This window comes from Anser cygnoides, chromosome 1 (genome assembly GCF_040182565.1).
Source record: "Anser cygnoides isolate HZ-2024a breed goose chromosome 1, Taihu_goose_T2T_genome, whole genome shotgun sequence".
NCBI classification, from domain to species: Eukaryota; Metazoa; Chordata; class Aves; order Anseriformes; family Anatidae; genus Anser; species Anser cygnoides.
In genome coordinates this window covers 211,358,344-211,638,518 of record NC_089873.1, presented here as the reverse complement: position 1 = coordinate 211,638,518, position 280,175 = coordinate 211,358,344, and the positions used below count along the sequence as shown (strand labels likewise).

General features: G+C 51.4%; 8 protein-coding genes and 2 long non-coding RNA genes across 23 annotated transcripts; 5 read left to right on the top strand and 5 right to left on the bottom strand.

Moving 5' to 3' along the window:
* Positions 1 to 2,070: 2,070 nt before the first annotated feature.
* On the bottom strand, positions 2,071 to 28,112 carry LOC106042406 (disintegrin and metalloproteinase domain-containing protein 9-like). Of its 6 annotated transcripts, XM_066990072.1 has the most exons (23): positions 27,991 to 28,103; positions 27,521 to 27,608; positions 26,793 to 26,828; positions 26,519 to 26,601; positions 26,232 to 26,296; positions 26,069 to 26,147; positions 25,417 to 25,493; positions 24,387 to 24,582; positions 22,303 to 22,377; positions 21,410 to 21,481; positions 20,477 to 20,646; positions 19,561 to 19,636; positions 18,400 to 18,554; positions 15,982 to 16,150; positions 14,217 to 14,309; positions 13,341 to 13,533; positions 11,413 to 11,518; positions 10,165 to 10,348; positions 8,848 to 8,925; positions 6,895 to 7,006; positions 5,257 to 5,365; positions 4,195 to 4,252; positions 2,071 to 2,207 (listed from the first exon to the last, which is right to left on the bottom strand). In XM_066990072.1, exons 2-23 carry the CDS (start codon positions 27,603 to 27,605, stop codon positions 2,169 to 2,171), a joined length of 2,310 nt encoding a protein of 769 aa, XP_066846173.1. In that variant the 5' UTR covers positions 27,606 to 27,608; positions 27,991 to 28,103; the 3' UTR covers positions 2,071 to 2,168. The 6 variants fall into 6 exon arrangements, 5 of the variants coding, with proteins under 5 accessions (XP_066846173.1, XP_047904011.2, XP_047904012.2 ...); XM_048048054.2 differs by having other exon boundaries at positions 27,521 to 28,107; XM_048048055.2 differs by lacking the exon at positions 26,793 to 26,828 and having other exon boundaries at positions 27,521 to 28,106.
* An 8,250-nt stretch (positions 28,113 to 36,362) lies between these two features.
* Positions 36,363 to 44,080, bottom strand: OR2AT4 (olfactory receptor family 2 subfamily AT member 4). Its single transcript, XM_013191225.3, is given in 3 exon segments — positions 36,363 to 36,523; positions 36,526 to 37,416; positions 43,783 to 44,080. Coding segments are annotated over 3 exon segments (1,350 nt in total).
* Positions 44,081 to 54,319: 10,239 nt separating this feature from the next.
* SLCO2B1 (solute carrier organic anion transporter family member 2B1) lies at positions 54,320 to 106,652 on the top strand. The gene is made up of 15 exons (XM_013191275.3): positions 54,320 to 54,479; positions 65,833 to 65,936; positions 75,915 to 76,052; positions 76,193 to 76,355; positions 77,791 to 78,018; positions 79,191 to 79,289; positions 81,086 to 81,216; positions 90,402 to 90,510; positions 96,035 to 96,199; positions 97,717 to 97,909; positions 98,692 to 98,845; positions 103,463 to 103,632; positions 104,733 to 104,797; positions 105,236 to 105,356; positions 106,109 to 106,652. The coding sequence occupies exons 2-15, from the start codon at positions 65,856 to 65,858 to the stop codon at positions 106,281 to 106,283; spliced, it is 1,992 nt and encodes a 663-aa protein (XP_013046729.1). The 5' UTR covers positions 54,320 to 54,479; positions 65,833 to 65,855; the 3' UTR covers positions 106,284 to 106,652.
* Positions 106,653 to 173,334: 66,682 nt separating this feature from the next.
* On the top strand, positions 173,335 to 175,405 carry TPBGL (trophoblast glycoprotein like). Its single transcript, XM_048047980.2, has one exon. The coding sequence runs from the start codon at positions 173,449 to 173,451 to the stop codon at positions 174,517 to 174,519; it is 1,071 nt and encodes a 356-aa protein (XP_047903937.2). The 5' UTR covers positions 173,335 to 173,448; the 3' UTR covers positions 174,520 to 175,405.
* A 4,875-nt stretch (positions 175,406 to 180,280) lies between these two features.
* PGM2L1 (phosphoglucomutase 2 like 1) lies at positions 180,281 to 226,949 on the bottom strand. 3 transcript variants are annotated; one of them, XM_066990068.1, is made up of 15 exons: positions 226,883 to 226,949; positions 223,832 to 223,833; positions 206,341 to 206,508; positions 198,653 to 198,759; positions 196,376 to 196,460; positions 195,413 to 195,496; positions 193,625 to 193,818; positions 192,464 to 192,653; positions 192,153 to 192,250; positions 191,183 to 191,363; positions 189,082 to 189,175; positions 187,873 to 188,002; positions 187,149 to 187,338; positions 186,920 to 187,053; positions 180,281 to 184,824 (listed from the first exon to the last, which is right to left on the bottom strand). In XM_066990068.1, the coding sequence occupies exons 1-15, from the start codon at positions 226,932 to 226,934 to the stop codon at positions 184,722 to 184,724; spliced, it is 1,812 nt and encodes a 603-aa protein (XP_066846169.1). In that variant the 5' UTR covers positions 226,935 to 226,949; the 3' UTR covers positions 180,281 to 184,721. The 3 variants fall into 3 exon arrangements, with proteins under 3 accessions (XP_066846169.1, XP_047903936.2, XP_066846168.1); XM_048047979.2 differs by lacking the exons at positions 223,832 to 223,833; positions 226,883 to 226,949 and adding an exon at positions 217,213 to 217,475; XM_066990067.1 differs by lacking the exons at positions 223,832 to 223,833; positions 226,883 to 226,949 and adding an exon at positions 216,621 to 216,763.
* On the top strand, positions 218,242 to 219,680 carry LOC106042375 (uncharacterized). 3 transcript variants are annotated; one of them, XR_001211070.3, is made up of 3 exons: positions 218,242 to 218,315; positions 218,764 to 218,978; positions 219,148 to 219,679. It is a non-coding gene; the product is annotated as an uncharacterized lncRNA (long non-coding RNA). The 3 variants fall into 3 exon arrangements; XR_007158270.2 differs by having other exon boundaries at positions 218,261 to 218,366; positions 219,148 to 219,680; XR_007158271.2 differs by lacking the exon at positions 218,242 to 218,315 and adding an exon at positions 218,427 to 218,660 and having other exon boundaries at positions 219,148 to 219,680.
* KCNE3 (potassium voltage-gated channel subfamily E regulatory subunit 3) lies at positions 225,101 to 227,017 on the bottom strand. Its single transcript, XM_066990070.1, has 2 exons — positions 226,883 to 227,017; positions 225,101 to 225,800 (listed from the first exon to the last, which is right to left on the bottom strand). Exon 2 carries the CDS (start codon positions 225,785 to 225,787, stop codon positions 225,503 to 225,505), a length of 285 nt encoding a protein of 94 aa, XP_066846171.1. The 5' UTR covers positions 225,788 to 225,800; positions 226,883 to 227,017; the 3' UTR covers positions 225,101 to 225,502.
* A 979-nt stretch (positions 227,018 to 227,996) lies between these two features.
* On the bottom strand, positions 227,997 to 231,654 carry LIPT2 (lipoyl(octanoyl) transferase 2). The gene is made up of 2 exons (XM_066990069.1): positions 231,001 to 231,654; positions 227,997 to 228,720 (listed from the first exon to the last, which is right to left on the bottom strand). The coding sequence occupies exons 1-2, from the start codon at positions 231,476 to 231,478 to the stop codon at positions 228,488 to 228,490; spliced, it is 711 nt and encodes a 236-aa protein (XP_066846170.1). The 5' UTR covers positions 231,479 to 231,654; the 3' UTR covers positions 227,997 to 228,487.
* Positions 231,060 to 244,316, top strand: LOC136789660 (uncharacterized). 5 transcript variants are annotated; one of them, XR_010828476.1, is made up of 4 exons: positions 231,060 to 231,197; positions 234,776 to 234,874; positions 241,221 to 241,293; positions 243,561 to 244,316. It is a non-coding gene; the product is annotated as an uncharacterized lncRNA (long non-coding RNA). The 5 variants fall into 5 exon arrangements; XR_010828475.1 differs by lacking the exons at positions 241,221 to 241,293; positions 243,561 to 244,316 and adding exons at positions 235,546 to 235,713; positions 236,128 to 236,606; XR_010828477.1 differs by lacking the exon at positions 241,221 to 241,293.
* Positions 244,317 to 247,363: 3,047 nt separating this feature from the next.
* Positions 247,364 to 275,162, top strand: POLD3 (DNA polymerase delta 3, accessory subunit). Its single transcript, XM_048048007.2, has 12 exons — positions 247,364 to 247,528; positions 248,841 to 248,896; positions 250,221 to 250,323; positions 252,867 to 252,906; positions 254,522 to 254,654; positions 257,417 to 257,681; positions 259,015 to 259,087; positions 261,499 to 261,661; positions 262,981 to 263,093; positions 268,622 to 268,722; positions 269,458 to 269,539; positions 273,139 to 275,162. The coding sequence occupies exons 1-12, from the start codon at positions 247,469 to 247,471 to the stop codon at positions 273,342 to 273,344; spliced, it is 1,395 nt and encodes a 464-aa protein (XP_047903964.2). The 5' UTR covers positions 247,364 to 247,468; the 3' UTR covers positions 273,345 to 275,162.
* Positions 275,163 to 280,175: the final 5,013 nt, after the last annotated feature.

Below are 280,175 nucleotides of genomic sequence, written 5' to 3'. Positions count from 1 at the left end.
TTCACGTGGGGAGGCGTAAGATCTGGCAGAGCCCTTTGGCTGCCGTGACAGCTTCTCTTCAGTTAATTGAGGTATGGGCACGCTGCAGTCCTCGGGGGAGAGCGACTCTCCCTGCCGAAAGCTTGCTGAAAACCGGGAGCTGATGAAAGGCTGGAGGAAAGGCTCGGTATTCATCAAAGAGATTTCACTAGGTGGGTTTTCAGAGACTTGTTGTGTGAAGGGTGTGCTTATCCGTGAAAACGTACTGCTCAGCCTTGAAGTCCGAGGATGAAGTTAGTGAAGGCTGAGGTTATCGTTCCTGATTTATGGCTGAAGCCACCCATCTGTTCAGTCAGCCCGCAGCGTGGAAGCAATCCGTTCGCTCTGCATAAAGATGGCATTTGTGCTGCTCCAGACACAGAACTGGGTCTGGTTTATTCTCTTCTAATTTGTCACCCCAGACTCCCTGCAGGCAGGTGGAGAAGGAGAATGGGAGCTGAGAAGGCTTTGGGACACCCTGGGGTGCCTCACCGAGGTTGTTTCTAAGACAAAATCCTCCGAGAAGCTGCTACTAATGCTTCTGGGATGGGATGTGTGTGACTCCTCTGAAGGTACGCAGGGGTACCTACTATTTGCGTTTTTGAAGGCACTGTTGCTGCTGTTTTACTTGCTCCAACGTTCTTCTAGTAGGCGAGAACTGATTTTTGTATGCTTTTTTTTGTATTTATCCAACAGTTAAAGATTTTTTTTTCCTGTTTAGTACCCCAGGGATCTTAAGAACATCCATTATTTCATGAAGAAGTTCCTCAATGCGCTGTTGTCTTGGGGACAGTAGATGTGATGGCCAGAGCTGCTTCTCTGAGGGGTACGATGAGGTACCTGCTGAAGCGAGCTGTTCCTCAAGCTGCAGGTACTCAGCATCCTTCTTCCCATGGGCTGCACACCAAAAGCCATCACCCCTCCTGGTCTTTAAGCAGCCTTCAAAGATGCGTAGAGGAATTCCTGGGAAGTTTGGTAGGCCTGCCTTCTTGCAGGCTGGTTTTGGAACGAGGGTTTAGGAGTGAGGGCTCCTTCCTCGAAAAGGAACGGTACCTGAAGGATTCGGGAGAAAAAAAAAAAAAAAGGCTGGAAATATAAAGAATGAGTATGTGCGTGTTTGTACGCTTTGCTCAGGAACACGGCCTGCAGGGTGGCTGCCTTTATGGCCAGGCAAGCTCATCGGGCTGCAGGACTGCAGTTTGTCAGATCTCCCATTGCCTTTGGGAGACGATCGGCTGGAAGTCGGAACAGGAATTGCTGCCACCAGTTTGTGTCAGATCGCTCGTGGCAAACCCGCTGCCCGTGTGGGTGAAGTGCAGACACAATATTGTTTCCCGTTCTTTGTCCTCGTTCAGCTTTTGAACGCAGGAGACCTCGCGGACATTTCTATGGCCACAGCCCGCTGCAAGGCAGACCCACGCAAGGCAGCTGCGTGGCTCCGTGTGTTCAGGGATGAGCATTTCAAAGAGAAACGCAGCATTTTTTGTCTTCTTTTTATGTCTATGGGGTCAAATAAATGGTGTGGCTGTTGTTCCTTTCACCTTCTCCAGGTCACTGCTGACTACATCTGCAAGCAGGGAGCAGGGAGGTGGCCTCTCCATCAGGCAGCCCACCAGGAGAGGATGAGGAGTCCCCAGGAGCCCCGGATCCGTCTGTCCTGGCCGTCCGTGCTTCCTTCCAGGCACGCACGGCCACGGGCAGGGGGAGGTCTGCATCATCAGGGCCGTGTGTCTGCAGCCAGCTGCTCTGGGCTGACAAATCTCAACACAGCCTATAAAATTCAAAACCGCTGCGACGCAGCCTGCCGCGTGCCTGCCTGCAGTCTGCAGGGCCCGTAAAGCGACGACCGGACCGCTGCCCCAGCAGACACGCGCTGCGTAGGAAGCAGAGATGGAAACCTCTGAGGTGCCTGGAGCCCAGCCTCCTAGCAGATGAGGGATTTACCATAAACAGAAATAGGAAGAAAAACTGTTTATTTCAGTGAAGGTAATGTTATTTAAAGCGGAACAAAACCAAAACTAATGTGACAGGTTTGGGAAGCACAGCCAGTTCCCACAAAGCCAGCGGGACGTGGGGCTGCTTTCAGAGCCCCGTGCAGGCTGTTTCCATCCTTCGGGGTCTTGTGTCCTGCAAAGAGCCACTGCCCTGGCTTAATCTGTAGGACTTTCGTCTGCCTCTGCTAGACTCCCCTGAAAAATAAAATGTGAATGTCAGTGCAAGTTATTCTACTTATTTGGGGGTTATTTTGTTAGCAAGCTGATGATACAGAGGCCAGTGCTTACAGTTTTAAGAAATGTATAATGGAACGGTTGTATTGTTTGGAAAGATGCCCTTCAGAGAGCGAGTGAAGACCTTTTTTTTGTGAATTTCACAGCCCTGGGATCCACGGGAGGAGGAGCAGGTTCAGAGTGGACACATTTGTGGAGGGTGGATCCAAAAAGACCTCTAAATGCAGCGGTCTGGATGCAAGCGGTGGCCATCGGCAGAGCTTCTTGGGACAAGGACGGCAATGTCTCCTGGCAGCGAGGCTTTCCCCAGGCTGTTACTGCATGCTGGAGAGAAGGTGCTGCTTTGATGGGCCTTGATCTGAGCCAGTTCGTTGCTGTGCTGTGTGTGTAACTCTTTACACGAGAGGACATTTCTTGGGATATTGCGTTCCTCAGAATATTACCTGCCAGGCACCTCCTGTCTTTGCTTCTGTTCCCTGGGCTGCAGTTTCCAACCTCTTCCCTGGCATCTCAGTGTTTCCCTGGTATTCTCCTATGTTTAATGGCTTTTCTTATTCATAGAGTGTGCAAAATTGTAGCGCAATTCTTAAGCTGCATGTCCTCAACAGAATTTATATACACGCATTTTATCAAATCTGTCACTTCTGGGTTCCTGTGACATGTTTAGAGTCCACCTGTGATGGATTAGCAACAAAGACGGCAGGCAGCATACCTTCCCTAGCCTCCCTTTTCTGCTCTCCTCTTGTCTGTTTTGTAGGTCATGCTCATACTCTGCTAAAATTTTGGGTAATCATGTCTTCTATCCAGTCTCCTTTGCATTATGTTCAGTGCTGGATTTCGTCAGCATCTCGAGACTATGACTGCCATACTTTAATTAACTATCGACAGGAAAAAGTAATGTTTCCCATCTATGTGTCAAAGTTTGCTTGTTCTATAAGATGTAGTAGATTCTTCAGTGCAATTTAAAAAGAAATTCAGCATTTTTTTTCACTTTTTCATACCTGAAATCTCATGTTGCACTTTAGTCATGTCACTTTTCTTTCTGCCCACAATAAACCTAAAAAATAAGGTCTGAATTGTGGTTGCCTTGGATGTACGTGGGGGTTATTACCCAATATAACCCCCCTCAGTCACCTCTTCAAATGATAGAACCAGCATCTTCCAGTTTTTTCCTGAAGACCACGAGTTTCTGATCCCAGGGCTCTTCTCAGCCTCCTGCGCACGTGGCTTGAGTCGAGGCCATCATTTTTTTTTTCCTTCTTCCTTCCGTTTTCTCTTCTCCAGTTCCTTCCCTTTTCCTTCTGCATTCGTAACGAGGCGAGGCAGGATTTATTCATTTATTTAGCCAGGGCGCTTTTCCTTGGAAAAGCTGATCTGATGAAGCTGCAGCAGCTTTGACTCGGTTCAGACGAGCCGCGTCACTGCACAGCAGCCTCGCCGAGCAGCCGTGGGCGCTGCGGGAAAACCCCACGGGCACAACCAGAGCAGAGGTTTGCACCTGGCTCTCCTGCCTGGCAGCTCCCTGCCCGCCCACTGCGATGTCTGATTTTTGTCGTTTCGGCAGAGATCTTGCATTTGTTCCGAGGTAGACATAACTCTTGTTTTCCGACAAGTCCTAGTATTTTGTTTGGGCTTTCTGCAGCTGTGTTGTGATGCTGATGTCAGCTCTTGAAGCAATCGGCCTGAATACGTTCCTATTTGTAGGAACTCGGTATTTTTACATTAAACTGCCTTTTGACCTAAACCAAAACAATTTTCTGCAGTTACACGGCTGAGTATTTGTACTCTGTTTTTGTCCTCCCTGGCACCTTTCAGCTTGCACTGAGAGAAGAGGGGGAGCAACACTTATTGAGAAAGGAGAAAGATGTGAGGAGAGTACAGAGAAGTTGCAGTGCTCCAAACCCCTTCACGAGTGTTGTTTTTAACGGGGGACAGGAGGCCCACTTACCTCTTTTGAAGGAGGAGGAGTGGTATCACGTTTTTTTTCCTGTCTTCTGAGTTGCCACCTATAAGGGAAAGTCAAAGTTCTCAGTGAACATGAGCTTTGGGCAGGGATTTCATGCAGAAGAAGGTGCAGGTGCCTTACGAGAAATGCTGCTTATCTGAAATCACGTTCTGTGGCATGGATACGCAAAACGACAAGAGAGCAGAACTGTGAAGTTAAATCCCGTCTCCTACCTGAGATCCAGAGACACCACAGATCACCGGGGCAAGGGGGAAGCATTTCTTATAGCTGCTCTGGGGACTCCAGCATGGGGTGGAGATACCCAAACTGGTTGTACAGGAGGTGGCTGGGTGCTAGGCAGTCCCGCTGCCAAGAGCAGAACGAACTTCTGCTCATCCCGCTTCTTGGCGCAATAAATTAGCCCAGCAAATCTGAAGCATGTGGATGTGCAGAGACCATCGAGGGGAACGCCAGCTTTCATTTTCTGGTGTGGGATTTGGAACGTTCTCCCTGCCTGTAGTCATATTCCCATATTCTTTCAGTTAAGCTTATAAAGCCATTTGGCCTGGGAAAAATGTGCAAAACAGTAAGAGGATAAGACAGCATTTATCCTCTGCACACTATTTTAAAATCTTTCTCTTTTTCAACTTTTGTTTGCCTTTTTTTTTTTTTCCCCCAAACCTCAAAGGAAAAAGTAAATGAATTGAACTATAAATTTCAAAAGAGAAAAAGGGAAGAGACACTTAGAAAAAAAAACCACAGAACTATATGAAAAATTACCCTGAAGGTAGACAACAATTTTCATTTCAAAATTTCTATGGAAACCTTTTAGAGAATGCCAGAATGGATTAAAAAGTGTTAAGCTCTTGCTGCCATTTCTGGACACGAGGCAGCTGTGACAAGGCTTTGTTCCCAGCTCGGAGCACTCCTGCTTGCATTCCTCTGCGCGTTGTCTTTGAACCAAAAGAAACCTGGTTCGCAAGAGAGGCGGCCCGTATTGTGCAGTGAACAAAGAAACGCCGAGAACCTCGGTTAGAAGTTGTTAGTTGTTGGAGTGTCACCTACCTTTGGATGTACTCGGCAATTTCAGCCCTCTTGTACACCAAAATGCCCAAAACCAAGAAGATTAAAACCAGCGTCCCAACCGCTTTTCCCATATTCTTTACAGCTCCCCCTGATTGGAAAGGAAGACAGAAAGAGAGAACGTTACACTCTGCGCACACCAGACATTTCTGGCACCAAAAGTGAAGAAATGAAGAAGAAATGGCAGCTTGTCAGATATGCACAGGAATTCCTGGGTGCACGCACTCGGCTCCAGACGACCTGGTGCTCTCGTGTGTAATCCATCCCTGCTGCTCGCGTCTCCGAAGCACCTCCACCACTGCCTGCTTGGGAGCCACCAACGTTAGCATCATTCTCAGAAACAATCAAAAGCCTTGAGGTACTCAGCCCAGCAGGTAAAGTAACGCTACATCGGCCTGGAAGCAGGGATTCTCTTTGGGACGGCGAGGTAAGGAGCTCGAGGACAACCAGTGAGGTTGGAAAAAAACAGGAAAGCTTCCTAGGTTGTTCCCTGATAAGGGCGCACAGATGAAGAAATACCCAGATATAGCAGATAAGCAATTCGAGCTGAACATCTGCTAATGGCTGCGGCTCCAGCGTGTAGTTAGTGGCTGGATAAGAATGGGAGGTTGTTCTTAGGGGAAGTGAAAAAGGGTTCGCTCCTCCCAGCACACCTGGGCAGCCCCCAGGAAGACGAGCAAAATCCTAGAACTTGGTGTTTGCCTTTCTCCAAGAATTGGGAGGAGCACAACATTGCCGCTTGGGTATCTTCACCGCCACGCCAGCAGGTGAAATATCGCGATGGGTTGATATTTCAGGAACAGCTGATTCAGCATACAAGATGTTAACTGCCCAGAAGAGCTTGATTTCTCTAGTGCCATTGGGCCTATTACCGCTCGAGCAACTTGCCATTTGCCTGGTCAAATAAGCAGCAGAAAGATCTCATCATTCTTCGTCAGCAGCAGAACTGATGAGCAAAGAGGGTCAGGGAAGAGCCTGAAAGCTGCCAGCAGTCGGGTGCTGGTGGGTTTGGGAGTGCTGCTGAGTGACCGTGGCGTTCTGCTCATCAGCAAGTTATTGCACGTAATATATAGGAAAGCAGAAGTGCATCTCTCAGGGGTACGTGCCAGGAAAATATTTATTTATGCCCTGTTCTCCTAGGAGTGAAACTCTGCTGGAGATCTCTGTTAAGAGGAAAGGAAGATTCTCCTAAGAGGGTTTTGATGAGCTCAAAAGACACTCCTCATCAGCTGTCTTAATGAACCGTGTGCTGGCTCGTTGGCCCCTGTGCTTAATGGAATCGATCTGCAGTTCCTCTGGGTGCCCTGAGAGTAGTCAGAGAGAGGCAGGCAAGGCAAGCACAACTGGAGGGGTAAAAAGAAGTGAGATAAGAGAAAAAAATAGAATAAATTAGAATAGAATAAATTAGAACAGAACAGAACAGTTCAGTTGGAAGGGACCTACAAAGACCAGCAAGCCCGAATCTGATGTATTTAAATAGGAAGGGAGAAAAAGATGCCACTGAACCAAGTCCAAAATGATTTGGAAGTATAGGAGGGGAACTGCTGAGCTTGTTCACGAGAAAATAATGCTAAGAGAGGCCATGCGACGCGCAGAGCAGTCCCACCCCACCGCGCTTACAGTAGTACGAAGGAGGTGGGCCGCTGTCAACGCTGCCTCCAAATCCTTCCAGCTTGCAGTCTGGAGGGGCCCACCCAAAATTGCAGTGGCAGTTTTTCTTGTTGTTGCACACCTAAAAGAAAATAAGTAAATATTTTATGGCGTGAAAGGTACAGAAGCCACGTGGCGGCACTGCGTTTTTCCAGGGAGTCAGCCGCTAGCGCAGCGTCTCGGCAGGACCAGCAGCGAAGGGCAGGATGAGATCCACAGCCTGGGATAAATTTGCTCCTCTCCTTTAGCTGCCAGCATGGAAATGCTCAGCCTGCTTTGTGTGCAGCTGACAGACAGGCGCTCCTGGCCACGGGCTGTCAGGGGCTTCGTGGCTTGTACCTATCGTTAGGTGCCTGCTGCATCGGCGACGTGGGGGCAGTGGGAGCCCCCGACCCATCACCGCGGCAATGGTCCTGCTGAGACAGGCCGCAGGCACAGCAGGGAGGAGATGACAGCACGCAGAAGGTGAAAGATGGTTACGTTTGCCTTTTTGCCAGCTTGGTGGGAGTGCTTTTTGCATTGCTCAAGCTGTTTTCATTGCAGAATTGGAAAGCACTTCTGTAGTCCTTATTGACTGCAGATTTACCCTGCTCTTGCGTACATTGTCCCTATTTCTGTGATGACAACAGGAAATGTCACAAACACGTCCAAAATGAATTTGTCACCTTCATGTGACTCCAAAATCATGGCTTTTGCTACCATATAGGGCGCCGACTCCGTTGGCTACACATTCATGTTGTGCAGGCTGGACTGGAACCTCACCCTGATGCCGGGTCGTGCTGCAGGGCCAGCCGGTGCGAGGTGAGCTGTTTTACCTCTCTTTAGTTGCTAGCTGGCTGATTTTGTATGGTTTGTTGTTAGCCCGGGGTCGTGATACTGTTTGGCAGTACGGACCCAAAGCTCTGCTGCCCCACGTCCCAGATTTGCTCGCTTTCCCAGGTAAAGGCACAAACACAGCGGCTGGGCTTCGAGTGACGTTTCTCTCCCCTTCCCTGGGGCGGCAGGGTGGAGGCTTGCTGTCTTCACTTTGCCTGAGCCATACAGAGCAATAATTATTACATCTCAAGGATGCTTAGTTTGGAGAACTGATTCCCAAGGAAAAAATGTGTCTTTTGGGGTCATAACCCTTCTCTCTCCGGAGACAGCAAAAAGATGTGGTTATTCCAACTGCATTGTTACCAAGAACATAACTGCGGGTGGACCCAGCTAGCTGCAGCTGGTGGCGGAGCAGAAGAAAAGGGGACAGCAGATCCCTCCAGCTGCGGGTTGCCAAGTTTCCAGTGTGACTTTTCTTACAGATTCCCACTGATATTACAGCCAAAGGCCCCGCAACAGCAAATCTTCCCCATACTCTCCCTTAGCACCCACAGTAACGCCCAGACACATCTCCTGCTCACCTACAAACGTCTGTCTGGAAAGAGGGACGGGTACCCTGAAAGTGACATCATAGAAAAACTGACGTGTGAGATAGTTCTGCCAGTATTAGGGTCTGAAAAATAGGTTTTATATAAGATTTAGTGCAGCCCATGTCATACAAAATCTGCCATTTCTGTGCTGCTTGCGAGGAAAACAGCGTTATATAGCTGAGCATGCATCTTTTAGAAGCTCTCTCCAACCCCAGCTAATTTAAATTCAGTAGCACTGACAGGTGCAATGAAGGATGAAGCGTTACGATGTAGAAGTCAGCTTTTACAATAGCTGAGTGAACAGAGACGACAAACGGTAGAAGTAACCGATGAGCACTGCTATGAAGAGCTGTGGACTGTCAGAGCACAATCTGGGAGGAAACCATGGGTGAAAACCAAAATATTTTTGTGCTGCTGAGCTGGAAACCATTATGGACTTCTACCGTTGTTTTTGAGAGACAAATTCACATTTCGTATATGCTACTCTTCAAAGGATACTTAGAGGTTTTCTACCTACCCCTTTGCCATTGCACCGTTTCTCCGTACAGTCGCTGTTGAGAAAAGCTGCACTGACACACGTCCTGTTTATACATATCTGCAGAAAGAGACAGACCTACATTGGTGAAAAGGTACGATGACAGATGCCAGGAAAGGGCATTGACTGCCGAATTGGGATAAAATTACTGAGAAACAGCCTGGCAAGTCTTCTCACTCATTTCATTTCATCCGAGGCTTTTCATCCCCTCTCTCCAAACAAGCATCAGGGGAACATAAAATGAAGGTCTTTGGTTCCAGGGTCAAGACAAACCAAAGAGATGGAAAAAAAGACAAAGAAAAGGGAGATGGAACAAACCCACTGAGGGCTACAAAATGCACAGAAACCACTTCTACCTCAGGAGTAATTCAGGACTGAAAAAAAAATGAGAGTTATGCCAGTCTTAGTAGGAAGTACCCCACGTGCCTGCTCTGTTCATACCCGTCCTTTGGTACCTGCCCGAGGCTGGAGGGGGATCCTGGGCTGGACGGGCTTTGGGACTGACCCCACACAACCATCCCGATCTTTGCACACACACACAACCCTATTTTCTCAGCGTGCTCTGCAGAGCCCAGCAGTTGGTGGCTTGGGAAATCCTGTCTCAGCCTGCCCAGTCCATATGACATGAACAAGGCCTTGGAACTACAGAAGGTGTTTTGTTTGCTCCGTGAGTAACCTGGAGCATCCTCATATCCCCAGGAGGCACACAAGTATCTCCTCTGGGCAGGAGGAGACTGGAGGAGTTACACTTTCAGCGTTTTGCCTTGCAAATTAGTTAGTTTTGGAAAGACTATTTGCATTTGATGGGTGGTATGAGACCCATCTCTCCTGAAAGGGGAACTCTACTGAAGCCAGCACCGATGGGCTCCTTCCCTTTTGGTGGAACTCAGCACCTGCGCTTTTCTTAGAGGTATTTTTGCTGCCACATGGTAGCAGGAAACCGATCCTTTAGTCTGCCACCAGCTTGACAGAACTTCAGCTCTCTGTGTGGGTCAAAGGGAAGGAGTGAGCCCTGTTCTTGGAAGAACATTTGAAATTCTTTTTTATGTGCAACAGATAAGCTTCGACTTCGGTTAGTAGCTTCAAAAGAAGAGGAGAGTCTTTTATGCCTGAGAGGAAGAAGAAAAAAGCCAACAACAAAAGCCAAAGTGATGCGCTGTGATTTTTCCGCCTCTAAAGGAGGCTTTAACACTTCGGGGCTTATCGTGGAGGTCATGAACATTTTCTTCAGGAACAAAATCCTTCCACTTAGCCTCCATCCTATTCTATCCCTGTATCTCCCTGGCCCTCCACGGGTACCTTGTTCCTTCCGCACGACGTGCCGTCTTTCACCGATCCGTGGTCAGGCGTGTCCAGGGGCAGGTGGAATTCGAGCCCCCAGCAGAGCTCGTTGTTCACGGTGGTCTGAACCACGGTCTCGCCGTCTTGCCGGGCTGGCACTTTTTTGATGTTAGCACACTGCACTCTTCCGCAGAGGATGTTCCTGCGACAGGCAGACGGACAGACTGCTGCAAGGTTTGTAGGGACGTCGGAGGATGTGCTGACCCGTGGCGCTGGTGGACAACTGCGCTGCCGACTGTTTGAACGCCCTGCTATGAATTTGGCCTCTCCCAGCTCACACCCTTGGAGCAACCCGGGCATGGTCAGAGGTTACGGCCGTCCAGGGCCGATCCCTGCAGGCAGTTCCCATCCAACCAGCCCTTTTTGGAGGTGTTTGACTAGCACTGACACAGACCCTACGTTGCCAGGTGGCGTCGGTGCCATGGGACATATAGGCACAGCCCTTGGCTGTATCTCTCCAGAAGCAGCAGAGACACATCTGTTTGTCTTTTTGACCCTCAAATTTCATGTTTTGCCATTTTTTTTTAAATACTGTATGAGAAATACTGATATTTATGCCAAGAATAATTAGGTAGAGTTCTTCAGAAGCTCGTCTCTGTGCTCAGAGATGGCAACAGTGAAGCTCAAGTTCTGCCTGTGCAGTGTTCAGCGGGAAAATAGGAAATAAGCTCAAATTCTGAATTTGCACTCTAGCGTCTGCTCTGGTGACAGCAATGCCCCAGTCCTTGGTGAACTGCCAAGTGCAAGCATAAGGAAAGGTCAGGTACTAGTGCCTGCGTATTTTTGAGTGACTATTAATGTGCACATGGACAGCAAATCTCCAAGGTGACCAAACCTCCTTCCTTTTGGACCATTATCCATACCCACATTCAAATCCTAGAAAAAGGATTTGCAGAAAGACGGAGCTTTGGAAAAGATGTGCTGACTGATGGCCACTGCACATGGCAGCAACATGACAAGAATTAGTGATAAAGGAAAAAAAAAAAAAGGGGTTAGAGACCCAGTTATCAAACGGAACAGGAAAACCCAGCCCTGACCCGCTGCTGGGATGACCCCTTAGAGAGGCAAGCTGGGAACGCATTGTGCCTAAACCCAACGCCGTTGAAATCAGGCTGAAGATTTCTTGGAAAGGGTGCTGGGGCTGCACGCCCCTTACGCAGGCGATGTCCCGCTCCCGCTGAGCAGCCAGGTGCTGGTGGCACTCACTCTTCCCGGCACTTGGTGTAGTAGGTCCCGTTCCAGCCGCAGTTCCCGCAGCGGTCGCCTCGGGCGTTCACTTCCCTGAAGCAGCTCAGTGGGGCGCGGTGGGCAGCTGCAGAGGGAGAGAAGGAAGGAGGTGTTCGTGGCGAGGTGCATACCTGCACCCTCTCGCCCCTCCTGCTGCTCCGTGTGATCGCCCTGAAAGGGCCTGCCGTGTTCTGTGGATTTTTTAATTTATTTTTTTCCCAGTTCTTTTTTGAACCAGAACGATCAAGGTGAGAATGAAGAGGCTACATGAAGAGATCTGCCACCGAGAGATCAACCAATGGTCAGAGAACGGACCGTGGTCATTTATCCAGAACAACCTGGAGCAGAAGAGGAGAATACAGACTGCGAATCTTTCCCAAGCCTATTTTTTTTCCCCCCTTTAATTCTAACTTGCTGTATAACACAGGTCTTGCATTCATCCTAAAACCAGAATCACCACCGTTACGTTCAGTACCAGCAGCACTGATCCCGTCAGACACCAGACACAGCTCACAGCACGGTGTTCCAGCAAGGCAGAGCCATTTCTAACCCAGAGAACTCCCGGTGTTTTCAGAATATCTTCGTATTTACCAGTGTTGTATACAGGTGACAGAGCACTAAGGGGAAAGACGGAGAGCCTGCGGTCAATGCAGGGCTCCCACCAGGCTTTCTTACAAATTTTGAAGGATCCAGAACCTTCTCAGTGTAAAACCAAGTGCTGAACTTCCCAGTGGTCCTGCAGAGATGGACGAGGTTGCTCTGGTGGCCATATCAGCCCTTCACGTGACAATTCGTTCAGTGTGATGACAGAGATATTCTGCCTCATCGCTATCCTTGCCTTCTCCAGCAGTGCCCTTCACGAGGAGCGCTACCACCTTCATGTGCAAGGGTTACGGCTTCCCAGAGACTCCAAACTTCTCAGAAACGTGGCAGAACACAGAGGAACCTGGCTTTGTTTACAGAGGACCTGCACACGTTCATCACGAGATCTACAGCTCAGCTGTTGTTGCCGATGGGGAAGTGCAGAACGTGCTCACCCTGCCACAGCCCAGGGCACGCTCTGGGGAAGTTGGGCACTTCCTACAGAACTGAAATAATCTCGGAGAGGATGTGGGCAAGTATTCAAAAATCGCTTGTAGGCTTCAAGTTTGAACCAGGGGAAGTTTGGATGCACAAATTGGGGGTGCTGTTGCTTTCAACAGCATAAGGGTGGTCTCACCGACTCTTGCCAGCACACTTCTGGGTCTCTCTACGGGCAAATGTCAGCCATTCCCATGGCACGCAGAGCATGGAGTGGTCCTAAACAGCACTGCAACCACTACTGCCTGAGAAAACCTCTTTTCTGATACCCCAACTATTGAAAAAGGATATATTATACTATATTTATATACATATTGTTTCATCTATACAGTTATGATGCAAAATCATGGGGTATTTCAAAAGTATTCTGTAATACTTCCCCTGCCAGGGGAGGTTTAGGTTGGATATTAGGAAGAACTTCTTTACCGAAAGGCATTGGAATGGGCTGCCCAGGGAAGTGGTTGAGTTGCCATCCCTGGAGGTCTTTAAAAGACGTTCAGATGTAGAGCTTAGTGATATGGTTTAGTGGAGGAGTTGTTAGTGTTAGGTCAGACGTTGGACTCGGTGATCTTGGAGGTCTCTTCCAGCCTAGATGATTCAGTGTGATTCTGTGATTTTTCTGTGCAAGTGCTTACATTCTTAGGTAACTCCTCCAGATACCTACGCCTGCCTGCCTTACAAAGGGCAAACGATGAATTCTCAGGGACCGCGGAAAAAAAAACGGACTTTTTCAAAGCAGAGGGCAGGGAGAAGGGAGGATGCAGGAGTTACAAGGCAGGAGCTAATTCTGGGCCGGGCGATGTGCTGCCATCACAAACGTGGCTCACCTTTGCCGAACAAAGCCTTGCACTGTGCCTCGTGGCTGTGGCACTGCCCCTCGTAGCAGCGGTCGTTGTCCCCGCAGGGCGTCCCGTCCTGCTTGAACACGTCCACGGGGCAGGTGGCCGAGGAGCCGTTGCAGTACTCCGGCAGGTCACACGTGCTCCTATGTTCTCTGCAGACTTTTCCTGCGGGCTGAAACTATAAAAAAAAAAAATAAAAAAATGCACACGAAACAAGTTTGGATTGGAATTTTTTTTTCCAGAATGGCTGCTCCAAATTATTCAAATCGACGTGGCAAAATCTTAGGGAATGCCCCGAAAGTGTAAGATGAAGAATAACTTAAATTTGCAAAACTTAAATTTTGCAAAATCAGGCAGAGCAAGGAGTGGAGGAGGGCGTGAGGGGCTCAGGTCCTTGCTGTCCTGCTGGGAGAGTGCAAGGGGCGATTGTTGGCATCCCAGCAGAGAAACGTGGTTTTTTATTCATGCCTTTCAGGCTGAACAAGTCAGAAATGCCTCTAGAGGTACCCTGCTGCTAGATCTTCCCTGAAAGCTTTCCTTTTGGCCACACTTGTGGCTGTGGGATGTCTGGTCCAGGACTGCCAATGCCTGTGGCTGGCTGGTGGGTGCGGTGCTGTCCCTGCACCCTCGTTTGCTGCTCCTGCTGGTGGTTTTCCCCTGACATAATTTCACTGTTTCAGAACTATTTGTTCTCTGTGGAAGCACGAGCAGATTCCAACCCTGTTTATGCATATTTTCAGGCCAAATATACTGAGAAATACAGGAAATAGACATGATAGCACCGAACGAACAGCTCTGACAAAGAGCTCAGGCATTAGTTACCCTACTTTTCAAGTAGCAGCAGGTCCTGCTGTAACGCACCTGACACTTGTGACAGCATTCGCCTCTGTAACAAGAAGCCCCCGGTGCGAGCAAGCAGCTGGAGGAGAAGCAGCATCCCGACTCGAGGCATGCCTGGGAGTGAAACACCAGAACATCCCGCTGTTACAGACAGGTTCTCACTCAGGTGATCCTCTCTAGCTTAAGAGACATGAAATTGCAGGGAATTCAGGGGGAAGCTCTGCTCTTTTCTGCTGCTCCTCAGTTGTGGAGCTCTGTGTCGCAGGGAATTCTGCTTTTGAAACCGTGCCTGTTGTTCTCTCGGGACCAAAGCTTCCATCTCATCCCCTCTGCTCATCAGCCAACCTGCCTGCTTCACAGGGGTGCTCCAAGAACAGGCTCGTTAATGTTTCCAGAGTGCTTGGAAACCTCTCTGAGTCCAACAGGAGAGATTGTTCTCCTTTTCTGTCATTTTTCCCCTTCTTTTGTACTTTCCTTCCCTTTTTCAGCGCTCCTAGCAATAATCTACCAATTCCTTAAAAGTTCAAATTCCCTGCCCCAAACCAGTCAAGGTGCAGACGGACTCTGAACTTTGTCCCATAAACAAAATAAATTACTGAGATTTCATGGGTACCTGGAATGTAGGGGTATCTGCTTTGTAAGAAGAGCTGATCAATAGCTTTTTAGCATAATAACAATGAAAGGAAACAGGAGCAGCAATGAATTATCACACCGGTACACAAACCCTAAGGAAGAGGAGATAACCGACAGAAAACAAGATTTTCTTTGGGCCTCCTGGAGAGACCAGACTTGTAAAGTGGTATTTGAGAGGGAAGGGAGGACGTTGTAAAACTTATTGTGGGGTGTTTTAAGGGGATTGTGACGATGTGCACAATGGGATGGCTGGGAGAAGGACCAGAGTGGGGGGAAAGGGAGAGCCTAAGGTGGACTGGGGAGGAACAAATGTGGGAAATGGAGAGGTGAGAGGTTAAAGGGGGTGATAAGAGGGGCTTCTGCTCAGCACACTTGTATGGCTTAACCAGGCTGTAGAAGCTCTGTACAAAGAACAACTTCACACGTTGCAAACGAGAGTTCTTGCTGGAAAACATAACCTTCCTGGCGAGCCACGACTGCACGTCCCAGCGTTACAGCAGCAGAGATACCAACATGCAAGCGCTCTTAAAAGCACTTTTAGAAAACTCTTCCACTGACTTCAGGGTAAATTTATTAGAATAAAGAAGAGAAAAAACTCTGGTTTTATAGACAAGAAGAGGGCAAGTGGCAATAATTTGCCTATAGAGCTTCTTGGAGGCAAGGACATGCCCCTTCTGTGGACTTTGAATTCTGACTCGGTTTTCCTGTCTGCAGACCCCTCATTTCTAGGAATATCAGTGCAGCCAGAAGGCAAAAACCTTTCCAAGTGGACAAGGTGTGGAGCCATCTCGTCTCCCTCCCAGCAGCTCCTGGCCAGCCCCTCGCAGCCAGAGCCCCGCCGCAGCACGAACTCGCCCTTAGCTCTGCACTGTCTGCTGAGAAAGGTCCCTCCACAGCTAGGGAACAACAGTTAAGCTATCTCTAAATTTTACACAAATCGTGTGTATTCTGCACACAAATAAAGCCATGTTTGGGTAAAACCCCACTTGACGGGTGCCCATGGAAGTGGAAGCCAACGGGCTCGTTTGGACGTGTAACCCTTCAGTGTTACTCCTTCCCAGGAATTGGCGAGCATTTATAGTCACAAAAAACTCTACAGTTTTATTCACACCATTCTATCCTGTAGATTGCAGTGAAATATTTAATTGCTAACCTCGTCAGTGCCGCAGTCGCATTCTTCGCCTTTTTCCAAGACACCGTTGCCACAGAGTTCAAAAAGAAATGGTTTTAAAGATGGTATGTTGAACAGACAAGGCTTATTTTTTCTTATTACTTCATCATAGTATTCTCTCATAGTACAGTTACTGAATGCCAAGCAAGATCTGCAAGAAAAATATTGATTTTATATATATATATATAAAACCATACCATATACATAAAGTAATTGGTGGAGTCAAAGAATAACAGATAGATTAACTAACAAAGAGGAATATGGGAAATTTTAGGGGAAACAAGGCTTTTTTTTTCTTTTTTTTTTTTAAAATTTTCTTTTTTTTTTTCTCTCCTTTTTTCTTGTATAAAGACATGGGAGACAGCAATAGCTGCCTGGAAGGAGAAAGGAAGAGGCCACAAAGTGGCTTTGAAAGTGCTTTGGCCTTGGAAAGGTGGAGGTGGAGGGCAGGAGGCACGAGATGCAGTGTGATTTGTTACAAACTGCAGTGTGCAAAGCAGATCACGGGGGTGAAAGGGATCTGCTTGTTTTCCTGTGACCGCTACAAAACAGCCTGGAACATGCAAAGTAACCAGGGTAGAAATAGGGTGACTTCATGCCTGGCTGCTCGAGTAAATGACATCTACTGGTGAGCAATGCAGGAGTGTGGGCGTGAGGATTTCCAAAAGTGAAGCTAAGTCATCTCGTGCAGAGGATTTGACAGAGAAGCTAAATAGAGTTTGTAATTATATGAATTAGGAGGAAAGCTGAAGTAAGGTGGCAAGGTTGTGAGCATGATGCCAGTATCAAAGAAAATGTTGATGTGGCCCGAAACAAAATGAGAGCTTGCGGTAAGTGTGATATCAGGCAGCACTGCTGGGACATCGGAGCGACTTGAGCAAGGAGCAAGGCTCTGCAGCCATCCCCTAAGCGCTTGCATGCCTTTAGGGTGACAGATGGCTGGACGGGACTGGTGAGGAGCAGCGGGTGACACCATGGCACAGCTCAGCAGCACAGCGGATGGCAGGTCGAATGAGTCAGAGAGAGAAGTGCTGGTGATGTGCACATGGAAATGTGAGTATGGGCATGGGAATCGCTGCAGGAGTTCTGGAAGAACTATTGCCTAAAGTCAGAGGTTGGAGACAAATAAGTTTAATTGGTCCCTCGGGATAACGAGGTTATTATCCAAGAGCTGACAGCAGAAGCTGAAGGAGCAGGGAGCCACGAGATGCAGTGCTCTGACTTGCCGAGGTTTTTCACCCCAGCCCTTGTGTGCTGGGTCCTCGATCCCCTTTGGGTGGCTCCCAGGTGGAGCGGAGGAGAGGCACTGCCACGGGCAGAAGCAGGACCGCTGCTCACCCACCGAAGTGCCTGTTTCCATGCTGATCTTACTGAAAGCACAGACACATCTGGTAGGAGACTGGTTTTCTCTCTTAATGTCTTTAGGGAGGCTCAGTGGGTCTTTGTAATGAGAGGGTCTGATATTGTTCGTCAGCATTAAGCCAGGAGCCTGTGTCTTCTGGTCGATGCAGCTTGTGCATTTAAGAAAGTGAATCAGAGATTTCTTCACCCTGAGAACAGGATCTTGGGATTCGGAAGCAGAAGAATCTGCAACGAAGCAGCCTTCCCTGCCTGCTGATGTTCACTGCACGTTGGGAGGGCCTCCAGAGCGAAGAGGAACGAGGCATTTTAACAGCAGTGTTACTGGAGTGCTGGGAGCTGACCACAGGGGTGCTCTTGGAATATGGTATGGTTTCTTTGATGCTGAAAGAACGGGGGCTGACACCTGCCAAATATCCTTCACAGGTTTCAGCAAATATTAGTTAATTAGTGCAATTATTTTTTCTTCATTGTGGTTATATAATGAGGGAGCAGGTATGAGGAGCAGCTCCTGCCCCACGCAAGGCAACGTTTCTGGAAGATTTATTTTCAAAGGTAGCAACCCTACACAGGCAGTGCAAGAGGAGGGGTGCAGTAACCCCTAGGTCTGCAGGAGGCATTCAACCCAGGCGTGAAGAAGCCAACAGCAAGCAGCACTTGGAGAAAGCAGATGGAAAATGAATAAAAAATTATTCTGTCACCAGTGGGACCAAGGAAGCCGAGTTTGCTGTGAATTTGTGTCTCAAGGAGAGCTGGAGTCTCTTGTCTTATCTAAAAACCTACTCTCACAACCTTGTTAAGAACTTGATAAAGAATGGCAGAGAAATTTAAACTGGAAGGGACTTAATTTGGCAGTCCCTGGTTCTACCACCAGGGCCACCTTAGATGCCAAGTAGCTGCTGGAACAGAGGAATTAAAAGATGTTGTGGAGGAACGGGCAGACGCACGCCCCTACAGCGACCCAGCAGCTGCTCAGAGCGGGGCAGCAGGAGGCAATGACCCGATTTTCACCCAAAATGACGTTGGGAGAACTTTACTCACCCCGGGGATGACCGCATGATGCATCCTCTGTGGGTGCAGTTGCAGTTGCAGAATTGGTCGTGGAATTGTTTCGCGTCGTCGTGGTCGAAGCCCAGGCTGTGGCCGATCTCGTGCGCCAGGGTCATCACATTGCTGATGATGTCCTGGCCAGGGAACTGCAGCCGGGGAGAAAAAACACAGGTCCACGCTTTCCTAAGCAGGGGATGCTGATGTGGGCAAGTTCAGGTCCAGAATTCCTGCATTTTGCTCAGCAATCATACAATTTGTGCTAGCTGGGGACTTGCACAGCAAACAACCAGTTAGGGAAACCAAAACCCCTGAAGAGAATTGTACCGGGGAAGCACTGGGGAATTGTTCCTTCACCACCTCTTCTTCAAGCAACAACAAAAACAAGACCGACATCACCTCCTTTAGATGCCCAGTTTAGATGTTATCTTCTGAAAAACCTGAACCCAGGAGTTACACGGAATTAAATCACAGGGTTCACCGTGAATATGACAAGTTTATTTTTTATGATTTTTTTTTCTTCTTTTTTTTTTTTTTCTGGAACTGTGTCTTTCTGTAATAACACTGAGCAGTGATCGCCTTTGCTGTGTAAGTTATCTTGAGCCTTACACTGCATTTGTGTACACTGACAGACATTAAAACAACCCAGGAAAATCCATGTCCCAGCAGCTGGCTGGAAGTCGCCGAGCACCTTGAATGCCTGAACGTCTTCTTTGCATCTTAGGAGAGGTGTCTGCAATCTGCCCAGGTGTCCAGAGAGATCTACTTCCTCTGCTACAGCAAAATCTGGGCATAACTCAGGTTAATGCTGATTTCAAGAGGAAATTTGTGAATGGAAGGTGCTCTCCTTTGGCCAAGAAGCTGGAGCCTGCGAACACCGCTCGGTGTTGGGCTCAGGCTGCAGGATCCCGAGCTGGGGGATGGCATCCAAAGCAGCCTGGCATCTGCCGTCACTCACATCTCCAAAAGCTGCCGGGACGTGGTGCTGGGCCCCTGCTCTGGGTGTCCCTGCTGGAGCAGGGCTGGCACCGGATGGACCCAGAGGTGCCTCCAACCTCAACCCTTCTGGGATTCTGGGGTTCTGTGGCATTACAGGTGCGATGGGGGAGGATGAGTTATGGGGGCAACGTTACAGCCTGCGAGGTCTCCCCTTACCGAGACGACGCCGACCGAGTTGGGCTGGCACATCATCCCCTTCCAGGCAAAGCCCCGCTCCGCGTAGTGCTGGCCGCTGCAGCAGAGAGGTTTGGGTGTTAAAGGAAAGCAAAAACATCTTCATAATAACAGGATACCCTGCAGGAATTACAGCTGGAAAATAATGGCTTCAGGCAGCAAGGAACTCCTTCCTTGAAGATCTGTATCAGTGGGGATCTCCTTCCTTGAAGGAATCAATGGGGATCCCTTCGGCTTCCCTCTGAGCTCCGAGGCTGATTGCAGGCACTGCTCAGCAAGGTTTCCCTGTGTGCAGTGACTGTCTTATAGAGTAAATGCATATTTATACACACACATCATAGATTTTAGTGTGCAGAGGATTTGTTTCTTGTCAAAGGAAAGTAAAAGGAGCAGTCAAAACAGAAGCAATGTACTAGGTGTTAAAAAGCGAATGAATGAATGGAGCGCTGAAGTGAGTGCATCAACAGCGTGAGATCTAACTTCCCCCTCCTAGCAAAACAATTTAATTCAAATATTGTGCTGTAAACCACACGCCAATGAGTTAAGACATCTAAAAATGAATGGTTAATCTATATAAAATGGTTAACATTAAAAATGAGATTATAATAATTCAGTTACAGACAACGGTATGAGAATTGGAAATACGATATACACTCTGCGTGTGGGGAAAATACAAAAGAGGACAAGGAAAGGGAAGGGCAACGTACTTAAAATCCTCCTTGTACCAATTTACATGACAAATGGGCGCTGATTAGTACGCGGACTGATTAAGCCGAAACATTTTCTTCCGTGAGATGTCCCCAGGACAGAAAGCGCATCAGCGTATGAGCGCAAGAAGTGGAAGGGGAAGGGGATGGAGGTGCCCCCGCTCCTGCTCATCCCTCTCGCGGGCTCTTACAGCAGCAGCTCCACGTGGTCGTACTCGAAGCGCCCCGCGGCGTCCCTCTGGCACCAGGCGGTGAAGAACTGCAGCGTCTGGGCCAGGCTGTGGGTGGCCGTCACCTGGTCCCCCCCGGTCCACATCTCCACCGCGCTGACGACGACCTGCAGCTTCATGCGCCTGTACACCTGGGGGTGGCGAGCCGTGGGATGCCAGGAGGTGGCCTCGAGTGGCAGCAGGGGAGGTTTGGATTGGGGATGCGGGAGAATTTCTGCCTGGAGAGGGTGGCCAGGCACGGGGCGGGCTGCCCAGGGAGGTGGTGGGGGTCCCTGTCCCTGGGGGTGTTTGGGAGACGTGTGGATGTGGCACTGAGGGACGTGGTTTGGTGATGGGACTCGGTAGGTGGCTTGGTGACTCTGAAGGTCTTTTTCCACCTAAATTACTCTATGATCTGTGACCCCGGGCTCCACACTTCTTTTTATGCGATTTGTGCAAGATCCAGGTTCTCGCTCACACTGGAACAGCTGAGCATTTTCTTTATTTCCATGAGACATATTAATTTAGTAGGTCTTTCTGTGCAGCTCATTTTGGAGTGGCTGAGCTTGGGCTGGTGCCCCAGCACCCTGTCTGTGTATGCACACAGAGGAATCAGCAGAGGAACACCCAGTGCTCCTTCCTAGCTCTCAGAGCAGGGCGATGATGAAGTGGAGATCATAATGGGATACCAGGAAGCACTCAGCACCAATAATGCATATTCCATCAAACAGCTTAAAGGGATAATTTCGTAATAATTTTTACACCGGCTTCACTCACACGTGAAGGGATTTTTTTAGGGGTGGGAGTTACATCACTCGGGAGCCCATCACTTCCCCAAGAGTGGCTGCAGTCAGAGGATGAGCGCCCGTCCCTTCCCAGGACAACCACCATCGTCACGACCGCGTGCGTGCTCACCGTGTTCAGGAGGTTGCTAATGGAAATGAAGAGGTGCAGCATGAGGGTTTCGTTGTAGCTGTTAGCTTTGAACTGAAAGGGGAGAGGGGATGCGTCACAGCCTCGCGATGCCAGCGTGGGGAGCAGCGGTCGCTCCCCTTGCACCTTACACAGCCCAGCCGTGTGTCTGCACCAGCCCTTCCCCAGCTGAAATCCTAATTAACCACATCGGATGGACCCGCGGTGGGATTTCTCACCCCACTGGGGCTCTGCTATTCCGAGAGGATGGCTCTTGGCACCGACAGGAGCCTCCTGTCCCTGCTCATTCAATAGGATGATGCAGGGAGAGGCGTGCTTGTTATCTGCTCCCATTAAACAAAAGCCCGGTCCCACAGAGCAGAGCTGGTGCGTTGGGGTTGTGGGGAGGCTGAATCACCACCTCTCGTGGGGTTGGAGAGGGGGGCACGGCTCCGGGGCTTTGCTGCCTTCCCAGGACGTGTGTTCCCATGGGACCATTCCGCACCATTTCGTTCTGTTCAAATAAATACCGGAGTAGTTTTCAAAACGCTCCAGTTATCCCGGAAACGGCTGCTTAGGTCTGTCCCCGAGCGTGTTACAGCAGTCAGACCTCATCACTTGTTTTAAAACCATTTTTTCTCTCAGCATCAACTCACAGCAGTGCCCACACACGGGCTGAGCACCAGTGGCCCCTTCCCGTGGCGAGAGGCACGCTGCCCAGCGACGTGCTGTGATTCCCTCGGGTGCCGAGAACCAGTGGCGGATGCCCCCCTTCTCCTCTCAGCACGGGCATTAGAGCCCCCTGATTGCATAAATGGGGCTCGGAGCAAAGAAGAGCCTCCAGTACAATGCAGCAGCTGTAGCAAAGCACCACGGCGCTGAGTTCTGGCACTTACCAGCTCCTGGTTGGCGACAAGAGCCAATTCCAGGTACCTGGTGGGCACGGGCAGGCTGTGGAGCCCGGGGACCTCCTGCAAGTGAGCAAATGGCACAGGTCACACACTGCGGGGTGCTGTTTTTTCACCACATTGCAAAAAAATGAGGTGCTGTTACTCAACATGGTCCAGAATTTCCCTGGTACAAGAACATGGCAAGTATCTTGGAGCAGGAAAAGCGTTAATGAGTGCCGCAGGTAATCAGGGACAGAGCAGAGAGATTCAGAGACAGGACACGGCTGTAGGCTGGGGCTTCCTGGTAGCAGGGGTTAACCTGGCATTGCTCACATTAAATTGCCTATACGCTGCAAATTTTGCACGATTGTCCTGTGGCTCGGACAATTTTAACCATAATTTTTGGTGCCACACAAACACTGCTCTGCATCACAGAGAGGATAGAGTGGGGCCAGTGCTGTTCCAGCATCCAGCATGAATGGCAAGAAAAGGGACATCAGCAGCTCATTGCTGGGGCAAAGTGGTCCTGGACCGAAGTTGCTCAAGCCACAGGAAAGCCACATAAATAACTCTTGCTTGGCTTGGTTTCATTTTCCCCAGCACACCGATGTAACGCAGCTCAGGGAGCCCAAGCAGTGAAAGCCCCACGTGCGGTGCCTGGGCTCCAGCAGGTTCTGGAAATGTGGTTGTGGGCATTTCTTGCCTCTGCCTCTACATTTTGTACACTCAGCAAGGTAACTGGTGGTTTCAGTCAGTTACATCGGTATAGAGTCATGGAATCACAATCATCCGGGTCGGGAAGGACCTTCAGGGTCATCGGCAGCCTTAGTGGCAGCACTGTCCCATGTTTTATAGTATCAGCATGCGGCCGGATTTCACTGCAGTGTGGGGACTTCCCAACCCCAGAATGCTGTCTCTGGGTTCAAAGTTTTGTTTTTAAGAGATGGAATTTACTCGTTGGCGTGCCAGAATGCTGCAGCGTAGTCCGCAGAGCTGGGCTGCAAGCCAGTGGCAAGCAAAAGCCTCTCTCACTGCACTGGGCTCTGGGGACAATTCCTGGCCTTAGTAATTCCCTGAGAGCAAGGGCAGCCCTTCTCACCTGGGAGAGGAGGAGGAGCAGGAGGAGGAGGAAGAAGAGGAGGAGGAGATCTTTGCTCTCAGAAACACAACAACCGTCTTGGCTGCTGTACAGCTATGCATAGCTACAAAACTGCTCTTGCTTAAGACCCATTTAAGCGTGGGGACTCGTCTCTCTTCTCTGATGAACAGATACCACTTTATTATTATTATAAATTATCCCCTCTCTGGCAGATTCTCAGTAAATTCAGTGAAATTGTAGCAATTTAAAAAACTATATTTCCGCCATGGGAGCTGATAAGTAATTCTTTCATCTGAGTGTTTTGTATTACTATCAGAAGGCAGCATCTCTGAATGTCACTCTTTATTTCTTTCACCGAATGCAATCACAGCACGCTGGCATCGGCCAGGCTGTGGCTATAAATGATCCACACTTGTAGGTACAGAAATAACACTTTATCTCGGCTCTTTTGACAGCAGGGACAGCAATGACAAAAGTCCCCACAAGCTCTGGAAGCGTTGGCAAATCAAAGCAAATAATTTTTTTTGACCAAGGTGTTTCCGAAAACGAGCACATCAGCAAGGTCCCGTAACAAATGAAGCCAGAACAAGCTCATTTCCTCTGATAACATGGAAACAGTGTTCCTGAACAGAAGAGGAGCAGCAGATGTGTGTGTTTTGACATCATTAAAGCTTTTCCCACGTAATTTAAGCCAAGCAGGTCGGTACAGCCCAGCTGTGCTTGTTGTGAGGTGAAAACTGGGGACACGGAGAGCTGCTGCTGTGCATTGCCCGGATGCAAAGGTGCATTAAATGCAGTGCCAAGGGAGTCAGACCCGGATCAGAAACTTCAATGTCGACTTGAGCAAAAATTCCTGCTGGGTGGGAGGCACCTGGCTCGCAGGCATGATGCTGAAATCCTCTCCTTCCAGACCTGTGGTCGCATCACGCCCAGCGTTTGCCCTGCCCCACACCTTTACAACACCCTAAACCAGCGGACGGGGGGCCCTTACCTCGATAACCAGGATTTTCCTGCTCCCGTTTGTGATTTCTCCCTCTGCGGGCAGGCGGTCCTGGCGCTCCCTGGGCACCTGGCAGAGCGGGGGCGAGCCTCCTGCCGGCGCCTTTCGGAAAATGAGGTGCTGAAAGGTCGAGGAGTTCTCCACCGGCTGGATCTCGTACCTCAGGTCTCCGATTTGCAGGACTCCGCTGAGGATGTTCCAACAGAGAGGGAGGTAAGAGTCACGAAGGAGATGGCTTCTTAAATTATTTAGGAAGCGCAAAAAGACCCAAAGTGCTGGAGGTGCGGGGCAGCCCTCAGGAGCTTGTGCCGTCAGCTGGGAGCCCCAGGAGCATCCTCGGGGGTTCAGGGCTCTTGGGACGAGCCAGCTTTTTACGTGGTTTTGGAAATAGGGGATAGGAAAGGTTCATTTTAGCTCTTTCATACCACTGCTCCTGTGGGCAGGGATGCAGTGAGATGACACAGGGAGCTCACCTAAAACACCTTCTGTAGGAAAAAGTGTCGTGCCCAAGGTTTAGTGTACATAAGACAGCCTTGAAAGAGCAACCAAACGCCCCTACAGAGGCGTCTTTCTGTACGTTTGGAGCTGGCGCTGTCAGACATGAAAATATCCCAGAAAATACCCCAGAAGCGGGGTGCACCTGCAGAGGAAGGTGTCCCCAGCAGCGCTTGCTCACTATGAGCTTTTTGAATGCAAGTCTCCGAAGCGTTTTGGCATGCAAAACCTGCTACCTGCCTACAGCCTGCCGGAGGTATGTAAAACTCATTTCTTGGCCAAATGTTTCATTAAAGTCTGATTTTCTATCAGTTTTTTTACCTCGGCGCCTGATTTTCATTTACCTATGCACCATTTAGATCCCTATGGTAAAAATTGCTCCTGTATTTCCTCAGCTGTGTCGGAGGATTTGGGTGCCAGCCACAGGATGGAGCAGAAAGCAGGCAGAAGGGGGATCACCTGCTCTGCAGAGGGACACAAAACCCTGGCACAGCGACCGTGGCACCAAAACCCCACAGCACCCTACCTGATCCCAAAGCACGTGCTGACGGAGGCGACAGAGCCCGGGGAGCCCTCCACGAACCCCTGGTAGAAGCAGTCGTCCTGCAAGGGGCAAGCAAGGCCTCAGCCTCGGGAAAAGCTCCTGCACCAGGGCTCAGAAAATGCATCCGTAAAGGGAAACACGAGAAAACAGCCCGCAAAAAAATCTGTCCTTCCATTTGGGGCAGGAGCTTCGTGTGCGAAAATAAAAGCTGCGGGAGGTAAGCAGGGAAAAAGCAGGAGGATGAGTGGGATGGAGGAGGCTGCAGCAGGCTGAGGGAGTGTGGCAGTGCTGCCTCCAGTGCTAATAGAAAAGGGAATATTTGGATAATGATGAATTTTGGGGGGATATTTTTCAGATTCCTCAGCTTTTCTTTTGATGGAGTTAAATTGTTTAAAAAAAACATTAAAAGTTGGAAAGGGAAACCGAGTGTTCTGATCAATCTCAATTTGTTTTCCCAGGTTTTAGCAAGCCTTTGTACAATTTGCTTCCTTTTGTAAACAAATAGTATAAAAAAAAAAAAAAAGTTTTCAAAAACAGCATCCCCTCGCTGTGTTTGGTGCATTTGAGTGGCCCTGTGAAGGGGGGACATCTGCTTCTGTCCCCCGGGGCACCCCAGGCAGACCCCAGCCCTCACCTGAATGTACGGAAACTCAGTTATCAGCTCCCCCTCCGCACCGTAAGTGAAAACCGGGAGGTCCTTGGCTACCAGATTTCTGGAAGGCAAAGCAGAATTTCTCAGGGCGGGCTGAGCTCCGCCACGGGCCTGTGCAGGAGGAGGGAGAACTGAAGAGCCTTACTTTGCCTGCGTCAGGTGGACGACGTGGTAATTTCCTTCTGCCTTGATTAAATAAGCCTTGTCCTCCTGTAACGCAATGCATGTTAATATTCGGGGTATTTATTTATTTTCCATGGTCCCTGCCTTCCCTGCAGAAGCCCTGTCTGCAGGCTGGTTTAGGGGGCCGGAGCCGCCCCCCTCCCATCTCCCCGTCCCCCCTGCAGCATCCCCCTGGGCAGAGACAGGGTTGGGTCTGGCATCTGGGGGCTAAAAAGTGTTTCCAAAATCATTTCCAAACCAGCGCCTGACCTCTGTGGCAGCCCCGTGCCTTGGCTCCAGCTGCCTCGGCACCGTCACTTCGGAGTAGACGATGCTCGACGCTTCAGTAAACCCTGGAAAGGTTCTGAGGTTAGGGAGCAGGGACGCGGCTCAGACCAGGCTGGGAGGATTTCCCACCTCCGCAGTGCAGAGGGAGGGTTTTAAGTGGGAAATTTTAAAAATCTGGCATATGTAAAACTGCAGATTCTTCAAGGAGAGGCATAAAAGAGGGGGTTGAGCAGTTCTCTTCACTGCTAATACCAACTTCTAATGAAGTTTAGGTACAAGAAACTCCGGAGAACTTTTGAAAAGGGGAGAAATAAGATGATTTCCAGAATTTCAAGATGCTGAGCCTAGCGCACATTCTCCTGCTCATGCCCCCAGCCCACGCCCCCCAGCCTATGTCCCCTCATCCCCGTTGCCCATTCCCATTCCCCATTCCCAACCTCTCCCCCATCCCATCCCATCCCATCCCATCCCATCCCATCCCCATCCCCATCCCATCCCCATCCCATCCCATCCCATCCCATCCCATCCCATCCCATCCCATCCCCATCCCATCCCATCCCATCCCATCCCATCCCATCCCATCCCATCCCCATCCCATCCCCATCCCATCCCATCCCATCCCATCCCATCCCATCCCATCCCATCCCATCCCATCCCCATCCCCATCCCATCCCATCCCATCCCATCCCATCCCATCCCCATCCCCATCCCATCCCATCCCATCCCATCCCATCCCCATCCCCATCCCATCCCATCCCATCCCCATCCCCATCCCCATCCCCATCCCATCCCATCCCATCCCCATCCCCATCCCATCCCCATCCCCATCCCCATCCCCATCCCATCCCATCCCATCCCCATCCCCATCCCCATCCCCATCCCCATCCCATCCCATCCCATCCCATCCCATCCCATCCCATCCCCATCCCATCCCTCTCCCTGCCCCATCCCCCTGCCCCTGCCCCCCGTCTCCCTACCCCTCACCTGGGCAGAGGAGCAGGATCAGTCCCGCGACCCCCGTGCCCCTCAGGGGTGGGCACAGCCCCGTCCCCATCCCTGTGCCCCTCATGGCCTGCAGGGACACAGCGTCAGCCAGGCCCCCTCCCCAGCTCCCCCAGCCCCTTGCTGGGCTCCCCCAGTTGCCACCAGAGCCCCAGGCCCCCCAGCTGCCTCCAAGGCCCCGTTCCCAGCCTCTCCCACCACCAGCCCTCATGGGGCCTCTCCATGTCCCACCCCACAGGGACCCGTCCTGCCCCCACCCCGCTGCCACCCAGCCCTGCCTCCAACTGCCGCCTGGGCTCCAGCTGCCACCTCCCACTACCTGGAGCCCCTCCACCTGCCACCCCACCACGTCTCATCCCACCCTATACCATCCCATCCCTATCCTTATCCCATCCCATCCCATATTGTCCCATCCCCCTCATCGCCACGGCCATGCCTTCTCCAACCGCCACCTGGGCCTGTTCCGCCACCTCCCACCACTCTGCTCTCACCTCCAACTGTCACTATCCCTCCTCCACCTGCCACCTATCCGCATCCCATCCCATTCCCCCCATCCCGTCCTCTCCTCTTTCCCCTGCCCCTCCCCATTCCCCTCTCCTTCCCCCCATCTCTTCCCCTTCCCTCCTCCTGCTTCTCCCCATCCCATTCCCTCTCATCCCATCCCAACCCATCCCCTTCCCCCCTCTCCAACTCCCCATCCCATTCCCCTCCATCCCCATCCCCATCCGATCCCATCCCATCCCCTCTCCTCCCCTCCCATCCTCATCCCCATCCCATCCCATCCCATCCCATCCCATCCCCATCCCATCCCATCCCATCCCATCCCATCCCCATCCCCATCCCCATCCCATCCCCATCCCATCTCCATCCCATTAATGGCCATTTGGCCATTAATGCCCAAATTGTGATTGTTTGAACAGAAACTTGGCAATGCATGTGTCCACCCCCCTGCTCTCATCCCTCCATCCTCCCAGGGGCACAGCAGAGGGCTGGAGGGCCCTGTCCAGGTTTGGCACAGCCCATGGCAAGGATGTATTTTCAGCAAATTTCCCCTTTTTATCATCTTCAGTGTGAGAAATGAGCAGATTCACCCTGAAAACCCATGAGCGGCCCCCGGACAGCAACTGCCAGAGCACGACTCGTGGCTGGCACCAGCGAGCTGCCATCCATGCCTGGTGCTGATCCGAGAGCAGACTTGGAGCCGCCTCTGAGCTGCTTGCACCTTCCGGGCTGTTTCTGCTGACTCCTTTCCTTTCTGCAGCCCCAATTCAGAGCCTCTGTGCCAGCACTTGCCCCATCGAACTGTGCCAAGGAAGAGGAGGCGTACAGAGAGTAATTGCAGCTGTGTGCAGAACACTGAAATGCAAGGAGATGTTTGCAAACAGAGCCGAGAAAGCTTTGTCAGCAGTGGGAGAAGATGCTTAAATCCCCCCAGCACGTCCTCTTTGCTCTGCTGCCTCATTCCCCAGGCAGCAATCCCTGCTTGCTGCCTGTACTGCAGGCACCATCAGGAGCTGCGCTGCTGGTCCCAAGCCCCAGAAATGTCCCAAGCCCCACAAACGCCCAACCTCGTCGTCCTTTCCCTGCAACGTGAGTTCCCCCAGGTCTCAGCCCATCCACGACGTTCCTCGCTGGGTCTGGTAGCTCCTTATCGAAGTACTGCAGAGCCCAGCAAGGTGCTGGGCCAACGAGGTTCTCAGTTTCCCTGTGCTTGGTGCAGAATGTGGCCAACTGGGGATGATTTAGGCATGCTACCTGAATGCCCAGCTATGGACTCAGGGTTTGCACTGCATCGTGCTCAGAGCAGCATCTCCCTGTGCTCCCTCCAGCTGCCCCTTCCCTTGCTTTGTGCCCTTTCTCAGGTGATAACACCTAATTTTGACCTCGTTAGTGCATGTCCTTGGTTTGGCTGTACACCAGCGCGGACGTGCAAGGGCTGCCCCATTGCATGGGGATGCAGGATCGGGGCATTTGCAAATTATGTGGGACTCAAGGGCAATGCCTGGCTCTCTTCCCTCTGATTTCCATCCCTGATTTATAGGAGAAAATTTCTTGTAACCCATGCTAGCTTTGTTATATATATATATATTATTTTTTGGGGGGGGGGATTTGGGGGATATTAAAAGACAGAGAGCAATGACTGTTCAAGCATGAAGAAGGAGGAACAATACACAGAGACTGCTGGCAGACATCAGTTGGTCTGTGAAACAGAAACACTGGCTGACTTGCAAACAGCCAAAGGAAGGTAAGCTTAAAATAAGCAAAACCAAGATGTCAGGGGAAGAACCAACGGATACGGCTGATGCAAGAAGCGGCAGCAGCAGGGAGGTCGCACTGGTGTAGAAAGCCAGAAAGTGAGAAATAGGCTGAAAGTTAGGCCTCATCCACCAGTGGAAGGGTGATTCGGGTATGATAATCACACAGGTTTCTAGATGTGATGAGGAAAGGAAGCATCTGTGCCCCAAGGCACTGAGCTCATGCCGAGCTTCCCAGGTGTGGGCAGAAACCCTCGGCTTTCCTACAAGATAAAGCCTTGTGCAAGGGGCTGCTCATCAACGAGTGTTCCTTAACATCTGAAAAGTTAAAAAACAGCCAGAAATCAGGAAAAACGTGCAGCCACGTGCTGCTCCTGCCTTGCTCCAGCTGTGCAGCGGGACTGCAAGAGGAAGGAGGGTCCGGTTCCTGCATTGCTCACGCTGCCAAAAACACAGTGAGGTTTGCTCACTGCTTTTCTTCATCCCTCCAGCTGCACAGACCAGGGGGACAGGGCTGGATGAGAAGGGAAGGGGAAGGGCTGGAGGGCCAGGAGAAGGGATGGGGAGCAGGAGAAGGGCTGGGGAGCAGGAGAAGGGAAGGGGAAGGAGAAGGGCTGGAGGGCCAGGAGAAGGGATGGGGTGCAGGAGAAGGGATGGGGAGGTGGCAAGGATGGGAGAAGCTGCTTGTAGGGCTAGTGCCCAGGCTCAGTTCCTTGAATGCCTCCCAGGTACAAATGTCCATGGATTTCTATTTGAGCTGGAAGATGGATGCATGCACCGTGGAGTTTCCTTAGCTTGTCCCGGTGTTCAAAATGAACCACAGTTCCCAGTTTGTTCAAAATGAACCACAGTCAGCAAGTCTGACGTTTGCATGCTGAGGACTCCTGCGCTTTTCCTAGGTCTTGTTTTAAATTCACCTTCATCCTCCTGCCTTAGCAATGAATTTGATAAACGCTAGCTGGTATAATTTTCACCCGACTGAGACAGTTACTCCTACAGCCACAAACAACGCTATGAATAAGAAACCTGCGTCACCAACAAACGTGTCTCTGCATTTCCATCCCTCCGGCCTGTGGCTGAAGGGAACATCGCATTTTAATTGCAAAGCCAAGCCAGCACAAGCACATCTATCAAGCAGAGGGCTGACACTACCAACACATCTTAAATACACCCAAACACAAAGTGCCGCAGACACTTAACCTGGTTACAGATTGAGGCTTGACCAGAAAACCCTTCCTGCAATTACCTGCAAAATGCGCTCACCCGCTGGGAAGAACAAAAGCTTCCCGGGGGAGAAGAGATGCAGTGACCATCGGGGACAATAAACCTGAGGGCTGAGAAGCGGCGCAAAGACAGGGTGAGCTCATCTTGCTCACAAAGCTCGGAAGCCCCAAGAAATTGGGATCTGGGTGGGTTTGCAGAGCAGTAATCCCCTGGCATGGACACCGTGCCGCAGGATTGCACCAAGCAACTCACAGAGCAGCTACAGAAGGATGCTGCTACATTTTTTTTGGCTTGATGGTTTGTTACAAGATGCCCCAAGCCCCATCCTTCCCAATAGCAGACGTCAGAGGATCTGGTTCGTGATGAGACTCCTTCCTTGGCAGGAACAGGGAGCAAGCCCTGGGCACGGGGCGTCCCTGCTCCCACCAGCCTGGAAGGAATAATTTGCCAAGGCAAAGTGAAAACTATGAAAACTAAACTATGAAAAGCAGCTTTAAACCATCAAGGAGATGAGTTCATTCTTGCTTACAGTGCTCATGTTTCTTTGGAGGCTTTTGGGTGTCCCGGGGGAAGGAGGAGTTGGTGGCCACCCTTGGGTGCCTTCTCCATGGAGCACCATGGTGAGCATGGAGAGGTTTCACTTGGTGCCATGTAAAAATAAATAAGCCAAAACAAATGTACAAAAACAAATCTGTTTTGAAGTTTTTGTGTTCGATGACGAGTATAAAGGAAATGGTGAGAAACCATGGAAAAAAGACATCTACTTTTATAGGAACTTTAAGTAGAAGAATTCTGATTCTCAAATAGATTACATAAACTCTTAAGTCCTTTGCAGTTAGTACTTGAAACAACCTGGCCTTTGCTTTGCTTCCATGTGTGCAGAATTTCCATGAGAGACAAGCTCTTGGCTTGGGAGGACACCTTGGGCAGGAGGAGGCAGCAGGTGAAGGGGGAGAGGGCTCTCACGAGGGAGAGGAGACCAGGAAATAAAAGTGGGCTCTGGTAAGTTCCTTGGGGTGCCTATATTTTTTATGGATGCAAAACCTGGGATATTTTGATTGATTTGGTTCCACTTCCTGTCTATTTTCTGGTTTTCTTTCATTTTGAAATGAAAAAATGAAAATGAAAATGAAAATGAAAAGAAAAGAAATAAAGTAAAATAAATAAAAAATAAAAATAAAATAAAATAAAATAAAATAAAATAAAATAAAATAAAATAAAATAAAATAAATAAAATAAAATAAAATAAAATAAAATAAAATAAAATAAAATAAAATAAAATAAAATAAAATAAAATAAAATAAAATAAAATAAAATAAAATAAAATAAAATAAAATAAAATAAAATAAAATAATGGTTTTCCTGCAAGTCTGTAGTAGAGGAAGGAGAGCAATCCAACCTCTGGAGGGGCTGCAGAAGGGGGCTGCCCTCCCCACGGCGAGGCGGGGAGACCTGGAGCCATTTAATGGCAGTAACGGGCACTGGGTAAGAGAAGCTGGATGAGGAGTGAAGTGCTGTGCAGTGCTGCTCTGGCTGACACACAAATTGGGCGCATGGTCTGGGGAGGATTTGGGGTTCATTTTCATTTGCGGATCTATTCCCATGGCTCAGCAATACTTAGCTCCTCCTGGAAAAGCGATGCCCAGAGCCTGCGGTTTCTTATGCTCGACGTAATTCTTATTTATTTTTTGTTTCTTAAAAAACCAGTGGAAGGTTTGGAGCAGAAAATGTATTATGTGAATACAATGTCTTGTAAAAGGCAGCTGCATAGCCCTCTAGATACTATTATAATGCTATTGCTGCAGATAACAAATAATGTTAGCTGGAAATGGTTTCTAGCTGTTAGGCAAAATGATTATATTGTCAAATGTGATGAACGAGGGAAGTGCAGAAGGCTTTAGCATCCTATCTTTGCAGTTATTTTCCATAATGATATTCCGAATGCTGCTTGCAAGCCTCTCTGCCCTGCCTGCTGCAATCCTTCCCCTGAATGCAGGTGCCCGGGTGACTGCAAGGAGCCTTTGGAGCTGACCCAGGTCTCTGCTTCCCCTTGAGCATCCTCCGGCACTGGGCACTGCTCAGGAAAAACCTTTCTGGGTTCCACACAGTGCTGGCTGCTCAGCGATAGCCCTTTGAGGATGAGCCCCAGCAGCTCTGCAGCGTGCGGGGGGGACCGAAGGCCAGGCAATGCCTTTATCTTGGCTATTTCCCCAGCTAAAGGCATGCGCTGGGTGCAGCTCCTGCAGATGGACCCTGAGAAGGACACAAGGGGGACACATGGGAGGTTTATTCTCTTATGGTAAAACAAACTTCTGAGAAGTGAGAGGTGGTATTTATTTTATTTTATTTTACTTTACTTTACTTTACTTTTATTTTATTTTATTTTATTTTATTTTATTTTATTTTATTTTATTTATTTTATTTTATTTTATTTTACTTTTATTTTATTTTATTTTATTTTATTTTACTTTACTTTTATTTTATTTTATTTTACTTTACTTTACTTTATTTTATTTTATTTTATTTTATTTTATTTTATTTTATTTTATTTTATTTTATTTTACTTTACTTTACTTTACTTTTATTTTATTTTACTTTACTTTACTTTACTTTTATTTATTTTATTTTATTTTATTTTATTTTATTGTATTTTACTTTACTTTTATTTTATTTTATTTTACTTTACTTTACTTTTATTTATTTTATTTTATTTTATTCTATTCTATTCTATTTTATTTTAATTTAATTTAATTTTATTTTATTTTACTTTACTTTTATTTATTTTATTTTATTTTATTCTCTTCTATTCTATTTTATTTTAATTTTATTTTATTCTATTCTATTTTATTTTATTTTAATTTAATTTTATTTTATTTTTTCACCCCAGTTGTGGTCTCAGAGGAGGAGCGGTGCTGCTGGTGGGTCTCAGCGGCTCACCCCTCCAGCTGTAGTGTTTTTTTTTCTCCAGCACCAGGCCGATTTCCCACTGTGCTTTGTGACAATGAGCCATCACCCAAGACCCCCACAGAATTATTATGGCAGCTGGTAGCATCCTACTCAGTAGCAATGGGGGAAACCAAGTGCACCGTTTCTCCAGGGCTTAATTTTTCTTTTCCCATTGACCAGCCAAGGAGAGAGCGCAGCACTCCCCATTACCTCGCAGACCGTGCTCGGTCATCCTTTGGATTTCAATGGGTTTTGGACCCTTTTCTAGCACCCCAATCCCCAGCAGCACCTGACAGAAGGTGCCGGGAGGTGGTGGGAGATGTGGGACTGGCTTCTGGGTATATCGGCAGGGGAATGCTGGCAGCATTACGCAGAGATAAGCTCTGTGTCTGATGACGGAGCAGCCAATATGGGGTGATTATATCAATTTTTTAATGAGCATCCTTGAAGAATTTTAAAACGTGGAGAGCGGGCTGGGAGAAGAGTCGTGGGAATGGTTACAAGTTTGGAAAATATAGATTGCAGTGAGAGCCTCCAGGCACTTATTTCACAAGGAAGAGTTTGATCACCTCGTACGTGAATTTACGTGGCCAACAGGGAGCTGGTGCCAGACCAAAAAAAAAAAAGAAATATATCTTATGACTGGAAATGAGTAACGTCGAAGTAAGGCTTAGGCTTTTAACATGAAGTAAGGCTTAGGTTTTTAACATTAAGAGTAATGAAAACAAAGAGAGCGTTTAACCGGGTGCTGCGAAGGGTTCCTCGCCGCCGTGCACTTTGTTAGGAGGGGATTTCAACAAAACTCTGCTGCAGGCAGGCAGAAGTGATGGAGCTCTGTGCTGCGAGGAAACGTCAGCCATCCCAGCCCCGGGGCCACAGACTGCGCACGCTGGGACCACGGAAAACTTGTTTTTACGATTCGTGAAGCCCACGGTAACGCAGTCCAATCCTGGAAGTCTTAAAAATGGATTTGAGACCTCCTGGTCCCAGGAAAGCTCTTCAGGCACCTGAGCTTCCTCTCCACAAGATCCCCGGTGGAGACAAAGAATTCCCCACCTCTTTTTTAATACGTGCACGGATCTCTCCTATCTCGTGAGCAGGGCACCAAGGCTCAGCCCCCCCGTTTCCCTCGGGGAACATCCCTGCTCCATCTCCTGCTGCTGCACGTTAGGGACTCAGTTCAGAGGGAACAATAAAAAACACCTTAAAAAAAAAAAAAAACCATCTTCTGACTAACCCAACTGCTGTGCTTAGATGAATTATTTCTTAACTTTCTTCTGATTAAGCCCCAGGCTACGTGTATGTTTTGGTGGTGGGCAGCACCAGCGGCTGAGCTGCTCCGCATGCACCAAACACAGCGGCCGCATCCTGCACCTGGCAGGGTCTTCTCCTCTCCAGCCCTCTTCTCGGGGCAGGGCAGGAGTGTCACGGGGAGAAGACCTTTGAAAAGACCCCTCTAGTCTTGCCTGGGCAACCAAAGCAATGGGTTGAGCCTGGGTCAAATCAGTCTTGAGCTCAGCATCTTAATGGAAGAGTGAGTGAGGCGACAGCCCAAGTCTCCCCCAAACCTCTGTTGGAGACCCCAATATATCTGCGAGCTTTGAAAGGGTCTGTTAAACAGACGCCATAGGAAAGACATGTATTTCAGCGTGTTAATCTTGGGAAAAGTCAGGCATGGCTCAGAAGGTCAGAGGCTCATTTGTACCAGACTGTCTGCCTGCTCTGGAGAAAAAAAAAAAACATGAATTAAATTCCAGATAAACATACACACTCACTGATACTTAATAACATCTCTGCCTTAAATCTGAGGTCCGTCGTGCTATATTGGCTGTAGTTCCACATTAGCTTTCATAGCACAGGAACCTGTGAATCAGGCTGCTTGATAAAAGAGGCAGTCGATAGCGCTGGGCTGCGTGCCGACACCGCTTCCTTGAGCTGTGTTTGAAATTTCTCTTTAACTTTTCCCCCAGTTCTGCAGTCCCGTAATTTTCCAGTTTTCTCACCTAGGAATAACATCCCAGGGTCACCTCTGCCATGTGTTGGGAAAATAACAGCTACCACCTCTGGAACTCGTAAATGGAGGAATTTAATTAATGAATTCTCCACGGTGCAATGCGGAGGGGGAAGTGTAAAGAAATGCGGTGCCACTCCAGTTCAGCTTTATTTAGCGCATCAGTGATTTAGTCACTGAAGGATATAAACCAAACAGAAATTGTAAATATTGCATGCAAGTGTATTAAAAACTTCACATAAATAGGCTGAAATACATTAACATAGGATATACCACAGTTCAGGGGACCCAAACAGACTCTAAAGGCGATGATATATTAATTAACCAGTGGAATGAAACAGAAACTAGCATGAGGCTTCTGCAGAGCTGTAAATTTTATGCAAATAATTTAATTTTTTTTAGACAGGGAAGACGTTTTCGGAAAGATACGCTTTCTGACCGCAGATTTTACTTCCTTGTTCCGCAAGGTGTAGATGATGGGGTTTAGCAAGGGGTTCAAAATGCAGAAGACAACGTTGCTCATGACATGGACGTCAACGGGGATGTCGCCCTGTAGGAGACGTACGCCACGGCGATGGAGGAGTAGTAAGTGCCCACCACGAGTAGGTGGGAGGTGCACGTTGAAAAAGCCTTTGCTCGTCCTTCTTTGGAGCTGATTTTTAGTACGGAGAGGATGATATGGATGTAGGAGAGGGTGACGAGCAACAGAGGGACGACTGACACCGTCATAGCGATGGAGAACCCCAAGAAATTCTGGAAATCGGCCCTGAAGTCGGGGCACGCGGCTTGAACGACTGCCAGGTGGTCACAGAAGCAGTGTTGAACCTTGGCAGCCTCCCTGAAGGCCAGCCGAGAGGTCTGCAGGACGACAGGCACGGGTATCAGCAGCGCGGTTATCCAGGCGCCCGCCGCCAGCGCGGCGTTTGCTCTCCTCGTCATCCTGGCCGCGTAGTGCAGCGGGTTGCAGATGGCTTCGTAGCGGTCGTAAGCCATAACGACCAGGATCAGCGCCTCCGTCACCGCCAGCCCATGGAAGCTGTACATCTGCAGAAAGCAGCCCCGAAACGAGATGGTTTTAGCGTTGGCCAGGAACATGGCCAGCATCTTGGGAACGGTGGTGGTTGTGAAGAGCACGTCGAGCACGGAGAGGTTAACCAGGAAAAAGTACATGGGTTTGTGGAGCGTGCGGTCGACCACCACCACGGTGATGATTATGGCATTGCCGACCAGGATCAGCAGGTAGAAGAGCAAGAAGACAAAGAAAAGGGGGGTCTGGAAATCCTGGAGAGCTGGGAAACCCACCAGGAAAAAGTCTTTAGTGGAAGCGTTGCTGCTGCAGCTCTCCATGGTGGGGCTGGTCAAAGCATCTGCAAGGACGAAGAGGATGCAAGGAAACGGGGATTGGTAACGCATCACATTTCTCTGAGGATCTTCGAGAGGTTCTGCAAGGAGAACACACACTGGGGAAATCACACAGAGCTGAGCACGTCGCGGCACACAGCTCAGCCCCTCTGGTCTCTCGCCAGCAATTAAGGTGATTTGAATTATACGTTGATGATGATGATCACGTCCGAGTCAGTAGAAGACATGCTCTCCAGCTCAGGACACGAAGGGCAGGACTCGTCTCACCCAGCTGTGGGTGGTCTCCATCTGCACTGCTCCTCTGGGGTCCCTTTCTGGTCCATGGGGGACGTTTTGGGGACGTGGCTCCTCCGCCCCATTCTGTGCTGAGGAGGAGATGAGCCCCATTACAAAAAAAGCCCATTTTTCTCCCCTAAGGGAATTCAGGGACTTATTTATGGAGCAGTAAAGCATCTGCCTCTCTTTTGCTAGGATGCTACAAGGTTTGCTACTGGAAGTCATCCTCATCACCGCTCTTCATGCCTCTGATACCCCTGGTTGTCTACTTGCAGCTCATCACGTTCCTCACAGTCATTGCAGCACGCAGTTCCTTTCTGCTGCTGTTGCTGAAATTCACATAAAAACGCAGAATTTCTTTTGACTTCCAATTTGTTCTGTTGGGACATAAAAACAAGGGCATTCTCAAAACTTTCTTTTTTTTTTTTTGGCTGATCTAGGTCAGCATCATGTCTTTTACTATAGTAAGAAATGCTTTAGAGATTCAATAAGTTCAAAGACACTCGTAAAAAACTAGGAACAAGTATCAGTCAGTGCCTTCATCTCAGATGGCCTGGCCCACGCTATGTGACAGCTTTCAGCCCTTACATATCTTTATTTTACATAGTATAGCCCTGAAATTGCGTTATTTAAATAAGCTTGTGACACTTCCTGGGTTTTTCCAGGAAAGGCCAGAAGGTGCGTGCCACAGTTTTCCATTTATTTCACAGGTCTCTGTTGTGGGCTTGTAAGCTTTCTGAGTTACAAGGACATTTTTCCTCTCAACAGAAATACTTCCTTGGTTGCTCATAAAGATTTAATGCAGATTAAAAAGGACTATCCTGCCCTATGAAATATGTTTGTTTGCTGTGGCAAAATAAAACACCATTTTGGAAACTTCTAATATCTTCTGCTCGAGCCACAAAACTGCTCCTTCACTTTCATAGGCACAAATTCCTGTAGAATGTATCTATTTTATCTAATACCAGGAAAATCAAAACCAAAATAATGTTCAGAAAAAAATAAACAACCCCCACACATTAAAAAACACCCTTGTTTTCATTAGGTTTATACTAAAAAAAAAAAAAAAGAAAAAGAAGGACAAATGAAGCTTAATTAAGTTTTTGTGCCTTTTTTTGGTTTCTTTATCCCAATTTAAGAGAAGGAAAATTGGAAATGTTTGTTGCTTAGCCTCAAGTAGTTGAGAGTGATGGCTGGTCTCATGCAATTTCCTAACATTATTAAATCTCTGGTAATTTTCAGATAGTTTTACCTTTCACCCAGAAAGTCATCTCCATAACCATATAGAAGAGATCCATTTAATATTACAAATAAATAGATTTTCTACCCCATTGAGATTTAAATACAATTGATATTTTGCTTACTCTTTCCTCTCATCTAATCTACCCTTCTCCATTTCTCCGTCTCATTATTTTTTTCCAAACTGGTAAGCTCTGAGGATATAATTTGTACAAACAACGCTGTGCTATAAAAAAAAGCTACATAATATATTGCATTGAATTAAAATTGCCAGCATGTAATGTCCTTAAAATTAGCATTGATTTGAAGTTGTTTTCAGACACTGTAGATCACATTCCCATTCTTCCGAGCCTGTTGACATATATTACAATCATATTTTTCCATCCTGGGCTCCACGAGAAAAAAGTAAATCAACACGAAACACTTCATTAGGCTGAAAAAAAAAATATTATCGCGTTAACAGAATAACATCAGCGATAACTCACTTGCAGTTTGAAGCTATAACAAGGTCTGCCCCTTCCTTAATGTCATCCTCAGTGACAAGTGACAAACCCCACAATAAATCCGCTGGCACCGGGCGCGCTGCCCTGCTCCCAGCCCTCTCCCCAGCGATGCTCTGGGGGCTGTTTTCTTGCCTTTATTCTCCTGGTGGCCTCGATTCGCCACGTTTCTTCTCCTAACAGACCTGGCTCTCCATGCTTATTCTGCTGATAGCCCCCTGAACAGATCTGAATCCCCCTGCTGCTCGCCGCACTTTGCAGCGGTTGGGAATTACGCACGACAGATTGGTGTAATTTGGTGTAATCCGGAGGAACGGCGGATTTGTGCAATTTAGTGTAATCCGGAGCAGCAAGGCAGGAGGTTTTGCCACCCAAAGTTCATGGCGTGGCAAAGGTGGGCTGTTGGGCTGGGGCTTGGGGCACGACCCCCCCGAGGGAAACAGCCTTTCCTGACCAGCTCTGGTTCGGCGCCGGCCCTTTCGATGGCATCTTCATGCTATGGAAGGCATGGAACTGGGGCATCTCCCTCTCCCCCCTGCACAACCCCGGTGCCACCACTGCCGGTCGGCCCCTGGTTCCTAATTCCCCTTGGCAGGAGCCCAAGGACCACTGGTATTTTGTTGCAGAGGGGTCTGTTGGCCACCTCCTGGCCTTTTTCTCTGCGCTGACCGTGCAGGGAGCCTACAGACACCACCTGCCTACACAAGGGTCCCTAACCATCCCTAAGGGAAAGCTGTTGGGTGGCAGTCTGAAAGGGGTAAATCCTTCCCGTCCTGTGTAAATAGGCTCTGAGGCTCTAAGGTGCCTGCAGTGCAGGATTCATCCTTGGGTGACATGCAGAAAAATAAAGATTTGATTTCATTTTTATCTTGAATAATGCACCCACCTGCACCCCAGGAGCATATCGAGACACTCCACAAAAAAACAAACCATGCCCATCTGCACGCCTCAGGCCCATCTGTTCATCCCAATTGCGGTCATGTCTTTAATACAAAAGAAGAGCTGGAGGGGTCTGCTGGTGGAGGGGTCTGGTGGGGTTTCCTCCAGGCCATTTTGCCCAGGATGCTCCCTGGGAGGAGAAGACAAGCCAGAATGCAGGTTTGGGACCGATTCCTTGGGTCCAGCACCCTGGATCTGAACCCTTGGAAGGGGGCAGATTGGGGCAGCAGAGCATCCCTGGGGGCTTGGCAAGAGCCTGACCCTGCTGGGAGCCTGCTGGCACAAGGAGGACCCCCAGTTGGGTTTGGTTTGTGCAGCCGAGGTGGGACTGGTGCCAGGCTGAGCCAGCTGGCCTCAAACAGAACCTCTGAAATAAGCTTTTTCTGTAACGGGTGGGTTGCACACATCTTTGTATCGTAGGTGTGTTTTCAGGATTATCTCGCCCCGTGCCATTCTCCACTTGTGTCATGGATAGAAACGGGGACGTGCGCACTACAGGTGTCACACCTTCTCCACCCCATTTCTGGTGGTGTCACGCCTTCTCCATCCCATTTCTGGGGCTGTTATCCTGCCGCCCACCTCCTGCTCCAGGGCCCGGCCACATTTCCAAGCAGGCAAACCCACAGAACTGTGGCTGCCTGAGTTTAGACTGCGGATAAGAAAAGTCTCCCTTCCATTTAGTCATCTGGGAGTTTAGTCCCAATACTCCTCTAGGAAAACAGGTAACCAGATGCCTCTTGCAGGGCACAGGGAGGAACTCAGTGCTGGTTATAAATCATTCAAGCTGTGATCTTGTCTTGTCAGCTATGATTTAAGTTTTAATTACAAATAGCTTCAGATATACCCACAATATAAGATCCTGGGGCTATCTAAGCTCTGTTCTTTCTCAACAAATCAGTGAAAAAGCGTGTTACAGGACAACAATCCCTTCTCCAGGCTGGCAGTTTTACTGAACTGCCCAATTCTGGGAAGCACCCACGCAGTCAGGGCTAAAAGCTGCTGCAGATTTGGATGCTGTATGGTCTTGAGCATGCCAATATCTGGTGGTATCAGACTTCTGCTCCCAGGACCATGGTGCTGTCACCGCCGTGGAGTGGTTGTCCCACGTGGGGTTGCCATGGCAGGGGGAGGACAAGGAGCTTGCATCCTCCATCCCAAATGCTTATACCTTCAGCAGAGCTTGATCACACCTGGCCAGCTGTGGGGTGGGCACGCACCCTATGCTGGGACATCAGGAGCCAACCAGGCTTCCCAAATGAGACCACGGATCCCCTTGAGGGCCAGGTCCTTCCACCTGAGAGCTTCCGCCCTTCCTGGCTGGGACCCCGTGCTGGGATGGTGGAAGAGCCAAACCCCACACTGGTTCAGCTCAGTTCATTGCTTACAGCCCTTAAGACTTTTCTTTTCATCGACTTTTCTCCTCCCTCCTTCCCCTTGCCCTCAGAGGTGCCCACGCTACCACCACCCGTGGCCATGTTCTGCTCTTCCAGCTCCTGCACTGCTTCTCCTCCAGGCTCTGTGAGTCCCACTGGGTTCCTGTGGGTTCCTGCAAACAGGACAGGTAGCCACTCTGCTCATTTCCACACATTTCCTAAATTACATCTTCTGGAGCAATTTCCCACTTGAATCTCTGATCCCATCTGAACAGATGTGGGGCCTCTGATAGCAGAGCTCCTGAGCGCCCTTGTTAAAAATACTCCCATAAGCATTCAGGGAAAGTTGCACTTCCAAACATGTTTGTTTTGAAGCTCTAATTCTTACGCTTGGGTGGCAATGCCAATGAAAACAGCACAAATTGGTCTCTCGGCGGTAGCAGCTCCTGGGGGCTTTATTGATGTTTTCCATCATAATTAATACCCAGGGCTGGTGTAATCAGGGCTTGCATGACCCGCGCTGGGGTGCACTGAAGCCTCAGGGTACCCAAGCCTCAGACTGCAGGGGGGCTGGTGAGCCACAGGGTGCCTGGGGATGCTCTGGGGGTCACAAGCGGCTTAAACGCTGAAATTTGGTGGCTTTGCAGCCCTGCCGTGCTAAGAAGCTCGGGGCAACTAGGTCTATGGAGACAGGTTGTACTTTGGGCTACACTTCAAGCGCAGCATGGAGACAAGAGGTCTCAGCTCTGGGTTTGAGCCTAGAGCTGTGGGAACGTGGTTTTTCCATAGGTTGGCTGTCACCCAAACCCACATAATACACATTTTGGCAAATGGCTGAATTTCACATGCAAAACAACCCACAGGTGTATAGAATCGTCATAGAGTCATGGAATGGCTTGGGTTGGAAGGGGCCTGAAAGACCATTGTAGTGGGTCCAACCACCTAATTCCAACTCCATGCCATGGGCGGGGATGCCACCCACTAGATCAGGTTGGTCAAGGCCCCATCCAACCTGGCCTTGAACACCTCCAGGGATGGGGCATCCACAGCTTCTCTGGGCAACCTGTGCCAGGGCCTCACCACCCTCTGAGTGAAGGATTTCCTCCTAATGTCTAGTCTAAATCTATCTTCTTTTAGTTTAAGACCATTTCCCCTTGTTTTATCATTATCTACCCAAGTAAAGAGTCCCTCTCCATTCTTCTTATAAGACCACTTTAAGTACTGAAAGGCCACGATGAGGTCTCCCCTGAGCCTTCTTTTCTCCAGGTTGAACACCCTCAGCTCTCTCAGTCTTCACAGGAGAGGTGCTCCAGCCCCTTGGTCATCCACATGGCCTCCTCTGGACCCACTCTCCAGCCCCACACCCTTCTTGTGCTGGGGGCCTCAGGCCTGGATGCAGGACTCCAAGTGGGGCCTCAGGAGGGCAGAGCAGAGGGGCACAATCCCCTCCCTCCCCTGCTGCCACCCCTCTGGTGATGCAGCCCAGGACGCAGTTGCCCTTCTGGGCTGCAGGCGCACACTGCCGGCTCACGTCGAGCTTTTCGTCCCCCAGAACCCCCAAGTCCTTCTCTGCAGGGCTGCTCTCAGTGAGTTTCTCTCCCAGTCTGTGCTCGTGTCTGGGATTGGCCTGACCCAGGTGCAGAACCTTGCACTCGGACTTGAACCCCATGAGGTTCACGTGGGCCCACTTCTCCAGCCTGTCCAGGTCCCTCTGGATGGCATCCCTTCCTTCTGGTGTATTGACCGCACTGCTCAGCTTGGTGTCATCTGCAAACTTCTGAGGGTGCACTCGATCCCGTCATCTATGTCAACAATAAAGGTATTAAACAGCACCGGTCCCAGGACAGACCCCTGAGGTACACCTCTCGTCACTGGCCTCCACCTGGACATGGAGCCATCGACCATCACTCTCTGGGTGAGACCTTCAAGCCAACTCCTTATCCACTGAATGGTCCACCCACCAAATCCAAATCTCTCCAATTTGAAGACCAGGATGTCATGTGGACCGTGTCAAAGGCCTTACAGAAGTCCAAGTAGATGACATCGGTCAGTCTTCCCTTGTTAACTGATGCAGTCACTCCATCACAGAAGGCCACCAGGTCAGTCAGGCATGATTTACCCTGGGTGAAGCCATGCTGGCTGTCCTGGATCATCTGTTTGTCTTGCACGTGCTTTGACATTGCTTCCAGAAGGACCTGTTCCATGACGTTCCCAGGCACAGAGGTGAGGCTCACCAGTCTGTAGTTCCCTGGCTCCTCCTTTCTATCTTTTTTAAAAATGGGAGTGATGTTTCCCTTCTTCCAGTCACTGGGGACTTCACCTGACTGCCAGGACTTTTCAAATATGATGGAGATCAGCTTGGCAACTCCATCAGCCAGTCCCCTCAGGACCCTGGGATGCATGGCATCGGGCCCCATAGCCCTGTAGTTGTTAAGTTGCATCAGGAGATCCCAAACTTGCTCTTCACTTACAGTGGGAGGGACTCTGCTCCCCCAGCCCTCACCTAGAGTTTCAGGGACTCAAGAGACATGGGAAGCCTGACCACCAGTGAAGACCAAGGCAAAGAAGTTGTTAAGTACCTCTGCCTTCTCCACATCTATTGTTACCAGTTCTCCATCTTCATTTGTCAGAGGCAATACACTCTCCTTAGTCTCTCTTTTGCGGCCAATGTACCTGGAGAAAACCTTCTTGTTGTTCTTTGCATCCCTCGCCAAGTTTAGCTCTGTCAGTACCTTGGCTTTCCTGATCCCTTCCCTGCACATCAGGGCAGCATTTCTGTACTTTTGCCAGGGCACATGGCCCTGTTTCCACCGTCTGTGCATTTCCTTCTTTTGCCTAAGTTTGACCAGCAGGTCCTTGTTCAGCTGTGCCGGTTTCCTACCTTCCCTGCTTGATTTATTTCACATGGGAATAGAGAGCTCCTGCACTCTGAGAAAAATATCCCTAAAGAGTTGCCAGCTCCGATCAGACCCTCTGTCCCTAAGGACTGTGTCCCATGGGATCGCGTACACTCTTTCTTTGAAGTTGGCTCTTCTGAATTTCAGAGTGCTTGAAATCCCCCAGGAGGATGAGAGCCCGTGAGCACGATGCTTCTTGTAGCTGGAGCAAGAAGGCCTCATCTGCAGGCTCCCTTTTTTGTTGGGTGCCTGTAGTAGACCCCAACCACAAAATGTCCTTCGTTGATCTTTAATTTTTACCCACAGGCTCTCATCCTGCTCGTGGCTGTTTCTCAGAGGGAATTCTTCACAACCTATCCATTTCTTAACGTAGAGGGCAACATCTCCACCCTTCCCTCCCTGCCTGCCTCTCCTGTAAAGCTTGCAGCCCTCTGTTCCAGTGCTCCGGCTGTGTGATTTGTCCCACCATGTTTCCGTGATAGTCCTTAGATCATAGTTTTCTAATTGCTTCCAACTCCTCTTGCTTGTTTCCCATGCTGCGTGCGTCGGTATAGAGGCCTTTCACCTTTTTAGAGGAGTCCTTCCTAATTCCTATGGGACAATTCACAGGTGTTTCCCTGCTGTTTCCTCAAGTATTGGCATTCAGTGGTTCTTTTGAGTCACTTAGAGGCACATCCCCTTCCCCTGCTGCATCTAGTTTAAAGCTCTGCTAATTAGTCCGGCCAGCTTGCTGTCCCAAACCCTCTTGCCCCACTTGGTTCATGTGCTTCCCACCCCGTGTCAGCATGCCTGGAGTCTCAAAAGCCTGCCTGAGATCACAGAACCCAAAACCCCGAGCATGGCACCAGCCGCACAACCAGGCATTCACGCATGCCACCTCCTCCTCGGGTCCCAGTCTCCAACTGGGAGGCTTGAGGAGAACACTGGTCGTGCTCCTGATCCCTTCAGCATCTTTCCAGGGGACATAAAGTCCCCTTGGTTTTTCCAAGTCTCCTTGTCATGGCCTCAGCTGTCCCTACATGAAAGAGCAGGAACGGGTGATAGTCCTTTGGCTTGACCAAGCTCGGCAGCCTCTTCGAAATGTCACGAGCAGGAGATTTGCACTTCAGCAAAGTGGCCACAGGTGGATGGAAAAGATCAGCTCTGCAGCCTTGGGAAGCCATCCCAGAGCCACTTCTTGTTTTCCTGTGTCAGAGAGACTGCTGTGCCCTGCGGGTGCCCCAGGCTAGCACAATGAGTACATTTAATTCTACTTCTGACTTGCTGGAAACACCTTCCTTTTCACATATAGGCCAGGTTTAGAGAGAAGAGATGGGGTTTGAGTGCCAGCTCTGCATCCACCTCGGCTTCATCCCTGCTCAGGCTGGGAGGGATCTTATATGGGAGCGAGCAGTGCTTTTGGAATAACAAACTCAACCTGCCCCATTTTATTAAGAGTCCCCTGACCACACCACAGGCTTCAAACGTCAGAATTTCTGGGCAGGGAAATGCTCGTTTCTCTTCGTGCACATCAAATGCCGGTCAGCTACTCAATTCCCCCCCAAGCATGCACAATCGATTCCTAATAAAGCAGCTAAATAAGGGGAGATTAATAAAAGGATATGCTGTGAACAAGGTGACTGACACGGCTAATAAGCTGCAGACCTAAACAGTGTTTGGATGCCACATGAATGCCTTTCCCTAAAGCACATGGATTCTGTGTAAATCTCTCATCTCAAGTTATTACAGGCAGAAGGGCAGAGGGGTGTCAGGGCAGGATGAGGACGAAGCCGTCCTCCCCACTGCAGGGCTGAGGCCAACAGAAAGCCGGGATGTGCCTGGGGCCAGCAGTGGGTCTGTGCCACAAGTGAGGGTGTAGTTCAGGTCCTGGAGCCCCCAGCCAGTGATAATGCTGTGGTTAGGTGGGCTTAAATCAATGGAAAGTGCTACATGACATCTGCATACGGGAGCAGGCTGTTACGGGGGGGTGACGTGGGGTGCTCTGAGGGGTCCCACAGATGCTGGGCCCTCTGCTATGCCCGGAGGGTCCCCATGGCCAGCCTGCACGGAGAACAACCTTCAGCCACCCACCTGCATTGCCACGACACCAAAACCCAGAGCAGAGCCGGCACAGTGCAGCTCTGTAGGCTGCAGACCTGCTTGGGACCTTGTTAAACTGGGCGCTTGTGGGGTGGGACACGGTGGGGACCCCGCTCAAGGTGCAGCGCTCACTTGGTTCCCAGCTCTGCCCAGCTGTTGGGTCGCTCTTTTTGCCTAGCTCAGGTTTTCAGGTGAATTATTTTTTTTTTTTTTACTATTATTTTTTATTTGTTTTTTATTTCCTCCCTTTGCCCAGGGGTAGGCACAGAGATGAAATTAGTCCGGGGGTGCTCCGGAGAGCTGCGGCCGGAGGATGCTCGGGCTCAGGGCCCTGGGACTTGGCCGGCAGCTCGCAGCGCAAGGAGCTTCCCCCTTCCCTGCTCTAACACTGCCACCTCGCTGCGCAGCCGGACACGGCTCCCAGCGCCCCCAGCACCGCTCCTCTTTGCTCGCAGTGGAGGAGGTTGTCTGTCCATCCATCCTTCCATCCATCTGTCCATCCATCCGTCCTGAGCTGCAGTGGTGGCCCCCAGCTGACTGCTCCATCACCGCTCCTTGCGTTCCCACCGGCTTTCCAGCAGGCGAACAGCCCCCAGCGACTTATTTCTGGGGGGACGCACGGCCTAAGGGACTGGCAAATCCCTCACCTCAGGTGGTGCTCAGGTGGGTTTATGATTTACGTTGGGCTGCGACTCCATTTTATACCCTCTTAATGCTCCCTGGTGCAGTGCTAGGAGACAAGAAAGGACGTGGGAAGGAGCTGGGGACGAAGTCATCACAGCCATGCCTGGGGAATGCACCTGGAGGTGGAAAACTCCACGTGGCTGGGTGAATCCCAGCCCTACCATGAAATGAGGGTAGGTCAGGGCTCTGCAAACCCCAAGTTTAATGCCTACGTTCATACCGTGACTCTGGGGACACCCAAAAAGGTGCCAGGAGATGCTGCAAAGCGAAAAGAGGAGGTGGCGCTTCATGTGGCATCCCTTCCCTCCATGAAACTCCCTCCTGTGGGGTGCTGCGAGTGCAGAAAAGCTGGCATACGTTCAAGGAAGGACTTGGGAGAGAAATTCTGGAGGGTTTCTAAACATCTGAAGCCGCTCCTAACCCTGGGGAGCACTGAGATGTGGATGTTTGTCCTTCCAGGGCTGCCGTGGGGCCACCTTATGGGCAAGGCAGGCTGCTGGCCCTCTGGATGGGGGTGCCCCTTCTTCAATTCCTCCTGAAGCCTTTGAGAAATCCTGTCAAAAAGGTCAAATTCCCTACTTTGAGGCTGTCCCCTGTCTTGCTGCTGAGGCAGGAGCTGTCGGGGGGCACTCGGCGGCTGGCTGAGCATCGCAGTGACACCATCTCCTCTCATCCCAGTGACGCTGCTCCTTCTCAGCTTGCCCTGGCAGGGCTCCCTCCAAAATGAGCCTCAGCCAATTTTACAATATTGAGGTTATCTAGGCACCCCCTAACCTCCTCCTACACCGCTTTAAGGCTCTGCGCACCCCCCTTCATCGCGGGTGTCTGCCTTGCTCGCAGCTGCGGCGACCTTTCGCTGAGCAGTGATGTGCACAAACTTTTGTCAGCCCAGGCTGGCAGTGCCACCACGGAGCAGCCGAGATGTCCCTGCTGTGCCTCCAGCCTCCCATGCACCGCTCCAGTGCCCATCCTCACTGGCTGCATCTCCCCCAGGTGCTCACACTGCCCTTCGGTAGCCCCTCTGCTCTGTGTTTCCTTCCTTCCTTGAGACCAAGGAGCCACAGCACCCTCATAGTGCTTCCCTCCCATCCCTTCAGCTGAAAATCCCCCGTTTCTGTAAGCTCCAGCTTCCCATAAAAGCTTCCTCCACCTGGTCCCACACGACAGCATTCATTTTCCTCTCCCGTCTCCTCCAGGCTTGCAGCCAAACTCCCCCCCGTGGTCTGAATCTCCAAACGAACCCACACCCCCGTGGTGGTAGAGAAAGCATCACGCTCCTCTCTCGCTCCAGTCCTTCCCAGAAAAGTTATTCCTTCTTTAAAATTAATATTCTACTTACGCAGGCAGCTGTGTGCCTCTGGTGGGGCTGCGCTCAGGCTTCTGGCTCATCCTATTTCTCAGCACCCTTCTTGCACGATCATGCAGGCGGGCTCAGTGGCCCAGCACCACCTGCAGTCCACTTTTCTACCCCTCTAGGGCTAAACCTGCCCCTGCGTGGCCCTGGGCCCTTGTCTGGTCCCTCTCTGCCTGCTGCCTCTGCTCCTCGCTCGGAGCTGGTGGTGGAAGCCAGCGAGCCTCCCTGCAGGGACCTGCTCCTCACGTCCCCACCAGCCAGCTCCCTGCCCACACCTCTGCCAGGACAGAGCACATCCAGGACCATTTTTGTTCTTGTTGGGTTCTGCAGGTGGTGAAATGGTAAAAAAAAAACAAACAAAAAAAAACACCTTTAACCTGCAGCATCCAGCTTTGGGGAAACCCTGCTTGGGGTCCTGGAGAGGCTCCGCCTTCCCGTGTCCTTGCAGCATCGCTCTCCCATGTCAGCCACCTCTGTGGCATAGCGGAGAGCAAAATCCCTGAGCTCTTTTTGTCACCTGAGGGTTTTCATATCTCATTTACTTCTAGGGCTGCTTGGTCCCACAGAGTTTCAGCCGAAATTCTCCCAAATGGACTTTTCTGTTGTAATGTCAAAGTTATTTTTAAATCACCTTGCCCAAGCAGCGCGCCTCTCCTTGCTGGCCCCCACAGCCTCGCTGTCCTTCCCAGTGACTTCTCCTTTACAGAAACCAACCAAAATTATTTCTCACCCCTTTAGGTTTGGCTGCGTCTGGGCTCTGTGGGATTACATTTCAATTGTGAGGTGACAGCAAGCATCTTCAAAAAGAAAATAGGGTGGAAAAGTGTGAGGATAGTGGTGCAAATGGGAAAAAAATGCAGTGGTTTATCAGAGCTATCATAATATTTGGGTGCACAGCAATTTATTTAGCCTGCTCTAGTAAAGACAAAATGTATTATTATTCAGATAACTCTGAGGGCTGATAAAGGAACAGCCTGGAGGGTTTCTGTATAAATCCCTGTGAAGTCTCACTTCAATAACAGCTGCAAATTACAAACGCTTCCAAGAAGCAGGAAGCCTTTCAATTATTAAGCACCCAGCAGTGCCCACATTGGGCTCGGCTGCGCAGTCTGGCTCGGTGACTAATTACTTTTCAGTAATATCCTCCTTCTTAGGAGAAACTCCCCCCCCTCCGCAAAGTGTTGCTGTTGGCGTTCAGGTCATTAGAAGCAATTAAGACTAATTCTGAGCCCGCAGGGACGGGAAGGGTTTAGGGAATGGCATGCGAGGGCAGGACCTCTCCCCATGAGGTCTGGAGAAAGCTGCCCCTGGCCGGCATGGGCAGGGAGCTGTTCCCATAGATCACTGCCCTGCTCCCACTGCTGCTGGCGAGCATCTCCTTGCAGTCTCCGTGGAAAATCTAGAGCCTGCGTGGACAATGAGGGGGACCTATGGGCATTGCCAAGCACCTTCTGCACCTGGGAGCTATGCTGAAAGGGTGGAGAGCGAAAGCGCTCACCCAGCTGACATCCTCCATGAAGAAAGACCTTGTTTTCCACCACGCTCAGGCTTGCGTGGTGCATTTCATAAAAGAAAAGAAAATAGAAAAGCAGATGTTTCTCAGCACTCTGTGCGTATTTGGGCTTTAGCTCCTTGCCTCTACATCTTGACCTCAGGTCTCCTAATTAACGCCTCGCACTCAGACGTGGCGAGGGGTGGAAATCTGGACCGGATGGTGGAGCACCATGACTTGCAACCTGTTTTCCTAGCTGAATTACAAGGGTGCTCAGTGCTGTGGCCTCTGCCCATAAATCACAGCCTCTCTGGCGCTGCGTCCCCGAGGAGCGAGGCGCATAATAGACTTGAAACTCTTGGAGGAGCAAACCTTGTGCAATTATGCAGCAACACAAATGCTCTCGGCTCAGGCAGCCACTGAGCGCCACGTTAATCCCCAGCTGGATTATTCCTTCTGTGTTATTCATAAAAACATTCTTCTATTTTGAAAGACTTTCCAAGACCAAAGGCATGTCACACATTGCAGGCAGAGCTGTTCCGAAGCAGTGACAAAGCAGAGGTTACACCCAGTGGATGGTTCTCAAAAACAGCATGGGGGAAAGTTTCACTTTTCCCTTTCTCTTGCTTTCCTCTTTTCCCAGTGCAGGATTTCTCTCTGCCCCTTCACAGCTATTCCTGTGGATGTTGAAACCTCCTCTGTCACAATTTGTTCCCTTGAGTGTCTCTGTAGCACCGATCATTCATGAGAGTCCAAATTTCAGTTGAATATAAGCCTTGAGATTTCCCTCCTCTGCTCCCATGGAAGAATTTCAGGATGAATGCAATCGGCAGGATAATGAGGATATTTCTCCTTGCACTTGCACAGCCCACAAGATTCCTCTTTAGGACAGAAAGGAAAGTCCCTTGGTCGAGGGACAGGAACCACGAGTTCAGCCTGTTTTTCCTTTAGGTCCTTGCCTTGCTGAGCTCGGAGGGTGCTGCAGGGGCAGGACGGGGACGGGGAGCTGCCCTCGGGAGGATGCTGGCCACGCAGGCTGGATCCCAGCCCTGCAAACAGTTCCTGCAGCATTCAAAATAGTTCTTTGGGAGTTTGGCTGGCTCTCTAAGAGATGTCAGCAAAGCCCAGAGGTAAAGTCCCAGCCCTAAAATCCAGATGGTTTTTTCCTAACCCCAAGTGTGGAAAAGGACCAGCCTCCTCCCCACCAGAAGAACTGAATCCCATTGCCAGTGTGGGAAATCTTGCTCCTTTGTATCTTGGGCCCGGAGCAGAGTCAGAGCAACCGGCAGAGCCAGGCAGCTGCAGGCATACCCTTGTGGCTGCTTCCAGGCTGTGAGCCCTTTGGAAAAGCCCAATTTCTTCATCTGTGGGCATTTGTAATCTCAGACGCATGACATTTTACAGCCTCTTTGCACAAGATAAGTACTGCTTTCGCTTGCTGCTCACCGGTTTAATTGTTCCGAGGAATCACCCCTCCACCACATCCTCCAGAGAGTTTAACACCATTGAACTGAGCGTAATGAGACCTTTTATTTCCTTTTCTTCAAACATTTCACGTAGCCTATACCGGTCTTATTCGACATGGATTTCCTAGCGCTTGGCTTGCGGGAGGATTTATCCTTTTCGCTTCCATGCCGTGCACTCACGGCCTGCAAAGCGACGTGTGCCCGGCTTTCTGGAGGCAGAAGGCATGAAGCTGAGCGAGCTGCAGGAAGGCTCCCGGTCGGAGAGCGGCAGCAGCGGGCAGGAGATGGCCCCGTGCTGCAGCCGCAGGGCTGGCGCACCTGCAGGGATGCTCCAGCTTCGAGGCGCCCAGGGGCTTTTTTTTTTTTCCAGCATCCCCCCCCTGCACAGCACCATGTGAATTTGCAGCCCGAGGTGTGAGAAGTGATCTGCAGCCAAGAGCACAGGCTCAGAGGAGCATCTCAGTGAAGCTGCATTTTAATTTGTGATTGCAACGGTGGGCGTCCTGCAAGCAGGAGCGCGCAGAAGTGTACCATAACCTTACCTCCCCTGTTGCTCGATTCCTCCCCTCCTTTCTCACACAGGGGACCACGCAACATGCAGAGGGGTGCAGGATCAGACCCTGAGGGTTTGCAGCCAGCGGTGTTTATTCCCTTAGAGCCAAAAGCCCCTTTGGCTCCCCAGAGCTCAGCGCTCTGCCGGGGGCTGCTTGCCCCCCATAAGGGCACCATGCTGGGGACACGATGCGCGTCTCCCGCCGGGGGTGTCCCAGCAAACGGCCATGCTCTGGGGCGCAGAGCAAAACTTGCTGCGGCTCACGCCAGCTAAAGCGAGGTGCTGAGCAAGAGGAATCAATAGATGGTGCTCTTCTTTTGTGCAACGCCGCAGCGCGGGGCTGCAGGCAGGGGTATCCACCTCCGGGCATGGGGCTGAGACCCCCGTGCTGATTTGGGTGCCTGCCCCTCGCTGCTTCACAGCTGAGCCTCCTCTCCTCTCCCATCCTGGAGCTCCGGCCCCAAATTAACCACATTTTGTAGGTCCTGGGGGGGCTGCCTGTGCCCTCTGCAAAGCTTCTCTGGAAAGATAGGACTTATGCAGCTGTGAAATATTAATACTTTTTTTTTTTTTTTTTTTTTTTTTAAGATCTAATAACTCCTTCCTGAGAGATCGCAGAGCCCATGAGAGCTGATAAAGTTTATTTTCTCTGCAGTGCATTATCTGCCTGATGCAGCCCTGCCTGGGAGGACAGCTCAGGGTCACTTGGGCGAGGAGTATTTCTGAACGCACCAATTCGGCTGTCTCCTACTGAGCAAAATGTATCTCTGCTGATAGGGCTAATGAGGCGGGCGTTTAATTATTATTTAATGAGCTTGTGCCCGGACAGCAGATAATCTCTGCTTTGGAAACATCAAGTCACTGTGCCCGTTGCACCCCGTTTCCAGTCTGTGACCCCAGCAGGAACTGCCAGGGGGAAAATGTGGTTGTGGATCTCCTGGCTGCTGCTAAACCACAGCCCTGGGTAGGGAAAAATCCCCGTTGGAGTTTCTACCTCTTGTCTCTGGGACCTTGCTGAAGGGGCCATGGGCACCCAGCATAGCCAGAGAGGGCAGCTGGTGCAGCATTTTGGGCAAGCAGCAGGAGAAGGGCCGGGCTCAGACATCCAGGGCTGTGAAATCATCTGAAACACAGGTTTTTGGGGGTCTGAGATAACTTGTCTGGTGTAAAGCTCCGCCACCCGTGCAGTGCCTGATGCAGCAATTCAATCTCAAGGTGCACGCAAATGACTTTTATGAGGACTGTAAGGTGAACATGAAAAAGTGCGTGCAGGATTAAGGCGTGCAATCCACTGAGAGCAGAAGCTCGTGGTGTTTTATGGCATTTAATCCTGAAAACATCATCTCTGGAGACCATGGGTTATCAAGCAAAGCAGTACGACACCTTCGAAATTAATAGCCCAGACCCAGCATCTCTCAGCAGCCTTGCTTTGCTTTCTTCACCCCATCTGAAGCTCCAAGAAGCCAAAAGCTGCATCGGGGCTGCCAAACCAGGGCTCCCCTGGACCAACGCATCTCCAAGCCTCGGAGGATTTGCCATCGTGTCTCTGCGCCAGGGCCAGCTCCATCCCCAGCCCAGAGTGATGGCCGAGGTGCTGCAGAGGGAGCAAACCCCGCAGTCACACCAAGGAGAGAGGATCCCCAATGCCCCCTCGCAGCCGTCCCCATCCCAGAACCCAAAACATGCAAAGCCACCAGGACAAATCCCCTTTTCCTCTTGGTATATCGAACTAGGGCTGCCTGTGCATTAATTCCTCGGTTCCTTATCTGAAAATGCAGATTAGTGCAAAAAACAGTGCTGAAAAGTAAATAGCACGGGGTTATACAAACTCCCGATCGCAAACCCCAGGACATCACCACAGCTTCAAAGGCAGAAACTGGAATAAGAAAATGGACGTAACAAAAAAGCCTGCTAAGGATGGGACCCTTGAGAAAAGGGGAAAAAAATAATAATAAAAAAAAAGCAAACCCAGCTTGTGCCGGGACCATGCACAGAGTTTACAAAGCCCTGCATCAGCAAACCACATCGGCGGCTCTGTAATCGCTCGGATTGCAGCCTATGGGACGAAAGAAAAATAAAATCCTACCGAAAGAGACGATTGCAAAAGTTTGGGTTAAAATGTGCTCCGGCTTTTGACACGGAGCCCAAGCCCCACCTCCGCACACCCATCCCCACCTCCGGGCTGGGAAGTAAAAGCACCGAATGGCCGGGGCAGCTGCTGCCAGAGGAAAACTTTTGCTCCCAGCCCAGCAGGACGGGACGGGGACGGGGACGGGGCGAATCCTACAACTGTGAGTACGGCAGCAGTGGCCGGGCTCTCGCGTCTGCCCCGTGCTTCGCAGATCGGTGGCGGCGAAGTTCCTCATGCTGCTTTCTTCACTGCCTTCTTTTGCACGGCTCCTTGAACCTGCTTGGTTCCTGGGCTGGATTTCTCTAGTGGCATAAAAAAAAAAAAAAAAGCTAAAGGGAAGAAAAGAAAAAAAAAAAAAAGAGAGAAAAAAGGGAGGAAAAAAAGGAGTGATTGCAAATGTTTTGCACTGCCAGTTCTGCAAGGGCTTTCTGCATGTTTTTGTTGCTCCTTCTCTGCTCCCACTTACTTAAACCCCTTTTTCCAGTGAAGCAGCTCCACTTATTGCTCACTTTGCAGTTTCCTTACCCCTAAGGCTTCCACTTATTTCTCACTTTCCAGCAAGTTTCCCTGTCCCCAAGGCTGCCAGGGCTCCTTTCTCTTGCAGCTTTGCTCCAGTGTTTATGGGAACATCTCTTCCAGCTCTGCCAGGTAGCCCCGGATCCCTGGGAGCTGGTGACAGTGGTGGTGGCACCTGGGGACCTTGCCCAGCCTGGAGTTTTTTGGGCTGGGCATTGCCTGGGAGAGGAGCCGCTCTGCACCAGTTCAAGGAGGATGGATCGCTGTCCTGCTTGCAGAAAGCTGATGGGACCTCCAGAGGGAAGGGGTGGCAGGCAGCGGGGAAGGTGCAGGGCAGGTTGGAAGCGTTGGTGCAGCTCTGCAGGGCTGGGTGAAGATGCAGTGCCTGCAGACGGGGCACTGGCTGCATCCCTGCTGCTCGTGACGGGCGTTTGTGGCTCGTGAGAGGTGCCTGGGGGAAGCCCTGTGGGCACTGGGTGACACGGGCCAGATCCTTGCTGAACTGCTCTGGGGTAAAACACGCTTCTGGGGTGAAACATGCTTCTTTGTGGGCTTGCAAACGGTGGAGGTGGTTTGTGCGGTCCCTTAAATCCCGAGAGCATCCTGGTTTCCAGCTGTAGCACCAGCCCGTCCTCCCTGGAGACCCAAAACGCCGGGAGAAGGCGCGGTGCTTCGTGCGGCCCTGCTGTTTGTGCCTGCGTTTGCTCCTCCTGCCAGCTTTCAGCTGGAATTTTCCCCCTGGGCACGGGGACAATGGGGATGGCTGTGCTGGCTGGAGGGGGAACGTCACCCCCCTGGGGACGAGTCCCCCCCAGACCTGCCCCTTTCCAGGAGCAGATGCTTTCAGCCCTTATCTCTGTCCAGCCACGGAAGCTGTAAAACCTGTTACCCCTCCCGTGCTGAGCTGGTTTCTTTTTGCTCAAGAGGCACGTGATACACCTCGAGGATGAACCCTGGAATCCCTCTGGTGCTTTTGGGGAAGTTCTGCTCTCCAAAAGGGCATACGGCTCCTCTCGTCACACCTGGTGTGTCCGAGGCAGCTCTCACAGCGAGCACCGCTTTGCAGCAGCACCGCGGGCTTTCTCCAGCAAGCAAATCACAAATAAAACCCTGCTTCTCCCCATCTTCTTCACGGTGGAGGAGCTGGAGCAGAACCTGGAGCTAGGAAATGGGTGGGATTTCCGTACCGTGATGTTTTCAGGTCCTGCTGCTTCGTGTCCAACCCAGGCAGGCTCCAAACCATGCGCTGCTGCTCTTAGTGCTCCAGGTCCACGGTGAGAAGCAAAATGCCAGTCAAGGACATTGGAGTAAATCAAAGGACAAGGGCAAATAAGACAAAGAGAGATGCTCAGGGCTGGTTGTGAGCAGCTGGGCAGCACCAAGGCTACCCAGCAATACAAAGAGGCCAGGGCTGAGCTGCTTCAGGAGCTTATCAGAATCCACGTCTATATTTCATCCCACCGGCCGTGTGTGATAACCCCCTGGAGCATCCATCTGAGGCAGCTCGCCCCGTGGTCGCTGGTACAGCTCCAGCGGGCGATGGAGCATCCTTTATCTGAGCTCCCATCAGGATATGATTTCTCACCACTGGTCCAAGCCATATTGATCTGTTCTCAAGGGCTTTTTATCAGCTGTCTGCAGAAATTTCATGACCACGTGTTGTGTTTTTTTTTTTTTTTTTCCACTCTCTGCCCTGCACTGATCTATGGTGTCCTGTGCTCAGATGGAAGACGTCAGAAAGGTGAAAAGCAGGAGAAGAAACATCTTCCCTTGCTGTGCCCATGTGTCGGGCCTACTTGTGGCACCCTTCTGCTTTGCAATTCCCTGAAACGCAGCCATGCTGAAAGGCCGTGCAGCCTTGTTTGCAGAGGCCCCCCCCCCCCAAAACCTTGCTGTGCTTTGGACAGTTTGCTCCAAAAGCCGGTGAAGGGCTGTAAGGGAAACTGCTGGCACTAAGCTGGTTGTGAGAGCCCAGCTGGTTCCCATCGTCCTGGCTGTATTGGGTGTGATTTAGTTGTTTCGCAACGTGCTCTAATTCCTCTTCAGCTCCCCATTTTCTCCTATTCTTCCATTTTTCTCGCTTTTGGTTCCCTGGCTCTGAAACACCTCGTCCTGGCTCCCCTTAGCACTCCCAACCCAGCCGTGTTGGGATGCGGGGCGTGCTGCCTCTTCTGTGACATCCAGGGATCTCTGGGACCCTGCTTGGGCCAAAACAGGAGCCCAAATTCCCCTCTGCAGCTCCTGGCTCCCGGTTTGGTCCTGGTGCCTCCGTGGTGCTGGTCCATCCGCTCTTGCTGCAGTTTGGCAGCACGTCCTGGATTCATCCTGCACCTGCTGCATGTGCCACGTCCTGAGCCACCCACGGATCAAATACTTGGTGTCTTGAGCCTTTACCTCACTAAACGTGGACTTGAGGAGTGGCTGGGGAGCCTCATGACTCACCTTGGGACCCGTCATTAAGCTCCAGGCTTTGGAAAATGCTAATTTTGAAACTGAAATCATAGAATCACAGAATGTTAAGCAGCACCGGTCCCAACACCGACCCCTGAGGAACACCACTCGTTGCTGATCTCCACCTGGACATTGAGCTGCTGACCACAGCTTTTCGAGAGCAACCATCCAGCTGATGGAGCCGTGGTGTTACAATGCTGCAGAGCAGCATCAATGCAGGGAATTTCTGGCTTGAATCGTGATTCAAACAATGCAGTCCTACCTGTGATGGTGCTTGGCTCCTGACCAGCCACGAATGACCCACGGAGGAGATGAATTTGAGCTGAAAACCTGTGCCCTGGAGGCAGCCAAGCTGAGACGTGGCCGCATGCTGCTGTCGAGGCTGCTCTGGTGTGAGGAGCCCTCTCGGACCCTTCGGGCACGTCCAGGCACTCAAACCCAGGCTGAGCTTTTTTTCTCTTGGGCAATGCTCCCAGCACTTATGGAATCATGGAATCAGGTTCGGAAAGACCTTCAAGGTCACCAAGCCCAACCACCAAGCTGACCTACCGAGTCCCATCACCAAACCGTGCCCCTCAGTGCCACGTCCTCGTGTCTCTGAAATGCCCCCAGGGATGGGGACTCCACCACCTCCCTGGCCCAGTGCTCCACCACCCTCTCCTTGAAGAAATTCTCCCAAATGCTCAGTCCAAACCTCGCCTGGCACCACCTGGAACCAGAGGAGCTCTGCTTCTTGAGTTTGCCCAAAATATTATTTTTTTTTCCCCTTCCCTGGCTGGTTCTAGCACTCAGTTGCTGCACCGGGCTGGGGCTGCCCTCGCCACCAGCCCTGCCTTGCTCCAACCCTTGCTCCTCGTCCCATCATTGCCCCATGATATCACCCACAGCGTTTCCTCCTGGGTATTTATAAGCAGCTCCTCTCAGCCTGTCTTTTGCTGGCTAAGGACATTTCTCACTTCTCCTAAGCTCCACTCTCACTTCCCTGTTCTTGTCGTAGCAGCATTTCCCTGCTGATGAATCCCTCTGGCATGTGGGTGGCCGGTGCCATTCCCCCTAAGCCACTCTTACTGCAATCTCCCCAGAAGCTGGGTTTGCTTTGGTGGCTAATCCATGAGGAATGGGACCAGCTGGAAGGAGAAAGGAGCTTCTCTTGAACGGGCTAAGTCAGGGGGTAGGGAGCAAGTGAGCTGGCGTGTAGGTGCTCCTCGTGCAGCTCAGCATTGGGCTTCAAATCCACAACCAGTGATGGACACTTTGGGGTCACTTTTAGGAGTTATAGATAATACACAGCAGATGATATCTGGATTGCTCGTAGAAGACTGCTCCAGGGAACCCTTGCTCATGCTCATGCATATATGAGGTGTGAGGTTTTGCAGCATCTCCAGCTTTTTCTTCTGCAATAGCTTCCCCTTTGAAAAGCCGAGTTTTCTCATCGGAACTTGTCTGCATCTGGCAGATCCAGAGCCCCTCTGGATGCTGGCTTTTTCTCGCTTTCACGCATTTCCTCCAGATGCTCCTTGCAAATAGAAATAAATACTCAGCTCTTTAGAAGTAAATACTCAGCAAAACTCCAGCCTTTTTCTCGGTCTTTCCTTCTGCCCAAGCCTCAGAGAAGTCCAGGGCTTCAATCAGAAATATATAAATGGTTTAAAAAACCCAAATTAGGAAAACTCTGGCTTGGGATCACCTTCCTCCAGCCTGCTGTCGGCAGGTGTTTCTCTGCAGACTCGGGCACTGTGTTTGCAGAAGGAAAGGCAGCTCCCTGGTGGGAAAGGATTTTCACACCTCACTCCTTGTCTTTCCTCCTACCCTTGGGTCTCCAGCTGCTTGGAGGAGGGTGTGTTTCCTTGCTAAGCACACAGGAGGTGGTGTTAAAATAGAAAATCCCCAGCCAGGACACCAGACATCACCGTGCTGTGGCACATACCACATCTGTTTGTCTCCCTGTAAGGGACTGCAAAGCATCTTTGCTGTCTGGCACGATCCAGATGAGAGGATCGATTATTCAACATGCTGCCTAAAACCTTCCAGGGAACAAGTTAAACATGAAAAGCCTTGTGTGGTGGTTGCCTTGCGTGTCCTTGAGCTGATCTGCACTCACCCCGGTAAAACCGCCAGCACAAACAAATGCAGAGTTCACGTGGCTGGCGGTTGCAATAAGCAAGGGCAGGAGCTGCGGCGAGGCTCAACGAGGCTTCGGTTTTTGCACGGAGCAGGAGAGCTTGGGAAGCAGCAGGAGCGTGGTGGCAGCGGGGGGCTGCAGGGTCCTGACCCAGATGCTCCAGAGCCCTTGAAGATGAAACCCTGCGAGGGGCGGCTCTGATTGCACATGGCCTCATCGTTGATGTAATTTGCTGAGGTTGGAGATCTCAGCTGCAAGGCCTCCCCTCTCCTGCTGCAGCCTCTGCATTCCCTTCCCTCTGCTCTGCGGTGCCTTCCCCTCTCGCAGGTGATGGTTCCACCTCAGCCCACGCAATGGAAACTCTCTCGGTCCTGAGGTTGTGACGGTGGTGCTCACAACCACAAAAGTCTCGTGGGGACAGTCCCTGCCCTGCGCAGGGGTGATGTGCTGCCTCTGGCAAGCTGCGGGAATATCCGCATCCTCTCTGAGAAGCAGCCACCCATAACAGGCAGACCCCCCCTGCATCTTTTGGGGTGGCATGGAGGGTGCCACACTGCAGTCAGGACTTTTCTCCCTGGAGGTGGGGTGAGCACTCCCGTCTCCGTTTCGGTACGGCCAGGCGAGCTCCAAGCCCTTCCCCACGCCTTGCAGTGCTGGGGCAGGTGAGGAGCCTCCAAAAAGGCTCCAGCATCCCCTTGTCACAAACCTGGGGACCTGGGTGTCACCCTGTTCAGGTCAGAGGGGGATGGGGATGGGTCCTGGAACCTGCCTGGTCCCTCAGCACCCCTGGTCATGTCTCAGCTTTCAGCACAGATTTTCTGTTTGTTCTTCTAAATTCTGTACTTCTTAGTAACACGTTTCCTTTTATCTTTGATTCTGGGGTGCTCTCTGCCATGTGTCACCCCTGACACATCCCATTACAAGAATCACTGGGCTGGGCTGATCTCATTTTCACTTTCTTTTAGCTCGGTGGTGCAAGATGGATGCAGCTTTGGGGCGCAGCCACACATCCGTTTCCTCCCTCGGTCTTGTTCCAAGGAGGGGACGATGTGTACACAATGCCTTTTCCTCATGCTGTGTTATAAAACGTCTTCCCACCCACATTTTCTGAACCAGCTTCCCGTCTAACACAGGCACACTCACAAGCACACTGACACTGTTCCTGTTTTACCACTGCTGAGTGTAAATTGTCTAGAAATTCAGCAGTAAGAAGACAAATAACGGGATATTTGCTGGCATTTGGTCTCCCCGCTGGGCTTTAATTTGCTGTGTTGCATTTGCCGTTATTTACTGAAGCTCTGCCGAGCCCAGTGCATGCTGTCCCTCGTTCAGCTAACAAGAGCTGTGCCGCTATGAATAAAGGCATTAGGACAGGGTCATGTCCCCAGGAGCAGGACGTGACTGGGGTGTCACCGACCTTGTCCCCTGCTGTCACAGCCAGGATCATTGTGCAACTCCCAGAGAAATCAGTCGTGTTTGGGAGGTTTGGGGGTACTTCTGCTGCCCTGGTGTCAAAAAATGGTTGGTTTGGGGATAGAGGGAACATCTTAAGCCGTGCTGCAGAGGTCTATGAGATAACCTAAGGAAGCTCGGTACAGATGGGGCTTAATCCCCGACCACAGCCCCCTGCATCACAATGCTTGAGGTTGGAGGCACCTCTGGCTCCTTCTGGTCCAATGCCCTGCTCGAGGAGGGACAACCAGAGCCACGTTGGCTTTTGAAGATCTCCAAGGGGGAGACCCCAGCACGTCTCTGGGCAGGCTCCACAACCACTCTGCAGGTCTCTGGGGCTGGTGATGAGGTGTTGGGCAAGCAAGGCTGTAATTAATTGCAATTTTGTGGGTTCTGAGGACAAACCCTTCATTCAAAGCTGGAAGACTATCAGCTGATGGATCTGCCCATCAGACCTGCTCACACTTGCACCTCGCTGGTCTCCTGAACCCTGCTGCTGAGCATGGAAAGTCCCTGCATGCTTCATGGAAGGAGCAAATTTCTTGCGAGTCTACTTGCAGGCACATGAGGAAGCAATTTTCTGCTTCGTCAAGGCACAGCGCTGGTTTGAAGGTCTTCGTGTGAGGGCCAGCAACATCATCTGTGGTGATAGATCCTGCCACCTCTGCTGTCACCCTGGGTCCTTGCAGTGGTTTAATCTCCCTGGAAAATGAGTTTCACACTCCCGTGATTTGGGGGAGAAAAGGGGAAATGTGCCACTGAGAGCTCCAACGGAGAAGCCTTTGGTACAATAAATATCTCACTGGGCTGAGATAGCAGCTCTGCAGTGTGCTGGGGGTGCAAACGTGTGCAGGGGCTGTGCATGAGAGCAGCTGCAGGCACAGGCACGGCTCCTTCAGACAGCCTCCAGACAGCATCCCCTGCTCGCAAACAGCATTACGTGACACTCATTAAGCTCACCATATAAACATAGCTTGTTGTGCAAACACAGCTCAGGATAACTAATTGAGATAGGTGGGATGGCTGTGTTTGTAAACGGTGCTGGTGTTCTGCATGCACAGCATCTGCCAGAGCCTCCTCCAGCAGACCCGGGGCTGTTTCTTTCATTGCAATGCTGCGGACATGGCACGGGTGCTTGCAAAAAGGCCTTGCAAAATGCTTTTCTGGAAAGGCTCTTACTCACCCCCAGCAGCTGCAAGAGGCACCGGAGCCGTCCCTGCTCCCATCACCATGAAAACCAAGCACAGTGGCTGCAGGCAGGCTGGGGGCCCAAGGCACTGTATAGAGGGAGGTGGTATCTGTTCCCTGGCTTGTTCTTGGGGAAACTGAGTCTTACAGATTGGAGCAGCTTGCTGGGAGCTGGTCCCGGTCCTGTGCCATGGCTGCTCTGGGAGAGCCTTTGAGTCAGCCCCTGCAAAATCACGGGGTGGCACTCTGAGATTTGTTATTTCTCACCATTTCCCATCACGTTACCCATGCATGCTCCTGTGCAGAAGCCCATGGTTACATGTGTAGGGCTACCAGGAGCAGGGCTGCAATAACAATTCCTGGCTGTGCATCCTCTTCCTGGCCCCTGGAGGGTGCTCAGGCTGGCTGAAGACCAGATAGAAGCGAGTCCCCACCACCCAAACCCTGCTAGGTTTTGCCCTTTTTGCTTTCCCCTCTCCTCACTCTGACGTGGGTTTGTCTTCCGGTGTTTGCTGTCCCTTCCCTGCTCCCTTCCCTGCCACCCCCACCTGCAGGATCGTAGCACGCTGCTATCAGCAGTTTGGGTTTTTCAGTTGTCTTATCTGCCTTCATCTTTGGACTGGTTGTTGCCCTTTGTAGATAAAAAGGTTTTTTTCTGTTTCATTTTATTCTTAAAGAGTCGTTATTGGTAAACAGTTTCTAAATGCAATAGCTTTCTCTCATTTTGAACTGCTGGAAAACTTTGCAGCATTTCAGGCCTCCTTCCCCTTGGGGGTCTCAGTGGCTCACCGTGTTTAATAGGCAGCACACACTGCAAGGGAATAGGGAAATGCAAGTAGGACACCTTGCTGAAGGTGAGATGAAGGTGTGTATGGTGGGACAGAGTCAGACTTGGCTGTGCATCCGCCAAAATACTTCTACAGACCACAGGATCCCCTCTTTGCACGTAGATCTGAGTGTATCTTTGGTGATGTGGACTTGCAAAGACATTGAGGTAGCCAGGGAAAGAAGGGCATTAAGCCTATGGTGGTTAACAGCTCCGTGACCGTGCCCATTGCCAGAAATCTGGGCTCATCTTTGCCACCCTGGCACCCTGTTTCATCCTGCTGTGTCGCCCTTGATCTTTCGGGAGGTTCCAGCAGCAAACTCAGAGGCTGTAAATAATTCATCACGGTGCTGCTCCGTGAGACAGGCAATATCGGACGCCGAGGTCCGGAGACAGGCGGGTGCTTTTGCTCCTGCACTGCTTAACTCTCCAGGGGTTCGGGGGAGCTTTTCACGGATGCTTTAATTTATGATCAGATTTACTTTATTGATCCCATCCTGTATTTCGCTGTAGCAATATCTTGTCTCTTGAGATGGGGCTGAGGGCAGAGATTGCTTTTTGCAGAGGATGCCAAGAAGCTTGTAAGTCAGAGGCATGCAGGTCCCGCTCTTGAATTTACCTCTCCTGTGCAGTGCATTTGAGGGCTGTATAAGCACTACAATTAAGACAGCTTCTTCTTGCTCAAATTTACATCGACCAGTACATTTGTTAATTTGTCTGAGGTTATGATACCTGCTCCTTTGCTTCTCATGTCAGGGAAAATAGAATTATACAAAAATAATAATGTAAAGCCTTTCACCCTGTTTGCTGCAGAGCTTGCAGATGCCACTCTCACTGAGATGGAAACATCTATTAGGTTGTACTGAACAACAAGCCCAAGCCTAATGGGTTTAACATGCCTGCAAACAATGCAGCTTCCTGAGCAGGAAGTCTGGGTACTAAAAACCCCACAAAGACATCGACCTGCAGCACATCACTCACTCCAAAGAGTGGGGAGGGTGGTGCTGGGTGTAGGAACTGGTCCGAAAGGAGGGAGGTCAGCGGCGTAGGGAGTGGGCGATGGATTCCCATGGATTTGTGTTGCTTTGTGCAGTTAGATTTAGGTGGTTGTGCAGCCAGAAAGCGAGCGTGGGAAGGATGCTTCCAGGTGTGATGCAAAAACAGCGGGTGAAAATGAGAGGGAGGAGAGGAGAGGTTTAATCCAACTGAGCCACCATATGGAGGGATGGCCTGCCTGTGCCTCCTGCCTCTAAGCCCATAGGGGGGCCCCCAAACCCACCGTTTTTAGGCAGAAAAACGACTGTCTGTAGCTTGCTGTTGGGAAGGCAGTTCTGCAAAGCAGCGACTCCAAAGCTGCCTGGACTCTCGCACACCCCTCGGTGCACCTCACCTGGTGCAGGCAGCCGGAGATGAAACCAGTTTGAGGCCAGGAGGACACCTGGCAGCATATCAGTGCTGTGCTGCAACCGGTGAGCCTGGTCTTGCCTTGCTGCGATAGTCGTGTCCAGGCAGGTCCCTCATGCTTGGCCAAGCTCTGCTCCGGCACCATTCGGGAGCTGAGACAAGGCTCACCCATGTTCTTCCTCTCCTTCCTGTCTCTTCAGTGATGTGGGTGGTGTTTTTTTTTTTGCTTTACAGCACTGATCTTCAAATACGGTGTCACTGTGTAATGCATATTGCAAACACATCTAGAAAACTGACAGGATCAAGAGCACTACGGAATGAGGAGGAGATGCAATGGAGTTTGTGCAGCTGCACTACCATGGGAAGGAGCATAAGGCTTGGGGGGATTTACACGAGCATGATGGGGACCAGAGCATGCCCCAGGCACTGTATGAAGGCCCTAGGACACTCCTTGTGGCTGGTGGTCACGGTGGGATTGGTGCTCCAGGGGAGGTCTGGAGATTCAGTTACTAATTGGGATCGTTGATCAGAGTGTGTGGGGAGGCCAGAAGAAAAGCGAGGATGTCCTGCCGCGTTCAAAGATATGAAGGGGGCAATCAGAGCAAGCAGAGCCCCATTGCTTGGCACAGTAAAATTTTCCCTCCTCCTCTGGAGGAGCCTCCTCCTCCTCTCCGGGCCGAGCGGCCCCAGCTCTCGCAGCCTCTCCTCACGGCAGAGGTGCTCCAGGCCCTCCCGCACCTCGGGGCCCTGCGCTGGGCTCTCGCCACCAGCTCCAGGCCTCTCTGGCCCCGGGAGCACCCCAGGGGCGGCCTCCCCAGCGCAGAGTAGAGGGGCAGGATCCCCTCCCTGCCCCTGCGGGCGCTGCTTTGCCCCGAGCAGCCCAGGCCCCCCGCAGCCCTCTGCGCCTGAGGGCCCCCGGCTGGCTCCCAGCAGCTCGGTGCCCACCAGGCCCCCAGGGCCTTTCCTGCCCGGCTGCTGCCCCCCTGGGTGCCCCCAGCACCGCTTGGGATGGGGATGGGCCCCCCCAGGCTCCTGCAGCACATCCTGCACATCCCTCGGGGGGCCAGCACGTCAACAGGCTGTTTCAACTGCTCCCCAAAGCTCCGTGTCACTTGTAAACACGCGGAGGACTTGCTCTGCCCCTTCACCCAGGTCACTGATAATGATGTTAATCAGTACTGGCCTAGATAATGGTTAAACAGCATTGGCCCCAGTTGTCCTCTGGTACCACTGGGATTCAGGAATACCAGGATCCTGGCCCAGCTCTCATTACTCAAGCTGTTTGTGCTTTGTTGCTTTGAAGTGAAACAATTGATAATTCTGAACCTCCAGTGTGCCCTTGGGATTCGCGTGCTTGTGTTTTGCATGCTGCTTTGCTGCTTTGCAGAAGTGAAGCGCTAAAAGGAATGAAAAACAGGAATAATTAATAACTGCTTCCGATGACCATGTGCCTGTTCTGTGGGTGTTTGCAAAGCACGACAGGATTTTGCTGTGCTGAGCAAGGCGAATTCAGACGGAGCACTTAGCATTGTGCCGCATGATTTATTTTGGCAGGCCGATAAAGCAGACCTGACAGAATGACGAGTACCGCTACAAAGAGCAGCTACCCGGATCGGTCCAGGAAAACACTCTGCAGGAATCCGTTTCTCAGTATCAAGGTAAATACCTCCTGCTTTCTGTAATCCCCTTTGTGTTGCTGGCTGGGAGAAGAGGAGGTTAGGTTCCTGCAGAAGGCATTGAGAGGATTTCCGCTTATCAAACGCCTGTGAAAAGCACTGGGGGGTGCTCCCTGCGGCGGACGTGCTGTTGGAGGAGCAGCCCTCTCTGCCCTAAAGCTCGTGGTGGGACGGCGGTGCTGCGATGCACGTTTAGCTCTGAGGTCCTGCAGTGTTTTTGTCCCAGCAGTGGAACTCCCCCTGCACACTGCAGGCCTTCAGGAGAAACACCTCCCCCAGCTACAAGCCTCAGTCTTCATGGAAATAACTTTTTTTGTGATATCCATGCTAAATGCATACACGCAACAGGGGGCAGCAGAGGTGGAGAGGGAGAATCGGTGCTTGCTCTTGAGGCTCAGCGCACAGCAGCCTGCAGAGCTTGGGCTCCCATTAGCTCCCATTGAGGCACCCACAGAAGGGTGAGGAATGGCATCTAGCTGGCTTAAGCCCTGCTGTTGTCTGCATTTATTCCTAAGGAAGGGAGAGATGGTTCCTCCACACCTTCACCGAGAGCAATGCTGGGGCCCAGCGCAGGCAGCCAGCTGTGTGGCATTTCCTAAACCCTTTGGAGAAGCTCCAAAATTTAGGTGTCTGGTAGCGAGGTGTCCTCTGTCCCAGAGCACCCAAAGGGCCGAGCCACAGGGAAACCTGGTGGAAGGTGCCTTCCTCTTCCCTTCTCGAAGCTGGTACGAGGTGTGAGGTTGGAGAAGCTGAAATCTTCTGGCAATGGGGCCTGTCCCAGGCTTGCCTCTTGCCTCCTTCCCATGGCTGTGTCAGCACTGTGGGAGCTACTCGGTTCCTATTTGTGAAGTTCCTTGCAGTTGTTTGCACAAGGAGGAGCTGCGATCCATGGCTCATGGAGGTGGTGGGGAATCCTCTGCTTTGTGTAGAGCTAATGGCATGTTTAAAAAATCCCACGTAACGCTGATGGTGTTATCGTACCACTAGTGCAACTGGTGGTCTGCTACAAGGCACTGTCAGAGAAGATCCTGTTGGAGAAGACAGTGCAAAGACACTCAAAAGAGAAAAAGGCATAAACGTTTAGAGAAGACGAGCATCTGCAAAGTGGAAGCAATAACCATCACAGACCACTGTGGTGCAGGAAAAAGTGAGTGCTCACCTTGCACCAGTTCATATCTCTATCTCCTTTTCTGCAAAAAGGACATGCTGGAAGTTTTGTGCTCTTTTCTCATGTCAAAAGAGGCAGGCAACTAAAACCAAGATAGCTTTTTGCCCAGCTGGATGGCAATTTCTGTGTTCAGTGGAGTGTATCGTTGGGCTTGTGAAGATCAACTTTCAAGACGCTCTTGTTCAAACAAATGGAGATGACAGGTACAGAGACTTTTGCTAGGGGAGTAGACGGCTGCAAAATGGACGCTTGAGACACAGAGGCCTGGGGGAGCTGAAGTTGGTGCAGCATGGCAGCAGATGGAAACTTGTCTGCTGCAGGAATAAACTGAGAACAAAATGGAAGATGCTGTTAATCCCACAGGTTTTGGGATTTTCTTTGACACATGCTGTACGTACATATATCATTTAACATGAGCTTTTCTTAGCAAGTCATTGCAAGCATGTGCAGGAATCAGTGGTTTCACTGAAAGAAGTCGGTAGTGACTTGGTCAGGTGGGATACCAAATTTGCACTGTTTTCTTATTTAATTTTAATGAAAATAAGAGCCAGCTTTGCTTCTTTGAAGTCTTCTGGAAATGAAATGTTGTGCTGGACTCAGTGCCTCCTCAGGTCCTCATGCTGAGGACCTCTTTGCAGAACCATGGTCTGCACCCTGGTGAGATGCCAGGTGTAACTCTCTCTGGACTCAGCACCTGCTTCACGCTCCTCTGGCTGAATAATTGCACCTTATAGTGATGGTGTTATTGCCAAATTAAGGCTACACACAGTGTAGCTGGAAGTCAATTACCATTAGAATCTCATCAGGCTGTAGAGCAAAAGGCAGCAGCCAGTGTTAAAGGCTTAAGATCTCTCTGTCATTTTTGTGGGGAAGATTTGTTTAGTTTTGTGGGTTTCTTTTTTTTTTTTTTTCTTTTTTTAAATAAATGTGGGTGAATTTAACCCCCCTCCTCCCTTGTGGCAGAGGCAAAATGAGCTCAGAGTCCCCGAGGTAGTGGGTTACCAGAAATGCATGGGCTGGAGGCACGGAAGAGGGGAGCGCTGCTTGCTCGGTGCCACACAGTCCTGAGGTTTCTCCCCCATCCTCTTTTGACTCCCTGCAGTTTTATTTCTTGTATGCCAGCAAGAACATCTTTAAAAATAAAATCACATTGATTTTTTTCCCTGCGAAGATATTTTAAAGTGGTTTGAAACGGCAAAGATTAAAGGCACTGAGGTGCAACGTCAGCACGGGTCTATGAGCAGTGTCCACATCTATTTTGCTGAGTGAGACGTCTGTGAAGGCAGACGGACAGGAGGCTTTTGGCGGGGATCACTGCAAGTTAAACCTGGGCAGCTCTCAAACTGGCAATGTTTGCTAAAATATTCCTGAAGGGTGCCTGGAGCCCACCCGGAGAAGGGCAGAAAGTGAGGGATTTGGGTGGAAATGGGTGGAGGAGACCACTTCTGCTCCTCATGGGCACCGTTCAGCTGGTTTTCTGCTTGGAAAGCTCAGCAGGAAAACCCTGACGGACCCCTCAGGTATGAGCAGCACCTCAGAAAGCTGCAGGGACAAACACAGCCGCAATCACTGCAACAACCTCGACAAAACCACAGCCAGGCACTGCCCTGGCTGCAGCCCATGGCCAAGGGTAGCAAAGCCTCTTCCACTTTTATGCTCTACACTGAACTGCTGAAGGACTTCTAGCCCCTCAGGCAGAGCTGACCTGACCACGCATGTCACCAAGTACACGATTGTACTTAGCACAGGATGTTTTCCTCAGATCTCTCTCTGTATTTTTTTTTTTTTTGGCTTTCAAGAAGTTAGGTCACCCTGTCCGGTTTCTAAATGAATAGATGACTTCCTTAGAACAGATAACTTCAAGACCAGGGTTTGAATGGTTCTTGCAGAAACACAAAACAATTGCGCAATGTGGTTTATGCATTTGAAGTGGCTGAGGAATGCCTTTTCTACATGTACATAGATACTGGGGCATGAAAACTAATTGCCATGTGTCAAAATGCAACTGAGAGGCATTAACTCAAACTGTCCTCCTGGGGAATGCGCTCTGGGCTGATGAGCTACGAGCCTTTAAAGCTATCTGACACTAATTCCTGCAGTCCGTCAGAACAGATAACGTCAGGTCTGCTGCTGCTTCCATCGAAGTCCAACATCTTGCCTTGGCTCCGAGCAGCGTTTTGCACCTAATGCCAAATGCTCGAGTCTGGGAAGAGCCACTCGGCCGAAAAGCTGCTTCCCTGCAGGGCAGCACAAAACGTAGAGAAGCACGCTGGGATCCTCTGGAAGGCTTCTTGGAAAGGCTGCTGGGACATTTGAAAGGCTACTCGGACAACTGAAAGGCTACTTGGACGTTTGGAGGCTGGGGCTGCTGATGTGGTCCCTGCTCGATGGTTTCACCCCGCCCAGGAGGTGCACGTGTCCGCAGGCATCGTGCCCATGGTGGTGCTGAAGAAACCCCAGGGAAGGTGAGCAGCCCCTCAGGGATGACACGGTCCCACAGCCACGTGTTTTCCCACCACCACACCTTGCTTGTGGCCATCCTGCACCATGAGGATGTGCCCAGGGACCTTCACGTCCCAGAGGTGGCCTCCGGGCTCATTTGCGGACACAGCTGCCGATCCAACACACCTCCTCGGGGGACGGCATGCACGTGCCCACCTCCTGCAGCTATCGAGAACCTTCCTGAGGACACTCACCCTCGGTAGGAGCCACACCATCCCAGCTACCAGCCCACCAGCTGGCTCCTTGCCCACCTGGCAATGACCTGCCATGCACCGGTCCTCAGGGAGTGCCTGTCCTTCAGTCGTGCAGCTGACCCTGGCTTCAGCCCTTGGTGTCTTCTGCTCTGTGCCTTAGTTTAAAAGCAAGCCAGAGCTGCTCCTGCCCCGTGTTACAAGTCGTTCTCTGCAGTAGCGGAGCCTTACACCCAGTTACATGCCACTGGTTGTGATTAAACTGGAATGAGCCGATTCCTCCCAGACCCGTTTCCTCCTCTCTGCAAGCGCAGCCCCGCGCATGGGATTTTATCACGTGCTAAGGCACAAAAACTATACTTAAAATACCAGCAAAAGGCTCCCAAAGAAATGGAAGCAGCATGACAGGGACTTCCCTGCGACATCTGGGGAAGACCTTGCGTGTGGCTCTCAGAGACTTTACATGGAGGATTTGCTGTCAAACGGCGTGATCAACGCTAAAAACACAATAGAAGCCTTCTAAGAAGATTTTTGCAGACCGTCGAAAAGGAAGATGCTGGTGCTCGATCCCCTGTTCTACAATTTACACAAGCATTCGTTTGGATTCTCCAAATTGTTTTCATGCAGCCAATTTAGGGGAGAGGTTGGATGGGAGAGGGGCTTGGCCCTTAATGGAAGAGTTGCCAAACAGCTGGCTTTGGGGTTGCTTCTGGGAGCGTAGATCTCTGGGGCTGCCCCTGCCTTTCTGCGGCTCTGTCCTGCTGACATGGTGCCTGCAGCTCAATTTCTGATGGTCTGCAGCTCCCCGACACTGCTGTGGCTGGGGCAGACGCTCAGTGCAGGAGGAGCTGTGGTTAGGGCCACTTCTGAGGATGGCTTTAAGCAGCAGGAGTGTCATCTCGGCTGAGTTTCGTATAAATCGAAATAACGGGGCTTCCTGAGCTCCTGAAATAATAAATCTAGAGAAATCAAAGTCCTGCTGCCCATCTGACCCATGTCAGATTATCCCACCAGTTCCCCATGGAGGGACCCAAGCCTCGAAGAAGTCCTTGAGAAAAGTAACTAGATGGCACAGAAGGATGGTGCGGAGAAAAGCTGAGAAAGCTGTAGGGTGTTATCAGGGTCCTCACTTGTCCAACCCTGATGGGCTTTTGCACCAAAAACCATGAGAGATCCCAGAGGAGGGGCTGCACAGCCCACCAGCATCACCACAGCTGCAAGGGAGCAAACTGGGAATCAGACACTGGCAATTACCAGCTCTGTTTATAATTCACTAAAATTTTCCCCAGCCTAAAAGTGCCCCACGGTCAGGGTGGGTGCCCACAAAGACTCCCTGAGGAGCAAGAAGGAGACTTGGCTTTGCGGAGCTTTATTTGCACGACCTCCCACTTTGCTACCAAAGAAAAGTAAATCCCCATGGCGGAGAAACGGGAAACACAGAAATTCTTGCTGATTATGCAAAAAGCCAAGTTTTTCTGGAGCTTTTTTTCTTTTCTTTTTTCTTTTTTTTTCCCCAGAACAATTTGACTTAAAATTGCTGCAAAAGTTGGAGAAATTGCAGGCCATGGTCCTCACATTCCTGCTTGATTTTTCCTTTTCAACCATTTCCGCCTTGATTTTGACTTTCTGAATGTTTTGGGCAGCATCTAGAGCAGCTACAATCGGGTATCCAGGTTTGCGTAAACCTCTTTACTTCAGCACACAGGAGCAGTGCGGAAATGTTAGACGTGAGCATCTCTCATGTCTTTGTTAGCAATCATGTTAAAATAGGCAGGCGTTGAAGAAAAGAGGTTGAAATGTTTAATTAAAGACCAAAGGAGCCCTTCTGCTATCGATTCCTCCATCTCAGGAAGCTCTGCCGGGCAGCCTGCAGGGATTTCCTTCCCTTGGCTTCATCCTGCTGGCTCATGCTGGGGGGGGGGGGGGGGTCATCTTCATAGCTCTTCTATGGCTCCTGCTCCCTCCGAGGGGTCTGGGGCTTGCTTTGGCCTTTCCAGCAGCTCCCACTGGGTCTCTTAAGCTGCTGCAATCCCCTCAGGATGTTCATACCCTTGCACGGAGCCAGGACCTGCAGTACTGCATTTCTCTTGCAGAAAACGTAAGGAGAAGCCTAGAAAAATGCTCCGTGGATTGCAGGGAGGGAGCTCTGTGCACTCCAAATCTGGCTCTTTGTCCCCCTCGGAGCATGTCCCCAAGCCTGAGCAGACCACGGGGACACACGTAGGTTTGGTCTGTGGGCTGCAGAAAGAGCAGGATCCTTCTTCCAGCTCTGAGTTTTGGCCTGGATGAGCGGAGCTGCAGGCAGCAGCAAAACACTGCTGTTTAAATGATGCTTTCAAGTGCCACAAGCCCACGTGCTACCTGAAAGCTGGTGTTTTCCCATTCTAAAGGCTGCCTTCATTCTCAGATGCTACCACGAATATATGTGTCTCTCTGTCAGTAAGAAGCCCCAGTATCTCCAAATATGATCCTTGATTATATTGCATCTACTGTTTATGATGATTTGCACACTCCAGGACCAAAAGGCAGATAGAAATGCAAACACCACGCTGGTGTCGAACTCCAGGAGCTCTGAAAACCCCTGGCCAGGGGCACAGCCTGGTATGCTGCCCCTGCTCCTCAGGTTAGCTCCTGCAAGAGGATGTTTTGCACCCTGAGGCCCCGGGCAGTATCAGGGCACCTCCTTGGCACATGTCCTCTGGATTGCTTGTCCCAGGGCCAGCTGCTGCTTTCCAAAAATGGGAAGCTGAGGATTGGGGACCATTCCCAGCAAGAGTTTTGGACGAAACCACCTTTTCTGTAGGCTTAGGTTGTTTGGAAGGACGGATGCAGGTTATTCTGCTTGCAATGATGTTGGCAGCAGAGAATGGCCCCCAGCCTGTTTTGTTTGCAAGTACAGACTTCGCCTCTGGGACGGAACCAAACCCAAGCCTTCAGCCGTGAGCTGGATTGGAGGAGACACAAGGGCTGGGCGTCACACCCCTCATTCCAGCCTGTGTTAGGCTGGTAATGAGTTCAGGAATCACGCCTGTGTTCTGAGAGGTGTGAAGGGATGGGCTAGGATGGGCTGTTTGTTTTCTGGGAGCTGGTAAACAGGAAAAGTTTAATTTAATGCCGTTGTCTTCCTTCGTAAGAGCACTGCTGTCTGCAGCTTCTTGCTGCTTCTGCTGGGAGTATGAAGACTCAGGCTTTGCTGGCAGGGGAGTATTTACTTGCAAGCAGGCTTTGTCTGCAGGGTTATCCCTGCTGAGATCTCCTGTGACAGGAGAAGTGCATGTCAGCGTGCCTGTGCAGATGGCCCCTGGAAACTGGAGCTGCTGCAGGCATTGATGCTCTGGCCCTGGAGCTGAGCTGATGCTCTGCAGCTGGTAGTGCTCGGGGACATCTCTCCCTTACAAGGGTTATGCTGCAGTCTCCTTCCAGGCGTGAAGAGCATCTTTCCAGACCATACAATTTGGAGAGCCAGATGTCTTCATCAGATACAGAAATGTAAACAAGTAGCTATTGCTGCAGGACGCAACGCAACGCCGTGCTTGCAGCTGAATAGCAGGGACGTGTCCCTCCAGCAGATCTGATGTCCATGAGGCCATTCCTTCTCATTCTGGCAGTTCACCAGCTGTGCTGTGATCTGGTGGCTAACAGCAAATGCCCCCAGGGCCAGAAGCACTGGGGTCCGTGCCCAGTGCTGTCACCAAACCATTGCGAGTCCTGTGCAGGTCTCTTTTTTTTTTTTTTTCCCCTCTTTTCCATGCTTTACTCTGCCCATCTTCAGATAGGGAATAATAAAATACCAGGTTCCCAGCCACTTTGCCCTCCTGGACTGAAGATGTGGGGCAGTGCTGGGGGGCTGCTGAGCAGGGAGCTGATGTCAGCCGTGCTGTGAAGATCCTGGATTCGGACACCCGCTGGGCTGTGCGCTAGAAACAAAGAATTTGGCCTCAACATTCTCAGCTGAGCTCATGAATGCAGAAAACAGTGCCTGGACATAGCCAGCAAGATTTGTAGGAGTTTTAGTGAAGCTGTCTCTGGGAAGGTTTTCCTTTGGCTGGGTGACATCTTCCGAGCCCCAGCACGGTGCGCCCCTTGGTGAGTTTGGAAGGGGGAGGTCGTGGTTTGCACCCTGCTTGCAGGATGCAAACATTGCTGAAGGTGGTGAAACACATACCCTGCTGCTCTGGTTCCCAGGGAGCCAACGGGGCCGGACCATCCTCCTTTTCCCTTTTTGCACTGCAGATGTTCCCTTGGTTCACAGAGCAGTCCAAATTGGCAGAGGCCTCGCTTCAGCCCTGGATCGGATCGAGACACAGCAGAAGCCCAGGCCAGGCTGAGCAGCTCCTCTGGTGAAAATCCTGCCTGGTGGGAGCTGGCTGCACAGCCAGCAGAGCCAGAGCAATGCACAACAGCTGGGAAAACGTTTGCCAAAAGCAGTACCCTGTGGCATTGCAGGGTGTCCAAGGCCAGGGCAGCAGGTCTGTAAGGATCAGGGACACTCAGGCTGTCCTGCAGGGGGGTGAGCAATCCGTCTCCTTAGGGCATTGCGACAGTTTGGGTTGGTGAGCTTATTTTAACTCGTTTGGAGGATGGGGAAGGATGCCTGTGGTGAACCATGTGGCAGCGGGGAAGGAGAATGCTTGTCATCTCCCTTCCCTTGCTGAGAACTTTGCAGAGATGTGGATGAAGGGCAAGGGGTCTCCATACCTCCTGGGCCAGCTCACTCAGTGCTTGAGAAATGCTTCTGCACGAGGAGCAGGATGATGGATGATGCCCTCAGGCTGTGTGGCTCGAGCCACACGTTAACTTAAGCGTGCACAAATATGTCCCTAACAATGGAGGAGATAAGGTCAGTTTTTGGTTTTTTTTTTTGGTTTTTTTTTTGGGAGCTGACAGTCTTTGATAAGTTTTCCTTCTGGAAGTGAAGAACTCTCACATTTTCCAGTACAAGATAACATCTTTGCTTCCAGATCTTTGCAAGAGCTAAAGTAAAAAAAAAAAAAAAAAAGGAAACAGAAATCAGAATTTTCCTCCCTGACCTTCTCCTAACTTTCTCTAGAGATGCTGTTTGTTGCTGTGTTTGGAAGGGCTTGTTCCTGTCCCAGCAGATCTGCCAATACAGGGCGGCTGCCGAGGTCGGGCTGGACGGGAGCGGGGAGGTTGTGCAACCTTCCACTGCTGCTGCTGGATCTCAGATCAAGGTCAACGCAAACTAGCAGCAGCCTAAGTGAAATGATTTGTTTATCCAAAGCCGTTTTCTGCTGAAGAAACTACACTCTCCTTACAAGCACTAACCCTGATGTCACTTTTGGCAGAAAGCTACTTAATGGTGTGACCTAATTTCAGATGACCACCACTGGCAGGAGCGCGGCTAGTATTCAAAAAGTTTGTATTCCATAACCATGCTTTTGTGTAAGCGATCATAGAATCACAGAATCATTAGGGTTGGAAAAGCCCTCCAGGATCACCTGGCCCAACCACCCCCCTACCACCACTGTCCCCCACCAAACCATGTCCCCAAGCACCACGTCCAGCCTTGCCTTGAACACCCCCAGGGACGGGGACCCCACCACCTCCCTGGGCAACCTGTCCCAACGCCTGACCGCTCTTGCTGAGAAGAAATGTCTCCTCATTTCCAGCCCGAACCTCCCCTGGCACAACTTGAGGCCATTCCCTCTGGTCCTATCCCTGGTTACCTGTGAGCAGAGGCCGACCCCCAGCTCCGCACCCCTTCCTTTCAGGCAGTTGCAGAGAGCAATAAGGCCTGCCCTGAGCCTCCTCTTCTCCAGCCCAAACCCCCCCAGGTCCCTCAGCCGCCCCTCACAGGACTTGTGTCCCAGGCCCTTCCCCAGCTTCGGAGCCCTTCTCTGGACACGCTCCAGGGCCTCGATGTCCTTCTGGTAGCGAGGGGCCCAAAGCTGAACCCGGCACTCGAGGTGCGGCCTCACCAGAGCAGAGCCCAGGGGGACGAGCACCTCCCTGCTCCTGCTCGCTGCACTGCTCCTGACACAAGCCAGGACACCGCTGACCTTCTTGAATGGAAATGTATTTGTGAGGGTGTTGCAGCTTGCAGTAATTGTGCTGGGTGCTCTCTTTTTGTCTTGGCAGTTCTTTGTTTTCTGCCATGGGCTCCTGCAGCTCTCCCAGCTCCTGGTCTCCGGCTACCTGAAGAGCTCCATCTCCACCATCGAGAGACGATACGGCCTCTCCAGCCAGACATCAGGGCTGCTCGCTTCCTTCAACGAGGTGAAAACCAGCTTGTTTCCCCTGTCCACCCAGCAGACGCTCTCCCTGCCCTCCCGTCATTCCCTTGCCCAGCATTTCTGAGGTCTGTGTCCCTCAAACCAGAAATGTTCTGAGCATTTCTGACTTGTGTCCCGCTGCAGGTTGGGAACACGCTGCTGATCGTCTTCATCAGTTACTTCGGGAGCCGAGTGCACAGGCCTCGCTTCATCGGCTGCGGCGCCATCCTGGTCTCCTTGGCCGGGTTCCTCATGTCGCTCCCTCACTTCATCACAGGGCCCTACGAGTACGACCAGTCCGTTGCCAGTAGGTACTCTAGGAACTTATTTTATGCCTTTTGGGACAGATAACGGAAATGATCTTCTCTTGAGGTGTCAGGAGCTGCCAGCTGCAGGTTTAATGTCAAGGAGTTTTAATTTTCCAAGAATTAAACAGGCCTCTGGTTCCCCTTGTCTTTTGCACCTCCGTGCTGCAGGCAAGCTCCGGGTAGCAGGACGGTTTTCCCAAGACTTCAGGGCTTTCATCTCCCACGAGCTGTGCCAAGCTGACCTCACTCACGTCAGCTTCTTCTTTATTTTCATTTCCATGACCTCAGTAAGGTGTGGTGAACGTTATCACCTGAAGCCTTTTACAGGAAGGATTCAGAAGAGGTGTGCAAGGAGCCCAACTTGACCCAGAGGGGCAGCAGAGGGGTGAAGGGCCACTGTCTTCAGCAGGTAGCAGCAATCCCACACCTACCCCCTCCTGCTTTGGGGCATCTCCCCTGGCTGCCCTGTGCACCTGAGATCTCCTTGAGCTTTGAAGTTTTAGACCCCCTCCAAAAATCAGCCTCTCATGGGAGACACACAGGTAGATGTTGCTCATGGAGAACAGGGGCAGGGTGGGTTTGGGATGTTATTCCTGAAAGGTGAAGAGATGAGAAGGAGAGAAAGAAAGGGAAGGGAGGGAGGGAGGGAGGGAGGGAGGGAGGGAGGGAGGGAGGGAGGAAACATCTCTCATGTTACTCCCCAAATCCTGCCATGCAGCTCCAGCAAATCCTTTAGAAGCCTCCAATAAATGGCTTTTCTCTGGCTCATCAGAGAGAGAGCAGCTGCTTTGCTCAGCTATGGCCAAGAAAGGAAGATTTAATAGGTGAATAATTCTCAGATGCCAATGGGGTCAGATGCTAATGACAGTTTGGAAACAATTAGCCATGTATTCTAGGAGCAGCTCGTGCAGGTGGCCCTTGTGTCAAGCACTCAGAGTTACAAGTGATTTGGGGTATAACCATGGAAATCCTGCTATAAACACTTCCCCTCGGGTATTTAAGGGAGATAGGGATGCTACAGGATTCCTAATCAGTGCTATCACTCAGGCAGTTTTGTAATCCATTTCTGGGTAAAATGAGTTCTCATTTCCTGAGCAGTGAGTCACAAAACCTGCAGTTTTCCTCACTTTATTGTGATATCCATCAGAGAACCTGGAAGCGATCTCAGCTCTGCTTTTTCAATGGGGTAGCTTTCCATGGCACACACATCTGTCTCGCTGCGAGCATCTGCAGAGTAACCTTTGCATTGGTGCCCTTTCATCATGACCCTACCCAGTTCCCTGTCCATAGGTGTCTATTTGGTTTGGGATTTCCTTTCACCGACGTTTCCCACCCGACATCTGTTGCGTGCACATCCACGTGCTTGCTGCTGTCTCCAGAAAACCTGCTCTCTCCTGACAGAGCCTCTTAAACCTGCTCCCCTTGTCCCCGCAGGCATGTTCAGCAACACCACCGACCTGTGCCAGCCTGAGGGGCCGGAGTCCCAGGGGAACCTCAGCGACACTGGATGTGCCCCCCATACTGCCAGGGAGAACCACGAGGTTCTCCTCGTCATGTTCATCGCCCAGGCGCTGCTGGGCATCGGCGGTGTCCCCATCCAGCCCTTTGGGATCTCCTACATCGATGACTTCGCCAGCGAGCAGAACTCCCCCCTCTATTTGGGTAAGGCGGGGAACGTTGGAGAAAGAGGGGAAACCAGAATTAGCCCTCTGTAGCAAGGCCAGATAGCACTCGTTTGCACTAATGAGAGCTTGCTCTAGCCCTTCTGCTCTATCCAGCATCGGGAAGGTTTCTCCAAATTAGTGGATTTACTCCAAGCTTGGACAGACTGCAGACACCAGTGCTGGGAAATGTGATTTAGGGGAGAGTTTGGGATTACTGGGATTTTTGGCCTGCGAGTGAAAGCCAGAGAGAGACACAACAACCGTGTCCAATGAAAAGGCTTCAATAAGGGGAAATGAAATAATCTCCTCCCTGTGTTCACAGAAGGCAGCTGTAGGCTTAAGATGCAGAAATTAAAACTTTGTTTAGGGATGGGGTAAATGGTAGGAAGCTAAAGCAGGAGGATCGACCATCTGGGAGGTGGGCAAGCATCCTTCAGTGTACAGGGAGCTGGAGAACAGCTTGGGCAGCCTGCGAGGGATTTTCCAGAGCAGAGGGATGGATGAGATGGCCCTTGTAGGTCCTTCGAGCTCTTTTCCAGCTGCTATCTGTGACAGCCTTTTGAACTGGACGGACCAGCAAGGGTGGCTCAAAAGCATGTCATTACCATCAAGAAAGTGGAAGTACCACATCAAATTTTGCTCCAGTACGCGCTGGAGACCTTTTCAGCATTTTTAAACAGATCATCTGTCAGATAGGAGTGGAATCCTCAACGTGTTTGATATCTTCATCAGTAATTCACACAGGAGAGTTTGCTGATAACTTTTATCTCCGTTCCCCTGTAATGAAGAGTCAGTAAACTGTGATACTGAAGAAAGTGATTCAGACAGCATGATGAGTTCCTTGAGCAACTTTGTGTTTCCCAGATTTGATTATGTCAAGGGGCACATCTTGTTTCTGGGTGTATTTCAGCTTTTCTAAGAGGCTGGAGAAAAGTAGCAGGAAAAACCTGAGTTTTGCAAAACCTTTCCTGCAAAGGGAGCCCAGGAAGCACGGGGTTGTTATTGCCATAGATAGGATAGATCCCCACAGGAGACAGATCAGAAAGCTGCTGGGGAAACAGCCCGCACTGGAGGCAGGTGTTGTGGACCCTGGTCCTGCCTTGAGCCACCTCGTGTCCCCCGTGGTCCCTTCATGTGTGGCTGAGCCCCTCTCTGCTCCGATCTCTACAGGCATCTTGTTCTCCGTGACTGTCATTGGGCCGGGGGTGGCCTTCATGCTGGGCTCTGCCATGCTGCGTTTTTACGTCGACATCGACAAAGTCACCGAAGGTGAGTGTAGGCACCTCTGGAGAGCCGTCCATCACCCTCCGTGCTGCGTGAACCAGCAGCAGTCCAGCCCTTCGCTGGGCATCCTGACCCCCAAGGGCTGAGGATGCAACCCATAGGGCATATTCTGGCTCTCTTTGCTTGTTGTCTCGCCTGGTAAATCGCTTCCAGCACCCAGGGATGCTCTGGAACTGGTCTCATCAAATCTGGGGTGGATGCCCCAGATGTGTGTGTCCTTCCCATCCAACCTGGGTTGCTGGAATCCTGTATTTAATCATTGCTTTCTCCTCCTTCAGACCTGAGGGTCATAGAGTCATAGAATCATGGAATATCCCGAGTTGGAAGGGACCCAAAAGGATTTCTCAGCCCTGGGTTGCTGCCAGGTCTGGTTAGGGGGATGCTCATTTTCACTGTGCTTTTAGAGCAGACCTCATTTTCACTCTTCTACAATTCTTATGCCATATGCCAGAAAGGAACAGTGGGAGCATCTTGCCTCCAACCAGCACTGGGGAGGAGGGGAGATGTGGAGGACAAGTAAAAACCAGAGAGAAACATGGAAGAGAAAGATGAAGGGGAGAAATAAGAGGCAAGGAGTGGACAATGGGTACCAGGACTCAGATGGGAAAAAGCAAAGGGAAAGGTAGGATGGGAGGAAGGTGATAATAAGTAAAAGGGAAAAGCCAGGTAGTTCAGGAGAGGAGCATGAAAGGGATTTCCTTTACAAGCTTTATCTCTCCCTGAACCATGTTACAAAGACATTTTGTAGTCATCTCCTTTTTTGGCTGCTCTTGAAAGCTGGTCTGGAGCACAAGTGGATCTTTCCCAGCTATTATCAGAGCAGACACACATTATACAGCATATCCTCACGTGAGGAAAAAACAACTGACAGGCTTCTTTGGGTGGTGACCACCACCAGCGCAGGGGGTGGATGAGCAGTGGGTGCTGGTGCTGCAGGTGAAGCTTTGGCTCCTTCTTGGAGCCTCAAGCTCATTCCTACTCATGGATTTCACCAGAGGTTTTTTCACCTGGACTTTGTCACTGTATATTTTTATGATCATATATTTTTATGATGTTTACAAAGTAAGAACGTGGTTTACAATGCCTTCTCCTATCAGAAAACCTCCAAGCTTATTACTGCAGTAATACATCCTCCTCACTGGCTGGTGAACCTCAGAGAGGTCTCTGGAGTCCAGACAAGTGAAGACTCCTGGCCATGAACCCCAGATGCACTAAGGAGATCTGTGCTAGGGAAAGCAAACTTACTATAAGGCATGATCTTTCACTTACCCCTTGCCACCCTTACAAAGTTGCCTGGGACCGTGCCATGTTTTTCACTGCAAGCCCACCAGAACAGCTGTATGCCGTATCTCTGCAGAGATGATGGACGAGCTCTCCCCAGGCCACATGCAGCAGCAGGGAGGGGGATTCCTTCTCCTGTTGAGCTGAGAGCAGGAAGCCAGGATGGACTTCATCTAGATCCTCTAGAATCATATATATCAGCCTCTGAAGGGTGAAGAAGTGGGAAGCTCTACGACATCCTTGTCCCAGTTACTCCCATCCAAAGGGCTGAGTGAGGTTTTAGACACCCTGGTGACACTGAAAAATGCACTGAGATTTAGCAGCATGCCGTGGCCCAGGTGCAAATGCTGCTCAGGCCCCAAAACTGATGATCCTCAGGTTGGGAGCCACTGCTATGGAGCGCACGGATGTCTTGCGTGTCTGGGGCCACCCAGCACCATCCCTTTGGGGTCCCTCTGGTCATCCTTGACTAAATGCTGTTCTGTCCATTTGTGTTGCAGACGAGGTCCAGCTCACGAACAGGGACCCGCGGTGGGTCGGCGCCTGGTGGCTTGGCTTCCTGGTGGCAGCCAGTCTTGTGGCCGTGTCTGCAGTGCCCTACTTCTTCTTCCCACGGGAAATGCCAAAAGAGGTAGGAGAGGTGCTGCGGGTTGCCCCTGTGGCGTTGCACTCAAATACGGCGTTCCTCAAAGTCAGCTGTGAGCTGTGCTTTGGTCTCACCTCTGGGATGTGATAATTGCATGGTGGCTCACCAAAATAGCACAGAAGTGTGGGAATGTTCAGCACCAGGCAAACCCAATGCAGATGGACGTCCTGCCTTCTCCTGGCCCACATGGAGATGGGACTCCCCACTTCCCTGGGGAAGCGATGGTCCTGCTCCTTCTGCCTTGTCTCGTTTGGGAGCTGGTGGCAGCTGCTGCACTGCTGGCCCTTGTTTCCCTTCAGGAGGATCACATGTGCCTGAGGAGGATATCAGTCCCATTTCATAGGAAATATGAATAGTGCATCACCAGCCTTTCCTTAGAAGTGGGTTGTGCCTGGGGGTGTTTGAAATACTGAGGCTGGTGGGTAGTTTGTTTCATTTCTACTGCAAAAAAAACAAAACAAACCACAACCCTTTTCAACACTCACTTGTCCATGGGGCTCCACCATCCAGCTTTGCCCATCACCTCTGTGTTTTCTACCAGGGTCTTGACCTCTTTGGAGCCCTGCTGAGTGTGTTAGGGCTTGCGCCAGCACGTGAAATGGCTCATGAGCTTCCCAAGCGCTTTGCTGGCTGCGGGTCCTGGCTTTCTGGCAAATGGCATGTTGTGGAGAATAATTCAAAACAAATAGTTTCTTCTAGAGAAGAAGCCTTCCCTTTGCGGGGAGGCTTTGAATGCTGTTGGTTATTGGAGTTCCTTGGATGCGCTTAGCTGGTGCAACTGTGTTCCTCTCGATGTCTTGGCCATGCTCCAGCCTGTTTAATTGCCTTTCACATATCTTTTGTTTTGGAACACTGTCAGGCTTTCTTGTCTAAACAAGTACATGCTCTGCCTGGTGCACAATAATTCCTCATTTCTCTGAAATTTCTGTGGTGATGAGCGATTCTTATAAAGATTTAAGGTTCACCTACTTTGTACAATGCAACCTGTTGTACCGTTTGCACTTCTGGGGAATACGGCGATCCACCCCTGGGTTTTACACGCGGTCAGGTTCCTCTAACAGCCGCAGTCCTGCGAGGTAACGGGGTGGAAAATCATCCTTTGCAGGATGAGGGTGACACTGAATGCAATGGGCCTGATTTATCCTTGTGAAGCTTGGTTCACTTTAAAATCATTACGGATGATCTATATTAGCAGAACCTGCTCGGTGTGCAATAGGGGTGCACTCCTTATTGGCAGAAAGGTTCTTTATTAGGGCTGCTGAGAATATTAATTTCATGGATGGCTCTTGAGGGAAAATAACGTGCTTCATACTAAACCAACTGTACTTTTACAAGTGCTGCACTCTGATCAGTGTGATCAGTTTTTCAGAGTTTTCCAGAGATTGTCTGGATAGTGATATAAAAAAAAACAAACAAACAACAAACAAAAAGAACAACAAAACCATCAGGACATCCTCTCACTCTACTGGCTGCTAACTGTAAGGGATGCTCCCACATGGCTGAGCATCCATTTATCTCTTTGCAGCCCAGGTTTTACTTGAATTTCTCCTCATTTTACCATTTCCCCCAGAAAGCCTTTGGAAACTGCTTAGAGTTTAAAAATATAAAGAAATACTCTAAGTGATGGCAAAGTTCTGCCTCCCCCTTGCAGGGTGTGAGATGCCAGGACCTGGTGAACCCAGCAGCTGGGCTCGTGCCCATCCCATCGGGGTCTCAGCACTGCCAGCAGCAGCAAAGGGTTCTGCTTTAAAAAAATGTCTTTTTAGAAACTTTCCCAGAAGCTGTTGTGGGTAAAACCTCTATCTGCTGTGGAAGCATTCAGAGCTCTGTAGGAATTCTGCATTTGCATGGGAGATTTTCTGGAGTTATTGCAGAAAAAAGTAATAATATTGTTTTCACTTGCTTGCCCCTGCAGTAAATCAATGTTCAGCTAAAGGTAAAACACGGTCACTTTTTTGTCGCAAAGGGCAGCCACCTTTCCTCTCCAGTGAGCTGGAGGCAGCAGCATTTCTAAGGCCACCCAATTACTACACTCATCATTGAGCTCATTAGAGAGACACTTCCCCTACAACAGAGCATCAGCCAGGGATGTGCTGCAGGAAGGATGGGCAGAGATGGGAAGAAATTTGTCACGGGAAGGAAACGTGTGTCTCCAGGCAAAGCTTGATACTAATAAAGCATTGACCCCAGGTTTGCCTTTTTCCCCAACTGGAGCAGCTTTGCCAGTTGCGTGGGACTTGCAAGCATTTGAAGGCATCAGCTTGGACTTTTCCCCATGTTTGCAAAGCCCCGGCACAATATCTCACCCACACCCAATGCATCCAGGCACGGCAGCCGTGATAAAACACGGGAAAAGCGCAGCTCTGCTCTGCCAAAGGTGAAGCCCAAGGGTTTCTGCACCACCTGCTGTGGGCTTCATTTCTCAGAGGCCAGAAAGGAACCTCAAACCCCCGGCCAGGCTGTCCTTGCACCGCTTGCTGCCTGCAGACTGTGCACGTCGCTGTAGATGATGAAACTGCCTGGGAACAAGCTGCTGGTACCTTTCCCCATGGCAGAGCCCACCAAGCAAGATCACCGTAGCAAAGGCTGGCCCATGGCTCTGTCCTTCTCGCTGCTGAAAGTGCTAATTCTCTTCTCTGATTCCCACCCCACCTTCGTTTTCCTTTCTGTCTCCTGGCTCACTCGTTGTATCTCAGCTCAGCTCTTGGTGGTCTCTGCAAACCAAGGTCTCTGTCCTCGTCAGTGGGCATCATCCAGCAAACTGGATAACTCTGTCTTTTTGGAGGTTTATTTGTCTCTTCCCATCAGCCAAGAAAGATCTATATTATTTATTCTACAACCACATTTCAGCTTTGGCTTTACTTTACAGCTTCTTTCTTTGAAGTTCCTGCAATGACTTTTGCACTTCACATGAACACGTTTTGAACTTAATGTGAACAGAGTTCAGTCTTTTGATCTTTTCTCTCATAAATCAACCACTCTATACCCCTCTCTTGATCTTTTCTCATAAATCAGTCACTCCGGACCACTCTTTCGACCTTTTCTCACAAATCAATCACTCCAGACTCCAAACATTTTTGTTCCTCTGCTTTGAAACTCGTCAGCAAGTTTCTAGCACCAAAATATCCTGAATAACATGACTTGAGGACAATCACAGCAAAGCTATAAAGTTGTCAGGATCTCGGGTGGAGGATGAGAGGAACAGGCTTTTATTAGACAAACTGCTTCCAGTCAAAACCAGTTTTTTCCTAATAATTCCAGTTTAATGCTGTCTCCATGATCCTGAACCGTTTCTCAGGGTTTTGTCCTGGACTGTGGGGAACTACAGCCTTTGAGTATTTTCCTGTGCGGCCAGTTTGCTCACTGCTCTATCATCTATACCTGGGTTCGATGAGGGAAAAGCGCTATATGGAGCACCCCGAACAAAAGCAGAGGCATTACCCTTGTTCAGTACATCTGGCGTGCAAGACCTGTGTTGCACACTCCATTATCTACCTGTTTGGGCTTCGTTTTGTGGCTCCAAAGCCATCATGCAAAGCCAACCATCTCCCAGGCACCGTGAGAAGGGGGTGGCTGGCGCTGCCCGGCTGCCCTGGCAAAGCCTCCCCTGCAATGCCAGCACACATTAAATGCAAATGGCTTCGTGGATGATTTTATGGGAAGCAGGTCAACACATCCCTGTTGTGTCCAAGCCCTGGCAGTTCTGGTTTACTGTCACTCAGTCCCCATCAGATAATGGCCCATTACACGTGCTCACCCCCAGACCTCCGAGAACACAGTTCCAGGAACTTGCATCCTTGTGTGTTCCATGGCTGCGCCATACGTTCCTGTGGAGATGGACCCGAGCTATTTGTTGTTGTCCTCATTTCCAGACGTGCAGCTGAAATTCCTATTTTTCAGCCCTAAAGTACATGGCTACGCTCTTTGCACAGAGTTAGGTTTGGTTTCTGTTATTGCAGCCCTCTAGTTGCCTAGGTTTTCCTGCTTGGTATACCAGCCCCTTCCGTATGCACAATTCCCATCTGCCTTCTCCTCTGAAGATGAAGTATGACAAGTCTTCTTACTGTGCTAAGGGGATTGCTGAAAATAGCTGGGGATTCTGCACTGAACCACTAAGGAAGCCACTGGCACCTCACAGCAGCTCAGTCCATCCCTCTGGGATGCTCTGTTCTCTTCTCCTATTTAGCAATGTTGTGTTTAGTCTCCAAGTTTTCGCGTTTTCCAGTTTAACTCTTGTTTTCCCATATGGTGCTGCACAGAGAGACTAGACCTGGTGGGTTCCCTTTATTTATTTAAACACTGGTGCTGTTGAAGAGGGAGAACAGGCTGCTGAGATCCATCCACTCTAACCCAAGGTTGCCCATCCAGCTGGGGACACGGGGATGCAAACCAGAAGAGATGAAAGGGTTGACATCTCTTTCGTGTTGGGTCCTTCTTCATCAAGGCTTCACGTGTGGTGCTTTGGCTTGGAGAAGTGCAAAAACAAGGCTGAAAGGAAGCACAAACATGAAAAGAACCACGCCTCTACGTCACAGGAAAGCCACCAAAGGGAACCTCACGGTACAGCTGAAGACCACTCAGTGTACATCCGTGCAAACTCCATCTAACTCAGCAAATCCAGTGCATTTATGTTTATGAGCTGCTCAGCTCCACAGACAGCTTCACTGTGCTCCGTGGTTTCTGCTCAGGACCCACCACTTGTGTTCTCCTGCTAGAGGTGGGTGGAGGCACCGTCCTGCTGCCAGCAGGTCCATCTCCTGTAAGACAGGTTGGAGAGGATGGAAATGGCCAATGGATTCAGTCCTTTGCAGAATGGAGAAGCAGATTTTGGGGGACATTTCATTGTGGGGCTGAAGAGATGTGAAATGTAGGAGTGCTCAGGGCATGCAGCAGCACAATGGCTCTGTGGTGGTCCCCAAAGTGCATCTCCTGGGATTTTGACTCTGTCTCTAGGGCAGATGAGTCCCCTGTTGATCATCTCTCCAGGTTTTGCTTTGAATTACCCCCAGATAGTTTGAGGAGATGCTTGGGGACAGAAGGGAGCACCAAGATGGACCTGCAGCCGCAATCTGGAGACCTCTGTGGCGGAGCAGAGGGTTAGGAAGTCACCCCTGTCTCCCATGGATAAACCCATCCATCTAGGCAGCACCTCACGCCACGGGGAATGGAGCTGGCAGATCCAGGACAGCAGCCTGCAGACTGCATCAACTTGTTTCATCCCAAAAAGCACCTGCTGCATGGTGGCAGCAGCAGGGAGTGCATGGAGAAACCTTGAAAATGTGTCCTGGCTACAGATGTCTGCAGGAGCTTGGGATGACATTGCTTGTTGAGGTTTGGGAATGTCTGCCCTCAAGTCCTGAAGCAGAAGGTCCGTGATGAGGAGACGCTCCCACAGGTAGAACTCAGCCAGCACCGCCCCGAAGATGCCCTGTGGGCACTGGTGCTGCTCTGGGCCACGCCAGGGGATTGTACAGGTGAGCCCAGACCTGCAAGGAGCTGACAGCCTCCTGTCCTGCTGGCTGGGAGCTCCCCAGCCCGCCGAGGGTACCTGCAGGGTGCAGAGAGCCGACAGCTGTGCCTGGCGGTGGCCTCGGACTCCGTGTGAACTTCCCAGGTCCCACGTGTTGGGGTGGCAGTGACTCGCCCCTTCTGTGCAGCAGGGACGTTGTGCAACAGTTCTGGGGAGAGGAAGTGAAAATAACCTTCAGTTTCTGTCTTGGGACAAATTGTCCTCGTTTATTCGAACCCTCCCACATTGATCCAGCAGTGACCTGGCGCGCTCCCAGGGCACACGGAAAGCCAGAAAGGAAAATATCCCACAGGGAACTCTTAGAAGTTTGCTCCTCTTTGTGTTACTGCCTGTTGGAGAATGGTTAAAGAGCTGGGGTGGGGAAATCAAAGGGTTTGTCAGAAAGCTTTGTCCTCAGTGCCACGGGGCTTTGGTGCTCTGAGGCTTCCCTGTTAAAGCCCCCAGAGCACCAGCAAAAGCAGCTTGGGAAGACAATCTGGGGAGCATCGGGAGGCCAAGTAGCACTGGCATGCAGGTGCCTGCCTTACTGGAACAGATTGGTCTCAATGGTCGGATTTTCCCCAGGGAGCTTTAAAGACCGGCACAAACGGCAGCTTAAAAATAGCCAGTTTTGCCTGAGCGAGGCTGTGGGCTGGCTATTTTAACACGCTAGGAAACGGGGGCCCTGGTGGGACCCACATGCGCTGGAAGAGGCATAAAGGAACGTTTGTAGGGAGCACGACCTTGTCAGGAGGGAAATTAGTCCTTTTTCGGTCTATGAGGTTTAGCTTTTTGTTTGTTTAATACAAAAATGGGTTCGCTGACCTTGTTTTTCACTGAGCCTGGAGCACGAGGTTCTGCACAGCCAGAGAGGAACTCTGCAGAATCCCCAAATTAAGCAAAGAAAACTTCTCTGTCACAGAGCAGGTCACTTATCCCTTCTTCCTGTGGTGTACATGAATTAAACCAGGCTGCCCTTGTCGCAGGTGCAATAGCCAGGATCCCGGCTCGCAGGCGAGCCACCTTCATCCGCCTTTTCTGCAAAGCAGGTCCTGCTCCTCCCCTGGCTCCCAGCCCTGCTCCATTGTAGCTGATTTATTCATGTCTGTGCTTGGAAGTGGAGGATTTCCCCCACTCAAGGTCAGGCTGGGGATGCTCTTCCTAATGCAAAGCCCGGTGCTTGAGGAGCTGCAGGAAGGGATCTGCTCGGGGAGGCTCTGCTCGAGTGCGGGTTGGACCAGACGATCTCCAGAGGTGCCTCCAATGTCAAACGTGATCCAAATGTGATCACAGCCCCACAGCCTGGCACCTCGGGGCCCTGCGCTGGGCTCCTGCCACCAGCTCCAGGCCTCTCTGGCCCCGGGAGCACCCCAGGGGCGGCCTCCCCAGCGCGGAGCAGAGGGGCAGGATCCCCTCCCTGCCCCTGCGGGCGCTGCTTTGCCCCGTGCAGCCCAGGATTCCCGCAGCCCTCTTTGCCCGAGGGCCCCCGGCTGGCTCCCGGCAGCTCGGTGCCCACCAGGCCCCCAGGACACACATCTTGGGGGGACTTTGCAGGCTGGGAGCCTCCCAAACATCTGCTTTGGCTGGTGCTTCCTCGGGGTCCCAGCTAAGGTCTCCCCAAAACCAGCGTGCCTCCTCCACCCCCCGAACGTATCCAGAGAGCGTTAGATAAAAAAGGATTGCAAAAACCAGGAATGCGGTGCGGGCCCCTTCATTGAACCCTCCAAGGAACAATGCTGAAAAATCCAAGCTCGGGGGCGTTTTGCAAGGCGCTTCCCACGCTCATTTGTTTTCGTTTGACAAGAACGCCGCCGCAGACGGCCGGGAAGCGACGCACAACCGAGTGGTGCTATTTCACCTGCCAACTCCCGTGTGCCAAACCACCAGCGCAGAGTAATGCTAAAATCCCCAGCTGCAGGAGCGCAGCGTGCCGGTGCCCAGCGAGTGGGCAGGATTTACCCCCTTCCCTCCGCCGCTTGCTTTCCCAGCATCCAAACATGCCTGCTTCACCCTGCAGGAATGCGTTTCCCGATCCATTCAGGCAGCAGAAATGTATCGCGGGGCCACGCCGCTGCGGGGAGAGGAGTTTGCCTTCTCCTCGAGGGCTTTGCTTTGCGCGCAGAGAGCAGCTGCTGCTCGGCGCTGAGGCAGCAGATGCGCACAGAGATGTCCTGCTCATGCCGAGGCATCCCGAGCTGGGGGGGTTTTGTCCTGGGGGTGTGGGTTGTGTCCTGCACGTGCCAGCAGAGCCCAGCAGGCTGTTACCCCTCCGAAATGCCAGCAGCTGGCATCTGAGGAAGCCGCAGTCAGTAACAGCTTGAATGCATTTTTGGAAAGGACTGCAGTTTTAGCACCTGCGTTTCTGGTCCTATGAGACGCCCTAATGGAAAAACGAAAGGAAGCTGGATTTTGTCTTTGCATTTGAAAAATTAAAAAAAAAAAAAAAAAGAATCTCCAAGCTCTACCAATGACAACCAGGAAAGGAGTTATAAAAATCCCACTGCCGCCTTGCAGAGGCTCTTGAGAAGAGATTGTGGTATTCACAGCACGGGACATTTTGACCTCTGCAGTGTTTAATAATCATTCTTGTTTTCAGAGAAATGGAGCTCATTTTAGCTGATGAGCTGTCCAGTTCTTTGGAGGAATTAACATCTAGTTTCTATTGAATTAACTCATTCATCTGACTCACATTAAGTTTGTGTCAGGAGCTGCAGCAGTGCGGTGGCTGAGCTGATGTGGGATGTCAGACAGGGCTCTGCTGGCTCAGGGCTGCTGGCTAAAATTGCACTGTGGGTTTTCTTTCTTTCTTTTTTTTTTTTTTACCCATGAAAACTGCACTACCCTTGAGGCTGCAGGATTTGGCCTCTTCCAGGAGGTCCCTTCCACACTGCTGCTTCTCAAGGGAAAGTTGTGGCTAAAAACCACCAAAACCATTGAAGAGAGCAGAGGTGCTAGAATTCAGCTGGGATTCTCAGGATCTAAAAGCGTGGAAAAGGGCTGGGAGAGGCGAAGGGTCTGGAATCCCCTGGCACTGCCCCTTGCCCTGAGCACGTCCCTGCTCTGGTGCCTCTGTGTCAGTGTCTCCATCCCAGACCCCCTCCTTGCCTGCACCTTTTTTTCCTTGTAATTGCTGCCTGCTCTCCTTGCTGATACCAGGGGCAAAGGCATTTGCACAGCTCGGTAAGCACTGAGACTCAGGGGAAATGCTCATCCTCCATCCAAAACCGCAGTGTCCTTCACCTGCTTTAGGTGGACCTTCTCCTGCGGTCCAGGTGCACCTCTCCTTGAGTTTCTGTGTCCTTGGGTATTTACGAAATGTGATTCGGTGCTGTGTGGAAAGGGGAGAAAGTTGGCTCTTACCCCTGTAACCCAGGCGTCTGTGTGGATGCTCTCATCCTGATGGCAGGACGCAGCAGCCGTGTATCACGGGAGGTAGGGCGTCTGCCTGGCTTCTCCCAGCTCCCACAGATGCTGCTGGCAGAGCCCAGGACATTGTAAGCTCCGTCTGCAAGCAGCGTGGGCTGCTGTCTGTCCCTCTCCCTTCAGCAGAGAGCCAGGCCATGGTTCAGGAGGGGGATTTTCCCTTCTTTCAGCAACGCAGCTGCGGAAGAAGCGAGTTCAGTGGGAAGGCTGGCAGTGACAAACTCTCGTCTGTCCCCAGGTGACGAGTGGGAAGGAGAGTGGCAGCAAGAAGAGCGAGGATCTGCTCAGCCAGCTCAGGTCAAGGTCTGAACAAGTGCAAAATCTCTCTCTAACCAAGTTCATCAAACGTAAGTCTGTGCATCCCCCTGCTTCGCTGAGATTTTGTTTAACATTTTGGTAATGATCTGGCTGAGGGAACTGAGCGCACCCTCAGTAAGTAAGGTCAAGCACTGGGACGAGCTGCCTGGGGAAGAGGTGGAGTCCCTATCCCTGGAGGTATCTAAGAGATGTCTGGATGTGGCACTGAGGGACATGGCTTAGTGGTGGGACTCGGTAGGTCAGGTTGTTTGATGGTCTTGATGATCTCGAAGGCCTTTTCCAACCTAAATTATTCTACGATTTTTCTGCTTGCACACCCATCCATCCTGGCAACGGGCAGGTTGCAATGTTAGTCTCCTCCTATATAAGCCCTCGGGACACAGTTTGGGAATAGTGCTGGGTTACATTCAGCCTACAGTTCTCTCCCTGGTCTGCACACAGCCCAGACTGCACCCTGTGCTGATCGAAGCATCCTTCGAGGGGAGCTCAGCACCGTCGCCCCACCTGGGAGTGGTAGCGCTCAGCATTGCGTGGCTTTATGGCTCACGTGGGCAGTGGGAGAAGGGAACAAAACGTCACCAGAACCCAAAGCCAGGCAGGAAAGTGGGGGCCAAGCAGAGACCCATGAGAAGGGAAAGAATCTCTGATAGAATCACGGAGTGATTCATGTTGGAAGGGACCCTAAAGCCCCCCCAGCCCCCCTGACATGGTCAGGATGCCCTGCCTCCAGCCCAGGCTGCCCCCAGCCCCATCCAGCCTGGCCTTGGGCACTGCCAGGGCTGGGGCACCCCCAGCTCCTTGGGGTAGCCTGGGACAGTGATGATCCTGTTCCAGATACACAGCTAGAGCAGGGTTTGCAGCTTGGGTACAACCATCTGCTATTGCTTGGCTTCCAGGCAATCACAATCCCACCCCAGCAGCCCTGGTAGCTCTTAATCCCCAAAAAAAGTCTCCCCAGGTCCTGTCCTTCAAGGCTGGTGACGATATGACAGCCTGGCTGCCCTGCCTGTCCTGCTGAGGATGGCCAGTGCTGCCTGGAGCCAGGGTCGGAGCAACTAAAATCAGCTGCATCTTTGTGTAGAGTGGTGTTAACCCAGTGCAATGAGCTTGTCTGGAAATCAGGGGGCTCAGGGAGTCTCTTAGAGCTGAAAGGAATCAGCTGGGCTTTGGTCCGTGTCAAAGGGTCAGATTTGTTTGAAAGAAATACTTGGATCTTTGGCAATTACTTAAGAAAAGTAGCCCTACAAAGCCAATCCATGTCAGCTTCCTCCATATTTCTTTTCATTTATTGGGAACTCTCTGTTTTGGTAAGGTCAGTGGAGGGCAGGCACGGCCAGACGAGCGTGGGCAGGTTTCTATTCTGCTGTTTGCACCATTTTCTCATCGCAGCCTGATGCTGAGTTAAAGGAGCAAGCCAGGAGGCTGTTCCCCCACCGACCTTGCACCATCATTTAGCAAACTAGCGTGCTGAGCACACCGGTGCTGGAAGCTATTGTGTGGGAACAGATTTATAGTGTTCAGATGGGATGTTCATACCAACACTCTGCTCTCTGCCACTGAAAAAAAAAAAAAAAAAAGAATAAAAATGAGCTCCCTGCGCCTGGGTGCAGCGAAGGAAATACCTGTGCTTAGGGTTTGCATCAGGGCTGTGCTAATAAATTCATTATTTCTGAGAATTTATCCCCTAAGTCCCAGTCCAGAAAATGATGACGTGGCTGTAATTTTGGCCAGGAGAGCAACCTTGCTGAAATCCCTGGGGTTTTCTAATAGCAGCAGTGATAAAGCTCAGGGCTGGAACTCACTGAGATATGGGGAAAGGCATAAAGGAGTGAGTGTTTGTCCCAGAGCTCTTGAGGGCTGCTAGCATTTGTCATGGCAGGACTCGGACTTTGTGCCCATCAGAGTGGACTGCAGAAAGGTGCTTTTTGACCCAGGATTTTTTCACGAGCTCCTGGCTCTGACACTCCCTTCTCAGGCTGAGATAACTGATGGAGCTCAGCAGATTTGCAGGCCCTTTCAGCCGCGGTGCCCTCCAATCTGCATCTCGTGTCTTCCCCTGGATATTTCAGTCCTGTTCCTCCCTCGTACAGAGTCCTCCCTCCGCTTGTTCTCTGAACGCCACAAGCAGGTTGTAAAATACCCCTGCTGAAAATGCAGCTCCCTCTGCAAACCTGGCCCAAGGCTAAGGAAGCTCCAGATGAGGCAGACACTGCCTGTTCAGGCTGTGATTCAGCAGAGCACTTGAAGCTCCTCCTCGAGCAGTGAAAGGATGAGGAATGCCTTTAAGAGTTCATCACTTTCTTAAGGCTTGGCAGAGGCAAGCACTGAGTTACTAAGCTGACCTGGAGGAGAAAGATGTTCAGAAATGCTGTTTAGTCACTTAGTTCAGCTTAAGTGATGCAAAATGGAGCATGATTATGGAGAAGGAAATGCATTTTGTCATTTGCTCTGTTGCTTCAGTGCACATGGAGATAACAGAGCAAAATAAGGCTTCAAGGAATTTTTGCCACTTATATTATTGGGAACAAAGCGAGGATGGGTTAGAGCCCATCCCAGGAGGTGCTTCGTGTTCTCCATTTCTCTGCAAGCCACTGGGCTTTAAATCTTTCTGGGACAAGGTGTGATGAGCAGCGAGAGCACTTTGCAAAGCCCTGGGAACTGCGCTTCAAGGACAGGAAGAGCTTTTACCTCCACAACCAGCAATAACAGGATGGAGCTGTGTACTGGATAAATACTCAGGCAAAGCACTGGGGACCTTTCCAAACAATGAGGTCGATTACCTGAGAAGTGAGCAGGCTCCGCTTGCTGGAGTTATTCAAAACTAGGAAAGTCAAAGCACTGTGGGGAATGGGCTTGGCTCTTGCACAGATGCGCCGGGGTGACATTGAGTTGCACCCTGCTCCTCGTTCTCACAACGTGCTCCTTCTGCAGCCCTGCTCACAGCAATCAGGAAAGTGGGATTTAGCTAGCTAGAAGTCATTTCCATTGCTAATTTTTAGGCTTCTGTTGAAAACACCTGGGAGGATGTTCAGCTTCTGTTGCGCACACTGGGAATTAATCCATTAAAGGTGATCTTCGAAGCAATTAAAACCCGGGGCTTGTGACTTGTTTGTTTCTCTAAGATGCCTAAAGAAGGTTTCAAGGATTTTTTATTTTTTATTTTAAAGTTTTTAGAACTTTTTTTTTCCACTTGCTTTTAGTATCTGGCCAGCTTCCTCTCCAGAGCTATAAGACAGACTGAATTTGTAACAAGAGGGTGATGGCAAAGGACAGCAACCTTGCTGCCCCCCACCGTGCCGTGGGAGACCTGCTGGCTGTCCTAGTACTACAGCTCTGCTCTGGTGACCACAGGGTAAAGACTGGAAAACTCTAGGTAAAAATAAATCTTTTTTTAGATGATTCTTCCACAAAGAAAGCTGAATTAGCTCTTGGAGATCTTTCAGCAAGCAAGTGGAGGTCTCATACTTGCAATACATGTAAGATTTTCCAGTATGCATACTAGGCAGAAATATGCTTCAAAAAACAAAGACTTCGTTGATACTTCAGAGTAAAATCACCTCCCTTTGTTGAGGTCCACATCAGTTCAGCACTGGGATATTGTCACAACCCCTTCCCTCCCTGGCTGACAGCAGAGCCCCCAGCTCTCCAGCATCTTGGTGTTTCAGGGTCCTTGGCTCTTGGACCTTGCACCCTTGGACCCTCCCTAGAGCCCTCGGTTTGTTGCTCCCCAGTGCCTTGAGCTGTTTGCCTAACCCTGAGCACAGAGAGCCGAGCTGGGGACACGATGTCCCCTACAAACATGAGCTTTGCCTTTGCCTGCGGGTCACTCCCTTGCAGCCACCAATGGGTCTCTGCTCTACGTGTGACTTTTTGGGACTAAAAGAGCTAAAACAAACACACAGCTTGGGGCAGTTCCCAGGCGAGCACCAGATGGTTCTCCCTGCCGCAGCCTCTGCTGGAGCAGATAGAAAGATTGTCCCAGTTGTTTGTGAGCTGCGGAGAATTAACACCATTAATTTACGGCAGGCCCTCGCATTAATCCTCCCCGTTAATTCCTTATCTCTGCTCCAGCATATTGGCTTCCAGAGCCCTCATCTGGGAAGCTCATCCGCTGTTTGTCTGGAAGTTGCCTTTATGCTTGCCCTTTGCTTGCGTGCTGCAAAGCCGGACGAAGAGCACGGAGGAGGCACAGAATGAGGGGGAGCAGAGGCACGAGCAGAAAGGGGGCTCAGGCTCTGCACGAAGGAGAAATTTCTCCAGGCTGGAGAGCTGCAGCTGGAGGGTGTCAGCGCTCAGCAGCCCTCATCCCGCGGGGTGGATGCCTTTGAGGAGCAGGCTGAAGAGGTCTTTGCTTAAGCAGTGAGGGTTCAGCCACAGGGGAATCTGCTGGTGTTTGTCTTGCCTGTAATCAAAAAAATGCATCTTTGCGACTGAAACCGAAAGGACATTAAAACTGCAACCACAGCAAACAAATAAATTAACTCCTAATGACCTCCCAGCTCCTTTTCCTACATGTTTTTTTTTTTTTTTTTTTACAAGAAGCCATGCCAGAAAGTTTCAGGGAAAGGAGCTGAGGCCGTGTTTACTTGGGCCGTGTGTGCAGCCACTCGACGCCGCAGCCCTCAGGACTTGCCCATGGGCAGTGGGGGACAGATATCCAGATTTCAGCTTGCTCAGGACAGCCCATCCTTTAGAGGCAGGAGACACAGGCACAGAGGTTCAGCTGAGGCTGAAAAGCTACCCCGGAGCCACTTGGTTTCCTCCTAAAGCATCCCAGGTCCCTGGCAGCTCTCAATAAGAGCCTGGCAGGAGGTATTGCTATGGATTTGTCCTCTGCATTAGCAGATGCTCAGGGTTGCTCGAGCACGTCGCCCAAGCATCGAGGCCAGCTATCAGTTTTCTTGGGTCAAGATGCTTCACTCAGAGCTTGCTGATGCCTCCAGCCCTTGCCCACAAGACACGTCTTGTTAGACGGCTGCTGTTAGCTGAGAGGGAAGCTGCTTTATTTGCAGAAAACTCTTTTTAGGGGGTTGACTGGATTTCCTGGTCCCTGTCCTATGTGTAACAAATGATCCCACTGCGTCTGCTTGTCTGCGTCTCTGCCTTCAGCCGAAGCTGTGCTTTTGCTATGGCTGCTATTGGATTACTAGAAGCAGCCAAAAATGCTCTGATGGGAAGAGTTCTCCCTTAGAAACGGCTCATTTGTTTACTCCAAAATGCCGTGCAGGACAGGATTGATTTTATCAACATTTTCAGCCGGAGAATTTCCACATTTTTTGTTTTGCAGTGCTTGGGCGTTCAGTTTCTGTAGTGTCCTGATGCTTTATCCTGACTTCTTCATATCCACTTTGTCACACAAGCCCTGGCGTGACAAACCCTGAAAGCGCACATTCTGACCTTTTATGAATGAAACCTTTGGAAGAGCTCACTCCTCCTAAATAGTTAATTCTGCACAAAAATTTCAGGGAAATTCAAAGCCTTGCTACGTTCCACAGGGTAATATTTTGCCGTTCACCTCTCCTGGATGCAGCAGATTTCCCCTTTTCCTTGCAGACTTTCCTATGGTCCTGCTGAGGAACCTCCGCCACCCTGTCTTCCTGCTGGTGGTGCTGGCTCAGGTCAACCTCTCAGCCATGGTCGCTGGTTTAGCAACGTTCATGGGGAAGTTCCTGGAGAGACAGTTCTCCCTCACGGCGTCCTTTGCCAACATGATCATCGGTAAGTGTTGCTGTCACGCTCAGGGTCTTGCCAGCATCTGAGCTCATCTTAGAAAATCATCTGGAGATGATTGAAGGAGCACCTCTCCCTCCGGAGCTGCCAGTCTCCTTCCATCACCTCCAGAGAGACACAGCACGAGGCCCCTGCCTGTCTCACTTCTCAGGCACTAGCTACCTTCCTTCCTTTACCTCCCACCTGGCCTTGCTCAAATAAAACCTGTTAAGACCTGGGAAATGTTTATCTATAGTTCACTGTGTTCAAGGAGAGGAGACGAATTCATTGCATTAAAGGAGCAAAGAAACATCGTGTTTGAGTTGTGCATATTTCTGCGGAGGGGATTACTTTACATCGATCATTAGCTAAGGTTCTTTTAACAAGTAGAGAGCAAATAAAATGAAAAACAGCAAAAATACACGCATGCATTCTGGAGACACTTTGCAGCAAGAGACCAGCCCGGCTGGTGTGCTAATCTGCTCTAAGCTCTTCAAAATGTTTACTATCGTTAGACTAATTGCTCATAAAAGTTGGGCTAATTTCTTGCTGTTGGCATTGTTACGAAGGAAAGGGAGAAGTTGTAAGCAGGATACGCTCTCCTGAGACCAGACTGCTTTAACTTGCATTGCAATACCCAGAATGTACGGCCCTGGGCTCGGACCTGCCTGTGCAAGCTTGTCATGGTAACACAAATATGAAGCTTGCGATCCGCTGGAGCATTCCGAGGTCTAGACAACAGACAAAGAAGTATTTTAAATGTATTTTTAAACAAACAGTATGCATCCTCAGAGTACGTATCTTCTAAAGCCTCTAACAAATAAATCCGAAGAATGTAAGCAGATCGGAAGATTAAATGCTGAAGCAGTGGTTCCCTGGCTTGATTTACCCTTTAAAGGGTGTTACTTGTTAAAGATGTGCACTATATTTCTCATATGGATCTATCCAGTAGCTCTCCCAGCTACTGCTTCATCATTCTCTGTTATACAAAAAGCTTTCTGTAGTTGGAAATCCTTTCCTTCTGTGGGTATTTATGGGCTGCAGGCAACCTCCTTGTTGATCTTGTGATGAATTAAACACATTGCACCTCTTTAGTATCCCAATATTAAGTGGGTTTTTCAAAACTCCAAGTCCGTCATGGAAACATTCACAGTCTTGTAATGATGACAACAGAAGCAGGCACATTATTATATCAATGGTTTCATTATGCAGAAATTAAATATCCTCTCTGGGTTTACTTGTTATTTCCTCCTGTCTGAAAAAAATCACATTTGCTGGATTAACTACAGCTTTACACTAGCTCCTCCATCTCCTCCATGCACCAATACAGAGCCTGTTTTCTGCGGGAGCCGACTGTCCTTGCGAAGCTGCTTTCCGACCTTAGCATTATTCCAGCAGTCTCTCTGCAAAACCCTTGGTCCCCTCCAGATCAGTGGTGCTGAAAAATAGAAACCCCAAAATAAATCCTCCGGGGCTGAGAAGGCTTGGAGGACGGACACCAAGGTGTAGGACCTGTCTTTTCCCAGGTGCCGTGAACATCCCTGGGGCGATGGTGGGCATCGTGGTGGGTGGCGCCATCCTGAAGAGGTTCCAGGTGTCCCTGAGGCAGTGCAGCGCCATGTGCGTCCTGGGCATGCTGCTCTGCCTGCTCGTGGCCTTCCCCCTTCTCTTCCTCGGCTGCCCCACGCAGAAGGTCGCTGGTGTCACCTACAGCGAGAGGTACTGACAGCTCCAGCGAGGCTGGGACGGGTCACTGCTGGTGGCAGGGGCACCACTGTTGGCCCCCCCCCAGCTGCATGCTTGGGGGCTGAGATGGGAGTTAGGGGGTTATGTATACCCAGGGCTGGGGTCATTCCCTCTGCAAAACGCTTAACAGCAATAGAACAAGGCTAGGAATTAACGTTTTTGTGAATAAAGCCTGAATCTGCTGTGTCCTTACATGTTCTAGCTTCATTGACTGGTTGTGAAACCCGAGTAAATGCTTTCTTTGGCACGAATAATGCAGGCTACAAATTTCATCTTGGAAAGCCTGGTGTGCTACTCATGAGGCCAGCAACGTGGCCAGAGACCAGCCCTAGGAGCATACCCTCAGAGCCAGAGCTGCTTCCCTGAGCTGCCTGCCTTCTCCAAAGGCTTGATCCGTGTTTCTGTGAGCTGATCCGTGCACATCCCATGGTCGCAGTGGGAGCTGGCTCCAGCCCTCCGCTCTCCACCTCCCACAGCGAGGCATCACTGCCCTACACCCCGCATTTAGGGCTGGGAATGCAGAATGAAGGAAGTGGGCGACTCCGATGACTATTGGTGGTCAGGATGTTTTTCCTGGGCATTGAGCAAAGGCTCTATGGTTTATAATGGAATTTCTATGTGTCATTTTTTATGGGGGAGCATTAAACAATCAATGTTTCTTTACTAATCCCCATGTAAGTGCATATATATATCCCATATAAGATGCATGTTAATGATGCTCAGTACCACACATTAATGTGTTCTTTCTGTTGCAGCTCTGAAATTGGACTCCACACCTTGGAGTGCAGCCACCACTGTAAATGCCCCGACAAAGCCTACAACCCCATCTGCGGCTCTGACACTATCGAGTACATCTCGCCCTGCCACGCTGGCTGCGAGGTCGTGAATATCGACGACAATTCAGTCCTGGTGAGTCATTCCCAGCGAGCCAGTGTCCTGGCTTGGGACGGCTGATGGGCGACGAGCAGTGCAGCACCCAGGTCCGTCAGGTCCTCTGATGTTCGTTAGCATCGCACCGGGTTTGTGTCACCCAGTGGGATGAGCAGGGGAAGGTTGAGAATGTCCCAGGAAAACCCCTTGCAGACAGTGTCTCTTAGCACTTTCCTGTCTAGCACAACCCATGATGATACCAGCAGGCAGAGAGCTTCCAGATACCCGGCCTCTGAGGACATCGAGGTGTCCTTGCCCACCCACTGCTTCACCCCAGCTCGGGTTCTGCACCAGGGACCCCGCTGCAACATCTCCCTTGTTATCCAGGAGTGTGAGTGGACTTCTTGCACAGATGACACAAGGACCTTCTGCTTTCCCTGCACCCTAAGCTGTGACCAACAAGGTCACCTCCTTTAGCTCTGTGTCCTACGGAGACACAGGATGATGTGCACTAAGGGAAGGGCTAATCACTTTGATCGCCCAGTGTGACACCTCTCGTATTCAAGGGACGCTTTCTCCATGGGGTCAGCTGGCCCACCTCCACCAGGCTCCTGCTGTGAATTGGCTCATCTGTGTTCCTTGAGTAGGGACCTATGGAAACCAGGCTCCTAATTCAGGCATCAAGTTCTCTGAAACAGGTTGAGGTCCGAGTGTTTCCATTTTTGCAAGGTGTGAAGGCAAAATATCAACGCAGGTGGCACAATTTCATGTAGCTCTGCTTTCCTGCAGCAGGTATCACCCAGACTCACCCAATACTGTTTTCTTTGGCTTGACACAAAATGCTGCTCAAAGATTAGAGTGAATGAGCTTTCAAATAATCTGTCTAGCTCTGTTTCTTCTTCTCATGCTGTCAGCAACTGTGCAGCACACCCATGTTAACCGTGCTTGGACTGACCCAGGCCATTTTGGCTTTGGAGTTTATGCAGCAAAATGCAAAACTGCTCTCAGCTCAGACTGCCCCCCTCAAGTGCACGGGTGAAATATTAGCCCAAAACACACAGCTGAAGCCTACAGTGGGAAAAATAGCCTGGGTGTTTCCATCATATAACTTCTTTTAGTGGTGCTGCATGCCACACCGTACATCAGGCACCTGTAGATCGTGTATAGGGATGAAGAGAGAGGAGGTAAATCTTACTTTTGGGGACTCAGGTAGCAATTCTGTACGCTCTGGGCAGGCCAAATCCAGAGGGACCATTGCTCCAGCTCACATAACTTTGACATTTAGTATGGTTTCTCTCCCAGTTTCAGGCCAGGAAAACTTGTCTTTTATTTATCCTTTTCATATCACAGCTAAATATGGTGTTGGGGACCAGCAACGCTGAATTAGCAATGGCATTGAAACAGAAATGAAGTGGTGAGTTCAAGCATGGTGATAGACAAGTGGTTAGGTTTAGACCTTCAGTGAACACTCCGGGAGGGCCTCCTGAGGGCAACATTATTCCACCTTTCTGCTTGCAGATTGCAGGTTAAGATGCTGTGACCCCCTTGCAGCAGGCATCCTATCCACCAGTACCAGCGGTCGAGTCAGGTGCACGAGGTTCAGCAGAGAAGTGTGCTCTGCTCTTGGCTCCCCTCGGGCTGCAGCCCTGGCCAGGTTGTTCCTCTGCCCTGTGCCCCCCTCTCCTGCCTGCTGCCATAACCCCCCCAGGGCTGGGCTTCCACTGAGCCCGTTGCCTGTAGGGTCTCCAGGCAATACGGCTCAGCCAATACATAATAAAGAAATCTTTGCCAGTTCAAAAACCTAGCTGAAAAACGTTAGCAATGCATATATGGTAAATGGTTTTCCGCCGTGTTCTTGGCACAGGATATATTAGCAGCGTGGGACCGGCTGGGCACTTTTTAGCTGCATTTTGTTAATTAACAACACTTCATTTTAATAACATTTACATTTTCTGCCAGAGCTTAGTCCCAAGTGTGCTTTTATGCACGCCTGTGCCTGCCTTTTGTACAGCAGATCCTTTTCAACTGCTTCTTCCTTGGGAAAGATGCCTTCAGCCCTTTGACATCCCCTGCTCCTGAACATCGCCCAGTCCTGTAGTCATTTTAGGTATTATCGCATATAGCCACGTGCTACAACAATATAAGGGCTCCCTTTACGGTGCCATGCAAACGCTTTTTTGGAAAGCCAGCGATATTCCTTCCTTCAGCACTTAGATCATTTGCCAGACCTTCTTTCCAAGTATTGATGAGCCTTGACCCAATTGTGAGAGCTTCCTCCGCAGAGCGACTGCACCCCGGCGTGGGTTACACACGCCAAGCCCTGAGCCAGCACGGAGAATCCGGACCGTGCTACATTTCCCTGGGGTGCAGTGACGTGGCTGCAGATGCTGGGCTCTGCTCCTTTACCGTGCTGGACTTGGAGCCGAGCTCAGGCATCTGCAGAGCCAACCTCAGTCCTGAGCACCTGTAGACTCCCGCAGGGCGCATCCTGCCCCGCCATCCAGGTCGTTCATGAATGATACCCAGGACTGAGGGTATCTCTGTGCCATGGGGTTTGTCTCTCATACAGCCCTTCTGAACCCCACTCTGCTCCCATCACGCGTGGCCATGGGTGGCAGCAGGGACATCCCTCCGCTGCCGGCTGGTCAGTGGACGTCCCAAAATGTGAATGGCCGCAGGGCCTGAGCAGGGGATAAAGAAAAGCGAAGAGAGAAGCACGCACAGTTGGATGGGAGCCGCTCTGTCTCTTAAGAAAACAATTTCCCGATGTTTTTTTGGGCATACTGCTCTGACAAACCCGGGGCTGGCCGCCTGCCACCCAGCAGCCCCTTCCTGCCCAGATTCACAGCCCTGCTGCGGGGATGTTCTTGGTTTTCCTCCTCATCCCACTTCTCCGGTGGTTGTCCCAGCAGACAAAGCAGCCTCGTGGCACCACGTCCCAGACGATGACTCTCACGGGGACGGGCCACCCGTGGCTTTGTGGCTTCTCCCCACTGCTTGGAGGGTTTTGCAGCTGGGCTCACGCTCCCTGCTCTGAAATCCTTTGAGGGTTCAGATGAGAGAGGCAAAGCATGGTTTTGGGGCTCCACTCCAGGCATCTACAGCCCTTTTTCTCCCTTTATATTTATGCAAGTGCCCTAAATGTTGTGACTTATTCTCTGGAAAAGGTGGTGATCACACAGATCAAGAGAGCTTTAATTTATCTAATTGCATTTTTTTTAAACGGCTTTGGCCCAAACTCATCTGTCCTATCACGGGCACTTATCTATGGAGGGGATGGATCGTCCTCTTGAGACCCACATCTCCCTCGATGACTGCAGAAGGAGCCTGGTTTGGTTTAGCTCGCTTCCGATGTCTGGAGGAGATAAATCCCAGTCTTAATTCGAAATATTAAATCCTCTTTACTGGAGGTGGGAGGAGGAGCTGTGTCCCCTTTCATCCCAAATCTTCCCCCTGCTCTCAGCAGGGAGCAGATCCTTGCGGATCCCTTGTACAGGAATTGGTCATGCTACATGGCAGCGACGGGGAGTGGGGAAGTCTGTCCCCCTCAGGGAACTCCAAGATCATGCCCTCTTTATTTAAAGGTCTCTTCCAAATAATGAGATTTTTCTGGGAAAATAAACAAGTAAATAAATAGAAAAGAACGAGAATTGTAACTAAAAGCTGGAGAAATAGAAGAAAATCTTATGCCTTGCCCGGGGCATCCTCCCTTTGCAAACGGAGTGCTGCTTATTTATGACCCTCTCTCAAAGGTGAGGTTTTGCATTTTCTCCCAGGAGGTGTTTCCTGGTTTAACACTGTGCTGAGCCTGGGTGTAAAGCTCCCGGGTGCTGCAGGGGGGCTGCTCCTCTGCCCGCTTCGGCTGCCAGCCCTGCCCAGCACCGCCCTGGGTGCAGGCTCTCGCAGCCAGACCCCCCTGCAGGACACAAACTGGGGATGCAGGATGGTGCCCGGCTGCTCCCCTGGAGCTTTCTGCCCAAAAAAATATAACACAAGCCAGTGAGCTCACGTCAGGTTCGAGTGTTTTATCAGCTGCTGGTGAGACTGTTCCGTGCCAAGAATCCAGATTTACTCACCATGCCGAAGCATTCAGCTGACAAATGACGGCATTAAATAAACCTGTGCCTAAGCATCCTCAGTGCACAGCAGCCGTGGATCAAAGGACTGGGAGCAGGAGCCCAGAAGGATCACTGCAGGGGTAGGGAGGCATTGCTGGGGCTCATGTGGACAAGACAAGGATGCGTCTGGGCTGGGAGCACGTCCAGGTGCCTCTGGAAGCACAGGCATGGACCAAAGCCCCACTGTGGGCCCAGCTCCGCTTCCCCATCAGCCAAATGAGCTCACGCCTGCGACGTCCTAGTGATGCCCATGGGGCCTGGTGGGACCGGGACCTCCTTCCAGAGGAGGCAGCGTGTTGGGAGCTGGATGTGGGGATGGAAAAACACGTTTCCTCATCCGCTCGGTCTGCTGTCCTCTGTCAGATTCATTATTTCTTTTTCTTTCCCTGCTCCCAGTAGTGTTGAGTGCTAATTACCGCTAATTATTTACAGACAAAACCCAAACACCCGCCCTCCCTCTGACAGCTGGCAGCTATCCCTGGCATCCCCACTGCCTTGATCAAATGAGCAGCCTCCGGCTTTCCTCTCTTTTTTGCAGAACTACACCCAATGCAGCTGCATCTCCAGAAACGGGCCGGGGGGCTTCGCCAAGCCCGGGACCTGCGGCACCGGCTGCTCCCACCTGCTCCTGCCCTTCGTGGTGCTCTCCTGCGTGGCGGGGATCCTCGCCAGCACGTCCCACACGCCGTCCTTCATGCTCATCCTCAGGTGGGGACGCCAGGGTGGCCTGGGGCTGGGTGAAACCTCTGGGTGCTCCTCTGGGGACAGGGAGAAATTGGGGAAACCGAGGAGCGGGGAGGAAGGGTCTCTCTGGGGGACTGGATGGTCAAATCACCCCCATGCTGCGCCTCGTGCCCTGCTTCCCCCAGAGCACGGGGTGAGCAGTTCCTCCTGTTTTTATGGGGTTTTAGCACGTGTTGGTGGGGCTAAGGGAGAGCAGGGCTTCCCTGCTCCTCTCATTTGGCCATGCACGTGGCAGTCCATCTCTTCCCCCTTTGGTCCCACAGCCTTCCTGCTCCTTCTCCCCACCCATGGCTGATACCTCAGTAATGAGCTACGCCATTAATTAATCACTTTTTAATGCTGCTCTGTGTTAAGCTAGGAGGTTTAATTGCATATCATATATAAATGATACCTTCAAGCCCATTTCCATGGTTAATGCACTCAGAACAGTTGCTTTTTAGGGAGGAGCTGTGGTTAAAGCCTATTTTTACCTCGACCCCCAGGCAATATTAAATCACTATTTATGCCATGAGTGACCTCCGCATATGCCAGAGAGAGAGGAAAAGGTGTGCTGCCACCCGGGGTCCTCTCGGTGTGACCCCAGCAGGAACCACAGCCCAAAATGGGCTGAAAAAAACTGGGGTGCCACCAAAATATACCCTGGGACAACACATCACAAAGAAAGTCACATCCTCAATGGGAAAATCACTTGTTCAGTTACAGAAAGCCCTCCTTGTTCTGCTTGTTCTGCAGAGACAGTGGCTATAATGTTTGGGTTTTACTCATACAGACTCTTTAAATTAAAAGCAAAAATACTTGGCAGAGCTCTTCCCTGTTTCCTGCGGGGCTGGGTAGGTTTTCCAGGCCAAGAAAAGACTGTGGTGAGCTTCCAGCCCTAATGAATGAACCAACGTCCTTTCTGCTGACCTCAGTGGGAACTGCCCCGGGTTCCTGGTGGTTGAGCTGGAGGGTGACTTTCTGGGTGGGGGTGCCGTGCTTGGTGCGATGCCAGGGAGAGAATTATCCATGCATAAGTGCAGGAGGGCAAGCTTTCAATTTTATTTATTTTAATATTTTTTTTTCAGGAGCATCCAGCCTGAAGACAAATCGTTTGCAGTTGGGATACAGTTCATGCTGCTGAGAATTTTAGGTAAATTTAAATCCGTTGAAATGCCACCCTGGAAAATCATGGCAGCTCTTTGGAATTGATGTGGATTTCATCCCTGAGCCGCCCCAGGGCTGCAGAAATGCTCTCAGTTCAGAGTTTCACACTGTTCTAAGCCTCGCAAGCTGTGCGTGGTGGGGAGGAGAAGAGGAATCTCCATCGGGATGCATCTATGTGGCTAAGTGAAAGAGGGCAGGGAATGAGTTTGGGTCCAGGAGGACAGCCTCTGGCCGTGTGTCAATACTCTGATATTTGCCCCTGCGTATCAGGGTGGCTGCAAATCACGTCCCCTGATCCCAGTGGTTATTTTTCATGTGGTGGGATTGATTTTCACCCAGAGGCCCCCAGAACTGCAGCCAGATGGGGCTGGGTCTGTCCCAAACAGACAGTCCCGTACCATAACAAAGCCCCCTCTGCTTGCAGCGTGGATGCCGGGACCCGTTCTGTACGGCAGCGCCATCGACACCACCTGCATCCTCTGGGAGAAGAAGTGCGACAGGAACGCAGCCTGCAGATACTACGACAACAACCTCTTCAGGCACAGGTAGGGCTGGTGGTGGGGACAAGGGATGGGGGGAACGCGGCCTTTTATGCCATGGGAGTGACCTTAATAAGATGCTCTTATGATCAGCTCTGAAGGGGTCAAGCGGTTGGACTTCATGGTCTTTGTAGGTCATTTGCAGTTGTTCTTTGGTGATCCGACAGGGGCCTCACATCCCTCTGTCCTCTGCTAATTCCTTGGGCTTGGAGGGAAGTCATTAGCATGAGCCAAAACCACGCCAAGGACCATGCCTGTCCCAACCCCTTCGCCACCACTCAGCACTGCCTGCAAGCTGGTGCGGGGCCCCTGTAGGATACTTTGCACCCTAGGGTCCATCTTCCAACAGGGAGACACACAGAAGACCCCAAAACTGACCTGTGTGCCCTGGAGGGGCTGGAAGGGAGCTGTAGGTGTTTATCCATTCCCACTGCAATTTCATTCCTGTTAAACGAGTCCCTGCCTGGTAGCTGCAGCAAGTCCCACTCACCCTCATCCCCAAGGCATATTTTTATCTGCCTCCTTTTTACCAGGAGATGTGATCTGTTAACCCAACACCAAAGCGGCTTGATGGCTATTCCTCTTCTTTCTGCCATCCTTCTTAGGAGCCCAGCTTGCAGCTGAGTGGGGCCAGCTCTGCCCAAGCAGCCCGTCACCATGCTCAGTGTCTTCTGGCTGCCTGGGGATGTTGGGTTTTGGCGCTTGGTGCACACAGCAAAGCCCTTCCTGCCCTGATTGATTGTGTTTCCACACCACAGGTATCTCGGTCTCCAGTTTTTCTTTGAGGTGGGCGCTTTCCTGTGCTTCGTGACTGTGTATATGATCCTCAGGAGGCAGGAGATGGAAGCCAGGAATGTACCAGAGACAAAGACAGACCCGGAGAAGAAGAAACTGGCAGAAAGCACCACAAAGAGCCCAGAATCCAAAGTCTGATGCCAAAAATGTGAATTGTGATCAGTGCCCAGGGAGGCGAAGCCGTGTGAATCACCCCGCACTCGAACTGTGAAGGGCGGATGCTTGGAGCGACGGACGATGGGGCTGCTTCCCACCTTCCTCTGTAGCGCCTCGGGAGCCCGTCCACGCGCTGTCCTGCACCCGTCTCCACGCGAGTGGTGCAGGTGGCACCTTCACGTGGGGTAGTCCACGCACATCAGCCTTTGGACACTGCAGTCTTCTGGATTTGTGTCCTCCAAAGTGTTTGTTCCTGCTGACAGTCTCAATGACGCCAGCACTGACCAAAAGCCTGAGACCTAAGAGTTGTTGGCTTTTTTTTTTTTAAATAAACGGTTTTTACAAAAAGTGTTTTGTAGTGAACCCTTGAATGATGGTCTGTCCTTGCTCCCCTGAATGCTAATTATTCTTGTTCCTTCTGCTCTTGTAAGATGTTCTCTATCCGTGAAGGCTTCACCCAGCTCCAGATGATGCTGATGGGGGTTTTGCCTAGGCTACGTACCAATGCAAGGACCAGCTGCCGTGCCTCACCAGGGAGATGCTTTGCTGGCAGGAGTGGATGGGTGATAAGGGGCAGGGATGAGGGTGCTGAGGAGAGGTGGGCACTAGCAGGAACCTCAGATCCAGCCCAGGAGAGACAATCAACAGCTGCAGTCTTGTAGCACCTTGGCAGCGTAGCCACATTTTGCAGTAATAATAATAATAACTCTTATTTTTGCATTATCTATGCTTGCCACAGTACCTTATTGAAGTACATAAGCGTTAAGGTTCCTTCCCATCTTCTGGTTTGGGAAAGGCAGAACTTTTCCCAGGGGTGCAGGACCAGAAGGGGAGCCCAGGCCCTTTTGCAGACTGGGCAGAGCTTGTGGTTAATGCGTTTGCCCACAGAGCAGGCAGCCTGCCTGTGCTCCTTGAAGGGGTTACTGTCAGAGGCAGCCGTAATTACGGGGCAAGGGTCGAGCCTGGTATTATTTTGGTGCAGCTTCCCCTATTTTCTGCATTCTTTCTGTCTCAGGGCTCCTTTCCACCCGAGCGCAGATTGTGTTGGTGGCCTGATCCCATCAGCGTGCCATCACAGGCCATTGGTACCTTGTAATTTTTGGCTCCAGAGTGGAATTCAGTAGCAAAACCAAAACTTCTGAGTTCAGCCCAAATATGCAGAGGGAAAAAGAAATACGCTGTGGAGAAAATCCATTAACTCCTCACAGCCTGGCAGCTGGTCCTACACTAAGGTTTGGGGTGTGCTGTGGGCAGGGGGCCTGACCATGGCAGGAGGGGACTGGGTGGGCTTTAAGGTCCCTTCCAACCCAAACCCTTCTGTGATTCTATCAGAGATTCTCGCTCTTTCCCTTCCCGTGGCTCCGCTCCAGGCTCTCAGCTTAGCCCCTGCTTTCCTGCCTGGCTTTGGGCTCTGGTGAGGTTTTATTCACCTTTCCCACCGCCCACGTGAACCGCTCCATGACCCTGTGACTCTGACCACAAGCATCAAAAAGCAAAATTTGGGGGGGGGGGGGGTCTGCACTATTCTCAGTTTTCAGGTCATGACTAGGTAAAACAAGCTTCCAAGCCAAAGTTGTCAGCAGGTGTGGAATAGGAATGAGTTTTTTTGGACAGGAGGAGGGAAGAGGCAGACCACGATGTTCGGAGTGGTTTCTCCGGCTCCTGGCAGCCCGCGAGTTTGTGGCACCCTCCCTGCACCCAGCGGAGGAGAAGGGTCTTTCCTGGCTAAGTGCAAGTCCTCGGCTTGCAGGCTGTTTCCTGCCTTGTTCAGCCCAACCTCAGGGTGCTCCAGGGTACTTTCCAAACCAGAGCAAGCTAACAACAACACCGTTCGTTTCATAGAGCGTGAAAAGCTGAGGGCTGCATCGTGCTGAGCCAGGAGTACCCCTGGGTTGGGGGGGAGAGCAATTTGGGCAGGGGCTGGAGCCCAAAAGGCTGCACTTCTCACCCACCTGTGGACCATGCTCGGGAGCACCAGAGGCCACCGCACAGGTCCAGGAGTCCTGGTCCACCAGCATGGTCCTTCTGCAACATCTCTGCCGTCCCTTTTGCTCGTTTCTTCGGCTGCATCCCACGCTGCAAGGATCAGTCCATCCCTCGGCCCCAGCAGTGGCCAGGCTTCCTGGGCTCCTGGGGCAGGCAGAAGGCACTCACACGATGGCCAGGCCGTCATATCGATATTTTCACATCCTACAAAGATTTTTCTCAAGCCATGCACAGTCCAGTAGAGAGCAAATTCTGACTTTCTTCATAACCCCCTCCATCGGAGGAGAGCTCTCTGTGGGTGAGCAGCCAAGGCACTTGCAAACAGCAGCTCTTAGCTTTGTGATCAGCTGTAGGCCTAATATTAGTTGTTTTTTATTTTTTTTTTTTTTTTTTTCTGCTGCGATTTCCATTAATTTGGGCTGGAGGTTCTATAAAGAGAAATAAAAACACTTCTCCCCTTCTTTTCTTCTGAGCTCTTTAAGAAATGTCTTGGAAGTGGCTGAGTTGCAAGGGAAGATAAAGGGAAGGCTGCTTGGAAAGGTGTGCTCCTGCTGCTAGCGGGGAGGGAGATAGAAGCCAGGAAACCCGGCAAGGTGCTCAAGGTGAGGAGGAGGAGGAAGAGAAGGAGAAGGAGGAGGAACATCAAATGCAGGGCAAGCAGCAGGTGGAGGCTTGCAGCAAAGTGAGGTGCAGCATCTGGGGCTTGTGCTGCTGTGCTCTGCCAGCTCCTCCCCAGAGTTTTCCCCCTGGAGCTGGCTTAAAACAGATTTCACAAGCCACCTAAGGATCTACCTTAGGCAGCAGCCAAAAAATGCATAGGGGAGGATAAGACAAGTCAATCCAGCTGTGCCATAGCTCCACTGACTTCAGGTCTTGCTCCTTTGTGCTCCACGGAGGCTGGAGGTGATCAGTTATAGCAAGGCGGGTATAGCAAAGCCATCCAGACCAGGAGCTAGACTCACTGGGTGTTTTGTAGCACTACGGGCTGCAGACCTGAAGGTAAAACGATGCCTCCTGGGCCAGCGAGAATTGCACAGGGGCAAGAGGATGATTTAAAGCAGGAGGGAAGACAATTTCCCCAACTAGGAAGAAAGCTTTGCCAAGTAGGAGGAAGCTGTCAGGGGACACAGGCTCCAGCAAAGGCAGCAAAGCAGTGAGCAGACACAGGTAGCTCTGCAGGAGAACATCGCCAGGGCTGGGACCTGCTTTTCTGTCGAGTCACCACCACTAAATCACCCTGTTTATGTCAATCCCTTGCATATTCGTCTGTGGTCTACAGACAACATCTTTTCATCGTATGGTGACGTTCTTTTTACATATGTTTTTAATGCAGTGGCTGGCGTCCAGTGCAATGCAGTTTCCAGTTTTAATAACTGCCAACTAGAGCATCGTAGGAGCCCATCGAGTGCTCAGCTGAGGACCAGGAATCAGAGAGCTGTTGTAAGAGACCTGGCTGGCAGGACCAGCACCAGCACTGGATGAGGGCTGCACCCCCTTTCTAGTGAAAAGGGCCCATCCTGAACCTCCCAGACCCCCCTTGTGACTGTTTTCCCCTGCCATGCCCCCTGCTGAGGCTGAGAAAAGTTCAGTTCCACCTCTGTCACTGCCCTTCAGGCAGCCACAGGTGGCTTTGGATCTCCCTCAGCATCCTTTTGGGCACCCTACAGCGACCCAGCTCCTCAACCTCTTCTCACCGACCGTGTGCCCCAGGTCCTCCCCAGACCCTCTCCAGATTTTCCCCATCCCTCTTGAACTGGGGGCCCCCAAAACTTCCACCACATCCCTGGTGTGGTCTCACTGGGCCAGTACGGGGAACAAACCATCCCTCGTGAGGTTTGCCTTTCCCATTACGAGTGCTCTGCTGGCCCAGATTCAACCTGGCATGCACTGTAATCCTTTCTGGGGGGGGTCCCCTCTCACCCGGGCAGTTCCCAGCTCATACCCCTGAGTGGTTTTATTTTGGGTCGGGAAATGAACTTTCCACAGGTTTCTGGCTTGATTGCATACTTGTCCGTGAGATGAGGCTGACCAGCCTGCTCAAATCTCTGTTGCAAAATTAGCACACTTCCTCCTGCCCTTCCTTGGGGGACACAGGGGAAAACCTGGTTGTTCTCCTCTTGACAACAACTTTATTTTTATTTATCTATCACCCTTTGGCCTTCCCCTGTTTTTGGAGTCAGCCAACCCAACAGATCCGACCTCTCGCTCAGGCTTACGTTTCCTAAACCTAATAAATCCATCACTGCCACCTCCGGGCTCCCTCTGGTTCCTTCATGTGCAGCACCCAGCCGGGCACAGCTTCGCCTCCAAGCCCCCATCCGCCTGCGGACCCGGTGGCACCGTGCCCATGGCACTGCTCGACTACAGGGGAGGGATGAGAGAGGCTGTGGGGAGCAGCACAATGCAGCAGCAAACTCAGTAATCGCTCCAATTTCAACCAATTTCCCTGTGATTAAAGCCCTTGCTTGCAGCAGGGGAACCCACACCCCAAACCTCCACCTCCGTGAGGGTTTCCAACAAGTTGCATGCTGTGGACAGCAGCGCTGGTGCCATCCGTGGCGTTTTAACCCCTTCCCACTAAATAGCTTGTCCACCAGGCTGTCGTCTTCAGCCCACGAAGAGTCACTGTTGGCTCCAGTCCCTGCGGGCTGGAGGAGGGAAGCATCAGGAGGAGAAAACCATCAGGAGGAGAAAACCATCAGCAGAGTCTGCCAAAGGTTCCGTGAACCTGGTTCTTCGCTGGCTGTCTGAGCTGATCCAAGGCACTCACGGAGCTGAGAGCTACTTATAGCTAAGCACGATGCTCATTCTTCTGGAAAAGAGCAAAGCTGGAGCTTTTCAATAACCCAGCACGCCCTCGGTCTGTTTACCCCTGCTGGTTCTCTCCCCGCGGTGCTCCCGGCCACCTCCCCACGGCAATCAGAGCCCAGGGGATTTCTCCTGCTCGCCTGCCGCTGTTAGAGGAGCAGGTTTTCCATCGCGGGGGATACAGATGGTCCCATGTGGGCTTGGTCACTGCTCACAAAATACCAAAAAAAAATATAATCCTGTATCAACCCCCTGAGTGTTTCCATTAGCATTTAGTCAAACTGCCTCTGGCAACCTGAAATGTGCTCCTGGAAAATGCTCATCAGAAAGAGACGGTTTGTAGCAGAAACACGGAGAATCCCAGCACCTGGGCATTGCTTGGTACTGGGGCAAGCAGCCAGAGAAAACCCTGTCCCAGATCAGGGGAGGAGGAAGGCAGAGGATATAAACGTGTGTCTGAAAGGGAGGAACACCCAGTTTAGGAGGTTCTCGTAAATTCCCACTAGGATACTGCGAAGACCAGCGAAACAAATGCTGAACCTCTATCAATTAACCCCACATTTCACAGAGGTTAGGGTTCCTGAAGGATCTTAGAAAGGGAGAACTGGGAAATGAGGAAGATGCAGATCCCCCGTCTTAACCCTGACCACCAGAAATACAATGAAGGAGTAACTAATCAGCATGCGAGCACTTGGAGAATAATGCCATGGATTGCCACAGAGAGATCACATCAAACATTTAATTTCTCGCCTGGGCATGCAGCTGACCCACCTGGGGAAGTATCTCGACTGCAGTAAGGACTTTGACCCTACCCCAAAATATTCTCATATAATTATCAGCCATAAGAAATTACCAGGCAGAGAGGAGGAAAAGAGCAGGCATAATTGCGAAGCTTCCCTTACAGGGGTTACGGGTAGTTTCCTGCCTACCCAAAGGGATTTATCTAGCAGAATCTCACAAGGGTCTGTCCTGTCTCTGGCACCGATCAATAGTTTAATTAACGACTTGGATAATGAGACAAAGAGGAGCTAATAAAACTTCTGCCTGAGGTCACCGGTGCTGCAGATGGCAGGATTAGCATTCAAATCATTCGCGGCAAATTGGAGAAACGTCCCGAAATCGATGGGCTGGGATTCAACGCGGAGAGCAAACGGGGAAGGGGGCTCGGGTGCAGAAGTCGTCAGCAGGGGAGAAGAGGCAGGTGGAGGAGTGGGAAAAAAAATTAAATGCAATGAGGTGCGGGAGCAGACTCCAAAGCCCTGGGTCCCCGTCGGCGGAAGGTTTTAGGAACAGGAGATGCCTGTACCAGAGACGCAGGATCCCAGAATGGGGGGGGGGGGGGGGTTGGAAGGGGCCTCTGGAGGTCGTCTGGGCCAACCCCTGCTCACGCAGGGCGTCCCACCAGCCTAACCCAAAGCCACAACCAGGGGGCTGCCGGTAGGGCACCGTCTTTCCTTAGGCTGTAATAGAGATGAGCCCGTGGAGCCCTTCTAACCCAGCAGTTCCAGGCTCTGCACAAGTCAGTGACAGAAGTGGAGAGGAGCAGAGGAACAGAGGGAAGGTCTGTTCCCAAGCTAATAAATCCCAATAATGACCCAAGACTTTATCTGAGTGTTAGAAGGATGCAAGATCCACATAAACGTTATGTTCCCAATTGCATCAGGTATGGTTGCAAATGCAAAAGGAGAGAAAAGCTCATCCGATGAAGCACCGGACAGGTGGGGAGCAGGAAAACCTGCTTTTGGGGTTTCTGCTGTGGTCAATGTCTCGGGCAGGTTACCCGCTTTGTGGGTTTCCATCACACCTCCGGGTCCAGGGAGAGCAGCCTGGGAGCTGCAAGCAGATGGGCCCCAGATTTCATCCAGGCCTCCAACCCCAGCACCAGGGAGGTGCGGGAGCTGATTTCAGGCTCTGACACTCCGTCAGCACAGCCCCCGTGGTGTCTCAGTTAACACAGACCATCCCTGAACACGTCCATGGGAGGGTTACAGACCCTGTGGCCCTGCAGCAGGTAGAGGATCACTGAATCGCACCTATTTGTATGATCTGGTGCTGCTTCCCGGGTCTTAGGTTGAGGTCTGATCCAGAAGTATTGTGAAGAACGGGTCACCTGCCTTTTCTGTCATCCCGAATGAGAGGAGAAGAGAGGGCCAAGAGATTTGTGGCTTCAGGTAGGGTCTGAGCTGCTCCTGCTGGACCCAGCTGAAGACGTGACAGAGACACCTCTCCACTGCATAACAGCTACCAACCCCAAATTTGTACTTTCTACAGAGTCTCTAAAGAGTTCCACCTTCCCAAGCAAACTGCAGTCGTACGACAGCTGTCACTGAGTGGTGACACTGAGCATCGCAGAGGGCCTGCCGTGTGCAAGCCTTTCTGCGTCTCCAAACACTTTTGGAAAAAAAAAAAAAGAATTAACGAGCTGTGGAAGGAGCACCCCACGCCTGGCGTGACCTCCTTGTCCCTTGGCTGGAGCACGCAAGGACATGGGGAGACGGCAGCTGCCTGAATGCACCAGAGTAAATCTGAAGGTTGGGGGTCTTCCTTACAGGGGTTTTAAGCTCCCATCAATTAATTTAATGTCAATTAAATTAAATTGACATTCACCAGAATTCACTTGCTGTGCTCTGCGGAGAAGAAACAATCCCTTGCACCTTGAGACAGAAAACTTTGTCCCACTATTGCCAAACTGAGTACGTTTCCCTACTTATTTCTGAGTTCCCTCCCTTCTTTTTTTCCAGCTTTGCTTATTTGAAGGTCCAAGACAAACAGAGCGGAATAAATCAGGAAGCCTCTTCTGTGTTTGGAGACAGGTTGAGTAATGATTACTCTTGAAATATGAAATTCATCTTTTGGGGCTTAACGCACTCATAACAAACTCGTGCGGGAGCTTGTTGTCGAAGGCTTTGAAATCACTGCGGCGAGAGAACAACATCCCTTATCCCCCGATCTGATAAGGGCTGACACTGCGTCATTGAGAATATTCCCAGCTTCTTCCTAATCTGTTGCTTTCAGGGCGCTGAAGGACACGAGTGCTTTCAGACAGCGCCGATAAAGGCTGTCATAACATTTTAATCCCTCTCACCTCGCTTTTCTAGTTAAAATGTCATTTGCTAAGGAGACCAGAACCTGAGATGGTTCCAAGCTCTGCACACCGTTATAATTTTCCAAGCAAACCTCAGGGGAAAAAAAATAAAAAATAAAAAAAAAATCAACTTGACTTTGAAATCTTCTGGCTGTTATACGAGCTGTTAAATAAAGGTTTCCCTCCTCTCCATCCCCATCTCCTGCTTCCCCAGCACCACGACCTCGCTGCACGTTGGTGACCTGCCCTATCCAAACGGCACCCACATGGAGAGAAACCTGCAAAGATTTGCAGAGATTTCCTACCGGGCAACCCTGGACAAAACGTGGAGATGTGGATAAAGTGGTGTCCTGGGGCTCAGGGGCCACCAGGGTGGACAAGGACACACGTGAAGGACCCTGAAGGCACAGAGGCTGCATCTCCAATGCCAGGGGTGGCACGGAGAGCAGGACGAGCACGGCAGAGTTTGTAGGAACAAGGGGATGGAGGACGGGTGGCAGAGAGGAACGGGTCCCCATAGCCAGGCACAACGCTCCTTGCAGCTGATGTCTCTTGCTGCTTTCAGACAGCCTCCAGAGAAGCAGGGCACAGAGGAAGGTCTCCTCTCTTTGTCTCCTCTAAGTGCTTCCAGCATGGGCACCGGCTGTGCACCCTCGGGTGCGCCCTTGTGCCCCTGCTAGGGTCTGTGATGGGGATGCTGGGGTTGGGAGGCTGAGGAAGGGGCGCACCAGCAGGAAATGAACTGGGAGCACTGGGGAAAGCCCTGCTCCCACCTGGGTGTGGGTCCTGCTCACACTGCTCACACCGCTCACACCTCTCACAATGCTCACACCGCTCACACTGCTCACACCACTGCCCCTGATGCGGGCCAGCAATGGCAGCAGGAGGCTGGCATGGAGGTGGCAGCACATCCCATCCCCTCGGGGACACGATGGAGCTGTGCTGAACGCAGGCAGGAAGCTTTGCAGGAGCTTAGATTCACAGAAGCCAAATCAGGCAAGATTTTGAGGCAAAAAAATACCCCTTACACACCTCTTCCCAAAAAACAGCCTCTCATTGCCAGTCTGGAGGTATCTGAGAGAGATGGGGGGGACTGGATATTTTGCTGTCTTGATCCTTTGTGCTGCACATCAGTGGTCCTGAGCAGACCTTGGTGCTAGCAGGTATGTGCGCAGCAGAGACGGAGTGGGTGAAATCTGGGAGCGAACAGCTGAGATCCGTCTGGGTTAGAGGAACATCGCCGAGGCACTCGATGATCCTTATGGGTCCCTTCCAACTCGGGATATCCTATGATTCTATGATTCTCGGTCTTGCAACGAGCCCTGTTGGATCATTTTCCTGCACCCGGAGCAGGCAGAGGCAGAGTCCTCATGTCGGTCATCTCTGGCAGCGAAGCAACACAGCCTGGAGTCCACGCTGGGGTTCGTCCTTAAGCAACGCTGAAGGCATCTTGGCACACAAGGCAAAGTGTTGCTCTGGGACCGTGGTGGTAATGACAGGCAGGCTCAGAGGAAATTACAGCTTTACTGTTTCCAGGAAGCTGGAGAAAAGCTGCAATTAACGGCCCAGCGTGCCAACGCCGTTCCCTGAAATCCCGGCTGCAAAGTGTCCAGGATTCCCCGTACCTCTGGGGAGCGATTGCAGATGTTCTGGGAACAGAGGGCCCAGAGGTGAGGAGCAGCTCAGAAAGCAGCAGTCAGCAGCGATTCGAGCTCGGTGCTGGCTGCAGACAGCGTGCAGCCAGGCCATAATTTGTCCCCACGGCGCCTGGCTCCTCTGCGGTCCCCACCGTCCCATTCCCAGCCCCATCAGTTTCAAGCCGCGAGCATCTTTCCTCTATAGTGAAGCCGGGAGGTGATTTAGCTTATCCAATAAATCCCCTATAGAGATGTCCACAAGAAGTCTTCTAGTGGGAAGGGTCCCTGCCCATGGGTTGGAGCTGGATGACCTTTAAGGTCCCTTCCAACCATTCCTTGCTTCCATGCCTCCGTGTGCTCTATTTCTGTTCCCTTTAAAGTCAGTTTTGCTGTACAAATGTCGACGTGCAGCGTCACTTAAGACACTAGGGTCCTAAACGTTTAAATTTGTTCCTGTATGCCCCATCCAGCAAGGGCATCCCATGGGGACTGACACGAGCTGGAGCTGCAGCAGGGCCACCGAGGAGCTCAGGTGAAGACACCAAAGGAGCTGCGATGGACCAGGAAGGTTTCTGTCCACGCATCCTTATGGGAGAGGGAAAAGGGAGGAGGGTGCACAAGGGTTAATGTGGAGCTGCCCTGCCTCCTTCCACCAAGAAATTTCATGTTTATTTTTCTCCAGAAATGCATAATAATAATAAAGATTGTCTGGGTACCTGGAGGGAAGCTGCTCCTTCCACTTGTTTATGGGCTGGGCAGTGAGAAAATTGCGCAGGCGATGGGAAATGCAGGGGAAGGGGATGTTCTCCAGCACATCCCTTTCCGACCAGGAACATGTCCCACTGCAGGGTGCCCCGTGTCCATAAATTGGAAATATTTCATTATTCTTCTGCGTGTCTCCTCCAGGAAGAACAGCCAGCACGCGGTCCCCTCCGGGGCTCGCCTTGCCACCGCTTGTAAATACTCCGAGGAGCACAATGGCTCCGCAGGCAGTGGGATTAAACCCTTCCAAAGACAACAGTGGTGCTGTGACTGTTCAGCACCGCTTGTGAACTTAGCAGCCAAGTCCTGAAGAGCGTGGTTTGGTAAAACACGTCAGATCCTGAGCGCCCTCAGATCCCATCGCGCTGGGGGTGCCGGAGAGCAGTTTTGGGGCTGATCCCAGCCCTGGACGGCAATGGGGGGCTTTCAAGCTCAGCTCTGATCCCTTCTGGTCCATGCACAGCTGCAGGTTTAATTTAAAAACTCATAATTTAAAAAAAATAAAAATAAAAAATTTTAAACCAGTGCCCCTCCCATTGCCTGAGTGCACTTAAATAATAGAAAAGGGGGAAGAAATTAAGCAGAAAATGTATACGCTAATAAATAGGAAGGGAGAAGGAATTGAATGAAAGCAAAGTCAGGAGTGAAAGGACCAGATGGAAGGTGAAGGGAAAGGGACCCAGCTAGCTGTGCAGGAGAAGGCTCCGGCACCTCCTTGCCTCCGTCTGCTGGGCTCTTCACAAGCAGGAAGGTCGCTGGCCCCGTTTGGGGCACTTTATCCCATGGGGACCCCTTGCACGGGTCAGAGCAACCTGGGGAAGAGGAGCTGGGAAAGCCTCGCCCCGCTTTTTAACTCCATTCATTAATAACCTCCACGTGCTGCTGGCCAGCCGAGCGCGCCCACCCCTGCAAGGCGGAGATCTCTGCCTTACACAGCTGGGCAGAAATTAAGTTATCAGAGCCCCGGTGTGGCTCTGATGGATTTCTGATGGAATTTCACGGAATATCTGATTCCGTGACTGGGGCTCTCTGAATTAAAAAATAAATAAATAAATAAGCCACAATGCTTTAGTGGGGTAGCAGAGTTACTGATAACGTGATAACCCCCATCGCAGGATGACCTGGGGGTATGAAAAAGCCTGGCCAAGGACATCAGCACTGTACAGAGTGAAGGGATTTGGCTTGGACAGGTTGGAGAGGAAGAGGCTGGGAAGAGAAACACGGATGGCTGGGCCTCCATGAGGCATCGTGCCTCGTTCCCTGGGAGGGGAATTGGGGATCTGATGACGTTGTGCCCGGAGCACAACAGCAAAGTCACTGCCAGGACGCAAAGCACATGCAGACACCCACCCCCACACTTCTGGGTGAGTGGTGATTATGTCATTCTCATTAATTTTGGAAAGAAAAGGAAAAAAGAACCCACACGACCACTGACCTGTGCCGCGGTAGGAGCCCCCGCTCAGCTTCCCCATCCACTGACGTTCATTACCTGGAATGGCAACCCATGGCCAGGGTGCTCGCATTGCTCATGCTTCCACACTGTTTTCAATGTTCCCGTGATCGCAGCGGAGTAATTGCAGTTCTGCTTTGCTTTTTGTGTGAGCACACTCCAGAGAAGACTGGCGAGGTCAGTGGGGAGAGAAATGAACACAGCATGCGCGCCACGAGGCTGTCGTAGCAAGGATGGATGGAGCAAGTACCGTTTATCTGGTGCAGCTGTATAAGTCCAGACAAGGAGAAATGGGAACTTTCAGGGAAATCCCAGGCACGGAGGTGGGATTAGGAGCACAACGTGGCACCGCTGTATCATGGAGCCCTGCGTTCAGTGGCAGCTGAGACGGACGGGTGGGATCTGCAGGTAAAAAAGAGCGAGCCCGTGGTGTTGCACAAGGACCCAAGGAGCACAACGGGATTGTGTGTCCGCGTGCATGTGCTTGCACATGCCAAAGGCACCCTCCTGGCCCCCAGACCCTGATCAGCGGTCTTCAAAACCACTCCGGAGCTGGAGAAAGGCAGCGTGGGAGGCTGAGAAGGATGCCGAGAGGAGGAGGGGTGCTGCGGAGCCCTCTCCGTGCTCTTCAGCCAAGCGGAGCTTTGCCTTTCCTCGGGCCTCAGCAAATGCTCTCCGTGTGCTCCTGAGCTGCCTGGTCGCTGTATTGTCTCCGAGCCAGCCCTCCGAGGTAGCCACAAGGATTTAGGGTCCCTTGGGCAGGCGCAAAGTGGGAATCCTCGAGCTGCTCTGGAACAGAAGCAGCTCAGGCACAAGCTTCAAGCCAGCTGATGGGCTGAGCACTGCAAAGGCTCGCCAGGCTTACCTCGCCCTCCAGACCGAGGGAAATGAACCCCTGCATCAGCAGAGGGGAACAACAGGCCAGCTCAGCACTCCAAGCAAAGTGCTCCACCTTACAGTGGACCTCGGCCCCCTGAGCCAAAGCATCTTTGCAGATCCCACTGGTTGGGTGGAAGGATTTTTCATTTCAAGCTAGCCAGCATCTCCCTCAGCATTTCTGGAGAGCCCAGGAGCTTTCAGAGGAAGGATGCAACAAGCCTGGAGCTCCAGAGAGATGCTGGGAGGCTGACGAGTGCCCACAACTCCCAGCAAAGTTCAGTGGCCAACAGCTGAGGTCCTTGGCCAGATGCTGTAGAAAGGAAATGCTTTGAAGACAAAGATCAGCCTGACTTTCCTGTGCTGTGCAAGGCTTCAGCTATGTTAAACACTCAATAAAGATCTCAGGATTCAGCTTGGAGCTTCCCAGAAGCCTCTGAGCATGGCTAAGGGCCTTGTAAGCTCCTGTTTGCAGGGGATGCTCTGCACTTTGCTTCCTGACTTGCTATGAGCAGCAGTTGCTTGAAACCAGCGTGCCACAGGCAGCCTGAATCCATCTGCCTTGCTGTTTACATGGCCAGTCGCAGCCTTTGAGGCCAGGGCAAAAAAGTCTCTTTACTTACTGCAATAATCATATTCAGACTTCTTAATGAGCAAATCCTCAGGGAAGTGTTGGCAATGGCTCTGCAACCATGGTATAGGTCAGGGCAGAGGCTTTGCAGGGCTGGAGGCACTCACGGGCAAGGGGTGAGACAGGGACTGTCCCCAGCTCCATCACCGTCACCTTGTGCTTGGGTGAGTCCCTTCTGCCCTGATGTTCCAGATCCTCCCAAGTAAATATGGAGATAACTGATCTTCTCCTCTTCTAGGAGTCCAGTTTCCTTGCTCCTGTTGCACTCTGGTGCAACGGGTATGAGCAGACAGGGCTCAGACATCCATCCATCCATCCATCCATCCATCCATCCATCCATCCATCCATCCATCCATCCATATCCACCCACCCATCCACCCACCCATCCATCCACCCATCCATCCATCCATCCATCCATCCATCCATCCATCCATCCATCCCCGACCTTGGCTGGGGCAGCCCATGCCCCACGGGCTGTCGTTCTGCCGTGAGATTGTTTCCTCTCCTCTGCTGGCATTTCTTAATGGTCATTTTGTGCTTTCTTCCTGAGGAACAAAATGCAATCAGAAATGACAGCGTGCTGAGTCCAGCCCCTGAGAAAGGGCAGATCTGTGAGGAATGTATAAAAGTGCGTGTGAATCCCATGAGAGGGGAACTAGCATTTTCCATCACGCAGCACAGCAGCTTGCAATTTCCTCCCTTCACCAAATTTCAGCTGTAGCCAACCCTAGCCCTAAGTGCAGGGAATTTCTGAAGTGCTGCGGCTGCACAGACCTCAGTGCTGTGGTTTATGCACATGTGTGCATGAAGAGCTGGGTGTAAATGCTGACCAGCCCGCTCCAGGGGTGAATACTCTGGCCAGAGGTGACAGCATCATTGCAGTTAGCCCAGCCTGGCTCCTGGGGCATGGAGCGATCCTCCTCCCTGGGAAATCCATCCTGAGAGAGCAATTTTTTTTTTCCTGCAACCCCCTTTTGAAGTAGGAGCTGTGCCGGGACAGGGACACATGCACTGTGAGTCTGATGCTCCTGGGCATTAAGGCTGGAGAGAGAATATGAAGTTTCATTTGCACGCACACTCGAGTGCATAAGCTTTCCTGCTGGAAAACTTCCAGCCTGCTAACACTGAAAGCTGTGAGCAGACCCGAAGCAAACTTCATGTCAACTAAAATCCATGGTGAAGACCTTCTGCGTGGTTTTCCTGCCCTCTTTCAGACATTGCCCTCCGCCTGGCACAGCGGCAGAGCCTTGTGTAGCTCCCGCAGGGATGCCCGAGGCTGCACCCAGGCGCCTTACTCCAGCACTCGGCTCCACCGCCTCTCAGCCAGAGATTTACAGTCTCTCTGCAGCTCATTTTCACTGCAACACACTTCGCTGCTCGGGAACATCTGAACTAAATTGCACAGCGAAGCGTTTAATCTGCAGCAAAACCCCAGTGTGACTGCACTGACTTGCTGCTGGAGGCTGTGTCTCCGTCAGTAAATAGCGGGGGCGAGAGGCACAGCCTGGTCCAGGTAGCAAGGGTGAAGCTCTGGCCCCTGCTGTCCTCCCAGCCACACACATGGTCTAGAAAAAAAAACGCAGAAGCACCGAGGTAATAATTTATATCACTGGCAAAGACCAGAGCTTGTGGCTCAGCCCTGGCTAGTTGTTAGGGCAGGGAGAGCTGCGAGGCTTTAGCTCTGGGAAGGCATATTTCACTTCCACATTTGCCTTCCGTAAAGGGGAAGAAGCTTATATTCAGAAAAAATATATGTTTCTTTTGTACCACGGAAGTACTGTGTATCTTCTTGTCTTCTGGGATGCCAGGTCTGTTCCTCGGGGAATCATCTCCTCCCCCTAAGTAAGCTCCAGTCTCCCTCCAAATCAAGCAAAACCAGGTCCTTGGCCAAAACCAAATCTTCAGGACTCTCAGCCGAGGGCTCACCTCCGGACAGCCCTTGTTCCCCTCAACAAGGCTGAAAAGTTGACCCGCTGTCCTCGAGCAGCTTCCCAGCAGGCAGGACATGAGCGTGGCCCCCTCTGGGCACTGTTCCCACATCCGTCCCCGTCGGATATTCAGGAATTCAGAGAAGGCAAAGTTTCTTGGCGCGTCTCTCCGTGGCCCATCAAGCAGCCTGGGGAGGAGGAGGAGGGTTGGAGTGCACACAGAGGGAAGAGGCAATGCTGAAGGCAGCCTGACTGCCAAGGCAGCTTTGGGATGGCTGCCTCAGCTGGTTTCCAGCCCTGTAGGAAACTACCTCTTCTCTTTAGGGCTGCTATTATCGTTTTTATTCTTTTATTGTTATTTTTTCTCTCTGCTGAAATGGGGACATGAAAACCCCCAGGAAAGACATCCTCTTTCTCGCTCAGATTCTCCTCATTTATCCTAGGGAGCGCAGGGAAGGCTTCCCAGCAAGCTGCTAGCTCTGCAGTGCTTGTCAGCTTGCAAAAGCACTAAAATATAATATAAAATATAATAATATAATCTGGGATAAAGCTCTCAGCTGGTGCATCCACAGCGATAACACTTTGGGGCTTCTGGAGAAGGGGATGCCACTCATTGGGGTGCTTTCTCTCTGTGCTCCAATCCTCCTTGCTTAATTCCTCTCAGATTTCCTCAGGCACTGAAATAATAGGTGAATTCACGATCCTGAAGCCAGGAGTAAACCGTGACATGGGGTGACATCTGTAATTGAGAGTTTTTTAATAGCTGTGCTTGATTAAAGAGAGCTGTTGGTTTTATACATAAAAGTTAGGAAGTCCAGAAACCCGGGGGAGGAAGAAAAGAGGATAAGTTGATGGGACCAGAAAAAAAAAAAAAAAGAAAGAAAAGAAAAAAAAGGATAAGAAAAAAAAATCACAAGATCAAGGAGGAAAAAGACACAAGAGAAATCTTGTTTAAGCACTAGAGATAAGAGGGAGACAGAAAAAGAATGAGTGCTTTCGCTTGTGACTCCCTCTGCCCCTTTGGGGCACAAATACAGGGATTTGTGCTCTCCTGGAGTGAAACACGGCAGCTATTTAACACCACAAAGCACCAAAAATGAAGACAGCATACCAAGAGGAATTAAAACTGACTGGGGAATCGCTTTTCTATTGGGATAAAGACTCTCAGGAAAACCTTTTGCTAGAACTTGCATGGCTGTGTTGTCAGGCAAGGTTTCTTGCTTAAAATCCAGGGGGAAAAACATCCCTTAGGGTGCCCCGTGTGAGTCCCACGGGTGTCCCCTGGCCCCACAGCTCCATCCTGAAGGACTCCATCGGTGGCCGAGGGACCCCCCATGTGCCACCAGTTGTGGTGCTGGGGCCCTGCTGGGATGGAGCTGGATCTCCTGCCCTGGGACATCTCCCAGGGACACTGCTAACAGCCCAGGGGGTGTGGGGAGAGGCAAACCAGCCTGTCCCGGGATGGTGGTAAGGGCTGAGAATAAAAAAGAGCAGGAGCAATGGGGGAAAAAAAATCCCATTTTGCAGGAGGTGGAAGAAATCTGTGTCCTTCCCTTGTGTGTTATCCACCCATGTCAAAGCACGATGCTCTCTGCCTGCTCACAGCTGCTCGCCAACCTCTGGGTGCGGGGCAAAGCGAGGAGCTACGGTGAGCAGGGGTCTTGAAGAACTTTCTCCCAGCCCAGGACACAAGGGGAGGGGGCTGCAGACATTTTCCACCACCCTCCAGTGCAGGTGTTGGGCTAGGCAATCTCCTGAGGTCCCCCCAGCTCTGATGGACGTGGTGCTTTGGTTACCGGAGTGTTCGTCCCACGGCACCAGGATATCTGGGAGAAAATAGCCCCCTTTCCTTCTGGTCATGATAGTCTTTGCCTGAGCTGATGGGAAAAATGTATTTTTTTGTGTCCAAACTTACGAAAAGGATGGTTGCCACAGGAGATGTGCACTCTCCCAAGACTTCACCTTCTTATTTTTCATTTCCAAGCGAATCACACAAGCAGGAGCAGGCTGTGGTGCTCGTGGCTGGGGGGTGTCAACACGAACAGCAGTGAAAGTAGAAGCCATAAGGTCAAGGCTATTGTAGCTAAACCCTCAAGTCTGTACAGATTTTTCCGACTCAAGTGACCTTTTTGTCTTTCTATGAAATCCTTAAGACCAACCTGGCTGCCTCCAGGTGGAATTTGGATGCTTTTTGACACTGCAGGAGTAAAAGTGCTCTGCCTGCTTCCTCGGCCAGCATTTCTGCCTTCTTTCATTACGTCCCTGGCTTCTCTCCTCTGTCATGTCTCCTGCAAGCTCTGAGCAAGTCTGTTCTCCGAATGAGAACACTCTCTCTGCTATGGGTTAGTGAAAAGAGAGAAGACAAAGAAAACTCAGTGCAAAATAGGTTTGTGGGAGGGTTGTGCCTGGACACTGGGCCATGTTGGGGCCAACGTCAGCTATTACATCGGGGATTTCCAGAAGTAAGTGCAGCTGGACCTACAAACAAACACAGCACACGAGTGAAGGATTGTTATGGAGAAAAATAGCACTCAGTGACCCCTGAGATGGCTGTTTTGTACCTGATGGTGCTGGGACCTTTAACATATTGCAAATGCACCAAAAAGAGCTTAAGAGCTTGGTTTGGGTGCAAACATTGACCCTTAGAAATACTTGTCTCAAGCAAAAACAGACTGAAGACTTTAAAATTGGGGGCAGTTTGTAAATGGTTGTGGTTTATCCTTTTTGGTTTTGCTTTGTTGTTGCTTTGTGTTTTTTGTTGTTGTTGTTTTGTTTTGTTTTGTTTTTCCCATTAGAATACTTCAGATATGAGATGGGGTTATCATGACAAATAGCACACCCTGCCCAGTAATCACTCTCCTCCGGCAGCCCAGGCAGTTGCTCATAAAACTCCCAGATTCATTAGTTCCTTCCATCATCACCAACAAAACTTCGGTTCAGTGATTTCTAATGGTTTCCTTTGTGAACAGAGAATTGAATCTGACCTGCATCATTTGTACAACTATCAGTTGCTCCTCACAGATGTTTTTCTCCTCCAGGTCAGTTATGCCTGATTCTCCTTAAGCTTTGATAAATGCCAGGGTTTCTGGCACAGACGAATGGCACATCACGCTCTCGGATAGCTCAGGAGCATCTTAATTGCCTTCCTGTTGTCATACGTCCTCGGTCTTCCTTTCCGTGACAGCAATGTCCCCAGTAACTTCAGGACTCTCGCCACAGCTCCCCTGAGTGAAACTGGTTCAGGAGACCCACAACCATTTATCTTACGGCATCGAGCCTTGCTGGGAAGCCTGGTGGGTGCAGTCCCAGAAGCAAGGTCCCCTTGCAGGCACCTGAAGCCTCACCCCCGGCGTCCCCCAGGCCACTTTGAGAGGCTGACACAGCGAGGAGGTGACGGCAGAAGTGGCACTTTGCCTCTTCTCTGCTGGTTTCGACATCTCGCTTCAAGGACAACCCGAAGAGCGCTCGTGTGACAGCAGAGAGAATAATCAGAGGCTGGGAAAACACGAGCTGCTGGGTGTCATTTAGTCCGGGGGAAGGACGGCTGCGGGGAGACACAACAGCGGTCTTCAATTATGCAAAAGGTCACTGCAAAGAGGGGGAGAATAGAGAGCTCCTCCAGCGACAGGACAGAAGTCAGGGACTGAAATTACAGCGAGGGAGAGCCAGGCTAAGGCAGTTTTATTCTGGAGGGAGAGGGAGCAAGGGTCTGTCGGTGGAGGTTTTTAGCCAAGAGTCATCCAGGAATGGTTTTGTTGCTTTCTCTGGAAAAGCACACATCTAGCTGAGCTCTCCCAGTCCCTCCCAGTCCTGATTTCTCCTAATCGGGTACCTGACTGGGTCTTGCACACTCATAATGGTTTGCACTGCGTGTGCCACGAGCAGCACGCCAGCGGAGCACCACGAATCTGGGGGGGACCCAGCTCCGGGATGCGCTAAGGGGAAGTTGTGCAGGGACCAGGAGGTGCCATCAGCTGTAGCTGCAAGCTCTGGGAAGTCCTTCTGAAGTGATGGATCTGTTCCTGCACCCGGGGTCTAAAAAGGTTTATAAATAAACGGGAGAGATTTCAGGGAATAGGTATAAGGGCGATTCAGGAGCTGGAAAAGCCTTTGTTACGGCAGGAGACAAAACGAGCCCTGGCTATGGAGATAATTATGGCGAAGGTTAAGAGGCTGTTAAATTGCTGCCCGTGCTTACCAACAAAGACAGAGAAGGGCTGACACAAGGGAGGCTTCCCTCTGGCCAGCTACGGCCAGCAGGTAGCAAGGGCCAGACGCTGCAGGCTGACAACAGCAACGTCCAAGCTGCAAGAAGGCACACACGCACTTTTAGCACGGAGAGCAATTAGCCACTCGAGCGGATCACTGGAGGAGGTGGAGATTTTCCATTGCTTTAAAGAATGATTTGTTGCTCTCAGAAAGCCACAACAGCTCTTCTTGTGACCCGTGCGCAGCAGCGGGTCTCGCACCGACGGTTCGTCGTGGGGTGGAGGAAATATCTGAGCTCATGAGCAGGGCTGACAGCTCCAGGTGGGAGGAGGGAGTCGTGCTAAACCCGGTGGGGTGGCAGCATCACACGGAGGTGTCCACGCTGCTGAACCTTCTCCTTGCTAGCAATTAAGCAGTGCAGATAATTGCAGGTTTCATCCCTGAGAGGTCAGTGCAGAAAGTACTTCTTCCATCCAAGTGTGTGAGCACTCACTAAGCCTGAGGGAGTTGGGTATTTCAGTTACAGACCTACACAAGTCCTCTCTGCAGCCCCAAGGATCCTTCTCAAGCGTGTTTTTGGCAAGCGCAGATGTTGGAAGCTGCGAGCGATGGAAATCCCCCATGAAGGAGGAGGAGGGATCTGCTTCTGCAGGGAAAACCAAGGGCCAAGAGGCAAAGGGGCAGGGAACAGTGACAGGGCATGGCATCTCTGAGAGCATTTTGGGGCAGCATCACTGTGTGTTTGTCCTCTTTTTCTGTAGGCTATTGCTTTAGACACGGGACGCTGGGCTGGGAAGAAATTTGGTCCCAACCATGCTGGTATGCTGGAGGGGAAGGGCAGAAGAGAGGAGCCTGGGGATGTGCTGGGATGAAAAAAGAGCTTGGATGGAGAGCCAGGGCAGAAGAAAGGGGCCTGGGGATGTGCTGGGATGAAGAAGGAGCTCGGATGGAGGGCCAGGGCTGCAGGACAGAGCAGACAAGCTGGGCAGCTGACATCTCGGTTTTGAGTCATCCCAGCCACTTCTTTTCTCTGCATCCAAAAGCCAAAGAGGACGGCCCGGCAGCAGAAGAGAGAACACAACTTTGCTCACAACTTCCCAACCAGGTTTTGCCTGTGTCCATCATTAATTAAAACGGAGATGAAACCCGCCAAAAAAGTCATTAGCAGTTTAGCAGAGGGTCAGAAAACAGGTCATTGACTTGCTTTATCACGGCTCTGAAATTCTCCTAAGAATAGAGCACTTTAGATTAATTGGGGGAAAAATGGATTGGAAAGTTGCAATTAAGTTGATGTCATAATTCTGAAAAAATCAGGTGCTCTGCTACAGCTGTAGTTCTCCTCTCCCTGACTTTAATTGGTGTTCCAGTCCCAATTGGCTGTATTGATAAAATGCTGCCCATAAGAAAAGTATAATTAGCATTGGTTTAAGAGGCACAAACTTTTTAAAGGAAAAATGATTAAGAACTAGACTAGCAGCAACACTTCTTCCTTTTTTTCACTTTCTAGAAGCTTTGGGTAACGTAACCGTTCTGGGCAAGAGCGAGGTCAGAAAAGCTGGGGAGAATAGCAAAGGATCAGGACACAGAACAGTTTGGCGGTGACCTCTCGGCTACGTGGGCTTGCACCAAGGAGCTCATTAGCTGGGTTATCGTCTAACCGTGGTCCGAGCAGTGCACAAATGTTTTGCAGCCCTCTGAGATCCAGAGATGAACTCAGCCAAACAGGAAGGCAAAGAAACCAGTAGACCTGGAAACCAATATTTCTGCGAGACAGGATTTCTCATGGCAAATGGAAAGGAAACACAGCCCGTCCACAGCTCCTTCAGACGGATGTTGCCTGTTAACAGCCCCGTGTGAGGATTTTTTGTGCCTTTGTCCAGCCTGGATGGCTTACAGCCTGCTGCATTTACCCTGCTCTGCAGAGACAGCCTCCGACCAGTGCGTTCGGACCGAAGGTTTTGATCGCATCTGTGATAGCAAAATCCGGTGCTTCAGAGGAAAGCAGATATTGCTCACTGTGCCTCTGCCTCGACTGCCATGCGAGGTGCGTGCCAGCCCCAGGGCAAGTCTGTACGGTGCTGAGCAGGTCCCTGCTTTGTCAGAAGACGCAGCAGAGCCGAGCATGCGGCAATTTGGGGCACTGAGCAGCCCATGCTGGGGAAAAGGGAGGAGAAACCAAGCTTCTGGCCTTCTAACAATGCCTCTTTACTCCCTGCTGCACTAAAGAAGCACCCTGCGTGGACCCACGGGCTTGCAGAGCTGTTCCCCTTGCTTGCCCTGAGCCTCCCGCTGGGGTTTTGCTGAGCCGCCCCATTTCAGCGATGTCACCACTCTGGGGTGCTTGTACCTTTCAAACCACTTTGCACAGCTGTCAGAGTCTCCTTTGCCATCATTCACTTGAGCTTTACATATTTAACTCTTTTAATCTTCCATTGATAAATCACTTCCTTCGAGCCCTTAATCACTTTCAATGCTGTCCTCAAAACTCCTCTCAGCGAGATGACACTCGTCAGGTACCGAGTTAATTAATAGATGACAGATCTCCTCCAGCGCTGAGCTGCACTTCTGGAAAACGATTTGAGAAGTGCAAAGGGAAGAGGTGGTGAGGTTTTACTGTTTGATGGGGCAGCCACACCTGCCTCGAGAGGGAAAGATGAGGAGCAGGAGGGAGAGGAGAAGGCTGTGCTCATCCATCCACGATGGAAGGGGCTGCAGGCTGACACGTGGGGGCTCGATTTCCTGCAATAGCCCATCTTTGGCATAATTCCCCTTCTCCCAAGGCGTACCCACCTCTGCTTTCTTTAGAAAAAAGCTCAAAGCAGGGCTTCACAGCGTGGCAGAGGAATAAGCGGGTGTCACGTCTCCGTGCAAGGCCAGGAATGGGGTAAGGACACCAGCATGCCTACAGCTCACAGGAAGATTTATTAACCTCTTGCTTCCTTTTTTCAGCGCTCTCAAAGTCACCTATGTACTTCTGTATCACTTCCAAAAAAAAAAAAAATAAGTTGCAGGTGCTGATAACATCTGACATCCCTCTGATTTACCGACAAACTGCTGGGGAAAGAAATCAGAGATAAAGGCAGCCAATTCATCCAGCTATCCTGGAGACTCTACAGAGCCTCGTGCCCTCCGGTGTAAATCATCCCAGCAGCCCGTCCTGCATCACAGCCTTTGGGCACAGCTCTGTTACGGAGCCCGTGGCTGCGAGGAAAGCCCCTGTGCCCTGATTCAGCCCTTCCGTTCCCTTCCTTAGGATGCACCTGGGAAAAGAGGGTCTCCTGCCATGCCATGGGGGTTGCAGCACGGGGTGGGAGGCTGCGGATGGGTTTGTTCCTCATGCTCGCACTATATGGTTGTCCACAGTGATCTGAAAGCTGTGGATCTGGCCTCAAATTTCTCAGTGCCTGGTATCTGGCAGGACGGGAAGGGGGAAGGAAATAAGCAGGGCAGCTTTCTGCCTTGGAAGTGCCATGGTGGCACCAAATGCTTGGTCCCTTGCAGTCCAGGATGCTTGTTGGGGTGCTCGTGGTGGCCACAGCCAGTGCTGGAGCAACCGATGTTCCTCAGCTTTGTGCTGAAACAGGAGCTCCTTGAGACCTGTGGCAGCACTCCAAGACACAGGTGGAAATGTGCAGCCTTCTCCTGGTCTCTCCCCAGCACCCTCCACCTGTGCTTTGCACAGATCCCTCCCCAGCTCCTTCCAGTTTGCTCTCCATGCCCAACTTCTCTGCCTGTACGGACAAAGGAGCAGCTGGCAGGTCCTGGGGTTGTATCCACCCAGTGCCTTGTTCAGCAGGGATGGGGTGTACAGGGAGATGTCTTCATCCTCCTCTTGCTCCTGCTCTAGACAGAGCAGATTCTCCTGCCAGCTCCTGGGATGTGTCAGAGCCTTGACACGGCTCTGCCAGGGAGAGGCAACACCAGGGACTACCAAGCAGAGCATTCCCATCTTCTGGTGGGCTCATTCAGGAAAATTGTCCGTGCTTTGGTGGAGAGAGCCAGGCTGGTGTCACACAGCTGATAAGCAACTGCAGAAACATCTGGCAGCATCCCTTCTTCTCCCTGTAAGCTCTCTATCCACCTCTGGTTCAAAACCTTTTACCCTGCGATGTGTAAAAGAGGAAAAACACTCATGCAGATGTTATCCGTGTGAACGAACTTGCACTACGCAGGCATTCAGTCCATATACTCACTGCGTGGCTTCAAGCTAGTGCAGGTAATTATCTTCAGAAAGAGCTCTGAAGCAGTTATATTTCTTTGTGATAGAAGGGCCTGCCCTCAGAACAAAAGTCCTCGAATAGAAGCAGCTGGGAGAAAAGCTCCACGGAGAGGTCAGGAAAGGGGAGATCTGCCAGGAACTGAGAGCAGCAGGGCTGAGGAGGTGTTTCAGCGCAGGGGTGCAGACAAGCCAGGACAAGAAATGAGGCTGGAAAGCACTCGAGAGCTGAGGACAGCAAGAAAACCACTTAGATTCTGGAGAGGGAGAGCGCAGAGAGATCTGTGGGGACTGATGACTTGCTGGCAATGCGTATTGTGCAAGGACTTTGCCTTCAGCTCTTAAGAGGAAAGCAAAGGAGTTTAGGAGATGCCTTCTGCTTGGCTGTTCGGGGTCACCCCCCCCCTTTGCAGCTCACCTCTCACGTCAGCAGAAACAAAACTGTCCAGGTTAAGAGAAACCCAGGCTCACTCGTTTCATTTTCAGCAGGAAAATAGCTCCATGTTGGGTATTGCACCCTCAAAGTGTGGTGGGCAGTGGTGGGCTGGGGAGCTGCAGCACGGAGAGGGGAGGGCGCAGGAGGTGCTTTGATCAGCCTGATGTGATCACCGTGGTGGGAAAGAGGTGGGCTTTGTGGGTGAACGGGGCTACAGCAGCGACATGCCCAGCTCTCCCATCAATCTTCCCTCCTCCGGAAAAACAAACACCCAAGCAAATATCGGCTCCCTGGTCAAATGGAGAACGAGGCTGTCTGGGCGCGTTGCTCCTGTTTGTGTTGGCTTTGTTAAAGTTGTCTCCTGGTGCCATCTGAGAAAGCTCTTTCAAATCAGGGGGGGAACAGGTCAGATAGGGCTCAGTCAGTGCATGCTCCCGGGCATGTCTTCAGAGGGGACAAGCAAGGGACCATGCAACTCTACAGGCTTGGGGCAGAGTGGCTTGAAAGCTGCGCAGAGGAAAACAACACTGTTCCCCAACACTGGCCCTATTTTTCACTTTTCTCTGGGCACCTGCCACCGTCTTACCCAGTGGAGAGCTCCCTCGCAGGAGCTCCTGCTGTAGGAATGCTCCTGACTTTGCACAGGGCAAGTGATCCTGAGGACTGGCAGCGGGGCTGTCCTTGAGCCCCTTGGTGGACACTGCCCACCCTTTGGACACGGCCAGGGCAGACACACGCACACCTTCCTCCTCTCCAGACAGTGTTTAACCAGGACAAACCCTCCCTGGCTTCTGTCTCTGACGACACCAGCAGGTCCACACGCACTCAGCTGTTTGCGTTTGACCAATATTTGCAAATGTCTCCGTGACATCTCATGTCTTTAACTGGTGACCTCTTCCAACCAGGGCCATGTGTCCTAATGGTTTGGATGCAGGCTTGTCCCCTGCCCAAAGCAGGGCTGTGACTTGTGCACGGGACAGCACGCTGGGCTACTGTCCCCAGGGGCAAGACAAGAGGCAGAGGAAGACAGAGATGATGATTTCATGCCAGCCTCCCTGGGTTATGATTCCTGAGAGGTCCTCTGGTCCAACCTCTGCTCAAGCAAGGACACTGAGAGTTTTCCAGGACTGTGTCCAGACAGCAAAAGACACCCAAACCTCCCTGAAACCTCTCGCACTTGGATGCCCACCCCTGGTTTGCATTTGCCTCTGATCCCGGCTCCTGGAGGCAGTGGAGGAGAATGCTGAAAGCCTCTGCAGCACTCACCCTGCCCCGGGCATGCAACACCCCAGCCTTGCTGAGCACAGTGCCACGCTCTGAAGCAGGTCGCTTAATCCTTATCAGCAGAGGCGAATTTCATCAAAAACAAGCAGCAGAAGTGAAATGGAAATGCATAGATACATAATTCATGACGGAGCGGACACAATTTAATTGGCCGGGTAGAGGCGGCGTGCTCGCAGGCTTGCCACCTTGTTCTCCACGCTGAGGATGATGTCAGGTCGCCACGGGATTAGCCAGATGAGGTTTTCGACAGCCCTTTGTTCTTCCAAACCCTCCCTGCACACCGAAGTCCTCTGCAGGCGTGCAGCGAGAGCTCTGCACTTGGGGTGACGTGCAGGACCTGCTCGGCGTCAGACAGAAAAGGGCTTATTTACACATAAATGAGAAAGGCAAATCTCCACAATACACAAAGGAGCAGGGTGTTATTGGCAGTTTCCTTCCGCGCTTTGCAAAGGCAGTGATAACCCTGGGCTTCTGCTGGGATGGGGACGGGGACAGGGACACGCTCAGCACAGCTTTGCTGCTGCTGTGCTGTGGCTGCAGGGGACTGGTGGATGTCCCTCAGCATTGCACGGTGCAGAGCCTACAAAACAAAGCACCTGATTCCTATCTGGGCGTCCAAATCCCCCCTCCTGGGCTCCTACATAGCCTTCATCAGACCAAGCAGATGTCTCCTTGTCCTCCGAGCATGGATGGGACCCAAAGAGCTAGGCTCGCAAGCCCATGGAAATGTGAGTCCCAGGGGAGCTAGCCCTCTCAAACCTTGCGTGGGAAACCCACCACTGCTGCTTTGGGGCATTTTTTCTGCATTTGGGGAGGCAATCACACCTTTTTAGCCAGTGGGGAACATGAGAAGCAAAGTGACTTGCCTGGGGTCACCCAGGAGGGCATTGACTCCAGCTCCTGGACCATCCTCAATTGCTCCCTGCCCCTTCTGCTCAGCCTCATCCCACTTTCCCATGGCAGGGCTCTGCTGCAAGCAGTTTTCTGCAGGGAACAGAGGCAGCAGGATTAAAAAAAAAGGGGAGGAAGGGAAACTCCAGCAGTGCCCAACACCCCCCCAGTGTAAAAAACCCGGTCTGGTATCCCCCCGACTCCCACTCAAAATACCACAAAAACCATCCAGGTTCTTCCCAACCCAGCCTGAGGGAGGGAGGGGGTTCCTTCCGCTGCTCTGATTTGAGCCAAAAAAACAGATTATTTCACATTCCTGCGAGGAGAAATGGTGGGATGTGAAGGGGAGGGGAGGATCCAGCAGGGTCCTATCCCACCAGAGCATCCAGACAAGTGCTCTGCACAAGAGAGCAGAGCTGGCAGGGCTTTTTCTTCCTCTTTTATCCCCCCCCCCCACCCTCCCCGCTTTATTGTGGAAAGCTTTAGAAAAAAATAACCAGGTGGAAATGGACTCAGCAAGGAAACCTGGTCGTACTTAATCACACTGCACCTTTCTGGCAGCAACATGGAAAGCATTTCACCGGGGACCGTCTTCCTCCCCAGCAGAAGCAAATTTCTATTAGCACTGTTGCTATTTGAAGCAGCTGATTCATTGCAGCGGCCCAAATGAGTTTCACAGAGTGGCCAAGCGCACATTTAGCATCCTTCCAGCTGCGTGTCTGGGATTGCTGAGGGCTCGAGAGCCCTCTGCTGTCCACCCATCTGGCCCCCTAGGCTTGTAGCCTATGGCACTGGGTGCACGCTGCTTCCCATCGGCTCTGGTCACCTCTCCAGACCCTGAAAGTGAAGGTCTAGGTGGAGAACAGGGTGCTAGGAGAGATTTATCAGGTCCTCGAGAGCACTGCTTTAAAAATGGGTTCAGTACATCTGAGATTGGCCAGGATTTGGCAAGCCAGGTGTGGAAGGACAGTGATGGGGCTTTCTGCTGTCCGATGCAAAACCCCCAAAAGCCACTGAGGTCCAGGCAGTTCATTCTCCTGCACAAGCATCATGCTCCCTTGTACGCAGTCAGTTTCCATCACCAGTCATCTGCAGCAGCTCTGCTCCAGCCATGCAGGATTCCCTACAACAAAGAGCCCATAAGCCTTTCTGGACCATTAAGCTCATCCTGGGCAATGCATTTCCCTTTGTACGTGGAGAAGGCTCCCTCCGTAAAGCAAAAGTGCTTCTGGGCTCCCCACTGAGCCCCAGCCACCAAGGCTTTCATGTCTGGGAGTCTGCCTCTAATGTCAAGACTCAGCTGGAGTACTCCCCGTTATGCCTTATGCTAGATAATCTCAGAAATGATATGAACATCTAATGTAACATTATCTATAGCACAGCATACATGTGCAAAATGCAGGTATTACATGTAGGGGTGCTGTGAAATTTGGATTATCTATACAATTGCCAGCACAAAGCTCATCATTTCATTATAGTTATTATTTTAGCTCATCTATACGTATATACAGAAATCCTTTGAGGGTGCTATTGCTGTGGTTGTACTGGTGTTCCTACATGTCTTCGGCAGCAGAGCTCGTGGCTAGCTGGATAGCAGGGCAGGTTTGACTGGATTCAATAATTCACATCTACATAAAACTGGCCTAAATGGAGAGAGGGAGGATTAAACACAAAGTCGTCCCCAGAGCCAAAATTATTTGCTCGTGCTGGCTGTGTTACCTTAGACAGCAATGAGACTTTTACTGGTTGTTTTATTAGTAGTCCATAAAAGCCTCATTATACAAGTCCACTGGTAATACATTATTTATATGTGACACCTCCTCATTTGGAGTGATTGGCTCCCTTTTCTGCCCTGTTTCAGGTGTGTGAGGTCTCTGTCCCTCTGGGCTACAGGGTTGTGATGTGCTCTGCTATTCCCAGAGACCTGTGGCAGGACACAAAGGCTCCAGCTTTATGGCCAGGACACTTCCAGAGACATCTCCCAGCATCATCAGGGGGGCGGCAGGAAGGGTGCAGGGACAGCCCCCATGAGACCTCCAGCATCTCCTTCCTCCCATCCTAAATCTGGGCAGGATGGAGTGAGTGGATCCTTGCAAAGAAGTTTTGGGAATGGAAAATATCCATATTCACATATGAATATCAGGATTTGCTGTTGTTTCCTGCTAGCCATGGAGAAGTCCTTCATTTTTATTAGGCTTTTTTGAGGGGGGATAGCAACAAACTGGACCTTACAGCTGGTGTCATGCAGACAAACGGGAAGCCCACAGGTAGAGAGTCTCCAAAGCCAAAATCCTTCTGTGCCTTTGCTTGTCCCTCAAACTCTGGTTTTGGGACAATGCCTCCACCTCAGCATCACTTTGCCATTTGGGTCAGTGATGGGAGCAGGAAGGGTTTCCCTACCATGGGAGCAGTGATGGTCTGACCTCTGGGCATCCACCCAGAGCACCAGCTGGCTTGTGTTCCCATTGGAAATTGGGGTGAGAGAACGGAGCTACGTGGAGCAGGAGGAGAGGCCATGAAGTTCAACACCCCTGAGCTTCATGCTTGCATAAAAATCCGGCTCTGATTATAATTTGCCTGACCAAATCCGGCTTCTCCTAACAGATCATGGACACCCTGCCCATCCCACCTGGGCCATGTGCTGGGCCACCATTTCTGAGGCTCTGTGATCAGCAAAACCAGGCTGAACAGAGGGGAATTTTGCCTCTCCTGCCTCTTGCCCTGGCACTGATCCCCAGCACTAACCAGGGATGTCCCAGTGAGCCCAATTAGAGTCATTTCTCCAGCCTTGCACCAAATCCAAGCTCTGGCCTTCTCTTGCAGGCACTGCCTGGCCCATGGTGTGCAATCCTCCCTCTTGAATGCTCCTGGAGGTCTGTTCCCACCCTCTACCTTCTCCTTCTCCTCCTCCTTTCCCTGCCCCTGCTCTCCATCACCCACTGCCTACAGCTACCACCCAACTTCTGCGCAGTGACCCACAGCCACGCCACCTTACACCCCAAGCAGCACAACAGGGTTTTGCACCTTTCCCTCTGACCACTGCTGACAATGCATTGAATGCTGTTAATAAGGGCTGGGACTAGGGAAGTGTAAATGAGCAGGAGATTGCCCCTCAGCTGAGGGTGCTTTACTCAAGGGAAAATGAAGCACGTTGCAAAACAGACATGGCTTTGGGCTCAGATGCCCCCACAGCAGCTGCCACCAGGCAAGAAGCAGGCCCCCAGTGCTCAGAGCCTGACCCTGGCTTTGCTCAGGCTGCAGAGAGGAGGGGAGGGAAAAGAGGGGCTGGGGGAGAGGAAAAGGGGTGAGCAGCTGTGCTTTGCCTCTTCTGAGCCTTGCTGATTAACGTTCAAAATCTAATGAGACTGGAACGAGGATCTGTTCTTGTTTGTGTACCATAATGGATGATGATGCCGAGGTGGTTGGATTCTGGCTGTGGAAATGGAGGGTTGTGGTAATGTGACAAGAATTAATGAAACGTAACCAGGCTTTCATATAATTAAAAAGAGGAATTGCTGGAAAGATGGCTCATGCAAAACAGTGGGCTGGGGGTGGGCAGGGCTGATTAAAACTGGTGACTGGCTACAAATGATTAGATTAAAATCAATTAACTGTAGAATTGCTGTCTGGCATATGGAAGGATAATTCAGTTACATAACTGGCAACAGGATTTGCACTTTGCAAATGTTTTTTCAGTAAATCAGACCAAGCTTAGACAACATGGCCATTTAACGGGACAGGCTGCTGATCTCTGATTTTGGGGAGGGGGATTTGGGAAAGCAATGCAAGGAAGAACCTGCAGCCCAGAGCAGTGGGGAACAAAGAGTGAGAAAGTCCGAAGATGGCTACGAAACTCCACGATGCCCTGGTTATTTGTAAACAGGGGCTGTTTTCATTACACTTTTAAAGACCGGTCGGATTAAGGAAGCATTAGAGGAGCTCAGCGCGAGTCGGCTCCATGTCCTCCCTCCTCTGAGAGCCTGCTGGTGGTGGTGCCCATTAGCGCTAATGCAAGCGCATTAGCACATTGAAAGGATTCCTGTGTTACAACGTCCCTGATGACTTCATTTCTTCTTCCTCCTTTAAACACGAGCAGAAGTAGGGGGTTGAAAGCCTGCAGAAGGAAAGCGAATAGCTGCTGGCTGCAAGGCGGCGGTGGCAGGGTGAGTCTGGGCCACCAGCCCCCGTCTCCTGCCCAGAGCGCTGTGGGTGACCCTACAACACCCTCCTAGTTTGGGATTGCTGGCTCACAAAACCTTCTGTGCCTGAGGAAGCATAAGAAAGGCATAGACCTGTCAGAGCAAAACAGGAGGAGGCCACGAGGATGCGGCTTTGCTGTGGGGCCAGGCTGAGAGAGCTGGGGGTGGGGGGCCTGGGGAAGAGAAGGCCCCGGGGAGAGCTGCCAGCGGCCTGCCAGGGCCTGCAGGGGGGGCAGGGAAGCTGGGGAGGGACTCTTTGTCAGGGCTGGGGGGACAGGACGAGGGGCACCGGCTGGAGCCTGGCAGGGGGGAGGCTCAGGGGAGGCGTTGGGAAGAAATTCTTCCCTCTGAGGGCGCTGAGGCCCTGGCCCAGGCTGCCCAGAGGAGCTGGGGGTGCCCCAGCCCTGGCGGTGCCCAAGGCCAGGCTGGATGGGGCTGGGGGCAGCCTGGTCTAATGCGAGGTGTCCCTGACCATGGCATGTTGGAATTAAGTGGGCTTTAATGTCCCTTCCAACCCACACCATTCAGGGGTTCTGTGATTCTGTCGTTCTATGATTATATACAGGTGGCCTTGGATGCTGTCCCACCTCCAAGGATCCTCGTGGCCTTGTGGATGAGCAACCAGCACTGGAAATATCCCTTGGAGGTACCTTCCCAACAGGCAGTGCTTGCAGAAGGGAAGCATTGTGTTTTAAATAGGTTTTAGAAGCTCCTGTGAGATCACGGATTTGCTCATCTGGGATACAGCTGCACTGAGGCTGGGATTCAACTTCTTTATACGTCTTCTAAGCAGCCCCTTTGCCAGGTACTGGTCTGAGTTTCTCTTATCAAGCAAAGGCACTGTCACATCATGACACATCTGTCATTGACACTGCTGCAGAGGTGGACACGCAGGGACAAACAAAGCTTCAGTTCAAGTATTTCTGGCAAGATGGGTTCCAGGTTCATTTTGTCCCCACAGCTTTGAGCTGCACCCTGGAAATGGCCACCAAAACACCAGACCAGTGCAAGAAGAGGTCTTAGGTTGGATGTTAGGAAGTACTTCTTTACCGAAAGGGTTATTAAGCATTGGAACGGGCTGCCCAGGGAGGTGGTGGAGTCACCATCCCTGGAGGTCTTTAAAAGACGTTTAGATGTAGAGCTTAGCAATATGGTTTAGTGGAGTACTTAGTGTTAGGTCGGAGGTTGGACTCGATGATCTTGAGGTCTCTTCCAACCTAGGAATCTGTGATACTGTGATACTGTGAAGATGTTCCAGTGGTGTAATAAGTCTGGCCAAGTTGTGCTCATGTCCTCAAGATGCAGCCTGCTCTCTGGGAAGGGTCATTGTCCTTCCAGGGATAGGGGATGGGCGTTGTTCCCTCCTTTTCCAGAAGAATTGTCATGGAAGACCTCTGAAGATCTCCCACACCATCAAAAATATATGTGCTTCCCGTAGAAGAGGCTGGAGTAGATTTAGGTCAAAAATTGCTATGTATAGAGCAGAGGAACATCTCCTGAGCCATCTGCCATGCACCAAAGCCAAACTCTGCTTAGAGCTTTCTGAGGCTTTAAAAAAAAAAAAGCAGGTTGACTGGCTTTCATTCAGAGTTTTCAAACCACTGCTGCTCTTTATAAGACTGTTTAAACATGGCTCCACTAAGCTGCTGTCCATCATAAATAAGCTCTTGGTTCTCGCTCTCAAGAAGAAAATTAACCCTGCTTCTACCTCTTTTCTGCACAAAGGCTGTGTCCACTCCTAGGCTGGAGTCCTCACATTTAGCAGCTCTACGAGGTGAGTGAGCATGTCTTCCAGCCGCTGCTGCACTTCCAACAGGTTCTGGCAGGAAAACCTTTGCAAAAGATGCACATTTTATTTAATGGGGTTTGGTAATATCAACGTAGAGACTGTTTCTCTGTCCTTCATTTATTATTTTGTTTGGTTATTTGCGTGTGTGCAAAATCCCTCTTTCTCCAGCTCTTCCTCTGGGGCCAGCATGCTTCCACTTTCTCTCTCCATGCCTCATTGATATCCCATCTGATTCTCAGCTGAGATTCTTCTTATTGCTCATCTCGCTTTCCCATGGCCAGAAGCATCATCACCACCTGCAAATCCCTCCTGCAAATCACCAACACTGCGGGCTTTGGAATAAAATCTTCCCCATTAAGGAGAGAAGGATAATCATTTCCCTCCCTGAGTGAGATGCAGCAAATTTATTGGCCTGACTCAGCCAGCAAGTTTATATGAAGGAAGTAAGGTCAGGACAGAGTTTATAAACTCTGTCAATATTCCTGCTCTAGGAGGTTTTCTTCTCTCTGACAAAGTAGTTCAGCAAGGCCGGTTCCTTGCTTGATGCCTTTAATAAAACCAGAAGGACGCAGATGTCTTGAGATAATTCACTCTTCAGCACTGAATCGGATAGCGATCCACACCGTGGAAATATCTGTGTGTTGTCGTGGCTGGTGCCAGAAAATTTCTCCATTCTCCCCAGCACAGAGTCATGCAGAACCCCAGACCTGGACAAAAATTATTTCCTTTCTCTTCTGCAGTTCTGTATGTCTGTAGTTTTTCCTGTCCAGAAACATTTTTGAAAATTTGTCAGGAAGCCAAATGGTCTTGTTCTGCTTTTGATTTAGAGAGGACAATAAGCTGTTCTGGTTTGGGACTTTTTTTTTTCTTTTTTTTTTTCTTTTTTGTTAAAACATGCTCAAATTAAAACCCCCAAAAGCAGTTCCAAAAGGGAAAATAAGCCTGTTCTATTTCAGCTTTGTAAGAAGATTCCACTCTGGGGACTTTTCCTGAAACAACCATTTGCTGAAACTAAACATATCTGTAAAACGCTGCTCATTGAATGAACCCGAATTCCCCTACAGGCACAAGATCCTTATGAACATTGCTGATTAGCTCTTTCAAATTGCTGTCTTTAGATGTAGCTGGCATTATCATGGAAATAGGCCCTGGAATGTTTCCTACCAGCAATGGCAAAGGTCCACTGGGTCACCTTGTCCCCATCTCTACCTTTTGGGACCTTGTCCTCCTGCACAGAGGCAATGTGGGGACATTTGCATTCTGCAGTCTCTTGGTCACCTCCAAGGTGGGCAGACTTACAGAACAGCTTTTTCCCAACTGGAAGGTGTCTTAGAGAGGATATCTTTACTCTGGCCTGAACTTTTGCAAGGCAAAGACACTTTCTAAAGCTACATGGCCTTGGACAGGTCAGTGGCATTCATCCCAGGTGGACAGCCAAATAGAAGGTTCTTCTGGGTCCATGATACTCAAGGGTAGACGCTGTGTATGGGCTCTGCAGGTTGCTATTTCCAAGCCAAGCTGAAGCCCAAAGAGACGAGTCCCATCCTCTTCCCGTTCCACCCTGCTCCTCTCCACACGGCTGCCCGGGGACCTGCACCACAGAGCTGTGGCTGAAAACACCCTCTGGGAACAAAAGCAGTCTCTGGGCAAATGGGGTTATGCAACCAAACCAACCCCTGCGCTGCACCAGGGACAGGGTGGGCAGCATGGCCAGGATGTGCTTGGAGAGGAGGTTTTCCAATGCCAGAGTCCGTAGCTCACCATTAGCTCAAGCTGACTGTGAAACCTCACCTGGAAACCAAGGGCTTGTTGCAAGACTCACCACAAAGAGAAAAAGGATGCCCCATCCCTGGAGGTGTTCAAGGCCAGGTTGGACAAGGCCTTGGGCAACCTGATCTAGTGGGTGACATCCCTGCCATGGCAGGGGGTTGGAACTGGGTGATCTTTAAGGTCCCTTCCAACCCAAGACATTTTATGGTTCCATGATTTTGTGACTGTCTTTGGGCCAGGCTCTCAGCTTGAGCCCTGTTCTATTCTGAGACCCACCACCATGGACATCTCCCATGCTTTTGCTCCCAGGCCACTTAGGAGCATGCTTCTTCCTATTTATAGACATCCCACAAGAGCTCGTGGGGAAATAAACACCTGACACTTCCCAGCTTCTGATGTTTGCTAATGATACCCTGGCAGCTCCGTGCCAAACAGCTCCGCCAAGGAGAAGCACACCTCTCTCCAGATGGCGAGAGCTGCTGTCAGCTCAAATCGGGAAATCGCAGCTGAAATGAAGATGCAAACTGGCATGCGGCAAGGTAGACATCAGAATTATTTGTGATCTGTGAGGTCTGTCACTACCTATGAGCAGCAGCCCAGTGATTACCTGTCATAAACCAGCCCCTGCTGAACTTAATTGCAAACCTGATCTAACATGTTTTGAACAAGGCTGCTGGCAGGAACAAGGAAACAGGCGGGTGCGCAGAAGTGCCAGCAAGCTCTCCGGGATGAGGGGACACCAGGTTGCTGAGGACTGCAGAAGGCCCCGCGGAAGATGTCATTTCCAGGTCCTGGGCAAACACAGGGCTGAGCCAGTGCTGGTGGCTTTCAGTTGGCAACGCGAGGGGTTTGGTGCAAGCTCTGCAGGAGGTCAAGCCCTTGGAATATTTCTTCTTGCCTTTTTCCATCCAGGAAGACTGAGAAGAAGAAATGAAGCAAAGCTTGCTTCTACTTTTACTCTGGGATATCTCTATCATGCTTAGCACGTACCTGGGATGTTGGGTGAAGCACAGAGCTCTGATTTCCCAACATGATCCCAGGATGGCCTGTGATATTTAAGAAAATCCTAAGCCCTTCTGACCACCTAACGTGCTGTGCTACCAGTTTCTGCCTTCTCCTGCAGGTGCTTGATTCCATGCTAAGTCCAAGCCTTTGGCATTAACGCACTGGTGTGAATCCTCCTGGAGGACTTGGAAATTTGAGAGAAATTTCATTGCAAGTGCAATGAAAATGATGTGGGATGAGGTTGCAGTGATGGGGTAAGGTGGGCTGAGACACTTCCTTACCTCCTTTGGCCCCAGTTCCTCTCTACAAATGCCTCCTTGTCCTGGTACAGCAGTGTCCCACAACAGCAGTCTTTTCCTGAGTGGTGCATCGCCTTGGGCCAGCACCCTGCCTTATCTCCATGAGTCAGCAAACTCTCTGACACTGCTGTGCAACAAAAATCTGTACTGTCGGTGCTACTCAAACACATTTACCTCTGGAGGATTACGGAGCAACACGTAATGGTCTGCTGAGAAGAGACTGCTGCCATAACCAGTGGGAAAATATCCAAAGGGTGCAGACAGAAGCAAAGATGGAGTTAATTGTGATACCATCATTAGGACAGGTCTCAGCCCAAAGAAGCCAGGGCTGCACAAATCACTCTGTCACCAGACAAGTGCTTGCACAGGAGAGGACAGAATCACAGAACCATCTAGGTTGGAAGAGACCTCCAAGATCACCGAGTCCAACCTCTGACCTAACGCTGCCAAGTCCTCCACTAAACCATATCGCTAAGCTCTACATCTGAACGTCTTTTAAAGACCTCCAGGGATGGTGACTCAACCACTTCCCTGGGCAGACACACATGGGGAAGAGCAGAGCTCCAGCCAGGGAGCTCAGCACACGTCTGAGATGTAAGTGTGCTCTCTGTATGTAGAACACAATCACGTCTATCATTTCAGCCTTGCTGGATAGCTCTGTATTTAAAAGAAAATGGTGAAAAAAAATATTTTTTTTATTTTTATTTTTTTGCTACTATTGTAATCTCCCTGCAGAAGTTAAACCTCCCCAGGTTTCTCTGCCAGGCTTGCTTCCCTGCGGGTAGGTGCTACCAGAACTAGCTGCTGCCCATGGCACAGCCAGGGTGTGTAGTGCCTTCCTCAGTCCCATTCTCCCATTTCACTTACGCACTGAAAACCCTGTTCTTCCACCCGGTGTGATGGCTCGCAGCGGCAGCAGCCATCCAGCAAGAGTAGGGGCATCCTGGAAGGCTCCGTTCAGCGAGATGCACCCACCTCCCCTTGGCAGATACAGTTAGCAGTGTGCAGAGAACATTACCACTGGCAATTTGGGGGGACAAACCACCCCACACCCGTGAGCACGGACCCATTCTCCCATCTGGTGGGGGGTCAATGAAATTGCTGCTCATACAAGCCATATGCAGAGCCCATCGTGCAGCCGTGGGCTTGCAGGAGAGAAGGCGCAGGAGGCTTGCAGCACAGAAGGACCCACAGAAAGTGTCAGCCAGCTCCAACCCCTCTCTCTTAAGAGAGAATAGGTACTTTGTTAGCAGCAGAGCAGCTCCCTGATACGGTGACTCACCAGCCCTTATGTTACACTTCTTATTTACACTCCCCAGTGCTAACGTTGTCACACTTAACAGCTCGCAAGGTACTATTTCATCTTCTAAATATACACCCCCATTGTACTGCCTGAACTCCCTTCATTATATCATGGGTTGACTGCGGGCATCAATCACGGCTCTGATAAACAGAAACTGCCCTAATATCATTGCACAGGCTGCGAGGAGTCAGATCGCAGCTGCGCTGGAGCCAGATGGAAGAGGGAGCGTGGAATAGACTTGCTCTCTGTTAAATATATGTGACATTTAATTATGATTGCAATAGTTTGTCTCTCATCTAGGGTAACTGGAGACTGGATTCTGCAAATAACAGGAAAAACCTAGATAATACAAGCCCTGCTGCTTCCAGACCCTGCCTGGGCATTCGCTGGTGCATTCTGCAGCATGCTCTGTTCCCAGGGGATTTATTACCTCAAATGCTGCATCATGCAAACACAAGGATCTGCAGGGTTTAGCCCCACCAGGATGAGCTGCCATGGACCAGAGAGGGTCAGCTGTGTTAGAGTTAATTCTGTTGTTGCAGTGCTGAAGAGGTTCCTCGGGACTTCATCCCACCGCCGGGTGTTGTGCACATGCTGCATGGAAAAGCAGCGCTGGTTTCAGGGACAGGCAACGCCCCAGATAGACCTGCAGCCAGATGGAGACAGGTTTGGTGAGCGGTAGGAGCTCTGGTCGTGTATCCTTGAGAACCCAGCTGCTGTCAGGACTTCAGGAGACATCACAGCCTGGGATTCCTCCAAGGGGGGGGACTCAGAAGAAACCAAGGAAGTGTCTGCACTGTTGTTTTTGCAGAAAAGTGAAGGAAAACATGGAAGAAAACCTGAAGTGTGTTCTCCAGAAACTCATCCTTGCCCACCAGCTCCCAGGTCAAGCTGAGAGAGGCTTTCCATGCTGGAAAAGCAATGATATGGAGAGCAGGAGTCTCTCCATATCAAAAACAAAGGAGTTTACACCAAGAAGGAGCAGCTCATGGTGCTTCGGCAAGGTCAAGCAATTGAATCAGAGTTTTGGGAATGGTGCAGCAGTGCTTGGGGCTGGATCAGGCACGACGTGCCCTAATCACTGTTATGTATCGATGCAAGGTGATCAGGTCTGGATACGTCTCCCAGTGGTGGGGACAGAAGTTGCAGAGAATGAGTGTGGGGGAGCAAGTGTCCCTGGGGCTGGGAACTCAACTCTTCTGTGATCTGGGGCCACAAGCCCCTGAGCGACACTTTCTCTGAATAATACCTGGAATTATTAATGTAGTTCTTGGCTTTAGTGCAAAAGCGGGGCCAGTGACATCCCGTCTCCCAGCTTCTCCCAGCTTATTCCACCTCAGTCGCCTGCTTGCAGTAATGTATGCTTAATGAAAGGTTTGGTGCTGGGTAAATGCAGCACGCAGCTAGAAATCTTGCTGGAAGGTTTATATTTTGTACCGATGTTCTTTGTTAAATCAAGGTCTTTTATGCCAGGTGAAAAGCATGAATGTCAGTAAACAGAAGCCCACTTAATACCAGCCTTTTAGGAATGGATGAGCCTACATCCAGCCCTTAAATTCTGATAATGATCTCCTCCCTGAAGCCCTGCTTTCAAAAATCCTAAAGCTCTTTTCTCCAGCAGTGTGGAGCTTTCAGGCAGCAAACGATGGCTTTATGGGTGGAGGGAACATAAATAGGACCAATTTGTTTCATGCCTGGAGGTTTATTTCTTTTCTGGCAAACAAGCATCAGGAAAGCACCGCAAGAAAGCACAGCTTTCCTGCATGTGGGCTGCTTCCCTTCCCACCCGCCTTTGTTAGGAACAGCTGCACCTCGTAAATACTAACAGCCCAGTCCACTTTTGGGGCAGGTACAACATCGTATTTATGGGAAAATGGAGCCAGAAAGGATTTCTTGATGGCACAAGGCAGTGCCCTGCGGAGATGTCCTGAAGGAGCTCTTCCTGAGCAGGAGGCCATTAAAACCGACCTGTTCCCACAAACATCCATGCCCTGGGTAAGCAGACGAATATCAGATGAGCTTCCTCTGTCTGTGGGGTAGCAGGACCACGGATGATGAGGGGGCAGGACTGTTGCTTGCCACCCATGAGCACGACACCTGGCACGGGTGGGGCTTTGCAGAGGAGCTGCTAAAACTGAGCGTGGTGGGGAGCAACCGAGGCTGCCTGTGCTGAATCCCCTGCTCGACGAGGAAAAGCTTCCATCGGCACCTGAGCAGCGCGTGCTGGCGGATCCGAACAATACCCAAAGTCAGAAATAAAAGGGCTGAATAATTTAGTGCGCTCCGGAACATGGGAATGGCAGAGCGCATCGCCAGAAATAGGAAATCGCGGCTAATAAAGGCAAGCGACAGTGGAAAATTCATTAAACATGTCTCAGACAAGAACATTTTGCCACTCATGGGAAAAAAAATTAAACTAGAAGTGAGGGAAAAATTTGTTCTACAGATTTCTTTTTTGATAGAAACTACATAAAAAGCTGAAGCAACATTTGATTAAAGATTGGGAGAAAAAAAAGCCATAAAAATGAGAACAGCCTGCAACCTTAATTTCAATTTTCTGAGGCCCAGATCCATTCCTTTGGGTCTTGCCTGCGTAAACAAGTCTGGGATGGGCGGCTTTGGGGTGCAAAGGGTTCCTGGCCCTGAAGGCCACATGGGGCCCCTTGCTTGCAAGCTGGACACCCTGCAGGGTCCCTTCCCCACCCCATCTCACACCCTCACCTTGCCCTGTTACCTGCGCATCCTCTGCCACCTCTTTTATTAAGAACAAGCCGCTTGTGATGCAGCACCTTGAGCTGATAAACCCAAAGTCAGGCAGCACCGTGACCCCCACCAGCGCTCCCTCTGCCCTGCAGCACTGCCGGGATTTGGGGCAGCCACATTTTGTAGTATCATTTAATGTGGACTAACGAGTAAAGTTTTTAGAGGCAATGAGGTTTGTTGGTGGAAACCCAGGAGCTACTGGAGCTTGTGACTGATGACCAAGGTCAGCACTGGTGGTATATGCAAGGGACCTGTTCCTCCTTCTCCCTGGTGACAAAGCCCTTCAAGAAGCCACCCAAGACCCCCCTCATCCAGCAGCCCCCCGCAGCCCTGTGCCATCTCGGAAGGGGAATTTTGTGCTGGTAAAATCCCCGTGGCTGTGGCTGTCGCTCCCCCAGGAGAGGTTCCTTCTCCCAGCGGGACCGGCTGCACCCTTCTCACTCCCCAGCTGCCCTGGGGGACTCCAGGTCCCTCACCCTGGGCACAGAAAATCCCAAATGAAATCTAAACGAATTCAAGCCACAGCAGCAATTCCCCCGAGACCTTTCACGGTAGGAACATGATTTCAAATGGAAAAAAAAAAAAAAAAAAAAAAAAAAAAAAAGAGAGAATTTAAAAGCAAGCACCATCCCCATCTATCCCCCCAAACTCCCACTGCAGCCTTCACCCCTGGTTGCTCCTCTAGGTCCATCCCCAGCCTCACCCCGTGCAAACCAAACGCCAGAAGGGGCTGAGATCTCCTGCTGGCACCTCGCGAGGGGACAGCTTGCACAACGTGTCCCTGGATCTGGTGGCGGATGGCGAGGCAGGGTGAGGGCACCCATCTGCTTGCTCTGCAGTGAAGGACGGGTTTGAAGTCATTCCAGCGTGAGACTACCTGACACGGTGACAGCGCTGACAGCCATCCCTTGCTTCCAACCTGCTCGCTCGTGCCCTGATGCTAACGCAGCATATGGTCCCCATCCGTCTTCCTAACAGTCCCAGACCCAGCTGGCTGCCTCGCCAGCCCCTCTCCATCTGTGAGCAGCCTCGGTGGGCTCCGGCTGCCGGGGGCAGGTCCAGCCCCTTCTCCCCACACTCATTTCTCAGCCCCGGGGCAGCCACACGCTGCTCTGGGATGGCACAGCCCCAAAATAATGACAGATCTCTGCTGGGACACGTCTCCGTTCCTGCTTCTCTGCAAGAATTACGTGTGGCTTTTCTCCCCCAGGCGATGACCCTGACAGAAGATATTTACCCGTAACAAGCCCCCTGGTGCTTCGGTCCTGAGAGGGGTCCCAGGTTTAACTGCTGAGGTGGTGCATGTGCAGAGGTGCTCAGCAGTAGCACCTCACAACCCCTTTTTCATGAATTATGTCCCCATTTGGTTGTGCCTCTTTTTGGCAATAGCTCTCCAAACTCTCCTGTAAGCTCCATCCCAATGGGGGACACCCCCAGCACCGAGGGGCACTAAGCGATGGCAGGACCCTCACCACCCGCATGCTTCACATCTGCATTTGCCTCCTTCATCGGTGTTTCTATGTTCCAGCCCAGACATTTGGTGCTTTGGGGCATTTTGATGCAGTTCTCACCTCCCTGTTGTCCAGGAGCAAAGCGTTGGTGCAGATTTGTTCAGCACTTGCTGTTAGGAAAATCCCTCACCAAGAGCAAAGATCGTAAGGATCCTCCTCGAGCAGCCAGGGGGCTTGCTGTTAGGAAAATCCCTCACCAAGAGCAAAGATTACAAGGGACTCCCTGTGACCAACTAAACCGGTGTTTGCAGCAAAACATGCATGAATAATCCTAAATGTTTGCTGGCAGCCTTTTAAAGAAAGAAACGAGAGGCAGTACAACTAGACCAGGTAAATGCCTGGAATAATATCACCAAAAGTCAGGAAAATGGGTCCCCTGGGAGCAATATATTCTGCCCATGCGGTGGGAGGACTGGAGGAGTTCATCTCAGCTGTGGCTGTGAACTTCCAAGAGGCCGCGGTTTGTGGAATGGGGACAAGTGGGAGGTTTAATTGGCTGCAGATTTATTACTTGGGCTGACCTGAGGGAAAATGAGAATTTCCGCCCCTTGGGAAATCCCGACACCCATCTTCATCCCTAATGGAGATGTCAAAATAGCGAAACTCTCCATGAAGGAGGAGGGCAAAGAGAAAATATTAAGCAATATCAGAAAGTTTGTTATTTGCTTCTTCGGTATAGAATGAAGTGTGCCTGCCTGCTCCAGCAAGTCACAGGAATGGAAGCTCAGGTGCTTCAAAACTATTTGGGGCTTCTCTTTGCTTTCAGAGCACCCAGATTTGGGGACACCTCGTCCCCTCCTCCAGTGTCCCAGAGACCCCTCTCTCCACCTCACCTCCTGATGGAGCAGCCAGCGCTTCTCACCTTTTTGAACTTTTTTCGAGGAAAAGCGATCTTGTGATACATTGTTAAGGGGAGAGAAGGAATGAGGGCTCCTCTCAGCTCTGCTGCTGGCGGTGGTGGAGCAGGGAGAGCTCTCCCGTGCCTCCTGGCAGTGGGGATGTCTGCTGGCAGCTCCTCTTCCAGCCCTCTGCAGATGGCAATGACTCAAAATCATTCAAAATCGACCAAAACTAATAATGATTTTTTTTTTTTTTAATAAAAAGGGAGCTGTATATCCTGGATGTACCCAGGAAAGTGCCTTCTGGGCAAGCAGGAGCAGCTGAAGTCCAAGCAGTCCAGGCGTGTGGCCTCCCCATCCCTGGAGACATTCAGACCTGGGCAGGACAAGGCCCTGAGCAAGCTGGCAGCTGGCCCTGCGTTGTCCTAGCCTCACTTATTTGGGGGTATTTCCACCAGGGTCCATGCCCCCTTGCCTGCAGATGGTGGTGCCGAAGACCTGGGTGCAGGTGGGACCCGAGTGTTTGCAGCATGCTGCAGCCCCGGCCGTCAGAGGGGACCCCTGTGGGTTTCCCTCGGAGGAGACAAGCAGAGGGAAGACCGAACCAAGCTCCTGTGAGCTGGGAGGAAAGTTATTTCTGGTTTCCATCATCTCCTGGCAAGTTTGTGAGATCGTTTCTCTGCCTGGTGCTGGATGGGGCTGGGGGAACCACAGCGGGGTTTTCTCTTCCACCACAAAAACTTCATTGAACCCAGAAGCAGTCACTGCTGGTGAAGCAGTCACTTCACCTTTCAGGTGAAGCACTCAGTGCCTCCTCTCCTGCCCTGCCATACAACATGACCTAAAGGTCCCAGCTCAAGGAAGAGAAGCTGCTTTCTTCTTGTTTTCCCCTGCCCCACAGGCCCTGAGCGCAGACAGCACTTTTTGATACCGCAGCAAGTCTCAGGGACAGAGCCTGGCCTGGAACCCAGCAAGAAAATCCATTCTGCATGCAGCAGGTGCCTCGAAGGATCGGTTACCGGCACTGGAAAGGAGGGGGAATGGTTAATGTCCCTCCCTGAGCCAGCTCCCCTTGCGGATAGCTATTTGCACACCGACAGAGGTGGAAATGAGAGCTCTCCATCTGCAGTCGGCCGATCGGCTTCTCCCCACGGTCACAACTCTCCTAATTCCTGAGCAAGGCTGCTGCCATGGGTGGAATTACCTGGCCATGTTCCCATCACGGGGCTGCTCCCGCCCATCCCAGACCAGTTTACCCTGCAGAAGATGACTGAGGGGTACTGGGGGAGCTGGGAGCACGTGATGGGATGTGCTGGCTTTATCTGGGGCTGGTGGCTCCCATCTGTGTGGATGCTGCCACCGCGACGGCCAGCCTTTACTCAGGGGCTCAAAACCCAGAGTTGTGGGGAGCTGAACGCTTTGGGCGTTTAGCAGACACAATGCAGGACACGGATTTGTTGCCACTGCATCTTCCAAAGCATACATCTTTCTCTCCTCTGCCTCCCGAATCCTCCGGAGCTGATGTATTTGATCTGCTCCGGGACGCGAGGCATCATGCAGCCGGCCCACGTAGCGCTCCTCCAGCCCCGCGGAGGCTGCTGGCACTCCATCAGATAACGAGGATTTCCTCTCCGGGTTATCAATAACTCTAAATAGCTCCTGAAGAGTTCCCCTCATGCTGCCTCAGGAGCACGCCAGGCTTGCTCAGCACCAGGAACTACGCAGGGTTGTTTCCGAGGACCAAGTGTGGGTTGGATGCTTCGCCCACCTCTTCCATTGTCAACAGTGTGCCCAGGTCCAGGAGAGGGTGGGAGCCTCAGGACGAGGTGCAGGAAGGAAAGTTGGCCTCATCCAGACGCTGCTCTCACTGACAAGTGCAAAGCAAACTGGTGGGACTGGACCAAGGGGTGTTCAGCCTGGAGGAGCCACAGCGGGATCCAGCACGGTGTCCTGCTGAGACCAGCACCAGAAAGGATGCTGCGCCCACGAGGATGTGCAAAGCAAACACAGGGTGCAGGATGGGGACCCCCATCTCCTCGCTCCCCTTGTCCCACCACCGCTATCAGCTCCTGGGACAGCTGTGGCACATCGCTGTGCCTCTGGATGTACGAGATCTTCCCCAGCATTTCACAAGGGGAAAAAGAAAGTCCCTGCTCTGCACAATATCCAGTCCACCTCTTCTTTCTTTGTCTTTCCCTAGCCCAATCAACGATGTGCGATGTGCCATTTTCTCCGCTCCCTTCTGTTTGGGAATTGTAAATTTTTTTTTATCCAGGTTGATGGTCTGCAGCAGAGCTAGGGAGAGGCCCTGCTCTGGGCTTGCTGTGGCCGAAGGACTCAAAATAAACCTTGAAATGAGACGGGAAACAAAACCAGGAACAGATCAATGGTGAGTGCCAGGTTGAAATTTGCTTTATTTTCAGTTTTTACAAGCAGCCACCCCAAATCCTGACCTTTCTACCCAGAACAGAACCCCCCAGCCAGCCCCAGAGCATCACTAGCCACTCACAACCATGAGTAAAGTCTCCTCACTTCTCGCCCAGCTCCCTCCTTGTACCCCCCTGAAGGGAGCCTGGCAAAGCCCCTGAGATGCACCAAGAGTTTTTTCACCTGGGATCCCCGAAGTGCTGCCAGCTCCCTCCTGACAAGGAGGAGCTCCTCCGGCAGCCTCTTTCCATGCCTCCCAGCTCCCCACTAGGTAGGGCAGCAGGAGGCACCACCACCACGAGCTCAGGCTGGGTGCTGATGAGCATCCTTGGAGCACTGAAGCCCCGCAGAGCATCCCCTGGCTGTTGCCAGCACTGCAGGCGGCGTGGGTGCGAAATTGGGCTGAGACGAATAGATCTGGTGCATTCTGAGATGGGAAACGTACAGGTAACCCTGTCACAGCTGGGTCAACATGCCAATGAGAAAAAGCCCCTGATGTTCCCATTATCGCATGGATTTCCCCCAGCCGCATCAATCCTCACGCACCAGGACCCAGGGGCGAAGGAGGGGTGGCAGCACCAAGGCTTTGGGTCAGAGCAGGAGGAACAGACACCTCTGCAGGTACGAGCACGTGCTGCTTCCAGAACAACCTCTGCGGTCACAAGAGCATAGCAGAGAGCAGAATTTAGCCCCTACGTGTCCGGCTGAAACGTGCACTTGGCTCTTCAGCTTTGCTAGGACTTCCTTGCCTACCTGGCTGCTAGGGGAGAAGCACGTCCAGAAACGGCGACGAGAACTTTCCACAGCAGGTACATTTAAATGTAATCTTCCTGGCCATGAATCACAGTTTAATCTGACACAAGAGTACACCTCAAGTCCTCGTCAATTTGCCTTCCTGAGCTGCACGTGAACGTGAATATAAAGGGCTCCTTGATTTATCCAGCCCGGAGGAGCTGCACGGTGTTTCTTTTAATAGCTGATGCTTTATCTATCAATTCCCCACTCCCCCGTGTCTATTCCTGAGCAGGCGATTAGAATTTGTCGAGATCTATACTTCGCCACAAAGCAGACCCACTTCCCATTACAGTTCTAACGCACTAGCTTTTATCAGGGGAAAATGCAAATATTTATCAGCCCCCAGATTTATAGGCACCAGAAAAAGAAAAAAAAAAAAAAAGACATTACCATTTTAAAGCTCCTTTTCATTGCATTTTTATGCCATCTTTCAGCACTGCTCATGTGTCTGTGCTGCTGCAGAGCAGGGGAAGGGCTGATCCCACCCAGACACAAGCACAGGTCCTTGGGGTCCCATCCAGAGGGGTTTTAATTTCAAGGGGCCCCCTTTCAACACACAAAGCCAATTAGCTGATTAGCTGAGCCACCTGCTCCTGGACAGTCCCCTTCAGAGTCTGAGCTCACGATGGAGGTGTAAAAGTTGTTTTGGGGGATTTATCTCGGATTTCCACCTTTAGCTGTAAAAGTATTTACCCTCAGCTCCTCTGAAGCTCAGCATCATCCTCCCTGAGGTTTGTATTTACCCCCAGAAGGCCAACATGGGCAGCTCTTTAGTGATTTTTGGGCTTTTCTGTCAGTGCCCATCGGGGCACATGCCAGAAAAAAGAGGATTGCTGGGGACTCCACGACGAGTCCCCTGTTTCCCATCCGTGCATCGAGATACATGGTGTTCAGCTGTTATTTCTATTACCCAGCATTTAAGTCCCTCATTAAGAGGTGTTAACTCTCATTTAATTCCCTCTCAGGATGGCAAGTGTTCATGTTTAATGAACTTTCTGCAGAGCCATCTGGGGAGATTTAAAACAACCCCTCCGGCAGCTGGTCGGGGTGTGATTAATGATGGCTGCGGACTCGAGCAGAGCAGAACCGAGGGGACAAGAGCTGTGAGGCTCCCGCGAGGAGGTGAGAGCTCAGCCGCGGTGAGCATCTCTTGTTCCTCCCAAAAACCAGCACAGCTCACGGCGAGGGGCCCCATCAGCAGCCCCGCACCATCTCTGGCTGCGCGCACCAAAGGGCGAGGGGCTCTGGGCAGGAACAAGGACCCTCACTTGGAGGAGAGGTCAAAGTCTTGCAACAAATTCTTTTGGGACTGCGTACGTGAGCATTTCCAAGCAATGGAGATGGGCAGATCCATTCCAAAGACACTTTCAAACCCCCTTCTGTTTTGCTGTGCCATTAATCTTTGCATCCTGGACAATATCCTTAAACAGTCCCCAGTGCATCTGTCTCAGCAATGAAACTGCACAGAATTAAAAAAATAAAAAAAATTGCTGTGCTCTTTGCTCAGGTCCATAATCAGTAATCCCCTCTGCTACGTGGCTGTCCCTCCCGTGTCCCCCTCCTGTCAATTAGCCAGGGAGGAACCAGGGTTCGCTGAAAGCATCGTCCAACCTCGCGTTTGCGATCATTTGCAAAGCCCTGACAGCTTGGGAGCCATCAACAGAACAACAAATAATTTGGCAATAATCCTATGTCACGAGCAAAGATGACAAAGCTGCAGTCAGCTCCTCTGCACTGCTCTGACAGATAATGTAGGGAAATTCATTGAGCAGCTCAAGGCTGCTTACAAATAACTCCGCTAGGACCGGGGGCATGCTCTGAATCTCTCCACACGCACACGAGGCATTTATCAATTTTATTCACTCTTTTTTTTTCCAGGCCGAAGCACTCTTCTCAGCCGTTCCTTGCTGCGCCACGTTGTCTGTAGAGCAGCAGACCGCGGCCACGCAGCCCTGCTGCTGTTCTCCAGCCACAGCCTGCGGGGGCTCGCAGCGCTCAGCCGGTGGCGCCGGGCGTTCCTGAGGACACGGGACATTTATTTTTCAATATGTTGCGGTCTGCATTAGGTTTTCTGCTGCCTGGGTGAAGCCCCTTAAATCTAGCTCCAAGTGACAGCTATACAACTGCCCCTTGCTTTCCGGAGAGGTCGTTAGATTTTAGCAGCAATGGCATTCACCCAGCGTTTTGCCGGGGGAATACTGAAGGTCCAGAATGTCACAGCGTTATGTAAGGTTGTAAAAATACGGCTTTCCCCTGCGTAAATCACATTTCTATGTCAGCAGCCAGCGAGCAGTAAGGGAATTTGTTTAACCCTGCCGTGCCTGGCAGCTGGGTCACCTTCCCGCAACGCAGCCACGAACCCAAGTGGAATCATCCCTGCCTTTTCCCTTGCGGTCCCAAAGAGTTTGCCCCCCGTCCTTGTGTGCAGGAGCCATAAACCCTTTCAATCCACTTATCTGCTTCTTCCTCCCCTTCTTCATCCCTCCCTCGTGCAACCCCGGCTGCCTGCAGCAGGAGGACATCCAGGCGTGCTCCTGGCATCGCAGCCATCCATCACCCGTGGCACTTCTGGCTCTCCTCCCCTGAGACCCACCGGCATCGCACTCCGTGCCTCTCCTTCAGTCCACAAACGCTCTCCTCACCGTCATTGTCTCTTGTCAGAGTCCGGCAGCGTCCTCGCAAAGAGCAGCAATCACCGAGAAGATGGCCAGCACAAAGCAGGGGTGGGATGGGTGGGAATAATTCAGCAAAAGACAGAAAGAGATGGACCACAACCAAGCTTAACTCAGTGCCATGAAATTTGCAGTGCTGTACTTTTATATGGGGATCTTAGCACAGAGGTGACCCTTGGGTATCTCTCGAATGCAGCTGTGTCCTCCTGGTGCTCCTCTTTCACTGTGCATGCTGTAGGGAACACAATGAATTAGGCTTTGTTATGACACCAACCCCAAAGACTTCCCAGACTATCCAAGACAGTTGAGAAATGACAGCAGAATTATCCCCATTTTATAGGTTAGGAGCTGGGTCCAGACTCTGACCACCACGTACCCACTGGCAGCTGGGAATGGAAATCGTACCTCCTGAGCCTCCAGGCAGAGCTTTATATGCAATTACCCTCCCTCCAAGTGTCTGAATATTTATTTTATACCCACCCCTTGAGCTCAGCGATTGAAGTCTTGGCTCACGGTGGCTTGCCAACAGTTTAGCTCCAAACGGATGGAGGAGTCAGGACTAGAATTACACTTTGTGTCTGCTCAAGTGTGCACCCAAAGGATATCCGGCATTAAAGGGGTGCTTTGGCCAAGGCAAGACCCTAACTTGCAGATCGGTGTCCTCATTGGTGACATAAACCTCTGCGCTCTGAGGCTGCCGACGGCCTCGTGGATGCAATCAGCAGGGACTGGTCGCCCACCAGCTGCACGATGGCCTCATTGCTCCACGGGACACGTGCTCCATCCCTCCTGGATCAGAGCTGAAAGGTGCTCGTTGGGCTGCTCTGCTACCACGGCGCACACCTAGAACAGCTCGGCACCATGCACGTGAAGTCTGGAGCACAGAAATGGAGCTCACAGTCAAGCAGTAAATCCAGGCTGGGACGTGGCCAATGCACAACCTCCCCCCAGCACCTGCGTGTCCTTTCTGCAAGGGGTCCCCTCCCAGCAGCATGCCCAGGAGAGGCTGCCGCAGGGACAGCGCGTGGGAGATGTATTTTGGGGTGGTGGCGTGTTTCCCAGGTGTCCTAACACAAGGTACAGAGGGATCAGCCCCTCTGGCTGTGGATGGAGCCATCAGGCTGACGCAGCACTTCCATTCCCTACGGTGAATTGCTGCCTTCTTCCTCATCCCTCTTTGTAATACAGAGGCTCTTTTCATTTCCCCTCGGTTGCTTATTCATACCTTAATGGCACTTGATTTTCAATGGGCTCTTACAGCCCTCGCCTGTGCGTAGTCTGCAGTGCTATTAGGCTTCTCAGCGCTCCTCTGTTCTTTAAACAACCTCTGCCTGCATTTCCTGCAGAGACATCTAACCGTGCTGGGGTTACGCAGCTTCTGTCGGCATCCCCATCCAGCTGAACGTGGCCATTCTCAGAGTGAAACAAGAACAGCAACAAAGCCTTTGAAATACATAAAAATGCAGATCTGAGTCCTTCAACCTCTTTGTGTTGGTTGGTGCATACACCAAGGAGGGAAATTGGTCTTCGGTGCTTATCAAGCACCGGTGCTGAGCTCCCATCAGCTTCAGCCAGCCTGAAATTGCTTTTCCCCTTCCAGGGGCTTCGCAGTAAAGCTCAACACCATTTAATTCTACAGTGCACCGGTATGAGAAGCAATGAGGGGAGTGAGTGGCAGACTTAAGAGCCCCTCAGCCTCCTGGTTTGGGAGTGGGGTCTTACGAGATCGGGCTGGCCAAGTCCTCCTTGCACAAACCCTTCCCGTGCTGCCCATTGCTGTCTGGACTCACACGAGGCATCTCCTGCCCTGTGTGTCTGCTCTGTGGAAAGTCCTGCTCACCTTCCCTCTCCCAGAGGTGTTTTCTGAAGGGATCGTGTTTGTTAAGCCTCTGCTCTTCCATTTGAATCAGGGCATCTGCCTGAATCCCTTTCCTGGATGACAAGGAAGACGCGATCACGAGCTCTCTAGTGAATGCTGATACTGATGTTTGCTTTCCAAGCACTTAGCTGGTCCTCTGAGGCCTGGTGCACATCCACCTGCTAATACAAGAAATAGCATTTGAGTCCCTTCATCATCACATTATTGGATTTTTGTTTTTTTTTAGTGATTGCATCTCCCGTGCCCTGGCAAACTCACCCACAGCCCTGCGGGTGGGTGCTGGTCCCTGCTGGTCTGTGGGGAGCTGCAGCTCCTGTGCTCTCCTCCCACCTACATAAACTGAGCCCGAATTTAGAAACCCCCTGTGGGGGTGAGAACTGAGCCCCGTGTCTGCCCTTGCACGTGCCCATGGATGTTGTTGGTTTTTGGTGGGGCTGACAGGAGGGCTGGAAGGAGAGGGAGATCCTACGGGGACAGCTGAGAGGCCCATCTAGATTAATGAGACCTTAAAGCTTACTCATTGAGGTTGTTTTTCGGTGCCCAAAGCGCAGATATTTTAACTTGTTCCTTAATTTGCTCTTAAAGCAGTTAGCAAAATTCCTATTATCAATCAGTCCGTGGCAGCCTATCCGAGAGGCATGGCCAGGAACTGCGCATTAATTGTGAATGCTTTGCTGAATTTACTGCACGGCAGGACCGAATTTTTCACTCCGGGATGAAGCATGGATGCGCTGTTTGGCACAATCAATACTTTTCTAGATTGCTAGGAAATTATTGGGGCTGCAGAACCCACGTGTGGAGTGTTATCACCTCTTTTGGGCAACACGCAGAAATACATCAACTCTTCCCCTGGAGCAGAGCATCCATGGATCAGCATGGGAAATAGGCTGGGGATAAAAGGTGACACCTCCCTGCCTGCAAAAACACCTTTGTGTTTTCCATTCCAGACCCAGCAAGACCCTTATCCCTCCCAAAATTGTGCTGCTGTTCTTCCAGCATGGCTCCCTGCCACCCCGTCATGACGGCACATCTGGATTCCCAATCAGCAAACCAAGGCAAATCCTCTCATTTTTTTCCCAATTCTCTCAATAAGCCTAAGTGCTGTGTCCGGTGTGATACTGGAAGCACAACTCGATAACCATTAAAACCCGCATGAAATGATAATATGAGCAGTGGTTTAGTAACTTTTCTGGGGGTTTATCTCAAAGTAGCTTTTGATAGATCAATGGGAGATGCGGTTACTGGGAACATCCTAAGTGAGAGGCAGAGAGGCAGAGAACCTGCTTGGCCACATAACAGGGATCATTTCCACCTCGCTTGGATCCAAGGAAGATGTGCAGAGGTACCTGGCTGCCTTGTAAAGCTTAAGAAGATTTATAACAGAGGTGAGGGAGAAGCTGGGCTTAGCCTTCCTGCAGCTCTGAACCCAATTTTGTGCATAATCTCCCACTTGCAGACGCCCAGATTTTACCTCTGAGCAGGTTAACTCCTTGTTGGACCTCTTTGTAATAACCTTTTTTTTTTTAAATGAAAGCATCTTTTCCTTCTCATATTTACTCATCACTTTCCTGCAGTTTCCATACAAGGATCAAATGCAAATGGATTTTCTGTGGTCTCTCTTTGCTTGTGCTATGGAAAATTCCCCGTTTCAGGCAAATTTATTTTCAAGGGACCATCTCGAACACCCTTAGATTGCAGATATTGCCTTGGGGTGAACACTCGAAAAGAAAAAATAAATGGGAGAGAGGAAAGAGAGAAGGGTATGGACAGGTGGAAAATCACATTATATCATAGTATGGCTAATTAGTACAGGAATATAATAGACTCGGCACTACCAACTGACAACCGGCATCCTCCCAAACACCTGCAGCTGAAGGAACCTCAGCTCTGCCGTGGCTGTCCCTGGCACTGCCCTGGCTCCTTCCTTCCTCCCACAGCCACAAGTCAAAGTTTCCTCCCGGTGCTTTCTCCTCTCCATAGCCCCGAGCAGCAAGGCACCGCCAAGGATCGTCCTGCACCCGCTACTGCAAGCCTCTCGTGCCTGCAGCATCCCATGGACACGTCTGCTGTCACCTGGGTGCGTGTGACAGCTCTGCCAGTTCTCCAAGCCTGGTGATGAATGGCTCCATGGCAGCTGGTCCGGTGCCTGGTGGCACTGGTGCCCGTAAGCATCCACCACGTTCCCCATCAGCAGGGAAGCTCAGCAACGTGTTTGTCAAAAGTGACGGAGGACCAAACCTAGGGGTTTCTAAAATTTATTGATTTGTGTTGTTGGGAGCAGGTTCCACTGCAGGTCATTGTCCCGAGCTGGTGACCCCAACATCGGGAGATGCACAGCAGGATGGGCTTGGTGCTTGGCCACCAGATGGGTAGGAAACAGGCTGAGAGCACAAACAAGTTCCTGTTATTTAGTGTGTAGATTAAAAAAATAAAAATAGATGAGCCCTTAATAGTTGGCCATCGGAGATCTTTGTGCCCCTGTTGCCCGTGCACCAGCTCTGCAGGTGGCGTTCCCAGCACCACGTCCCCGTGGAGGAGGCCAGAGCAGTGCCACTGCACCCATCCCACTCCTCTGCATTCCCGTGTGGCTTGGGGATGAAGCAGAGGTGGTTTGGGGGAAGATATCCACCTGTTATCTGGCTTTAATCACCCTCCTCTTAAAGCCAGGGCAGGAGTAAAGTGCACCAGGGCAGCTGGCAGAGCCTGGCCCAGGAGATGCTTGCGAGGGCCGAGGCCACATCGCTGCCAGCACAGCCCAGCCCGGAGCAATACCACCCTTCGTCCCTTTGTAACCTGCTGTATACAAGCCCCTAGGTTTGGATGCAGAAGAACTCAGCTCAGAGGGATGCCGTGAGCTTCAAAGCCCCTGGAGCATCCCTTGGTGAGCCCAGCATCCATCACAAGCTGGCTGGGGCTGGTAGGGACCTCCTAAGGGCACCCCGTCCAACGCCCTGCTCAAGCAGTGACACCAGAGCTGCTTGTCCAGCGTCTCCTTGTGCCCTCTGTTTCTACCCAGTGCCTTTGTCACCTTTACTCTACGCCCTGCCCAGTTTCAGCCCTGGGCTCCTTGCTTGCTCAGACCTTTCCCTCCGCACACTGTGCCCAGCAAACCTGGGAGGGACACGGCCCACATCAGGAGGAGACGTGGGATGGAGATGGCTCCTGCACGGCCTTTCTTTCACTTGGAAATAATTTGGAGGAAGCTCCAAATTGGCATGGGGTCAGCAGAGAGGACCCCAGCATGGAGGTGTGATGGCACAGTGCAGCACGGGGCTGGCGACATCTCCCCCTCCTGCCTCTGCTGCAGGAGCCTTGCCCGTGGCTCCAAGGGGCTCTGGCACCACGCTGGGGGAGCCAGGCAGTGAGGTGAGAGGTGCCCTCGCTGTCAGGATTTTTTTTTGCTCTAAATGAAGGTTTAATTAACAATAACCATCGTTCACACTGAGAGGTTAGTGCAGTCCCTGTGGAGGTTGTTCATGATTTTTTACAGGAGCCTTTTCTCACATCCAGCGTTGCCACTTTGTTTCCCATCCCAAGTGCCACAACAGACAGCTTCTTCCCTCCTCCCAGCCTCTTTCCAGAGGGATGGCCACTGATGGGGTCATACCGGTTCTCTCCCTTTAATCTGCACAACATGGGGAAAAACTTCAAAAAATGAAACTCTTTAAAGAAAAAGCCTAAAACAATGCAGCAGGCAAGATTCCCTCGCTGCAATCAGTTTCCTGCACTGTGTTGCAGGTCTGGGGGTGATTTTGTAGGGTTTGGAGGCACCGCGGTGTGGCCACCGCTGTCCTGGGCACATGCTGCATTTGCAGTCCATCTGCAAAACCTTCAAGATTTTAAGAGCCAGCAGCTCCTGGATTTAAGATCCTGCAGGAAAAGCATGGATAGGAATGACAAGATCCCAGCAGCAGCTTGGAAAGACGTCAATTTCTGGGGAATAAAGAATAAAGAAGTCTCATTTGGAAGCTTCTACCTGCCATTGCCCTCCAAGGCACCAGGAAGGACTTTGGTGTGAGGCTATAGCACAGCACCAAAATCCCTTGGCCGATGTTGGTGATATTTCCTTGCAGGATCCCCATTTCATTAAGCCCGAGACATCTCTCCATGCCCTGCCATGCAGAGGCAGGAGTTCCCGAGCAGGGCAACGCCTCAGTGTCCTTCCTCTGCTGGACCTGCCTCCCTCTACGGACCCAGCGACCAAATTTTCACCCTTCCAACCAGAAGGGAATCCACCACATCCAGGCTCTCAGGCGGTGGCGTGGAAGCTCCCACTGCTGTCACGGATAGGCACCGAGGCGGCACCTTAGCATCTCTCGTTATATTATTCCTATCTTCACCGGGACCCAGAAAATAACAAATCAGTGCACGGGGTGTGGGGATTCCCACCGGAGGTCTCCCCCTGGCTGGATGCTGCAGAGTGGGGGAGCCCGAGAAGACCCTTAGCAAGAAACCCCCTGGGGGTCTCACCTTCCTGGAAAGCAGCCCTACATTTCGGTGCAGCTGCAGCCCTTTCTGTGCCCTGCCCGGGCACAGCACGGCTACTGAAGGTGGAGCAGAGCAGCCACGGGTGGCTGCAAAGCTGCAGAGGATGCTGAATGTGGCTGCTTGTGCCCTGCACACAACAAATCCAAATGCCGTTCGGAGCGGCGAGCAGTGCTGCAGCAAGCTGACAGACAGGGATGCCAAAAATAAATTAAAAAAAAAAATAAATTTAAAAAAAAAACAACAAACAACAACAGGAATGCCAAAAAAAATAAAAAATAAATAATTTTTTTTAAAAAAAAACAAGCTCCACTCTGCCCTGGGGAAAAGCCCACATGGGAGCAAGAGGGGAGGAAGGATGGGGACTGGGACCTGGGAGGGAGTGAGGGAGACACACAGGGGGGACAAGAGGGGGATCCACCGTGGTGCCAGCTCCTGTGGGAAGCCATCCCTGCGGGTGGAGCAGCAGCTGGGATTAAAGGAAACTTCTTTACGGGACATCACAGAGCAGAGCAGGACATCGCAGTGTGGCTGATCCTGTACAGCAGAGGGAGGAGGAGCTGGGCTGCACAAATCGCAGCCCCGATCCGTCTCCGAATGCCGGTGGGTAACAGAGGACGGCGAGCAGAAGATGCTCAAGGTTAAAATTTTGCACCATGATAAAGCAAACCAATTCCCCCACCCCCCAAAAAAAGGGCTTTTTTTTTGTATTCCAAACCCACCCAAAAATGCTGGCATCCCAACGGATGCTGGGCCTCAGCAGAGGAGGGCTTCACTTCTGGCTGAGCCACAGGCTCCCAGTGTGGCCCTAGACAAGGTTTTTTGGTCCAGTTCTTGAAGGAATCGCCTTGTTTTGGGGTGCATCCACAGCCTTAATACCTGAAGGACGGGTCCTTGTGCTCCACGGGTCTCAGAGCTCTCCAGATGTTTCCCCTCTCTCCTGGTTCCTGGAGGTTGGTGCTTTGCTCTTAGTGCTAACGAGACAAGAAGGCACCTGCAGAGGTCGGGTTTTGGCACTCAGATTAAATTTTAGGAATAGAATGAAGCTCTCCAGCATTTTATTTATTCATTTATCTATTTATTTATTTATTTATTTATTTATTTTATTTTGTGGAGGAAAGAGGCTATTTTCCCTGCTTGGATGGGCTGAGAAAGGGAGAAGTTTCAGAAATCTCTTTGCCAGTGTTGCAAGCACGCTGGCTCTTCTTGGACAAAGAACCAAATCCGACTTCCTGCAGACTTTGGGGAAGAACTGGTGTTTTTCAGAGAGATGCTGCATTTTTTTTATTATTATTATTTTTATTTTTGTCTAGAAGAGAACCACGCTCGTGGCTGACTCATGAATCCCTGCAAATGCTGTGAACACCTACATGTGCCTGCAGGTACGGAGCTGAAACCCTGAGGAGCTGAAGGCCTGGCCCAGCAGAGCCTGAAGTTTCACACAGTCCTACAACACCTGGGAACATCATCTAAACTCGTGCTGTATTTTTTGAATACGGGTTTTCTGAAATTAAAACACACCCGAAGTCAGGCCAGGAAGAAGAAGAGCACTGACTCTCCTTCGTGCGCCCTGGAAATAGGGGAAGAAAGAGGAGGTTTAGACAACCCCGGGGAGATTTAGGGTAGGTGTTGCAGAAGCTCTGTGGATTAGGATAGTTAAGTTCTCACAGGTTTCCCAAAGCAACCACAAAATCCCATCGTTTGTGGTCCTATTGCAGGTCCCCGTGGGTCTGCATGACCCAAGCCTGTGGCCTCCTGCTCTTCCCCCAAAACTTTGAGAGTCACAGGCTGTGGAGTTCACCAATCCCATCTCCATCGTGTTAACTCCTCGCTGCTCAGCCTTACAGGAAAGGGCTCGTGATTTCCATCCGTTCCCGTAAACAGAGCCGTGATCCAGGCCTTTGAGTCTGCCTAGGCTTTGAAATAATTACTTGCAGCCTCCTAACTTGTACAAGGTTCGATTTAAGCCTTAATTTAATGGTTTATCTGGAGAGCAGGAAGTAAGCTGGGCCTGCCAATTAGGAGCCATCTGTTTTCTCCTAATCCTTTGCAGGCTTCAGACCAGCAAACAGCAACCACCACGGCGGGGCCATCGCTTGCAGACAACCCACCAGCTCTCCATGAGACGATGCCTCCAGGGACCACGGCCAGGGGTCCTCAGCACCGAGTGGCTCCTTCCAACCCTGGGGACCGTGGCGAGGTCCCAGGGGGTTGATCTGGAGAGAGGTCAGGGACCACGATGGGCAGTGCTGAAGGGCTTGGAGCCTTGAGATGACGGCGATCGCTGCTTCGGGGAGTGCCTTGAGCCTTGATGGTATCTGGAGAAAGACCCTCAGAGGGTGGGTGGATGGAGGAACCCTTGTCATAGAGGGGTGGGCAGATCCCTCTCGTGGAAATACCCGTTTCCCACAGCCCTCCTTCCATCCCCCAGCAACCCACAGAGAAGATGCCAAGGAGCATCTTTCCTCCTAGAGAGATGACCATGACTGGGAGGGGAGCAGGGCTGCCACAGGTTAAATAAGCCCCCCCTGCCCAGCTGGGGACCCCCATGTCCCCCCCCAGGGTTGACACAGGGACCTTCCCTGCTCCCGTTCCCTGCATGCAGCCCCCAGGTGAGGCCAGATCCTGGTAACCAGACCTGGCTCTGCTCCCGAGCCAGCCAGGTCCCATGCCCTTGGTGCATCACCAGAGCCAAGCGATTCCAGCAGCTCTGAAGATAATAATAACTCTGGATGCGATCGCATCAGGCTTGCTCATCCCTAACATCTTCTCTGTGCAGCAGGACTTTTTTAGACCTCTGTTCTAAGCTATTTAGGGGATGCTGAGAGCTATCTGCCCTCCGATACAGGGACCCCATGGAGATGGCATCTCCCACACCATGGGCAGAGCCCCCTTGGGGACGTGACCCAGAAAAAAGCTTTGAGATGTCAGAATTCAGGGTCTCCCCCCGCTGCCTCCCACGCAGTGGTCTCAGAGCAGCCCTTGCTCTGATTGTCGGAAGGTTTCGCCGCAACCTTGATGAAGCTTGGGGTTTTTTATACGCCAACCATTAAACAAAAATAAAACAGCAATAACGGAGGGATCGTTTGCCAGATGTTATTGCCACCCTCGTCTGCATTTTCTCCTGCAAAACCTTCTGGCTGCAGCATTTTGCTCAGGCATTGCCTCCTGGGGGGTGCCCTCACCCCAGAGGCCCCCGATGAGCTGGGGGTGGTGCTCCCCATGTCCCCTACAGCCTCCCCATCTCCTGCTCACACTGGGGGGAACCATCCCAGGGGCTGCCCCAGCCCAGGCTGGGGATGCTCTGGAGGGAGGTTGCTTTGTGGGTTGTTTGTGACTTTGATTCATGGTGCTGGAGATGCTCCTGCGGGAAATATCCCGCTGCTGAGTCACTCCTTGGCTTTTGACAGCAATCCCTCCCTGAAAGCACCTTCCTAGCCCAGCGGGAGGCCGGATCAATGAGGGGGGGACCTGGCTTTGGTGGCCAAACCCAGAGCCCCCCAGATCTCCATGGGTCCCTCCTCCCTTCAACATGGGCAGGGGTGCACCAGCCTCCATCCAACACAACCTTCTAGCCTCCTGTACGAGGGCTGGCACCGACACCTCGCTCTCCCCTAGACCTCACAAATGGGATTTCTCAGTGCTAAATCACAAAGACGTTGGCCAAGGACAGCGCAGAAAGGTCAACACTGCGCAACCGCTTGGTGACCCACCCAGGCCACCAACCAACCCTGTAGGACAGGAATGATCCCTCCAAAAATGTCCCCAGGCCACCAAGCACCCCTCTGGGGCAGGATCGATCCCCCCAGAGAGTCTGCGTTGCTGGGCTGACCCCTGCCCATGACCATGCAAGTGCAACACCTCCTGTTTCCACCCGCACACAGCACCTTTATCCTGAGTGGTCCCCTGGGGAGAAGCTCCTGAAAAGCATCCCCAAAGCACCTTGATCCCCTTCTGACGTTGCCTTCACCCAAGCAGCTTGTCCCCTGGGTGGGAGGCAGGGGCAGGTCTGTCCTTGCTGGCTTCGGTCTGTGAGTCCCCTAGGACGCATTTCAAGCTGGCAGGTCCCTGCAGTTCATAAAAGGAAATGGGATTCATTTGTCTCCCTGTTTTTTGTTTGTTTTTTTTTTTTTTTTGCTGGGCTTTCAGTCCGCAGTGCCAAGCCAAAGCCCTTGATGTTTTACAGCTCTCACTAATGCAGCGGTGCTTCCCAAAGCAAACTGTTTATGAACGCGCCACAGAAAGGAAAGGGGAAGGTCCCCACGGCAAGTTATTTATAATCCTGCTGATCATTGGCCTCCGCTTTTCCCCCGAGCACCTCTTTTGGAGGCTGGAGGCAGGAGTTTTCAAGCACACAATTGGCTCCATTGTCACTTCTTGCTCAGAAATCATCATCAAGTCTCCCTCAGGAAGAATTCACCATAAACGTTGTCTGCGGAGCTCCGGTTCATCGCAGGCGAGCTGCTGGTTGCTATATAGCCATTATTCATCCCAAAACCAAGGTAGCCTCAAATAGCCCCAAAATCCTGTTGTGCACAGGAGAATAGGAACAAATCATGGCCCAACATCTCAGCTATCCCTTAGAGTCTCTGGGGACTGCAGGACACTTAGGTCTTGTGCTTTCATCGGGTTCCCCTTGTCTCCAAGGAGCCACGTTTCCCATCCATCAGCACGGCCACGGCCACGTGTGCATTTTACACTGCCTATTTTTTCCCCTTTCGACTCAGGAGACCATTTATGCCACCTAAATAATAAAAATCTGGGTCTTACCATAGTGCCTGAGCAGCTGGAAGGCAGCAATACCCAGGGGGTGACCTGGCCACATCGGCTCGGTCTCCATCACTGCTCCCTGGGGGATGAGCAGAGATACTTCTGCCCTGGAGCAGAGCTGGGCAGGAACATTCCCATCTGTGCAGTGGGATGCAGCAGGGGGGGTGGCAAAAGGTTTTTCCATGTCTGTTGCACTCCAGGGACACTAAATTTGGGTGGCTAACACCGAGCACTCTGGGCAAGCCCTGCTGGGACTACGCTACACCTCCATCCCCACCCATGCTGATCCCCAGGCCCATGGCACAGCAGAAGAGGTTCAGGCAGGGACAGGGGACGTCCCTGTGTCCCCACCTCTCTCTGTCCTCCCTGATTTTCTTTTTAACTTCCCATAGAAGGAAGGAAATGGATTTGCAACAGCTTCCTGCCCATCTCCACTCACAGTGCTGAGTACTAATTTTAATGCCCCTACACTTGTGATGTGCATGAGCCTGTCCATCATCACCATCACCATCCCCACCATCACTATCACCATCCCCAACACCACCATCACCACCACCACCACCATCACCACCACCACCACCACCATCACCACCACCACCACCACCATCACCATCACCACCATCACCACCACCACCATCACCATCACCACCATCATCACCACCACCACCACCACCACCACCACCATCACCACCACCACCACCACCATCACCATCACCACCATCACCACCACCACCATCATCATCACCACCACCACCATCATCATCACCACCATCACCACCATCTTCGCCACCACCACCACCATCACCACCACCATCATCATCACCACCACCATCACCACCACCGTCACCATCATCATCACCACCATCACCACCAACACCACCATCACCATCACCACTATCACCACTACCACCACCACCACCACCATCACCACTATCACCACCACCACCACCACCACAGCCTGGGCAGCCTCCTCCACACCACCCCCCGCCTGCAGGGATGGGGAAGCCCCCAGGAGCAAGTGGCACCAAGCAGGTGTCCCCATAGCACTGTCCCCAGCTGACAGCCCCGTCCCCAAGGATGCCTGTCCCTTCACCTGCCCTCACCATGTCCGCAGGAGCAGCTCCAAGTTTGCCCCTGCTATTGGACATCAAAACCAGGACTCTCCAGCTCCATGCCCAGAAGCTGCAGACCCAAGCTTTAATTAAATATTCTCAAGGTGCCGCACGCTGCCGTGGGCGAGAGTGTAATTTGTCATGTCTCTGTTATTAATTGTCGGCGCCGATATGGGTAATTTCAGCCCCCCAGTCCCAGGCTCAGGAAAATTTATGGCTTTTTGTTTGCTCGGCACAGTCGTGGGAGCTCAGGTGCCTGGTGAGGAAAATGATCCAGGGGCAGCACAAGCCAGAAGTGTGGTGGCCGTCAGCTTTTGGCTGCCTGATGTGCCCTGGGCTTGTGCCTCCATGCCTCGGGAGGCTGCGAGCAGCTACGCATCCTCCTGCCCTGGGTGCAAAGCCTGGCATCGAGCGGCACGGAGAGGCAGGATGCTGTTCACCCCCTCCTCCAGACCACGTCATTAACGTGCTTTCCAACCCAGCCCTGGAAATGGATTTGACACCCTGAAAAGCATGAAATATTTTTATATTTTTTTCTGCAGTGGTGTAAAAAGATAAACAGGCCCTGGGGGTGTTTCTGCAGCAAGGAGAGGCACGAGGCCACTCTGAGCCCTTCGCCTAATTACCTGTCCCACAGTGTCGGGCAGATAATTCTCCTCTGTGGACAACTTCAATAAAACTGACTTTAATCTTAAAACCTTGAAGGGAAAAGAACACCCCGCGAGGTGCAGCTTGCATCAAGCCGCTGCTCAGAAATCAGCTTTTCTCATCCTTTGTGTTACCTATTTTGTGTATATGCTAATGGCCCACGCCACTTTATTATACATAGGCACTCCTGGCGATACAGATCAGCATGGGCTTGGTGACGGGTGGGAGAGCTCCAGCAGATTAAATGCACATGAAAATTCACGAGGAGGTTTCTCTCCCCCCCCCCCCCCCCCCTTTTTGGCAGCTTGAACACACAAGCAGGAGCCGTTAGGATGTTCCATGGCTCAGAGGAGAGTTGAGAAGAGTTGAGAAGAGTTGAGAAGAGTTGAGAAGAGTTGAGAAGAGAAGAGTTGAGAAGAGAAGAGAAGAGTTGAGAAGAGAAGAGTTGAGAAGAGAAGAGTTGAGAAGAGAAGAGTTGAGAAGAGAAGAGAAGAGAAGAGAAGAGTTGAGAAGAGAAGAGAGAGAAGAGAAGAGAAGAGAAGAGAAGAGAAGAGAAGAGAAGAGAAGAGAAGAGAGAGAGAAGAGAAGAGAAGAGAAGAGAAGAGAAGAGAAGAGAAGAGAAGAGAAGAGAAGAGAAGAGAAGAGAAGAGAAGAGAAGAGAAGAGAGAGAAGAGAAGAGAAGAGAGAAGAGAAGAGAAGAGAAGAGAAGAGAAGAGGTCAGTTGGAAAGGACCTTCGAAGACCATCCAGTCCAACCACCCGACCACCTCAGGGCAAAAAGGTCCACCCAGACCCCACCACATGCCCCTATCCCCACTGGACACGTCCATCCCAGCTCCTTGCATCTCCCATCCCCTCAGTGTCCATAACCAAGTTTTCTTCTGGACAACCCCATCCTCCCATCCACGTCCCAACTGGGTGTCGCCTTCTCCAGCACCACCACGTCCTGGGGGTCTGCATGGCATGGGGAGAGGCAAAGACAACAACTGGGCAGCAGAAGTGCTACCAAAACTATTTCACACTGGGACACACTGCCCTGTGGTCCCCCACAGCTCCAACCCAGCACCCTGCACCAACCCTCCGGCTTCCTACAGCTCAGCGGAGAATTTAGGGGATGCCCTGAGATGCGTCACATCTGCATGTCCAGGCACTGGTCAGACCTTGAGCATCACCTCTTTGCAAGGGGCAAAACCACACGATTACCCCATGGCTACTGTTACTGCGTTGGGTTTGCGGGTACCTGACCCTGCAAGCCTCCCAAATCCCATCCCTGTGCCTCAGTGTGCAGATCCCATTAAAGCCAGATGGATGATGCCATCCTCCCCGTCCTCCCTGCAGAAGCAGATCGACTTCTGAGCTGTTTGCAGGTGGCCAACGTCCTGTGCCCAGCACCAGCAGAGCGCCATTGGCTTTTCTTTGGGATCACACTGCTCCTTTTAGTGCAAGGCAAGCCCCCAACGTGCAGACCCAGGCTGCAGAGCTCTGACCGGCCCCAGCCCACAATTATCCTGTAACCACAGTGATGGAGTGTCCCCCCCATGCTCAGTAATAGGGTCCCCCCCATGAATGATCCCCTGCAGCACCCACAATGAAACCATCTCTTCCCTCTCGGCCCCTCGGGTGGGTGTCTGTGCTGTTCCCAGCTCTCCCCATCCATCCCTGCCATCCCTGGGACTGCCTGTGGGACCAGCCCCGTTCGACCCCATCCCTCTGGGGCCACGTCCCCACAGCACTGGGGCCACCCTGGAGCCATGGGGTGGGTGACACATGACAGATTCCCATTGCCCCTGTGCCCGAGGGGAATGAAACCTCCCAAATCGCGCGGCTCCGGCGATGGAGGGCACGATGGAGAGGACTGCGACTCCTTGGGAGGGTCAGCAGGGAAAAACGCTGATGCAAGTAAATCCAGCGCACCGTTGGGAGGAAGACTGTGCCCTCCGGACTATTTTTGGCTTGTTTTTCTTAACTATGGAGCCACTGATCTATGATATTGTCGCTGCTGTGACTAAGGGCTCTGCAGTTGGAATCACATCAAACAGGAGTTGGAAAGAGGGCAGCGCGGGTCCCGGGGGACCGGTAATGGGAGAGAGCCCTTCACCTCCTGTTTACACTTTAATGCCCATGCAGGTAATTCATTATTTATTGCTAATGTATTTATAGAGCATTACTAGCACGCACGGTGCTTTGCAGACATCTGGGGGAAAGGTCCCCCCTCCCTCGGCTCTCGCGGCACAAACGGCGCGGTTAAACAAAGCCCCGGCTCTGCTGACCCGTTGCCTTTGTACCAAAGCCCTGCTGCTTTTGCCCTGAGATGGAGGCGCCTCCTCTCCCTCCTGGGCTTTGTGACATTTCCAGAGGTGCCTTTTTGCTGCTGGCTTGCTGCAGCAAAAAGCATGCATGCGACGTCCAGGACACGCACCAAAGCCAAGCCTGGCTGCGGGCACCCAAAGCGCCCGCTCCCGGCACCCATCGAGCCGCAGCCTTGTTCTCCAAGCAGGGGCTGCAGCACAGCAAAACGTCATGGGCAGGACCAGGATTTCATTTATTCGGCATGAAAAGCCACGGTGGTGCTCCCAGGGCCCGCACCCAGCTGCTCCGTGCAGTTTGCAGGTCCCGAGTTGCTCCCAAGTTGCTCCCAAGTTGCTCCAGTGCCTCTGCCCTCGGCACCTCTCCGTCTCCCCAGCCCTGCAAACGGACTGCATGGGACTGCCCCAGCCCTCCTGCCCACCCACAGGTGGCTCTGCAAGCCCAGAATATTTACACGCAAAATCTTTGATACCATCCTAAAATACGCACCCCTTAGCACAACACATCCAACCCCACCCGGGCGCTGATGAATCAAAGAGGAGAAGCACCGTGGGCTGGGAGCGATACCCAGAGGGGACGGGCAGTGGCCGTGCCCCCAAAACGACCCTCACCCTCCTCGAACCCAGTGGCGAAGGGATGCTGGTGCTGCTGGCGATGCGAGGAGGTCCCGGGTGACCGCCGTGCCCGGGACGAGCTCGTGCCTGCAGTGATAAGTGGAGATCAGCCACCGGGACATGCTGGCCACGTGTTTTGTCTCCCCATCCCCGCTGCCTTTTGTTCCCCGCTTCTTATCTGCGCCCGCTGAGCCAGGGGAAGGCTCCTCAGGGACACCGCTTGGCCATGGGCATGGCCCAGGGTCGGAGCCAGCCCCAGCACCCATCGGGTCCCTGCACCACGCCAGAGCAAAGCACAAAGCCTCAAAACCTTCCCCCAGGTTCTTCTCCTGCCTCCCGAGCTGGGCTAAAAACAGAATTTTACAAAAGTTTTTGTGATCCAAGCAAGAAAGGAAGGGAAGTCAGCTAGGATGAAGCCAAACCTGGAACAAAATTTTCATTTCAGTGCCAGCCCTTTGCAAACACAGGGGGAAGGGTTTTTTCAAAGTGAAAGGTGGGTTGTTAGCAGCGGCTTCACCTGCAAAGGTCACAGCAAAAATCTCATTTTCCAGCATTTTTCTCACTCCTCATTTTCCAGCATTCTTTTAAGGAGCCTTCTGCAGGGAAAGGAGCAATTCCAGTGTCACGGGTGTGAATTTCAGTGGCACTAAAATGACCCAGCTCACACCGCTATCGCGACTGTCACATCAGCTCTTCTCCACCTCCCAAGCCTTGCACGAGGCTCTGCACTTTCCCCGTGCAAAAACAATTTCCTCATTGCACTCACTTGAAAATGCACAGACTTGAAAACATGCCCAGGAGCAGCGCAGAGGCCATAAGATGATTTTTTTTTTTTTAAATCACCTTTTATGTCTTTGGATCTTCCCCTGTAAGAGACAAGGGGCAACGTACGTTGCTGATGGCCTGTTTGAGGCCGGCCGGCACTGAAAGCATTTCTACGACACCTCCGGTCATAGAAACCTCAGCCCAAAAGCGCTGCCCACAAACCACGAGGAAAATGCAAGAAAACCCCGTGGAAAGTTAGAGCTGGAGGCCTGGGGCATGTGGGGAGGAGGAGGAGAGCCTTCAGCCTCGTTTGGCGGCAGCAGCAGGCAGGGAAAGAGGGGGACGCCGAGCCTCAAGCGGGCACGTGGGGCGGTGAGCGATGCCCTCGCTGCGAGCGTGAGCCAAAGCACTGGATGCCCTTGCTAAAAAAAACAAGAAAAAGGCAACAGTGGTGGCAAAAAATGGGCGTCAGAGGGCTCCAGGGCTGGACCCACATCCCTGGGATGTAGCCCCCAAAATACCATGGGCATTGTCAAGGTGGGGAAGGGGAGGCAATGCCACAGAGCCGGCGGCACGAGCCTTCAATTCTTTTTGGAAGCCTTGGGAAGAGAATGGGATGGTCCGGATCGATTTGTTGGGAGCACCTTGCATCAACCCCAACCTAAATCTCATCGCAAGGACACGAGGATGCTGTGAAAAAGGAGATGACAGTACACACGTGGGGCCAACGGGACGGCCAGGCAGATCATCCACCCCAAAGCGCCCCATCCCCCTGGGGGATGGAGGAAGACGGGGGTGTCCTCGGGGTGCCGGAGGCTCAGCTTCGGGCTTTGCACCTCGGGAAAGCTACGGCCCAGCTGGAGGGAGGCCAGGGAACAGCAGCTGCAAAAGGAAAGGGGAAAAGGTGAATTCCACACCCGCAGCTGGGTCCTGAGATGGGTTGGGGCTGGACCAGGCGGGAGCACGGAGCAGAGGGCGCTGGCTGCACACGTCGGGCTCCCCGTCCTTCAGTGCGAGAGCAGACATCCTCGTGCTTAAATAATTCACAGCATAAAAAATTATTTGATGTATTCCTGAACCTATTCCTCCCCTGCCACCCCTCCCGCGAGCTCACTGGCTTTCTCTGGCTGCCGTTGTTTGCTGTCACTTTAAATATAGGATTTGTCCGTCCTGACAGCCCGATATTGGGTGGCCAGGAGCAGCTGGAGCAGGCGCAAGCCACCCGCTCACACCAGCATCCAAAATGCACCCGGCCCCCGCAGAATCCAGGGGACATCCAGGAAGAGGGAATCCCGATGGGGAAAAAATCCTACGGGGAAAAAGAATTAAAAAGCACAGGGTGTGAGATCAGGGCAGGGAAGAGCAGAAAAGCCAAGACGTGAGAGAAAAATCCGAATCTGCCCAAAGTGGGGGTTATTAATGTGACCCCAGCTTGGGTCCCTGGAGGTTTGTAGGCACCCAAAGGGGTCCAGCACCCACCCCCTGCCCCCTGGGATGCTCGGTGAGCAGCCAGCTCCTGGCTCCGCACCCAAAATACCCAGTGTCGATCCCAGAGCCGTGCCCCATGGCCAGTGGCTCGTGTCCCCCTTCCTCAGCCTCAGCAGCCCCCGGCCCTGGCAAGACCGTGGCAGGCTTTGCAGGTAGGAGCTCTTATTAGACCAGCTGATACGACAAGGAAGGGGAAAATAAATAAATAAAATAAGATAAAATAAGATAAAATAAGATAAAATAAAATAAAATAAATAAAATAAAAATAAATAAAATAAAATAAAATAAAATAAAATAAATAAAATACAAATAAAATAAAATAAAATAAATAAAATAAAATAAAATAAAATAAAATAAAATAAAATAAAATAAAATAAAATAAAATAAAATAAAATAAAATAAAATAAAATAAAATAAAATAAAATAAAATAAAATAAAATAAAATAAAATAATAAATAATAAAAAGCCGGGAGGAGATAACGGAGCCCAATGCCAGCTGTTTTGTTTTGAGTGCCCGGTAGCAGCCGCCGCTCTCCGGGCTCGGGGATGCTGCGGGGACACCCCCGGGACGGAGGGGACCGGGATGGCCCCGAACCCCCCCCCCGGCTTGAAGGGGGCCGGGACAGCCCCCGGCAATTCCCTGGGCTGCGAAAAGCCGGGACAGCCCCGACCCTGCCCGCGGTGGAAAGGGAACCGGGACAGCCCCGGGACGCTCCCCGAGCCGGGAGGGATCTGCGAGCAGCCCCTTTACCGAGCCGAGCCGGGCTGAGCCGAGACACGTTGAAACGAGCCGGGATGAACCGAGACATGTTGAACCGAGCCGGGCTGAACCGAGCCGGGCTGAACTGAGCCGGGCTGAGCCGAACCGGGCTGAGCCGACCCGGGCTGAACCGAGACATGATGAACCGAGCCGGGCTGAACCGAGCCGGGCTGAATCGAGCCAGGCTGAACCGAACCGGGTTGAACCGAGCCGGGCTGAACTGAGCCGGGCTGAGCCGAACCGGGCTGAGCCGACCCGGGCTGAACCGAGACATGTTGAACCGAGCCGGGCTGAACCGAGCCGGGCTGAGCCAAGCCACGTTGAACTGAGTCGGGCTGAACGGAACCGGGCTGAGCCGAGCCGGGCACCAGCGGCACCGCACCCCCGACGGCAGCCGCCCGCCGCTCTCCTCCGCCCAGCCCGCAGCGCTCCGGCAGCCCCCCCTCCTCCCCCTCTTCCTCCTCCTCCTCCTCCTCTTCTCCTCCCCCTCCTCCCCTCCTCCTCCTCCTCCTCCCCCTCTCCTTCCTCCCCTCCTCCTCCTCCTCCTCCCGCCCCCAGCCCGATTTGGGCAGCGGCTCGCCCGGCGCTTCCAGCAGAGCCGCCGGCTGCGGGCAGCGAGCTGCGGAGCCTGCTCGGCCCCGGGGGGGCAGGAAGGGAGGCAGCTCGGCGGCCCCCCACCCCCCACCCCGGCCCGGCCCGGACCCCCCCCCCCCCAACCCCCCCAACCCCTGCATGCCCGGGTGCCGAGCATGGCCCGCAGGCAGGCGCGGGCGGCGGGCGGGCGCTGGCTGCCCTGGCTGGGGCTCGCCCTGCTGCCCCTGGCCTTGCCCCCCGCCGCCGCCCCCGGGGGCTGCCCGTCCCCCTGCTACTGCGTGGCCACCCCCGAGCTGGTGCAGTGCCGCTACGAGCGGCTGGACGAGCCGCCGAGGGAGCTGCCGGCCTCCGTGCACAACCTGAGCATCGCCGGCAGCAACCTGAGCGTGCTGCGCAGAGCCGCCTTCGCCGCCCGCCCGCTGCCCGACCTCCGCCTGCTCCGCCTGCGCCACGACAACATCCAGGCCATCGAGGACATGGCCCTGCAGGGGCTGCCGGCCTTGCGGACCCTCGACCTGAGCCACAACCCGTTGCTCTCGGTGGCTTCGGGCGCCTTCGCGGGCGCCCCGCTGCTGCGCACGCTGCAGCTCAACCAGGCGCTGCTGGCCGCCCCGCTGGAGGAGCAGCTCGCCTCGGCGCTGCGCAACCTCAGCCTGCGGCGCCTGGAGCTGGCGGGCAACGAGCTGCGGGCGCTGCCGACCACCCTGCTGCCCGCCGGCCTGGAGGAGCTGGACCTCCGCAACAACTCGCTGCAGCGGCTGGCGGCCGCCGAGCTGCGTAGCTTGGAGGCGCCGGGGCTGCGGGGGCTGCGGGTGTCCCTGGGAGCCAACCCGCTGCGCTGCGACTGCGCCCTGCGCCCGCTGCTGGCTTGGCTGCAATCCGCCGCCGCCCGCGTGCCCGACGCTCGAAGCCTGCGCTGCGCCGGGCCTCCTCCGCTGCGCGGGGCCTCGCTGGTGCGCCTGCGGCTCGAAGGGTTGGGCTGCGCGGCCTCCGAGGGCGGCGAGGCCGGGAGGCTGGAGACGGCCTCCTACGTCTTCTTCGGCATCGTGCTGGCCCTCATCGGCATCGTCTTCCTCATGGTGCTCTACCTGAACCGTCGCGGCATCAAGCGCTGGCTGCACAACCTGCGGGAAGCCTGCCGCGACCAGATGGAGGGCTACCACTACCGCTACGAGCAGGACGCCGATCCACGCCGCGCCAGCGCCGCCGGCACCCCCGGCCTCTGACGGCACCCCAAAACCCACCCATCACGCTGCCCCTCGACGCCTCCATCCCCGGCATCCTCCCCGACCCCCATCCCGGTGCCGTGGCAGCGCTCCGGAGGCAGAGCCACCCCTGGGGATGCTGCGTGTGCCCGCACTGGGATGCGTCCAAGCGGGCAGCATCGCCCCTCGGAGGGCTCCGGACTGGCTCGCCCCCACGCCCTGCTCCATCCCATCCCAACGGGACAGATCCTCTCCCCTGTCCCCATGCGCGTGCGGGCAAAGTGAGGGCTGGGACAGAGCCCCGGTGGCACCGTGGATTAGGAGCCGCTCCCCGCACGTCCTCCCCACGCCGGGCCCCGCGTCGGACTCGCAGCGCACACGTGAGTGTTGGGCACGTCCCGGGGAGCTGCGGGCCGTACCTGAAACTGTCCTGGACGTTCCCGGAGCCCGGACTTGACTTTGACCATGTACAGCTCTTTCCTATTAGATTTGTATTTGACTAAGGCGAAACTTGGCTTGATTGCTCCTTTTTTTTTTTTTTCCCCTTTTTTTTTCTTGCTCCACACCTGGAGGAAAAAGCACGAGCCAGCTGCCCTCCCCTGAGTAACGACGTGCTTTTCCTAGCCCATTGACCGATTTTCCTTTGTTTGACACCACTTCCATTTCTTTCCAGGCACAAAACGATGCAGCTGTGCGGGAATCGCCTCCGCGGGCTGCGTGCATGATCCCCGGGGCACGCGGGGGGCAGCTCTTTTCGGACTCTAACCTATCTCCTAGACTAGGCTGTCTCAGCACTTCGTAATTTAAAACAAGCGAAGCAAAAGCTCCAGCTCTAGTGCACCTGCCCGTGTTTGCTTTAGAACCGTGCCTGTTACTATATCCTACAGCAAATATATTGAAAGCTGCATCCCTCGTATCGTCTATTCTCTCTAAAGCTTCTTGCAGGGGGTTCCGGATATCCGCTGGTTATTGCGGTTGGTTCTCCAGAGGCAGGCAGGCAGCCGCGGGCTCCCTGGAAGCACACAGTTTTGCTGGTGCTCGCAAACTTCTTTTCCTGGGCTGCTTCGGGGCGGCAGAGCGCTTTTGTGGGGTTTGTGCACGGAGCTCAGTCTCTGCCCTTGCTGGTTAGAGAGGCAGGGGCTTGCTAAATCATCCAGACAGCAGCTCTCCAAAGCAATTTTGCGCTCTGGAGTATTTGTTCCATAATTCATGAGCCACCCGGGTCTGCTGAGCACCTAGAGCTGCAGGGAGAACCGGCGTGGGGCTGCGGCACGCAGGGTTTCCAAATGAAGCTGTGGCTCGTGCAAAGTGGCTCCTTAAAAATGCTGCGCCCGGAGGCTCAGCATCCTCGGAAGGCTGGGGACATCCTCGGTGCCACGCCGGGAGCAGTGCCCGTACTGCCGGCTGCTTCGGGGTGCTGGGCACCGCTGCTGGTTTTGCAGGGAGCAGCAGGTACGCAGCGCGTCGGGCTTGTAAATAAGAAAAGGAAGCAGCTGGGGTGTTTTGGGGGCTTTCTGGACCCCTGAGCGTGCGTGTGCGTGTGTGTGTGTGTACTCGGCTCCTGCGCCGGGCGGTTCATCCAGCAGAACTCTGCCAAAAGCGGTAGCACAATCTTTCTGTGCCCAGAGCCCCGGGAAGGACAGGATCTGGTGCACGGTGCTTTGCATTTCCTCCCTTTGCATTTTCTCCCCTTGTATTTTCCCCTTTTGCAAGCCCGGTGCTGAGGCAGGGGGGCCGGTAGGGACAGGGGAGCCGGTGCAGAGGGGTGGATGCATGCCGAGCCGGGTGTCCTGGCTGCATTCATGCAAGGAAAAGGCGCTGCGGGTCAAACCGAGCTTCCTGGGGGCTTTGGGCTGGTCCTGCAGAGCAGGAGCTGGTCCCACACTAGAGCCAGGGCTCTGCAGAGGGTCCTGGCTCTGCGCTGATCCCGAGGAAAACCCCAGTTTGGTGCCTGCGCAGCTCAGCCCATCCGAGATGAGTTGCTCCTGCAGAAACCTGTCACTTTTCAGGGACCTTTCCGGAGGAGATTTCTTTCTATCCCAGGACCCTGCAGACTCTGGCCCCGTCCCACCACCCCACGCAATGAATTACCGGGGAGATTTGGAGAGGAGAAATCCCAGTCCCCGTTCCTTGTCCTCTTTCCCACCTCATCCCCTGTTTTCCCACCTCAGCAAATCCCCCGTGCAACCAAAACACAGTGCCCGAGCAATGAGAGGGGCAGGAGGATGGATTTGCACACCTGGCTGCAGACCCTCCAGGGCAGCAATGACCTGGTTCCCCCCCCCCCCCGCTTTGGCACAGCAGGGCACCGGGGGGGAACTTCGACTGCTTTTACTGCTGGGGACACGGGGGAGGCGATGCAGGTGCCTGAACAACCCTCGGACCGTGCGCGCAGTGCCCATGTCCCGGGTTGGCTCCGTGGAGAGGGCACGGGGATGTCTCACGAGGGGGGTGACTCCTGGCCCCAAAACCCTTTGGCAAAGGCTGTCCGGAGCACTGTGCCCCCCATCCCTGAGCGTGCAGAGCCCTTGGGGTGCGTGCAATGCCCCCCGGAGAGGCAGAGCCCCTTAAGCTCAGGGAGGCAGGTGGGCGAACACGGGGTGCGAGCGCTCGGGTAATTAACCAGCTGGAGGAGCGTAATTCTCGTGGCTTGTTAACACGAACGTTGTTCTGCACAGCTCATAGCCCACGGGTGACAATCCGGGAGGATTAACCCACGGCCGGGGCCTGCTGGCAGATCTCTGGATTAGGGAGATGAAGACTTGTCGGCCAAACGAGGCTCAAAACGTGCTTTTTGGTTGCATAAACCCAGAGGTGCGCTGAGAGGGCTGGGATTGCCGCGACATTTCTGCACGGGGCCTTTCTGCCGAGGGCTCCACGAGGCTGATGAAACCTCCCTGTGGCTCTCAGCACCCCAAGGCTCCAGCCCCAGCTCTTTATAAGCCAGCAGCGCTCCAAGACGCAGCACGGGCTCCCAGATTTGCTTTTCCTCCCTTTTTTCCCCCCTGCACATCCTGGTGTGTTGTCGGTGCTCAGGGCTGCATAGTTGGGCAGAAACCCTGCCCCGAGATCCATTTGGTTTGTACGCAGTACTGTCAGTTTTCCCTTGCTGTCTGGCTGCAAGGCAGGGCCATGAAATGGGGCAAAAACAGTGTTTTTGGAGCTGCCTGCGTGGATCCAGGATGGGACCCAAGGGGCTGTGCAGGACAGGATAGATCGGGGCTGTTACGGGGACTTTGTCCCCTGCATGCCCAACACCAACCAGTGCCAAGGATGGAAATTTTCCTCCATTTCACCCATAAAAAGCCCTAAAACCCTAAAAAGAGGTGGGCTGCCCTACCCCATTGCTTTCAGTACAGCCAGGTCCCTCCTGCGGCTGGAGATCGGCTCCTCGGGGTGCTCGTGCACCCCAGGGGCTTTCACCTAATCCTGGCTGAGTGCAAGGACGGGTTTCCAGTAACCTCCCCCAGCCTGGCTCACCTTCCAAAAATCACTTGATTTTTAGGTTGTCTCGAGCTTGTTCTTGGCACACGGGGGACAGGTGGGATGCTGGGGATGGGGAGAAGCTGATGGGATGGAGGTGATGCAGGGGGCATAACCTGGCTGCCGGGTGTCCCTGTGCCACCAGGCTCCCCCCGGTCGCTTGCAGAGCAGGGAAGAGCAGCTTCGAAGGGGGTTTGGCAGCACGGGGCCCTGCTCACGGGGTTGGGACAGGGCCAGGGGCACGCTCCAGGCAGGGCTGGTTCTCAGGATCAGCCCCTGTGTCCCAAACCCTTGGAGATGGTGCTGGGCACGGGCAGGATCAGCCCCGCTCTGACCCCGACCCCGTTGCGAACAGACCCGTCCAGCACCGAAGCAGATTTCCCTCCGCTGTTTGAAGGGAGCTGGCGCAGGAAGAGGATTATTTCATCAGCTAAACCAAGCTTTTGGCCACCCAAAGCGGACAGTTTGCTGGGGGAGGCAGGGGTGGGGGCTCAGCACCCCTCCGGGCACTGCCCTGGCCCAGCTCAGGATTAGACCCAGGACCCTAGGGCTCTCCAGGGTGCACATCCTGAGTGGTGCGGAGCCCTAGCAGGGAGCTTGCTTCAGCAGCGCCTTGTGCCCGGGTGGGAGGACACCAGGAGGAGTTTGGGCCCCATCAGCCGGACCTGGAGTAGGAGGCAGGAGCTGGCAGCAGGACACGGAGCATTTACCTCTCGGGGCTCTGCTGGTGCCAAAGTTTCCAGGCTCTCCATCTCCTCGCCCAGCAAAGCGTTGCGGTGAGGGCTGGGGCACGGGGCTGGTGCTGTTCCTGGAAAAAACAGACTTATTCAGCCTGGCCCTGGGTTCCTCCCCTCCCTGCTGAACCGTGCCTGGCCCCTCAGTACCCCAAAACCCCATCCAGGCCCCAGCTGTCCCCGCACCCCAAGGAGGGTTCAGCACCCTGCTGCGGCACCCAGCGGGGCCCCGGTCCCTCGGCACGGGCTGCTGGGGACATCCAGCGCCTGCTCCTGCAACTACAGAGGGGTGGAGGGAGGGAAGAGGGAAGGAAACCTGCAGAGGCTCAGCCCCATCCTGCCAGCTCCTGTCCTGGTCCCTGCCCTGCGACCCGCAGCCAGGGGGGCTCCCCTTTCCCCTGCCCATCTGACCCCTCTGTCTGCGCACCCCATAACACTTTTTTTTTTTATAGCCCCGAAGCTCTCGGAGGGGTCCTGAAGTCTCTCCCTAGAAGGCTGCGCTGTCAGCACGGCGGATGATTCGGGGCTAATTTTGGTGAGCTGGGGGGAGGACGGGGGGGCCAGAGCAGGGAGCAGAGGGGGTTCAGCCTGGGGAAGCAGGGAAAAGGAACGATTCCTGGGCAGACGTCTCGGGGATGAGGTCTGCACCCGTCCCCAAAGGGATGCAGGAACCCTCCTGGGTGTGATGCTGTGCCCCTATTTTACGCCAACCTTCGTTTTTTACAGAAGCCTTAAAATACAGGATTTGTCTTTGTACAATGCGTAGTTGTAGCCTGCAGGCTCACAAACAGCCTCTCCCTCCCCTCACCAGCTCCCTGCTGGGCTGTTAAGGTTCCTCGAACAAACTCGTCCCAAAACAACAGCTTCTCCAGCTGCCCTATGGCCCCAAACGTCCTAAACCTGCACCTGATCAATTTACGTTTCTTGGAGCCTGGTCCCCTTGATCTCCTCTTTGTTTCATATATCCCAGCCTTTTTCTCTCCCGCATTTATGAAGACAGTGTCTTAAATTATCCTGAGTAATCAGGAGCTGCAGACACAGGGCACTGTTTCTTCCTCTTGATTCCTGCCTAAAAAAGGAGGAAAAAAAACCCAAACCCTCGCGTTTATATAAACGGCACCCACCAGAGCCTCTCCCCCATCCTCGGGCTGCCCCTAAGCCACCCTCTGCCTCGCACGGCCACAGCTTGGTCCTGAGCTCGGTTCTCCTCCTGCCTGCTGCGTGTGGCGTCGGCGGTAAGGGGCAGCATCAGTCCCCGGTGCTCTGCCCGGGGCACCTTCAGTGCTGAGCCCCCGGGGGAATGGCATCGCCGTTTCCAAATCCTACGTCGTCAGGAGGGGGGAAATCTCCCAACGGCTTTAGGAAACGCTGGTGTCCGCGGGGCTTCGGGTGGCCAGGACCAACCTGCAGCTGGGTGCGAGGATTTCCCACCAATATATTGCACAAATCAAGTCCTCCAGGTGGCACACGGTCCGTGTTCCTGTTCCAAGGTGGGAACAGTTACCTGCCAGCTGTTTTGGGGGCAACAGCGTTTGACTAAAAAAGCACAGAGGAAACAGGAAGGATTGCTACTGCGAAGAGAATATTTTATTACTTATAACACTTCATTCAGCTAAATCCACATAGCAATACACACAGAAATACTTCAGAAAAGTGCAAATTCTCACTCTATTTGTAATATGCCCTAGTTTTACAGAAGAACAGACACCAGGTAAACAAGAGCACAGATCCAGAACCCCCCAGGACTCTAGACAAGGGAACAATGCGACTTTGGATACTTCAACCACCTCATACAAAGCTACTACTGAGCACGCAGAGGGTGGGGGAAGGAGAGCAAGCGTCCTGTGCACCAGGAGTCTGCTGGCAAGACAGACTTTAGTCATCCAAGCGTCACCATGCGAACAGCCCCCCTTGCTTAGGTGGGGGAGAACAGATGGGAAAAAGAGGGGAAAGATGAAATAACAACAATAAAAATTTTAAGATTAAAGAGAACATCTGCTTAAGTCTTCAACTTTATTCACCAGGGCTCACTGGTCGCAGGAAACATCTCATCTCTGCAGGCACTGGGCCCAGCCCTTCACGGCCCAGTGAAGCCTGGTTCCGAGGTGTCCTGCAGCCAGGACTGAGCACGCCAGATTATTTGCAAAGGGCTTCATCTGTTTCTCAGACACAGGAGCCCACGTTTAAAGCCTCAGTGCAGAGCTCAGCATCACCACGGTATTTAAAACAGAAACCGAACTCCCTAATCCCTCAGGAGCCAAAGAGGAGACGCAAAGCACTACCTGAGTACTGCTACACCAGGGAGCAAGGCCATAGATTGCAACTCGCTTATCTTTAGTTGGGAGGATCCCTGCAACTGCTTGAGATCGGTCAACGACTGCCCAAGGTGGGTAAAAGGCCTCCAGGCAGCGGGCACTGCACGTTGTAAGTCACCTCTAGGTCTGAAATAGAAAACCACCGAATTTTAATTCTTATTTGTATCATTTGCAGTGTAAATTAAGTACTTCCCCTCTTTAGGAAAAAAAAAGTTAGGCATTTAAAATGTAGGACATTAGGGGACCTCCTCAGGCAAGATGCCAGTTCCCGTTCAGCCAAGGCTCCCTTCGAGATGCGTGCTGCTGGGGTCCACGCTGCGGGGAGGGCAAGCGAAGCAGACTGGCCCCCCATTTAAACAGGACTCTGCATCAACAGCAAATGCAAAATGGGGGCTGCACCACCTCAAGCTTTATGTGGACCTTCCAGTTGAACTCTCCAGTGTTAAACACGTTCCTTCCTTCTCTTCTGCACAAGCCTGTTTGACTCATGCCGTGGAAGCATCCTTTAGAGTTGCAGAAGGAAAGACATGAGTACCACTTGAAGCTATTCAAGTCACAGACTGCACACTATATCACAACTAGAATAAAAAAGCTGGCTAGAAGCTCACGGACATCCAACTTTGCCTGGCAAGTTCCCTGTACTTATAAAGTTCCTCTCCTAGGCCCTTGGAAATACAATTATACCACACATCTGAGTGAGACAGGGATTAAGCCTGTCACATCAAAAAGAGAAAACACAGAAACAATCCCCCCTAAATGCTAAAAAACAATCAGCAGTATGATTGCAGCTTAGGCTGATGACTTGCTGTAGACAAACTTTGAGAGAGCTGCATTTAAACTGGAAGCACCTAGTAAACAACATCCAGAATGTATTTGATCTATCACCTGCTTCCTACTCAAGTTCGAAAAGCTTTTGTTCTTGCCTGAAAAGTAAGAAAGGACAGCCAGGAACTGAAGAAGATTGTGCACAAGCCCAACAAACTGACACGCTGTACAAGGAAGGTACAGGACACCGAAATAAGAAAATTACAGTCCTTCACAGTAAAAGTAAGGGAGACAAGGCAAACGGGAGGAGATAAGGGAAAATAGTTCCTCAAATGGAACAGTATAAATATATCAAACGGTTCAAATACGGTAGGAAAACAAGGGTAGCAGCAGTTTAAGAACAGCAATAGTTACTATACCCTTAAAATACATTCAATATGTTGTGCCTGTTGCTGTCATTCCAAGAGCACTACTACATCTATAACTTAGAATCCTAGATCCTTAACTCCCTGTGTTGTTCTTTTTACTAAAGATATTTAGATCATGAACAGTAGCCAACTTCTAAGAGCGACGATTTGAAAATATACTCACAATTCTCTTCCATACTGCATTTATAACTCTTGCCTACTGATAAAGCAGACCTCTGGGAAATTGCAGATTCCTGCGCTTCGTAGGAACACAATCGTTAACTCACAAGACAACTCCTAACGCTAACTGCTACAATACACACACGGCTGGCCTCATCTCACACGTTATGCTTTTTACAGCTTTAACCTTTACTCATGTTCCAAGTGACTTGTTCTCTTTGAGCTACCAGTAGGGTATTTAACAGCAAAATCCAAACCATCCAAAGGTTTTGATTCTGCTGCCGGGCGAAGAAATGGCAAGACCTCCTTCGAATTCAGTGCAGTCAGAGAGCAGGAGCCAGGTTCGAACCTTTTTGTGAAAACTGAAGGCAAAGCATCAAAGTTACGCCTTCACTCCTTCCGATACCCACCCAGAGCTGTACAATACAATAAGTATACTCCAAGTGTAAATGCTTTCACCCATTTTCCTCATCACATCAGTCACGCGTACAATCAGGAAAAAAAAAAAGAGGTTTTTGGCATTAGATACATTTCACTCCATTGCAGAACATTTTGGAAACGTTTTCTCTTAAAATAAAAAATAAATAAATATTGGTGGTAAATAAGAATTTGTGCAACACAGACTTTCTGCGGTACATGTACATTCACATACAGCAAAAATACTTATCCACGGTTATAGTGCAAAGCTTCTATCAGCATGAAACACCCAATACCCGCACAGACGGAGAAACCTCGGTGCTCTTTTAAAGCCATCTAGGTGCAACACATACAAAACCACTCTGCACGGTCCTACGGCATCAAGCTGCGAGGGACAAGAAGATGGAGGACAAGTTTAGATACTTAGCAGGGGCAAAGCAATGGCTTTACCTTAAGTGCATCTTAGGTTCTTCCCAAGTAACCTTCAATACAGAGCTCAAGTGTTCAGTTTTTCAACCTACTTCTTTTCTTTAATTACTGTAAAGAGAGTGGACAGGTGCCCACAAGATCACTGACTTTATTCTGAAGGCTGTTAGCAATTTAGTAGCAAATGTCAATGAGTATTGTTCTCAGTTAATCAATATCCAGTTTTTCCTCAGTGTTGTTTCAGTTAAAGCAGCTTCAAGAGCTTTCCTATGCCAAAAGATGGCTTTCGTATTTTGAATTGGTAGACATCTACGTGCTTCTGTATCAGTATTACTTTTTTTTTTTTACTGTTTTATCTTTTTTTTTTTTAGAAAAAAGCGATTAAGAGAATCTTTCTGCTCAAGCAAAGACAGAAAATAGTGAGAAGTAAAAATTGTGCCTTAAAAGAATACAGAAGGTAGTTTATAAGATGTGACAAAAAATAAGATTTAAAAAACAAGATTTAAAAAAAAAAAGTCTCACCTCCATTCTCCCTCCCTTTTTATTTCTTTAAATATATAGACATTATGACTTCAAGCCGTCAAAACCAAAAAAGTCCCAAAAAAAGTCACTAACTGGAATTTTCATATGAAGTTACTGAATTTCTGAAACCTTTATTAAACAAAAAGTCTTAAGTCCCTTCAAAGATACGGGACAAAAAAAAAAAAACAGCTATAAAGCCTGTAGTAGTTAGAACAGGTGATTTAACCAAGAAATGGCCAAGTTTCTACTCCTTTAGAAGCCTCGGAAAGGCACCACGGAACTCAAAAAACAGACTGCAAGTGGAACTGCATGTGTTGCCACTATTGTTTCACTCTCTGGTAAATATTTTAAGATGCACACAGGAAAGAAACACCACACCAAGAGCACCTTTAACAACAGAAGGATACTTAGGTAGCCGAAAAATGTTGTATCGGAACAACTCGTCTAAACAAGATATGCTAAGCACTGAGTTCTACTTCAACAGATTTGGAAATTAAGACCTGTAAAAACGCCACCAACATTCACGCAGAACAGCTAGGAAGAAGCAGGCTTTTTTTTTTTTTGTCAGCTTGGGGCGATCGCTTCCTTCAAACACTACGACTATTCCGTTTTAAAGCCTTTTCACACAAGAGGTACTGGATACCTGAAATTAGTTTAAGACGAGACCCTGACAACTACAGACAACTGTTTTAAAGCTGCTGTGGCAGTTCATTTGCATTGGTGCAGGTCAATTAGTCTTTTGGTCAAAAAAACAGGAAAGTCTAGGTAATAAATTCCACCCCTTTCACTTTCTCCGTGTATCCTAGTTTGCTAGCCCAGAGTTCTGACAAAAGGATGCTTCTTCGTTATAGAATAAAAACGTAGCTGCTTGTTTAAACACACACACACACGCACACGTATTCAATCAAGTCCTGTTCTTGGTTCCTTTGTCTGACATAACGCAGTGCAAGCGGTCACTTCTTTAACCAGGAGACCTAAGCGGAGCGCCAGATCAGTCCGTTCTTGTCAGGCTCAAGAAAATTCTCAATCAAAGCCCCAATAAGCTTCTGAAGTTCTTCTTCCAGCACGGTTCTGTCACTAGAAAGGCAATAAGATGTCAGAGGTTAACACCAAGCATCTATTTAAAATATCAATTAAAATACAGCAAGATCTGATGGTGACGGAGTAGTTTTCTTATGTTTCCTACACGGAACGACTCCAACCTGCTTGCTTTAACAAGCTACTTTCCGGTAGCTCGGTAAATCTGGTGGATTTCTGACAATCGCCACTAGAGGGTGATAATTTTCCCAGCCAAGAGAACACAGGAACTAACTGCTGCAAAGCCCACACAAAACTGCTAAGACACTGATCATCCATTGATTAAAAAGTCAGAACGAGCTACTAATAGAAGAGGTAGGTGCCCTGTATTCTTCTCTACACAGAGTTCAGCTACCCTTCACGGGTGTGTGATTGTATTTTGACTGAAATTCAAATTAAGGGGATAGAGTACTCAGGCGAAGTGTCACTGCTCACAATACAACACCCTCACACACTGATACTTTCCCAATTTAAAGCTGTATACTCCCTTTCCTGCCCTGGAAGTCTCACAGGAGGAAGGGGAACTCAGCCTGTTTTTAAAGAGGCAAAACAGGCTTTTTATTTACATGGGCTTTGCTCATGTACAGAGCTTGCAATATATCAATGCCCTTCGGGTCACCACCTCCTTTTAAAAACACACCCCAAATGCTGCAACAAAACCGACTTTCCTGATGCTCGGCTTTTAAGAATAATCGATAAACAGAAAACCAGAAATACTTGCAAAGCAATTACGGAGACAAGTACGTTTCGAAGCACCTAAAGAACATCTTATGCCTTGAACCAGGGAAGCTTGAAAGCTTTTCAATTCCACATTCCAGGTCACGATTGCCATTAACCAGCAGCACTGCTGGAATTAGAGGTCGTTGTATTTTGCTGACTTACCAGAACTAACAGCAAAAGCCCAACAGATGCATCAAAGCATCACAAGTACTTTGGTTCTCTATCCACTACTCCTACTTGTCTGGCCCTCTGTTAGGTTAGGGGCAGTATTTCCAGCCTTCATTTCCTCCTTGCTGGTGCAGCCGTTTGCCTCAACCATACCTTACCTTTTCTTCAGCAGCTGACATCAGATGGTACCTTGCCCGCTTCCAGGTTTATGGAAGCATGTTCCAGCCGAATTGAAAATCTCCCTACTCACACAAACAAAGCGCATTGCTAGAGCAGACAATCAGCAAGCTCTCTTACCAGAAGCTTGCATTTATTGGGTAAGAGCTGTCATTCAGAAAACTGGGGTGTAGAACTCCTACCACTTCTGCTGTTATTCCATACTCAATTCAAAAAGATGATTCAGAAGATGGGCTCTAGCTGTGTTAGACACTTCACGTAGCAATCAACAGGTTTTTTTTTTTTACAGGATAATTCAGCATCCTCTGGAAACCTGTCTAGGCATGGACCTGTGCATCCACTCACATGCACATTTTTACAAGTAAAGCCAAACTTCCATTATCCACTGCCTGCCTCTATCTGACCAAAACATGCAGTGATAAAAATACGTTCATCCTGAATTCCTGCCCATAAGTAGAAACAAATACTGAATTAGAGGCTCCTTTGTGCTATTTTCAAGTTCTCTGCTCCATCTCAGCTAGACTGAGAACCTAAGATACTCATCTGCACGTCTGTTTACAGCATTTCAAAAAAGTATGATTTCAAAAACATTTTTTTTAACCAAAGAAGCTAAAGCCATGTGGTTATCAAAAGGGGACAGACCTCTAATTACTATCTAGTACCCTGAAGCAACACAGCAGATTCCCAAATGCAATAGGAATCCACCTGGGTTTAAGTATACTTGTCAGCAGCAGCACAACTTCATTACATTTTAATTCCAAGAGAACGAGCAACTGGGTTAATAAAAGAAGTCTCCTACAGTAGCAGATGCTTAAAATTCAATTTTTGGCTTATCCACTATAGACAGAGGGGCTCTCTTACGAGCAGGAACGTGCATCACTCTGGCCAGTTAAGAGGCTGGAACAGCCAGCTAAGGCTTCTAAGGAAGCAGCAGCAGAGGAATCCCTCTCCGCAGAGGAACGGATGCCTCAGTGCTGTCCTTTCAGCCCGAAGGCACCTTGAAACACGTGCACACAGTCCTGCTACTGACCTCTGCTCAGGCAGCGCGCACATCTCTGCGTAGTACTTGATCTTTGGTTCCGTTCCACTTGTCCGAAGGGTGGCAACACAACCATTTTGAAATGTAAAAGTGATCATCTGACTGCTTTTACTCACCGGCAGCACCTACACAAATGACAAAACTGTATTACTTCGGGTGCATTTAACTTTCAACCTCTTCCAACACAGAACCTCTCCTGCAAAAATACTTTGTAACTCACCGATTTCTTATTCGGCTGGCTGCTATCATAGCCAGTGGTAATATCTCGTACGTGTAATATATTGTAAATACCACAAAACTTTGGGTAAGACTGAGGGGCATCAAAGTTCCGAAGCTTCTCAAATATCCTTTTGATAGTAGGAGGATCATAGCACAAGAAATAGGAAGTCTTTGATATGTGATATCCATACCTACAAGAAGATGATTTTTTTCAGTTAAAAGATTCAGAAGTTGCCTGCACGTTTGGTATCTAAGGTCAGTCCCTGTTTGGAAAAACAACAGAAAAAGAATTCAGCTCTCACAGCTGTGGGAACACAGATATTTATAGGGAAATATTTGGCCTCTGAAGCAGATTTTTTGCATTACTCAAAACATCTCAAGGCATTTTTAAATTCCAGTACAGATTTCAGTTACAAAGAAATAAAAGCCAACGGTTTAGAACAGAACTGTGGGTCCCTTTCAACTGAACTAAGAACATCAAGTCCAAATGCCTGACCACTTCAGGGCTAACCATAAGTTAGAGCATACTATGAAGGGCATTATCCAAATCATCCTCTTGAACAATGACGAGCATGGGGCATCAACCACCTCACCAGGAAGCCCATTCCTCTGTTTGAGCGCCACCACAGCAAAGAATTTTTTCCTAGTGTCCAGTCTGAACCTCCCCTCATGCCACTACGTCCAAAATAGCGGGATAAAACATATTAATGAAAAACACAACTTACGTTTCATATACCTCAATGAGTTTCTGTGCCAGTGACAGGTTCTTGCTTTCCAGGTAGGTTGCCATTTCAGCTATCACCACAGCTGCACTTACACCGTCTTTATCCAACACTGACGTGCCACACATGAAGCCTAGAAACAAAAACCTGATTGTGGAAAACTAAGTTGACATACTATTATACTGATTTATTCCGTGAAATTTTAACCCTGTTTCACATAAATGAATATTGGCCAATATATGTAAGCTTTTTATTACTGCATGTTGTTGCCCTCCTCCAAGAAATCTAGTTAACTTAGGGTTAAAGGGATAGAAAGATACATACTATAATCAGTTGAATCCGGACTGATAACATCTGTTGTCTGAGGGGATCTCTCAGAGCAGAGTGCTAAACATATCAATTTCCTTGTTCTGTGCAAGCACAGCAATATTGCAAACAGTCTTGCCAGTAATGTGAATCAAAGGAATCCCTATCGATACAGATTTGGTAACCTAAAAAACAGTGCTCCACAGTAGTGCCAGTCTGCCTTCTTTCCGAAGGGATTATTCATGAGCAAGATCTTAACTCCTTGTTGTTAAAAGCTTCTGGAGTTTTATGACTATTAGAGGAAACCGATACAGGATACACGCTCTCTTCAGGAAAGGCTTCCTTTTTAAATGACTTACTGTATGTGAATATGCTATCCTAAAAAGCTGCCATTCGTCCTAAGAAGCGGAGAATCCCTACAGCGGAAACGTTCACGGTGCAGTTCTGTACTGACGAGTGGTGTCAGCAAGCTTACCAAGGCAAATAGAGCAAGGCGAGGTCAGCAGGAATATTCACACAGCTCCATAAGGCAGCTAACGCCATTACTGCCCACGGCTAGATTTCCTACAGGCTGTTTCTGAAGTAGGAAATAAATTAACCTTGGCTAAAATGCTATGAAGCAGCAGCAGTTTGGCTCTTGGGACCTTCATTAGAACAGGTTTGCGTCAGGGAACTGCACAAGAACAGTAATCAGGACCAGAGATCTGATGGGATCATAAGTATTTAACAGCATTTACTATGATAGTTGTCAAGTTGATCTGATGAGAGCAAAATACCAATACTAGCAACAAGAAGAATAGACAACAAGCAGTACTTGTGTTTGTTTTCACAAACAAAACCACTCCTTCTTAGTTACATTTCTGCAGCACAGTCCTTGACATTTTAGAGTGATAGTCATATACATACCGATAGACTCTTCAAAGGCAAAGAGAACTTCTTTTCCATTATCTAGGAGATCTTTTACTCTACTTCCAATCCACTTAAAACCAGGGAGTGTTTCCTGAAACAGAGGGGAAAAAAAGATTGCACTGCGTACAAACTCTCTACTTCGTTTCAAGTCAAACAAGAAAGTGTAACCACTGGTCCCTTCACCTCCAAGATACTTCCTTGAATTGCAATTCTGCGTGTCAGACTTGGAAGTTCAGAGAAGTGGGGAAAAAAAGTGGATGCATTCAGAATTTTAGGGTCAACGGGAAAGTCTGCTGAGTCAATATGCTAAAGCTAAAGGACATTTTTCCTGCTTTCATGAAATAGTTTTCCTGAATTTAAACCTCATTAACTGATCAACAGAATATGGACAGGAAACGAGTCAGACCTTCCATCTAGCTTATGAATCTAAGGCAAAGTGACACCAGATAGCATTATTTCACTAGTAAATACTCAACTGGGATCTGAATACTAAGTCAAGGAATAAGCGTGCTTAAGAGACTGCGGTTACCTCTGAGATCTGATAAGTGCTACAGGAAGGAAGATCTTATAATATGAGACAACCACGTAAAGGAAAATTTACAGCAGTCTGGGGGTAGTGGAAGGGAAAAGCACCTATGTTCCTCAAATCAAGCAAAAGCAGTGAAAATTTTAGAAACTGATCTCAAAGGGAAGTACATAGAAAGGAAGCTCTCAGAGGACATCAAGGGGTTCTGTAAATTCCCAGCTGTTTTCCAGACAAATCTGTTCCTTGCTAGAAAAGTAGTATGAACATTATTTAGTGAGATAATGAAATCCTCTTCAAGGCAGTGATACTCATCCAGATTAATCGTATTTGGAAAGTCAAACAAAATAGCTTCCAGCATTGTTACCGTTTTTAATTCCTCATTGTTTGGCAAAACATTTTTTCCTAACAGGTTTAATTTCAACAAGTGTATTAAATAAGACCTGAATCTTAGTATGTTTGTGCTAAGCTTTAGAGTATTTGCATCTCTTGTGGCTAACATCCAACAGCCTCAGTAATCAGAACAAGTACTTACTTTGAATGCAAGAACTAAAATAACAACTGTCATTCAGCAGGAGCAGCCCTCATTTTTTTTTTTTTAGCTTGTGCCAGGAGTAGTGCAGCCAGCAGGACCAGGGAGGTGCTCGTCCCCCTGGGCTCTGCTCTGGTGAGGCCGCACCTCGAGTGCCGGGTTCAGCTTTGGGCCCCTCGCTACCAGAAGGACATCGAGGCCCTGGAGCGTGTCCAGAGAAGGGCTCCGAAGCTGGGGAAGGGCCTGGGACACAAGTCCTGTGAGGAGCAGCTGAGGGACCTGGGGGGGTTTGGGCTGGAGAAGAGGCTCAGGGCAGACCTTATTGCTCTCTGCAACTGCCTGAAAGGAAGGGGTGGGGAGCTGGGGGTCGGCCTCTGCTCACAGGTAACCAGTGACAGGACCAGAGGGAACGGCCTCAAGTTGTGCCAGGGGAGGTTCGGGCTGGAAATGAGGAGACATTTCTTCTCAGCAAGAGCGGTCAGGCACAGGGACGGGTTGCCCAGGGAGGTGGTGGGGTCACCGTCTCTGGGGGTGTTCAAGGCAAGGTTGGACGTGGTGCTTGGGGACATGGTTTGGTGGGGGACAGTGGTGGTAGGGGGGTGGTTGGACCAGGTGGTCCTGGAGGGCTTTTCCAACCCTAATGATTCTGGGATTCTATCAATCAGTGCAAGGTGATTAGGTCTGGATAGGTCCAGATGTATAGGACAAGAGCCAAGAGAAAAAACCATTTCATTATATGTAATTAAAGTTTTGTGGTGCCTGTTACAGCCTACTTGCAGATTAGCAGAAGTTGATACCATCGCCTGCATTCACTCTAAGGGGCATTGAGAAACAAGCTGCAGATGCTAGTCTACCTGATACTGAAATCAGACTTGTCTAGGTAAAAACATTCTCTGCATATTGGGATGCATAAACACTCCCAGCCAAGAGGCTGGAAGTTATTTTTCTATTTTTCATTTCATAATACTGAAAGTGAAAGGTGAGAGAGAGTACAGCAATCGGATTTTACTCTGCAAGATGGCATCAGTAAAACCCACACGTACTTCAAAGTGAAATCCTTCTTTAAGTGCAATTGCCCTCAAAATTTTTGAGGAAACTGTGGTCGCTAACATGTAAACATTCTTCACATCAGCATCTTTGGAGCAGTTTTCCTTCCAGCATGAGAACATCCACCACCCAAACAAAGCTGCTAGCTCGTTGCCAGTGAACACCTTCCAGCAGCCACTGCAAACAGAACAGAAAATAGAAAAGAAGTATTGTTTCAAGTTTCCTAGGCGCATGCACTCCGGGGAAGATATTTTCTGCAGTCACTGGATCATCCAGAATCTGAGCACACTACTGACGAGCTGCTCTACACAAAGCCACCGTACTGAACAGGACTCCACATTTATCACATCTCAATGATTTACAAGCACAGTACATTCTATTTTGCAAGCAAAAGATATCAATTAAGTTTCCTTACTATCAACTTGCAAACGCCTTATAATGTATTGGATGGAAGTATAGCAATCTATGCAGTCTATGCACTGCAGTCAGGCAATGCCTGCACAGCTGTGCACTACAGACAGTTACTACTTACACAATTATTGGCATTTTGGCCTGTTAGTGGAAGAAAAATAATTTATATTCAATATAAAGAAGCCAGGAAAAAAAAACAAACAGCTAACTGTCCCAAGGTAACATTTATTCGCCTACTAGAAACGAAAAAGCAGAAACTATTTTTTCCAGTTCGGATTTTATCTTTAGCAACCACTCAACTTTTCGCTTAAGTTTTACTTGGCCTTTCCGCTGTAACACTAGTATTTCATCTAATTTTTTTTCCGTATTAACCGATTTTATTTAAAATACATTACTGGAGGTAGAGTTCTACTAGAACATGAAGCTAGCATGAAAAATACCCACATAGCTAACGCACAACTGGAAAGGGTGGGTTTAAGGTATGTGTCTACCACATTGGGTCATTCTGCAACATTCACTACCTCATTAAGAGAAATAAGAGGTCCCATTACTTACTTCTCCTGCTGTTCTGCCACTGCTAGTCTATCTGCATCTGGGTCGGTGGCCACTACTACTTTAGCACTTTCTTTCTCTGCAAGCCTCAGTGACAACTCCTAGTGGGAGAAAGGTGGGGGGCAGGAAATGAAATAAATGCAGTCTTAGTTAAGTTACACATAACACACAAAAAAGAAAATCATACAGATTGCCCAGTGCGTAAACACAGCCGAAAGCCAGGTACTCCCTGTTCCTTCCCCAATTCGTTTTTCATCTAAATGAAAGAAAATCCCCAGAAATACATCAATATGATGAAGCAGAAACTGATATACCAGCACAGATTCTCCTTCTTCAGGATTTGGGCATTTGACAGTAGAGAAGTCTGGATCTGGATCTTTTTGTTCAGGTACTGGAATGGGGGGTTGAAAGCCAAAGGCCTTAAAAGCCAATTGCACGTAGTCATGTCCAACTCCATGAAACGAGGTATGAACAAACTTCATATTTGTTTGCATGTTTAGTTCCCTAGTACGGAAAAACGAAATTCAGTAAGATTGCAGTTATTTTACAAGACCACTTTCATGTCAGAAAGCAAGAACAAAAGAAAATACAATTACACTTTATCCTATTCCACTGATTCCTGTATTAATTTTAAAGACAGTAAAAAGTGCCCATTTGGACTTTCTCTAAAAATTGCTGGTTCAAAGCTCCCCCCCTCCTGGAAAGTTAGATATTTACCTGCTGCTGAGTTGGGCTGAGTTGGCTGAAAATCTCCTAAGGCTGAACCATTCATTTCTACATCAAACACGAACCCTTCCACCATCCTGAAGATCTTACTCCAGCTCTACTTCACCGAGGTTACTCATCCTCCTCCTTTTACTCATCTTCTGTCCCACCTAACCTTTAAACTTCATCACCTTATTCCATTTCACACACGTACACTTCTTTACTCTGAATTACTGTGTTTTCTTCAGCATTCTTTGAGCATGAAATAAAATGGCTCACATGAGAGTGTATTATTGTAGCCTAGTGTTCAAAGGCAGTGACCGGACTCGTGTCTGAAGCTAGCTGCTTTACATAATTCTGTTCTAACCATGATCACCTAATTTAGTGACATATTGTAGAAGGGACAGGGTGAGACACAAATGCAGAGATAACAAAATTCTTTCCATCATGAAAAGCGCAGGACAGTGGCCTCAAGCAGGCAGTGATGTCTGTGGCAGAGTGCAACACCCAATTTCTGTGAACCATAAAGGCAGAAATCAAGCTGCTAATCTACAACAATAACAATTGCTACTTCCAAGTCCAAAACCATTAAAATTTTGGAAGACAGTCCATGCCCTACACATCTCTCCAGTAAAAAATGTTTATGCATGGCAGCGGCCCATGCTGTATCATTAAGTATGAGTCGTACCTGTCAGCGCTCAATTTTCCACATGGTAATCCAGAGCTTCCTTAAAAACATAATTCAAGTATATTTTATTCTTATACAATACCTATGATAACAGATCTTTTTCAGATCTTCCATGTAACAGTCACAAATTTTCTTCAGAGGATCCTGTCTAAGAGGACTGGTATCCACTAGATTGTCATTCCAAGAGCCGTTCCATGGTTCTACGCACTCTTCTATACATTTTATAATTTCCTTATCATGAGGAGATGTGATCTGTGCTCCATTTTCCCAATAAACCTGGTACGAGTTTAAAGAAAACAAGACAGTTTATTTACAAATATTATTAACTTCGTAAGTTCTCTTATCTATAGCATTCCACATATTTTATGCGTCTTGAAATCATGGATAAAAGCGTAGAATCAGACTCATCCAATTCTCAAGTCATTTTGGATCACACAGTTTATGACTGCATTTATGTAACGATCGTTTCTAAGCAAATGACCTATTTTCCAAAGAAATTATTCAGCTATTATGACTGAAATCTTCACGATGTGGAAAAACAAAACTGGGAAGCCTACATTTAACACCGTTGTACTAAGTGGAACAGAAAAACAAATGTTATCTTCTGCATAGTCTGGCATTCCTTTTGAAAAAACAGCTTGTTTTCAAACTAAAAACAGATAAGCACTGTGTCAAGGTACTTCTTCCCATAACTGAGCAACTGTAATCTTTCCAGCTGGAAACACTATCAAACCATGAACTAAAAGAAAGGCTCTGTCAAAGAATTGTATAGATGACTGTTTTCCTGTAGTTTTTCCAACATCACATGGTTGGATTCACTGTGTAGACTTTCTATTCAGACCAATCTGTCTCTTTTCTTGTTCACTGGCTTTCATGAAGCCCATAGATACTCAGCATCCCCAAAACTACTGTTTTATCAAGTTCGGTTAAAAGCTGCCCAAAACCTTCAGAAGTTGCTTGAATTGACGGGAGAAACATGGGAAGAAAAAAATTGTGACAGACTAGAAAAAACACTGCTGAAAAATAAAATACTTCGTATCAGAAGACAGCAACGTAATAGCTTCTTGATATACTAACCACTCAGAAAAGCAGTGAGACTTATTTTCTTATTCACTGGCAGAACTAAGCACAAGTAAAGGCTGAGTTTTGCAGCTTGTTCCGCAGAAGACAAGTGCAGTACAGTCACCTCCGAGAGTTCTCTGCGCACAGTAACACTGGTTTTGCTATCGTTGTCATTACTCACTGAGCGGCTACTGAGCTCCCAGAAGGCTAATCCTAAAGTTTAGATTCTTATGAAGTTAAGAAAGGAAATAACGTGTTGCAATACTGTATAAGCAGAATTTCTATTATGATTGTTATGCCGTTCTAAGCTTTCAAAATGAAGCCATCTGTCTCAGTGCCCAGTAAAACAATCTTGCAGGGAGCACAAACTAGTACAGCGTTATTAATTAATCAAATATTAAACTGTCCCCAACTTCAGCATAGTTACCTACTGCATTAACTACTTCACCTAAGTTCTAGCTCAGTTTTAAGTTCATTTTTAAACCTGAAAGGGGGACTGATAACAAGCTGTTCAGGCATTCCCTCAGCTGCTGACTTGACTCTACACAATGCCACAACGCACCTGTGCTCAAGGCACGTAAGCAGTGTGGTCTTTGGCTCTAGTCTCAGAAGAAAATGCACATAATTCGGAAGGGTAGAGAAGGATGAGTTACTTGAAATTGTTTTGCCTTTTAATGCACAAGTACACGTGCTTCAGAAGAAGCCCAAATGCCTCCCAGTGCACCTAAGGCACACAGGTACTACTTCCCAGGTACTACTGGAAAGCAGCGAAGTGTGATGTGCTACAAACTTCAGGGTTAAGCCTTACCTTATATCCATTGTCCTCCTTACGGTTGTGGGATGCTGTGATCATCACACCAGCAACCGCTTTCAGCTGCTGAACAGCATAGGGCTGAAAAAGACAGACAGAAATGTCGACTTACCCAAGAATTCCGCAGCTGGCACAAAAACATTGTAGTGTTAGGAGAGTTATGCAGAAGGATGCTACAGGAGAAACAGCAACCTCATGTTTCACCAGCTTATTTGAAAAGCATATAAACAAATGCTCACCATTCTGTTCTCTGTAGCTAGCAACAGAAAGATTGTTCAGAATATTTCTATGTTGTTGCACAACAATGTGATTCTATTTCCCAACTCCATAAACACAGTTGTTAACTGGCCAACTGAAGAAAGTCTACGCTTAGATTACATTAGTATTGCGAAAGAAAAGAAGTTTGAAATAGAATGAAGGAATTCACCAAAGAACTTGCTGAAAAACAAGTATTTGGAGCTAGAAACTAGATTGACAGCATCCATAGCAGACTAGAAGAGCTTGCAAAACAAAAAGATTTAGAACTCTGTATGAAAAAGCTTCTCTGACTAGAACAGAAAGCTTCATTTTTTGAGATGTTAACAGTGAACACAGTTCATTTCTTCTGTTCTAAGCAGTGGAAGTCATGTTTTTACACATACTCTGTATGTGTATATGGTCACACACACAAATATTATGTTTGATCCCTAACCACGCTCAGATGTTTAAGCACAGAGTAAGAGAACAGCAGAATGCTTCACCTATAGCAGCCTAGAGTGAGATGCGACTGCAACTATCTGCACTCAGAATTCAGCAACATTTTTTTTTTTACAGTCTCCCTGAAGAGCCAAGTGTACCGAGCATCCTCTGTTTTTCCATTTAAGTGCTAGAATTTGAGAAGATAATTGCTAGTTCACATTTTCAGTAAACTTAAATACTCCCTTAACAGCAGGGTTGTACAAAATGAAGGAGGTGACTCACCACAAAAGGCGTAGGGACGTATGTTGAGAAGAAGTATACAGGTACATCTTTAGCCAGCAGGACAGCTGCAGTGAGCTTTGCAAGCCTACCAACATAAAAATAAAATAGTCAGTCAACCCAAGTCCCCATGACAACCAACAGCTATAGGGCATTATTGTATTTTTCATTTCACTCGTTTCTATTTAAGAAACCCTCTACTGTTTGTCCTCTGCTTACACAAATAGTCGCATCCTACAGTTTGTACAATCAACGGCATACAGTTTTCAGGCTGTAGAATCCAAGAGAGCACTTTTATTTATTGCTTGAAGAGCGCTAGGCACTTTTGTCAACCATGTAAATAAAACAGTGATATCCCCTCCAAAAAAAATACAGAGCCTACTGGAGGAGTGACACTTTTCCTTAATTCAAGGATTGAACCATTGAACCAATCTCCCAAATGTCAGCAACAGCAAATTCTGAAGAAAAGAACTCAGTAACCCACACAGTAAAGCTGGTTTGCCAGCCTTGTTCAGCACTTTCAGGTTATGTCCATGAACTAGACCTGTTCCTAAAACGTAATTCTGCAAACCAGCATGCTCTTACTCAAGGAAGTCAGAAAGTAACCGAACCCGTGTTTTTATGCTTTGCCTTTATACTAAACTTTTCCTTTCAAAAAGCAGGGAAACTCATTCTCTTTCACGAAGCAGAGTTTGATATGAAGCAGTTCTTTTCGAGGCAGGTACACAGAGCTCAACAATTAACAATGGGAAGTCCTGCTCTGAGTCAAAACCAACGAGAGGTTAAATAACACATTTTCTTTGCTCACTTATTTTTTACAAACAAGCACTACCACTTGCTTCCTGATCTTCCCATGATGGGCATACTGTAAGCCTGTTTCAGGTACTCAGAATTCCACCGATAATAACCTGATACCATTTAAAAGTTTGAGAGCTAAACGTGTAGTTCAAGCCACTGAACTTTTGCTCCTGTAACACAATAACATCCATCAACTTAATTACAAGATACCATCGGAACTCCTGCCACCCCCCTCAACACTGGAACTGATGCAAAGAAAGGTGTGCTACTGCTCACATAGCGCCAGATGAGCACGTTGATTGGCTTGAAAACACCCTTTTGGGGAGGTTTAATTTGATTTTAGAATGATTGTAGCTACGAGAGTTCAAGGGGACAAAGGAAACATAATTGAGAATTGATTTGCTCCTTTGACACATGAAACATTAAGGCTGTGCTGCCATCAAGTCCAAATTCCAAGCTCTGTGTGGCTGAAAAGGAACGTTTTCCTTACACTTCCACATTTTTAAATTGTGTACAGAGGCAAACTGGGTAACGGCCTTGCAAATACAAGGTAAGGGGTAAATTGAAAACCCTAATGCCAATGTCATGTCTCCATGTCAGACAGAAAGGTGTGGAGATGCAGGCTTCATGGGAATGGAAAAACTCGTAGAAGATGGCTGCTTCTTTGAAGAGTCACTAGTTTCTGTGCCCTGTTACACCAAGAACTTTTACATTCCTAGAATATTAAATGTGGACAGAAATAACTGTAATAGTTAAAACAATTAACCACAGTAACCACATGAACTACAATAATAAACTATAACTAAATAGTAATTAACTACAGCGTTGTTTTCTTTCATAAACCATGCCATTACATGCTTTGTTGCCCTAATGACGAGGGACTATGATTCGTTATTGAATTTAGAAGGCAGTTTTTAGGCATCATCCCTCCCCTTTCCCTGCAAACAGCTCAATTGGACATCACTAGAAGTTTATATTTAATCATCCCGTGTAAGATAGACCCAGTGTGGAAACAGTGAGATCACAGAGCAGCAAAAGGGCAGCAAAACAGAGGGTTACAGCAGGCTGAAGACAGAACTCTTCTTCCGCAAACCAGTTTAAATCAGATGCGTAATGCAAGAGAGAGACAGTTTTAACAACAGCGCATTAACATTTAGTGACTTCAAGCCAGATGTTAGTACTCTGAATTTACCTTCACATTTACATTTCTCTTCAGGCTTATCAACTTCTTTATGTCTGCCTAATGTTCTTGTGCATTTAGACCGTAAATTCTTTGGTGAGGCGACTAGCCTGACATCCCACATGTGCACAGCAACTGGTATTACAAAGGCTTTAGTCCATGCCTCTCTTCCTTACTATTTACATGGGCTAGGGGAGGGGGAAGCGTGCACAGTTCACGACATTAAAACGTTCTGATAGAACGGAACGCATTCAAAGCCACAGTTTAATTTCTAGTCTTGCAAATGTAATCAATACTCATACTTCTTACTGCTGCAGTTGCTGGTCACCTGACCTCGTGTGTCATATCCAACAACAAAGCCTCTCTGCTTAAAGTCTGAAAAACTCCTCTCCAGATACTTGTAGATCCCCTGGAAAGAGAAAAGAGATGGGAAGAATTAGCTGTAGAGCAGTGTACACAAACATTAAAGATGGTCTTTCACATACGATGTACGTTGTCAGTAGTCGAAATGTGGCTCGGCGAAAACTGCAGTCACAAAAGCAACACATTTCTCCTCCCTCAAAAAAAGAAAGCGTTCACACAAAGAAAGCAATGAAACAGTTGTGGGAATAAAAGCAGTGCAGTAAGTGACCAAACCTCAGAAATAGCCAGTGAAATCCTCAAACAGCACACACTTTTCACTCTGTAGCATGCTCTTTTTTTTTTTTTGGAACCAAACTACCTTTTTAAAGACCCAATAGAAAAAAAAAAAAAATCCAGTTTTTGAAAATCCATCCACTCAGACAATACAAGGACAGCGTTAGTCAGCGCTTGCCTTTATCCTTCTGTTCACAATACAAGTCACACATCTTTCAGCGCTGATTCTAGAGTGCATGTTCTAAAATTGCATTAAATGGATGTCTCATCCTTACCCACGATTTCAAAAGGAAGTTTTTGGCTTGTGACCTGTTCCACTAGGTTAAAGTCGCCCATTTATATGCAGATAGCGCAGCACAAATACAGGCTGTCTTGCCTCCTGTACATCACAGCAGAACATTTCCAATGGCAAGATAACAGAGAAGACCCCAGTGCGGGGAAAAGAACGGGGAATAGATGAAGGAAGGAAGTTTGTTTGTTTTAACCTGAGAGTGTTGAACATTTTTCAAGTTTTTAAAATTGGTGGTGAGGAGAAATATGCCCTGGAACATACACAGGAGGAAAACAAACAGCCTCTCAGCCCGCAGCTCCCTCTTTTCCAGAACCAGAAGGTATGGGTGCTCTCTGAATTAGTTCCAGCTTCACCTTCCATGGGACCTTCACATTCGTTCCCTTCCCACTTTGAATCTCCACCACAGAAACAAAGGAGGATATCCAAACCCTCTGTGAGCAGCAGTTTTAGACAAGGAGACGGAAGTACTGTTGTTGGCAAAAGTTTCATAGAATCATTAGGGTTGGAAAAGCCCTCCAGGATCACCTGGTCCAACCACCCCCTACCACCACTGTCCCCCACCAAACCATGTCCCCAAGCACCACGTCCAGCCTTGCCTTGAACACCCCCAGGGACGGGGACTCCCCCACCTCCCTGGGCAACCCGTCCCAACGCCTGACCGCTCTTGCTGAGAAGAAATGTCTCCTCATTTCCAACCTGAACCTCCCCTGGCACAACTTGAGGCCGTTCCCTCTGGTCCTATCACCGGTTATCGGCGAGAATTTCCGTGAGCTACAGCTCATTACAATCAGAGGGCAGCCTTCACTGAAACAAACACATTGCCGTGAGCGTGTCTTAGCCAAGCTTATCCTGACAGAGCTACCTCTTATTAGGACAAGCTCCCTCTCCGTGGGGGAGAAAGGGGGGGGATGTCGAACTAGACTCAAATGGATTTTTCCCCACTACAAAGTGGGGTTCTTTGCTACGCCCTTACCTGGATCTGACTCATTCTCACCAAGGAGCAAGCTCTTGATGGGAAAGCCAGCCTGACTCCTACCTGGGAAACTCGGCTTGGCTGAATTCTTTAAATAAAAGCGTGAATGAACAGCCCTTTGCAGCAAGGAACACGGGTATCTCTTCAGAGAACCGTTTCAGCCACAGCCGCAGTGTTTCCATAGAGGGATTCACGGAGAGGGAGAAACACTTGGCTCAATTCTTGGCATGCTGCTGGAACCAGAAGCTGGCTGACGGCACGGTCGCCAGCTGAAGTCACCTTCCCAGCAGGCCGACGCATTGATACACAAACACGTGTATCAAACACGCTGCCCTGATAACTTCAGGAACTTTCACTCCCAGTTGTAAGCTGATACGAGACGGAGGAATGGGAAAAACTTGTTCACGACGTGAACAGACTGGGTAACATTTAAGGAGATGAATGGCAGGTTTCTTATCGAGATATCCTCATTCAGGGTAGCGGAATCTATCCGGGGGTCAGGGCACGCCGCAGGGTTTATTCTGAACCAGTTCCTCACGCACCAGGAAGTTGCGCAACGAAGCCAAGATTTACAAACGAAGCAGCAGCACATTAGACAAAGCGGTGCTGGTTAGGAACAGGAAACAAACAGGGCACGTAAACTTTTTCATCAAGATAAGCGCCGACAGAACAACTGCTACTTTTATGCGCATAGGAAAGCGTGATGCTACAAAGCACAAAGCACTGTTTACAAACGTAAAACCATCTCATAGTGTTTCTGTTTCATACTTACCCCCACAGCAGCTTTCCCTCTCCCTCCTGCACCCCCCAAACCTTCCCTTCTGGCAGTTCTAGGACCCCACGCATCAAATTTCTCCTTCCGAGTGACCAACACCACAGATCTCTTGGCTTTTTGAGTACACAGCAGCCTCTAATGCCAGCGCCCGTGCTTGTCTCCCCGTTGTACATCCCTCATTCCTCAAACGGAGAAGCTGATTTATTTTTATTGCAGAGCAAGGGCCTCTATTGATCTTTTAGGGGTTAGATCTTCTGCACTTTCTCCACTGTGCCTCAAGCCAGCTATTTCTGCCTGGGCATTTCTGGTAGCTACCGGTGCCACTGCAATCTAAACACCACCCCTCTCAGGGGTGAGGCAGAATTCTTCCTAGAACCTCTTCAACCAGCTTCATGTTTTGACAGAGATCAAAGATTTTTTTTATGTCTTATGTCTTTACATTTTTTCCATGAAGAAGTTTTACTTAAAATTAAGACACTAAATGACATGTAGTAATAAGAGCAAAATACTTTAAACTTAGCCAAAGATCCTTCAGGGGAAATCTTGTATCGGCTGAGCTCTCCTACCAGACTTGTTACTGTCCAAATACCTTGCTAGAATTACAGCAAATAAATAAATGGGAGGGGAAAGACGGCAAGAAGTAGTGAATGCAGAGTCTGAACCCCAGGAATTTCACTTTTACCCTGTCCTGGACCTCCCCACTCTGCATTCAGCCCACACATTAGTGGCCACACAAACCTGCTGCTGCTCCTTCAGCATCTGGACAAGGCAGACTCCTGTGTCCTCCTCTTGGGACATTTGTGGCCTCCGGTTGCCAGCCCCACAACAAGTCCAACGTCACACCAAGAACCCCAACAGGGACACGAGGGCTTTATGGGCCCTCAGAGCAGGGAGTCCCCTTTGACCACACACAGCTGCACCCTGGCACTGTCATTTACAAGTGAGCGCCCACCTCCCCGTACCTACCAGCACACCGTGGCTCCTTACCAGTTGTTATACTGGGCAGCCAGCTGTCCTGCTGGAAACTCTCCCTCTCTACCCAACTTCACACATTTTCTTCCACGTCTGATTCTCCCTTCTTCAAAAGCAATTAGCAAGTCCAACACCTCTTGGGATAAGCCCTTTCTTTAACAAGTTTCCCAATTTAAAGAATTTCTATCTCCTTTTTACCAGACTCAGGTTTGGATGGTGTCCTCACCTAACTTCTCCTGGGCTATCTGAATGGCCGCTGCTGCCAAATTAAAGACATCCGAGTCAACACCTTGCCATTACACAGCTGGTGATAATTAATAACTCATTAGCAAGCATCAGCATAGGAATGTATAACCTTCCCTGTGGACCTGAAAAATTCTCTTTGGATGCACTGCAATATTACAAATGTTTCTCTAGCTACACGGTTTCAGGTGATTCCCTTTTATAAAGATGGGTCTAGTCTGCTTCCGCTGCCATGCTTTAAATAACCCCTTTGCTTGTCCAATTCCCTAGGATCAATTTCAGAAAAAGCGAGGGAAAAGTGATGGTACCAAGAACAGGACGGAAAAAATTTGGGGTTGATGATTCACGACATAGTAACAGCTTTATGAAGTCCACTATTTAAGCCTTTCAGCTCTTATATTTAGCTTTTCTTACACAGCAGGAGGAAACTCAGAACAATGATGCAAAGGTGACACTATTTTTGTCCCTGTTGAGGTCAGTGACAGTGAGTAATAAAAGCGATCGGTTCGAAAGGACAGTAACAATATTTGAGCAGGAAAACGTAGGCTTTATGCACAAGTTACGTACCAATGACCTTCAGAAGAGTCAAAAGAAACTCCTGGATATCTATGCCCTTTTGTAGCTGGCTGTTGATGATACCAATACAATCAAGTAAGTGAAGTCATGAATGAATTACACTGAGGTCTCCTTTGAACAGCCTGTAGCACGTAAGGACGGATTTAGAGAGAGAGGGCTGCCCGTTTCGGGTAGGTTCGGCAAACCTCTGTTAACGCCGGTAGCTTCTGGAGCAAGACCACTGGAAGTACTCAGATGAACAGATGAAACATGATGCAACTTACTTCAGAAATAAGTTTTCATCTGATTCTCAGGATGTTTTTTTCTAACTCGATTCGTGGCTTTGATAAATAACCGAAAATGGAAGCTGAGCAGAGGGAGCAAGTGACTACTGGCCAGTTTCTTGACTTCAGAAGGGCGTAAGGCCCCTGAAATTGGACTCGCAAACAGACTCCCTGCTGACCAACACAAAACTTTCCACTTTCTGCCAACAATGTGCATCAGCCAGCCGATCGGAGCTCAGTCACGCTTTCACGAGGCTCAAAACACAAAGGCAGCATGCAATTCTCAGGCGCTTGGAGCATGACCGACTCCAAATTCAACACGCTGCACTGGCCAAGAAGTAAGGTGACTTTTATTAACTTCCTCTGCACTATTTAGGTGTTTACCCTGCTTCAAAAAAAAGGGGATTGTTTAAACAGCTTAACTAGTCTTAACATTTTCATCACTGACAACACATTACTAGGTTTTTAACTACTATTTTTCTTCACCTCTTCAGCTCATTCCCACCATACAGCTCTGCTCACCCCATTACAGCACTTCCAGCTCACCACTTGGGCATACGGGAGGCCAGAACTGAAGGAAGCACCATCCTAAGCTGTGTCCCATTTCGAGCTTAGAGACCTAAAGCGAGCTTTCTAAGGCTAAGATGAAACTGAAAAATGAAACTGAAAAGGAAAAACCATCAGACATAAGGTCAGGCTTTGAGCCCTAGAGATAAGCTCCAACATGCTGCTTCTGTGCTTTTAAAAGCCTGTGTGATGAGCCATTAGAATTGATTTCCCCACAAAAGTTCAGGCTCCAGCTGCACAAGTGGGACATCAGCAGTATGTGCAAGCGAGCCCCAGCTTTCCAAGCTTTAAGCGCTTTCACTTTGCCCTGAGCCAACAGACAAAGTGATTTCAGTCATGTCTGCCGCTGAGGGACGTGTCTGAGAATTAGCTTGCAAAGAGAGGACTATTTGAAAATGTTTGAGTACACAGTATTACAGCGGGAGAATTTAGGAACCCTCTGTAAATCAGGTAATAAGATACCTGTTATTCTACGGCTGAAGCACCATTTACAAAAAGCAGTCAAAGTAGGCAAGTTTCAACAGGCTTCTTGCAACAAAACTTGTTACTGATGTTCTGAGAACAACAAATGGTGACAAACGCATCAGTTCGTTTCACATTCAGTACTCACGAGTTAAGGCAGGGACAGCTAAAACATTTAAGCATATTTAATACACACAGCCCAAACCTACTTTTGTTTTATATTTTCATAAGGAAAGGAAATACGGACCATCCATTTTCTGACTCATGTTATTTGTTTTCAAGAAGATTCAGTACTTCTCTTTCCTTGCCTCCTACCACCTTCAGTGGGGTGCCAGAAAGCGAGGTTTTGCAGATTAAGCATCCAAGTGCTTTTTGTTTAATATTACCACCGTAAAGAATGTCCAAAAGTATGACTGTCGAAGCCAGGAATTTAGCACGACTACAGCTCTTGATAAATCAGTGTTCAGGCTTGTCTTATACAAGCTTGAAATCAGCACAACAGCAGATCGATTTGAAGTGTTTTCTCAATTAATTTATGTAGCTTAGTTGTGAAGATTAAATATTTCATCTGCCTGTTTGGAGGAAAAACCTGACAGGGGAACACATCAGCTGAGAATGGTCCTGGTACTGGACAATGAGCGCATTTAAGAACAAAGTCACTATGAGACAGCAATAAGGAAAAGGAGCACGGCACTTTTGATCAATAACTAAAACAACATCAGCTGTTCCTTTCAGGAGACAGACAACAGGGAAACAAGTTCATTGAGAAAGAATATTTAATCTGCTCTTGGACAAAACAGTGCTGCAAAGAACGGCAGAGATGGTTAAGCCTTACGTTAATCAATAGGTTGATTTATTTGGACAATCAATGCATACAACTCAAACACTGCTTGAAAGAGAAGCAGGGATGGAAATGAGGAGTCTGATCATTACCCATCCCTCTTCCGGCATGCAAGACCAAAATCAACACAGAAAAAATGGTATGAGACATCGAAGGAACAAGTCTAGAAGTTGTACACCTGTACTTCTGCTAGTCAAAACAACCTAAAACCGGTTCAAGGACAGGATGCACTAGAGGTGAGGAGTCTCTGCCACCAGTCTTCACCACCACAGCACTCATGTCATCCACAACTCCATGGCAGCCTCTAGGCAGCTTCTCAACTCCACGTGTCAGCTTTTGTGCCCTTCTAAATGCACTCCCAGCTCCATTACTGAGCTTAATCTCTAGCAGAGGAACAGGAGATTAGGACTAAAGCCTCCATGGCCAAAACTTTACCCCATATACATGCCCATCCTATAAGAACTTTTCCAACAGCACTGCATTCCCTGAACCCAACACACACCTATCAAAATGGCAGTCGAGTTCCAAGATCTCCCTGTCCCTGATACCCATATCAAGAAGTCCATCCCAACACACTCTGCTCCAAACTTTGGAAGATCAACATCTGTTTGCAATGTTTTCTTAGCAAACAATTCTATAATGATAAATCTAATCCAAATAAGTATTAGATCATAGATAAACCACGAAACACCAGCTTCCTTGAAGTAGAATGTAACGTAAGATTCGCAGAATGAACCGAACCTCAAATTGCAATTCAAATTAATTCCCTACTTCTCCATTTTAAACTTTCCAAGAGCTACAGAAATGGAGGTGCACTTCACCACAATACTCCTCTACAGCTACTCGAACCCACTGTAAGTAACACTACCAACCACTGCCAAGAGAAGGCTATCCCAGAAGGAATATACAACACATGTTCTTCAGTCAGCCTACATTTGCTTTTTCATCTTACTTCTTGCTCTTTTCTCTAGTAAATCCTGTTGGTTTTGCATACTTAATCACAAATTTGGCTAAAAATAGAAGAAAAGGGTTGTTTGGTTGGGGGTGGTTATGCTTTTGGGGTTGTTTTTTTCCCCCTTTTTTTGTGTGCTGGGGTATTTTTTGCAGAATACTAAAGGTTCTCATGACAGCTAATGATTTCCACCTTCAGAGCAGCGTAACAGACTTCAGCTACTGGCCAAATTCCAGCCGAAGCGATTACACTCTGCCTGCTAGGACGTCCAGTTAAACCTGTTCCAGCTATTTTATTTCCTTCCAGCCCTAAAACATTCCACGCTATCACTATGGCTGCTGTGTTTCGGCTCCAGCTTGCGTTTCACGGCAACATTACACGACCCAAAAGCTTCCTGTGAACTTGTTCAGTTCCCTGCTGTGCACCTACCCGACTTACCTGCGTTGACTGGATCACCGTAAGGTCGTTAATGTAGCAGAAGCCCGCTCCCATGGCAGAGCGAAGCCCGGCAGTCCCAAAGGTCAGCCGGCAGCAGAGACGATCCCGTAACTCTTTATGCTTCCCATTCTGTAACAAGTTCTCGATCTGTTCTTTTGTTTTTTGGTTCTGCAAAAGAAGATGCAAGGTCTTCGTTTAGTACTTGAAGTCAGGATCAAAACTATCCGCGTGTTGTTTTTAACGAGTTCTTAGACAAGTCCTTCCTACCCTATAAAAACCCTGTCTGCATGAACTTACATTGTAACTCTCATTTCCATCATATGTTTTCTATTTCTATTTTTTTTTCTATTTCATCCTTGTTTATCAAACATGCAGCCATCGGTGTGCTGATGTTCAGTTATCGATACACCCTCCAGCTACATCAAGCCTCTAAGTGGGGCGCACAGACTTCAGAGCAGCTTTTTCCATGGCAGGCAGCACAAGTTAACTAGCAATCCGTGCTGCTGGAAGGCAGACAAAAATCCTAATTTCGAAGCCCTATTTCCTTCCTCCCCACCTGCAGGAACGGTCTGCAAACAAGCACAGCAGAACAAAGCTGACATTGTAAAAAAAAATAAATAAAAAAAAAATCTTGTCTTCTCAATTACATTAACATTTAGTGAGGCAGGCACAAGAGAGTCAAAGCCTCCATCTGTCACGAACTCTTTAAAAAGTTGTGCGTTTTCCCTGCCAGAAAAGCCCAGCCATTTTCGATGGGGCTGCAGAAAGCCGAGTGCTGCTCCATCAGAAGGTAAATGCCCCAATGCATCGCTGTAACAGCGGCTTCTGCTACTCCACAAACTTGGCTTTTCAACTATATTTAGGAGGGTCTCAATTTTGTCAGTTAAACAGAACTAAAACAACTCCACAAACTTCTACGATTACTTAAAAGCTCAGAAAAAAACACATCTAGCACACAGTACATGATACAGCCACTAAGCAGAGAAGTCACGGGGTTTAAGAGCTAGCATCTTTCTGAAGAAAAACCAATTCTACCCCCCAAAGCAGTACTCCTATCAGTGAAAAGTAACCTTTTTTTCATCTTAGATAACATAAAAACAGCAATTTCTTTGTGATTTGTCCAAAACCAGTAACACACACAACCTGCTAACCTGCTCAAAGGAAGAGTTTAAAAACCAAATACGTGCATCAGTTCGTTTCACGTAGAAAAACCTACAAGCAGCCTCAGGGTTCACAGAGAGGAGAGCAATTCTCTCCTCTCATCGCTCTCTGAGCATCACAGCACTTCACCTCTGCTTGCTAACAGCTCCGTGCTGTCGGTACGGGGCATCGCGACGGGGGCTTTGTCAGCTGCTCTGCGGGTACCTGCAAGGGCCGTGACACAGGAGGAGCCTGGAGAGAGGCACAGGGACAGCACAACGACAGCAGGAAGCTCAAGGAAGATTCGAGGGAGATTATTTCCTACGAAGGGAGCTCCTGACCTGCAAAGAGGGCTTCTTGTACCAACAAAAGGGACACAAACACCACCCGAGTCAGGACTGAACGCTAGGAAAGTTGTCATCCCGTGCCTTCAGCACCTAAAACCCAAGACTAAAAGGAATGGGCACCCGAGAAGGAAAAAGGTTGGCTAAATAAAACAGCAGGAAGCAGTTCTTCTGATCTGACACCTACTCATCGTTCAACATTTATTGCATTCACGAGGAACGGCAGCTTTTGTTGGTTCACGTATAGGGAGTACATTTACTGCTGCTCATAGTCCAGCTGAAGGAGCGATCAGGTATTTCTCCGAAAGGCTGACTTCAAATATTTACCTTCAGATCCACACAGCATGGAAGGCTACAACCCTACAAATGCTTTGAAGTCAGCCACGTGCAGCGCCCGGTACGTCACGGGGCAGGGCGGGACACACAATGCCCATTGTTGAGATCTCCCTCGGTTCCTACAGGACTGTTCTTACCTTGCACTATCACAGCTACGAACTTCCAAGGGCACAAAGCGCGCACACACACGCTCTATTTGTTCTTCGTAGTTAATCTGCACCCTCAGCTAACACCGAGGCCAGGGGGACAAGGAGGGAAACTTTAATATTCATTACCTGCGATCACGGGAATTAGACAGTCACAGTAACACGAATCCCAGTGCCCTGGGCATGCCTAGGGAGAGGAGAAAGTCCTCTGGGACAAAGAGAACAAGGACAGAAGAGTACTTACTGGTGCCTGTCCTTTTACAAGATGTACCTATTGGAGCATCCTTTTACAAGTTGCTTGTTGTTGGAAGCAACTCACCCATCGGCTGCTGTCTTGAAGCAGTGAATAAATAAGTAGGAGAATTTGGGGGATTTTGAGGGCTCTATGAATTCATTTGGGCATCAAGAAACTCAGGCCCGTCTCCTGGCGCCCAGTTTGGCCAGGACACAGTCCCCGTAAGCACTCTGCAACCCGGGGGGGGGGCTTGCTGAGAACGCAGCCCGGGCACAGCGATCAACACGGAGCATAAAACAACTCCTGTGACAGCCGCGGTCGCAGGACAGCTCCGGTTGCACGAGAGCTTCTCTAAAACCTCCTGCTTCGAGCAGAGCCCTACACAAGGGTTAAAGAAGGCAAACGGAATCTGGAAGGCGAGGGTGAAACACCCCTGACATTTAAAGCAGAGGTCAGCCAGCGGCAGCTCCCACCCTGCCTCCGCGGCACTGCTCCGCACAGAGAGGAGATCTTCGGGAGGGTTTGGAAGCGCTGGGAAAAGCCTGCGGGTATCCCCCACACCGCCTCTTCTGGGGAAGAAAAGCTTCTGTGAAGCTGGTACGCAAGCGCAAAACTATTTCTACTGCTGGACAACAGGTCTCGAATCCTAGCAAAACGAGACACGTGAGCTTAAGTTAGATTTTAACGTATTTGTGCCTGAAAATAAGAGGCAAGCCATTGCTGGTCAGGCTCTCGGAGAGCTCCGCAACCAGAGCGAGCCGTTACTCACAGCGCTGCTAAAGCAGGCCCCAAAATAAAACAAAAACAATGGGACACAACTCCTGTGAGATCCCAGAAGCGAAAGCCTCTTGTAGCTGCTCGGAGGCAGCCAGCCAGAAGACGAATGACTAACATGGGAAGAGTTTGAGGCAAGAGCGCTTGAAAGCCTCGTTTCACGCCACCACGACTCAATGCACGGTTCTGCCTTAAAATAAGGTTACTCAGCATCCCTAATAGCTTTTTAGGATGCACCGTATTGCTCACCTCCACGAAGAGAAGCACGTGCACCACACCACACGTTTCACAGCCCTGAGTTGACGAGGCTGAGGCCAGGCTTTCCTGAAGCCGTACCACCAACGTTTACATTACAAATAGATTAACTGCCTTTTTTTTTTTTTTTTTTGACGGAAGCTGCCTCGTTGATTCCCCAGGGAACAAAAACGAGTCAGCCAAAAATGGCACCCGAACATCAGGTAGCGAAAGTTTCCTGCAGTCAGAAAAGAAAAGAAGGGGGGAGGAAAAGCTACGGGGTAAAGAAAAAAGATCCTAAAGCTTTCACGAGAGGACCTGAATCACCCAGGGCAGCAGGAAGACAAAAATTTACAAGAGCTGATGTAAATTCAGACTCGGTGACGACGTGCTTCGTGCTGTGCGTGCAGCGGCACCAGCAGTGTGACCTCAGGCCAGCCGTTATCACAGCCACGTAGCAGGATCCTGACAGCTTTCCATCGGTTCCTGCTTCCCGAAGGTGCCCCGGTTGAAGTTTAATTCTACTGCAAATTCTCAAAAAAAAAAAAAGTGTTGTTTTTTTTTTTTTTGCTGGTTTGCTTGACAGCTATGCAATAAAGCAAGGCATCGGGAAGTTTCACGGCAGCTCCTGCAAAGGTTCATTTTTCGAAGCAGAACTGTCGTGACGTGGAAATACAGAACGGAAATATTAATATTTCTAATATTTCTTAGAAGATTTCTTAGAAGCCTGTTTTCGGAAGTCCTTGGTACCCCCTGTGGTTACCCTCCCCAGCAGCACTACTCGCCTGCCACGTGAAGCAGGGGAGCACCAGGAGAGCACATCAGCCTAAAACCAAGCATCCCGGTGCATTTCTAAGTGTCGCAGAAACGCCATCAGTCCCAGGACGCCGTGACGTGACGCTAAGTGTGAGGCTCACCGGCAGCTCTCAGCAGTTCGCTGAGGTGCGTGAAAATAACTGCAATAAAACTGCTGCTTAGGAAAGGCTTTCTCGAGCTTCGGAAGCCAAGCCGGGCGGCAGCACGGCGTTGGCAGCAAATTCAATCATTTTAGAAACACAAACTCAACACCTGAAGTGCCCCCTCTTAGCCGCTGCCTGGATCGGTGTCCGCGAGCTCCGTTAGTCCCAGCGCAGAGAAGTTCCTTCACAATCAGCACGTGCTGCCTTTGGACTCCTCTAAATATCCTTAAAAAAAACAAACCAAACCCCGTAACACCACCACCAGACTGCCTGAAGCCCCCTCCTGCCTTTGAAGCAGAAATAAGCTACGCTGCTTCACAAAAACCAACCCTTAATTCATCTCCAAAGCCCCCGCAGCTTTTTGGACACGCCAGGGGCAGAGGGCAGGTGCTCAGCACCCAGCAGCACCAGATAAGGTGGCACAAGGAGGCAGCAGATAAGGGGAGAGCAGCCGGGAGGGCCCCGGAGAGGGAAGAGGCTGAAAATGCACTGAAAGAGGGCCAGGGAAGGGAAGAGGAGCCTCTGGCTGCTGACAGGGCTACAGCTGGGTTTCTGAGCGTGCCTCTTACCTTTTTTGTGGTTTTTTTTTTTCCTCCCCTTCTCCCCCCTTGGTCCTTCCTGCCCTGTATTTCTCAGCCTTCGCCCCACAGGGACAAGCACAGGGGCACCAGGCGCCCTGCCACAGTTGGGGGTGGAGAGGCCAGGCAGGAGAAACAGCACCAGCTCGCGGGGCAAGAGCTCCAGCCCCCAGACCATCTCGGTGCCAGTTTGAAGGGCTCCCTCCCGCCCAAGCGCAGCTTCACTTTGCTGCGCGCCACCTTCCCGCTGCTCCTGCCCCCCAGCCTGCCTCCTGCCCCCCGGCAGCAGCCAAAACCGCGGCGTGAGCGCCCTCAGATGCGCTAATCCGCCCCTCTAAAATGTAAATTTGTGAAGCGTTCTTAATCTGTAAGCAGCTCGGAGCCTCGCAATTTGACGCGTGGGAAGCGAGGAGCGAGCAGAGCCAGGCGCTGTTTTCTTATCCCATCTCGAGCAGACCGCCAAGGACGCTGAGGGAATTATCTCATTCTCGCAGGCTTTGCGTTACCAGCAGGCAAAACTAAAAGAGAAACTAAAACTGAAGGGAACGGGGCCGTCAGGAGCTCTGTCGGTATTTCAGATGGTCACAGAAGTGGAAACGAGAAGGGTTTAGGACAGAGGCAGACAGACCGTACTACGGTAAGGGCCTGAACACAGCTCTGCACTCGCGTGAGCATCAGAAAAAAATAAGTTCTGTGTTACGTTTTCCTACAAAATTATTATACTAACCTACAGAGGTGCCATCTCCAGAACGCCAGGACTATTTCCTCATAAAATTTTTTTTTTTTTTTTTTTCAAGTTATCCGTTTTTAACTTTAGTTCCACATCAGGAACTTCTCATAACCTCCACTGCGAGTCCCACGGAGCCAAGACTGGAAGTGGCTGCAGTGGATTTTGAGAGGGAAGGGGATGAGCCTGTTAGGGACGCGAGGTACAGCTTCAACTGCTTCCTACAAACATTTTCTGCCCGAATCGTACGTACAACAGAACTTTTGGGGTCAAGTCCCACGGCAGTCGACGCTCTGCAACGTCACGTTTAAGAAAGGCTGGGAGTTTTACTAAAAAAAAAAAAAAAGCATATTTCCTGCTGAATTCATCGTTATCCTCCTTTATCTTCAGTTCTCCTGTACAGCACAACTGCCTACTGAAAGAGAATTGCACCCCCGTTCTGTAGCTCGGCGGGACACAATCTGAAACAACTGCAGAATTAAGGTGCAGGGGCACTAGCCGAGGATTTCCTACTGATCGTTTCACTCCCAATCACGTAAATAACGCGTTTGCTGCCAGGGTAGGATTTCAAGGCGAAGGCCCTGTCAAAATAGCTGCAGTTCACAGCTCTCCCTCCAAGCAATCTTGGCGTTGCAGGCACTCTTTGCCTGGAAAAAAGGGGCAAAAAAAAAAAAAAGAGGCAAAATAAAAAAAAAGAGAAGTCAGATTTGCTTCGTGGTCAGCAAAGTTGACAGCCACAAACGAAGCGCACCAAGCGCTGCCAGCCAGTCTCTGCTTTTCGATCAGCAATTAGTTTAAGCTTTTTTTTCAAGTGAAATCAGGGTCAGCCCCTTAGACCCAAACCCACCGGAGCACATCTTTGCAGGAACTCCTTCCCAGCACAGACGCTGCGCTGCCTGTGGCGTAGCCGATCACCGCACAGACGTAACTTAGGGCACCTGCAGCAAGCTCTCATTTACAATTCCCCTTAAAAATTTCAGGCTCTCATTCCCTCTCCTTCAGCAGGAAACGTTTGCTTACCAGCCAGCAACGGCACCACCATTTTGACGTGAAAATCAGCTGGGTGACCGCAGAGAAGCTGATGCTCAGGGTAGCCTGTGCCAGCACAGCGGGGTACACTTACACCCCTGGTTTGCCTTTTTCTGCTTCGTTCCTAAATCCTGGTCCCACAACAAACTGCAGCCCCTCTGGACAAGCAGACTTCTTTTGGTAGGCTTTTAGGTAGGTTTGGTACCAAAACCCAACCCTCCAACGCTGTCCCCAAGGGCCCTAATACCTCCCCCAACCCCTGCACGCAGGCTCTGGGTGTCCACACTACAAAAAAAAAGTCACCAACACCAGGGTCTGGAACTACCAAAAGCAAGGGGGCCCCAAGGAAGGGAGCAGCACATCCAAGGTGCTCCTCGGTTTGGTGATGGGACTCGGGAGGCCGGGTTGGCGGTGGGACTGATGACCTTGAAGCTTTTTTTCCCCAAGATAAATGATTCCATGACCTCAGACGAGTGCTACCCAGCATAAATAGTGCCGATTCACCCCAGAGGAGGGTACCAGGGCACAGGCAGCTTGAAAACAGCCACGCCAGGCTGCCGGAAGCGCAGGCAGGCCGTGCTGCTGCTGTGCCGCATCCCAGCCATCAGCCCCTCTCCTCAGGCACCCTAAAACCTGGAAATCCGTAATTTGTGCCACAGTCCCTGACAGCTCCTGGCGAAATCTCTGGTTCACATCAGGGACAGACAGACCGCAGAATCACAGCTTCACCTGGGGTGGAAGAGACCCGTAAGATCATCAAATCCAACCACCCAGCTAACACAAGCCCACTGCTAAACCACATCCCCGAGCACCACGTCCACAAAGCCTTCCCACCCTCGAGCACATCACCCAGCCCGGCGTCATCTGTGAGCCTGCTGAGGGCACGCTCGATCCCCTCGTCGATGCCATCGATGAAAATCCCAAACAAAACAGGCCCCAGAAGCGAGCCCTGGGGAACACCACAGGGCGACCGGCCGCTGAGCGGACCGAAGGCCATCCGCGGCCACCCAGCCGGGATTTTTCCCCGCTGAACAGCGCAAGACACGGGTCCCGCAGCTCGCACCAAGCCATCCCCAGCGTGTCAGCAGCTGGGGGATGCAGGGTCGAACATGCCTTTCGAACATGCCTTTAATTCCCAAGGGCTGAAACATCCCCTTCAGTCAGCTCCACGAGCATCTTTCTTCCGGAGTCCGGCCTTCAAACCCACAAACCTCAGCAGCAAGCAGCAGGGCAAGTCTAAAAAGGGGCAAGGGAACAGGACCTGCTGTTGTCGTTCTCTTTTAGCCTCTTCGGAGGCAGGCAGCCCCGGGGCTGGGCGCTGCAGGGCTCCCCGGGAGCCAGCTGCACAGCCCAGCGGGGAAGCCGCCTCTTTTGTGCTGGCCAACATAAAATAAAAACAAAAATACTTCCAGAAGCGCTCCTTTACACGTCTTTCCCGCGAGTCTTTCTAAATATATTAAAATAGTTCAGTTGCAAGGGACCTACGAAGATCATCGAGTCCACCTGCCTGACCACTTCAGGGCTAACCAGAAATTAAAGCACGTTACGAAGGGCATTACCCGAACAGTAAGTTCCTGTGCACTATATAACCCACTGCTGCTGAAGGGGAGTCCTTACCTTCATCCCAAAGCGCCCCAATTAATCTGCTGGCACAAAACCCACCTACCCAGAATCAGCTGTCCCAATAGCTCGCAGTTTTATACCCTACAGGTTTTAATGTTAGAGCTTGCAATGAACGCACGTAGTTTTGAGGAACTTCTCTCTTCACTCGTGGCCACTTCCCAGACTTTACTCTCCGCAATTTCCATTCTTCGAAATTCGCGGTAAAGGCTTTGTAAAACTAAAAACTGCGAGCTGAATGACGGGAGCAGGTCATTGGTCTGTAATGACCAAGTCCGTTTCCTCTTCAAACATCTCAGAAGCCACAAAAATTAAGTGGCAGCAGTCAGGAGCACTGCAAAAAAAGCCCCTAAGCAAGCCACCTTGCTAGCAAGTAGGACTGAGCTGAGAGGACCGATTCCCGTTACACACCCTCTGCTGCGATAACCACAGAACATCCCCATTCCCCCAAATCAGCTCCAGCACGACCAGCACAGCCCACAAACAGTTTTGCACAAGCATTCCTCCACGACTTCAGTGCCTGTAGGCAAACCCAAGCGATGCTGAGTGCACTCAGGGCACGCGAACGGCTCCTGCTGATCCCGCAGAGGGAATTTAGGAGGCAGCAGCTTCAGCTTCGTCTTCACAGCGCGAGGAGTGACCGAGGGAAAGCACGAGGGCACCCGTTATCCACTCCGCCTCCGCGTGTCAGTGCGATCGTGTGGGCACAGCTGCCAACCTATGCCTGAGACCGCGGTATTTGATTAAGAGCCTGATCTATTTAATCACACGGCCCCCCCCGTGAAACCCCACCGGCTGCTAAGCCGGGATCCGACCCTCGGACTTGCCCCGAAAGCTTCCTCTGCTGTGCATGACAAACGCTCAGCTCGCCTCGTTTCGGTGCCGCCCTACGCGCGGCACGTTCTGGCCGCTTTAAAGCTGCGTATTACTACAATCAAGGCCCAGTTTCCAAAGCTGCCCTAAACAGAAGCGGTTTTCCTGGAGACAACCGCTCTGATGCAGCTTTCCGTACAAAACAGACGCCTTTAGGAGACTCGAGACAGTTATGGAAAGACAATAACAAAGTTAGAGCGTGAATGAAGAGGGATTAAAGGGAGAAAATAGAGAACGACGACTAATCGTTCAGCCCTCACTCGTACGCCTGGGAACAAAAGCATGTGCCTGGTGTTTCAAAGCAAAAAATAAAGGCAGCGATCAAGGGGAAAGAAGGGAGGTTTAGTCAGTGAGGCTCCTCTGAGCCAGTCGCTAGCAGCATTGAGGAAGATGCACAGCAGTGGTGAGGCAGGAGAGCAGCAGAGCGCTCGTCACGCAGGCAGCTCTCCTCCACCCACGCCCCGGCCCTTAATCACAGTTCCAGTTTTAGAGGAGGTTAGCACGTACGCCCGAACCAAGGAGGACGGCGAGCGCGGCTCTAATTAATTACCACGAGCAATTTTCAATTAAGTCTGAGGACAAAAGCTCCCCACAGCTAAATACAGCGGGGGGGGGGGAAATAGCACACGCGTTTTGCTTTGATCGGAGGCAGTGAAAGTCCCCAGGGCGAAGGAAGCTGGGGGTGAGACAGAGACCTCGTCGCGCTGTTTGGTAACACCAAGCCTCCAGAGGCCTCGTCTCCTGGGTCCGCGATGAAACGAGGAGACCTCGCAGCTTTCCCCGTCCCCCCCCCCCGTCCCCTCCTTTGTTTACATCGGGTGCCGCCGCGCTGCCCGCGCCCAGCCTCCTCCTGCTGCAGCAGCCCTGCTCTGAGCCCTCCGCCAGCTGGTTTGGAGCCCCCAAAATTCACAGGGCTCCTTCGAAACCTCTCTAATTAATCAAGCTCGAGCCCTGTAGGAAGCGTCGCGACTGTCACCTTGGCAAGCTGGGGTAAACAGGTGCCTCTCCAGCTGCTATTTGGCTGGCTAATTTCGGTTCGTAGAAACCATAACATTTTGCCATTGCTGGGTTAAACCAAAATATTTTTTTTCCCCTGGTAGCCTTAAGTTTAAAAGGCGTAAATCTTCCTAGTTCATACCCTTTTGGGATCAGCACATACTGAGCTGTTTAAGAGCCTTTCACCACGCCGACCCAAAGCCAGGTTCCAAAACCCCTCGGTGCTGGAGCTCGGCCTGGCTTGTCGGGTGCGTTACCGCAGATATTATTTCCTTCCTGCGCTCCTCACCTCCTCGCCGCTCCCGGACACGGCTCCGGCTGCAGGACGGGCAGCTGGCAAGGGAGGAGAAGAGCCCCAAAATATTCCCTGTGACACGCAGCTGGCTGGGGCAGGAACAAAACGAAGCCACCAGGAGCGAGGCGCAGCAGCGTGCGGGGGTGTTTGCGTCCCTCCCCACCCCCAGGCGATGTTTTTATGCCCAGCCCGTGACGTTTTGGCAAAGCAGCAAGGAAAAAAAAAAAAGAATAAGCCTTTCGGCAGCGGGTTGGGGAAAATAACGCAAAAAAAAAGGCGTTATCAGGGACCCGATTCCTCAGGGGAGGCTCGCACCGCGCTAAGCCAGCCCGCAGCCCGCCGGGTGGGCTCTCGGCCCCCCGTAGCCCCTGAGGGGGGGCTAAAACCGGGAGGTTTTGGGGGAAATAAAGGCGAAAACGGTCAAAACGCCGGCTCCGGGGGCACCTCACACCACCGGGCCGTGGGTGCCTCGGCTCGGCCAGGGGGTGCCGGGGGGGCTGCCAGCATCGTGCCCCCGGCTCTCAGCGGCCCTCAGCAGCCCCGTCCCGGTCCCATCCCGGTCCCGGTCCCGGTCCCGTCCCCGCACCTTGTCCCAGCTCAGCCACTGCCACACCGCCCGGTCCAGCTGCGCGTCCCCGGTGCTGCGGGCGGCCGTCAGCGGCACGTTGGAGTTCACGTCGCCCATCTCGGGGAAGGGGAGAGCAGCGGCGGCAGCGGCGGCTTCACTCCGCGGCACCGGGCATCGCCGGGAGGGCGCCGCAGGGACCTGAGGGGGCCACAGCAGCCGCCCAGCCCCGGCCGCCGCCCGCCGCCGCCCGCTCCCCTCAGCGCCGCGGCGCCCCCCCCACCGCTGCTTCTCCACAGCGCGGCCCCGCCCCCGCGCCGCCCGCCCGCCAATCAAAGCACGGGATTGCCTGTCGGGAAATGTAGTCCGGTCCGCGCGGAGCGCGCAGCAAAGGGGAGGGGTTGGTGGGAGGTGCGGAACTACAAGTCCCGGCAGCCCTCGCGGCGCGGCGCCTTGTGCCTCAGGGGGTGGAACGGCCTGAGGGGGCAGCGGCGCCGCTGAGGGGCCCGGCCTCGCCTCCAGGCGTCCCTTGGTGTCAGACAGCGCTGGGGCCTCGGGGGCAGGGGGGGGTCCTTGGGTGTTCCTTGTTTCCACTTATATAAAAATAAATAAATAAAAATAAATAAATAAAAATAAATAAATTTCACTTACAAATAAAATAAAATATATCAATAAATGTGTGTGTATGTGTGTATTTAGGGTAGTCCGTACCGCCCCACTGAAGAGGCGCTCTAATCCACCAGGGTGATGCGTAGGAGCAAAAACCTAAAAACCTAAAAATCTCCTTGGTTGTGCCTCTGTCAGCCCTAAGCCAGCCCCCAAGCTTCTCTCTTCTCCATCTGGAAGGAAAATGGCATCAGCCCGTCCTCGGGCAATGAGCCCCTCAGTCTGAGGTGTTCCCAGACAGGCTCCAGCAGCAGTTAAATTGTCCTGAGGAGGGAAATACCAACCCTCACCCCCTTCCTGGTCAGCCCCAGTTGTAATCGGGTTGTCCCCATGTATGCTCGGCCCTGCTGCCATCCCCAGCAGCTCTGCTGAGGTTGCCATAGAGATCGCAGGCACTGCGGCCTGACGCCAGGCTTCGGGGCCCGCAGGGCGATGGGACCGCGATGCGAGGCTTTGGGGTCCGTAGGGGAATAGGACTGCTGCCCAGGGGATGCTGGAAGCGAAGGGAGGTGTGAAACAACGGGGCTTCAAGGCTGGGAGCAGCACAGGCCCCTGGGGAGGTGGAATGAGCCTGATGGGTGAGGAGGATGCAATGGAGGGATGAAAAGATGCAGGGACGCAGCCTGGGGTACTGAAGCAGCACGGCATAGCTCTCGTAAGCTATAGAAGGGAACAGTCCGTTATAAAAGCTTAGAAATCTGATTGTAATATCCCTCCCTTTTGAAGCTCTCAAGTGTGTCTTGAAGGGACCTGGTTCCTGGCTGCAGACACAAAGAAATCCTCTGGTCCGGGGGACGGACTTGGTATGGGGAGGTGAACCTGTAAACTGCTCTGTTACACGGGGCTGCTGGTAGGCAGCAGAAGATATAAAGAAGACAGAAATAAATCAACCTGTTATCACTGCAGGGCTGTCCTACGGCTGTTTACGGTGTAGAAGGAGAAGAAGATGGAGCGAGGAAATCACACATAACAGATGAACCCAACAGTCAGTGGGTGAGGTTGTCCTTCTCCGGATGGATGTGGGGAATCCATCTGTTGGTACCGACGCTCGGAGAAGGAGGCAGCCTGTGGGGCAGTAGGAAAGGGCTCTGCGACCAGAGCTGCCTCACGATCAGCCACAGGTGAGCCTGCCAGCCCAACCTGAGGGCAGACTGCTCAGCACCATGCCTCCCACCAGCTTCGGCATCACCCTGCAGGCTTATGCACCCCATGCCACCCACTTCTTCATGTTATTTCCTCTCCCTTTCTCATTTTTCCCTTTCCTCTCTCTCTGCATGTCTCCGCACAAAGAGATGGCATCCTTAGCAGCTCTGATGTGATCCTGAGCCCAGTTAAAGCAGTGTCCCAAGCAGCCAGATGCCGGCACGTTTTTCCAGATCTCAGAATAGCTGACGAGGGTGGCTCCTTCAGGGAATTTGCACATGATAGTCAACACGAGGCACAGCTTCTGCTCTTCGTATCTTTGCTGCTCTTCTCTGCTCCTTTGTGTTTTATTTTCAAGGAAAGGCCAGAGCCCAGCACAACAGAAGCTGCAGTCTATAAAAACTTCATTTTCCCACAAAAAGGACAATTCCTGTGTTAAATGCCTCTCTAAAGCCTGCCAAGCAGGAACGTTTCTTACAAGAACTCTGTAGATCTTTGGAAAGGCAGTAAGAGAGACCGTTAAAATTAAACTTCATATTTCAAATGCTTCCATTCGTGGCTACATTTTTTTTTCCTTATACGCTTAATGAGAGCTTTAAATTATTCTGAAGAGTAGTTTTCTGCCATCAGAGCAAGCAGGCTGTTTATATGGCACCCTGAATCTCATAAAGCAGTTTCACACAAGACGGTGACAGCCATGCCCGCACCCCACGTTATCAGTGCCCAGCTTCCTAGCCACAATTAAAAGTAGGATTTGACCTTAATCACTGATACTTAAATAGGAGAATTATCAGTCCTTCAGTTATCGGTGATCCTCCATGGTTATTTCCCTGAAGAAAGATAAAGCAGCCTCATAGAAGGTAAGAATCTTTGTGTGTTATTACTTTCGTGGGAATAACCACGCTGTTGAGGGGTTGAAACTTCTCTGCAGGATCTCCTGTGCTGGGAGCTGCCAGCGCCAGCAGGGACCGTGGTGGGGCTCAGCTGGAGGGAATGACTTCATCCTAGCCAAAACACACATCTACATGTGCATATGTGCAGCTCGGTGTGTGTGTGTTGTCAGGGAAAGGCACTGCTCCCCGTGCTGCTCTGAAACTCAGAGTGCCCCCATGTAGCATAACTGCAGCTACGGAACGGCAGATAACTGCCTGTGTCCCCAAAATGAGAGCCTTCTTTTAACGCAGACAAAATAATGCAAGTTAAAAGAGACTTGCTGATAACACACAGCTCCTGTTTGGGGTTTGCTTTTACGCAGTGCAGGGGTAAAGACGGTTAAATGTACCCGTCAGCCCAGCAGGGCTGGGTCTGCAGCGTCTCAGTAGCGTACCCCCGAACAATGGTGCGCGTATTTCCCTCCTACCAATGCGCTCAGTGTTTTTCAGCAGAGGAATGGCTGAGCACACGGTGATGTCACCGCGAAGCAGAAATAAAAACCGTCTGTACGGTCGTGTTAGCATCCTCAATGACCTGGTACCGCAGACCAAATCCTCGCCCGCAACAACCCGGATTAGCTCTGTTGATTACACAGAGCTGCCCAGCCCCGCGCCAGAGAGCCTCGGGGCTGAACCCAGAAGGTGCGGTGTTTCCATGGCAATTTTGCTGCACGTAATTTATTCCAAATAGCCTCCGAAGGGCCCGCGGCTCCTTCCAATGATATTCCAGGCTGTTTTTTTCTGCCCCCGGTTCCTGCGGTGAGACGAGTCACGCGGGATGAACCCGGCGCGTCCTTCCAGCTCGCCCGGCGGGCGCTCCGCATGCCCTTGCTCTGTGGCACGGCTTTTGTTTTATTATTTATGTATCCTGAACACCCTGTGCCTCTTGGGTTACCTGGTAATAATGCAGCAACTCCCATCCTTCTATTTGCCTCGCTCGGAGCACCCTATTGCCGGGCAGGCAGCGCAACCCTAAACCCGGGCAGCGATAACACCCCTGCCAGTCGATAGGGTGCTGCGTGGGGACGTGCCTCTCCGGGCCCGAATGCCATTTTTAACCTGATCCGGGGTCCAAGCAGCTGAAGTCTTTGTCCTGAAGAAGCGCGGGCTGGCAGGAGGGAAGGACACGGCAGGAACCGCCGAGGCTGGGAAGCAGTCCGCGGCTTGGTGCTTCGCGATGTGAGCCCTCGGGGGGCCTGATCCTGCACCCTCCAGCATGGACAACGTCCTCTTTGGTTTGCTGAAGGCTTAAATGCCCTAAATAACCAGAACCGCGCAGCTCAGAGCTGCCGGAAGCCTCTGCTCTCAGCCCAACAGCAGGGCTGGGATCCTGGGGTGACGGTCCCTGCCGCAGCCCCCCCACGTGTGACACGTTTTGTACCGGGCAGCGCGGTGCAGAAAACACACGACAGGTCCGGTTCTGCCCGCGGGCACCTGTCTGATCAGCAAACACAAAGAAATTCGGGCTCACCTCCTCTCCCCACCCTAACCTGTCGTCCGATCTGATAAAGTGCGTTTTATAGACTCGGTGAAGGAGGTGGGAAAGCCGCGGCGAGCGTGGGGAAAATTTCAGCGCCTCCTGCTCGCTCGGGTCTCAGCACCCCAGGGAGGCTGGCTCCAGTCCCCTCGTATATCAAAGCTTGTCCTTTCCAAACCAGACCTGGTTATTTTTAATCCTCCCCGCTAGGTATTAATAGCCCACATGCGTGCTCCGCTGAACGGTTCAGCCACATCCATCTGTGGAAAAGATGTGCCGGGCCCGTCCCCTCCGATGGGAGAGCAAGAACAGGAGCGTGGGTCAGGCTTTTCACCCTAGTTTATCCCTTCGATTAATCCCGAACTGCGGCATAAATGGCGTGGAACTGAGAAAATTTGTACAGAAAACTTCCTGTAAGGGGAGAACACGAGCTCCCAGGTGCCTGGGATTTCCCGGCTGTCTGTAAGAATAAATGCTGCCTTGAGCTTTATTAAGAAATACTGTTTTTTTTTTTTTTTCACCCCGTGGTGCAGATCCCGCAGGTACCCGTACGGTAGGCAACCTGAGCTGAACTGCCCCGCGATCGCAGTCCCAACGGTTGGTTTTATGGCCAGGCTCGCGATAAGTTCACGGCAGCTTATCACCAGCCCATGCAGATTATCCAGCCGGGACTCACCCCAGCGCAACCAAGTGTTCTTGGGTGGCTTTCCTGGTGGAAAGCGGCGTTTTCCATCAGGGAATTTAAAATGAACTCGTAAAATGGCTCCTTTGGGCCGGGCCCAGTGCTTGTCAAGCGCTCCGCAACTCCGGAAAATGCTGCAGCAGCAAAAGGCGAAAGCACGGGGTCTGCTTTCGAGACGAGGGAAACGTCAGGGGCGGGTTTTAAAAATGAAAATTCAGCCTCACAGGGGAGGGGGCCAGCTCAGCCACAGAAAATTCAGATGGGTGGGCAAAACGTTTGGATTCCCACGTCTGCACATGGATATCCAACACATCTGGGTCACGGTAAAAATAGGTCCACGGAGGACTTGAAGCAAGCTCAGCTGAATTTCGCTCGTCCTTACAGGCGTGCGGTTAATTTTCTCCTGAAAATCCCCGGTGATGGGAGACCCCGGGGGACAAAGCCAGCGTTTTGCTGACTGTCACTGCCAGACACTGCCCTGCGGCCGTGCCCACCCTCAGGGGGGTACAAGAGGATTCCCGGCTCACCCTCAGCTGCTCCGATCCTGCATCGTGATCCCTGTGCAGCTTCCTAATGGGTCAGTTTCCCTCATTTAGGCCCTTTTTGTTTCCCTCGTCCCTCTGAACAAGGGTGTCACCCCAGCCGTGCAGCCACCGGGCCACCAGCTGGAGGAAGGGGCTGTGCCTTTATTGGGACGAACCGATGTATTTAGGAGAAATGGATGCTGCGGACACTGAGGGAAGAGTCCAGGAGCCCCGCTCCCGCAATAACCACCTCGCCACCCCCCAGAAATCTCCGTAGGGCAGCGCTGGCTGTAGCCAAACCCCCGTCTCTGGGCAGGGCTCAGTCACCTCGCCGGAGGACATCGGATGCCATCGCTGTCGGTCCCTCCTGTTTCACCGGTGCGATTCTCATCGAATTCTCACCTACACGACGCCCACAGCCCTATCGCCGCACCCCAAGCTGCCTTAAACCAAGGTCAGCCTCAGCTTCCCATGCACATAATGTTTCCACAACCTTTCCCGAGGACCAGGCAGACTGCTGCCGATGTCGTCTCACCTGTGGTTCATTGCTGCATGCTGAGAAAAACAAAATAAAAAATAAAATAATAAAATAAAATAAAATAAAATAAAATAAAATAAAATAAAATAAAATAAAATAAAATAAAATAAAATAAAATAAAATAAAATAATAAAATAAAATAAAAACAAGCAACTAAATACATTGGCCTCACACGAGCCCCGTGTCTTTCGGGCTGCAAACCCCAACGTAGTCAGCTGCAGTTTGCAGTTTGATTTAGTGATTCGCCAAGGCCAGCACTGCCCCAGCTCTGCTCTGTGCCCAGGCGAGCGCACCTCCGTGCTGTCCAACCCCGTAAGCATTACCCATAATCACGAGCCCCTAATTAGCCCCCAAATCCTCCCCCTGGCAGCTGAAACAAACCCATTTGGGGAGCCTTCCCCTGTATCCCCACGTCCCCGTGCCCCTCCGAGCATCCCCCCAAGCCCATCACAACCTACACGGAGGACGAGCCGTGGGTCCCATGGGGACGTGCCCGGCTGCAGCGGGGCCCCAAGGCCACTGCCACCAGGTGGCACTGGCACCTTGTCACCCAGCCCGACGGTGGCTGGTGGGGGCACCCACGGCCCCCCCTTGGCCTTCCACAGGCCCTGGTCCGAATATAATTACGGGGACAGGCGGAGGAACTGCCAACGGAGGGGAAATCGGGAGGGTAACGACCTCTGCAGGAGCTTGCTCTTTCAGGAGGGTTTTTCCCCTTGTAGGGTCTTCCCTTCATTGGGAAGACCACATCCTGGGGGGTTTTGGGGTGCCCACCAGGCTGTCCCATCCCGGGGACCCCATGCCAGCCCTGGCACAAGGCGTGCTCCGGGTGTTAGGGGAGGACAAACACCGTGGAGGTGGAGAAAAACAGAGCACAAATCCACCCGGAGGAGGAGGATCTCATCCCGGCTGTGCCCGCCCGGTCTGCTTCCCCTGAGTTATTTGCAGATAAAGGGTTTATTTGCCTTTCCCAACGCTGTAACCACAAGGTAAACACGGCGGAGCCTCTCGAGCCCCCTCCTGCCTGGGCCGGGCACCCGGTGCCGAGGGACAGCAGTGGCATTTTGCTCCCTTCCTGCACCACGTGCCCAGCCCAGAAATGGCAACCGCCCCCAAAACGCAGCCCACCAGGGACCCCCCAAACCCCTGCATCGCGTTTCGTGCCTAGAGCAGGGCTGAAGGCATGGGAAATCCCAAATTCCCGGGTGCCAAGGTTGCCGGCCCTCCCCGAAACGCTGTGGTTTGGGTCAGGGTTTGGCGGCGCGGGCGTGGGCGCAGGCGCCGCGGCGGTGTTTGAGTGCAGGAGGAAGGTGCCCTACGGGCCAGCCGGTCTGGCAGCAATTAGACGTTAATTAAGCCATAATAAGCAGATTAAGATGTCCGAGGGACCGCTCCGGGCGCCGGGGCTGGGTGGCTGGTGCTGCCCCACGCCGGCCCTGGCAGGCAGCCTGTTGGGAAGGACGGGGACATTCGGCCCTCCTGGCCACCGGCCACCCCGCGGGCCAGCCCCAAACCCGGCTGCTTCAACTGCGGGGACGAAGCCAAGGAGCCCAGGAGGGCCCGAGTCCATCCCCTTCCCGTTTGCCACTACGCACTTGCCCCTTGGAAAACACATTTGGGAGCTGCGGTACAAAAGGCCAAAGCTACAGCCGGCAGCACCCCGCAGGAAGGAAGCAGGAAAAGCTCCGGCATCATCGGCCAGAGCCCGGCCGGACCCTCGGGGGCGCGTGAAGCCGGGTGCCTCCGGCCGGGCTCGCACCGTGCGCCCGAGGCTGGAGCGATGCTGGCCGGCCGGGGAGAAAGCGTCTTGGGTGTGGGATCGGGCTGCGGTGCCAAATCACCCCGCAAGTCCCATCACAAAGCAATTTTGGCCACCGCAGAGCCATCGAGGGGCAGGCTGTCCCTCACCAGGAGCACCACGCTCGGAGAAGAAGCAGACGCAAGCCCTCGGGAATCAGCATCTCCTTTAATTCCCCGCCGGCGAAGCGTGGCCCAATGCCGTTCTAAAATGACAGCTTTTAGCACCAGGAAAACCCGCGAGCCCACGTCACTAAGCTACTGGCACCCCACAGCACGCTTTGGAGGGTGATGCTGGCCGGTCCGAGCGGGGAAGAGGCAATTTTTCCTCCTTTACAGCCCCTGCCAAACTCAGCAGGGCAGGGGAATGGTGGGAAAGGAGCTGCCCCTGCCCTCCCCGTGTCCCCATGTCCCCAGCCGGGATGGCTCTGTGGCACCGGGACCTGCCTGCGGGTCGTGCCAGGCACAAGGAGCCCAGCTCCTGCCCCGCACCGGGGGGGCTCAGCACCCCTCGGGCACCGCGGGGTTTTGCGGGCGGCGTCGGGGCCAGGCTCAGATCATGGAGACCCTGTTCTTGATGTAGACGTGGTACGGGTCGCTGCGCTTGTCCACCTTGCGGGAGCGGGTGTAGCCCAGGATGAGGCTGCCCACGGTGGCGGCGAAGAGCGTCATGACGAAGAGGATGTACATGTAGGCGTTGTCGTCCCGGCCGGCGCGGGCGCTGGCGTTGCGCGGGGCGGCGGGGCGCAGGATGGCCCCGTGCAGCGTCTGGTTCAAGGCATCCAGCATCGCTTGGAGGCTCCGGTGCCACGGCTCCGTCCGGTTGTCATCCTCCATCTCCTTGCCGAGCCTGCGCGAGGGGGTGCTGTCAGCCCCCGTGGTGGGGATGTCCTGGGATGGGGCCGGGGATGGCCCCAGGGGTGAGCCCCAAAACGGTCCTTGAAGCGCAAGGAGCAGGGGGCCAGGAATATTTTGGTGGAGGAAGAAAACCCAAATCCTGCCCCGTCCCCATCGGCAGAGCTGGCACCCACGGGAGTTGGGGGCACCCAGCACGCCTCCAGCTCGGGTCCACCCGTGCCCTCCCAAGACAGAAAGCAGCATTAATTCGGTGCTGCTCCCTTCAGACTTAAATCCACCCCAAATCCGCGTAAGGGCATTTAATGCTTTTGATCAAAGCCACTTGAAGGCAGTCCGGATTAAGCGCCCGGCGCACGTGCACGGATGCCTGTCGGACATCCTCTGATGGACAGACAGACGGACGAGACCCAGCCAGGCACTTCCCCTGCAGAAATAGGTCCCGACCCCAGGGACCTCCCTGGGCTGGCGTCACCTTTGTGCCCAAGGGATGTCCTGGGGTCCCCCCAGCCCCAGCTGCAGCCCCTGCCAGGACCTGCCTGGGGTCCCCCCACCCGAAAAAAACAGCTTTGGGACTGATCCTGCCACACACCGACCCCAATCACCCCAACCAGCCCTAGCCAGGGGGGCACAGATCCCTGCATGCCCCCAGTGGACCCATCCTGAGGGGTTGCTGCCCCAAACCCCCTGGAATTTCCATCCCCACACACAAGCTGGGTCCCGGACCCCCTCCGGCCCCCCCAGGACACGGGGCCCCTCTTCCAACCCAACCCACACCCCCATGCGCCCTCTGCCTGCACAGGCAGCTGCCCCCCCCCCCTAAAAAAGGCTCCCCCAAACGTGGGGTGCATCCCCTGGGACAGCTGTGAAGTGGAAAGGGATGGGGGGGGGGCACCCTTGGACCCCACTGTCTTTACAACCACCTGTAAATCAAGGGGAAGCCTGAATTTGGGGGATTTCGAGCAGAAAAACAGGGTTTCTCACCCACAGAGCCCTACAGAAGGGCGCAGCACTGGGGGTCCCCGTATTACAGGGGGTGTAGGGGTGGGAAGCAAGGGGAGGGGGGGTCGCACTCACCGGGTGCTCTCGGTGCCTGCACGGCCGCCAGGCTGAGCCGGGACTGGAGCATCGCGGCCGCCAGCCGGGCTGGGAGTGCCGCAGCCTCCTCCCCTTCCCGGGGCAGAGCCACCTGCCAAAGCCACCCAGCCCCGACAGGGCCACCAGCCTGTCCCCAGCCCCTCAGGTCCCGCCGTGGCCCCCGAGCCCGGATGCAAGAGGTTTTATGGGGCCGGGAGAGCCACCCAGCCGGATCCCGCGCTTCCCTCCCCGCACGCTGCCGGTCACGCTTTCCTGTCCCTCCTCCGGACATCCCTGCTGTCCCCGAGCCCTCACAGCGGGCACCGAGCCTGCCCGGGATGCTCCCGTCCCCAACCACCGGAGCTCGGCCGGCTGCTGTGAAATGGCGTTTTCCTCCCTGCTGCCCTTACGCTGGGGCCCTTCCAGCCCCACTGCGTCTTTCTTTCCACACAAAACCCTTGCTGTGCCCCTTGGAGGTGGTGCGGTGAGCCCACGGGTGGCTCTTGGGGAGACGCTGTCGAGTCACAAACTGGGGGCACCCCTGGGTGCCGCCGCTCGCCCCCTCGCCCCAGCGGGGCCCCGCGGAGCCGCTGGCCCAGCCCCACGTCCCGGCGGCTGCCGGAGACCCCGCGGAGGAGCCCCCAGCCCCTCTCCGGGCAGCCTGTGCCAGGGCTCCGGCACCCGCCCGGCACAGCAGCGCTGCCTGGGGCCCAGAGGGCACCTCCCGGCCTCCAGGCTGGGCCCGGGGCCTCTGCTCCTGGCCCTGGGCACCCCCGGCGAGAGCCCGGCTCCGGCCTCTGCGCAGCTCCCCGCAGGCCCCGGCAGCCATGGGGGAGCTCCCCCAGGGCAGCCCCTTCCCCAGCCCGGCCACGTCCCTCAGGAGGCCACCACAACCCCAAGGCCGTCGGGGCCCTGGGACAGACGCCGCAGGCAGGGCAGCGGTTTCGGAGGTGACGAAGGCCGCGGGTGCCGCTGGGCGCCCCGTGTCCCCTCTCGCTGCTCTTCCCCACCACGTCAGCACCGTCCCGGCGGCCTTCGGCCCCCCATCAGCGGTTTCTCAGCCCGGTCGGTCCCACACCGCCGTGGGGACGGCGCACAGAAGGAGCAGCAGCCATTCCCACACACTCTTTATACAGAACCTGCCGGTTTTTGTGCGCGGCGGCAGCAAGGAAGGGCACTTCAGCAACCCCAGCCTCTCCCTCTTGTCCCAGGGGGTGAGCAGGCACCCACCCCAACTCCGGATTTTGGGGGGAAGAGAGGAAGAGCCACCACAAAAGCTGTCACTGGGGCGCTTCCCGCGGCGCTACCGGCCCTGGGGGAGGCGCGCAGGATCCGGCCCCGACCCCAAGCAGCGTTATTTTCACAGTGTCCCAAGCAGGAGCCGTACCCCGAGACCACGGGGGGTCTCACAGCACCCCCGGGAGCCCCCAGGAGCTATAGGGCCGGGGTCAGCAGCCCCCACAGCACTTCGGCCGTCCGGCAGCCCCAAAAGCCAGGCCCTCCCGTCCCAAAACCAAGCACGGGGCAGCCCCGTCGGGATGCGGCGTTCACCATCACCGAGCCCCCAGCTCGCAGCTGGGACCCCCCCCCGCCCTGGGCGCCATCCTAGTCCTCGGGTCCCTCCGAAAACACCAAGGCGCAGCCGAAGACCTCCTGGAAGCAGTCGAGGAAGGGCTCGAGGACGTCGTCGACGGGGACGTGGCGGCCCAGCTCGCGGCTCAGCGAGGTGACGCCTTTGCCCTCCAGCCCGCAGGGCACGATGTGCTCGAACCAGGCCAGGTCGGTGCAGCAGTTCAGCGCCAGCCCGTGCGAGGTGATGTGGTGCCCGCAGTGCACCCCTGGGGGGGGGGACGGGGGGACACACACCAGGCACCTGTCAGCACCCCGAAGGTGCTGCTCGGTGTTGTATGACCCCCCCCCTCGGTGCTCCCTGCTTCTGCCAGGGTGCACCCTGCCCCCCCCCCCCAGCACACAGCCTCCCCTTGCATGCCCCCCCCCCCCATGCACAACCCCTCCCTCTGCCGCATCCCCCCCCCTCCAAAAAAAAAATTCATGCTCCCCTCTGCGGGTCCCCACAGTGCACGTGTTTGGCTGCACTCCCCCCCACCACACACCCCAAAAATCCCCCTCCCAGTGATGCCCCCCCCCCCCCAATGCATCCCCTTCCACGCACCCCCCCCCGCACACATCCCCTGGTGCACGCTCCCCCCCCGGTTTCACCCCCCCCTTCCCCCAGCGTGTGCCCCCCCCCCCCCCCCCATACATCCCCCTCTCGGTGCCCCCCACCCCCATCACGCACCCCCCCCGCTGGTGCCCCCCCCCCCCCCCGTTGCCCCCCCCCCCCATTGCCCCCCCCCCAATCCCATTGCACGCCCCTGCTATCTCCCAGGGCCCCCCCACTGCACACCCCTACGAAACCCCCTCCCCGTGCCCCCCCCCAGCACACACGCCTACGTATCCCCCTCCCAGTGTCATCCCCGGTGCCCCCCCCATTGCACACCCCCCCCGTGCCCCCCCATTGCACACACCCCTGTTGCCCCCCCCATTGCACACCCCCATGCATCCCCTCCCGGTGCCCACCCCCGGTGCCCTCCGGTGCCTCCCCCTTGCACACCCCCAGTGCCCCCCAGTCCCCCCCCCATTATGCACACCCCCAGTGCCTCCCCCATTGCACACCCCCAGTCCCCCCCCCATTATGCACACCCCCAGTCCCCCCCCATTATGCACACCCCCCCCGTACCCCTTCCCATTACACACACACCCCGGTGCCCCCTCCCCCTTGCACACCCCCATGCATCCCCTCCCAGTGCCCCCCCGGTGCCCCCCCCATTACACACACCCCCAGTGCACACCCCCCAATACCCCCCCCATTACACACAGCCCCGGTGCCTCCCCATTACACACCCCCGGTGACCCCCCCCCTTGCACGCCCCCCCATACCCCCCCATTACACACAAACCCGGTGTCCCCCCGGTGCCTCCCCCGGTACCCCCCCTTGCACACCCCCATTGCACACACCCCCGGTGCCCCCCCTTGCACACCCCCCATACCCCCACCATTACCCACACCCCGGTGATCCCCCAGTGACCCCCCCACCTTGCACACCCCCTTGTGCTCCCCCTTGCACACCCCCCATATCCCCCCCATTACACACACACCCTGTGCAGCCCCTTGCACACCCCCCTTGCACACTCCCTTGTGCCCCCCCTTGCACACAACCCCTTGCACACACCCTGGTGCCCCCCCCTTGCACACACACCCATACCCCCCACCTTGCACACCCCCCTTGCACACCCCCCATTACACACAAACCCGGTGCCCCCCCCCCCATGCCCCTCCCCTTGCACACCCCCGGTGTCCTCCCCATTCCCCCCCCTGCACACCCCCCTTACACACACCCCAGGTGCCCCCCCCTTGCACACCCCCCTTGCACACCCCCCTTACCTCCACCCATTACACACAAACCCGGTGCCCCCCCCCCCCTTGCACACCCCCGGTGTCCCTCCCATAACCCCCCTTTCACACCCCCAGTGCCCCCCCTTGCACACCCCCAATACCCCCCCCATTACACACACCCCCGGTGTCCCCCCCATACCCCCCCCTTACACACCCCCCTTACACACCCCTGGTGCCTCCCCCCCAATACCCCCCCCTTACACACACCCCTGTGCCCCACCTTGCACACCCCGCTTGCACACCCCCCATACCCCCCCCATTACACACAAACCCGGTGTCCCCCCATACCCCCCCCCCCTTACACACACCCCTGGTGCCCCCCCCCATGCCCCCCCCTTGCACACACCCCTTGCACACCCCCCATACTCCCCCCTTACACACACCCCCGGTGCCCCCCTATACCCCCCCCTTGCACACACCCCTGTGCCCCCCCCTTCACACCCCTGTGCCCCCCCATGCCCCCCCCTTGCACACCCCCCCATGCCCCCCCCATTACACACAAACCCGGTGCCACCCCCCCCATTACACACACCCCCGCTGCCCCCCCCAATACTCCCCCCTTACACACACCCCTGTGCCGCCCCCTTGCACACCCCCCATCCCCCCCCCATTACACACCCCCTGTGCCCCCCCCGTGCCCCCCCCGTGCCCCCCCCGCTCACCGATGGCGCCCACCTTGCCGTCCCCCAGCCACACGCCGGTGAGCGGCGGCGGCAGGGCGCGCGCTGCGGGCAGGCCGAGGCGGCGGCACAGCCTCACGCCGACCTCCGCCAAGCTCCCCACGTAGCCCCGCAGCCCCAGGCGCCGGCGCCGGAGGTCGAGCACCGGGAAGGCGAGCAGCTGCCCGGGGCCGTGGAAGGTAACGTGGCCCCCCCGCCGCACCGCCGCCAGCCCCGCTCCTTTCTCCCGCAGCCTCGCCGCCAGCTCCGCCGCCGGGGCTCCCCGCAGGCCCCAGGCGTAGACGGGGCCGGCCGGTTCGCTCAGCACCACGCTCTCCGCCGCCGCGGGACGGCGGCCGGGGGGCTGGGCGCCGCGGCAGGACGAGGCCCGAGCCGCCCCCACGCAGCGCTCCTGGACCCGCAGCGCCTCGGCGTAGGGCAGCGGGCCCAGGCGCAGCACCCGCACGGCGCCCCGCGACATGGCCGCCGCCGGCAGGCCCGGCCCGGCTCGGCCCGGTTCGGGGTTCGGGGTTGGGCCCGGCCCGGCTCGGTTCGGGGTTGGGCCCGGCCCGGCTCGGTTCGGGGTTGGGCCCGGCCCGGTTCGGGGTTGGGCCCGGCCCGGCTCCGCTCCGGTGCGGAGGCCGCGTTAGGCCGCGGCCGCTGGGAGGAGCCGCGAGGGGCGGGCGCTGAGCGCCGCGGGGCGGGCACCGGGGGGGGACGGGGGGAAAGGGGACGGGGGGACGGGGGGACGGGGGGACGGGGGGAGGGTGTGTGGGGGCGGGACGGACGTGGGGATAGGGGACGGGGGGCAGGGGGCAGGCGTGGGGACAGGGGACGGGCATGGGGGCAGGGGACAGGGGACACATGTGGGGACAGGGGACAGACATGGGGACAGGGGACAGACATGGGGACAGGGGACAGACGTGGGGACAGGGGACAGACGTGGGGAAAGGGGACAGACATGGGGACAGGGGACAGGCATGGGGACAGGGGACGGACATGGGGATGGGACGGACATGGGGATAGGGGACAGACGTGGGGACAGGGGACAGGCATGGGGACAGGGACAGATGGGACGGGACAGACATGGGGACAGGGGGCAGACGTAGGGACAGGGGACGGACATGGGGACAGGGGACAGGCATGGGGACAGGGGACGGACGTGGGGAGAGGGGACGGACATGGGGACAGAGGACAGGGGACAGGGGACAGGCAGGAGGACAGGGGACAGACATGGGGACAGGGGACCAGGAATAGGGGGTGAGGATAGGGGAGAAGGGACGGGTGTATGGGGACAGGGGACAGACCTGGGGACAGGGGACAGACATGGGGACAGGGGACAGGCACAGGGACAGGGGACAGACATGGGGACAGGGGACAGACATGAGGATAGGAGAGCAGGAATAGAGAGTGGGGGTAGGGGAGAAGGGGTGGACATGGGGACAGGGGACAGGGGACAGACTTGGGGACAGGAAGAGGGGACGGGTATATGGGGACAGGGAACGGACATGGGGACAGGGGACAGGCAGGGGGACAGGGGACAGACATGGGGACATGAAGAGGGAAGGGGTTATGGGGACAGGGGACAGACGTGGGGACAGGGGACAGGCACGGGGAGAGGGGACCAGGAATAGGGGGTGCGGATAGAGTAGAGGGGACGTGTATATGGGGACAGGGGATGGACATGGGGACAGGGGACAGACATGGGGACAGGAAGAGGGGACGGTTATACAGGGACAGGGGACAGACATGGGGACAGGGAACAGACATAGGGACAGGGGACCAGGAATAGGGGGTGAGGGTAGGGGACAGGGGACAGGTATATGGGGACAGGTGTATGTGGACAGGTATATGGGGACAGGGGACAGACATGGGGACATGAAGAGGGGACGGGTATATGGGGACAGGGGACAGACCTGGGGACAAGGGACAGACATGGGGACAGGGGACCAGGAATTAGGGGGTGGGAACAGGGCAGAGGGGACAGGTATATGGAGATAGGGGACGGACAGGGGGACAGGAAGAGGGGACGGGTATATAGGACAGGAGACAGGTATATGGGGATAGGGGACAGGCATGGGGACAGGGGACAGGCACGGGGACAGGGGACCAGGAATAGGGGGTGCGGATAGGGCAGAGGGGACGGGTGTATGAGGTAGGGGACAGACATGGGGACAGGGGATGGGGGACCAGGGTTAGGGGCTGGGAATAGGGCAGGGGGCAAAGGTATACGGGGATGGGGATGAATAAGGGGACAGGGGACAGACGTGGGGACAGACATGGGGACAGGGGACCAGAAATAGGGGCTGGGGATAGGGGAGAGGGGACGGGTGTATGGGGACAGGGGATGGACATGGGGTCAGGGGACACGCATGGGGACAGGGACAGGAGACCAGGAATAGGGGCTGGGAATATGGCAGAGGGGACGGGTATATGGGGACAGGGGACGGACATGGGGACAGGCACAGGGAGTAGGGCCTGAGAATAGGGGATAGGTGGCGAGGGACAGGGGACAAGGGGCCAGGGAAAAGGGACAGGCGTGGGGACAGGGGATCAAGGACAGCAAACAGGGCCTGGGAATAGGATATAGGGCTACAGGGCTCAGGTGACAGTTATATGTGGACAGGGGACAGGCACGGGGACAGGGGAAAGGGGACCTAGAATAGGATCTAGGGGCCAGGCACGGGGACAGGGGATAGGACCTGGGGGTAGAGGATAAGGGACAGGGACAGGGGACAGGGGCCGTACATGATAGAGACCAGGACGGGGAGATAGGGGACAGGCATGGGGACAGAGGATCAAGAACAGGGGACGGGGCCTAGGAATAGGGGACAGGGGATGGAGGTGGAGGATAGGGGACAGGGACAGGATAGCAGATGGGGTTAGGGGTGGAGGGCAGGGCCTGGGGACGTGGGACAGGGGTTAGGGGACGGAGAGGGAGGATAACGGGGCAGAAACAGGGCATAGGAGCTGGGGTCGGGGGCTTGGGGGTAAAGGACAGGGCCCGGGGACAAAGGGTAGGGGACAGGGGTGGAGGAGAGGGGCCAGGAACGGGGAGGTGGAGGGTGGTGGGTTGGGGTTGGGGACACGGGACGTGGGACAAGGTACGGGGAATAGGGTCAGCAGTGGGAGACAGGGGACAGGGGCAGACCCAGGGGTGGAGTGGGGAGGTAAGGGGCAGGCAGGGGGGACAGAGGACGGGACAGGGGACGGGCATCGGGGACAGGGTCTTGGGGTAGGGGATGGCGGGTTGGGGTCCCGTGCTGACAGGGAAATAGGGACAGGGGACAGGCCAAGGGCTGGGGGGAGAGAATCCCGAGACAGGGGACAGGGCCTAGGAGATAGGGGGCAGGGGTCGGGAAAAGGGTCCGGGGATGGGGGATAAGGCACGGGGACGGGGAACGGGGCATTGGGGGTGGCCGGTAGGGCCCAGGGCTGTGGGGTACAGCACCTGTAGGGTGGGGAACCCGGGGAAACGCGCAGTTCCTATTCTAAACGCGTTTCCTCGCGGTTGTTTTGTCGGATAAAGCAGACGGCTCCGTGCTCGCCGTACCCAGCCCCTGCGGGGGATCCGGCCCCAGTTTGCTCCCCCGGCCCTGCTGGGAGCGCTGGTGACAAACCGGGATGCCGGGGCGGCACCGCGAGGTCAGGCCTCGGGGATAAAGCCTCGGGAGCGGAGGCCGCACGCGGCCTGCCGAGATGAATCACGGCGCGGCTTCGAGAGCGACAAAACCTCCCCGCCTTCGCTTTTCATTTTCTTTTTTTTTTTTTATGGCAGGCGTAGAAAATGAACGCGGGCCCTGCCGGAGTGCCCCCGAGCCGACCGCTCCCACCGAGCAACCCTGCCGCCGGCGAGATCAAGCATGTGAAAGTCTCGGTGCGTGCGTTTTGATTTTACGGAGCAATCGGCTGCGCTGATAAACCCGTTTTTGTTTTTTTTTTATCACAAACGCACCTGGCTGGGAGGCCGCCCTTTGTGACAGTTTGGCCGCCGGCCGACGGCGGCGTCGCGGGGCGCGCTCCCCCTGTTCGCTCGCTCGCTCGACGCAAAGGAGCGAGCGCCACAGTGGCTCGTAAAACGCCGGGACGGGCTGGGAAACGGCACCATAAAAACCCCTCCGGGGCGTTGTGTCAGCGCCTCGTGGGTGCGTTTCCTTCGTCTACCGGCTCCTTGCGGGCAGGAATCGGGGAGAGCCGCTCGGGGCTCTGCCGCTGCTGCCGGCGCCTGCCCTTGGCAGGCGAGGCTGGCGCTCGGCACCAACATTGTGTGCGGGTCCGGCTATTTCCTTTTCGCGCGGCTGAGCTCCGAGCTCCCGCTGGGACATCAAAGCCGAACGCTCTTCCTTCCTGGCGGGCAGCGGCGCTGCCTGCGTAAGACGGGGAGAAGGGTGTGCGACCGGTCCGCCATCCTCGGAAACAGGACGACGGAAAGGAGCGCGGGGCATTCCCAGCCGGCATCCTGCCTTGGGAGCGGGGGGGGGTACGGAGAAGTTTGCGTGGAAAGGAGCCACGGGTAGCTCAGGTTTTACCCTCACATCACTGTTAAAGGCTTTTTGTTCGTGACGCTGCTCTGCGTTGCCTTCTCCCCGGGACACCTTTCGCCGCCGCCGAGCTTCTTGAATCCTCCCCGACTCCTCGGATTGCAGGAGCAGGCAGGGCCCGTCCTCCTGGCGCGAGGCTGAAGGACGTTACCCCTCGGGGAGCTCTGGAGCTAAGGCAAGCAGGATTTAATGGCAGGAAGGGGAGGGGAGGACGAAGGTGGGGGCTGTGAGACAGGTGCCTGGCAGGAGGGGGGCCGCGCGCGGCCCGCCGCGAGCCACGGGCGGATGCAAAGGGCAGCGTCTTGGCTCCTGGCGAGCCCGTGACAAAATTCCTGTTGACTTTGGCAAGGCCAGGATGTCACGGAGAGGTGACGGAGCTGTGCCGGTGTCACGGGCAGAGCCAGGAGCCGAGTGCCCGGCCTGTGGTGCCCCTCACACCGCCAGCTACGGAGACCCCTCCCCAAGCAAATCCCCGTTTTTTTCAGGCAGGTTGTACCAAACTGGCTCCTCTTCCTGAGGTTTGTGCCGAGGGCCACGCCAGCACGGGTGCTAACTGTCCGCATTAAATAATGATATGAATTTTTTGAAGCGTGCAGGAGTTTGGCGCATGGGCTGGAGCCCGGCTCTGCTCGGGGCTGCGCAAGCTCAGAAGGAAAATCCCACCCTGAGGAAAATCGGAACATCCTGGGCTTGTTTCTGGACCCGTCACCCTGTGCCTCTGTTCATCCATCGGCCTGGAAGGAGCCCAGAGGTCACCTCCTCACCCCGGGGGGATCGATCTTCGCATCCGGATGGGTCTCAGAGACCTCCAGAGGCGGAGAGGCCTCCTGGCTTGGTGCGTAAGGAGGTGGTTCTGGCAAGCCGTGAGCCACGGGCTCATTTTTCCTTCATACCTACACCCGCTGTGTGCCCGCAGGTCCCCATGTGGCAGCTCAGAAGGGCCAGCCGGGTCCCCGCACAGGACCCCGGCATCACGCCCGTGCTGCAAGCACAGCCCACCAGCCCTGCAGTTGTCTGAGGGATGAACATTTTCACTCCGGCTCATTCCGTAATAAACCTCTCACTCGAGCTGACGTCCCCGGCTCATTCAGGCAGGACCTCGGGGGGACGTGACCCACAGCCAGAACCGCTCCTTCCCCCCCTTATGTATTCAGTGACTCAAAGAAACGCTCCCGAGGCTGTGACAAAGGGGAAGGAAAACAAGGAAATGCACGTGTGAGGCTGTGCTGCGGGCCGCACGCACCGGGGGTGCATTTAGGAAGTAGTTAAGGAAGCTCCTCGCCGTGCCTGGGGAGAGGGCTAAGAGCCGGTGCCAGGCCCTGCGTCCGTCCGCCTTCCCTCAGCTGCAGTCATCCTTTGACCCGTTTCGGGGTCTGCGTTGCTCCTCCGGGCTCTCCAGCTGATGTTTGTGCTCACGAAGGAGAGATGCAGCTCAGACGCACCGCCCGGCCCTCGTCGATGCTGGTGGAGATGTCCCCATGTCCGCTTTGTCCCCAGCTGCTTGCCAGCTCCCCTGCCGGCACAGCTCTGCGTGCAGCCAGTCCCGCTGAAACCACCCCAGCCAGGCTGAGCACTCACCAGGGCACCCTTTTTACGAGAAATCCCCTAAAAGAGCCGAGTTAGGGAGCAGGCTGGCGTGCGGGCAGGTCCCTGGGGGCAGCAGCCCCAGACGGGGCGCTGGGGACACCCCCTCGGGGGCTGCAGTGCCACCTGCGAGGGACGCGGTCGTAGACCTGCTAATTTGAAGTCGCCACCAAATTTCACCTGCCACAAGGAACCTCGTGTGCCCTTTAGGGACTCAGCTCTTTTCAAGCACCTACAAAAACCCTGTTTTATTGACTCTGCTTTTCATACGCAGGGGGAGCTGGCGCTCACGCGTTGTTTTTAGCACGGCAGAGGAAGAAAAGGGTGGGGTGAGCGCACGTGGCATTGCCTGTTGACAGACCTGCAAATACCTGGGAGATCAGGATCCATTTCAGCAGTGGGAAAGGAGAGGCAGAGAGGAATCCTGCTGCAACAGCCCAGGGCCAAGAGGGCCTGGACTTGCATCTGGCTCGGTGTCACCGTCCTGGTGCGCAGAGGTTTCACGCCCAATTCTCTGCTCACTTCCATCTCTATCTGACATGAATTTCAGGGAACTGTTGACTAGATACTGTTCTCTTCGTGCTTTATGGGGGAAAAAAAATGTGAAAAGTGACAGTCGGGATGGTAAAAATGGCTTTTCCTTCTGTCTTTCCCTGCTGCTGCCAAAAACCTGCCAGTTCGGAATGTTTTTCACAGGCTCATCTCCCAGGAGAAGCGAATTATTTCTGATGGAAGCAGCTGGTTCTGCTAAAAGGTCTTATTTCAGACACCGGAATGGAAAAAACAACAAAAAAACCACCATCAATTCCCACTCTTTGGGGTCAGACGTGGTGTTTTTGCCTCCTGTGACACGGGGCAGATGAACCTGTAAGTCTCCGGACAGGAGCTTTTCTTTCAGCAGACATGGCACAGACCCGCTCCGTTTTCACTGGCACACGTGGATGTACAGCAGCTGCTGTTCCAGCTATGTTTAAATCAATAAATATTCTTTCAGAATATCAAAGGGGCTGCATTCGGCTCCCTCCAGGTGCGGGTTTCAGTTTATGCTGCCCACGCAATTCGTGCCTGAGTGTCGCTGGAAGGAGAGGGGGGCTCGCATCGGCGTGATAAAACGCTGCCTTGGTCCCCAAACCAGGGCTAAAGCAGGGCTCAGAGACCAGAAAACTGCACACAGGGAGGAGAATAAGCCACGAGGGGTGGGAGCTGTGGGAATTTGGGACCTGGTCTGGGCAGGAGGCGAGTAAAGGGAGAACTGGTAAAAGTCATTTGGCTTTGTGGGCCTCCTTGAATCGCGTGTGGGGTGGGGACGATTGCGCTAGACTTTGTTTGTTAAAGGCTTTGAGATTCTGAATGGAAAGGGCTTTAACACGGTGAAAATGCTTAGCAGTGCTCAGTATCTTCGAGGCCTTTTTAAGCTCAACAGCACCGACCTTCAGGCGTCTTTCTTCTCCGTCTTCGGTACTGGGGACTTGGTGGGACGAAGGTTTGGGTTGGAAGGGACCTCGGGAGGCCTCAGCTCCGACCTCCTGCCCAAAGCAGGGCCTGCCCTGAGACTGGGCCGGGTTGCTTGGGGCTTTAAACCGTCAGGCCTTGAAAACCTGCACGAACGGAGACACACAGCCTGCCTGGAGCCCTGCCCGCTGCAGGAAAAAGCTTCTCCTCGTCTCAGTCTGAACCTCTCTTGTTTCAGCTTAGGCCAATCTAGTTACCTCGGAGTATAAAGCAGGCGTGAGTGGGAGCAGCACCGGACCCCGTTCCTCATTTTTGTAGAAAGAAAAGAAATCCTCAGCTAGAAGACCTTCAACAAGCTCGTTCTAACCCTAAGAGCAGTCGGTGACACCAGGACATACTGTGCTCTGAAGGTGAAAAGGGTGATTTTACGGTTCCCAGGCCCTTCAGCCGAGGTCAGGAAAGCATCCAGAATGCTCAAGGCAGGAAACCAAACCAAACCAAACCAAACCAAAACAAAAGATGAAAAGAGATGTTTTTAAAGCAAAATGATGAGTAATGTATTAAGACCTGCACTGTCCTTCCTATAAACCAAACAGAAATGTCAAGCCGAAAGCAAAATGTCACGGTACAAGAATAGCTATGGTGACATGAATAAAAAGAGAGAAACGGTGTGGGAGAAGGTGCACGGGACCGCCGGAGGAAGAGGATGCGAGCAGCTTTGTCAGCAGCCCAACAAACACGATGCCAGCTGAGTAAGGCGATTGTTGTGGCCGCTGGAGAGACGCCCCAGCACGCCGCAGGGCCACGTGCGTCACGTGAGCTGATTTTAACACATCGAAGGCGTGCAATTTCCTTCCCTGACCTTTGCCAGGTGAAAAATTGACGCAGTCGAGTGAGGATCTGCATCCGCTTGGAGCTCGCACGGGGCGGGCGACTTCGCCCCGGAGCGAGGCGCTCCCCTGTTCAACGGGGCTGGCATCCTCCCAACGGGGGATCTTTGGGGTTCTGCACCTGATGGAGCTGAGCAAGGCTCTCCCTGAGCCCTGCGCAGCCAAACCCCATTTTTTTTTTGTTGGTATCAGGCTAGTCTCTGGCCCGCTTTGCTCCCCAAGCCACCGCGGTGGGTTTCGGTGGGTTTCGGCGGTGCCGGCGCAGCGTGCCGTGGGGACGAAGGGCAGCGTGCCGTGGGGACGAAGGACAGCGTGCCATGGGGATGAAGGGCAGCGGCCCCACTCCAGCCCCACTTTTGCAGGGGCTGCTGCGGGGTTGAAGCTTGGGACCACCGCTCCCCCAGCTCCTGGGGCCGGTGGGAAGCTGGGGAAGAGCGGGGCATTGCCCGCAGCAGAAGCTCTGCCTTGCACCGCTGCCCCTGCTCGCCCCAGCACCCGCAGCAGGATTTCACGCCTCGGGGCTTCCCGGCAGGAGCGGTGCCGAGCTGGCACCTGCTGACCGAGGCTGGGAATTGCACGAAGAGGGGAGGTTTTGCAGACGTGGTGCCCGTGCCCCCTGGGCAGGCGTTCATTCCCTGGCCGCAACCGTGGTTGCACCTTGGCGAGCTCTGCTGCAGGGGCTGAACCACCGCTCGGCCGCAGTGCCCTCTGCAAAACTGGTATTTTTGGTTTTCCTACCGCTTACCGAATCCGTTTGGGGTTGTTTTCCCCCCAGATCAACCCACCTGCCTTTTTTCAAAGTCAAACCTAGCTAGCACCTAAGTAAAAGTGCCAGCCCTCCTCCAGGGACCCCGTCTTCTGCCAACGCGCAGGGCTCAGACCTCGCAGCTCAAAGGCACGGCGTAAACTTTGGTGTTGCATTCTTTGGGGTACCAAGGAGGGAGGAGGGAAGGAGTTTTCCCACCCTGGACACGCAACGTGGTGTGGCCGAGCTGATGCATACATTTTTTTCCCCCGTATCTCCCTCCCTGCTCGGTCTCAGCATGCTGCGGCTGTGCACCGTGCTGGTTTTGGGGAGATGCTTTCCTGCCCTTTCTCATCTCTGTTTTATCCGTAGTTATTCTTCAGAGAATTGTCATTATTTCCTCGCTGCTACTCTTGTTTATCTTCTTTAATAGCCTGTCTGCTGGGGAAACCGATCTGCATAGCTGCTAGAAAACATGCTGTTCTGCCGCAGCTCCTTCTGTGCCCATCCTGCTATTGAATAAATGTCAAATAATCCATGCTGAGGCACACTAATTACCTTGAAATAAAAGACATCAACAGCAGGAGTCCACAGGGGAAGCATTCCGTCAATCTCCCCATGCAAACAGCCCCAAGAACACACTCAGAGTGAGATGTGGGTATTAGTCAATAACCTGAAGTGAGAAACGCCAGCTACCAGCGTGGCTCAATATGGGAAATTCTCCCGATGCTTTCGAAGCCATTCATGTAAATCATCTTTTTTTTAAGATGTGACAACTTGTACTTGGGGGATGGAAGGATTATATTCTTTTTGCCAACACATTCCCAGATGTCTACATGTTGGTTTTTTTTTTTCAGCTACAGTGCTTAAATCTTACATTTGTATTTTTTGGGAAGGAACTCTTCGTGCAAAAGTGCAAGAAATCTAGGCACAAAAGGCTGCGCAAGGTACGAAAGTGAAAGAAATCTATCTGTTCGTACCATTAACCATAAGATGTTTCTCCCCCCGAAGATGCGCGATGCTGTGACGTGCCATAAAACATGCGAGTGGGCCGGGAACCAGCTCCAGATGAAGACGCTTAAATGTAGGTGTCTCCACTTCTGCTGGGTGTCTAAAACTCTGTGTCACTGGGGGAGCCAGCAGCCAGCACTGCTGGCGGTGCCAGGAGTGATTTGACTAACAAAGATAGACAGCAACCGACTGTCAGCAGTCACACTACGGTTCTCTGCTGCTTGTCAGAGGGGGGGGATGCAATCCTGTGTAGGTATTCTTCGTTCCCCTGAGCCTTATCTCAGGAGTTTTTCAGGTGCCTCTCCCTTGTTGGCATTGTCGCCGCCTCGCATTTTGAGCATCTCAAGGTTTTTGGTTGTGAATAGGCGGGGCGTTTGATCCTCTTGCACTACACGTGCTGCATTTTGCTTTTTGCAAAAAGCTTTTTAATTATTGTTATTTATTTCTTTTTATCTTTTTATTTTTCCTTAGTTTGCATTGCAAATCCAGCAGCACCCAGAAATGTCACTCCGGCAGAGGGTCCCTACCTTTCTGGGCTTCCTTCTTTCAACAGAGCTACACCTTCTTTTAGGTCTCAGCAGTCTCAGACACGGAAAAGACGGTGAAGCCATGCAGACAAATGGATCTGTCTCAAATGCAGCTATCTCCTACGAGAGCAATTTTCATTCCAGTTTATGGACTTGCCTGTACTGATTCAGTCCCTTGCAACCCTACAAACAGCTTAATTCTGATTGCTTTTCTGACAGTGTTTAACCCCAAATCTTCCAGTTATGATTATGCATTTTGTATGGTTAAGGAAGGAGGCTATAATCCAACCCACCCACCGCACGGGACTCCTACCAAAAAGACCCCATTAATTCTACCCTGCTATTTTAAGGCAGCTTGGTGTAAGAAAAGAGGAGGATCAATCTCTGTATCTCCTTATGCATGTCTTACAGGTTTTATTTTATTACTGAAGTCCTCTGCTTCTCTTCAGATGGGATGCATTTCCACCCGAACACTGGATCTTCAGGAGCCTCTGATAGAAGTAAATTGATAAGCTCCAAAAGGAAAAAGGGTATCTGTACCTAGATGAATTTTGGACAGATTCAATTACCAGTGCTTTGACACCCTCCTCTGTGTCTCTAAGGTCTCTGTGTCCCTGTTCTCCCTTCAGCGTTGCTCGGTTGTTCAAGTTTCCCCTCATACGATATTAATTAAAACTTCAACAGAACTCCTTTCACTCAAACTCCTCCTCAGTCAGATGCTTGCCAGCTACTATATATAATAAATTTCCAGAGACTCTGCCCATTCTTTTTTGCCTTTTTGGAAAGCATTTGTGAAACAACCATTATTATGAGCCTTTGGGCTCGGTTTCTGCTGGTGCTGGTGGTTTTGGCTGGGGGAAGCTCTAAGTACAAGACATTTTGTTACACACAAGCAATGTTTGAAAGAATCTTTTATAGAGCTCTGAGAAAGAAAGTTTGAGAGTCAGGATACTCGGGCTTTACACCTGGGAGTATTGAAAGATTCTTGGACAGATCACATAACCTCTCTGTGTCTCAGCATCGTCATCTTTGAAATGGGGATAAACCTCATCTGCTCCTTGGAAGAGGAACTTGCGTTTGACTTATATTTGTCAGAGCCTTGTATGAGAGCATTGCAAATTCTGTACAAAAGAGTATTATCGGGTCTTTTAAGGGAATGCTCCCAGAGTATTTTCAGATCCTGCATTAGGATTGATGCATCTTGCCTTCAGCAAACACAAATTTAGATGTCTAAACCCGACACGGTTACAATAGATTCATTTTCTGGGCATTGAAGAAAAACAGACTCCTCTCAGGGTCAATACCAAAATAGGTGTCCTGGACAGATTCACAGCAATGCCCCCTAGAAGTGCTTCAAACATCTCCGGTTATGCAACAGGAATCCCAGGAACATACCCTTCAACATCTATCAGTTTGCTGCGTTACAATGAGAATATTTCTCTTGCTCCCATTTTCCCTTCTTTTCAAATTATTTTACGTGTTTCATCTGTGAAATATTATTTACAAGCGTTACTCTCCAGGACAAGGAGACAGGGTAAGTTCGAGTCTTCAGCCCCTCGTTCAATTTCATGGGCCAGTCTGTAGGAGCTGCTGCTCTTGTAGAGCAACTAACTCCACTGTAATGTGTGAACTAACGTGTGAACAGTCGCTGTGCACCAGAAGGATCCCTGCAGCTCCCCTGCCAGCTAGTCCTTATGCTGTTTCCAAGATCGGTGCAGCATTCAGTAGATTTATGATGAAAAAAAAAAGAAAAAAAGAAACAGTTACCAAAGTTGCAAGGAGACGTTTTAAAAGTCATTTTGTACTTTTACAGGTGATGATGCTAGCGCTGAAAACTGGGGGTTTTGTGTACTACCAAGATTATGGCTGCACACTCAGGAGAATTTGCTGGGACCCAAGGAGCGCGGTGCAAGGTTTGCGTGAGTGCCCACTGCTGCGTTTCTTTCAAGCTTTGCTCTTCTGGATATTTCACAAAGATAAAACAAACGAACAAAAAACAGCACCCAGATGCTCAGAGGATAAACTGGGACTCCCCAAAACACCAGGGCCGAGAGGGTACCTAATTAGTTTACAATTGAGATTGCTGCTGTCTACAGTGATATTAGGGACATGTCCCTGGTTTACACTCTGGGTCTACTATGTGCAACCTGAAAAGGGGCAATATTTGCCAGGGCCAAGTACAACAGGAGAGATGATCACAAACAAGAAGCTGGGTTTCATGTCTTTGGTAAGCTCAGCTGGATTATGAGAACAACAAGCATGCAGCTGTGATGCAGGCTGCCTTTAAAGTACGAGGCTGTTTGATCTCCCCTGTTGAATGCAATGTTTGTAGGAGAATCGGGGCATCCAGGGCATAAAGTCACAAATGAGATCAGCACACTTTGGTCTTTCTCCTGCTTCCAGTACTGACCTGATGTGCATCCCCAGGGAAATCTCATTGCTTACTCCAAGTCTCCTTGCATCCATCTCTGCAGTGCTGCTCTGGGAGTTTCAGTGGCTCTGTCACATCTTCATTATTTTTTTTCTTTAAGAAAAATGTGAAAGGACATTAAAATTCAACTGTTCCATACTTTGGTTTCAGGTTGTAGTTTTAATTTCATTGTTGATCAGCTGCTGTGTTTCAAGCACCATTGGATAGGAACGTTTTGCACAATGATTCGATTCACGAGATGAAATTGCAAAATGCCTCTTTACTAGCTTTGGGCAGACCTGGAGACCTCTCATACTACTGACACAAATATTCATCGAGTCCCAGAATCTGCAAAAAATCATTGCCTTTCCATAACAAAGAGCAATTTGTGGGTAATGATTTTGACCTTTCTCCTGCTCCTTTTAAAATCAGAAATAAAATGCCTGACATCAGGGAGTTAAAGGTCCTTGCTCAGCTCTTGCTGATTAAATGTATACTTTGCAACATCATTAATATTAGGGCTGGTGTCACCACCCTGGGCACCCAAAGGAAGATTATTCCTCGAGTGTTAAGGCTAATTTTGCAATCTTTCCTTCCAAAGCAGCCAAGTCTATCTCTCTTCTTCTCTGTTACAGCTCTCAGTACCAATAAATGAATGCATTCGAGTTACGGATCTCACACACCCAAATTTAATTTGAGATTCTCCTGCTGCATGGTTCAGTCCTCTGAGACATGGCACTCCACTGGGACCTCTCAGTTTTCTGAAGCCAGTATCCCTGGAGACAAAATATAAATCAGAAAAGGACCCGGTGCTCGTAAAGGTGATAGTTCAGTGATCCCTCCATCACTGGCCCTAAAAACACATTTTTCAGCTCAGCGCTGTGGCCCACCTGAAAATGCTAAGAGCAGAAGGAAACATGCATCGCTTCTCTCGCACAGAAGCAGGTGTCGTAGCACTGTTAGATGCTGAGAAGTTCTTTCTTTTGTCTTGCTTTTAACTGTCAGTACAACAAAGGAAAGCAAGCCACCTGCATGCAGGGTCAGAGCTTGCAGGTCGTGACTCTGTGCGTCCCAGCCATGATGGTTTTATTTTCCCAGCAAAAGGTCTATGGAGTTGGTTCAGGGTGATTTGAAGCATTATAGCTTATTAAATCATAGACTCAATTTACAGGTAACAGTTTACTAACCTAAGTAGATGGTATATAGAAAAGAAGCAGTTCAGGAAGCTGAAATGGGCTGATAAGGGCACCAGAGACAGGGGGATTCAGGCAGATGGGATGCAGGGAGGGTGGGAGAAGCCAGATATCCCTTTTCTTTGCAGCAGCAATCTCCCTGACCCAGCTAATCCACGTGTGGGGCCACGCTATAACCCAGCCAGGACAGGCAAATAAGAAACACAGCAAATAAAGTTTAGTATAATCCACATTGAAAGAAAAAAAAAAACACCTCAAAACCACCTTGTAGACTTTATGAGTTTTTAAATTAACTGCATCAGCTATGGAGAAGCCTTTGGAAACTGGAATCGATGTATCGATAAAGTCCTTAGCTTCCTGTGAAGGTGTATTACAAAAGGGGTGTAAATGCAGCGGGATGGGAAACCTTGTCTTCCTGCATTTGGTATTTATTGCAAAACAAAATAGAAGAAACCACAGAGGAATGTTTAGCACGTGTTATGAGAAGGGCTGGACGTCAACGCAAAGCTAGAAGAAAATTTCCCAGTGGAAACTTGGGGAGGGTTTATCCTGGATGAAGAAGAGTTTTAAACCGCCAACACGAGGCATCTCCATCAAGTAACGCCTCACCCTGCCCTTCAGCGCTGACATTTCCCTGGGGCAGGGAGCGGTAGGACTCCAGCGCTTGGTTCCCCTCTGGCATTCCAGCAAGGATCAGGCAGGCCCCAGGCAGGGCTGACAAAAAAAAAGGAAAATTGGTAATTTCCAACAAGTTTGTGGTTCATCTTTCCCTTCCCCGGGTGTCTCCTACCTGACCGAGAGCAGGGGTGGGGACGGGACTGCTGGGTGACAAGGAGAGGGGTGACAGGAAAGCTGCAGGGACACGAGGGGACATGGTGGGGATGCATGAGGGGAGAGCATGAGGCTGTGGGGACAGGAGGGGACACCATGGGGACGTGAGGGGACATGTGAGGGGACAGAGTGAGGCTGCGGGGACATGAGGGGACGTCATGGGGATGGATGCGCCAGGGGAGGTTCGGGCTGGAAATGAGGAGACATTTCTTCTCAGCAAGAGCGGTCAGGCGTTGGGATGGGTTGCCCAGGGAGGTGGTGGAGTCCCCGTCCCTGGGGGTGTTCAAGGCAAGGCTGGACGTGGTGCCTGGGGACATGGTTTGGTGGGGGACAGTGGTGGTAGGGTCATGGTTGGACCAGGTGATCCTGGAGGGCTTTAACAACCCTAATGATTCTGGGATTCTCTGATTCTTTGATGTGTGAGGGGACAGTCTGAGTCTGTGGGGATGGGGGAAGACACCATGGAGATATGTCAGGGGACAGTGCAAGGCTGTAGGGATGTGAGGGAACTCGGTGGGGATGCGTGAGGGGACAACACGAGGCAGCTGGGATGTAAGGGGACACCACGGGGACATGTGAGGGGACAGTGCAAGGCTGTGGGGATGTGAGGGAATACTGTATCTGTCGGGGGACAGTGCAAGGCCACGGGGCCATAAGGGGACACTGGCACAAGGCAGCTGGGACGTGGGGACAGTGACATGTGAGGGGACAGTGGGGATGTGAGGGGACACGGGGACAGTGCAATACATGTGGGGACACTGAGGGGACACTACAAGGCTGTGAGAATGTGAGGGGACACATGTGTGAGGGGACAGTACTGGGGACGTGAGGGGACACAGCAGGGACATGTGAGGGGCCAGCACAAGGCAGCTGGGATGTGAGGGGATGCCATGGGGACATGTGAGGGGACTGTGTAAGGCTGTGGGGATGTGAGGCAATACTGTGGGGATCTGTCGCGGGACAGTGGGCCACGGGGCCATAAGGGGACACTGTGGGGGTGGGGCAGCTACGTGAGGGGACTGCAGGGGGACATGCGAGGGGACAGCACAAGGCTGTGGGACGTGAGGGGGACACGGGGGGACTTGAAACAGAGAGCGCAGGACCATCAGAACGGGAGGCGGGCACCCGCCGGGGCGGGACGGCCCCGAGCCCCACCCGGCGCCTCCGCGCCCGGCTCCACGTTTGTGTCCCCGCGCGGCTCCCGTCGCGTTGCCATGGCGGCGGCCCGGCGGCCTCGGCGCTGAGGTGCGCGGGAAGGGCGCGGGGCCCGGCCCCCATCCGGCCGCCATGGAGGACGAGCTGTACCTGGAGAACATCGACGAGTTCGTCACCGACCAGAACCGCGTGGTGAGTCCCGATGTGTACGGCGGGGGGGCCCTCCTCGCCCTGCCAGCCCCGGCCGTGCTCCCCAGCCGGAGCTGTTTCAGCTCCACGAGCTGGATATCGCCTGGTGGAGTTGGTGGTGACGGAGTTTTTCCACGGGTCCCAGCTCCACAGGTTGCCGTCAGTGCCGATTTCCACTCCCACGGGACCAAAAATGCTTTTTATGTCAGGATTTTTCAACCCCCTATAATAGTTTAGTGTCTCTGAAGGGAATCAGTGGCGGTATTATTCATATCACAGGAAAAGCAGCTCTACGCAGACTCCTTATCCTCCATAAGCTACTTTTCCTCAACAAACAAACAAAAATCGCTGTGGTGACAGTGATATTTTACCTCAAAAAATAAAACTCAGAAGTGCCTGAAACCAGGAAGGGATTGAGGCAGTCCTGCCCACCATTTCAGCTACTGCTGGGTCAGCCTAAAAGCAGTTATTATTTATCACCTGTAGCATCTTGAACCCTTATTACTTTTAGGAAGGTTCAGAAACACAGTGACCACGTGTGTCTGGTTTTCTTTCAAAATAAAAATTTAGCCTGGAAACCGATCCAGTAAAGGTGGTGCATCCTTGCGGCTGTCAAAGTAGTTGTACTAACACGAGCCGCTTCTGACATTATAATTTATTTCCATAAACCACTAGGCTGACAACAACTTCATTAACTGTCGTGCCTGAGGCAGGAGAGGCCCTAGCCTGAGGTTTGATTTTAAAAAGGCAGAGTGGGAGGAGAAGGAGGTATGAGGATGTGCCCTGTTCGAACGCTGCAGCGAGTCAGTAGAGCTGCTGGCTCCGGAGGGTTGGCGCGTGGTGCTCTTGGACTCGGGGCGCAGGCAGAGATCCCCGGTCCCTTGTGACAGGAGAGGGTGACGGGGAAATGTGGGAAGTCCTCGGTGGTTTGGGAGAACGGCGAGTGCTTCTCCTGGCCTGGTGTTGCGCTGTTTCATTTTCGTCTCTGTCGTGGAGCTGAGCACTGAATGGCTTCGTTTGTGCAGTGGCATTTCAAAAAGGTATTCACAGAAACACGCCTATTAAAATATATTCATAAAAACACAGCTTTTTGGGTCGGAAGTTTATTCAGGTCTCGGGGGTTAGATCTATTCAGTGTAGCACAGAAGGAGGGTGGGTGTCCACGTGCTCTCACTTCTGACACGTTTTTGTGGTGGGTTTCCTGGGGAGGGGGGGTCCTAAAGGATTTGACTTACCCTCGGGAGGATGTGAGGTTTAACAGTCAAAAGAGTGAGGTTTTTGTTAAAGTTTTTTTCTTCTTTTTTTTCTTTTCCAGGTGACGTACAAATGGCTGAGCTATACTCTGGGAGTTCATGTCAACCAGGCTAAACAGTAGGTATTGGTGCATCCTGCAAGCCTTTGCTTTTGTGTCAGAGCCTTGCTCATTACTGTTTTCATGTCTGTGGTTAACGTATGAAAATGATCTCTCTGGAGGATGGGGAATCAGCTGTACCCTCAGAATATTGTTTGCTTCTCCAAATTTTGCTTAAATGTGTAACTTTGGGTATATTTTGAGGAGTAGAAATTACTGTAACCTTTTAAAATACTCCATAAAACAAAGTACGAGCTCTCAAGGATTCTGGGGTTGTTTCTACGCAGCCAGGTAGGGCTAAGCAGAGTTAAGGATCTGAAGGTTGCGTGAGCACGTCAGGTCCCATAATATAAATACTTTTTCTCCTTGTCCCCACCCAGAGCTGGGACCTAAGGGAACGTTTGTGGTGTAGCTTCAACTGTTTCATCCTAACTGCTTGAACATCAGCTTGGGCGTCTAATGCGCTGGAAGATTGTTTGGTCTCTTTCCTCAGTGTGTGTGTGTTGAACAACTTAGGTGATTTCTTGGGCCCTCTGTCCTCCAGGGCTTTGTTTTGAGCAGGGACAAGGCCCTCTACAGACAGATATGGACAGCCTCATGTTCACAAGCTCTGGTCCTCATTAGGAGGCTTCAACCACCCCGATGTCTGTTGGAGGGACAGCCCAGCAGGGCGCAGGCAATCCAGGAGGTTCCAGGAATGCGCTGATGACATCTCCAAAGGTTAGAGGATCCAACAAGGAGAGATGCTCGTTCTCACCACCAAGTAGGGGCTGGTGGGGAATGTGAAACCCAAGGGCAGTCTGGGCTGCAGCGACCATGACATGGAGCCTTTTAGGATCCTGAGGGCAACGAGGTGACAGCACAGCGAGCTCACTACCCTGGGCTTTGGGAGAGAAGACTTTGGCTTCCTCAGGGATCTGCTTGGTAGAGTACCACAAGACAAAGCCCTGGAGGACAGAGGGCCCAAGAAACCTGGTTAATATTCAAGGATCACCTCCTGTCGGGCGTTTCCTAATGCTGGGTCGTAACAGCATTTCTCAAGGGGAAACTTCAGAACAAGCTGCCCGGGGGATTTGAGACGACCTGCAACCATCTGTTAAAGCTTTGACAGCTCGAATTCGTTTCGCCTTTGGTTAACGTTGCTGTTGGACCGTGAGATTCTTCAGGGTGGCAGGGGAGGAAGGTGCCCCAATAAGGTTTAATTCAATCCCGGTTAAAATAACCGTGTTCGTGTAAAACGTTTCCGTGTCAGATTAGCTCTGCTCTTTTTACGTAAGCCTCGCAGACGGGGCGGTGATGAGCTCTTTCCTTTCTAGGTGATTAACACTGGTTTCTTTTGTGCAGGATGCTGTACGATTATGTGGAGAGGAAACGAAAGGAGAACTCGGGAGCTCAGCTTCACGTCACCTACTTAGTAGCAGGAAACCTCATCCAGAACGGCCACGTTGTGAGTGCTTTATTTCTCGAAGGTGTCTTAAGAGCTGTTTGTTCTTGCCTTGTTTTCTAACCTTTTGTAATCTTTGGGTCAGAAGCTGAACTCGCTCTGGTTTTCCAGTAACAGACACCACGTGCTGGGTCTTCTGGGCCTGTACAAAGGGAGGCACCGTCTCCGTCCCAACACACAAACGATGGGAAGGAAAGATCAGTCGGTCGTGATTTGGTAATGCAGTGCTGAACCAGGGTTTTGTTTTAACTAATTTAAATCTTAAGATTGATCGATCTGAAGAATCTTAAGAATTTATCAATTTAACAATGGATTTATCAAGAATTTTATCAATTTAATTTATCAAATTAAGACTTTATCAATCTTAGGACTCCTATCTCTCTATCCTATTGTTACGACCGGATAACAGATTTTAGAAAATAGTCTGGAGGGGCCCTTGTGAGATCAGCTAATCCATTTTCCAGGATCTGCCATGGAGTAGAAGTGAGCTATGTAGTGTTTGGAGAGAGCTTGGAATTCGGTTAAAGGTTGTCCTGTTAAATAAGGTAACTATTTATCGTGGTGTACAAGAGAAACCACATTTTGTATTTAAAAATAATCTGACTTGCTAAGCAAAGCAAATAAATACATTAACTACTTGTAGTCAATGTATTTATTGTTTCTTGTTACTGCTTGTCAGATTTGCCAAAATGTCATTTATAATTTCAGGTAGGTACCTCAGGAGGGTTTTATTTTTAAGAAAATGAGTGAATTGGTTGCCTGTTCCCCTTTGCTCTCCTAAGAGTTTAATAAGCTGAACACTAAGTGCCTTCAGCATTCCACCAGGTGTCTGTTCATACCTCTAGATACCCAAACATCTTTTACAATGCGATCCGTAGTCTTCATTTAGGATTAGTACATCTCAGGGTGCCCTGGCTTTTGTCAGCAGACTGGGGAGAGAAACAGCCACCACCCTTTTTAGTTCTTCTAAATAACTGATTCACAGGCATAGGATACTCCCTGCATCTCCAAATTTGCCTGAAAATGAAGGTAATTATTCATTGTGTAAGCTCTGTACAATTAATTTTATTTTTTTTAGAGCTGTATCAGTGGTGGCCAACCTACAACCTGAGTTTAACAGGTTTTTTCCCCTGGTTTCTTTTGGAAATAACGAGGTAGCAGCTCCTGGCTCACTAGAATTAGTGAGAAGTTCGTAAACACACAGTTTTAAACACCTTAGGGCAAACTTAATAATAGCAATAAGTGAATTCTGACGTAGGATACGGAGGGTACAGGTTTTTTATTTTTATTTTTTTGTACTCAGTCTTAGCAGTATTTTTAAAACAAGAAAAGTTTACTAAGGTAAATGCTTCAAGGTCACTTTTTTTCTTTTTCCCCACCTCATCTTTAAATATCTTGGCTTTGAACCCTACAGTCCCAGCGACTTCTAATAAAGACGACCACCAGCAGTAGGTTGTAGGGGCAGAGAAAAACAATTCAAAGGTCAGCAGTGACACGCGGAAGGAGTTCAGTGCTCCCCGGACTGGGTGCCTGAGGCTTATCCAGAGCTGGAAAATCTGGGAAATACTTCCAGCAGACGTGCAGGCATTGGAGCAGCAGATGGGTAACGTCTGGCACAAGTCGGTTACTGGGAGGAAACGGATGAGAGTGCTTCAGATCCAGCCCTGTGCCTGCTGGTCCCCCTGCACTGCTGTCTGCTGTCAGTAGGGGTAGCCACAAGGCTGTGCATTCAGCTACAAGAGCTCCCTGTCAGGAGACGGGACTAGAAATCCGTCACAAAGAGTTCTCCTCGTGTCTTGAGCACTGCACGCTGTGTGCTTGCCACTTTATACAGCCTCGGTGGGGGACCAAGGCTGCTGATCTTTCTTTACTTTTTCAGGTCGCCTACGTTTTCTTGTCTCTCGTTCTTCTGCTGGATAGCCTGGTAGCAGTTACGCACACAATTAATGGATGGATTTTTGTCGAGCCTGTCTGTTTGGATGCTCTCTGTACGAACTGCAGCCTGTCGAATGTCAGAGGGCAGGTGTAGTCCTTGAAGACTTGAAAAAGCACAGGCTGTAGAGCACGCTTCTGGAAGCGTTCGTTTCTGGCTGTTAAATTAACACTTATCTTTTTCATCGCATCCTGCTTCTCTGGTGCCCTGCCTGTGCTAGATAACGCTACGTTAAAGTTTACAGGCAATCTTAATATATGTGGCTACTGCATCAGCTTTCCAGCAGCTGGTCTTCAGCTGTGTTCCTTTGCTTTTCTCGGCTTTGCTGCACAATTGTTTTGTTCTCGTTTCGTCCGTATCTCATCTCCTGGTGTCAGGAACGGAGGACCGAGCGTTTCTGCTTATCTGTGAAACAGTGCCCTAGGAAAGCAGGAGGATACAGCTGGGAAAACTAACGGCTGAGGGTGGTTTAAAGGCGCTGGCGGAGCTCTGTGAAGCTGCACCTACAGTCCGCAGGCTTTCTCATTCAATAGATAACTGAAAATACCAGTCTTACAACAGATCTTTTCAAGTTTTAAGATTGCAATTTATTCTTTTTTTTTTTTTTTTACAGTGCCACAAGGTCGCAGTAGTGAGAGAGGATAAACTGGAAGGTAAGCAGATCGTGAAACTTGTGCTTTTTTTCTTTGAAAGAACAGCGAAGTGAGTAAAGCTCAGAACTTGCCATCTGCACATAAATGCTTCGTCAAGCGGTCGGGTCCAGGTGTGTACTTTTTGTACTAGCTTTTTCTCAGAATTTTGAGTGTCTGAGCCAACAGCTGCGTAACTTTACAGACTTGTGATTTGGGTCTGATTTCTGGGTTGCACATTTTACTCGACAGGGATTCTTTTCCACCTCCATGCCGCTGACAGGCGGCTCCTCCTTCACGGCAGCAGTAAATGAGCAGTGCACAGCAGTGTCTCACAGCGTTTTAGACCAAGTGGGAGCCCTCAGGCTTCTAAGGACACTGAAGGAGATGATTCTTATCATTGATTGAATGCAAGGTCTCGATGTTAGTTTAATATCCCCTGAGAATATTCCCGCTTTTGCCTGAGGTATTTGTTTTCACAGGAAAAAGTATTCAAAAAAATCAAAACAAAACCAGCAGCAAACAACATCAAAACCCACCACTGTGATGCTGCGTCCCAAACTGGTCCCCATGTATTTTTTCAGTCGCTTTACTGTCTTTTTCCACGTCTGGTCCTGCTAATGAGATCCGACCTGTAGCAACTGAAACGCATCTGCAGGCTCCTCATCGCTTCCAAGTAACATCTTTGGCATTTGAGAACGTAGTGTGGCGTTTGTGACCTTTAATATCGATATTAATGAACTGACTTTGAAAGACCTGTGGTATTTTCCTTTTTGAAACCTGAAGCGGGTTTCTAGCTGAGTTGTCTTCACCAGGGCAGTAGATTGTCAAGCAGTGCAACTACCGCCCGTCGTGCTCGTTGAATTACGCGTGCTGCGTGAAGTTCTGCTTTGCCGTGGAGGAAAGGGTTGTTGTGGTTTTTTTGTATTAGAAGACAGGCCAGGGGTATGACTTAGATTTGGAAGAGGCTGAGGTTTGTGATGGGAGCAGGGCTGCATAGTCTAGGAATGGCCCCAAGAAACGATTACCGGGTGTGTTTTTGCAGCGCCTAGAAGCTCTGTCTCAAACCAGGGCCGTGTGGAAAGAGCGATATGAGCAGTGAACAGAGAGTTCCTAAAGAACAGCTTCGAAGAAGAGAACAGCTCTTGTCTCAAGGGGATTGCAGCCTAAACAGCATAGAGGAGATAAAACATTGATTTCAGCAGCTTATGAAAGAAAACACTGCAACACCAGTCCTAACAGCAGGTGCTGCTTCAGTGGCAGGGAACAGTTGCAACAGGGTTGAGGTATCGCTATCTATTTTTTTCCTCAGCCTTAGGTATAGGATATCTGAATCCCAGACACTGGATGTTTTGAAGGTAAACGCTGAGAGATCATCTCAATTCGGTTGTGTAAAAACCACGTGTGTACAGTAGAAAACACATTCGACAGGCTCGTGGAGTCTGTTACCTTGAATTCTCAGTTAGTGATCATTAGAGGAAGGTACAATTACAGATTTTAATTTGCAGGTCCTTGCCGTCACGGGGACTGACTGTCTGTCGGTGTTTCTGCCGTCGGAGGCAGAGCACGATACTTAAAGTTGCCCCCTGATTCTCTAAAGGCTGTGCTAACAGGACTTTTCTTCTTTTTCCCCACTCAGCAATGAAGTCTAAGCTCGCCACGATTGCAAGCGTGCACGTTTACAGCATCCAGAAAGCCTTGCTCAAAGACAGCGGGCCGCTCTACAACACCGACTATGACATTGTCAAAACAAACCTGCACAACTGCAGCAAGTGAGTTATGTCTTGCTTTTTTCTTTGTACGCTACGTGATTGGAGATTGAGATGTTGTTACGCGGTGCGCTTCGGCAGAAGTCAGCGGTTACCAGACATGCCTGAATTTTTAGAAAGCTAGAAGAAGTCATGCCAGACCCGTCCCTAGACGATAAATTGTATTGTTGTTTTATAAACTGAGCTATCTCCAGCTTACGGTCGGTTCACTTGCTCTGTTACTCCAGCAGTGTTCCAGTACTTTTCTTGTCTGATGGCTAGAAATATTTTTCTTATCTCCAGGCCGCACTGAATCACGATCGTTTTTATCCAGTTCTCTGTCACACAGGGAGAGTAAATCGAAACAGACGTACAGAGACACGAGCGACGCGTTCAGGAAAGCACTAACCTGAGCTTGCCTTCTGTTTTGTGGGACTGTGCCTTCATCCACTGGTCTCTTCCACCTCTAAAAGATGACTTTCAGAAACCCGCTCTCCGTATCTAAGATAAGAGCCTGGAGTGTAAACAGAGCAAGCAGCACAAGTGTCCTTCGTGGTCGAAATAGAGAAAGGTTGCTTAGAATTCAGAGGGACTTCGGTCTCCAGAGGACATACATTCGCCTCCTGAGTGGTGCCTGGCTGCTGGGGCTTTTCATTTGTGTGTGTTTCCACCCTGCCGGCTTCGTCTTGATGTACTCAGTACGTACGGTGCTGTGACCGATCTGGTTTAGAAGCGGGGTGCCTGAATGCCGTGTCACAGAAAGAGTGTAGGATAGAAGAGTAGAAACGTAGCTGCCTTCACAAGAGAGTGGTTGGGAAAATAATGTTCTCGAAGCTGTATTTCAAACGTGAATGTCAGTCCCGCGGTAAGTGCTAGAAAGCCCAGCTTCAGGGAGGATGTATGCTGTTTCTTTGGCTGTAGTTTCCTTGCTCTTTGTGCTAAGGCACCCCTGCGTGGTGATACTCATGCCTCAGGGGAGCCTGCCTTCCAGATTCGTACACCCAGAAGGTTTAGACAATTCTGAAATCTCTTTCCGAAGCCTACGTTTAATTCTCTGGCTGGATTTGGAGCGGCGTTTCCCAGGCGAACTGAGAAGAAGGCAGCTTCTTCGTTTGTGGCCTGGCTGAACTAAATTCAAACTGACCACGCTCCCTCTCCCTTGGACTTGGTAGCTACGTGAGTCGCCCCTTGCAGCTGGGACGAGATCCCCGCAGTACCTGTGCAAGACAGAGGTCTGCCGATGTGCGTGTTTACAGCAAAGGGAACCTCCTGGCTTCTTCTGTTTCCCTCTAAGTCCATATATCTCCTAAGCTCTGGGGCAAGGATCTTCATTCTCTTCTGTGTCTGTATGGGACCTCTTCTGCTGTGAAGGCGGAGGAGGTGGCGAGAGGTACTCACATAAACAGCGGGCTTTAATGCGTGTCACTAACGTCAGCTTTCCAAGCGGAAGCGGCTCCTTGCTTGCGGAGCACGGTCCAAACACTGCTTGTTTTTTCAGCGATTATTTAGCGAATTTTGGATCGAGCCCATAAGCCGTAGTCGCGCAGCAGCAGCAGGGCAAGGTGACTTCCCAGAGGCCTGGGATGCGGAAGGTTTACATGTGTGCTCACTGCACCGTCAGCGTAGGCGCTGACAATAAAGCATTAGTTGTACTCTGAGGAGTTGCTGGTGTTGCTCACGAGTGTGTTTGGAGTAGGAGCAAGGGCCATCTAGAGTGCTGCGCTGACCGTGTTGAGAACAGGCTGAAAGTAGAAAGGAAAGTAGGAATATTTCCCTTCAGCGTCTCCTCTCGTTCCATTAAAGGCTGGGATGTTGAGGGATTGCTGCCGCAGCCCAGAAGTGCTGTAGAGGTGTTGTTTGCTGATCCGTTTCGGTTTCTGACCCGCGTACAAGTAGGCTGCGTGTGAGCTGCTAATGCCGAGGCACGGCGATTAATTGGCAGAAAGCCGATTTATTTCTTACGCAAATAAAAATTACGCCATGCAATCCGCCGGCGTGGAAGGCGTGAGTCTGTGCTCTTTTGTGGCATTTCTGTGGGAAATCTGGAAAGCCTTGCCTGTGATTCGCACAGTGGGGAGCAGAATTCAGTTATTTTTGGGTACAGCTATTCCTGACTCTCAGTGAATTGTCTCGTAACTGTGAGCACATCGTTTAGTTCTTGTATCTCGGTATTCCCAAACAATCACGTTTCAGACTGCTGCAAGCTGAGATGCGTCTCTGCCTACCAGTGACTCCGTGAAAATGCCTTTATATAGTTAAGTCGCTGAATGTCGTGGATGTCTGCTGAGCCCTGCGAGTAGTTCAGTCGCAGTTGTGGTTGACTTACCTGGCTGGTGAGGTCGCAGCCGCTTGCTGCAGCAAGAGCGGACCCTGTCAAAGCATCTGAAAGCGGTAAATGTTTCAGATCAGCAGACAGCAGCGCTATTTACGCTGTAAGCTTTGGAGAGCGTAACCAGTTTAGGAATAAAATGCGGTTCTCTCCATCCCCACCCTGGATGTGGAGATGGGCTCCCCCCCTCCATGAAATCCAACAGCTTGTTTTGCATTTGAATGCCCTGGCTCTTGCTGACAGGTTCAGCTGATCTTTTCAGTCGAGGTCTCCATCGCTTTCGCTCCGTGCCAGCCTCTCTTTCTCGTCCCGTGCGCAAATCAAATTGCTCTTTTTTTTTTTTTTTTCCCATAACAGGAGAACGCAGAACCAGAGAGGCGCGGCGCTGCTGGGGAGGAAGCCGAGGTGAAAACTAAGGGGTCAAAAGGCTAATTAAATTTCTCACTCCGTTGCACAGGTTTAGCGCCATTCGCTGCGCTGCCGCCGTCCCCCGGACGCCCGCCGAAGTTCCTCAAGCGCAGACGTCGGCGCAGGCGGGTTCCCAGCCGCCGAGTGACGCGGGTGCTGCCAGCGCGCCCGCGGTCAACGGCCACGGTCCCTCGGCCACCAAGCAGACCTCGCAGCAGCCCAAGGGCATCATGGGGCTGTTTGCAGCCAAAGCCGCTTCCAAGCCCCAGGACACGAGTAAAGAAACCAAAGCAGAGGCTAAGGAGGCCCCAGGCGTAAGTTACCTCAGACCGTTTGGGTTAACAGCCTCTGGCTTCGTGCTTATTCAACCTCGCTAACCCTAACCAGCCGTAGCGCGGCCTCATCCAGCGCCTCTAGCACTGGACTTGCTGTCCCCTGGGAGCGCTCAGGCAGCGCTCTTGTAAGCATTTAACCGTATAGTACGGTCGTGCCTTCCGTCATCGGAGGGGAGTGCGTTGTGCCACGCTCTCGACCTCCCCGCAGAAGTGTATTTGCCGTGGCTTTGACACTTTGACGTTCCTCCTTGAGCCAGATCTCCAGCTAGTGTAAACCAGCATAGCTGCATCATTGAGACAATTGTTCCATTGTCTTCACTTACGCCAATATATACAGCAGTGGAGGATCTCGCGCTCCCTATTGTGCTTAAAAGGATTTGTTTTGAGCAATAAGTGAAATGTGAGAAGTCCAGGTCTTAAAAGTATCAAGGTGTTTAAACTTGGTCTGCGAGGGAGGTTTCAGAGCCTGACCTGTGCAAGACTAAAATGTTTATCTTCTCAGCTGCTGTTTTTTTCCAGCATAGGGCTGTGTTTTAATTTTAATCAGTACAAGTGTTTTTGAAGCAGATTGGCCAGTAAACGGGTATTAAAGTGGTAATGTTCTCTGTATACAGTTTAGCTTTTTTTTTTATATAACAATTGAGTACGTTTTGGTTCGTTTTTCTGATTTTTATAGTGAATTGAGAACTGACGAAACGTGCTGGTCTGAATGCTTTGGAAAGTTTAGCGTCTGGTTGCCTTTTTTTGCGTGAAAATAAACGGGATTAAGAGGCCAAGCTTTCAGGCTTTCTTTTTTGTGTGTGATTTTTCATTTTGGTGGTGGCTATAGTAATGGAATAGAGCAGTGATATTTTATTTTATTTTATTTTTTTTTTGCAAACTGCTCAGCAGAACAGCGTGTGTGCCAGAGTAGCTGGATAAAGTCTTCATGGTTTGGCCAATCTGTGTTCTTTCCCCTGTCGGTTACTGTGAATTGAGGCACTGATACTTTGTAAAAAGAACAGTTCTTTACTGGGAACCGACCCAAATCCCAACCACTTATTTCAGTAACACTGTCAGCCATCACATGGGAATGTGACCTAGGTTAGATTTGAAGGCCTAGCTTAAGGGGTGGTAACTAACTTACTCTCAAACTTTCAATCCACGTATTATCTAGCATTTTCAAGTTCTCCTAAGCAGATGTTGAAATCCAAGACACCGACTAGTCAGCTAATTATACGTATTTATTTTGTTTGTCCAGAAGCAGTGCTGTGCGTTTCGAGGGCTCTGTTTCATGAATAATTCCTGTGGTTACACCTCTGTTTGCTTCCAGGTGTCTGCAGTAAGCAGCAAACCGCCGGCAAAGGGCAACATCATGAACAACTTCTTTGGAAAAGCTGCCATGAGTAAGTGCTTTATAACGCGCATCAGTTTTCAGAAACCATTGTGGTCAGGGACCAGTCCTCTGTAGTTTAAAAAAAAAAAAAAAGTCCTGAGGGACATTGAAAATCATTTTTTTTTTCCACTAAGTAACAATTAAAAATAATCAGTGATATCGGGTGTCTTGCTATGCAGCTGTGATGGGGAGGCATAAACAGAGACGAAGGACTAGAATTCTTTCCCCTCTCTTCCCCCCAAACTTCAAGACATGAGGCTTGCTGGATTTCCTTTATATCCCTTCTTTTCTTAAGGTCATTTGTTTGAACTCAGAGGGGTTAATTTCTTTTTTTTTTTTGTATGCAGCTCTTAAGGCAAAAATTAGAGAAAAGTTGTGAGTGGAATTTTTCAGACAACAAGCTTGCTGGGTGGAGATCAATTAAAATGACGTGTTTGTGCAGACTAACCCAGGAAGGATTTTTAGTGCAGAAGAAATCTGATTTAAAGTGAGTACTTTTGGCTGGAAGATTAGCTATTGGTAAAGCGTTTGCCAAGACCTGTTACGCAGAGCATGTTAATGATGCTTGCTTTTCATCACAAACCACTGAGGAGTCTGTAGTTAGATTTAGGGTTAATTCCTTTACTGCACATTGAAGAGCTCGTAATCAGCATAGAAAAGTGAGGGGTGGGCTTCCCCTCAGCGCAGGGCTTGGACTAGATGGCCTCTGGAGGCCACTTCCAACTGAAATTGTCCAAGTCTAAGGAAAAGATGTGGAATCTTTTGAATACACGATGGAAATTATTCAAAGATGCTCTTGGAAAGAACACTGGAGAATTCGAAGAGTTACCAGGTGAGAGCAAACAGCAAAAGTCACTCTGTGTGAACCAACTGGTCAAGTCTGCGGGATACAGTTGTCAGAGAACACACGGTGAGCAGCACTGTTGGACATCTTCGAGTTCCCGCTTTGCTGAGACCACTCTCACTGAGGATGCTTTCAGCATAGGATTCAAGTCTAAGGGCAGCTGCTGCAATTAGCTCCGCTAAATTCTTAAGATCTGAGAAGAGCCCTTGACCAAAGTTCATATTCCAAAAACCCAGGAAATTGAAATTGCCTGGTAAAGATAATGCAGTGGCAACAAAAGAAAACTTTGGATGTTTTCCCGTGACTTCCCGTGGGGCTGGGTCCTCCGCTGAGCCCTGTCAGGGAGCTGAAACTTGTGGGGTGACCGCAGGGAGGGAGCAAATTGAGCAGAACTGGAAACGATTATGCGTATAGAAAATACAGGGTGATTCCAGGAGGAAGATTTATTCCCTACGTGTTGATACGTCTCTCCTGGCTTCAAAGATTTCACCGCTGCCAGAAAGTCCTGAGTTTAACGGTAATTGGGTCCTTCAGCTCTACGCTATTGATCATAAATATGATAGCTGTCATTCAAATTCTTCTTTATGAGCTGTTTTCCCTCGCTCGGTGAAGCAGCCAGCCTGTTTGCCAGGCAGTGTCAGAAAGGTGTTGGCATGAAGTCTCGTAGCCCTCTCAGAAGTCTCGTAGCCCTCTCAGAAGTCTCGTAGCCCTCTCAGAAGTCTCGTAGCCCTCTCGGCAGCCTCTGTTCCTGTTGACAGTGTAGTTGGTCTCGCTGATAAATGCTTCACCCAGGCATCTGATGCTTGGGATGATGCAGTTTTTTTAAATTGTCTCTTCCTGTGCACGTGCCTGTGCTAACAGCATAGACTGTCAGGTTGATAAATCTATTATTTGTTGACCACTCCTCCCTGCTGTCTCTTTTCTGCTACTAGATTGAGGCTTTTGCAGCAGAGTTGTCCTTGCGTGTGGTGCTGTGTAGGCAAAAGATGCTGGCTCGTGGTGAGGTTGGAGCTGGGGAAGAGACGAGCTGCTACGTTACTAAAAATACTGATTGTGGGCTCTAATCTTACGGAGGCTGCAAGCAGCTCTCGTTGCTTTTCATCAGTCCCGATTCTTCTGTTTCTGGACTTTTCTGTGCTTGATTAAAACTCCGATTTGGAAGGGGTCGACTGACGATAAAGGTGGATGTGGTGGTATGCCAAGGGGGACGTGTAGAAGGTGGGCTCACGATCGTGGTGTGGTGCCTTAGGTCCTGGAGACCAGGCAGGCTTCTGCCATCGCCTCTTAGCCTTCTTCGCGGAATTTATGAGCTGCTGCAGCACACCTGGCTCGTGGCGCGTTCGGGCTGTGCCATCAGGGACAACGGAAGCAAACCAGTAAATCAGCTGGAAATTTAAACGTGCCCTTTTTTTCATATATGACATAGCTTGGTCAATGCAGATCCCTTAATGCTTTTACGCATCATCCGCAGCGTTGTTGGTGTTCTTGGTGTGCATTGCTTTGTTTCACCAACTCCTTTACAAGTTGTCATTCATACCGAATGCCCAGTGTTCTCTTTTTTAATGGTTTATTCACAGATAAACTCAAAGTCAACTCTGTGCCTGAGCAGCCAAAGGAGGAAAAAGAAGTAGTCAAGACTTCAGTTCCTGTAGCAGAACCAGAGTCATCCCCTAACGCTGTAGTAGAGAAACCTGGGAGGAAAACAGAGCCTGCTAAAACTCAACAAAAGGACAAGAAAAGGTGGGTCAGACTGTTCGGGGTCCCTGTAAGCTCTTAACCTGTTTGTTGATGGCCTGCATGAAGCTGGCTAGTCATACGATGTTGGCTTACTTCCTGTTCTCAGCTACTAAATTGCACTAAATGTGCCTAAAATTATCTTTCTTAGAATTCTTTCTCAATACTTCTTTTCCACGTAGTGCCGTAGGTGCCTCAGGGCCATTCGTGCCACCCCAAATGGGGAGGGGCACGGTCCAGGTGCTCTTCGGTGCGAGGGGGGCGGCGTTTCGTGAGACAGCCTCGTGCTGCGAGCAGGCTTAGCGTGGACCCCACAGGCAATCCGGGGGGGCTGGCAGGAGCACCTGTGCTGCAGGGAAGGCAGTATATTCCCAAGCTTATATGTACACAGCTCCCAGCACACAAAGTTCTGCTTGTTGATTTCCATAGCTAATGTGCTGCTGCTTTCAATGCCGCTGGTTTACTTTGGGCTGAAACTCCAAGTAAATTTTTAAGTTCAGCCCTTTTGTGTTTAATCCAACCCAAACTGACAGGGACAAAAAATCATTACACTCTGATGGCTCTCTGGTGGCCTGTGAGTAATTAATTGGTGGTCTCGATCCGTTTTTAACCGAATAGGTAAGCGCACCGCCCAGCCCACCGTCGCAGTTAGTGCTTATTGATAGTCTTACTCAAAAAGCAAGGGGCCTGGAAACTGCGTGTTGGCAGCGGGGTGGTGGGAAGGCCGCTTGGGCTGTACCAGCTCCGTGAGGATACGTGGGCCTTTAGCCTCCAGGCTTGTTAGTCTGACGCGTCTCGCCAGCAGTAAAAAGAAAGAAGCTATTTTATTTTTCCAGTAGTCTTTAAAAATGGCTCCAGGATTCTGAGACACTACCTCATAGGCAGTCAGTGGCGAGCAGTCTGTCAAAAGAGCTTCTGAGCGATGCTGTTGGGGACACTGGTGTCTGGGAGCCTGAGCTAGAGAGACAAGATCAGGAATGTGCTCTTGCCAGGTTGCTGTGGCCAAGCTAGGTGAGGTGCTGGGCAGAAACTGAACTGCAGAGGGGCTAAAGAAGTCCTCCTTGTTCTGGAGAACTGGATATGGGGTAAGGTTGAGAGGCTTGAAAATGCTCTTGCACCTATGTCTGATTGTATAGGTAAGCACGCTTCAGCTTACGTGATGCTCACGTGTTTCTGAGAGGTACAGGGGCGTTTGATTGCCTTGCTAGCAGTACTTCTATCAGGAACATACTTGTATAAATGCGTGCAACATTTTCACACACACACACGAGGGGTAGCATGTTTTCATTCCCTTTTTTTTTTTTTACTTTGTTTCTTTGTGGCAGTAAAACGAAGAGGTTGGACAAGTCAGATAACGAGGAGGAAAGAGAACCCGAAAATCAAAAGAAGAAGAGGAAGCGAATCAAACAACTTGAGTCTGACAGCAGTGATGAGGAAGGTAAAAGATGTGTAAACAACCAGACACGTAGGTCAGGGGCCTGATTTCGATAACGTTGCTATCCGAGGCTGCTGGTCAGTGGCCGAGGGAAGAGTTCGGAGCACTAAAGACCGTGCAAATGGCTGCAGCTCGAGTTTTCTGTTTTTCTTGTGCTGCATGCACTTCAGCATACCATTGAGATGCCTCAGTCATTCAGTCTTTGTTTTAGCTTAGCTCAGATCTGGCCGTCTCCTCACCAAGTGTGCTGCCAGTCACCCTGACGTGTGCAAAGGAGGTTCTCGAATCTCTTGTGAACGATGTTACGCCTTCCAGAGTTGTGGGACTGGTCATAACCAGTTTATTTAGTGAGTAAACACTTACAAAGTGACCTCCTCGCTCTCGGGGTCATTTTTAGTATCTTTATTCTGTCTGTTTATAGAAATGGCTTGTAAGACGACAGCATTGGAAGCAAGACTTCCAAAAAAAAAAAAAAAAAAGAGATAATAGAGAAACTGGAGGCAAGCAGTTGAGCCGTATCCGATGCGACTCCGCGTCTCCTCAGTGGCTGTTGGCTGTGATAGGAGCAGGGTGCCCAGAACGTCGCAAAATTTGGGCTTATAATGAGGAACAGCAGAGCCAGATTGCGAAGAATTTGGATAATTGAGGTGACAAATGCCGTTCAATATAGATAACTGGAAAATAAGTTGGGAGCCGAGCTAGGGAATACGTGCAAAATGGAGCAGTCATCCAACGAGCTGGTCGGGAAAAGAATTTGGAGATCATTATGGACAAATAATTGAAACCACCGGTACGGTATAGAGAGCTTCAGCAAAAAAGGTGAAACAGCTTATAGGTTGCACTAGTAAAGAGATGGGACTCCAGCAGGAGAACTGAAGCTGTTTGCTAGCCCAAGAGAAATATGGCTAGCCCAAGAGAAATAACCATGAGATGAAGAGAATCGGTAATACGAATCAGGGAGAATCTGTAATACGAATTAGGGATGCGAATACTGTTGGGTGTCGTAGCAGTCTCCATGCCACCTTAGGCCTATTTTCGTGGTTACTCTCTTGCCCGGCATAATTTCAAGTGATCTGTGTCATCAGGCATCCATCGCTTCTACTTGAACTATTCCACAGAATGATAAATCTCTCAGGAAGCCGTTCTTCACCATCGGTCTTAATTTCATCACATTCCTGTGCACGGCTCCCTGTTTAGCCATAAAAAATACGTATGCCCACGCTCTCTGGTATTTATTTCTTTAAACGTTTGTAAGCTATTATCTGGCCTTTCCGTTTACTCATCGCCCAGCCTACTGACGAGCTGCGTTGTTTTGCTGTGAAGAGGGAAGATTGGAATCAGCCCGCGTAGCCACTTGAAGCGCTGCTCCGTGCCGCGCTGGAATCTCTCAGCTCATCAGTTCCCTGCTAGCGAGCAGGCAGCAACGAAGCCTTTGTTCCAGGCACGCGGTAGGGATGAGCGGGCAGGCTGTTATTTGAAGGGTGAGAGCTTGTTGCTTTGGCTTTCTTTTTGCTGCCACGAGCTGGGGAACCCCAGCGGTGCCCTGAACACGCAGCGAGCTGAGGGGCGACCCCCCAGTCTGTTTTCCTGCTCTCGTTCTGTTGGAGCTCCTGTAGTGTCGTGGGGCTGTGGGCAGGGCCATAAAGCCCTCGTAAAGAGAGGAGCACCTTCTCTAGAGTCCTCCAAACTCCTGCTTGCTGCACACCCACCTTTGGTTTTGAGTATTTGAGCTCTCCGGTCTCTCGTTGAATACCTGTGTTACGTTAGCATACGCTGACTAGTCAATGCCTCGTGTTTTCATTTATTTCACGGTGTGGTCCAGAGAATCTTAGTGCCTACTCCTAGCCTCAGTGCACGCACCAAACGCTCTTAGTCGTTCTCCTTCGGTTCATTTATGCTTTCAGACGTGAGTTAACTGGTTTTGCAAATAGAAACCAGGGATCTGGCCAGGTTGGGGGCCCGCTTACCTTATTAACCTCGCTCTCTGTAGCTTTAGTCATTAAAAACAGTGCAAGAAGGCTTCCCTACCCACCCCGTGGGGAGGGTTGGTTCTTGTTTTACTTGTTTATAACCTATTGGAGATGTATGCAGAAAATTTGGCTTTCCATTTGGAGGATTTTCTTGTCACTGCTCTTGCTCCTCCTGCGTCACAGTCCTCTTTGTTCTTTCCATTATGTCGAGAGATGGCTTTGTGTTACACGTTAGAATTGTAAATTTATGCAAATTATAGTTTGTGTCTGCGAATTTGTATATTACACAGATCAGCTTTGTACCGTTCCCCCTTTCAAAAGGGAAAGAATAGAAATGAGAGTTTCCATCTTTCTTTTTAAGCTAATGACTATCTAAACCACCCTTAGGATTAGGGCTGCGTTCAGTGCTTCGGTTCTGTTGCTTGCCCTCCTAAATCCATCTGGACGAAAGAAGATAGACCGGGATTCTTTGAAATGCTCAGATTGAAGCCAAATCGATAATGTAGGCGATGTTACATCCTCTAATCAAGAGTCAAGATGTAAGCTGGGTAAAACGAGTTTTAAAAAATGTAGAGCAGCTGGACTTTGAGAGCTTTTACCCTTGGAAGGATTGGAAAGAGGTTTCACCAGAGAGCAGGGGCAGTTTAAATCAGCAGCACCAGTGAGCGAAATGGAAGGACAATGTTCCACGCTCCGTCCCTGCGGGGAGGAAGGCACCGTGCGCTGCACGGCCTTTGGAAACCGCTGCCAGCCAGGGCACGGTTCACCCAGCACCCGCAGAATTCACCCACAGACAATCGAGAGGTGAGTTTTAAACGTGCGAGATGGGAAGCCAAACCCCCGGGGCAGTTACCAGAGGCTAAGAGCCGAGCTGCCGCCTCCACTGACACGCCGAGCCGGCCGACCTCCTCTGGTCGCAGGGACACTTTGTGGGTTTGAAGCTGGGTCTGCGCGACCGGTGCACAGCTCTCTGATGTCAGGGCAAGTCTTTTGAGTCGTTCTATCTTAGCCCGCAATTAATGCGCTGAAATTAGCCCCAGGTAAGCTCTTCTTACCCGAGTGTCAGCGCATTGTACCGAGGTGAAAATACAGAGAGGCCACAAGGCACAATCATCTCCATTTAAATGATTTTTTTTCATTAAAAAGTTATATTGGTTTGAGGGTGCCTTAGTCACTGCAGGTTGTTTTACTCCCAGTGCCAGAATAAACTACACAAGTGTGTCCACAGAGGACAGGAGGTTTTGGCAGCTCCAGCTATACCAACACAAGCAGACTTTCGTAGTGTTGACAAGCGTTTTACGGCCACTTTGGAGGGTGATTTCAGTGGCACTGTGACCTACAAACTCTATCAGTTTCGGCGAGCTGCGGTAGAAGCACTAAAGCTTCTCACAGTTTTTCCAGGCAGGGTCAGAGCAAACCAAACAAAGCCGGGATTTACATCTTTGGTACATCCAATTGCCCAACTTGTATCCATTTCACGCAGCTGTTGCTGTTGAGTAAACTGTGGGCAGCAGCTCGGGGTTGACTCAGGAGTTATCACATGTCAGAGGGCTGTGCTGGCTAGGGGAGGATAATAAAGTAATAGAGACGCAGCTCGATGGCGGTCTGAAACACGCTGCCGTGGGAAGAAGGTGCCGTCTGCCTGCCAAAGGTGGGGCAACTCATTCTAAGGAGGCTAAAAAAAAACCAAACTAACGAACAAAAAAACAAATTTCCCCCAAGCAAGAACAGGCGAGTTGACCCACTGAAGGTCCCTTAGCAGGAGGCTCTGCTCGAGCGTGGCAGAGCTGGCAGGATTTTTCCCAGCCTGGTTTTCAGCCCTCTTAGCGTACGCTCTTAAAAATAGTTTGTGACCGGCTTGGGTAGTCTGCGAAGCGGGTCCGGTGCTGCGCAGTCTCGGGGTGCTTCAGCCTGCAGTTGCTGTGAGACTGGGATAAATATTGAGCATTTTGAGTTCCCTCGCAGCTCCTCAGCTGCGCTCGCCGGCTGCCCCAGCAGTTCGCACCTTCGAGCAGATCCCTTGTTTAGTTTTATCTTTGCGGAGCTGCCAGAGCCAGCTCTCCGCAGCAAGGTGAAATACCGAGTCATGTTATCCCACTCTGTTTGCATTTCTGTGCCTCGCTTACTGAAGTAGTTAGGAGGCTGAGTCCTTGTTTGAAGAATGTAATTTATTATTTAGCCTTGGCAGCCAACCACTGTTTCACTTGAGCCCTTCTTAACCTATGAAGGTCAGTTGGCCGCACGCCTGGCACAGTCATAACTCTTTAACACTGACCTAATCGGCTGGGACAGCTACAGATCCAGAATTCGTGTTACGACGACAGCGTGAATGCGGGGCTACAGCCAGCAGGGCGGGAGGAGAAGCCAAGCAGGCACTCTGTCCTCCCGTCCAGCAGCAGCGTTGTTATTGTTAAGCAATAGGTCAGATGAGGAGTTTCTTCCCCCGCATTCCTAGCTCTCCCCCACGGCCGAGGGCCTGCACGGCAGTATTTCGCGCTTGGCCTCGGAGAGGATTTGTTAAAATCACTTAAATCAGTCGTGGTGCCCGCCGCGTGGTGCAAGGCGCTGCTCCTTCCCCCTCCGTGCCCTGCACCGAGTTCGCTTCGCTGTCACAGCTCCGTCCCCCTGCCAGCCCCGTGGAAGAGCGACCCCAGCTTTCTTACACCCTGCTAGGCTCACCAAGGCCCTGCTGACACTGCCCCGAGAGCTTCCAGAGCTGGCTTTGCTCCGTACGGACCTGTGAAGGGGGCCTCGACCGTTGTGGTCAGTTTGGGTGTTGGAAGGATGCCAGGGTCTCGGTCACTGCATCAATCTGCAGCATGAAAAGGAACGTAGATGATGGCTGCTGATGAGAAAATGGGCTTCTTTTTTGGGGGTGGTTTGGTTGTGGTTTTTCGTTTTTTGTTGTGTTTTTTATTTATTTTTTCCTCAAATGAGGGGTTGGGGTGTCCCTTAAAATCTTTTAGGGTGGGTAGTATCGCACTTCGTTCTTGGATCAAGAATTAAGAATTAAGAAGCAAAGGGAGTTTCAAGCTACTAGCATCGATCATTTGGGATTTGTAGCGCTGCTTGTGAAGCAATGGCTCTGCTCTCCCAGTGGCAGAGAGGTGGAGAGACTAAGGTCATCCAGGGATTTGGGAATACATAGTCTTAACCCAAACTCTTCTAATTTCTAAACAAGCAATGGTCCCTATTTTTAATGAATTAGTGAAATACATGGTTAAAATATTCCAATTTCTGTGCCTGTTTTTCACATTTCTCTTAGTGGACCGATCATGGCTTTCCAAAAACGCCCTTCTCCCATCCCATCCCACCCTCCGCCATCCTTTCTGTAGGAACCGCAGCACGAAGCGCCGCTGTGCCGGGTGAGCTGCCTGGCTGGAGGCTTGGAACTCACCGTCCTGACCTGAACTAAACAAATCTAAGTTACAGGTTGTAAACCTCGAGCTAAATACAGGTTGCAAGCAGCTACTCGGAGTTAGATAGATGATCTGAGGCAGTGGTAGCCACAGGGGGATGTTGGACTGGTGTGCTATCAAGATGTTCCTCTGTCCTTCTTAGCCAATGTCCCACTGTCTCCCGCACCTGAGGAAGAGAAAGCTCCATCTCCACCACCTCCGGCACCTGCTCTGAAGACTGAGTTGGAGCCTGCATCCGGTGAGGTAAGAGCACGTTATCCAGCTTGAAAGAATCTGTCATGTTCGTGATTTCGTTTATTTTCTGGAACAGAACTTTAAATAGAGGTTAGTTTTTCTGCTGACATAGCTCAGTTTTCTTCTCTTTTTACCCTGCTAATGGTTCTGTGAATTGTTGCTCACGTTTGAACCCCCCTTCCTTTCAAATCTTGGTCTCAGAAGTCAAGACAGGGCCAGAAATGAAACCAGAGAACCTCAGCGTTCAACCTTGTATCACAGAGAAGCTGCTGCGTAAGGGTGGTGGGCTGCGGTTGGCAAGAAGTCAACCTCTGAGCTGAAAAGTTAACACGTAGCGTTACTGGAAGCGCAGCTGTTCGTCACAGCACGTGTTCTGATACCTCGCACACCTTGTTATTTCCTCATTCAGAGGAATGATGAAACAACCCCAGTGCCACCTCCTCACATAAGTAAACGCATTTCAAAACCTCACATTGCCCACAAGAGGAATGTGCCCCCTGTGCTGGCAGACAGGAAAGATTGCTATCTGATTTAAGTTGTTCTGCCTCCCTAAAATTTGTCCTGGTAGGATGGGGGGAACTGTGGCATTCACAACACGTAGACTGGAATATCCAGAGAAGGGACAGAATTTACAAATCGTGCTCAGCTTGGTTAGAGAGACCCTCGGGGTTGACGCTTTTATGACCTGGGTCTGTGCACGGGACTTTAACTCTTGATTTCTCACGGTACTGCAATGCCCTTCAGGTTTCAGCTGGAGGGAAGAAGAGGAAACGGAAGCGCGTGCTGAAATCCAAAATGTTTGTTGATGAAGAAGAAGGCTGCATGGGTAAGACCGTCTCATATACATCAGTGGGACTAATTTTTATTGCAGTTGTGTTGAAGGTTTTTGCAGGTCAGCCTCTCCCAGGCTGAGGAGGAGGTTCACAGCATCACTTTTTGCTTCTACCTCATGCTCCCGGTCTCAGTAAGTCACCGTTTTGGTGAAGGCCTGGGTAGGGGTTTATGAAGCTGTGGCTGAATCCTTATTCTTTTTTGATTATTCACAGATTTTTCCTTCAGTTCTCCTTTCCCTCCTGCCAGCGTGAGCACCTCCTTCATTTGCTCTCCTTTCCAAAGATAAAAGCTTTTAAAAATGATGCAGAGAGAAGTCTAAATTTTGGGATAAATTCTATCTGGGATAAGTGTGTGGGGTTTTTTTTCCCACTTATCTTTTGAGGATAAATACAGAGCTTGTGCAACACAGCTTGATAATATGTTAATATAAATTTCAAGTGTCCCAGATAAACAAGGAACGAGCTGGGGTTTAAATCCTAGAAGAGGGTTTCTGTTTGTGATAAGGATGGTTCTGCTCTCTGAAGGGAAGAGAGTTCTTAAGAGTACCAAGAGCCAGAGGCTTCAAATTCCAGCCTGACCGGACACTGCTTTCCTGTGTGACCTGGAGAAAGCTGTGTAACACCACCGTGCTCCTTTCCTCCTCTCTATCCCGACACTGAAGTAGAGCTGTAGGAGTTCAGAATCTTTTTTTTTTCCCCTTCTTTTTAAAGGTTTTAAAAATTTAGGAGGGTGAAACGTGCTTTTTGCAGCGCTGTTGTCAGCTAAACTGTGTGAGATGCTTAACATTCTCCAGCCTTCATGATCCGAGTAAATGTCAAGGGAGTTCAGCCAGTTCTGGAAGATCTGTTGCCGTTGTGCAGGTTTCTTGTGCACAAATGTAGAGAGATGCAGCCTGCTTGGTCCAGATCTGGAGCTGCGTGAGCCAGCCTGTCTGCACCTATCTGTATAGGTGTATCTTAAGTTTCCTCTTAGTTTCATGCATTTTCTTTAAAGAAACAAAGCTAGCGCTCAGCAAGCCACTGCGCTAGTAACCGAAATCTCAAGTACTGGGTTTTTGTCAAAGCACTGAACCTGCACAAAGTTACCGCCTGGCCTGGCCGGTTGCGTTACGGGTGTCTTGCACTCCCACCCCTGCTAGAACCGTTAAAACGCTTGGAAGGAAACTGGAACAACAAAGCACCAGCAGAGGACTCGGGTTTAACAAGGTCTACGTCCAGAGCTCACAGTAATGACCGGCCTGGGCTCAGCTTCCAGCAGAGCGCTTTTCTTTCTGCTCAGCCTTCTCCAAATGTCCCAGCTTGGGAGGATTGCCCCTCTCTTCCGCCACCCCCAGAGATTTAGCAGCCTCTTGTGAACACCAGACCTTTGGTTTTACAGTTCATATCCACTCCCATTTTTTTGAAAGGGGAAACGCAAGCCCCTGTTGTGCCTCCGGGAGACACCCCTGGGAAGGTGAGAGGGATGGAGCTGGGCTGCTGGGGGACTGGGCAGGGAGGAGATGCCGCTTTCCGGACTGAAAACTTACCTCTTAGTGGTCTGTTGGGCAGAAATTGCTGTCTGGTTATTGTCCAGTTTCTCCCCTCTTCTACACACCCTTTCCGTGCACAAACCTAATCATCTGAAGGCTAGATAGCTTGCAAATCTCCCAGGCTAATATAAATTGTTGTTCTTCTTGGAAATACATTTTTTTTTCCTCTCCCTGCTGTGCTTTTTATTTTAAACAAGGGCTAGGTTACAGAGCTCTTGAATGTAAATTAAATGTTAAACATTAGGATTAGGCTGTACTTCATATTTCTCCACGACTTTAAGTGATCGTTTTCACAATAGCTGCAATAGTAAGAAATTGGTGTCAGAAAGCAAAACTAATTTAGGGATTAGCCCCAAGGGAAATTGAGCAATTAAAGTATCCGTGGAGTTTAACATAAGGCACGTCGCCATGCATCAGCAGGGATACAAGTGAGTGCATCTCCTTAGTCTGTTGCGGAGGGGAATTAGTGAGGTTTAAGCTAAAGCATTTCTACCTTGCACCTTCTAAAGGCTGAAGTCCACGTGGACTTCTATTCTGGAGTAAATTCATCTGCTGCATTGTAGGCAAATTTGTTTTACATTTGTATGCCTGTGGCTGCCGCAGATACAGAATTTTTAAGTTCAGTCGCAATCTCAGTAAAAGAAAGTTAATCTAAGATGTGTTATTTTGTAATTGGAGGGGATTAAGCACACGCCTCGTGTTACCAACGGTTACCACCAGGGTGACAACGCGATAACTTTTTAAAGCTCAATAACCGGCCAGCAGTCTGTTAAAACTGCTCCCTGAAAAGCCAGTTGCCTCTGGAGGGAAGCTTTAGCTTAGATTTATAGTCCCAGCTCGAGCATCCACTGACACCGAGGAGCAGGATTTCATACCATTCCTCTTTCCCGTCCGATTACGTAGAAAACCGTACGTGATTTGACGCATTAATACAACCGAAAGCTAATTTCCCAGAAGAAGAGAAGTTCAGACATGTGTTTAAAAGAGTACAGTTGCTAAAGAAGAATGGTTTACTAGAAGAATACCAGAGCACTGCTGGGAAGGCTGATACAACGTTTACTAGTATCTAATAATGGCTTTCATCAGCGGAGCCGACTCCGGTTTCGGTTCAGCGAGTGCTGGTTTCTGTCTCTTAGCTTTCCGTCGTGGGACCCTGACAGTAATGAGCCAGCGGTCCCATTCATTAACGATCCTTGATTTTGGTGATGAGTTTGGTTTTATTTGTAAGGGATTTCTTATGTTGCCCTCCTGCGTAGGAAGGAGCTGCCGCCTGAGCGTTGTGCTCCTTTTCTCATCCCAGAGGCGCACCTTGTTGGCTTTATTTTTCCCCAACCATCTGCGCGCAGTGCTGGTGAGGGAGGACGAGATCTCCTCTGGGTTGCCTTGCCCTAAAATCTGGACAATCCGTCTGATTGCTTGGGCTCCTGCCGAAATCAGACCGAGTCAGAATGATGGGTTTTGATTGTAACGTAGACGTCCCATCCTCTGATGCCAAACCAAGGGTTTTGATTTCGTTCAGGTTCATCACTCTTGGATAGCTGCTTGTCAACCTGTGGGAAGTCAGATTGTTTTTTTGCTGCAGGCCAGTCCCTGGTAGAGACCTGTTTTAGCCGTGTTTTTCCAGCACAGTCAGCCCTTGTTTCTAGAAGAGGGCAACGCGTGAGTAGATTCGGAACAGGAATTGTCCTCTCGAGCTCTTCCCATTGCAGAGCCTTGGGCTGCTGCTGTGTAAGGCGCACGTACAGCCCGTGAATGACCATCTGTAAGGACACTGAGCCATTTTGAAAGAGCCGGGATGATGTTAACACTCCCGGGTCGTTAGCCTGTCTTATGCTTAAGAAAGAAGGGATGCGGTCTGACTCAATGTACAGAAAACCAGTCCAGTCATCTGGATCTAGCGCGTAACCTCGAGCGTTGGGCTTGGCTCCTGTACCTGGCGTGTACTCCTCGAACCCAGAACTCTCGTTCCTAGAAATGCAGTGGGAGAGCAGCAGGGAGGAGGTCGCTGCTCTTCAGTACGCAGCCTTAACCATCGCCATCTGTTCTTCTTCTCTTTTAATCAGTGACTGAGAAGGTTTACGAGAGCGAATCCTGTACAGATAGCGAGGACGACTTCGCCAAGACCAAGCCACCAGCTGCGCCCAAACAGCCTGCGCTGCCGATGAAGAAAGAACCAAAGGAAGAAAGGAAGAACGCGAAGAAAGGGGCAGCCACCGCCGGCAGAGCCAACAAGCAGGTCTCCATCATGGGATTTTTTCAGAAGAAATGAACTGGGTCTTTTCCCTGGTCCCTTTGGCAGCTTGGGAGTGGTGCTCTTTTCTGAGTGGCTTACTGAAAGCTGCTGCACTGGAGGAGAACAACATGCAATCTCGTGTTAAGTAAGATATCTTGCTTACTGTGTAAGTAAGCCCTCTGGACTAGATTTTGTATTGAAAAAAAAAAAAAGTTTTATCTGTTACTGCAATAATTCAGTCCTCTTTACTAAGCTGTATGAAAATCACCAGCTAGTGTAAAATCTAGAATGAACTCCTGAAAGACTCTTCACCGACTTCCATGAAATTTTATTTTTTAACAGGGCTTTTTACCAGCTCAGTGCTGAAGGCCTGTTCCACGAGTGGTAGATTGGCTAAATGAGGAGTCAAGTTCTGGAATCTTTTTTTTTTTTTTTGCTCTGTTTTTACACTCCCGGCTCTCCAGATAGATCTAAATCTTCATGTTGGTTAGAAGCTGCAATGTCGCAGGTCTTCAGGCGCACACACACAAATATTGAACGTCTGCTTCAGCTTGAACTGAATGAAATGAATTTAATTTTCCCCCGAAGACCGGTAAAATAGTTCTTGCTCTGCCTTTCATAATCTGTTTTTGGACAAAGCAGCGCATATAAAATTCTCTTACTCTTTTCTTCCTTGAACGTATCCTCTGTAAATTGCTCAGATGCCTAATTATAGACGAGGGCACTGTTGGTGCTCTGTCTCTGCAAAAACATCTTAGGCTTCCCACACAATTGGCTCCAGTGTAACTGGGGGAAGGCTTTGCTGTTATTGGGAAAGCAACTGTCTCTTTAACCTTGAAAGTTAACGAGTCAAAGGGGACGGTGTTCAGAGGGCTCTTCCGATAACCCCAGTCAGGTGTCCTTGTCCGTGAAGAACCACACACAGCTTTTTCATTTGGTTTCATGCTGCAGGTTTTTTTTTGCTTGTTTTTAACAGGCATAAACCAGACACCCCAAGAGTTGTTTTCTAGGACATCCAGTCAGCTGCCTGCTGGAGGAAGTGTTGCAGCAAATGGTTCTGAGAAAAAAAAAAAAGTTATTGGAGGTGAATAAAGCACTGCAGTTCTGTTGGTCAGAAATAACTTCTCGTTTTGGATGCCTTCTGCTTTTTTGGTGCTGAATTTTATAGACTATCTTATAAAAGGCCCTTTTTTTTTTTCCAGAGGAGGGATGCTCAGCACTTCTGAAGCTTGGCCTGGTGAGGGCTTTCATGTGGGCAACTGCTGTCACCGGTGGTCACTTCTGGGTGGTGTTAGAGCAACGTATGTGTTGAGATGTGCATACATAGTGGTATTTAGAGCGTTCGTGGTTGGCACAAAGGTAGAGCAAGTCTGAAGAGTGTGAAGCAAGGAAGAAATGTCTTCAGCTGCAAGCATTCTGACCTGTGGGCAGTAAAAGGGCCAACTAATTGTTTGTATGGACACAGTCATTCAGGCTAAGAGATCGAGTAACTCTGGGCTTTGAGGTGGAAGCTCCCAGGAGAAATAACGGGAGGATGTGGGAGGGCAGGCAGAATTAGCAGCAGCACCCACAGCCATCCTCAGCCAGAGCCTGCTGCACACGCTGGAAAAGGTTTGATGTTCTCAAGGTGTGTTTCAGTGACGCGGGCAGCAGAGAGCCGTGGTGGAAAAGTAATGAAGGGCTTTATTTTCACTTCTCTGAAGACCACCGCCTGGTCCAAACTGTAGCGCTATAGCGTGTTGGTTTTTCTTGGTAGAAGTGGGGGAGTGTTTCGAAAGGGAATGATAAGTAACCAAATGTATTAAATACAGATTTGTCTTTTTTTTTTTTTTACTGATTAAAAGACGTGCTACATCCTGCTTTCCAAAGGTTGCTCTGACGCTTGACTACGCGGAAGAATTTCACTGCGCTGAAGCGGGTAAAGAGTTCTTCCATCAAACCCAAGGATGGAAGCGTTGAAGTGACCGCGTTAGGTCACCTAGGTGGCAAACACCTCCAACTACCGAGGCTTTGCATTGAATTCGGACCGCTTGAATGTCTCCTCGGGTGCCAGTCCTCCTTCTCTTAATGACTTTTGCAAGGACGTGGTGTCCCAGCGTGCTGGCACCTCACCTGGCGTGGGAGAGCGGAGCCGTGGGCCGCTTGCTGGAGCTCGCCGCTCCGCCCCAGCTCCCCGTATAACCAGAGCAACGTCACACGCAGCTTCCTCAGGAAAATGACTTAATGTCTGCAGCAGGACATAGGCGAACTTCAGACTTCCAAAATCATGATCTAATGCTCCCCTTCCTGCACTTCGTGGCCTGCCAGCCCCCGAGGGGCCTCGGGTCCCTGGATGCCCCCTCGGAGAGGCTGGAGCATCCCCAGGTGCCGCGTGGGATCCAGAAATGAGGAGCAGGACTGGGTCCACGCGCTGCTGGTTAAAGGGAGAAGATTCCCGCTGCGGGGGTGCAGGGATCTGGCTGATCTCAGCCCCGTACCTTCCCTCCTGCATGGGTTTTATCTAATCAGGATGCTTTGCAGTCAGATCAAGGCGAGATACCGATGCTGCTCAGGGTCCAAAGCCCCTCCCTGCAGATAGGGAGGTGTTGCAGATATTTCCTCTCCTCTCGCTCTGCATACTGCCCTCCAACCGCTCCTGCACCCTCAGGAGGACAAAGCCCTAACAGAGGCAAGGGGAGAGGATGTCTGTTAATGTTATTTTCTTTCCTAAATAGCAAATTTTAGACTGTTTTTTAGCTGGAAGATCTTTGGGGGTGGAGAGAGCTTCATCCTTGTTTTACAAGGGTGGAGAAAAGCTGAAGAATTTGCACCATCCAATGCTCAGGTGCAAAACCACCGATACCCCCAGGCTCCTCTTGGCCAAGGTGCCTCTGACCCAGCAGATCCCCGCGTGCCCTGCCTGGAAATGCTGCTTCTAGGGCTGAAAAATCCCCGTCCTTTACGAGGGGAGCTGTAAATCCGCTTCCCACGCTGCAAAGCGAAGGCAGAGCCTGCTCGGAAAAACACACCGGACCTGGCCAGCCTTTATCTGGTTAAACAAACTGCACGATGAAGGGAAAAGAGACGGAGCTGAGGGCTCGCTGCTGCCCGCTAACCCAGTCAAGTAAACGTCGGGGCAAAGGCGAGCAGCCCTGCGGGGCCGCTGCCGGCCGTGCCACGGAGTTGTTTTGCTCTTCCAGCCCCATGCCAGCACGGCCGCGGCTCTGAGCGGGGTGCACGGAGCAGCAGGGCCTTAAAAGGAAGCAAAAAACGGCTCGGCGAGGCCGAGGGGAGAGCGGGCGCTTGCCGGCGCCGGGCCGTGCGTCAGCTCCTTGCCCGGTGGAAGGTCCCTTCCTCCTGCGGCTCCGTGGGGATGGCGGCGGCACCAGGCCGGGGCGCTGCGCTGGGCGTGGGGCGCCCCGAATGATGGGGTCTGCTCCAGAGGTGTTTGTTTGTGCGCCCCCATGGAAGTTTGGGGGAGGCTGTCGGGGTGTCCGTGCGTCCTGCGGAGTGTGCCCAGGGCCAGGAGCAGAGGCCCCGGGCCCAGCCTGGAGGCCGGGAGGTGCCCTCTGGGCCCCAGGCAGCGCTGCTGTGCCGGGCGGGTGCCGGAGCCCTGGCACAGGCTGCCCGGAGAGGGGCTGGGGGCTCCTCCGCGGGGTCTCCGGCAGCCGCCGGGACGTGGGGCTGGGCCCCCTGCTCAGGGTCACCCTGCTGGAGCAGGGTGGGAGCAGCTCACCCGTGGTGCCCCCAGCATCAGCCAGGCCGTGGGGCTGCGGTTCTGTCTTCCTCCTGCCCCCACTTCGAGTAGGGTCTTTTAAAAAGCGTTGAAAGCCGGGCGGTTAAACGCAGCGTGGGTGCGAGGTGTCCCTGTGGGTACCACAGCACCTCTCCTTGCCATCCCGTGGGGGCTTTGCCATTCTGCCTCCTGCGAAGTCCCTCCAGACAGGTCCTTGTGGTGGATGCCACCACCTGTCCCCTCTCCTTGAAAATTTAAGTAAGGCTGCGGGTAGTTCTGCCTGTGCTCGTGCCATCCGGATGCCCGAGATGCGGAGTTTTGGAGATGCTGAGTTTCAGCACCTCTTCTTCCAGGGTTTCTTGGTGCTCTTATTTGACATTTTCATCCCCTAAACTACCAGGAGCTCGATGCCTCGATTCACAACTTGATTTAAGAGGTTTCCTATTTGCAGCCTCAGAGGAGAGGGTCAGCAATGGAAGCCCCCACTCCGGGCTTCCCCATGGACCAGTCGGCCGAGGCCACCCTGGCACCAACCTACCAAAAGGCCTTTCGGTTATTTTCTTTTTTCCCTCCTGGGTCATTGGCGCAGCCGGGAGGAGCGGAAAGCTGCTCACAGAGCCCTGCCTTGCTGGGGAGCTGCCCGAGTCCACCCATCCTGCGAGGAGATGCTTGGGATGGAGCCGTTCCGGTGGGTCCGAGCCGGAGACCTGCTTTGGGTCGGGGTGGGATGTTCGAGCGAGGTGCCAACGCTGTGCTGTGGTGTTTGGTAACCTCCCCGTTTGCCCTTTTGCTGTGGGTCACTTGGCCAAGAGCACCCCAAAGAGGCCGGGGAGCTCTTCGGATATCCTTGGGGATATCCAAAAGCAACCCACGAGAGCCCTGAGCCGCAGCTCTGACTTGGGGCCGGATCTCACATCGAAGCTAGCCCGTGGGGTTGGACCAGAGACCCCGAGAGGCCCCGTGCAGCCCCCAGAAATCTGAAGGCTGAGCTGGCCGCGGTGCCAAGCCCAGCAATGGGGCTGAAGCCCCCGCCAGGCGTTCTGCAAGGGGGGCTCTGCCCTGCGGGGTGTCTGCAGGGCTGCAAGGGAAAGGAGCAGTGAATGCGACCAAGGACCGAGGGGTGAGCACGAGGGCACGGCCACCAGCAGGGCGAGAAGCGCCAGGACCCTAAAGGTGGTCGGGTGGGGTGCGTGGGGAGGCCAAGCTGCAGAATAGGAGGAGAAAAAGGATCTGTGGGATTTTGGAGGCAGTTTTTCAATGTCCCCCTGCCATGCTGGGTACCGCATCCCCCTCCCATGGCACCGCTTTCCTTTTGGGTCCTGTGCACGGCCTGAGCAGCCGTGGCGAGCCCGCGGCACGATGGGGAAAGCTCAGTTTATTGCTGCATTTCGCTTTTTTGCCCTCTGCGCCCACGGAGAAGCACCCAGGGCACCCACACAGCTCCTCTGCCCCCCCCCACCTTGCTGGGTGCCGATGGCTGAGCATCCCATCCTGCCCACCGAGCCGTGATGCTGGGAGGGAGAAGCCACTCTGCCTGGGTGCCGAGCGACCCCCTGAGGGGCTCAGACTGTGCCCTTGCTGCTGAGCATCCTCCTGGGTGCTGAGCACCCCCCTACCTCAGTGCCGAGCACCCGGGGCCCCTTGGGGCTGAGTGTCTCCCATGTCATTGAGCACCCCTGGCAGGGCTGAGCAACCCTTGGCGGTGCTGAGCGTCCCCCCTCGGTGCTGAGCATCCTCCCTGGGTGCTGAGCACCCCCTTGGGTGCTGAGCATCCCACCTTGGTGCTGAGCATCCCCCTTGGGGCTGCGCGTCCCCGTTAGGGCTGAGCCTCCCCATTGGCGCTGAGCCTCCCCGCTGGTGCTGAGCCCCACAACCCCACATCTCCCGGTGGCCATGGCCGTGGACTCGGTGGCCCACGACGTCCCCGTCCCCACGAGCCCCCTCGGAGCCGTGCTCCTGCGCCGCCCGGCACGTCCCGGCGCCTGTTTACTCCTCGCGTCCCGCCGCGTCGCTTCACCCCAGCGCTTCCTGGGGCTGGTGTCTGAAAATAGATATTTTTAACCTTTTAAAAATAGAAAGTCTCGCGGAACGGCGGCTCCTGTTTTTCCATTCCCTTCTCGTTTCGTCTCACGGCGAGATGAGGAGCCCGGGCTGGGCGCTGCCGGGGGCGGTGGGAGCCCGGCCCCGTAAACAGGCTCCCGCAAAACGGGCGCTCGGGCTGGCGAAGGGAAAAAAAAAATCAGAGGGAACAAAATCAATAAAAGGGCCGTCCACCTTTCGCACGGAGCCTTATTTGGTATTTTCATGAAAAGTTATATCTTCACGCTGTAAAAAGTGCCACTTATTACTCATACTTTACTAGGTAAGTGTATTTTCCTTGGCATCAAGTGCGTTTGGGGTGGTTATTTTTTTATTTTTTATTTTTTTTTTTCTCTGCTCCCGTACAAACTATTTCGAAGGTCTCATTAGTTTCTCCCTCAGAACTGGCACTTTCTGCCGCTGTCTGGAGGACCAGCCTATTAAACCCGAGACAGAACCTCTGTTTGTTCGGCAAATATTAGCCTTGACTTCGCGGGACTGTAAAATCGCGGCGCGGGTGTCCCGATACGGCGCGCACAGGGCAGCCTTTCAGCGCCGGCCCCGTTAAAGTGCCACTCAAACGCAGGCCAAAGGTCCGCCTTACTGCCCGCTTGGCTCGTCCCAAAAAAAACACCTTTTTCCTTCTTTTCCTTGGTTTTGGGGATCGCCGTGGTCAGGGGGGAGCAGGAGGCTCAGGGGACAGATCGCCACTCATCGATGCGTCCCCAGCCCTACAGCGGTGTCCCCGCTGTCGCTGCGTGCCCGTGGCCGTCGCCCCGTCCACGTGTGGCCGTCGGCCTGTCCCCGTGTGGATGTCGCCCTCTCCCTGCTGTCGCTGCGGACGCACGGGGACATCGCGGCATCCCTGCTGCCACCGCACACAGGTGGGTGTCACCCGTCCCCGCGGCACTGCTCGTGCACGGACATCGCCCACCCCATGGTCACTGCGAGCACGTGGGTGTCCCCAACGCCATGTGCACACCTTGTCCCCTCGGTCTCCGCGCGCAAGGAGATATCACCCTAGAATATCTTGAGTTGGAAGGGACCAGAAGGATCAAGGGGTCAAGGCATCA

Excerpts from the sequence above, each read along its gene's own strand:
- KCNE3 (XM_066990070.1), bottom strand. The coding sequence starts at position 225,787 with ATGGAGGATGACAACCGGACGGAGCCGTGGCACCGGAGCCTCCAAGCG.
- TPBGL (XM_048047980.2), top strand. The coding sequence starts at position 173,449 with ATGGCCCGCAGGCAGGCGCGGGCGGCGGGCGGGCGCTGGCTGCCCTGG.
- SLCO2B1 (XM_013191275.3), top strand. The coding sequence starts at position 65,856 with ATGACGAGTACCGCTACAAAGAGCAGCTACCCGGATCGGTCCAGGAAA. Across the intron at positions 98,846-103,462 it reads TCGACGACAATTCAGTCCTG|AACTACACCCAATGCAGCTG; the intron begins GTGAGTCATTCC and ends TCTTTTTTGCAG. Across the intron at positions 105,357-106,108 it reads AACAACCTCTTCAGGCACAG|GTATCTCGGTCTCCAGTTTT; the intron begins GTAGGGCTGGTG and ends TCCACACCACAG.
- POLD3 (XM_048048007.2), top strand. The coding sequence starts at position 247,469 with ATGGAGGACGAGCTGTACCTGGAGAACATCGACGAGTTCGTCACCGAC. Across the intron at positions 263,094-268,621 it reads TGACAGCAGTGATGAGGAAG|CCAATGTCCCACTGTCTCCC; the intron begins GTAAAAGATGTG and ends TGTCCTTCTTAG. Across the intron at positions 268,723-269,457 it reads TGGAGCCTGCATCCGGTGAG|GTTTCAGCTGGAGGGAAGAA; the intron begins GTAAGAGCACGT and ends AATGCCCTTCAG.
- PGM2L1 (XM_048047979.2), bottom strand. The coding sequence starts at position 217,311 with ATGGGCGACGTGAACTCCAACGTGCCGCTGACGGCCGCCCGCAGCACC. Across the intron at positions 193,819-195,412 it reads AGGAGGACAATGGATATAAG|GTTTATTGGGAAAATGGAGC; the intron begins GTAAGGCTTAAC and ends AACTCGTACCAG. Across the intron at positions 187,339-187,872 it reads CTCATTGAGGTATATGAAAC|GTATGGATATCACATATCAA; the intron begins GTAAGTTGTGTT and ends ATCTTCTTGTAG.
- LIPT2 (XM_066990069.1), bottom strand. The coding sequence starts at position 231,478 with ATGTCGCGGGGCGCCGTGCGGGTGCTGCGCCTGGGCCCGCTGCCCTAC. Across the intron at positions 228,721-231,000 it reads CGGCAAGGTGGGCGCCATCG|GGGTGCACTGCGGGCACCAC; the intron begins GTGAGCGGGGGG and ends CCCCCCCCCCAG.
- LOC106042406 (XM_048048054.2), bottom strand. The coding sequence starts at position 27,749 with ATGAGGGCTGGTGGTGGGAGAGGCTGGGAACGGGGCCTTGGAGGCAGC. Across the intron at positions 14,310-15,981 it reads GCGACTGCGGCACTGACGAG|GCATGCCTCGAGTCGGGATG; the intron begins GTTAGCAATTAA and ends TTTCACTCCCAG. Across the intron at positions 10,349-11,412 it reads TACACCAAGTGCCGGGAAGA|GAACATCCTCTGCGGAAGAG; the intron begins GTGAGTGCCACC and ends TGCCTGTCGCAG.